Source organism: Watersipora subatra, chromosome 11 (genome assembly GCF_963576615.1).
Source record: "Watersipora subatra chromosome 11, tzWatSuba1.1, whole genome shotgun sequence".
NCBI lineage: Eukaryota > Metazoa > Bryozoa > Gymnolaemata > Cheilostomatida > Watersiporidae > Watersipora > Watersipora subatra.
Window position 1 is genome coordinate 27354788 of NC_088718.1, and position 288358 is coordinate 27643145.

Here is a 288358-nt window from a genome sequence, read left to right on the forward strand (position 1 = left end):
CTGCAAGATTTGGAAGGAGTAGATTAATGCTAAAAATAAATTTGGTCTAGTATAAAGAAAATCATTTGGTGGACTTATAAAATATTTTTTAGTTTTTCATATTCAAAGTTACAATTATTACTCTTCATATATATTTATATGTACTTTATAGCCTCATCATGTCATAGCCCTGCTGGTACGAGCCTTTGAATAATGCCTGTAAGACTTCCTACTACTACTACTACTACTACTACTACTACTACTACTACTACTACTGGTACTTACCTTTAAACAAAACCTGTGAGACCTACTACTGCTACTGGTACTTACCTTTAAACAAAGCCTGTAAGACTTACTACTACTACTGGTACTTACCTTTAAACAAAGCCTGTAAGACTTGCTACTACTACTGGTACTTACCTTTAAACAAAGCCTGCTAGACCTGCTACTGGTACTTACCTTTAAACAAAGACTGTAAGATCTATTACTGGGTGATGGATTACTCTTTAAGCAATAACCATCTGGCAATTGATTTTATAAAGTGTGCGTTTTTCAGCAAAAGCGACCAAAGTTCACAATAAAGTCCCAACAGGTCAGAATCAAACACAAAATTAATGACATTTCCAGTTTTTTCTGGTCTTAAAGTTATGTGAATAAATTTGTTGCATTTTTAATGGCAATAGAGGGAACAATTTAGAAAAGACCTAAAGTGAATATTGTTCTGATTACAAAAATGTTGTCCAATCAAACTTGAGCACAGGAGGTGTCTGTCTGAACCAAATCGAAGCTAAATCAAACTTTTCTGTTGCGTACTTTTGGCTTTTAGTCACTTTTGCTGCACCGTTAAAAAGTAAATTTGGACATTCGCATTTCGGGTGTGGTAGCTATGTAGCAGCCTTTTGACCTACATGTAACTGTTTAATGCTTCTAATAGCCCAATCATGCATAATTATTCTAATGCGCTTGAACCTACAGCAAACTAAATTATTACAGTAGCAGTGACTTACCAGGGAACTGTCGATATATTACAACTGTGTGCACACGATGACGTCTACCAAGGTGTACCATCCACCACTGGTTACCTTCTGCCAATGTACGGGAAATATTGGAGTCTCCATTGAAAAAAATTCCATCAACTGCATAGTCTGGTCCAGAGAGACCGGAATGTAACTCTGTACTCTGATGCACTAATTTCTGTAGCGCAATGTTCTCTAAGAATAAACATCGCAGACGGTTAAAACCAACATTGACATGACGTGTACTATTATAACACGAGTATACTTTATGTCTAACAACAAATACAGCGTGTAACAAGCAAATAATACACTTTATCTAAACATAAGTAGGAACTGCTAAGACTACTTTCTTAGCAGTTATATTTGACAATATATATTTTACAATATATATTTCTTATTGCCTTGTACTCAGTGGTTTTGATTATTGTAAAGCAATAAAGGGAACAGGGCAGTTTCCTTTACATTAGCTTAAATTCTCAGTGAACGGAAGATAAAATAAAATTAAATAAATAAATAAATAAAATAAAATAAAGGCAAAATAAAATATATCTCTACTGCTGACTTTGTAGATACTTTAAGCTTGCTAAATAGTTGTAAGGATGAGAAAGCTGAAGCAGCGAGATACAGCTAATAATTGATGTCCAGTTTTTGAGTACAAAAAAGAGGCACAATCGATATTATCTATATTAGTAAAATCCACGCCATTGATGCAAAAGAATTTGTCATTTTAAAGTTAACAATGAAATTCCCATTACTGAAATTTTTTGATGAATATCTATAAACAGGAATAATTTATCAAAGACTGAATAGAGCAATTACCAAACTGATATCCAAAGATTAAAACCTCTTCCAGTTCTAAACCCTTGTCGCTGTTGGCTTGTATCGTCACATGGCTTGCTAGGAGCTCCGGTGAAAAGAACACCTTTAAATCATCGACGGTCAATTCCACCTGTTGGTAAACTACTTTCCAGGTGTTTTCATCTTGGAATGAGGAAGATTTATTTTTATGCTGTGGTTGTACAGCCGTGAGTATATGTAGGGGCGCCAGTGATCCATCTGTAACAAAAATTGTTGTCTAAAGTTTATAGTTCAGCCAATATTTGCTTGGTAAGTAGGGAGGGAGACCAACTAAGGATTACATCTTAGAGAGCATGATGCTAGCTGCAAAAAGGCTGTAAGAATGAGAGAGCATGACATGAAGTTGACATTATGCTCTGTTATGCTTTGAGTCGAAAATTTGCATCCCCTAAATCTAACACCGTTGTTGAACATGTGAGCTTCTTTTACAAATGTATCTGACGTATTTACTTACTCTCTTTCCTATTGGTCAGAAATATTGAAAAGAGAAAAAACTGTTCTTCCAGATTCACAGTCCACCAGCCATCAGCTTCGCTTGTCCAGAAAGAGTTCTCACGATCAACAGAAATGAGGTGTGTGTCAACCAATTTTCTTGCGCTAGAAACTCCATTTATAGAACTCACTTTTGAATCTCCGTCAACTAAACTACCTAAAAATTCCAAAACCAATTTGAAAACTGCTCTGGCTCACAACTACATGTAGTAGTTGCATCAAGTACTAGTATAAAAACTACAGCTAGAAAGCCCATTTGAAAAGGTAATAAATGGTAGTTTGGCAAAGTAGTTCGTACAGTGTGAGGCTGCTAGGATCCACTTATAAATCCCACGAGTATTAATAGGGACATGGTATTAATGAAGGGTTTCCACATTTAACTTATGCGGCTCTTTAAATGTTCAAAGAGATTTTGTAGCTTCTAAAGGTGTATACGGAGGTGCATGATGACCTTAATATGACCTTATATTGGAAGCCTTTACAATGAATCATTACTAGTAAACTGGCAGCCTGGTGCCCTCAGAAATATCGTCAGGTGTAATAACTAATTGCACAGTTATTCTAAAGTGTAGCAATGCAGTCAATTGGTGCAGATAGAAAAGTTTTGGTCTAGCAAGCTGACAGTCACGGGTTTAAATCAGATTGAAAGCAATTACTTTTCCTAACCTCCTAGCCTTTGAACAGACGAATAAAGTAGTCACTATAGTAAAAACTAAAGAAATGCTCGGCGTTAGCCTGAAGGTATTAATGACATACCTCAGGCTATCATGAAGGATGAATAGCCTGAGGTATTCATCAACATTTAAAGTTTGTAGGCCATGATAGCTGATTCTTTGCCGTATAAGAGTTACGTTTGATGACTGATAAAAATACTTCTATTGAACTTGTTCCTCAGCCACCCTGTGATCGACAGAGCAATTATTGTGCCACCAAGTTTCATGGAGTGCTGTGTTTAGAAGATAACTCCCAATGTATGGAGTTAACAATAGGTCATGCTATACCACCGGTAAACAATAGGTATTTCTCAAGCAAAGCGTAAAGAGCTACACATAGGAAAATGTTAACTCTCTTTATATACAGCTAATCTTGAGATAGGTAAGAGAACAGGAGGTGCAGTTAGCTCAAAGTGATATTATATTCTACTTTAAAGAATCACCTCAAACATCAAAAACAATCACAAATGATAGAAAAATAATTATAATTTCTGATAAAATCAACTATTATTTTGTGAAAGTTCATTTTTAAACTCTGAAATCACTCTAAATATTACTGCAATAAAATTCCCCTATTTGTTAGTAACCAATGTTTAATAATTTTTATAATATTTTTTTGATTTTTAAAAATACCTAATTTTGTAATATTTTTAGTAGCAGTTTTTAGTAATAAATTTCAATGCTATATAGCTGGCAAAGTAGTCAGTAATCTCCTATAAGTTTTCTGTTCTCATATCTGGTACAGTGACAATGGTGTGATAAAGCCTTAGGATTACCGTCAGACACTCACCAAGGCCAAACACCTCTACGTTTTGCAGCTTCAGTCCATTCTTAGTATCAGAGATTAGGGCTAACTTGCACGCAATCAAGTCACCTATTCTATAGAAGACATCTTTTGTCAGTTCTCGTGAAATCATTGTATTTGAGTAGCCCTCCATCCTCCAGGTGCTCTCATTCAAGGCTGGAATCGCTTTATTATAGCAGCTGAAGCTAGACAGCAGGTAAAATGCATACTCTGCAAAAGCAGACAATTCTGTTGCTTCCGTTGCACTATCAGCATACGCCTAATGTGGTATGCATGTCATATAGCCACACTGCTAACATACTCCTAATTCTATATATATGTTACATAGTTACACTGTTAGCACAATTTTCATATTGTACATATATGTTATATAGTCACACTGTTAACATACTCTTGATAAAATACACATGTCATGTAGTCACACTGTCAACACAATCTTCATATTGTACCTATATGCTATATAGTCACACTGTTAATATATACTCTTGATATTATACACATGTTATGTAATAACACTGTTAATACACTCTTCATATTATATACATGTTACATAGTCACACTGTTAACATACCGCTAACATGTAAACTACCTGATTAGCTTTAACTATAGCTATGACATGTTTCCATAATTCAGCCAGTGTCTGAACTAACCACTGACAAACAGCAAATCTATTTGTAACTTCCTTTCAGTAGATAGTCAAGGTCGACGGTCAACTGAGTAGCATTGCTTTGGAGCTCTGGTAAAGTTCAAGTGTCCAGTTTTGATATATTGAAAAATAGCAAAAGAACAGGATAAACGTGGCCTGTGGTGTGCATAAACTTGGAATCACATTGTTTTGTTCACTCTATATCGAATGGATCTTCCATTTGCTTTCTATTTTCCTGCCACTTATGATGCCATGCCAGATATTATATATCAATCTGATCAGCAGAAGATGTGCTTTCAAACAATGCATTGATTGATTTAACACAATCATTTTTGAGCGATTTATATTAATCCTATTAAACAGATTAGCAATTTTATCTGGTCTTGTACGTAATCTGGTTATAACAGGTTAGCACAAACCTTCCCAGCTGAGAAAGTTTACTGCTTGTCAAATTTCAAAGAAAGTGAAATATCCTAAATCCCATCATGATGGCATTTCAATTCTGCAATTTTCTGACTGTTGCATATTTAAAGCAGAACACTTGAAGTCTTATTCATTCTCAGTTTAACTTTGAACTCAGTTTGACTTTGAACTTTACCATGCCTAAAGCGTTATCTACAGAGAGAAGAGCCATCATTCTGCACCTTCACAAACAGCAAAAGACCCAAAGACAGATAGCTGCGGAAGTTGGTTGTTCTCAGAAGGCAGTCTACACAGCAATCAAGACTTGGACCTCCAATGGCAGTCTTAAACCCACCTACTCTGCTGGATGACCCAAGAAGACGACTATCTGTGAAGATCGGTACCTGGTACGAAGATCCCTCGCTGACAGACATCTGAACAGTACTCAACTTGTAAGGAGATCAATGACAACAGAGATATTGAGATTCACCCCAGGATGGTGCGAAGAAGACTGCTTGCAAATGGTTTGAAAGGCTGCAAGGCAAGGCGCAAGCCCTTAGTTTCTGAGAAACAGCGAAAGCGTCATCTAGAGTGGGCTAAAGATAAACGGTTCTGGACAACAGCCCAATGGCAAAGGGTCTTGTTCAGTGATGAGTCAACGTTTACCATCCAAAACCACTCTGGAAATTGTTATGTGAGGAGACAACCTGGAGAGGAGTACAGCTCGGCTTGTACGCTACCAACCATCAAGCACCCTACTGGAGTCATGGTATGGGGTTGCATGACAGCTTTTGGTGTGGGAAGACTCTCCGTTTGTGAAGGCATGATGAATGGAGACAAATACATCAAGACCATGGAAGATGTCATGCTTCCAAGTGCTCGGAGCCTGTTCACCAGCAACGACCAACCCTGGTACTACCAGGATGACAATGCACCCTGCCACCGTGCCAAGAGAGTCAAGGAGTGGATGACCAGAAGTAATGTGAGGGTAATAGACTCGCCAGCACAAAACCCTGACCTGAATCCCATTGAAAATCTTTGGCAGCGTATTGGTGTGATAGTCAGCAAAGATAAACCAAAGACAAAACGGGAGCTCATAGAGAAGATTATTCATGCTTGGCATCACATCATCACTCCTGAAGAGCTCAGAAAGTTGGTAAACAGCATGCCTCGACGGTGTCAGATGGTGATCAAGAGCAAGGGCTGGCCAATAAAATACTAATGCTCAGCTCAAGACACCTTACCAGACCTTCTGAAGACCAACAATAACCCAACGGCCCTTTTCAGGGCCACCAATTTGTATAAAAGAGTTTGTTTGTTTCCTATTTTATCAATTTTCACTAACAACATTCATAGCCTGCAATAAGTCTGCCTTTCGGTAGATCCACCCCTAGCGATAAAAATCTGAGAATATTTTTGAATATTTAGCATCATCTTGTTCTTCAGACTTTTCTCTTTCAAATGATATATATATTGATGGGGTTGAAGCACTTAACTCCAAAGAATTTCTTAGACAACAGCATATAAACATACATATTTGAAGATTTAACTGGTGATTCCAAGTTTATGCACACCACTGTAACTAAACGTGAAGGCTGTTTTTTAAGCTCAAATGAATGAGGCATTTACCTCGGCCCATTCCTGTATAGATCCTCAGGTTGACCACTGCATAGAATCTACTCAAATCCACTGTCAGCCATTCACCGACTGCCTTTTCTGAGAACCACTTATCTAGCCAGCCATCAGTGAGGTGTTTAGCGCTAACCTCATTTGAGCTAGCTTTTACCTCAGCAACATGTATCAGCTCAACAGAATCTGTAACATAAATAAACGGGCTCCCACTTTAGCCTTCACCAATGAAAATGTTCAAATCTCTGCAACCCTGTATGTTTACCAGTTTATCTGTTATGGTTAATAATTTAGCAAATTATTGAAGCGTCCATTAAAAGCCTTTTTGAGATATTTTAAAAGCGCACACTTTAAAATTCTAGAAGCGAACATCTAGAACATTCTAAAAGCACATATCTTAAACATTGTGGAAGCACATATCTTGAACATTCTAAAAGCACACATCTTGAACATTCTAGAAGCACACATCTTGAACATTCTAGAAGCACATATTTTGAACATTTTAAAAGCACACATCTTGAACATTCTAAAAGCACACATCTTGAACATTCTAGAAGCACATATTTTGAACATTTTAAAAGCACACATCTTGAACATTCTAGAAGCACACATCTTGAACATTCTAGAAGCACACATCTTGAACATTCTAGAAGCAGATATCTTGAACATTCTAGAAGCACATATCTTGAACATTCTAGAAGCAGATATCTTGAACATTCTAGAAGCACACATCTTGAACATTCTAGAAGCAGATATCTTGAACATTCTAGAAGCACATATCTTGAACATTCTAGAAGCACATATCTTGAACATTCTAAAAGCACATATCTTGAACATTCTAAAAGCACACATCTTGAACATTCTAGAAGCAGATATTTTGAACATTCTAAAAGCACATATCTTGAACATTCTATAAGGACTTATCTTGAACACTCTAAAAGCAAACATCTAGAACATTCTAAAAGCATAATATCTTGAACGCTCTAGAAATGCATATCTTGAACACTCTAAAAGCAAACATCTTGAACGTTCTAGAAGTGCATATCTTGAACACTCTAAAAGCAAACATCTAGAACATTCTAAAAGCATAATATCCTGAACATTATAAAGGCATAATATCTTGAGCGTTCTAGAAGTGCATATCTTGAATACTCTAAAAGCGTAATATCTTGAACATTCTAAAGAATGTTCAAGATATCTAGAATATTCTAGAAGTACTCATCTAACACCTCTCTAAATGCTAGCATTAGGCTAGCTATTTACCATTGTCAGTGGAACACAAACAATTAAATATGAAATTTTTTACTAACAATTACAGGTTTTTAACGCGTTTCACCTTACATTATATAAAAAAATTACATCAATTTTTAAAATGTAATTTGAAAATATAACTGCTAGCTCTTTTAACAATGCTCTGCCTAATATCCATCTGCCATTCCAAATTCTATAAACGCATCTCTTCAAAGGTTGACTTGCAACAGAACTCACATTACAGTTATTTGGTATCAAAAGGTTCACCATGTCTTACTCTGCTGGGTTGTAGGTGCAAAATATGTGGAAATGTGGTTAAAAGCTCTTAAAATCTAAAAAAACGAACAGTTAATCGCAGCCATCTCGAAAACGCCGTAGGTTGGAATCCCTCTCCAAAACGGCTCAAATGGGACGTAGTTGTACAATATGGCTTATGTTTACACTTTCATGCAACCCCATTCGTCGAAATATTTTCACAAATATACTTTATGCATTCAATAAACCGTGTCTATTGTCCTTATGTGTCTATCTCATTATCATCGTAATGCGATCACTTTGAGCACTGATATCTCAAAACCTAGCCTAAAAATTAGTTTAATTTTTCAACCTTAGCTCGAAGGAGTGCATATCATCCTCTGATAAACATGAGAAGGCTGTTAGTCACCTGTGATAGTAAATAAATGCTACAGAAATTTTTCGCACCATTTGGCAGGAAGTATAGGTCACATGATCAGATTACGACTAGATGATTAGACCAAGCTGAAACGAAACTGTAAAGTAGCGAGCATCTATATTTGATAGAGCTTTCCGGTAGAGCCTGAAGTGTTTGTCATAAACTAGTTCTACGGGAGTTTTATATTAGGCCTTTTATTGGCTCTTCAGTTAACATCCCGTGTCAAAACAATAACTACATCGAGATGAGTACATCTTCTAAATAAAGGAATTCCAACCTACAGCGTTTTCGTGATAGCTGCAATTAACTATTCATTTTTGAGCTTTCAAGAGCTTGTAATTACTTTTCTACATATTTCGAACCTACATTACAGCAGAGTAAGACATGGTGAACCAATTGGTACCAAATAACTATAATGTGAATTTTTTTGCAAGTCAACCTTTGAACAAATAAAAGTATTTTAAACACTATATGTCAAACTATTCATTTGATTTTATTGGCTGTTGCGCTTTTTATAATTTAGAAAACAATCTTGTGTAAAAGCAAATTATAGGCCAAAACGTATAAAGAAAATATTAGCTAGAATGGATGATTTAACATGAAGACTCAAAAGAAAAAAAATATATAAGCATGCTAGTATTACTACTAGCTATATAAGCTAGTATTACCTGCCCATCTAGTCGGTAGAAGAGTCCTAAAAAAGCATATGTGAGAAATAACATTATTGAGGCTGATGACCATTGTAACGGCAGCTGTTTACAAACCGACTTTCACACACTTTGTACTATTATAGAACAAATATATTTAATATGGTTAACATCAAATTCAACATGTAATGAGCATGTAATAAAAATTATCTACACAAAATAGGAACTGCCAAGACCACTTCATTAGCAGTCGTAAAAGCTCTATATATAGGTAAATATATGTAGATGTACGATTTGCGTTATTTGCATTACTCTACGTTTGGAAAACATATAAGTCTCTGGGTTTTACCCAAGCTCTACTAATATGAATTAAACTGAAAAACAAGGCTATAAATCTTAAAGATAATAAAAGTTCATGGCTGTAATTTAATGGTTGTGTAGTTCATGGTTGTAGGCATTCATAAAAGTTCACAGTTATTAACTGTAGGCGGGTATAAATGGTTTTAGCGTGGATTCTCAGTGAACAAATGGTAAAAACAAATATATCTGTAATGTTGACTCAGATATACCTACTTTGATTAAGATAAGTTTGATTGTTTGAGTGCAAAAAAGTAACATACTTGACATTGCCTCAGCCATAATAACTTATAATTGTACAGTTAGTCAAGTTATGATGAGCGTAGTACATAGAAATGTATAAGAACAACCCATTCTTGCAGGAAACACCCATGAAGCATGATACTCATATATACAACGAATCTTCTATTAGCCATCACCTCGACATGTTATGAATGTTTTATGCAAATATTAAATACTAAACTCCAAGCTATTTTTAATACGTATTTGGTGATCACTTGAAATATATGGCAGTTTTCTAAATAAATGTAAAGAGGCTGGTAGAAACTAGAACGAAAACATGGAGATCAGTTGTATAAGTTTAGTTAGTTTAGCTTTTACTTGGTTCAAGTTACAATAAGTTAGCCTTTGTACCTAACCTTGTACCTCTGTATGCTAATGTTACATTCACATCTATACATCACTAAACCCTGAAATCAGTTTTTGTGTATCTCTTACAGTTTGTGTCTGTCTAGCTGATTTTTGTGTCAGTAATTCAGTCAAAATAAAATATGTTTTTGCTGAACATGGGCACAAGTTTATTGAATGTGTTACAAACAATGATTAGCCATATAAGTATTTACGTATGCACGTATTTCAACCAACAAAAGGTTTTTAGCCAGTTATAGTGATTTATTTACCTCAAACATGCATATTAATAAGCAGAAAACTGTGAAGAGTTGTGCTCCAATAATATGCGTATTCTACAAGTTTCTATAGGTTTACTCAGGGGTATACTTACAGTTGTAACATTTCTGATGACTCATTTGGGGTACGGAACCTTATTTCTAAAATATGACAATAAAACAACTCAACCTGAGTGTGTAACTTAAACAGCTGAAGATCTCAGCCAAAATTAGCTTGAGATCTCAAATATTTGGGCCAGATAACGCTGCCAGATAATGCTGCAATAAACCTTTTGTAATAAAATCTACAAGAAATGCTAGCAGACATTAGAAGTGATTTATAGTGATTTGTAGTCGCACAATATTACCAGATAGCAATATTTACTGTAGGGTTTCACACTGTTCATGATAGAGCTTACACAAAATATGCAAACTGCAGAATGTGGATCATAGAAAATACAACATTTTTTAAACCCAGTCTGCCATAGAGATTTCTTTTAAAACCCAAGCATATATCAAATAATAATAATAGTTATTATTATTATTACTACTATTATTATTGTTGCTATTATCTAGTCATTTCAAAAAGGCATAAAATTAAGACCCCTTTTACTTTGTTGGTTATTAAAGATCAAACCGCCCCCCCCCATCTCCCCATCCCCTCCCTGCCCTGTCTATTCATGAGGAAACTAGTCTAACGTATAGAACTTACTGCTACACATGACATTTGTGACATCTAGATTCCACTGAGAGTTTCTCTTGCCATTGATAAGGACAGAGTCACAAGCAGCAAAAGTGCCACCTACCAATAGAGTGACAGTGTTTCATGGTTACAAGTATGGAGTCAACATTAAACACCTCACACAGACAAATATATGTTTGATTTGCAGTTAAATGTATAGCATCTTCTCAGTCATAGTAATGTCTGTTACTGAGTGAAAGATATACATACAATCTATACAAATCTAGGTTTACTTGTTTCATGCTCAATAGTGTACTATCCACAGAGTCATAGGTATATCCTTTGCAGAATTCAAGGTATACCATCTAATACATCAATTGACATCTTTCAAAAATACACAAGTTTTTTAATCTTTTTAAAAAACCAAATCGCATTGTAAGAGGCCAAGATTTACAAAGATTGTGTGTCCTATAAGAGCTTCAGCGTCACAGGTCTACTCACCAGACTCAGTGTTTGCAGCGAGTCCCCCTGGGCAAGTAAGAACTACATTGCTTCCTGGTGCAATAAACTCTTCATCTGGTGTTAAAGTCACATTGCCAAGTTGGTGTCTGAGTTCAGATGTAAAGCAGACAGCTGCCAATGAAAAAGATTTGAGAAAATTCATCATAAAGTGAAGAGACTCGATAGGTTGAAGGAGTCAAAGACCGTTCGTCATATTAATACTCAAATAGCTATCCATTTGTATCTAACAGCAAATCTGTAGAATTTATTAAAACAGATTTTGTAAATTCTTCTCTCTTCTGCTGCTCATTGGTCACATTCATAGAGATATCTTCCCTAGAGTGATAACAGTGCCTTCAACAACACTCCTTGTTGAAAGATAACTCTATGGTCACATCCTTCTCTCTAAATCTTAAGCCTTCAATCTCTATTTAATGAACTTACAGACGCTGTGAGCTGGCTTGTTTACATTTGTGATCATTTCAATGATCACCACAGGAACATAATTAACACAAATTGCAAACACTATTCTATTAAATCTAACATTAAAATTAGTAAATGGAATGTGTGAAACTACAATATTTCATAAATTAACAGAAAAGGTAGATCTGTAACAATAAAACATGGGTGAACCATAAAAGAACGGCATACAATTCAAAGTGCATACATGCATAGTGCGTGGCAAGTGAATTCCAGCAATTATAGTAAAATGAACTATTTTTACTGGGAGATGATTATAAATCGTCATTATGCATTAATGTACATCAAGAAAATTTCAAGCAGTGAAAGCAGCAGACTTCACTCATATATCAAATAGCAAGTAAGCCCATGCAAGTTGTATATTGGTAACTTGCAGAGATATAGATAATAGAGTCATAAAGTCTGTTACACCCCTGCTGTTGTTGCGCAATTAGGTTTTTACTATCATTGTGTTTCCATGACAAGGATGACGCAAATTTGGAGTTGTATGCACATTGAGTTACCGTGTATTAAATTTTCCAATGGTCATTCGCGCGTTGCGGATTAAATCCGGTCTTTGTTAAAAAAAATAATGAATTCTACACCGAGGGTTATAGCAGTGCATTCTGAACTGCTTAAATGAAAATGACTGAAGTATGGAAAATGTTTAAAATGGAATAGCTTAAGCGGCATTTTTTTGCGCATCATTAACGAGTGCCGTTTCCATCTTTCCTAAACATTCAGCACTAATTTGGGAGTACCAAAACTCGCTTGACTTGTGGGTTTGTTCTATTTTTATCTTGCGGATGATGAAATTTGCAGATGAACCTTGTTATAGAAACATAGTGAATATTCTAATTACTAACATTACTAACCGTGTTATAGAAACATAGTGAATATTCTAATTACTAACATTACTAACCGTGTTATAGAAACATAGTGAATACTCTAATTACTAACATTACTAACCGTGTTATAGAAACATAGTGAATATTCTAATTACTAACAATACTAACCGTGTTATAGAAACATAGTGAATATTCTAATTACTAGCATTACTAACCGTGTTATAGAAACATAGTGAATATTCTAATTACTAACAATACTAACCGTGTTATAGAAACATAGTGAATATTTTAATTACTAGCATTACTAACCGTGTTATAGAAACATAGTGAATATTCTAATTACTAACATTACTAACCGTGTTATAGAAACAAAGTGAATATTCTAATTACTAACATTACTAACCGTGTTATAGAAACATAGTGAATATTCTAATTACTAACATTACTAACCGTGTTATAGAAACATAGTGAATATTCTAATTACTAACAATACTAACCGTGTTATAGAAACATAGTGAATATTCTAATTACTAGCATTACTAACCGTGTTATAGAAACATAGTGAATATTCTAATTACTAACATTACTAACCATGTTATAGAAACATAGTGAATATTCTAATTACTAACATTACTAACCGTGTTATAGAAACATAGTAAATATTCTAATTACTAACAATACTAACCGTGTTATAGAAACATAGTGAATATTCTAATTACTAGCATTACTAACCGTGTTATAGAAACATAGTGAATATTCTAATTACTAACATTACTAACCGTGTTATAGAAACATAGTGAATATTCTAATTACTAGCATTACTAACCGTGTTATAGAAACATAGTGAATATTCTAATTACTAACATTACTAACCGTGTTATAGAAACATAGTGAATATTCTAATTACTAACATTACTAACCGTGTTATAGAAACATAGTGAATATTCTAATTACTAACATTACTAACCGTGTTATAGAAACATAGTGAATATTCTAATTACTAACATTACTAACCGTGTTATAGAAACATAGTGAATATTCTAATTACTAACATTACTAACCATGTTATAGAAACATTGTGAATATTCTAATTACTAGCATTACTAACCGTGTTATAGAAACATAGTGAATATTCTAATTACTAACATATTGATTTTTAGCTACCCCAAGCTGCCTTCACAAGCTTGGAAAAACATTTAACAAGTTGATAAAATTCACTAGTTATAACTAGAGCAACTGATCAGTAATCTGACATAATTACTCACTGAAACAAACTTAGCAAGTATTTTTCTACTCTTTGAATCTCTGATAACTATTTTTAAGCATACTCACAGACACAATCGCGAAGTGTTGTGTTGTCATAGAAAGGCAAGGTTAGACTCATTTGCTGGCCCATATATGATTCGTCCAAATAGAAGTTGTCATCACATACAAGTGTGACGATCGGCACGTGTGACGCTTCATGAAACAGCATCGTTCCTCCAGTTAAATGCAGATCATTTGTTTTCACTGTATAAATGTGCAGCCTCATAAATGCATACGTGTTTTAATATACCCTATGACACTTATATTTCGCTAGTATTCAGTTTCGTGAGTAGCATACAGAGTAAAATTTCGCTGCAACTTAATTTCGCGGATCTGATGAGTGCGAAAATATAGTGATGTGAAAATAAATGCAGTAGAACAAACATAATTAGATTCCTCATGTCCAGTTCAGTAGTAAAAAATTTTTTCAATTTGGGACTAGTTTGTATTTGTGAACCGCGAGTAGAGATGTGTGGGCGAGATCGACAATGCAACTTGATCGCTTGCTGCTATTTGTTTCTTGGACTATCAATGACATCTAGGTTCTTGCCCCCGTGACTGATGTGGCACCAATATTAGACCTCAAGTATTTATAGCACGCGGTCGACGTGGCTCAAGGTTGTTATTGTGTTTGGTTGGTAATAAAATTCATCACTACAATAATTATTATTCAATTTTATGACTTTCCTTACCAGACTTTCATCCTCATCACTTACAAATTCAGGGACTAAACTAATATCATCATCTTCCTCATTTGTCGTGGTTGTTCCACAGGCCCATATTCCCTGCAGCGGCTGGCCGGCTGAGCCACCCCAGCTTTTTAGGATTTTTTGGCGGCTAAGTATAGTCAAACTTGAAGAACTCGCCCTTGGATAAAATGTAAAATTTTATCACGAACACTTGTTTAACTCGAACGGATTTATTTGGTCTGTTACCACGCAATGATAAACTGCTTTAGATAACTCGACCTCAACATCATTAACTCGAACAGTTATTTGCCCAACGGTTACAGGAACGGTTTTTATCGCTGTAGAATATCACTTTATTCCAAGCGTGAGATAAACGTTAACTTTTAATAGTTCTTGGGCGTCATTATTATCATGATCGGCAAAATATTTTTGTTAACGACTTTTATAAAGGTTTGCAAAGGTCAAGTTTTACCAAAGATTCGTTTGACATTGGCCCAACGAAAGCATAAAAACCTTCGAATGAACTTAAAATAAAACCGGCAAAATTGATCTTTGTTGAAACGCTCAAAAGAAAAATGTCTTTTTTCTGAGCGTTTCAACTTCGGTCAAGTTTAGCCTACTCTAATCTGAAAACGTCCTGGCAGTCACATCGTCTAAAACAAACAAATCTCAAATAATAGAAAAAATGTTTATACTTTCCGATAAAATCTTTTAAAACTTTACGTGAGATGCCCGGTTGAGGCCCTACATAAAAGAAACATGTTGAGGGGACTGATACCGCCCCTCCAAACCCCCAGATGCTCATAAATAGTCGCCTAACATTAGCCGCCACAATTTGCAACCAGGGAATTTCAGGCCTGCTTTTCCAAAAGAACTTGTTATCTCAATTTGCTTTGCCACGTTGCTCAGTCGGCGTATTAGCTATGAGTTTAGCAGAAATTGCCCAATGAGCCCAACCACACACATAGGCTACCCGCATTTCTAATATGACAATTTTATTGTGGATATCAATGAACAAAGTTATTTAATTTCGCGTTTTCGCTCGTTCGTTATGATAATTTAGTTTCGCTCATGAAATTTTCGCGAGAAGATGACTCCGCGAAAATGCGAAAGTTAGATGACGCGAATACATAAGTGTCCTAGGGTAATACCTACGGACTCATGTCAAAAAACAAGAGCTGTCTCACTCCGCTGAATATGACCAAAAGCGTTAAAAGCAACAAAATGATTACTGCGTTGCAGTCATGTTTAAATATAAGGTCTAGCTCCTTTGATTCCAATAGCAATAAACCAAGTGGTACAGATGTGTGAGTAATCCCCTTAAACCTTGAGTATGATGTTTGCTTAGCTTACTGCTAGCAGAGGCTGTGTATGTGTGTTGTTAAGAGTCAGTGTAACACAAACAATGACTCTGTGGTATTGGCTAGACATGTCTGAGTCCAGTGGTAATGAAACCTCAGTGACTGGAAACACCACTGGATGCACAGTTGCAGAGAACAGTTGAAGGTTAGATGTCATTTTTGTCACCACCAAAGTGTCACTATCAGTGACTTTTTTTGGGAATTGAACTTCAGCCTGTTGTTTGCAGGTCATGGATGTTAAACCCCTGAGCGATGGCTGCCTCCTCACTTATTTTCAAGAGTTGCTCTTCAACTTATACATCTACCTAAAATACTACTGAGCAAAGTCTATGAGAGATTCAAAGCAGTTAAATTTCAGACAATTCTGTAATTGAATCAGATAAAAACAACAACTAATAAAGGCGTGTTTATAACAGGATGGTTTGTCAGAGTTGTGTTTCTACTGGGAGTGTTGAAATAGCTTTTAATATGTTTGCGGTTTTAAATACGATATTCGTTCTATTTTGACCACTTATCATTATAAACACAAAAGAGAGCCACTTCGTGGCTGCTTGTCATGTATGTGAATGTGTAATAGTAGCAGGTGAGATACACCTAATAGCAAGTGAGAGACAACTAATAGCAGGTGAGAGACAACTGGTAGCAGGTGAGAGACAACTAATAGCAGGTGAGAGACAACTGATAGCAGGTGATAGACAACTAATAGCAGGTGAGAGACATCTAATAGCAAGTGAGAGACAACTAATAGCAGGTGAGAGACAACTAATAACAGGTGAGGGACAACTAATAGCAGGTGATAGACAACTAATAGCAGGTGAGAGACAACTAATAGCAGGTGAGAGACAACTAATAGCCGGTGAGAGAAAACTAATAGCAGGTAAGAGACAATTAATAGCAGGTGAGAGACAACTAATAGCAGGTGAGAGACAACTGATAGCAGGTGAGAGACAACTAATAGCAGGTGAGAGACAACTAATAGGTATAATGTGGAAAGCTAACAGCTAGCATTAGCTGATATGACATGCAAAGTTTCTTTGAAATGTATACTATGTTAGCATTGAGGCTTTTTATTGTCAATGTAAGCAAGCTATGAACAGATGCAGAACTTTAAGGTTTATGACAGAAACTCACACAAACAAGGAGATGATGGTTTTCGCTTCCATTGGTTTCTTGTTCCATCACACTCTAATGTTATGTTATTTGTTGTCACTGTATAAAATAAATTCAGAGTTCACACCCTTAGCTTGTACTTCATCCACATGTATAACCACACTTTGTATTCAAGATACTATGAAGTTGTTGAAGGTTAGAGGAACAAATAGCACAAATTACAACATAATTATACTTGTAGGAATATGTCTTCTAACATCTGACAGTTCTAACAAATTAGTCAGATATTCAAACTAATTAAAATATTAACATTCTAATAGAAAATTTGATTATACATGCATTAATAGTTTATGTTCTGTATTGACTCATTGTTCATAGTGTATTTGTAGATCACTTATTTATGTGTATAAAATAATAACAAATAAGGATTTATGAATACAATTGCTGAGATTGGAAAAGGCTACAGCTGACTGGCTATTAGTGACTAGCTGGCTATTAGTGACTAGCTGGCTATTAGTGACTAACTGGCTATTAGTGACTAACTGGCTATTAGTGACCAAGTGGCTATTAGTGACTAACTGGCTATTAGTGACTAACTGGCTATTAGTGACCAAATGGCTATTAGTGACTAACTGGCTATTAGTGACTAACTGGCTATTAGTGACTAACTGGCTATTAGTGACCAAGTGGCTATTAGTGACTAACTGGCTATGAGTGACTAACTGGCTATGAGTGACCAACTGGCTATTAGTGACTAACTGGCTATGAGTAACTAACTGATTACTAGTACCTAACTGGCTATGAGTGACTAACTGACTATGAGTGACTAACTAGCTATTAGTGACTAACTGGCTATTAGTGACTAACTGGCTATTAGTGACTAACTGGCTATTAGTGACTAACTGGTTAAAAGAGATGAAATACAAAAATTTAAAACTTTGTTGACAATTTTAACTATGCGTGTATATAATTTAGGATTTTATATTTTGTTTGCAGCTATTATATATACGTAATTGTGTTACAATACAATTTTACCAACAAAGAAGTCAAACAAAAAGAAAAGAAAAACGGCTGCCATGAAGAGCAGTCTTAGATTGATCAAGTATCAATTGACAAACCCAACTCTGTGATCAAGGAATGCATTTTCAAAGATATAATGTAGTCTAAACCAGAAAGTGTGACAGCAATTATAGCTTTGTTGTTGTGGAGGCTCAGCACTGGTTAACACATATCTGAATAATCCTACACTTTTCTATGAAAAATTATTATCGTATCATTTAATATATTATATACTTAATTATTATATAAAATTAGGTATATAGTATTTATCTATATGATATATATTATTCGGTTAGAAATTTAATAATCATTAATATATAATTGCTACTTTAAATGTTTGTCTATAAAAAATTATTATTGTCCAGTGATTTATTGTACGCTGTTTCAGCAATGTTAGGATAAACTTTTACAAAACATTTTTCAACAGACCTAATTTACCTACACTACCAACACCTTTACCTACCTATGGTAATATTTTTTTACCTTACCCTTCTCGAAGCCTGCAAGACAGCTGCATTCAACCTCTGTACCATCGGGAAACAACTCAGACAGTGGAAACTTTTCCAAAAGTTGATGGCAATCCAGCCCAAAAGTTTTAGTTGGATGCTCACAGGCCATGTCTGTACATGCAGTAATTACAGCAAGTGTCAGCAGGTGGTTATGAAAGCAAGTGGTCGACAAATTTAAAACCAAATTTAAAACCAAATTTCAAACTTGACTGATGGACTGCATTTAAAACAGTTTCAGTTAGATTATATTGTCTAGGCAGCTGATTGTGCTGGCTAGCATCTGATAAAATCTATTGAGCTTTGCATGAAGAACATTGCTGCATCAATCCTTCAGCAATAAGGGAGAGACAACTACAATATTTAATTCTTTAAGACGCGTACATCACCTGAACATAGATAAATATATAACTAAGATACTAATGAAAGAAGATTAGCCAATAATCAATAGTTGAATACAACTCTAGTTGTATTTTGATATTGTATATTGAATTGTATATTGAAAGCCTCTAATTGTATTCTAATTGTATATTGAAAGCCTAGAGGCTTTCAGAAAGACTGGTCTTTCTGAAACATAAAAGCACATAATTTGTTGGTCGGTTTTGTTGATAAGTTTGTATTTTATAAACCATGAGTACAGTGACACACTAGCAAAGTAATAATAATAATTAATAGTAAGCAATAATAATGTTGATGATTGAAGTAACAGCCAGCCTATAAATTTTGGTCATAATTATAGAACCCCTTAAAATAAACACATTTGTAAATTCATACTCGGTTAAGTATTTATTAGATAAATTATGGCAATTTGCACATCAATAAAAAGTTAAAGATGTTTTTTTAAAAGGACTGTATTAAATTTCAACTGATATTTGCTTTTTCATCCTGGTTTTGGTGCAATTCAGCGTCATCTGCACATTATGATAAAAACTCCAATAAAAAAATAAGTTTAAAATCGTCAAAAAATTCACTGAAATTAATATGGTTTTTGAACTTGGCTATATTTATAATAACACGAAAGCAAATTGGGGTCCTTGGAGTATTGATAGAACTTTAATATTTAATTGGCTAGCTGTGATTGTCAATCAGAGGCTAGGATAAAATGTATGAACAATAAAAAATTTATATTTCTTTCAGAATACATTTGGTGGCAGACAGAGTGTCTACAAAACTTGCTTCTCAAATATTTATAGAATATATGAACTGATATAATAAAGAAAGTGAGTTTGTGCTATAAATGAAAAAGAAAATATAAAAAAATTCTATGGTGGTCCCATTATTATGATCACCGCCGTATGTTGAATATCTCTACCTGTCAGTAGTATGGCAACATGTATGCTAAATTTTTAAAACGCATAGATCGTCTTACTTCTAACCTTACCGCAAGTTGGAGGAGGCGACCAGCTAGCCTCAGTTCCTGATTCATCTGAGACACAATGATGGTGAAAGACCTGAGAATGTTGTCCATCACAGACCTGGCCAACAATCTGGCCAACTTTACACCTTCTTTCCTCATTAGTTCCTACGCAGTGCAAGTCATAGTCGACAGTGTAGACAGCTGTAAGGTCTGCAGACACTGCTGAGCAGGTGGCTTCTGCACAAAAACAAAAATATAAAACTTAAAAATAAACAAGAAATGTTTGCAGTAAGTACTGGGTTATGGCAACCATATAAGTAGTTTTGAAAGTTCATTGAGGGTGCAGGTAGCCTGAATTTCTAACCTCAGTTAGATTGGACATAGGGGTTAACCTCATAAACTTGGCTATTGTGAAATTATGGTCATTTATTTAATATATGTGCTCAATAAAGATACTTGATATAAATATTGAAACAATCTGTTTGAGTAATTTATTGAAACTTTTAAAATTGGTATAGAGAAAGAAAATAACATAGAACAATGGAGTCATTGTCTTGGGCTAAAAGGATGTACTGAACCACTCCAATTGTTTCACTTGTAAAAAAACTGAAGTACTAATCATGTTTCTAAACTCTGCACTCTATTGGTCTAAATTAACATTAATCTGTGTTTTTTGCAGATCTGTGAAAACTGTAAGTCTTTGCAGACTTGTAAGTTTATGAAGGAAAATGAGATATTCTACTTTATAAAGCATTTGACTATTCAGAGAAGTAATTTTAGTTCAAAATAGACATGCTTACATTGATCTGATGAGGGGGTTTGAAATTGTGTGCTCATTGAATTACGGCACGATGAGTATTTCAATGGATATTTACGTTTGCGAATTAAGACGGGCACTTTGTTAAAGAAGATAAAGAATTCTACATTTATGGTCATAGCAGCGCACTGCTGTCTCCTTTAGCAGCACATTTTCAAAATAGAAATGACTGAGGCGTGGAAAATGTGTAAAACGGAATAGTTGATGCAGTATTTTCTTGTGCCTTATTAGCAAGAGTCAATTCTATCTTTTGCAAGCACAAAACATTTGATAAATGTTGCGAGTAACGAAACTCGCTTGACTTGCGGGTTTTTATTGTTTCAATCCTGCAGATAATGCAAACTTGTGGATTAATCGCGTCTTGAAAACATAGTGACGGTGAATGTGGTAAAAATCAGATAAAATGCTTCGGTATAGGCTTATTTAAATAAAATATTTGTAAGTTCTTTAAGAACGTGTGGTATTATGAAAGTAAATTTAAACTTGCAGATGCCTTAAGCAGTAATGGAAATACAACTAACCGGCACATCTGAATAAACTCGCTTCTCCGACAGCCTCCAGAACAGCATCACCAAAATCATTGCTAAAATCCAACCAAAAACATTCAGCGATGTTCATACATACGCCAAAGGATACAGCTAGGAGCAAATAATACATCTTGCCTTGATTTGACACAGCTATTACTACAAGACTTAGATAATAGAAGCTTACCAGTTACTGAGTGTAGAACTTAGCAGACATGTACAGACTAACACACACTTACATAGCACAGAGATAAACAGAGTTGCTTCCCATATAATTTTCCTTGCACTGGAATGTCATTGTAGTGTTTACAGGCACACTGGTGTAGCTGGTTTCTCTGTAGTTATACTCTTCTGTTTCCAAAATATTAGAATGTTTTAACAAGTCACATTCTCTCATGTCTGCAAAGATAATAACATGATACTTTTTTCAACTGCTGGCTGTTGACGATGAGTAAAAAAACATTTGTGGTAGACCAACTGTTATGAATATCAGGTATAACAGCTGACTATCCTAGGTATAGCAACTGAACATCCTAGGTATAGCAACTGACCATCTTAGGTATAGCAACTGACCCTCCTAGATATAGCAACTGACCATCCTAGGTATAACAACTGACTATCCTAGGTATAGAAACTGACTATCCTAGGTAGAGAAACTGACCATCCTAGGTATAGCAACTGACCAACTTAGTTATAGCAACTGACCATCTTAGGTATAGCAACTGACTATCCTAGGTATAGCAACCAACCCTCCTAGGTATAGCAACTGACTAACCTAGGTATATATAGCAACTGACCCTCCGAGGTATAGCAACTGACCATTCTAAGTATAGCAACTGACTATCATAGGTATAGCAACTGACCCTCCTAGGTATAGCAACTGACCATCCTAGATATGGCCACTGACTATCCTAGGTATGGTAACTGACCATCTTAGTTATAGCAACTGACCATCTTAGGTATAGCAGCTAGCAATAAAAGAGCTTAAATTTTTTTTAATAAACCTACTCTACAAAAGCGTAACTTACGACAAGTGAGAGGAGGTATCCACTGAACTATTCTGAGTGCGTTAACATGACATCGAGAATAGAAAGACAATCCGTTGCTACATGAGACTAATATAGTCTCATTAAGTCTGATGCCTCTATCAGTCACAGCGCCGTAGTAGATATAGGGAGTAGAGGTATCGGGTGCCTCACAATAGACATCTGTCAAAATTGTTAGGAAGTTAATATCTACATACAGTTTACCATTTCTAGTAATTCCTTGGATACAGGATTCCTTTAAATGATGATGTCAAAATAGTAAATTAAATACAACTCGAAATTCAATTTCTAAAAATTCAGCACAAGTGTTAACCATTATTAACGTATCAGTATGGAATAGTGCAGCACAAGTGTTAACAACTGTAAACTTATCAGTATGGAATATGCAGCACAAGTGTTAGATATATGATTAAGGTACTACTATGATGAAGGTACAACAATGATAAAAGGTTGACTTGCAATAAAATTCACATTACAGTTATTTGGTATCAAAAGATTCACCATGTCTTACTCTGTTGTTTTGTAGGTGCCAAATATGTGGAAATGTGATTACAAGCTCTTAAAAGCTCAAAAACGAAAAGCCGTCGTAGATTGGAATCTCTTTATTTCAATTACGTATCCATGAAATTTGGTTATTGTCTTGTCACGTGATGTTCTCATGTGAATTAAAAGGCCAATAAAAAGCTCAATATAAAACTTATCGTAGCACTAGTTTATGACAAACACTTCGGGTTATACCGAAGACCCCGTATCAAATATATATGCTCGTACTTTACAGTTTTGTTTCGGTCTGGTCTAATCGGCAAGTCGTAATCTAATCATGTGACCCAATACTTTGCAAATAATTTCTGCAGCATTTTTCAATTATCACAAGTGACCAACAGGCTCGTCATGATTATCCGACAATGATATGTACTCCTTCAAGCTAAGGCTAAAAAATTAAACGGGTTTTTACGGTAAGTTATAAGATATCACTGCTAAAAGTGATAGCATTACAATGACGATAAAACAGACGCATAAGAACAATAGACATAGTTTTATTGAATGCGTGAAGTATATTTGTGAAAATATTTCGACGAATGAGGTTGCATGAAAGTGTAAACAGAAATCATTTCTCACAACTACATCACATTTGAGCCGTTTTGGAAAAAGAATCCAAACTACGGCGGTCTCGTGTGGCTGCGATTAAATGTTCGTTTTTGAGCTTTTAGGAGCTTGTAATCACATTTCCACATATTTTGCACCAACAACACAACAGAGTAAGACATGGTGAATCTTTTCATATCAAATAACGGTAATGTGAATTTTGTTCCAAGTCAACCTTTAAGGTACGACGGTAAATATGGTACTACTATGATTAAAGTTGTGGAGTGCTGAGATTATGTCAATATTATAAGCAACAGCTCTGACTTCTGTTAAAGTTTTTTAATCTTTGGCAACACATTAACCGACGTTTTTAATCTAGTTCCTTAATACATATTCAATATTTATCATAGCGTTATTTTTTGTAGGAAAAGAAGTTATTCTCTAAGTCAGCTATGCTGTCCTGTTTTTTTAACTGCGTATATCTTTTTTGGTCTTTTCTTTTATTACTTTCGTCCTCAACCAACCCTATTCAAGGTCCGCCATGTTTAATCTGATTGTTTCCTGAAACCTAGGCTCAGCCTTATTGGATTACTGTAGGCAAGGCTTGTTTTAGGCGACACTCAGTTTCACTATTTCAATGCAGCTTAGCCTCTGTCTTATTGGTTCACTGTGCAAAGACTCACTTTCCCTGGCTTATTGTGAACAAGCCTCATTCTCATTGGTTGTCAGCTGCCAAGACCCAGTCTTATTGGTTTTTGTAGCAAGGCTCAGTCACGTTGGTTTACCGGAGGCAGGACAAAGTTTTATGGCTCTTTGTAGTCAAAACTCCGCTCTTATTGGATCTCTATAGCAAATACTTTATCTAATTGGCTAACTGTGGCAAAAGCTCAATTTTGTTAGTTCACTGTAGCAAAGGCTCAAAATTTCATTTGGTTCTCTGTTGCAAATGCTCAGTTTTGTTGATTCACTTCAGTATGCATTCGACACGGCTCTGCTTGTGTTGGCCAGTTTCTGTCAAAAGTGCCAATGCTTAGCATCAATATTCATTCACATCTATGGCACCTTAATCACTTGTGTTACAAGCCTTCCAGGTTAGCCTCAGTATCAGAAAGACAACCAACATAGAGTCTTGTCCTCCAACTGACACAGTCTTCGGAAAGGGCTGTACAGGAGACGGGATTGATGTTGAAGTGCTTGTGGTTGTTTTTCATACCAGTTGTGAAGCAGAGTCATAGCCTTCTTGTTTTACTTGTACCTTTCTCTAGCGGTTCATACATGTAAAGCAGGAGGCAAAGAAATCTGTATTAAGGCCTTCTTACATGTCCTATCTAACGAAGTCTGAAGAACTTCAACCTACTTGACAATGGAGCAAAAGCACTAATCTTAAAGATCTCCTCATTTGTCGTTCTGTCTTTCCAGGTTGTACTGATAGTAAAATGGAGGTTGAAGATGTGACTGGCACTCAGTTTTGATTCTTGTAGCCAGTATGTAGTCTCAGATCTCAACACCATAAAAATAGATACTCAGTAAACAGGGCTCATAGACAAAAACTTTAGTATGAATACTAAGATGACGGTTCTATCAGGCTCGCTTAGTCAGACGACCAAAAATTATTGATGCATTGCTTAGTCTAGTGGATATTTCTCGATCGAAGGTGGTGTTTTTGGAGAGGGTGGATCTTAGATATGTAGATTTATCTACATGCATCATTACATTTGGTATAAAACAATGGATGTCATTAGAGAGTGAGAGCCTCAAGACTGTTGTCTTGAGGCTGATAGTGAGCGCAAATCTGTGGCAAAACTGCTCGGCTGAGGTGGCACACGGTGTGGAATTGTCAGCATATAGCAGTTTTCTTACAATTACCGTCTGAATCCTAGTTTTGGTCTTAAACCTTGTTATGTTGAAGACATCCCCATCATCACGAGACAGTATAAAAGCCTTTGTTTGATGAAATTTTAGGGTGTGTCACATGGAAGCCAGAAGAAAAGAAGAGTTCAAATAAATTTGAGAGCAAGCAAACAGCCCTGTTTCACACCTCTCTCTCTCAGTAGAGAAAGTGTCAGATAATTTGCTGGTAAACTAGACACTGGCATGCATCCCATCATAAGAAAACTAGATAAGGCCAGTAGAGCTGGTATTTGCTAAGACCAAAAGCAGAGATGCTTGGTCCACCAGGTCAAAGGCGTTTGGGAGGTCAACAAAAGCAAGGTAGCAAGACTGCCTTTGTTGTCGAGGATTTGTTGTCGAAGACCACTAGCAGTTTTACTTCACACAAGCATTCCTTTGGTGTGTTAAAAGTCTCTTGCTATTTCAATGCAAGTGTGGAGAGAGTCCCAGTACTCACGAATCACTGTTTCACCACAGGTTTGTTCACAACAAACACAATAATTAGGTTTTGCTTATCAATAGTCTTAGAGTGACCCTCTAGTTGGTCTAAATTTGAGTCAGAGGAGTGACTCATACTTTCGCTTAAGTACAGGTTCTAGAGTTTGGCGTGAATGTTTGTACCAGTCTAGATTTTGATGCTGTTTAACTCAAACTTATCAAGTGTGTTATCTTGTCTGATTAATGGCACTTTGAGGTCTATTCGGTGAGTTATCGGTTGGCTTGACGCCGGAGAGTTTTGCTCCGAGAGCTTCACAGTATCGCTCTGTTGAGCTCAGGCAGCATTGCTTTACATTACATAAATCTATCCTCTTTGATTTTAGACATTAGTTCAGCTGACAGAAGTCTTAATTAAGAAATGACGAAGCTATGATCTGTATCACAGTCTGCACCATGGTCTGCACTAGGTTTGCACTATGGTAGGCATGAGTATTGAAAACTTCATGTTTGTGTTGTTAGCTGGTGATCGGAATGGTCAGTTGGTGTTAGGCTTTAAAGCAGAGGTGAAACAAGGACATATTTCTATGCACATTGCTAGGAAACAATGTGTTTGTGACCTAAAGATTGTTCCTTGAGCACAGCTTCAGAAGCTGGATTGTTGAATTGTGGATTCAACCTGACAGTAAAAACAATCGTTTACACCTGCACATGTAGCAATTGTCAGTGCATATGAATTGATGTCTCTGATACTGCCATGCCTTGAGTTTATCTGTATGTCTGAAATACGATCACTGGCAACATATGGCATTTGAGTACTAGATATGAGACAATAAGCACAGCAAAACCGATTCAATGCATGCATGGTTCTTCAGGAGCTTTTCTAAACCAAAAAATGTGTTTTCAACTTCTCTAATGGGGCCTGATCCGGTGATTTAAGTTCTCCAAAGTACAGCTATAGATACACTCTGACTAGGAAGCTTGTTGTCTGCTATAGCGGTCTTCTTAAATTCAGTAGAACCAGAATCAAGATCATTGTCTGTATTAATTTCAGTAATCAACCTTATACCCGTTGTAATGTTTTTGGAGGTGAGTTAGAAGCAGCAACATCAGATCACTTTCTCTTATGCACTACTGGTGGAGTGGAGCTTCTTACTAATCAGGACATCCTAATTCAATCTAGTGGACTCAAAAAACAGGACTAGTCCACCTAACAAACTTGCACTAGGAATAAAAGACTTGCCATAGGACTAAAAGATCTTTCCCTATCAAAAATGAGATATCTGACACCAAAGAATTATCTTCGTAGCTCAATGTTTATAAGTGCTGGCTCAAGTACTTCTTGGCCAATGAGTTTAGACCACCACCTGTGGTTCGAGTTTTTTGAGTATCGGGTAACTAGTAGTGCTTAACACGAGTACTTCTTGGCCAACTGGCTTTTTGGGTATCGGGTTTGTTGAGATGGGTTTTATGTCTACAATTTCCAAACATCAGACATATCTTAAAATTTACAATGCAATTATAATTCTATTCAATTTATTTATTATTTTTTACTCTTTTCTATCAATTGATATTTGTGTTCACAGTGTTAACAGGCAGGTTGCTAAACAGTGCTTAGAGCAATGGACTGAGTTTTTCTACTCTACTCGACGGATTTGTGTACTAAAACCCAAACTCGCAAGTCAAAACCCAAACTTGCAAGTCAATACCTGAACCCACAAAATCAAAATGTTCAAAATTTCTATTACCCAAAACTCAAGAGAAGATAAACTCGCAATTTCCACAAGTTTCATTGCCCGTGCCCGCACTGCTTTAGTTTGTTTTCTTCTGGACTCGGAGTAGCAGCTTTCTTTTGCTGAAATTTGATGATGGCTGTTAAGATGGTAAAGTAAGATGTCACCTAGACTGTTAAAACTTCCTTGGGTGGTCCACTTTGGGTAGTCCTAACACTTATCAAAAGCTTATCTTTCTTGTGCACGTCTGTGATTCAGAAGAATGATGTTACATATTAGCTGTGCAGTCAGCTTTCTTATACCTGTGCTATAATCGCATAATTGTCTAATAACCCATAGCTATGGGCTTGCTAAATAAGTCAGTTCCTTTATGTGCTTCTTACCTGTTAGCTGTGTTTTCTGTGATACAAGTCTTATCATGATAATACAATACAACAACTACAATACAACAACTGGTGTCAGGAACGAACATTGTGGACTCACAGCCAGCTTTTTCTATTGTCTTGCTATGGATCCTAACATAAAAGCTTTGATCGATGCTATGCAAAAACAGCAACAACAGTTCCAGCAGCAAAACGCTGATCTACAGAAGCAGTTTATCTCCTTGTTTGAAGCTACCAAGAGCGATAGTGCTGCATCAATACCAGTAGCTGTCGCCATACCCAAGTTTGAAGCATACGACAGGGGTAAAGAAAAATGGAACCAGTACCTTCAACGTTTCAATCAGCACTTTAATGTGTATCGGGTGGTAGATGACAGTCAGAAACGAGCATGCTTACTATCTTGGGTAGGAGCTGAGACATACGACTTGTTGTCAAACTTATTTGGCGCAGAGGATATTACAAGCAAGTCATTTACTGAGTTGTCGGAGAAACTTAATGAACACTTTGCAGATACCATACATGTTCAGGCAGCAAGATTTGAATTTTCTCAATGTAAGATGAAGACTGGTCAGTCCTATGTTGATTGGGCTGCAGAACTTCGTGGACTCGCACGGCACTGTGCTTTCACATGCAAAAGCACAGGCTGTGGCACTAGTTATGTTGATGAACAAATTCGTGACATAATCATTAAAGAGACACCACATGCTGATGTACGTCGCCAGTGTCTACTTGATGCTGATCCCTCTCTTAATGATGTTCTTAAGAAGGCTACAGCATTCATCAAGACAACAGAGACCGATAAAATTCTCAAGGGGAAGACAACTTCTCCAGCTATTGAAGACACAGTAAACAAAATGTCAGGTCAGTACAAGCAAAGGTCACGCCGAGGTCAACAAACCATTGGAAAGCAACAAGCTAATGCACAGAACACAGGTATGTTGAAGTCTTGCCCTAGCTGTTACATTAAACATGACAGAAAAAATTGTTTCTGCAGAGCATTTGTCTGCAGGAAATGTGAGGTCAAAGGCCACATTGAGGCTGTCTGTATGGCTAAGACAGCAGCACAAAGTCAGACAAAACAGTCTGCTAGGACAGTTGAAAACTCTGTGTTAAGTGTGCTCACTGATGCAAGTGAACCTTATCATTCAGTACATGCAGTTTCAGATAATCTTTTCCAACGAGTCAATAAAAAGGTTTGGATCAAAACTGTTGTCAATGGTCATGATGCAATGTTTCAATGGGACACAGGGGCTCCTCGCTCTATAGTTGATTTGCAAGGCTACCAAAGTCTTGGATCACCCCCCCCTCTTACCTGTCAGTACCCATCTTAAAGCATATGGGCAGAGTGAGTTACAGATTAAAGGACAATGTTCAGTTAGTGTGAAGGTAGGAGATGTGGAAAAACAAAATCTCAAACTTCTTGTTGTAAACACAACACAAGGCTCAAACCTTTTTGGTCTAGATTGGAGTGACAAATTCAGTCTCTCAGCAGGGGCTAGCTATATTGACACAGGGTAGTTGTGATGTTACCTGTACTGTCACAGGAAGTAACCCTATTGAATTTAGGGACAAAATCGCTGCATTCTCCTCTAAGTACTCTGATGTCTTTAAGACAGGTCTTGGCCAATGTAAAAAGGTAAAAGTACCAGTATGCTTGAAACCAGGAAGCACACCAAGCTTTTCTAAACCTCGTGTAGTGCCATTCTCTAGACGCCAAGCTGTAAAAGAAAAGCTAGATCGACTAGTTAAAGCTGGTGTTTTGGAACATGTGGACTTTAGTGATTATGCTGCTCCAATAGTAGCAGTTTCCAAACCAAATGAAAGAGTGCGTATCTGTGGTGATTTCAAGATGTTGAACCAACAAATATCAATTGATCAACACCCATTACCAAGCCTTGAAGAGTTGCTAAAGAAGTTGAGAGGCGGGGTACACTTTTCCAAGGTAGACCTGGCAGATGCCTACTTGCAACTAGAGTTAGATGATAATGCAAAGAAGTTGTGTGTCATCAACACTCAATGTGGTTTGTTTCGCTACAACAGGATGTGTTTTGGATTGGCATCAAGCCCTGCACAGTTTCAGCGATGCATGGACTCAATGATTGCTGACTTACCTGGAGTTGCAGCATACTTGGATGATCTGATTGTTACTGGTAGCAGTGAGAGTGAGCACTGGTCTAACCTCGAAAAACTCTTAGCTAGACTACAGGAGTATGGGCTCCGCATACAAAGAGAGAAATGCGAGTTCTTTAAGAATGCTGTTGAATACCTAGGTCACATAATAGACAAGAACGGCAAGACTCCCTCGAATTCTGCAATAGAGGCTATTGAACAGCTTCCACGACCACAGAACTTACAACAGCTAAAGGCGTTTTTGGGCAAGATCAACTATTATGGCTCATACATTGCTGACCTGTCTAGCAAAGCAGCCCCCCTCTACAAGTTTCTTCGTGAAAATGTCGAGTTTGACTGGACTGACGAGTGTGACAAGGCCTTCCATGTTCTTAAAGAAAGTGTCATCAAGGCTACCAAACTTACCCATTTTGACCAGAGTAAATCGTTGGTTCTAGCAACAGACGCATCTAACTATGGAATTGGGGCAGTACTCCTACAAGAAGAAAATGGAGCTGAAAGACCACTAGCACATGCATCAAAGACATTGAGCGTGCACCAAAAGAATTACTCACAGATAGAGAAAGAAGCGCTTTCTATCATCTATGGAGTGACTAAGTTTAGACAGTATCTATATGGGAGACGTCTCACGCTCATTACTGATCATAAACCCCTGGTTGCCATGTTTTCACCAGAAAAGAATATCCCCATTTTAACAGCTAAGCGACTGCAGAGATGGGCCCTCACACTGATGGCTTATCAGTATGACATCAGGTACAAACCTACAGCACAGCACGGCAATGCAGATGGCTTATCCAGGTTACCTATAGGGGCAGACCCAAAGTTTGACCATGATGAAGAGAAGGAGAGCATTGAGGTCTCACACACTATACAAGAGGAGCTCGATCATGGTCCCCTTGACGATGAGGCTGTTAAACAAGAAACCATGAAAGACACATCAATACAGATAGTGAAAGAGTGGATACTGAATGGCCTTTGGCCCAGTAAGCTTACAGCTAGATATGAACATTTGCGGCCATATTGGAATATGAGGAGTCTCTTTTTGTTCATGGGGAGGCTGTGCTTTTGCAACGTGATGGCACTACTAGAGTTGTCATTCCACAGGCTCTGAAGAGTAAAGTGTTAGACTTGCTGCATACATCACACTGGGGTGTAAAAAGAGTAAAACAGCTTGCTCGTCGATACGCATGGTGGCCTAGCATCAATGCAGACATAGAACAGCTAATCAAAGCTTGTGAACCTTGCCGAATCTGTGCTAATGACCCAGCCAAGACTTACCAAAGTTGGCCGTCTACCCAACTACCATGGGAACGAATTCATTTGGATTATGCAGGACCTTTTAAAGGTCAGATGTGGTTGGTTTGTGTAGATGCACATTCCCGATATCCGTACGTTGCTATGCTAGATGTAGGAAAAACTATTTCTAAGGACACAATTGGCGTGCTACGACAGATCTTTGTACATGAAGGTCTTCCTCGGACTATTGTTACGGATAACGGCCCACAATTCGTGTCAAATGAATTTGACCAGTTCTGCACCATGCATGGCATTAAACATATAACATCTCCCGCATTCCATCCTGCATCGAATGGAGAAGCGGAGAGATTTGTCCAGACTCTTAAGCAATCTGTAGAGAAGAATTGTGCAGGAGGGGAGAAAATCAAGACTGCCCTACAACTGTTTTTAACCACTTACAGATGTTTGCCTCATCCCTCTTTGAACTGGAAATCACCTGCTCAAGTTCTACATGGACGACAGCCGAGAAATACTCTGACCTTGCTGAAACCAATTAAGAACAAGAAAACTCTTTTTACCAGGTCAAGCATCTTCTACATCATCACGGTATGAAGTAGACTCGTTGGTTTATGCAAGGAACTATAGCTCTGGACCTAAGTGGATACCTGGAACGATAATTAACAAGCTGGGTAACATACTGTATGCTGTGCGAACAGACCGTGGTGTATGGAGACGACATGCCAATCAGCTACAAGCTAGACTTCAAGTTAATGATACATCGACCAATGACAATATCATCACAGCTTCAAATGATCTTAACATCCAACCTGCCCAATCTGTACCTGATGAGAGGCCAGTACAAAGTCCCAGATATCCTACTCGTAATAGAAGACGACCTGATTACTATGACAGTTCTAAGTTCTAACAAGGTCATGACTAACCATAAACTCAGAATAGTGAGGGAGATGTGTTACATATTAGCTGTGTAGTCAGCTTTATTTTAGCTGTGCTATAATCGCATAATTGTCTAATAACCCATAGCTATGGGCTTGCTAACTAAGTCAGTTCCTTTATGTGCTTCTTACCTGTTAGCTGTATTTTCTGTGATACAAGACTTATCGTGATAATACAATACAACAACTACAATACAACAGTAGTACATACTGGCTCAGCCAGTATGTCTGCAGTTTTGCACATGGCTGGCAGGCAGGCAATTATGATACACTATAATTGATAATTCAGGTCTTGTAATTCCGTCTAGACATGCCAAATTGTGTAGATGTTTGTGATTACATCCTATTTTTGTGATATTTTTTATAACAGATGGAAGTTTACAAGTTCTAAAAAATGAATCTCTTTGCACGCATGCCTAATGAACCTTCCTATGATCAACATCAATATTTGTTAAATAGCTAGTTTTAACCTACTGTGAGTAAAAGTACAAATAATCTCAATAGATGGTCTTGTAGAACGATGTGAGCTAAAATAATAAGTTTGTTTTAGGTAAAAATTTACTTAAAAAAGGTGGCAAGCAAAAAAAGGATTGGACAGGTACGACATTTGTGAAAGAGGACAATTCTGATGGTGAGACACTGTTAAACTGAGCTAAAAACTTTGATAAAATTTACATTCAACTCCAAAAAATATACATGTAACAATAGTTTTGTAGAGTTGCCTTAACATAAATATTCGAAAAGTTCTATTTAGATCAAAAAGAGTAATTTTTTAGCTACACAACGATACTAATTATGATTGGTTTACAATATGCCATATGACCTGAAGGGTAACTCTGTTTAGTTTTTTTTCTCCAAATTTGAAGCCACTTATTAAGCACCAGAACTACCAAACTAGAAACATCATGTGTCAATATATATCACAGAATAAAAATAACTTGTGTAATAATATAGCAATACAATTTTTGTCTTTATGCCATAAAATATGAAGTGAAACATTGAATATCCTACTTAATTTACAGTCTAGGTACTGAGCAGTTAATAGCAAGCATGATGCTTGGCTGTTGCCAAAACACTGTCATACAGAATTGAGATCTTCTTCCTTTTCAATTGCTGTGATAACCAAACATTTAAACAATAAAGTTTTTAATTAATTCAATTGAGTTACAACACTGTTGAAACAGTATTGCTAAAGTAAAAAAACAAAGGGGACCACAGGACCTGCTCAACACCTCCAAAGCACATTACTTTTTGCAGAGGCTGCAAAAAGTACACAAAACCGTATCTTTATTAAAGGAAGATGGATATTGTACAGAGATAAGTGAAGAATGAGTGGGAATGTAGAAAAAACGAAGGTAGGGTTTGGGCTATAGAAAATCATTTTTAGAAATAAAATTATTCTGAAGAATACCTGAAAGCAATTTTAAAGTAACATGAAAAGCATCATAATAAAAAACTATCAGTGTGGGTGGTCTAAAATAATAAAAGAAGGCAACAACAAAGTTACCTTGACATTGTTGAATCACAGGTTTGCCATCGATTGAGCTCCATGTGCTATCATTCCTAAAATTGGATAAAATATATTCTCTTAAGAAAACAATATGTTAAGTATAATATGACAGAAAAGGTAATTACATTAAGTGGATGCTTGGAGCATATGAAACCTTTTGCTAAAAACCTTTTTATGTAACTTATGTGAGCTCTCTTTTTGCGGATGCATTATTTCAATTTATTTTTCAACCCTTGTTCACCTGAGTTTCATTCCTTTTGCAAATATCTTTCCATATGCGCTACTGCTTTTGACCTCTTTTTTTGTTTGCATTTTTCTCTTTCTCCTTCTCTCTGGTATGACTACCAACTTCATGCTCTCTTTCCCTTTCTGTCACTTTCTCTTTCTCCTTCTCTCTGGTATGGCTACCATCTTCACGCTCTCTTTCCCTTTCTGTCACTTTCTTTTTCTCCTTCTCTCTGGTATGGCTACCATCTTCACGCTCTCTTTCCCCTTCTGTCACTTTCTCTTTCTCCTTCTCTCTGGTATGACTACCATCTTCACGCTCTCTTTCCCTTTCTGTCACTTTCTTTTTCTCCTTCTCTCTGGTATGGCTACCATCTTCACGCTCTCTTTCCCTTTCTGTCACTTTCTTTTTCTCCTTCTCTCTGGTATGACTACCATCTTCACGCTCTCTTTCCCTTTCTGTCACTTTCTCCTTCTCCTTCTCTCTGGTATGACTACCAACTTCATGCTCTCTTTCCCTTTCTGTCACTTTCTCTTTCTTCTTCTCTCTGATATGGCTACCATCTTCACGTTCTCTTTCCCTTTCTGTCACTTTTTCTTTCTCCTTCTCTCTGGTATGGCTACCATCTTCACGCTCTCTTTTCCTTTCTGTCACTTTCTCTTTCTCCTTCTCTCTGGTATGGTTACTTTCTTCACGCTCTCTTTCCCTTTCTGTCACTTTCTCTTTCTCCTTCTCTCTGGTATGGCTACCATCTTCACGTTCTCTTTCCCTTTCTGTCACTTTCTCTTTCTTCTTCTCTCTGGTATGGCTACCATCTTCACGCTCTCTTTCCCTTTCTGTCACCTGCTCTTTCTCCTTCTCTCTGGTATGACTACCATCTTCATGCTCTCTTTCCCTTTCTGTCACTTTTTCTTTCTCCTTCTCTCTGGGATGGACCATCTTCACACCCTCTTTCCCTTTTTGTCACTTTCCCTTTCTGACTCTCTTCCTTTCTCTTTCTTATTCTCTCTTTCATTCTCCCCTTTTCTTTTTTCTTTATCTTCCATTACTCTTTCTCTCCTTTTTCTCTTTTTTACTCCCTCTGTTTTCTCCATTTTTCTTTTTCTTTTTCAGCTCGCTTTTTCTCACATTTACCCTTCCTCTTTTTGTCTACCCCTTTCTTTTTTCGTTCTTATTATTCAATTTTCCTTTTCCTTTTTTGAACTCTCTCATTTTTTATACCTACACTAGCATCTTCTACTCTTTTCTACCTACACTAGCATCTTCTACTCTTTTAATCTATATTTGATTAGGCATATACATTGCTACCATTACCTGTAATCTGTAGTTGTTTGAAACTTACAGGCAAACAAGGAGACTGCTTGGTACTACCCTTCCATCCTCCAAGAAGCCTTGAAGTTGGTTGCTGCAAACCACAGTGATAGTCTCACCTTGCAATACATATTTCTTGTCTCCTCTTACGCTCATGTTGAATGGCATGCCTACCGCCTCCCAGTCTATTGCATCAGTTAAACAGATGACTGTCTCTGCAGGATCTGCAATAAGAGCAACCTCAACACAACCACTAACACTATCATCTGTTTCTTTAGTTTCAGGTCATATTTATCTTGCTGAATCAAAAAATAAACAGTAACATTTTAATTTTACAGCTTCTACAGATATTCAATGTGGTCAAAATTTGATACTGCCTAGCAAGAACCTCGGACCACAGTTATGGGTGAAACCTAGTGAGACTCCAGTCAGGCTTCTCTATCAAAAGCAGATGAATACACGCTTCTGCATAAATTACTGCAAATGTATATTCTTGTAAACACAATTATTAAACATTAATTAGGAGTTATTGTCTTGTGCATTGGTGTGGTCAAAAAAAGATCAAGCTAACTTTTTTTTACTAATACTAATAGATAGGCAGCAGAGTGTTTCAAGAGTTTTGATAATTCTACAAATACGTATACCATGAACAACCTTAGAAGTACATAAAGCAGAAGTTATATTTTCTTCTTGAACTTAGTTAAAAAGCTTAATCCTTACAGAGCTCACAAGTTGATCAAGCAATCTATATTATGCTAAAAGCCGTGTCCATCGCACCTGGATATTTGTATACACAACCAACCTCACCGTCATCGCCACTCAACCAACTAGTAGCATCATAGAATAATTGTGCACATGGTTATTACACCTAACGATATCTCACGAAACTGCTACCGTACTAGTATACTCTTAAGTGAACTGAGCAAATGAATATCAGATAAGCCTCTCTCTCCCTCTTTTGAGTCAATCTATATAAGTCTGAGAAAAGAATAAGTGGACTCAATCTGAACAGCAAAAACATGACAGGTAACCAAATGTTGAATAGTGTTTTCAACACTCATAGAACTAGCAAATGTTGACTGATTTGTGTGTACTACGAGTGAGCTGTACTCTTACCTCTGCAGTAAAGGTTTTGCTGCTCTGTCACATTCCAGACCATACTGAGTGTATCAATGTCAGCATGAACATCTCCGATGCACTTCACCGTCTCATTACATTTGGGACACTCGACCAACCAGCGATACGAGTCGCATGAGAGTTTCAACTCACTGTTGATGTAATTTTTCTCTAAACTAACAGTTTCTGGTACAAGGTCAGCAAAGTTTTCTTCTCCTTCTCTAAACCTACACATGCTGTCTGTCAAAATACAATCAAAGTCTACCTTCAAGCTACAAGTACACGCTCTAGAAAGCTATATATTCAACATGCAATATATGATAAAAACTTAACAAAATTATTTTAAACTATATATGTACCGTATGACAAAACGCTGACTTGAGCAAGGTGGAGACCAAGTTTACTTGTTGACATGACAGCGAGATGATGAATCAACTGCATAGGTCTAACAGGAACGGTGGTGAGTAGAGTTTGATGGTTGCTGCTGTTTAGTAGCACTAGTTGCCAAGGATTGGAGAAACTGGGTGTATCTACTTCTGACATTTGAGATGCCATGAGTAGAAGGTGGTCAAGGAAGTAGTCAGCATCTACAGCAGTTTCACTAAACCATGTTTGTAACACAGACAATTGAGTGAGTCTAATATAATGGTTACCCATTCGGTCTGTTAAACTCAACCATGTTTGTAACACAGACAATGGAGAAAGTAATATTTCTAAAATTATTCTGTTTTATAAAAGTACATGTACCTTGTCTTTTCAAAAAAGGAAAGCTATGAGCTATTATTACAAAATACTTTGTGTTTTCAAAAAAGGACCTCTACTGGCTATTATTACAAAGTACCTTGTGTTATTAAAAAACATCTGCAGTCTACTATTACAAAGTACGTGTTTTAAACAATGAACATCATATGAATAAATTAAATAAAATTCAACCAGATAACACTTGTAACACATACATATAACACTTGTAACACATACATATAACACTTGTAACACATACATATAATACTTGTAACACAAACATATAACACTTGTAACACATACATATAATACTTGTAACACAAACATATAACACTTGTAACACATACATATAACACTTGTAACACATACATATAACACTTGTAACACATACATATAACACTTGTAACACATACATATAACACTTGTAACACATACATATAACACTTGTAACACATACATATAATACTTGTAACACAAACATATAACACTTGTAACACATACATATAATACTTGTAACACAAACATATAACACTTGTAACACATACATATAACACTTGTAACACATACATATAACACTTGTAACACATACATATAACACTTGTAACACATACATATAACACTTGTAACACATACATATAACACTTGTAACACATACATATAACACTTGTAACACATACATATAATACTTGTAACACAAACATATAACACTTGTAACACATACATATAACACTTGTAACACATACATATAACACTTGTAACACATACATATAAAACTTGTAACACATACATATAACACTTGTAACACATACATATAACACTTGTAACACATACATATAACACTTGTAACACATACATATAACACTTGTAACACATACATATAATACTTGTAACACATACATATAATACTTGTAACACATACATATAATACTTGTAACACATACATATAACACTTGTAACACATACATATAACACTTGTAACACATACATATAACACTTGTAACACATACATATAACACTTGTAACACATACATATAACACTTGTAACACATACATATAACACTTGTAACACATACATTTAATACTTGTAACACATACATATAATACTTGTAACACAAACAAATAAAAATTTTGACCCATTCTAAAAATTGTGAAACATTAGAGAAAAGACCAAGTGTTCTGACTTAGACAGACAAGACTCACCGGGGGACAGGTATACCAACACATAGCGAACAAGGTAGAGCTGACCAAAGTCAACTCTCCACCACTGGTTGGCGGTAGCCAGAGTTCGAGCACCGTTGTCTTTGTTCCTCACCAACCCATTCACTGCAAGAGATGCTAGTTTGTCAGCTGTGTAGTTTCCACTCTGATATGCTGCCTTATTGACAGCAATGTTCCCTACAACCACAACATTGTTTAAAGTACATAAAGAGAACTAGATGATCCTTAAAGACCCTAATTGAGTTGTTCATAATCAACTATTGTCAAGATGAAAAAGTCAAATATATCTCCTACCGGTTATTTTATAAGCGAATATGACCACCTCCTCCAGAATCAGATATTTTCCAACCTCACTGGATACAAAGGCTATGTATCTGCCACATACACTCTCATCAGAATTATACTGCGTCTTGTATGTATTTATAGAAAATCTCGCGAGCTCCTTCCACTGTGAACTCTGTAGAGAAGGAGGTTCTAGATAAGGTAGTTGTGATCTGATGAGGAGGCTCATCTCTCCAACATCCGCTGCAATTGCACGGTCAAAATCACAGAATATAATATTCTATGAAACCTGAAAAGTTCTGTACCAACAGATTGATGGTGGCTGTAGATTCTCAAATACAGGCTAAGAGCTGAAAAAAGTGATTGCTTCTGCTGGAGTTAGTGCTTTAAGCACTGTTGCAAATCTTTTTGAACAGTTTTGTCTGTAGAGACCAACAGTTGGTAGAAGGGTATGAAGATCATTTGGTGTTTCATCCACATCAAAAATAACTGCTGATTCAGAGGCATGAGGACAAACTGTTTATTTAAAAAGTGGCAAATATAGAAATACAAAATGGGGAATAATCTATGCTTACAAGAGGCTTCTTGGTAGATGATAACACTTGATATAATATATTCTCCTGTATGTCTGAAATACCAATATTCTTCATCGGAGATCAATGCTGATTTGAATGAACGACTATGAAAGTCGTTAACAACGCCATCATAAGCATTTGCTAGAGAAGCTTGTGAAGTTTTGCTAAAACTATGTCCTCCATTGGCGAAGCAACCTTGAAATATAATATGCAAATCAATCAGCAGTGCCATTGAACGCTGTTACCAGCAATAAAACCATTTACATGTACTTATCACATGATCCACTTTTAGCTATTCTAATTTACAAATTATATCACTTTGTTTTGTATTATTTAGATTTTGGCTAGAGCTGTAGGTGACCTCCCGCTGCCATGTGGGAGATCATCAACATTTTGACTTATTTTACTACAAATGTTTGATTCAAAATACTGAATGATTTAACACTTTCATATTGTAAAGGTTTTGCGCGACCTTCACTTTCCTCCACTAGTACAAGAATCGGTGCATGGGTTTATACATATATTTCTGCTTAGTTCATAAGTTGTACAAGAATAATCAAGTAATAGGCAATGAACAGGCCCAGAACAGCTTTTCTCTTCTACACAAATGTTCGAGCTTATATAGCTAGTAAGCTCCGCCTCCGTTCTACTTGGCTGGACCCAGCTTGTCCTGGCTTGGCCTGGCTTGGCCCGGCTCGGTCTTGACTCGGCACGGCTCTGGCTTGGCTTTGGTTTGGCTTTGGCTTGGCTTTGGCTTTAGCTTGGCTTTGGCTTTGGCTTTGGCTTTGGCTTTGGCTTTGGCTTGGCTTTGGCTTGGCTTGGCTAAACGTAAGGAGATACCATCCGCCAAACACTCCCCCATTGGCGACTAAGGTCTCCAATTTATGTCCTGAGGGAGCACCAGTTGAGCCAGGGCCTCATGCTGGCGGGCTCTGTAGCGGAGGTGCTCCACCTCCTCCAGCAGTAGCTGGCGCTCCCGGCCCTCGTCTACTCCTGGGCGTCTTGGGCTAACAACCGTGCTTGGCTGCGCTGGGTCTGCAGGAGGGTCTGGCTAGCTGGAGTTCGTCCCACTATCTCGGCCAGCGTGCGTGACCCGGCGAGATCCAAGGCCGTCTAGCTCTTCCTGGTCGAGGCCGGGCGGACCCGGGCTGGAGAGCACAGCTTAGTCCTGGCCTGCTGGACTCCTCTTCGCGGGCTACGGCGCCTCCTTCCTCTAGTAGTGGAATGCAGGCAGCCATCATCAGAGATTCTCCTGACAGAACTGCTCCCAGGAGTCCTGGTCGACCAGATAAACCACCAGCTCTACTCCTCCCTGTTGGTGAGTAGCGTGGTGTAATAGCATTTGGTCTCTCGACACGTGCTTCCAGTCACAGGGGCACACAAACACGGCGTAGTGTTGTAGGACATGAAAGTGGATCTGCCGGGTACTGGTTGTAAACTGGCAGATCCGGCAACTCCCGTCCTTCACCTGTTCCCCTGCTCATGAGACCGTCCGAGAAGACAGGTATTTGATAGTCTTTACTATCGTCTTTTTCCGCGGCCTAGTTTCCTCTGGCTCCGGTTCTCTCATGGGTGCACTTTCTCTAACAGTAACAGCCAGCGGAGAAAAGGACAACTCCAGTGAGGGGAGGCTGACTCCTCTCCTCTTAGTGCACACAGCAGCCACCCGGCACTCCTCTTCCACCTCTTCTGGCATGGCCTCGTTGAGCAGATCCTCCACTCTCTCCTCGGTTAGGGTTGCATCTAGCAACGCCTCTGCTCCTTCTATGGTAAATTCGAAGACGGCAGAGTCCGGTTGTCGTGTCATATCCAGCTCCGTGTTGTCTCTCTTGTAGGCCGCCACATTGGCCGGTGTAGGCCTCTCCATTCCTTCTCCAGCTTCTTTCAAGCTAATTGTGACCAAAGTCAGTAAGCCCTGTAGTGATGTGTTGCTTTCACTATCCATCTTTTCTAGTGCTCTGATGTCATCAGGAGAAAATGAGTGCTTTAAAAAAAAGCCTGTGTTGTGTCCATGAGAACCGAACCTCCGAACCATTTTCCGGCAACTCCATAGAACAACTTACACCATCTTCACACCGTTCCAGCTTCCTAGTTGTCCGGGCTGGCCTCGGATTGTGCCGGACCGAAGTTGATTGGATTGCGAGGTTGATGGGATCTGGTGTTGTGGTCCCTTTGGTCTCCACCGGGTTTGCATCAAGTTCTCCCGGAACTTTTTCCCGTGTGACCGGGTTGATTTTTTCGGAGCTCGGAAGGCATCTTTGGCTTTTTTCTTCCTCCGGTCCAGTCGAATTTTCTCTCGGAGTTATCTCCTGCCCTCATTTTTCTGCAGCTTCTAGTAGCAACTTTTCCCAGCTGGGGGGTGGCATTATAAGCACATGGTCTATTCTGACTTCTTCCTGCCTTCTCTCCGGCCTGCTGGGTCAAGCTCCTTTCATGTTAGGACCCCTCCTTGGCTCTAAGGTGGCCGAGGCTTGCCCCAACCTTTCTGGGCAGGCATGATAAAGTTTCAGCCTTCTTTCCCTCTGAATGGAAGATGGCCCTGTTGTTCTACCAGATATGTGTGGTTTTTCCAGGCCTTCAAGACCTGGTATGATCTCATGAACTTCGCCTGCAGCATGGGATTTTCTCCCCGTCTCCGGAGTTTATTCGTGAGCCATACCCAGTCACCTGGGAGTACAGCGGTGGCTCCTTTCGGTCCTCCTGTCTCACTTCTATCTGATTTTGTCATAGTGCCTCGTACACCGTCTGCAGCCTCTGCTGCACCTTAAGGACATGCTTGTGGGCAGGAAAGAACTCGGTCGGTGGTGGGTGGCTTTCCAGCTGGTCCGGCAATTTAAGCTCCCGTCCCAACATCAACATGTTGGCTAGCTCTCCGGTTGCGAAGTGGGGGTGCCTCGGTGTGCCCTTATTAGCTGGGGAAGCAGCAGGTCCCACTTTTCCTGTCTCCGGGTCAAAAGTAGTGCCTTCAATGAGTTCCCAAGTCCCCAACAATTCAGCCAACAATTCCGTAGGCCTGTGGGTAATGAAGAGTCGTATGGGTTTTCCCCACGTTCCAGAGTAGGCACAGTTTGGCCATCAGTTGGCTCTCGAACTGCGACCCCTGGTCTATGTGGATCTGCTCCGGTAACCCCTGGTAGCAGAAGACCTGCTCATCCAGTGTGTTTGCGACCATCGGGGCCATGGAGCCAGGTAGTGCCAGTGCGTCCTGCCATCGGGTGAAGTGGTCGGTGAGAACCAGCACCCACTTGTTCCCCCTAGGCGTGACCTGAAATGGCTCCATCAGGTCCACGGCCATTTTCTGCCAGGGTCGTCCGGCGTAGAGCCTTCTTTTCCCTCCGGTCGCCTTTGTCCCTCCATGCTTTGCGGCCTGGCACACTTCACAACTCTTGATGAGCCATCTGACTGTGGCTGTCAGTTCGGGCCAGTACCAAGTCAGCTGGAGGCAGCTTATCGTTTTTCCCACCCCAGAGTGAGCTAAGGCATGCCTTTGCCACACCGTGGTCTCTTGAATAGCTGGGGGCAGATGGTGCACCATCTGACGTGGCCCTGCGGAGATACGCGTGCTTTCAGCACGACGTCTTGTCACATGCGCAGAGAGCCTCACATGTGATGCAAGATATCCAGCTCTCTGCTCTCGACTTTTAGGTGTTCTGCTGGCACCTCTTTCCCTGTGGCGATGGCACAATACATGATGGCCACGAGTTCTTGTCTGGTGGCCTGAGTCCTTGCCAGCTTGCCCTTTGGTCCTGTTATCCCTGGTGTGGCTGGTAGACCCTCGGAGGAACCTCTGGCACCCAGGTTCAGTCCCGCCACTGTTGGGGCGGGAGTCCTGTGCGAGTTGTCGACTGGCCCTCTGGGTATGCAACATTGCCCAAGATTGATCCTGCCCTGTCAAGAGGGAACGTCCCATCCAGGCAACTAGTCGGTACCTACGCGGCTAACGGCCCTTGTTCCCTTGCCAGCTCCATCCATGAGAGGCCCTCGGCCCTCTGCTCAATGCTCGCGCATTGCCGGCAGTCCTCGCAGGTTTGCCTGCTCAACCTATCTGCGTTCCTGTGGCGAGTTCTTGACCGATGCTCCAGGATGTAGAGAAACTCAGCCAGGATCTCTAGCCACCGATCTATCTGGTTCCAGGGTTCCCTCCTTTTGCATAGCCACCGTAGTGACGTGTGGTCCATCCGTAGGAGGAACTCCTGGCCATACAAATACGGCTGAAAGTGCTTTACTGCCTTTACCACCGCAAGCAGCTCCTGCCGAGTGACGCAGTAATTGCATTCTGAGAGGGTGAGGGTCTTGATGTAGTAATCAATGACTCTTTCGCAGCCCTCCTGTACTTGAGACAGCATGGCTCCCACTCTACATCTACTGGCATCTGTGTCCAGAATGTAATGCCTCCGGGGATCCGGGTAGCCCAAGATCAGGGCAGTGCTGATACTATCCTTCAGTGCGTTGAATACGATCTGTTCCCTTCCGTCCATCTCAAGAGCTCTCCTTTTGCAGTCAGTCGGTGCAAGGGATGCGCTATAGCGGCAAACTCCGGGATATATTGTCGGTAGTAGCCGACCGTCCCGAGGAATCCTTGGAGTTCTTTCACTCCGCGCGGGCTCGGCCACTCTGTGACTGCTTTCACCTTGTCGGGGTCTGTAGAGACTCTTTTCTTAACTTACTATGTTGCCCAGGTAGCAGACGTGGGTTTGCAATAGTTTGCACTTGGACAGCTTTAACTTCAGTCCGGCCTTGTGGAATCTCTGGAAAACCTCCTCCAGCTGATGCCGATGCATATCGATGTCCGAGGCAATGACTATAATATCATTTAGATATAGTAGCAGCCGTGTAGCGCACATTCCATGAGTTTTTGGAAGGTGGCAGGGGCGCACGGGAGTCCGAAAGGCAACACCTTCCATTTCCATAATTTAGACCGTGTCAAGAAGGCCGACTTCTCCTGCGCCTCTGCATCCAGGGTTACCTGCCAATATCCGTTCACCAGGTTAAGCGGGATGAAGTAGCGGCTGCTGGACAGGACATCCAGGCTGTTATCGATCCTGGGTAGAAGGTAGGCATCTTGCTCGGTGACGGTGTTTAGAGGCCGGTAGTCAATGCTGAAGCGCCACTTCCTGTCCTTCTTCCAGACCAACACCACGGGGGAGCTCCAGGCTCCTCCGGCTGGCTTAATCAGACCCCGCTGCAGCAGATCCAGCACCTGTCCTTTGGCCTCGGCCTCCTTCTCCGGTCCGAGTCTGTGGGGAGGTTGCCGGATTGGACGGGTGCCCTCCTTAAGTGGAATGGAATGTTCCACCTCAGTGGTCCTTCCTACGTCATCATCACCTGTACTGAACACGTTGGCATATCGACTCAGCAAGGAAGCCAACCTCCCTGTTTGACCAGTTCCCTCACAGTTTGGCAGGGCTGCCTGGAACAGTTCCTCAAGGTGAGTCTGCACTTCATTGATTGAAGTCGGACCGGCGTCACACAGTAAGGGATTGTCCTCTTCGACCTGCGGGGTCTCCACTTCTGTGTAAGTGCTGATAGTGGCTCCGGACTGAAAAGTCAATGACCGCTCCGTAGCATTCATGCAGCGGGTGATGACCTGTCTCCTGGATCCTGGCTGATTCAAGCTACTTGCTATCGGAGGTCTGTCGGGAAATCCTTCGATCAGCCTCATGGGCAGTAACTTCGCATGATGATGCGACAGTGTATTGCCATCTCTGTTCGGGCGGGAACCACTACCCTCTCCCTTATCACCTGTACCTTGCTCTGTAGCAGCTGCCCATGTCGATCCATGCAGACTAGCTGTCTGCCATCTACTCGAACCACCGGCTGCTCAATTTCGAAAGAGCACTGATGAAGAATGGCATGAAGAATGGCCATGAAGAATGGCATTCCGAGTATGGCATTCTCGCTCAAACGGCTAACCACAAAGACTCCCTCTGTCTTTACATCCCTCAGGCAGATGGCCCGACAGATTATCCCGTAGAAGGAGAACCATGTTCCCTCAGCCAATAGTCCAAGGCTGTCACTCTCCTCGAGTTGGTCCCATACGGCTCCTGGCAATCGGTCAAAGACCTGCTTATTGATCAGGTTTGTGGTGCATCCTGTGTCTAAAAGAAACTGAATGGGCCGCTCCTCCATTTTTTCTGAGAGGAAATAGCTGGTGGAGTGAGGTCGGCTGAGGGCTTGCGCCCTAAAGGCGTCTTCCAAGGCATGTTCCGAGAGACTTGGGAGCTTTCCTTTCTGCGGTGGGGCAGGGTCAATCCCTCGGGCCGTCCTACGTCTGGGGTGGACCCACGGCTCCTGTGATTGCCATCGATCGGGTCTCGGGTCAGCACTTTTTGCTCTCCTATTGGCCATGTCTGGCTTTCAGTAGGTTTCTGCTCTCTTCCCAGAGCAGTGCCTCTACTGTGTCCATGGCTCTCGGCTCCTTTCCGAGTTTTTTCCTGTAGGAAGTTCTTCCAGTAGGAGCTCGCTACCTCCCCAGACAAATCTTGTCAGAGCCTTTAATAGGTTTCTGCTCCCGGAGCAGTACATCCACTATGTCCGATACTGCAGGGCTTTCCGCAGCTCTCTCTGGGTTTCTTCCCGTAGGAAGTTCTTGTAGTAGGAGCACGCTGCCTCTTCGGTTAAGTCCTGTTGGAGACTTTAGTAGGTTTCTGCTCCCGGAGCAGTGCATCTACTGGGTCCGATGCCGCAGGGCTTTCCACAGCTCTTTCTGGGTTTCTTTCTGTTGTCAGGAAGTTCTTTCAGTAAGAGCAGTGTCACCGTTTTTCAGGCAGCCCAGTTCATCCAGAGTCCAGTAATTCTCCCAGTGCCCAGTAATCCTGATGCGAGTCCTGTGTTGGAGTTTTTGGCATCGTTAGCGATCCCACTGCTGCCACCAGTGTAAAGGTTTTGTGCGGCTTTCACTTCCCTCCACTAGTACAAGACTCGGTGCATAAGTTTATACATATATTCTGCTTAGTTCATAAGTTGTACAAGAATGATCAAGTAACAGGCAATGAACAGGCCAAGAACAGCCCTGCTCTTCTACATAAATGTTCGAGCTTATATAGCTAGTAAGCTTTGCCTCCGTTCTACTTGGCTGGACCTGGCACGGCTCGGCCCGGCTCGGTTTTGACTCGGCACGGCTCTGGCTTGGCTTTGGTTTGGCTTTGGCTTGACTTGGCTTGGCTAAACATAAGGGGATGCCATCCGCCACAATATATCACTGATATGTTTCAGTTCTCAAATACCAGATATTCATGGCAGGATAATTTTATTGTGTACTTATCAAAAGGTGCACTGGACAATTGTATTGCTAAGGATTTTAATCATGTGTCAATAGAAAAAATATGTATACCTCAGCGTAGTAGTTTCAAGTCTTACTTGCATAAGTTTTTGTTTTTAGGTTGATGACATGACTAGGCAATATCTTTTCATTCAGTTAGTTTTATTTGCACTATATGTAAAACGTTTTTTTCTATAAACATGTTTATAGACTGCTCAATAAAAGTGTATATAGTCATATAATTATATATATATATCATTATAATTATATACATATATAATTGTACTTAAAATATACAATAATATAGTATATTATAATATATTATAGTTATATGTGTGTAGTTAATCCCATATGCAACTCTTGTAGTTCTTAGAGGATTAGGTGTAAGACCTGCTCATCAAATGTGACTCGACCACATACTAACAACAGTCCACACAAGTGAGATGCAGAAAAGCGCATTATTGTTAATGACTAAGATTGTGAGATGAGTGCTCAAACTCCTAGGGCTCTGGTAAATGACCTGAGCTTGTGTAGACACTACCACCTGCTGGAGTAAACTAGAGTGAGTAGACATATATACCTCTCATTTATCTTTTATCTTCTATCTACATACATATATATATATATATATATATATATATATATATATATATATATAAATCGCAAAGTTTGTCGTCTGTCGTTCATTGTCTGTTCAACTGAAGTGATTAAAATCCAGCAATGAAAATTATACTTCGTACTGGATTTGAAATACGAAGATCGCAACCGCAAGTTTGTAAATAAGAGCACCTAACCACAAGACTACGCTTTTCCTACTATTACCATTGCTCTTACCTTCTGCTACATACCTTTTTCGCAATTGCACACCCCAAATGATTAATTAATGCAGTATGTCCTCGGGTTACGATGCCCTATTATAAGATTCTTTTGCCTTGCTTCAAAAAACATGATGCCTTTGCCGTAGTTGGGAAAATTTACTTTCTCACGTACAATATCAACAAAAATTCTTCTCAAAATATGGCGGTTGGTGTACTGATTATGACAAAATAAAAAAACCTTGACATTCTATTTGCCGAAATCTTTGTCACAACACCTGAAAAAGATATGCAGTGCTCGCTATCTCAGTTCAGTGTTATTTGTTATAAGTTATAGTAAAGACAAATTCAAAAACAAATAAGGGATAAAATGTTAGTTGAAAGTTGAAGTTTAGTTTCATAAAATGCATACGAAACCTTTGCTTTGAGTTTGTGTTTTGTAAGCTAATCCATTCTAGTTAAATTCGATTTTTATGTTATGCATCTGTCTCAAAGGTAAAAACTATCTTCGGTGTATACTGCATGTAGTGCATTGTAATGTAACATTTTCTTGCAGATCATAACCCCTAAATACACTAAAGTTACTGTAGGTAACTATAGTTACTAAAGTTAAAATGTTGTTCTGTCACTAGTTTTAATATGTACAGTACGTATATAAAACTGAGATGATTTTTACTAGGGGGTGTTTGTATAAGATTATTATTTTGAGCTTTTATACAACTCTATACACAATTATCGCTACAACACTGAAACGAATTAAAGTCATATAGTTGTAAACAAAATAATTTTTTATTGTAATTGTAATAAAACAGACTTTATTTAGCCATTACTCACTAATTATTTCAATTTTACATTTGAACAAGTTAGAATGACAACTGTTATTATTAAATACTATATACGTATATACTAGCTGTGCTACCTGGCGTTGCCCGGTATTAAAAGTCAGCTTATAAACAATGAGAAGTAATGAGAGTTGCTTGCCACTTGCTATTTGCCTGGCACATTGTCAGCGGAAAATTTGAGTACGCTTCATAATGAGAACCAACAGCTTCTCATGATGTTTTGCTATGACCCTGCGTCGTACGCAAAGCTGTTGAGTATTTGCTCCCATATAGCGACATATATCAGCTAGCAAAGAAATCAATCTTTGTGGCCTAAATGGTACGGCGCCGGACTTGCGAGCAGGAGGGTCCAAAATGAAATGTTCTATGGTGCAAACTCTTTGTTCCAATATTTTAAGATTTATAGTTGAGCTGCATACGTACACACATACGACATTCTTTGAAAAAATATATATAGTATATAGAGAATATATATATAGACTATATATATTTATATATGTTCGTGTATATATACGTGTATATGTACAAACTATATGTATTTATATATGTATATTTATACGCCACATAGACTCAACATCAGGTTCAACATCAGAGTCAACATCAGACTCAACATCAGAGTCAACATCAAAGTCAACATCAGAGTCAACATGAGACTCAACATCAAAGTCAACATCAGACTCAACATCAGAGTCAACATCAAAGTCAACATCAGAGTCAACATGAGACTCAACATCAAAGTCAACATCAGACTCAACATCAGACTCAACATCAGAGTCAACATCATAGCTAACATCAGACTCATCATCAGACTAAACATCAGACTCAGCATCAGACTCAACATCGGACTCAAAATCAGACTCAACATCAGACTCGACATCAGACTTAACATCAGAGTTAACACCAGAAGCACTTTTTAACATAAGCCTACTGCCAAAGTTTCAATAAACGGTTTTGTAACCTCGTTCACACATGTACATCCACAGTTTTCTTTGCATTACTGATTTTTGCACTACTTGAACAATGGTAAACAGTGCTTCATACTTTCATTTTATGTTTCAAAATTATAGATACTGAGCAGACTAGCCTAGTGCAGATGGTAGTAGTGGGAATAAGAAGAAAAGTTTGCTCGGCTTAAACTTGAAATGTGAATTTGTAGACAAACACAAGTGAACATCTTCCCCCAGTTTTGTAAAAGTTTACAGCCACTTTAAATCTTTTAAAAGAGCTGTAGGTAGCTTACCTAATCCATAGATTTGAATATCAGTTAGAGCTATGCCTTTCATATTCTGAAAAAAGACAGCCAGAGTATATCCAGTCATGTCTCCAATAGGAAAACTAATTTCAAATTTATCTCTGTGTGCATAAGTAGGCCGAACATGGCTCACTGAGTCCCAGATACTACTATTCATTTGAGGAAACCATGTGATGTTCTTGGCGGTAGACGCAAGTACATGTAGTCCTCTGTACATTTTCCAGTTAGCTGAATAAGAGGATATACATATACAAAAAATAAATACATGAAAATGTGCTCGCAATGTGCTTAGAAAGGAAATTTCAACATTCAATTTGGCGTATCAGTTTTTTACCTCTTTTATTTCCAAATCATGATGTAGCTTGAAGTATACATACAATGTATGTACTTTATGTACATTACAGTGCATATAATGTTACTTTCAGTACAACATAACCAAGGACTACTCTGGTTACATTAACTCACCAGACAGTATATAGTCTGCTTTGCACCACACTGGTACAAGTTCAAAGCAGTAAATTATAGACAACAGTAACAAGGTAAAAACTGAAGGAAAAAATGTCTCTTAACTTAAATCAACTTCAACAAATGAAAATATTACATCTGATCAGGTGTTCTGTAATATATACTACTTTAGAAAATTACTGTTCTTTACAATAATAAAAGCGGTGTCTGTCCATAGCTACAGTGGAAGGTTGAAAAAAGATCTCATCTCACATGCTTCGAACCCACAAAATTCAATAATTCAAATAATTCAATATTCACCGAATTCAATATGGTACAACACACGTGCGTCTAATAACCATGCGTTGACACTTCAGAAATATTGTGCATATACCTATTTTCTGTGCTTCACTCTACACCTGACCATGTTTTACAGCACACTAGGCTGCCAGGGTACTAATATATCTGTCCTAATGGTGCAATGCATTTTATCTATCTACAGTATAACTAGCCATACATACCTTCGTTGTTCCCAGCGCGCAAAACAACAGACACAAATGAGTAGCATGTGTCAAGCTCTAAAATAATCCACTGATTACCCTCATCATTTGATGTCCACTCTGTCAGACGACTGTCATCTGTGAGCAGGTGCTTATCTTCATAGTTTGAACTTACATTTACTTGAGCAGATGAGATGTTAATATTCTCTACATAATCTACAAGCATATGGGCTGGATTACAAAAGCTTCTAAAAGGCTCTTCGTCTAATGAGTAAAACAAATTTCATTGAATAGGATGGCTTTTTTAAATGTGGCAATTTGTAATACAGAAAACTTGTAGATTTTTACTTAAAAATCGACTACTGATGATTCCACTTAATAACTCTATTTATTCAAAGAACTTACAACAATAAACATTGTTAGAACATGTCTCATTATAGACCAATTTCAGGTGCAACATAGGGCCATAAAGTCAAAAACGTTATTTTAGATGTAATTTTGTATGATCTGACAACTTCATTATAAATATTAAAAAAACTGTCTCATTGATTTTTGTAAAAAGATTAATAAGCTGAAAAACTGTGTGGAATTAGTTATGCAACATACATCTACAGTATACATGTAACATATAGATACACAGCCGGCCAGTTTGAGACAAGCTAATCATATAAAACATACATCAAGCAGGTTTAACACCAGTTTCTAGACACTGTAACTAGGTAAGGTCTTACCTGCATAGTATGTGCTCCTAGGAATCCTGCAACAAATGTCGTAAGCTGAAACCTAGGCAGTGTTTCAATTGAAGAGACTTTTGTAGCAATAGAAATGTACAGTACACTTTCATAGTTAGCAACAGTTTGATATGTGCATTACAATTCCTATTTGGTGACAGCTTGACATATACAACGCACATTTACAGCTGTTAGGTGTTTTAATATGTACGGTACACGCTCATATTTGGTAGCTGTTTGATATAAACAGTTTACTTTCATAGCTGGTAACTCTATGGTATGTACAGTACACTTTCATAGTTGGCAACAGTATGATATGTACAGTACACTTTCATAGTTGGTAACTGTATGATATATGTACAGCACACTTTCATAGTTGGTAACTGTATGATATGTACAGTACAATTTCATATTTAGTAACAGTATGATATGTACAGCACACTTTCATATTTGGTATCTGTTTGATATAAACGGTGTACTTTCACAGCTGGTAATTGTTTGATATGTACAGTACACTTTCATTGTTGGTAACAGTTATATATCTTCTCTGGTTCCACACAAGGTAATGGTTTTTGTTAAGCTTACAGTTCCCTGAATGCATTATAAACAATATTGTCGGAACACTCACCCATTGGCTGATAAACTCAAAAGCAATATTGGAATCACCCGTAAAAACATAGTTAAAACCAGTTTAACTAGGCCTTTTCTAATCTACATAACTTAAACTCATTATAAGGTTGACTTTGAGCGTGAATGGGTAAAGTTTTTACATGCTGTCATAATTGTTGAACATTCCACTCAAATATCAGTGAGAAGAAAGGCTACTTATAAACAGCAAGACTGAACGCAGACCGACAGCATTCTTTAAATTACACCATGTATTTTACTATGCTTCTAATGCCTACCGGTTTTTGAAAGAAGAAAACTAAGAATGCATTTCAAATATTGTTAAAGTTTTAAGCTAAAGATGGCTAAATGATCATGACGTATTATCTATTACAAAATAGTTGATCCTTGGTGTGATCTAAAAGCTCAGCTTTTTTGTTACCGAGTTTGGTTAGTATATTCTGTAGACATGTTGAACAACTTATCATTTTACCACTAAAATATCTGGTGCTATAATGGATTTGCTTTCAAGAAACTCCTTAGTAATATGCAAAGTGTATATGTGAAAACAAAAGCGTTTCTGGTAATACACAACATATATCTCTAAAAGAATAAGAAAATAATGTTTGAAGGTTTTATGGCAGTTACCAAAAGCTTACTTAGGACCATCAAAACCTATTTAGGAGCAAAAAACGGCTTTTTTTGACAGTTTTATGTTACAAACATGGTGATTAAAAAGGAACAATAGAGTTTAACAAAATGTTCTCTTTCACTCACCATAAATGTCCAGTAAACTGAATTGTCTGAGAAGTTTTATTCATGTCTAAATCAGAGCAATAAACTAATGCATGTACTACGTGCTAGCAATAAACAAATGCATTTACTATGTGCTGGCAATAAACTAATGCATTTATTATGTGAGAGCAATAAACTAATGCATTTACTACGTGCTAGCAATAAACAAATGCATTTACTATGTGCTAGCAATAAAATAATGCATTAATTATGTGGGAGCAATAAACTAATGCATTTACTATGTGCTAGCATAAAATTAATGCATTTACTACATGTTAGCAATAAATTAATGCATTTACTATGTGCTAGCAATAAACTAATGCATTAATTATGTGGGAGCAATGAACTAATGCATTTACTATGCGCTAGCAATTAATTAATTCATTTACTACGTGCTAGCAATAAATTAATGCATTTACTATGTGCTAGCAATGAACTAATGCATTTACTATGCGCTAGCAATTAATTAATTCATTTACTACGTGCTAGCAATAAATTAATGCATTTACTATGTGCTAGCAATAAACTAATGCATTTACTATGTGCAAGCAATAAACTAATGCATTTACTATGTGCTAGCAATAAACTAATGCATTTACTATGTGCAAGCAATAAACTAATGCATTTACTATGTGCTAGCAATAAACAAATGCATTTACTATGTGCTAGCAATAAACTAATGCATTAATTATGTGGGAGCAATAAACTAATGCATTAATTATGTGGGAGCAATAGACTAATGAATTTACTATGTGCTAGCAATAAACTAATGCATTTACTATGTGCTAGCAATAAACTAATGCATTTACTATGTGCTAGCAATAAACTAATGCATTAATTATGTGGGAGCAATAAACTAATGCATTTACTATGTGCTAGCAATAAATTAATGCATTTACTACGTGCTAGCAATAAATTAATGCATTTACTACGTGCTAGCAATAAATTAATGCATTTACTATGTGCTAGCAATAAACTAATGCATTAATTATGTGGGAGCAATAAACTAATGCATTTACTATGTGCTAGCAATAAATTAATGCATTTACTACGTGCTAGCAATAAATTAATGCATTTACTACGTGCTAGCGATAAACTAATGCAGTTACTATGTGCTAGCAATAGACTAATGCATTTACTATGTGTTAGCAATAAACTAATTAATTTACTATGTGCTAATAATAAACTAATTCATTTACTATGTGCTAGAAATAGACTAATTCATTTACTATGTGCTAGCAATAAACTAATGCATTTACTATGTGCTAGCAATAAACTAATGCATTTACCGTGTGCTAGAAATAAACTAATGCATTTACTATGTGCTAGCATTCTTGTAATGCACAACAGTTGTTTCTAAGACGACAGAAGAAAATGTTTGAAGGTTTTATGGCCGTTATCAAGAGAAACAATATTGCAAAGGAAACTGCCAGTTCCCTTTACCCTCCACAAGAGTGTCAAATAACAACACTGTGTGTTAAGTGACAATCATACATATATTTAGTAAATAAATGTATAAATATACATGCATGACAATAAAGGAGCATACATGTAGAGAGCCTGTGCACTACGATTCCGCCTTTCAAATGATATCTTCTCCCTTTTATATTTTTAGCCGTAGCTTGGGCTCAGCCCCTTTGCTTTGTTCTCTTATACGGACATTTCCTCAGTCCCTCGGTCTGCTCTCTCAGTCTCTAGACTTCTCTCTCAATCGTTCAGTTTGCTCGCAGTGGCTCAAGCTCCTCTTGATGGCTGGGCCTGTCTCGGTCCCTCGTAGGCTCTGCCATTACAATACGCCGTAATTTAAAGGCAAAAAATGAGTTTCAGCTCGTTAACTAATGACTTTACCAAAATAAATGTTGAATTGACTTTAACTTTGCATTTCGCTCAATGTCCTCTTACGAGTTGATGAGTGTGAGCATCTGGAGAGGGCGTTTGGTGACAATTTTAGATGGTCCTATAAAGTAAACTTCCGTTAATGTAACGTTAACGTAACGTAACAAATTTATGTAAAGTTTGGGTTTTGTATTACATAATATATATGGCTAATTATTATGTAATATAATGTAAATTGACATTGCAGGTGTGCTCTCTTCTTTACTTAGCATTACATTCCCCTAATCATTAAACCTAAACATGGTGAACATGATAAGAAAAACAAGAAATTTTGTTGATACAAACTAATAATAAAACATTAATGTTATTGTAAAATCATCTTAAATTACAAAGTTAAGTTTAGTTTTTCATTTTTGAAGGTCAAAAGAGTGAGTTTGGAAGACCTTGAAAGGAAATAGCAATTTACATGTATTTTACTGTTCATAGCGTAAAATCCCTATCGGGTAAACATTCTTGAAACGGATTATGTACGTTGTAGGAATACTTACCGCATTCAAAGTGAAAATGCACATATAGTCGTATTTGTTCATTACTAAAGAATTTATTTAAAATACAACAATTTCTGCTTTATTGGCCCTGCTCGCATTGAAGGAATCAGAAATATAAAAGTCGATAAGAAGCTAGTACTCAAGGGCCATTAGCGATGAACTTACACAAAACTTTAGTAGGTTTTACCAGAAAGTATCGGTATCTTCCTATCATTTGCAATTGTTTTTTATGTTTGATGTGATGTGACTGCCTGGATGTTTCAAGCTTAAAATCGATAAAACTCCATCCCGGTCAAAGTTGCTACCATTGTGGTGGTTGATATTGACTATTGCATTGAAGTTGCGACATTACACTTCTCTATTCTGTCAGTATCATTACAACGACGCTGTAATCATCCTTTCATTTGGTCGGAGCTTTTTAACTGCGATCAAGTTTTGTTGATTTCAGTCTTGAAATATCCAGGCAGTGATATTACTTCAAACATCAAAAACAATCGCAAATGATTGTAAAATACTCACACTTTCAAATCAAATTTACCAAAATTTTGTGTCAGCTCATTTTTAAGAGAAAACTACCAATTGCTGGAGCCATTTGTTGACCTTTAAATTAAATCAGCTTTGTCGTTCATTTGTGAGATGAAAGTACCTGGATGTGAACACTGGCGCGGCTAAAGACAGAACTAAATTAGTTCTGTTTTAGCCGATCAGTTTTTCAACCTAAAGCTAGTTTAGGTTAAAAAGTTTACCACTAGTTGAAATTTTACGCCAGGATCAAACTAGAAGAATGGGCGAACTCGTTTTACCTTATATCTGCTCTTACGCTACTGCATATATACCTATGACCGCTAGATCTATGATAGTATAGTTATGAAAAATCTCTAGCATTTCATTGGCAAGCTGAACCCATTGGAAGCAATGAGAGAATATCGGGGCAATCATTGCAAAGAATCATTGCAAAGACCAACCAGTTTGTACCATGAATATAATTATTCTAACAAAAGGTTGTGGCCATTAGGTTGTATCGCAGGAAGCAGTAGGTTCAATTCACTTTGATGGCTGCAGCAGATAATAATGAGACAGTCAAATATCGAGCTCAAAAATGAGATTTATACCAGTCTCTCACATTCCAGGAAATCGCATCACTATTTGACACCATGCGATTGCCGTGAATATGTCTTACGATCAGCTTTGCTTGTGTAAACTTGAATAGTGCTGCCATGAATGGCAGCAAGCATTCCTGCCATGAACTGTTCATCTTGACAAATTAAGTAACTGTTTTTCTGTTTACGAACCTTGTTAGCAAATGGCTCTTGATGTTTCAACTTTGTACTATAATCAGTCTACCACATTGTAAATACATTAGTCTATTGCTAGCCCATTGTGAATACATTAGTCTATTGCTAGCCCATTGTAAATACATTAGTCTATTGCTAGCCTATTGTGAATACATTAGTCCATTGCTAGCACATAGTAAATGAATTAATTTATTGCTAGCACATAGTAAATACTTAGTCTACTGCTAGCACATAGTAAATGCATTAATTTATTGCTAGCACATAGTAAATGCATTAGTCTATTGCTAGCACATAGTAAATGCATTAGTTGGTTGCTCCCATATAGTAAATGCATTAGTTTATTGCTTGCACATAGTGAATGCATTAATTTATTGTTAGCACGTAGTAAATGCATTAATTTATTGCTAGCACGTAGTAAATGCATTAATTTATTGCTAGCACATAGTGAATGCATTAGTTTATTGCTAGCACGTAGTAAATGCATTAGTTTATTGCTAGCACATAGTGAATGCATTGAATAGTAAATGATGGATCCTTGTTCAGCCAAAAGGAAGCGGCTTGTCAGCACCGGACTGAGAAGAGAAGAGACCGACTCGGCCAAGAGACGGATTGGCTGAGCACCAGCCAGCCCCAGAAGCAAAAGATGGCGCTTATTCATATCAAAGGATGCCACCAAGATCAAGCAGGCAGAGCACAGGGAAGTCTGAATGAGAACAGTTGTGTATATGCACATACTCTGAACTGTTATCAATATATTATTACCAATGTATAACTTTAAACTTGAACAAGGCGGTTGGTTCTAGGTGGAGCATAGAGGGGTCTCTGCAGATCTTTTACAATACATACATACAGAATACATGCACATACAGTACATACAATATGTACATACAGAATACATGCATTAGAAGTTCTAGCAAATGTAAGTTTTAGTGAATCTTTTGTTAAAAAGACGCCCGTACTATAAGCACATAGCAGAGGAGATTGCTGACAACCCAATTGAAGCAGCTCTCTGATTGGGCAGACGTTTTTGTTGCTGCGACAATGACAAGCTGTGTTTTATAAATACCATTGGCGTCTGTCAAAGGTATAGCAGACAGACTAAAAAAAATTTAGAATATCTTATGAAAGATATGCTGTCATTGAAGGTCTGGCAAATGGGAAAGCTTGCTGCTCTCGTGGCTCATCGGTTTGTATAAAATTCTTTATTTTGGGATGTTAGACAGCTGAGAGCAGCTGAAAATAGCTGAAAATAGCTGTCTCAGTTAAACAGCTATTTTCAGCTGTCTAACTGAGGCAGCTAAAAAGTCAACTTAATGCAGTAAAAGTGAGATATATACAGGGAGTAGGCTAGCTGTTACAGCTAGCCTACTCCCTATGTGTGCGTGTGTGTGTGCGTGTGCGTGAGTGTGCGCGTGTGTGCGCGTGTGTGCGCGTGTGTGTGCGTGTGCGTGTGTGTGCGTGTGTGTGTGTGCGTGCGTGTGTGTGTGCGTGTGTGCGCGTGTGTGTGCGTGTGTGTGTGCGCGAGTGTGTGCGCGTGTGTGTGTGCGCGCGTGAGTGTGTGCGTGTGTGCATGTGTGCGCGTGCATGTGCGTGCATGTGCGCGTGTGCATGTGTGTGTGTTGATTTAAGTTTAATTACACTGTGGTTCCTTCTTAGATAGATTTTTTATAAATATTGATCATGTCATATGCGTGTGTCTGAGTCTGAGTACATGCGATCATAGAACAGAAAAAACAGACTCATATCATCGCCCGGTACATCCCTGATTATTAACTGCATGAGAAAGTTACTAACCAAGTGGTAAATAAAGTGAAATATAGCACAAGTAATGCATAAGGTCATTCCACCTGCATCTGACATTCTCAATTAGTTCTTGAGTTGAAGCTGCTGTAAGTTTTTCTAGCGAGGCGTAAATGATTAGCTGGCAGAGATAAAGACACTCGGGTCACTGACATATACAGATGAGCGCACACGGGCTCTCGGCTAGCGGGTGTTTGTATTTCTAGGCTATTCTCACTCACAGCACTCGTAGTTTTTCTGTTGACAACTTCACACATTCTTGGCGCTCTGTAAAGACTTGGTCGAAAATAAAAACGGCACTCGGTATGTGAGACACTTTCTTTCTGTTCTACACGTGCAATCGTTACATTAGATTATAAACTAAGTATTGACATTAGATTTTGAGCTAGATGTAGATGCGTAGAGTACCTAAATTAGAAATTGTAGACTTACTTTCCTGTTTTTAGCAAAAGTACACATCAGTAATATTTTTCAGTGTTTTAGGAGCTTGTAGATTTATGAAGCATTTGAAAAGTTGGGTTACGATTGACTCTTTTTAGAAAATTTGGTATTATGTTTCCACAAACACTTTGAATTTTGTGTCAAAACACAGGAAGCGTGTTCAGATAGACATGACAATTCCCAGTGTACAAGTATGTAAACTCTATTAAAATGAATGACACACCCTTAACTGCTACAATCCAGGCAGCTAAAAGAGGCAAAACTTGGATGTCTGTCTGTGAGGATACTATGATTGGTTGTACCAACCAATCATAGTGCTTGTCACAATCAAACATATTCATTATTCTTGAATCTGTAATACTTGATGGAACTACACCAACCATCAGAGCTAACTAGAGCTGGAATATTCCAGCTGTGTATTCCTATCTCTAATATAACTTTGTTACAAGAGTCCAAGATGAGTAAATACCCTTGAAATACTGTAGATGGATCGTGACCTGGGTAAATTCCTAGAAGATGGTTCAGATAAGTGTATGGTGTGCGGAGACCACGCCTCAGGCTATCACTACGGAGTTCTCAGTTGCGAGGGCTGCAAAGGTAATTATATTGGTCTGTTTTTCTTAACTGTTAGGATTTTTATGGACATATTTATACCAGCAGACAGAAATTCATTTATAGCAAATCAAAACTGGGTTAGAAAGAGCAGCACCTGAAAAAGCAGAACTAAGCTCAAAGGCCAGGAAGCAGCATCACTAGCAAAGAGATGAGGAGTAAAACACTCCAGTAAGGAACTGTGTCTACATCAAGGCAAAGTAACGCAATTTTAAACATAGATACGTAATACACGTAAAGCCTTTACAAGTTGTACATATGACACCAAATGACGCAATGTGAGTTTTGTTGTAGTCTGGTCAGAAGAGATTCTGACTTGTGATTGTAAAACACAATTGTAGGTAGATACGCAAATCGGTAGTGATATATACGCTAACGTAGATGCGTAGGATTGCAGTAGTGCACTGAACACACATCGTCAGCCACTGGAATAAGTCAACTAGGGGTAGCTCTCAGGTTGTAACAGTAGGCCTACATGTATAGCCGTTAATTATTCATATCAGCCTGTTCACCAGCAAACCTTTGAGGAGTCCTTCCTCTTCACCTTAATATCAGGCTAGGCTAGCATACCGAACTGCTCTGTAGTACACAGCCAGTCGAGCGCAGAGGTCATTCACCTCTACAAAAGCTTTTGTAAATAACACACATTTCTTTGTGGGGTAGCGTTGTTATGAGTCACTGAGCTCACACAATAATTGGCTAGTCTTGAAACAAGTAGTAAGTTTTCCTTGGCATTCTTTAGCTCTGCACTTAATATATTTACCATGGCAGCCCAGTGCAGTCTGAGAGATCAAGGGTGTGTCAACAGTTAACAGAGAATAAGTATATACACAATAATTGTCACAGCAAGAAAGATGATTGATTGATGCAGGTGTAGTGGGTGTAGTGCGCAAGCGGCAAAGCTGAACGTTGAGGGTGTGAAACTTGTATAATGCAGTCTTTTTTTGCCCCTTCAACCGTGGCAATGGACAAGTACGGCTCTTGCTACGGTAAGGAGTGAGAGTTCATTCAGTGGCATGCCATTATAAACTGCAAGAATTAGCCTGAAAGTCTGTCAAGATCGAAGGCTGGGTACCCAGTCAGCCTTTTTGATAATAAAGCGGGGTGGGCACATGGCCAGCCTACTGGATAAAAAAGTGGGTGGATACACAGCCAGCTTTTACATTTTACAAATAGTCAGATTTCTATCTAAATCACAGCTTATTATATATGAAGTGAATAAAAGAAACCAATTTATTAGTTCGCATGTTGCTTATCTGTGATAGTCAGTGGTTATTTACTCTGGCAGCCAGATTTCGAAGAGGCCAGATAAAATTGTACTTTTCTGTTAGAAATCAAAGAATGAGTCTTCAAGTTCAAACAATGCAAACTATTTGAAGGGGGGTTCACAGAAGTTCCACCAACGCGATAACCAATATATGTTCATATTTGATGAGAAATTTAGAAACCTGCCTGTCTTACTCTAGATTGAAAAGCAGTTTCACCACCAGCTATCACTGTTCGTAGATGCATGCCTCCTTTAAACTCCTTGGCATCCTTTGGTGATTGGTTCTTTAAACATTTAAGGAATCAATGACAAAGAAGCAGCAGCACCGACAGCGGATGACAAATCAAAAAAAAGTAACACAATTTTATGAAGCTTATAATTTCATTTTCGAAGGTAAACACGGAATACCAGCAAAACGTTTACAAATTATTCATATAACATTAAGTGACGCAATTTGAGTTTTGTCGTAGTCTAGTCGAAAGGATTCTGTCTTGTGATTGTAACAAACAGTTGTAGGCAGATATGCAAGGCAGTAGCATACGCTTAGAACCGGTTTTATAGAGTTGCCTTACCTTAAATGTGCATTTAAGTGGAAAAAACTTACTTAGCCCAGAAAGAGCAATCATTTAGCTACACAGTGATATCAAATATGATTGGTTCACAACAAGTCATGTGACCTGGGAGCCATTTATATGCAGTTCTCTCTCGATTTAAAATAACTTGTTAAGCACACCAGAAATATCAAACTGAAAACATCAAATGCCAGTATATTTTACATAATAAAATCTAGTTTAATAAATTAAAATGCATTTTTTGTGTTTATTTTATAAAGATGAAGTGAAACGTTAAATATCCATTTAATTTTTACAGTCTGAGTACGATTAAGTTGTATACACCATAAAACCTCTAATTGAACACCATGACGCTCTATTTGGCAAACTTTCCCTATAGTGGTGGTTAAATAGAGGTGGGATTCAAGTAGAAGCCGGCATTGTATTTTTAAAAGGTTTGTCAGAATTTTGGGAAGAGTAATTTAACCATTTCATGGGCCAAGCGAGTGTCGCCTATATTTTGCACTCTCCTTCAGGCAAGCAATATTAACCCTTTTGGATGCAATAAATCTGCTAACTCAAAGATCTCTATATAAAAATGCATTGGAAATCCAAAAAAAATCTCTACCAGCTGATATATATTGCTTGCAATTGACGTGCAATGATATTACAGTGTGTGCCCCCAGCTGTGCAATTTGTTGGAGCTCTCAATTTTTTATTTCATTTTAAATTTGGATGCATATTTCTATTTTATGACTATATTTAACAATATTGCATAAAATCACAATATATTCATCAATATTTTTGCTACAGCTAGCAGGAAAAACTGACTTTTTATGTGCAATAAAAGATGAGTTACGAGCCTCGATCCATTGAAATCGAGTTAGAATAGCTGTAAGGATGCTATCAAATAGTATGCTATGAATCTGTAAGTTTATAAATTATATAATAATAATCTATCAAATGCTACAAATATATATTCAAGAACACGTTACCAAAACAAACCATAATTAGAGTATGCGCAGAAAAAATAAACATTCTTGAAACAAAATATATTGGTATCGTTTACTCAGCCAGATGCATTCCGATTGTTGCTTTCAATAGAACAAACATTTTCTGGCTGTCTAATACCTTTCATAAAGTCAGCTGACATCAAATCTTTTCTTGAACTTCTGAACTAATTGCTATTAGCATTCAAACAATTTTTTAGCAGAGCAAACTTTTTATGCATTGCATTTTGTACAAACGCGACGCGTAAAAGTTCAGCTCAGTAAACACAACCTTTGGTCTAAAACTAGTAGTTTATATATACCATCGTAAATGTGTACCGTTTTTCAGATACATCGCAATATGAAGACCATGTTAAACAAAGAGCTATTATTAGCCCCACAATTAATAATTATTTTTCATAGTGCTTTTAAATTTTTAATGAAAAACTGAAAAGCATGGAAGATTGAAAACAGACTTCGATACGATCAGAAACAACAAAAGAGCTAAATGTTATTGACATGACCGAATCATTATTATACGATTTTGTAGACACTTTTCTGCTGATCACTCACTTGCTATTACGAGCTCGTAATAGTCAAAGAGTGTAAAAGTGACGGTCAAGTAGAGGTGGCAGTCAAATAAAAGTGGCATTCAATTAAATGTTTTACTGTATATATACATAGATTTAATAAAATAAAGGTAAACAATATATATACATAAAAAAGTAAAAAAGTAAAACATATAATCTAGCAACACTGAGGCTAGAAAATCACATAACTAAAAGAGTTCATTGACCTGCAGACAAGACAAATTTGAACCAAGCTTCCACAAAAGTAGTTGATATTTTACAAATGAATACGCAATCTTCATTATCAATTTTATATCATCTTGCTTTTGTTTAACAGGTGGTGCAAAGTCTTAAACTCCTGAATAGTTTAGAGAGATCTGTTCATCTTTCATTTTATTTAGAGTGAATAATCTAGCAACAAGCTAACTGCATTTCTATCATACGTATCTATTCATCGTAGAATATAGACAAGGTAGACTTCATTACACGTAGAATATACGTAGACAAAGTAGACTCTTTTACACATATAATACAGACAATATAGACTTTATTACACCTAGAATATAGACAAGGTAGACTCTATTACACGTAGAATATAGACAAGGTAGACTTTATTACACATAGAATATAAACAAGGTAGACTCTATTACACATAGAATATACACAAGATAGACTCTATTACACATAGAATATAGACAAGGTAGACTCTATTACACATAGAATATAAACAAGGTAAACTCTATAGCACGTAGAATATATACAAGCTAGACTTGGCAGTCATATCAAGTCAAAACATATTTTATGACTTTCACAGTTGTAACCAACTAAGATCTGCATTGGTTGCTTGGCTGCACAGCCAGTAACCGAGCCTGTTTTGACTCTTAGTGCTAAACTATTAGAAAAAGGCATTTTGGGCAAGAGAATAATTTTATTGCTTGTATGATATCCGCAGCCATTTCTCTTGTTATATAAGGCAATTTCGTTTTTATAGGATTTTTTCGACGGAATATTCAAAAGTCTTTCTCAAGAAAGTGCCGCCTCAAAAGTGACTGCACTATCGACCCATTCTCTCGAAGGAAATGCCCGGCTTGCAGGTTAAAGAAATGCCTTGATGCAGGAATGCAGGAAAGCTGTAAGTTATTGACTAGAGGAATCTAACATTGATAGACACATAGGTAAATACATAAATAAATAGACCCATAGATATGGACTTTACTATTGTTGGTCAAAGCTGTTAAAATAAAATTAGACTTCGAGGCAAAATTCTCTGATTAGACTGCCTCTATGGACAAATCTTTTTCGCACAGAGATGCTCATGGCGAGTGACACCTGCTTGCCCTTCTGCTCGTGACCGACCAGCCGAGGCCTGCTCAGATTTCTCCTTTCAAAAAGATGCTGAGCAACCAGTTGAGAGAGAAGCCGCCCCAAATTCGCAAGCATCTCGACTAAATGGAAAAAGTTAAGGAAGCCGAGTTGGCCAAGCCAGCCCGGATCTCTTGTTCAACAGAGACTGAGCCCGCTAGGTCACTGGCCTCTGCCCAAACGCTAACTTGTAGATTACGCGTTCAGTTAAAGAAGCTGACTGCCAAGTCAAAAAAAAGATCATTCCTACAGAGTGTTATATTTGGGGCGACAGGTGGGAGCAGGTGACTGAGGTGTTACAGGAGCCTGACACTTGCGGCCTGAGTGGGGTTACCACCAGTGCCAAAAGGAACCGGCAGATCTTTGTTCAGCACTTGGTCATTTAAATGTGCTTCTGCTAATGGCAGCATGTTTTTCGCGATTAAATTCCGTCACATCGGAGGACACACTGAGGCGCCGGGTGTGAAAGCATAATATATTTGGTAGCCAAAGCCAAATGATGTCCCTTCTGCGAGCAAAAAGATGGCTGACCTTCTTTTCTTGTGAAGTTGGGCTTCCCACTCTGATTTTAGCTGACTGCCACCTAGAGAACCAGCAGCTAAGTTAACCACTATGGACAAGCACGTGCTCAAAGAAGGCTGTCCAAAGAGTAGCGTAGACTCGCTAGATCCCAAGCCGAATCAGAGATTGCAGGTTGCTTCTATGCGATCAAGCCAACCTGGATCGCTCCCAAATGTTCTCCTGTCAGACTAAGTGATTGAGTAGAAAAGCCTTTGAAACAGGTCAAGTCCTGCGGCAAGAGATTCACTCATTCCCTAAGAGTGCTGACAGCTAATGAGGTCCTTTACTACTGGTAGAAGGAAAGAGCCTGCCAGTTGCTGATAAACAGCCACCAATGGCAGGTGCTGGCCCTCTATACTGCCAGCCTGATACAGACCTGGAAAGTGAGAGGAGACTATCTAGCCTTTGCCGAGTCCAACGGGCAGCGACTAGAGTTTTGAACACGATGACACCGGCTCTGGTCTCAATTACTCTCGCATCCAGTGCTGAGTGGACAGGCCCCCAGGACCTCCGCTGGAGAGGAGAGTGTAGTGGCAGAATGACGAGAATAGGGCCAACTGTTTAACCAATCTCAGGACCCACAACAAGACTGGGCCGAGTTTTATCACAGCAGGAGACTTAGTCGTAGGTGAGCTAGCTCGCCCTATCAAGCTGGCTAAACAAAGGACTGGTGAGCCGAGATGATGGGTTGATGTATCTTATCTACATGTATATAAGAAGCCCAGATGAGTGAATAAAAGCAGAAATAACCAGCAGTCTCTCTACATGTTGTTCATTGTAATACGCACACATTAATTACATGTAGTCATATATATCTGTAAAATACTGAACTAGAGTTGAACTAGCTGAGCTAAACTAGTTGATGGTCTAGTTTTTGAGATAATAAAGTCAACATGGCTTGAGAGAGAACAGTAAATGTTTGTATATTTGCCCAGAAGCTTGACACTGTCAGTATTTTTTATGTTCATGTTGTTTAAATCTGAATATTATATGCATGCTGACAGTTCTGAGTGTCGTGAGAGATCCTCATGTGTAATAAGTATATACACAGTTATTCTTCAATTTGGAAGACTGATCAGTGGTGCTGTGGTAGTGTGCTTGACATTAAATCTGATTATTCGTGTTCAATTCCTGTGTGGTGCACTCTCCTTTCCTAACATTCTTAGTTTGTCTTTGGACAGACGTGGGTCTTTTTGTAGTAAAGATTGTAACCATACCCTTGATATATTTTTATGCTATGTACTCATTTTCAACTAATGAGAATGAGAACTATCCCTATTACATTTGACTAGCTTGCTTCAGGGATCGCTAAACATATTATGGAAATGTTTACTTTTCCATATCCATTTCCATAAACATAAATATTTCCATAATTTTATGCAAATGGATATGGAAATCTTATTTTAGAAATATGGAAATGTTATGGAAATGGAAACAATATGGAAATGAATTATGGAAATGTTATGGAAATGGAAATAATATGGAAATTAATTATGAAAATGTTATGGAAATGGAAATAATATGGAAATGAATTATGAAAATGCTATGGAAATGGAAATAATATGAAAATGGATTATGGAAATGTTATGGAAATGAAAATAATATAGAAATGAATTATGGAAATTTTGTGGAAATGGACATAATATGAAAATGAATTATGGAAATGTTGTGGAAGTGAAAATAATATGGAAATGAATTATGGAAATATTATAGAAATGGAAATAATATGGAAATGGATTATGGAAATTTTATGGAAATGGAAATAATATGAAAATGAATTATGAAAATGTTATGGAAATGGAAATTGTGACATACACGTAATCCCTGGCTTGCTTGCTAGCTGTTTAATATTATAGTGCTGCCTTAATATTCGCATCGTGCTGTTAACCCTTTCGCTGAGTAATAATCTCACAAAAACGTCCAAAAGTCGTGTATTTTTTGTTGATAGTTCAATAAATTTGATATTCTATGAACATATTTGGCTTGAGCTGATATTTACTGAATGTTTTGAATGTGATGCTTTCTATTAAAGTAAGTTACTTTGTTTGAAACTTTTCACAAACCCTTGTTCAGACACAGTCTAATAATTGTAATTCATCACTCAACTGTTGCATTTTCCGATAAATTCAGTTTGGACTGTAGTTGCAGAACTCCAACGTTTGCACGTGTTTACTCGTAATACTTATTAGATTCTGCTATTGTAAGCTTCTACAATTACTTTCATTTTACTTACTTTGTTCATTAGGATGTAAGAGGTGATCAAATTATTTTAATGGTGGAGTATGAGCAGGTGGTGTGAAGTTGGACCCTGAGTGAGAGAAAAAAAGTAGAGCGATGAAATCTTGTCATCGTCTAAGTCGGTAACATTTATGTTACAGTAAGCCTGCGTGATTATACATGTATATATGCTTTCTCTGATCCCTCAGTAGTTGTAATTAGTGTATTAGAGCTAGTAGCATAAGTGTTGCTAGTATTTAAGTTGCTATTACGAGGCACTTTACTAGTATTCACAAAACAGCACAACATGGATATAGCATTATTATCGTTCAGGCTACCATAACCATGACATTTCTCTATATATTCAATGTTTTTAGAGTTAAAATCACTACTATCATGTGAATTATTATTGTATTAATTAGTCAAGTAATCACTGACCACCGCAGGATCAAATATAAGTTTTATTCTTTCGTTTTGAAAGCCGAATCATTTGTTGACTGGTTTTTCAATATTACATTTTTGTCTTGGAATCACGATTTCATATTTGTTTACCTTGTAGCAAAAAGAAATGCCCTTCAGATAATCATTTCATATCATAATTTATAGATATATATTTTAACAACAATATTTTAAGCTTTACAGCGTACATTTGCTTTTTTATTGTTACCAGGCAACGGCTTTGTAAACTTCTATGGAAAACGCCGCTTATGTCCTTTCCCCACTTATTCGATAAATGATGTTTATGTCGTTTTCCTAGTGAAAGGGTTAAGTCATATATCTAGGCAGTCACTGGGCATTCAATGACAAAAAATCATACTAACAAAAAATATTTTCATAAAATATTGATCTATATGTAATATATTGGTATGAAAGGATAATGGCAATAAAATCGATTCATGTCGCAGAACAACTTTTTTATAGTAATAGATGGTCAAGTGGTTAGTTTTACGGCCTTAGTAACACAGACTGTGAGGTACAGTAAAAAGGGAGTTTCTAAAACCTGTCACTACAGCATACACTTACAGGGCTAAGCTGCGACTGGACAGTTTCGACTACCCTTGATGGTGAGCTTAGACGAAATTTTAGTAGATTCTGACAGAAAGTATCATAATATTTTCTAGCGTTTGTGATTGTTTTTAAGGTTTGCAGTAGTGTGGCTGTCAGGATGTTTTAAGATCAAAATCGACCAAATTTGATCACAGCTTAAACGCTCAGATTCAAGCAAAAGTGTGATTATGATGTTTATAATTGCAAAGAGGCCAACTAAATGGAGACACATAACGCTGTAACTTGAATAGCTGATATCAATAACTTTGATATCAGGCAGAAGGAAAGAGCCTGCCAGTTGCTGGAAAACAGCCACCAATGGCAGGTGCTGGCCCTCTATACTGCCAGCCTGATATGGACCCAGAGAGTGAGAAGAAACGATCTAGCCTTTGCCGAGTCCGAGGTGCAGCGGCTAGAGTTTGGAACACAACGGCACCGGCTCTGGTCTCAATCACTCTTGCCTCCCAGTACTGAGTGGACAGCTCTCAGGACCTCGGCTGGAGGAGGAGAGTGTGCTGGCAAAACGACGAGGCCAGGGCCGATTTTTTAACCAATCCAAGGACCCACCACAAAGTCGGGACGAGTTTCATCACAGCAGAAGACTTAGTCGTAGGTGAGCTAGCTCGCCCTATCAAGATGGCTAAATAAAGGACTGTTGAGCCGAGATGATAAATTGATGTATCGTATCTACATAAACCTTGATGATCTTATCTACATGTATATAAAAAGAACAGATGAGGGAAGAAAAGCAGAAATAACCGGCAGTTTCTCTACACGTTTTTCATTGTAATACGCACACATTGATCTCATGTACTCATACATATCTGCAAAATACTGAACTAGAGTTGAACTAGCTGAGCTGAACCAGCTGATGGTCTAGTTTTTGAGATAATAAAGTTAACCCTTTCGCTTGGTAATAATCTCCCAAAAATGTCCAAAAGTCGTGTATTTTTTGTTGATAGTTCAATAAATTTGGATTCTATGAACATACAGGGCTTGAGCTGATTTTTACTGAATGTTTTGGATGTGATGCTTTCTATAAAAGTAAGTTACTTTGTTTGAAACTTTTCACAAACCCTTGTTCAGACACAGTCTAATAATTGTAATTCATCACTCAGCTGTTGCACTTTCCCATAAATGCAGTTTGGACTGTAGTTGCAGAACTGCAATCCTTGCACGTGTATACTCGTAATACTTGTTAGATTTTGCTACTGTAAGCTTCTACAATTACTTTCACCTTGTTCATTAGGATGTAAGAAGTGACCAAGTTGTTTTAATTGTGGAGTATGAGCAGGTGGTGTGAAGTTGAGCCCTGAGTGAGAGAAAAAAAAGTAGAGCGATGAAGGCTTGTCATCACCCAAGTCAGTAATATTTATGTTTCAGTACGCCTGCGTGATTATACATGTATATGCTTTCTCTGATCCCTCAGTAGTTGTAACAGGTGTATTAGAGCTAGTAGCACAGTGTTGCTAGTATTGAAGTTGCTATTACGAGGCACTTTTCTAGTATTCACACCAACAGCACAAAATGGATATAGCATTATTATCGTTCAGGCTACCATATCCATGACATTTCTCTATATATTCGGCGTTTTTAGAGTTGACATCATTACTATAATGTAATTTTTTATTGTATTAGTCAGTCAAGCAATCACTGACCACTACAGGATCAAATAATAGTTTTATTCATACGTTTCGAAAGCCGAATCATTTGCTGACTGGTTTTTCGATTTAACATTTTTGTCACGGAATCGCGGTTTCATATTTGTTTGTCTTGTACCAAAAGGAAATGCTCTTCAAATAGTCGTTTCATATCATAATTCATAGATATATATCTTAACAAAAATATTTTAAGCTTAACAGCGTAAATTTGCTTTTTTATTGTTACTAGGCAATGGTTTTGTAAACTTCTATGGAAAACGCCGCTTATGTCCTTTCCCCACTTATTCGATAAAGGATGTTTATGTCGTTTTCCTAGTGAAAGGGTTAAGTCATATATCCAGGCAGTCACTGCGCATTCAATGACAAAAAATTGTACTAACAAAAAATGTTTTCATAAAAAATTGATCTAAATGTAATATATTGGTATGAAAGGATAATGGCAATAAAATCGATTCATGTCACAGAACAACTTTTTTATAGTAATAGATGGTCAAGGGGTTAGTTTTACGGCCTTAGTAACATAGACTGTGAGGTACAGTAAAAAGGGAGTTTCTAAAACCTGTCACTACAGCATACACTTACAGGGCTAAGCTGCGACTGGACAGTTTCAACTACCCTTAATGATGAGCTTAGACGAAATTTTAGTAGATTCTGACAGAAAGTATCATAATATTTTCTAGCGTTTGTGATTGTTTTTAAGGTTTGCAGTAGTGTGGCTGTCAGGATGTTTTAAGATCAAAATCGACCAAATTTGATCACAGCTTAAACGCTCAGATTCAAGCAAAAGTGTGATTATGATGTTTATAATTGCAAAGAGGCCAACTAAATGGAGACACATAACGCTGTAACTTGAATAGCTGATATCAATAATGATAGAGACAGGCAACCACGCGACTAGTGACATCATTTCAGCACGTATTTTTATGAGATTTTTAACCACGATCAACTTTTGTCAATTTTAGTTTTGAAACATCTTGGCAGTCAGATCACTTCAAACACAAAAAACAACCGCAAATGATAAAAAGATTCCAGTACTTTCTGATAAAAAATCTACTAAAATATTATCATGTAAGTTTATGATCATGTTTATTAAGTGTAAGTTCATCTTTAATAGGATCAAACTTTGACCATAAGGTACATAAGGACCATAAGGTACATAAGGACCATAAGGTACATAAGGACCATAAGGTACATAAGGACCATAAGGTACATAAGGACCATAAGGTACATAAGGACCATAAGGTACATAAGGACCATAAGGTACATAAGGACCATAAGGTACATAAGGACCATAAGGTACATAAGGACCATAAGGTACATAAGGACCATAAGGTACATAAGGACCATAAGGTACATAAGGACCATAAGGTACATAAGGACCATAAGGTACATAAGGACCATAAGGTACATAAGGACCATAAGGTACATAAGGACCATAAGGTACATAAGGACCATAAGGTACATAAGGAAGTGAGCATTGAAGAGAAGAGCTTGAATGAGATGAACTCGTAATAGATCACCTCTACCAAATTCCTCACTGCCTCTGCGTCAAATGACTCAGACCCTCTACTCAGACCCTTAGAGCAGCACTTCCCTATTCATTCTCATCACCTCACCCTCTACTATTGACGAGAGCAATTTCCATTGCTTTGAATGAAACAAAAATGCTCAAAACGTAATGAAAAACAGACATATTAGAAAGTAACACATTATTATATTCCAATAACACATATTATGTACCAAATAATGTGTTATTGGGAGGTCATCCTAAAAAGTTGGGGTTTGGGGTTCGATGTTTGATCGATTAAATGTTTTCTCACAAGCAGCAACATATAAAAAGCAACCCCCTTTATGATCTTTGAATTTTCTGCTGCTTCCCTGTTAAAATCTGATTGAAACATGGTTCCTTGTAGATAAGTGAAATAACCAGATCCTTCTCAGGTTTGATTGGGTTACAATATTTGTTTTGGATATATAACTAAGAAAAGTTGATTTTTCATTTGGAGTAGTGTGCACTATGTAAGGGCGACAAATTTTTTTTAGATGAATATTGAAATTTCTAGGCTTTTATATCGCTAGCAAGAGACTCAAGCACCAATAACTATTCTATATCATAAAGGAGTGAGGGAAACTGTTCTTTTTATATATCATAGTACTTGCCTATCAACTACCCACACACTAAAATTGGTAACCATTACTTACAAACTGGAAAAGCGCTTGCCTATATATGACCTGTGCTCCGACATGTGTTGGCTTTAACATCCTAGGTGCCAAGTACCAACTTGTGGTAGAATGAACAACCATTCATGAAAACAGAAAGAGAAATGTGATACAGTTTTCCAGTGCTTTAGGTGCATAATGTCAACCCTAATGGGTGACATTCATCAAGAGGTCAATAACCTATATTCAAAGACTAAGCTAGAGATCAATGGCTAAAATATAACATGTGTGAGCATCGATTGTTGCATCTACAAAGGATATGCGCTTTCACTTTTACTTCTTTGCGTATGTCTCAATCCCAATAAACATCACGAGCACCCAATAGGGCTTCCTTACTCGTTTTCGTTGACAAACCTCCCACAATTTCACACCCTCTTGTTTAGAAGGGAACAAGAAGGCTCAAAACATAATAAAAACAGGCATTCGGAATATATGAAAACGTCATTCTAAGAAGAGTCTAAGGTTGTCACACGGCAGCGACATGTTGTCACACGGCAGCGACATATAAAACAACTTACTTTATAGTTGTTGACTCTTTCCTGCCTCTTTTTCCCTGTTATTTGATCAAAACGCAGTTCCTCGTCGTAGAGTGAAATGCACAGATCATTTTCAGGATTGGCGTTACGATATTTATTTTGGATATATAGAAGAGATGAGAATACCGAGTCACATAACCAAGTTGTTGTGACAACAAATACACATTCTACGAGCACCCAAGTCGAGAAGCCCAGAACTATGAGCATGATTTCAACAGTGATACCAAAATTTATCATATTTCTACATACATGGATAAAATCAAGTTGACAAAAAGTAAATGATACATGTATATACTTAATAATTAATTCTACGGAAGTTTTCAAAAATGAATGTGTTCAACTCGTTCAAGTACTTGTGAAATAGTTTATGTTTCATAGCAACCATAATTATGAATTTTTAGTCGTAGCTACAAACAAGAAGCCAACTGTAAACTGTAAAAAAAACTGTAGCATCCTCCTTTACTGCTTTACAAGAATTAAAACCACCGAGTGTTTTACAATAAAACAAATATATATTTCAAGAATATATATGAATACATGTAATTCCGTGTGCGCCTACAACAGAACAACATGCAAGAGATCTCTGCTCTCCCGACTCATTCAGCCTCCTTATATATCATCTCGTTTCTAGCCGGCTCCACCCCATCGGTCTCTCGGTCTTCCGTCGGTCTCGGCATTCTCTCTCGGTCGATTGTGCTCTCATCGACGACCGTGTCTCTTGCCTAGCTGGGGCTTGGCCCTGTCAACTTTCCGCCACAAATATGAAAGAAAAGCAGCGTGTAGGTTTACAATGCTTTTTACTACAATAAGCTTATATTATTGTGATAAGCAGAGATTAGCGTGTTCATAGAATGTAAGGGTTGCTTTCATCTAATGCATGCCTGCACATTTACAACGCTTTATTCTATATAGAACTATTTACAGTGTTCTCTATTCTCACACAGACCTGCTCACAGGCAGCCTTTTCCTTATAAAAATTAACACAAAGTATAATTTCTCCCTACACAGACCTGTCAACAATCTACCTTTTTTCTTACATAGATTTGCTCGAAGTGCTTTGTGTTTTTGTACAGAACTAATCAGTGTTCTTTATTTTTGTAAATACCTGTCAGCAGTATGTTTTTTAAACAGATCTGCTTTTCATATTTCTTTACCTATACAGACCTTTCCACATCGTATTCTTTTCTTAAACAGGTTTGCCGACAGTATTCATTTAACCTAAACAGACCTGTTCACAGAGTCCTATTTCCTTACACCTACCTGCAATGTCCTTGTTTTTCATACAGTTCTACTCACTGTATCTCCCATTTTTCTGCCGACCTGATCGCGGTGTCCACTTTCTCTAACCTAGTGTCCATTCTCCTAATACATACCCGTCGACAGTGTATTCTTTCCTTACACAAATTTGCTCACAGCACTTTTTTCTTTGCACAGACGTAGTCAATAGTCTCTATTTTTACACAGATCTTTCAGCAGTTTTTTACACATATCTGCCCATAGTGTTATTTTTACCTAAACGAACCTGCTTACAGTATTGTTTTTCTTTGCACAAACCTGTCCACAGTGTTTTTCATTCTTATGTAGACCTGCCAATAGTATGTACTTTTTTAAACAGGTCTGCTCACAGAGAATCAATGCCGTGCCCGAGGCTTTAAAAGGAAAAGGTCTCAGGCTTCAAAGGAGAGTGTTAAAAACTCAGATGACCTCTCAGACAGCAACTGTTCAGAAGAGTCTAAATCCTCTTCGTACTCCTCAAGCAGCCCCAACCCAGTCTCCAGTCCCACTAATATTGAATTTAACTGGCCTATGGAGAGCAGCAGTGCAGGTATGTAAATAGTAGGTAAAGTGTCAGTTGCATGTACATGTAGTTCATCTCTTAAGCAATGTCTGCTAGCATTAATATTCAGCGGTGTCAGTGGTATGAACTATCAGTCAGTCAGATGTGATAGTGTCGTGAATAATTACGGTCAAACATAGACTTACAATTACCTCTGTGGACAGATCTTTGACACGCAGTCTAAACTTTCAACAAATATTTCTCATGATGTAAAAAGCTTTTGATTCCATATATTGTGCTCAGACTCTCTGGCTTATCTAGTCAGGAACGTATAACAATATATTTCATTCACTGATAAGTTTACCAAATAAATGTGATTTTTATTTGCGCTTGACTGAATCAAATTGAGTACGGCCAAAACCTTTTGGTTAAAGTTTTCAGGCTACATTCAGCTCTGCTGCTGTCTCTAGTCTACAGTGCTGCCACTCTTTAAGACAATACTACTGTTTGAGTAATTTACAATTGGTTAATCCATAGATATATAACTGGTAATGGCGCTAATGCGAGCCCATCATTCATTTATTCATTCACTAACTATGGTAACGCATACCCTTCGAGGTTGACAAAAATTATGATTTCTTTTTTAAAAAATCCAAATTTTTCAACTTATTCCTTTCCTAAACACAGTGACTTAAAACTGATTTCAGTCAAAGAAATCTAATTTTTTCGACTGAAATAAATTTCATTCATGTTTAATATTTTTCAATTTTTTGATCTGCTTTATGATCAATTATGCTCATGCAAATTTGCCTTTGTATTAAAAAGTTTGCCGTTATTACAAGGTTATCGTAAAGTTTGCCTGCGTATTACATTAATATGAAAATGCTGGTGAACCTACGCTTCAGTATTAGTGAGTAACATGCTTTAATTTGACAACCAACTAAATTTTTTGCATTTACCAGACATATAAATTATAATGTGCAAACTACAGAAAAGTTAGTGGAGTAAAGATAGAAGTCTCACCCTGAGTATAAATAAAGGTCAAAAACATAAAAGGCACTAAGAAATATTTAAGCACAATCTCTCTGAGTGCGATAGATGCGGTTGATCAATGCAAAATTTAAAAAAAAACTGGCTTGCCGGTTTTTTTTAGTAGCTAGCTGGTTTCTGACTTTGAATGAAACCAAAGTTGAAGAATACTCTTTCAATGCTTGCACTTCTCCTGATTGCAGTAAAGATTTTGATGTACCAATTTTATTAATTAAACCATAACTGCCACATACAACTTTTATCGTATTTTCTAGGTAAATCAGACCCACTGATTCCGATTTTGTGCTCAAAATAAAGATTGGTCTACTAACATTCACAGTCATGATGGCTTTTTTACAGTATTTTAATTTCGGTCTCGAAAACAACACGATCGGCACAACAAGCTTCGCTCATAAATATGTGACGTATTCTAGCTTTTAAGGAACAAAAGTTAGGGATGTTTATTCCAATTTAGAATGATGGAGATGGGTGTCTTAAAACCCATTATTATTTAAATCCATCTTGTAAAATAATCTCAGTTTTTTATGAAAGATAGATAAACTATTTAAAATTTCTCGTAGCTTGTTACATGATGTTTACTAGGCTGAAAGTTGAGAAAAAAAGAGCTCAAAAAGTGTGGTAACAATGCTAGCTTGTTATAAAATCGCTAAAGTGATTTGAGAATTTCAAAAATTAACAACTTTCACAATTTATGAAAATCAATGAAACTTGATCGTGGTTAAAACGCTCAAAGAAAAATACGCTTGAAATGATGTCACTAGCTGTTATCACCGTGATAGTTGATATCCGCTATTGTATTCAAGTTGCAGCATTGTGCGTCTCTATTTTGTTGGTCTTTTTGCAACTATAGACAAAATAATCACACTTCTACTTGATCTGAGCATTTTAACCGCAATCAAGTTTTGTCATATTTAAAACATTTTTGCAGTCAGACTGATTCGAGCAACAAAAACAATCGCAAATGATAAAAAAATTTGATATTCTGATAAGATCATCTAAAGTGTTGTGCAAGTTGATCTTTTATCATACCAAATAAGGACCAGACCTGAAATGCTGTGAGTTCTACACCAGCATTTCAAGTTCCACAAGTTCCACAAGATTATCAAACTCTTTATTACTAGCCTTGACCTTGCTGCCATTTGTGTTTGACAGCGCTCAACAGAATCGGGATATACATTGCCAGCAATGTTGTTCCCTGTTCAAACCCTTTTGTACAGTTTCAAAATGATAAATAAGCTATAACTAACTACATGTATAACGGGAAACTTTATTTTTCAGATCAAGCAGACGCCAACCAAAAGTTGGGCTCTGATCGTGAAAACAAGAAACTTCCGGCAGAGTTTAAAGGTTTGATAGAAGATGTTCAGTTGTCACAGAGAAAGTGTGAGGAAGCAGCTCTAGCAGAGTTGAACTCTGTTCTGAATACTGACTTGGTTAGTAACACATGCGTATGGGGCAACTAGAGAGACTTGTTACCTACCTTTTTGTCCCCGCATGTATGCCGATTCTAAAACGTAAATTTTTTTACCAAACTAAGGGGTTCGTCTAGACATTGTACAAACATAATTAGCGTTGGGCATATGCCTATTTAAAATGAAGGATGATTGAACTTTCTTTGAGAATCTACTAAGAATGCACTTTCACAAGTTTCGTTTAAAATCTATTGATGATGTAAGGTTATTAGTCTAGACAGATGAACATTTCACCACTTCTACCATTGTCAGTTGCATTAAATAATAACTCATACTATCTCTTGTCTTTTCCAGAGTGACCTCAAGGATTACAAAGCTGATGAAATGGGTCAGCTGCTTTACATGCGGAGGGTGCAGCACACAGTACTCACTGCTCAACACATTGTCAACTTCGCTAAACAGCTGATTATGTTTAATGACTTCTCTCAAGAGGATCAGACGGTTCTTCTGAAGGTTGGAATACGTAAAACATTTTTCTCTTAGTACATGTTATATCAGTACATGTCATATCAGTACATTTCATATCAGTACATGTCATATCAGGACATGTCATATCAGTACATGTCATATGAATACATGTCATTTCGGTACATGTCATATCAGCACATGTCATATCGGTACATGTCATATCAGTACATTTTATATCAGTACATGTCATTTCGGTACATGTCATATCAGTACACTTTATAAAAGCACATGTTATGCTAGTATATTTCATGTCATTATGCATCCATAGTAGGATATGTATATATGTATTGATCATGTTACATAAGAAACCTGTTTGGTATGTCAGCCTAGTGTCACATATAACAAACCTATGCCAAATCACAAGATAATGTCATCATCAAGTCTTGCGATTTAAATCACATGACGTGCTCCATCCGCATGTACGAGCATTAATATGTTCTGTTCTTAAAACATTAGGTGACAACAAGTGGCAGGAGGTATTTGTATGCAATAGCCTAAGAAATCTTTTGATATCTGCAATAGCATATTATGGTGAGTTTTGTAATGATAAAAAGAATTTTAGGTAATATCTTGTTTAGTCCTTCATAAGATCTGCTATTTGTGTTGAGTATAAGTCTGCTAATTGCGAGTATCCATATTTGCTGAATAGAAGTGTATTTCAATAATTCATAAAAATGTCCGTAATAGATAACACACAGAAAAATTCATAAGCAATTGTGACGTAATTAACTTTAATCCCAGGATTGGATGTTTTACCAGACAAGCTTTTGACCTCCTGTTAATTGCAGGCAGTTGTAGGCTGATGTTTCTTAGCTAAGTGAGAAGTTTTTATATTAAAACAAGTCTGAATGTTTGACTGTGTTATTCTTAGTTGGGCCTTTCTGAAAATGCAAAACTCGCTCATACATATACAAAAATACACAAAAATATAGCAATACTAGCAAAATTCTCGGCGTTATACGGGTAATGTATGTATGTAAAGTTTTTGCATAGAATATCTATTTTTAATCAATATAGGCAACATTTACTATTCTAACTTTTAAATGAAGGTATTCGTCTATTTCTGTGTGTGTCCGGTCAATGCATAATTCAAATATTCGAAAGCCCGAGGCACAGCTAAAACAGATTGTTGAAAAACATTTTTTACTTTTCATGCTACACATTTGCTCAAGGTTTAAAATAAATTTTAAACAGTGGGAGGTTATGTAGTTGCCATTGGCTAAGAATAAAATTGAATTAAATATACATTGAAAGTGTGCACTTCCTTAACCTTAGCATAAAATTAATGTAATCTTGGACTGTAAACCAAATGTAAATGATAAGAAAAAAGGGAAAATTTGTAGGTACAAACCAATAATACCGCCGTTATTGTACAGTCATTGAATTAGGTTAATTTTAAAGTTTAAATTCAACTTAAAGTCAAGTTTAAGTGCAATTTAAACTTAAAGTTAAGTTTAAATATTAACTTTAAACTTAACTTGAAGTCAAGTTTAAGTTAAGAACTGATTAGGCAATTTACACGTATTTCACTGTTCATATACCGTAAAATCCCTGTGATGTGAATGTTCTCAGAACACACTACTAAAGGCTGGTTCACCCTATATCCCCGTATGTCGGCGTTTTCCTTTCGGCATTCATCGTCGATTATGTGAACCATAAACCGATAGCATCGACAAAGCAACACGTCGGAAAAGTTTGCAGTTGTCAAACTTTCCTGATGTTTTTCCAAGCATTGCTGACTGCCTTTCTAATGTGAACCATTTCGACAATACTAATTCACGGTCATGGATGGCGTAATTTATTCATTTCTGTTTATAGTAGTTGCTGCGGGACTAGTATTTGATTAAAGCACACAAACACATAGACGTTTCTTCGTGAAAATTTAAAAAGAAAATTGAGAGCACAACTTCAGAGAGTATTTGTTGATGCAAACGTGGATGGGTTTGTGATAATGTGAACATTATTATCATCGACTATCACCAAAGTATTGTGTCATCAACACCAAGATAAGTCGATTATAGTGTGAACCGGCCTTGAGATTGTAGGAGCATCTACTGTACTTGGTAGATCTTTAACAACATTTTGCTATTTTACTGTCTTGTAGAACAACATCGCTCAGCTGCTTACACTAAAAATGGCCAGGCAGTTTGACTCAAGTACCGGTACGATTAGAATTGCCAAAAAATGTAAATATACAGAGGAGTCTTTGAGAGACGCTGGTCTTGGTAACTCAACTATCAGTATTTTCTGTTTCTGCAAAGGAATGGCTGACATAAAGACAGATGATGTGGAATATGCATTGCTGGCATGTATTTGCTTATACTCAGGTATACTTTCAAGCATGTTCATTCCATACAGAATCCCAAACACATACAGTAATACCTTGCTACTTCGTGGTTCAGTACATTAGGGGATTAAACGATATGCGTTAAAAAATAAGAATATATAGAAAAGGCAAAAACAAAAACAAAATTAAAATTATAAAATACAAAGTTTCACTCATATTCTGACCCAGTGAGATCACTCTGTAAGCATTCGTGTGCAAGCAACTATCACAGTTCGCTTTTTTCCTGTGACTTTTTTTGGAGAGCAGAAGCATAAATTGTTCATGACACATCTTGAACACTCATGACTCTCATTATAACAACAGAGAGTTATAATGTTATCGCCTCTCACAAGCTTACAAACATGTGACTTCCTTCTCACAACAAACCCAGTTAATCTAAAGCAGAACTGTTCTGATCAGATTAAGTTCAAACTATTAGGTTCTGCAAAAGGGCAATATCCGGCTTAAAATACTAGAACTTAAGTTGAAATATAAACTAAGACGACAAAAAACATTAAATTGATTTACTTATCGTAATCTATATATATAAATCTCAAAGTCTGTGTGTCCTTCGGATTGTCCAGTTATAGCTATTAAAATGTTGGAAAGAGGAATCCATATCACAGAAGATTTGGTCTCGGAACCTTCCATTCACCAGGCAAATACCTTACCAATTTAGCTACACGAGATTGATTAATCCATTGGGCGATATATGTGGCTATGTCAGTGAAAATATGCTACCGCTCTCCGTTATGGCGCAACCTAATTTTATGCTGGCTCTTACAGCTCTTATTAGTAAGCTTACCCAAATTAGCCATTAGCATTGTGCCAGGCTAATGGTAAGTTGCAAACAACTACGTTACCTCTCCCTGTTTATAAACTAAATATTAATACTCGTGCTATTCCAGACATTCCGCTAGTATGATTATAATTATATATAGATTTTTCTATATTGTTAGAAAATCATGCAATAGTTACAAGAAGTTTAAAAAGCAGTTTAAGTGTTAAATCTTTTACTCATACATGTACTTTGAAAATTAAGTTTTATTTCACAAATTTTTACTTATTGTGAGGTCTCTGGTCAGCATTAACTGCGTAAAATGAGGAATTGCTGTATCAAACTTGACATTAGAATGATCAACTTGGAATGCGCATGAAATATTGTACAAATATATGATTTGATTGGCTGATGAAACTAAATCAAAATGATTACACGTAACAATGCTTTGATAAATGATTAGCAGAATGCCCAGCAATGCACGAGTATTAAAAATCTTATAAACAGTGAGAAGTAATGTAGTTGCTTGCCACTTGCTATTAGCCTGGCACCTTGCCAATTAATAATGTGAGTAAGCTTGCTAATAAGAGCCGTGAGAGCAAGCATAAAATTACATTGCGCCGTAATTGAGAGTGGTAGCATATTTTCGCCCACATAGCGACATATATCACCCAATATCTCTGTCAATCTTGCGTAGCTTAATTGGTTAGGTATTTGCCTAGTGAATGGGCATTCCAAGTTCACACCTAGCACGATGCGAGCTTTTAATTCTAAATTTTAATAGCACTAGCTGGTAACACTGAAGGACACACAAACTTTGAGATTTATATATAAATATATAAGAATATATATAAATATTTATAAATATATATATATATATAAATATCTATAAATATATATATATATATATCTATTTTTTTCTATTTTTCATCAAAACTAGCAGATCTTTTTAAAACTCCAAATTTTTACCAGGATTCATTTTCTAGCTTATACTTTGCGAGAAAATGGAACATTAAATAAAGTAGACCGCATTAGGTAGTGTCATGCAAGTGCCAAGTATTACTGGTACTTTGCCAACAAACATTATGCTTTTTAGCTAAAGCTTTATACAAGCTAATATTATATAGTACTGTCTCATTATAGCTATTAATAATGCTTGTAGCTTTTTACAAAGCTTTTCTATGACCAAACATATAAATACTTGGGTTTTCTGTTATCAAATCAGTTGTCTCTGGAGTGTGCAATAAACCATTTCTCTAATTTAATACTCTATTTAATTGCTTCTGTGCAGAAACATAACAGGTAGTTAATGCATCAATAAACAACTGTTGAATTAGAGATAATTTTGTGTTCTAGAGGGAGTTGCCTCCCTTGAGGATATCAAGAAGTTGAAACTGCTGCAGGAGCTGCACTCAAGAGCCTTAGCATCTTACTGCGACTTTAACTATCAAGACGGGTGCCAGCGGTTCAAAAGGTTAATCCTAAAGCTGTCAACACTAAATGAGTTGAACCTTCTTGGTTCTGATTTATAGCCATCGGCGCTCAATCTATGCTGAAAAGCATTGATTTTATGTACTAAAACCTTATGTGCCTTCAGGGGTCCAACGACTCACTCTCTATCTTATGATGTATGGAGAGAAAACTGGCTGTCACTCGCTAGTATTTCTATTAAAACTAAATTCTTCTAGAGACCCAAAATATGCTTCATTGTTTATTATAATGTAATACTTTTTGTTATAAATTGGTCTAGCTTTTTTCATTTTGCATTTTTGTGCACTTGTTTTAAAAATCATCTGTGAGCTAGCAATGAGATCTGCAATATTTTTACAATTTTTTTTGTTTCAAGTACAGCTCACTAACCTGACTAGTTTCGGTCTCTAAAGACAGAGTTTCAACCATTTCTGAAAGGTCACATAGAAGTAGGCATGTATCAGTGATAGCTCAGTGTTACACTTTCTTTGTATCAATGAGTTTATAACCTCTTTGGTTCCACGCTTAGCACAACTTTCTATAATATTATCTATTTTGAGTTTAATGAATTTACTTGTGACCATATACATGGCTTACACGTCTCTGAATGCAGTTCAATCTTGAAAAAGAGATGGTTGTTCTGTATATATGGTACACTTCAGAGGTCAACCATTTTAGGTTTTGTACACTTCAGACTTTGTACACTTCTGACTTTTTACATTTCAGACTTTGTACACTTCTGACTTTTTACATTTCAGACTTTGTACACTACAAACTTTATATACTTCAGACTTTTTACTCTTCAGACTTTGTACACTACAGGCTTGCAGCACATTAGAGTTGGTACGTTTCAGGCTTGATATGCTTAAACTTTGATTACCGAACTTTACACATTTCAAGTTTTGTACACTTCAGACTTGCGCAGTTTGAACCTTGTACACTTCAGACTCTGTGCACTTGTAACTTTGTATGCTCTGACTACAAGGGGTGACAAAGGACTAAGTAGAACCAGTATCCACTGTTAAAATACATGTACATTATATAAGCTAAAGTACAAAAACACCGGGTATAGTTTAGATACTTGGCTCTCTGGGTGCTTTACCTAAAAACATAAGTTCTCTCTTTGTTTTCTTTTCAGTGGCAAAGAACATGCTGTTGCTATAATATGCAGAAAAACTTTTCGCAAATAACCTTCTCCTGCCTTTTGCCTCGCGATTAGGTTTCAAAATATTTTGAAGTTTTTTTCTCCTGGCACACTTATGCAATGTCATCACAACTCTCCTACAATGTTGTTACCAAATTATCTGGATGCCAATTTTTTCCATTCAACAATTAAGACCCGGCCATATGGCAACTGAGCCTTCTCAAGAGCAGCTACCCTAGGACACTTATATTTTGCTAGTATTTAGTTTCGTGAGTAGCATAAAGAGTAAAATTTTGATGCAACTTAATTTCACAGCTCTGATGAGTGCGAAAATATAGTGATGTGAGAATAAATGCAGTGGAACAAACATAATTAGATTCCTCAGGTTTGGTTCATCGGTAAGAAAATTTTTTTCAATTTGGGACTAGTTTGTAATTGTGAACCGCAGGTAAATTTGTGTGGCCGAAATCGATGATGCAATTTGATAGCTTGCTGCCATTTGTTTCTTGGACTATCAATAAACAAAGCTATTTAATTCCGCATTTTCGCTCATTCGTTATGATAGTTTAGTTTCGCTCATGAAATTTTCGCGAGAGGATGACTCCGCGAAAACGCGAAAGTTCGATGAGGCGAATACATAAGTGTCCTAGGGTATTACTAATAAAGCTGCTGAATTTTACAATGAATGCCAAGACATGACTATCCCCCCTACATTTCAAATACAACCGGCAGCGTTGAAAACTTTGGCTAACAGTAGACACTAGCTACTTTTTACCCACTGTAGCCAAAAAGCTTTCAACTGGTTTGGCCATGCTAAAGCTCGTTTGGCCAGACGTGACCAAAGCTTGTTTTTGATTGGGCAGCTTATTATTAGCGAAGAGATTATCCACTAACTTTTCTCTCAAATGTTCATTCAATTACACGTTCAGGCCGTGACAATACTGGAATTACACAACAATAGAATCGCTATCACTAAACTGCCCCATAAAATTAAAGTTTTGGTTGCACCTGACTGATCTAAAGAGTGCAGTCGATGCTGGCTGTTTACAAGCTTTGCAGTTTTTGTTGCATCGGCAGCCTCTGCCAACCCATGCTGGTGACATGAAAAGCTTTAACTGAGTTTTTGCAGAGTGATTAGTTTACACTCAGTGTCATCAGTAGATACAATCTTTATTGGATCTTAGCTATACCAATAGAGTTGTTCAATGCAGGTATTTCCTTTCAAGGCCATTGTTATCCAAATACATGGTTTTAGAACATTCTGAGTATTGAGAGATAAGTGTTATATATCTCTATTAATTCCCATGCTTTTATTTATTGTACCGTATATACTATAGAGATACATGTATATTTAAAGCGTCACTTTTCTCCAAGGGTGCATAACTCTAACTTCACTTGAAATAGATACTCAAATAAGCAATTATAGTTGGAGTAACAGCAGATTTACAGCAAATAGTTTGTGAAAACTCAGTTGACCTTTATGTGACTTTTATACGATGTTAGAAGGAATCAAAATACTTTTTAAAGGTAGTAGTAACCGTTAAGGAAATTGAGGTGCTGCCCTAGGCTGCCACGACGGTTTGGACGATAAGCTGCCCACGGATCAACTGGCGAACAGTTTCCTACGCAGTTCTCTTGGTTGTTTCCAGAATGTCCATTCCCTCCTTTGAATCCTTCACAGTGGCCTGAAATAACCAATTCTCCCTAATAGAGAACTAGCATACAGCAATTGTGATAATATCACAGGTACAGCTTATCATATGTTTAGAAGATATATATGGAGAGGCTAAGAGTGTTGCATTGTTCAGTTACAACCTTTTCCACTACTTTCTCATCTAAATCTTTCATCAACAACTTATGGAGTGACAAGGAGGCCTTGGAAATTTTAAACTGATAGAGAATTTCAGTGCACCACTTTACAACACATATTTACTTCAGATCTGTTTCACCTTCTAAGAATGCATTAATATTATATATATTATATACTTCTTACATGCAATACATAAAGAATACATCTAATATAATGATATATAATACATATTTTAATATATATTGAAAAAATAATATTGGTTACGGCTAGCATACTTGAACATCATGATTGAATGAGAGATCATTATATGTAACATAACGATTATTAAGCTGGCTTTAGACATGGCTCTTGTTAATGTAAAGATTTAGTCTAGCTCAAGTTACCCAAATTCATTATTTATATATAATTATATATAATAGTAATAGCAATATATATAACAGCAATATATATTTTACAATTAGTAAAAAAGCTAGTAAAGGCAACAATGACAGTGCCCAACAAGTTCTAAAGCAGTAATAAATTCATGACCAAATATATATCCATATAGTTATATAGTTAGTTGTAGCAGTTCAATCGGGCAACTGTTATGGCATTGAATACTACTGTACATTAGGCATGAGGATTCTTGACCTATGATTTATTTTTCATGCTGCTCACTTGTATCTATTGATTATTGATGTGATTCGTTGTAGTCTGTAAGGATTGCAAAAACCTGGTAAAGGCAACAATAACAGTGCCCAACAAGTTCTAAAGCAGTAATAAATTCATGACCAAATATATATCCATATAGTTATATAGTTAGTTGTAGCAGTTCAATCGGGCAACTGTTATGGCATTGAATACTACTGTACATTAGGCATGAGGATTCTTGACCTATGATTTACTTCTCATGCTGCTCACTTGTATCTATTGATTATTGATGTGATGCGTTGTAGTCTGTAAGGATTGCAAAAACCTGGTCAGATTGAGAGGAACTGAGGAACTTGTACGTGAATTAAAGGAATGAAAACATAAACAACATCTATAAAATCACCCTTGTCTATGCAGAGAGTTAATAGATCCTTGTTCAGGATAGCTTTAGCAGCTTAATCAGCAGTAGTAGAAGCAATTAACATTAAATGACCTTTCTGCTGACAGGAAGCAACTCTTACCTATGCAATTGCCATTGTTATTTCCGCTGTCATAACCATGGGAGTTGTCATTACCATTGTCATTCCCAGATATGATATCTTTGCAGTTTCCAATGCAGTTACCGTTGTCATTACCTTAACAAGAATAGAACTACTTGTTGGTAACATAAAACTATAAAAATAGCGCAAGTTCTGATATTATGAATAATACATGTTAGAAGTAGGCTCTATAATACTCCTTAGAAGATGTCTGATGATTCTATTAGTTCTTACACTTCTTTACAGGCCTTGAATAACAGCCCTCTACACCTTTACAATGTTCTGGTGGGGTCCTCTGTCTCCCCCATTAATTACTCTCACACCAAAGTATTACTTTCGCATCAAAGGCTTGCGACAGCTCATAACACTAATACATGTACTAATGCCAACACCAAGACACTGATACTAAACCTTTTGTTGTTTTTAATTGCCAACACTCTTGCAAACTTCTACACACTACCGTGAAATATTTCAACACACTCTTGTGAGACCCTACACACTACTGTAGAACATTCCAGCCCAGTATTATGGACTTCTACATACTCCTGTAGATCTTTTTAGTGTACTACTGTGAAACTCTCTATCACGCTACTGTAGAACATTTCAGCAAACTATCATGGACTCTAGCATACTCCTGTGAATCCTCTCAGCACTCTTCTGTAGATACCTCTAGTGCACTACTGTTGACCACTGCATATTTCTATGAATGCCTCTAGCACACTATAGCTCAAAGGAAACAGATAAGTAATGAAGAAATGATACAATATGAGGAATGATATGACAGTCCTATACTACTCACCATTATTTCCTCCAGTATTTCTGTTGCCGTTGCGGTTTCCTGAAAGAATGTTTATACAACGCCCTTTACAATTTCCATTTCGATTGCCGTTGTAGAGAACACTGTTTGGGTCGGGATTAACATTGTTATTCCCATTGAAATTCCCGCTTTTCAGTCCACTGCAAGTATCTGTAAACACGATGTATTGCCTGTAACTTTTCCATCAAGTTACGAGTCAAGTACATGCTGATTGACTGCATACCTCTCTACCTGTGGCACGTACTTCTCTATTGGCACTACCTGTTTCCTCCGCTAGTTGTATGCTCATAAAAAAGAATAATAAATTATACATGGTGTTTATGTTGTCAGAGATAAGTGAAGTGCTGAAAATATAGAAGCAGTTGGAGCTGAGGTTAAAACTTATTACGATTCTTTACTTATTCACTATTAGTAGCTTTATGACTATGTAATTCTCATGTATTTACAACTCTACAATCAGTTTGACCTATTCACAGAGACAAAAAGTGAACATGTAAAAGGGGTTTACAGACATTTGGGCTGCTTAAACATAAATATCCCATCGACTTTGCAACAGCCGTACAGATCATTATTGCCTGTCACAACTCTGAAAGCTGAAGCACCATGTAGGTGAAAGGTGAGATGTAGGGAAGTGCTGGCTTAGTATCAGCCTTACAAGAAAAGTTCCCCAAAGTGCACAGAAGGTGTGAAACATGAGGGTAATCTTCGGTCATTAAGTTTTATGAAAGTCAATATCATGTTTGATATATAAATTATATATTTTTAACACTGGCTTTAAATAATTTCGGTTTCAATTTATTCTTACTTTGAACGGCATAATGTTATTTTGAAAAGAACAGACTTTTTTTGGTAAGTCAGAGCACATTTTATTTAATGTGTTTTCTGAGTTCAATTTTAAAACATACTCCTGGACAAACAATTATGACAAAGTGACAGGTATTAATATTGAGCAATTCTAATACTAGCGAATATGCTAGCATCAGCAACAGCGTCTGCAATTAAGATAGAGGTGGCTTAATATTTCTAATATGCGTTTCAACATGATAAGCGTTGCTGCTTATAAACATATTACGAGCAGCTGTTTTGCTATATAGCTATATAAAAGTATAGCTATATAGCTATAAAAATAGTTCTCCTATATAACTAAATAGTAGTTTTGCTATATAGTGGTTTTGCTATATAGCAGTCTCGCTATATAACTAAGAAGTGGTATTGGCACAAAGCTAAGCAACCACCTTGCTATATGGGTAAGTAGCAGCCTTTCTATATAGCTAAACAGCAACCTTACTACTTACATAAGTAGCAGTCTTACTATATAACCACAAGTATGTTAGTCTTGCTATATAGACGAAAAACAAGTTTTGTACTATGCCTAGCGATTGTAGCCAAACTCCTCTAGCAAAATCCTACAATCACAGGCCAATTATAACTCTCTCTGACTAAATTTACACATAGAAGTACAAATATTTAACTATCCCCTGGCTCAGTGATCATACGGTAGATATAATGAAAGTGCATTAAATATCTTACTGAGCTATAGTAATATGGTGCAATCTGTTATCACCAAATTCTAAGCCATTTAAAGCATAAGTTTTATTGAAGCTGGCTAAAATGTACAAGCATGCCTTGCCGCAGCTTGACAAGAGCTGGTCTCAACAAGACAGCTGGTGACATACATACATTCGAGCATTCTACAAGTCTTTGAACAACTTTGCAAGTCTACAGTGGATATCATAAGCCTAAACAGCTGCTTGTACTAACTACACATGCTGTCAACCTGATGGAAAGTTTTTGCTGTTTTAATGACAGAAAAGTCTCCAAACCAAAGGCAAAACTGGAATACTTAATGTCTTTATGTTAGATGCCAAGAGATATATGTTATAGCTAAAGAGATAACAAGTATAGGGCAACAAGATAGATGCAAATCTTGAACCTCCTATGCAGTTTCCGTTCTGGTTGCCATTGGCGCTTTGCTCATTGAATCCTGCATTGTTGTTTCCATTCTCATTTCCGCTCTCATTTCCTTCCCCATTCGTATTTCCATTGTCATTCCCGTTTCCCTTTATCACTTCCTGTTCGTAAGAAAACCCTCCATGGCCAGATGAAGGCTAAAAAAAATTCTTTCATCGTTTTAGGCTGCAAATGTCAAGTTGCATTCAGAGTTTCTAGCAGAAGATGTACACACCGTACCCGCAGTATGTCGGTGTTAATCACACAATACATTGGTGATCGTTTGTGATAACAATGTTCACACTTTCACAAACCTGTTCACATTTATATGAGCAAATAGTTCGCGACATAGTGTTGCTATTATACAATGTAGTCACTGAAATGATGTAATACTGGTCCTGCAGCAACTACCATGAAGTAGAATATAGATTAAGCAATCCGAGACAGCCAATCACCATCATCGAAGTGGTGTAAATTGCAATGGCGATTCTGAACGCTCGGTAAAAATAGTGAGAAAGTGTGGCAGCTGTAATATTTCCTGACATATTTGCATTGCCTTGACGATGTCATCAGTTTTCGTTACACATAGTCGATGAATAATCGCCAATACGATAATACAGTGTGAACCGTCTGGTATAAGATAGGTGAACCCTTAGTAAACTGACGCATACAAGAGCATTTAAACTACAGAATTTTTGTGCTGGATGAACATTTGAATGAATATTTAACTAAACAAAATGAATATTTTGATAAATAATAAATATTTAAATAAATATTCATTGACAAACAGTGAAAAGTATGATAGTGCAACACCAAGATCCTTTTATGAGCAGAAAGCTCTTGAGTTGATTAAATTTCTTACACTATAATAGTAATCAGGTGCATGGGGAGCATCTCTTTCTGGAACAATCCGAAATTTCTACAATAGAAAACAGGAATTATATAGCATTCTACTCTCTTTTCTCGTTTTATATTTTACCCTTTGTATTAGTAAAACTGAGTACTCCTTGTATTCCTATTTACTTGTATCCGTGTTCATGACCTTGCAAAAACAGTAGCTTCAATGTACCTACTCTCCAACACCAAATAATATTCTATGCTAAATGTTTATTTTACTTCAATTAAAGGTTTCAAACTAATTCCAAATTTGTGTCTTCTATTTTTATGTGAATATTGTAAGTTTTCAACTTGTTTCAACTTAAGTGATATTAACAACTGTCATGAGAACCTCTAAAAATTACTCGGAACTATTATTGCTAGCTCCTTTAACAATCTTCCACCTACAATGTACATGTAATATCTGAGATCTAGTAACAAATAAAAGGATTTAAACGCTATATATTAAACCATTTATTTGATTTTACTGGCTATAATAGTGGCTAACTGTTGCCTTGTTTTTTTTTCTCTTTTGCATTAGTATTCCTTTATAGCGTATTCTAGAAAGAAATCTGTTTGAATTTAAATTATTGCCAATAAAGTAGTATATATACAGTTTATAATCAGTATATATTATATCATACATATTATACATGTATATATATATTATATCCTACATATTATGTATATATTATATCCTACATATTATATATATATATATTATATCATCTATATTATATATATTGATAGCTATTATAGGCGCTATTAGATATATATATATATATAAATGTATATATATACTTATATTTATATATATTTATATATAGTTACATTATTAATATAATTTAATATATTTATATAATAATATATTTATATAATATATAGTTACATGTATATATGTTATAATTTTTAAACAGCGTGATTTAAAAAAAATTCTGTTTGAAATGAACTTATTACCTATAAAGTAGTATAGATATTACATATATAATAATAGTAATAACAGTGATAATATATATATTTATATATAACATATGGTAAAAAATATGTATGTATAAATGGAAATATGAAATAATTAGCAAGTAATGGCTAGATAATGTATGTTTTGTTTATAATGAAAAGTGAATTGATTTTGATTCAATTAAAATGAACTGAAAAGAAACTAATATAAATCACAAATATGCTGAATTAATAATAACAGAGAGTACATAAAAGTGCATCTATAAAAAAGATTACTGTTGCTGCCGAAGCTATCTATCAAAATTTTGAATACGATTATACTGGTACCTTTTGATAGTCAATACTGGCATGAACATACAAATGATATATCAAAATTAAATACATCCGTCAAGCACACGAGGGTACGTTGTCTGACTGAACTGAGCGAGAATGTAGAGACACATTTTAGTTTTACAATTTCTAGCGGTTGTCTTTTGCAATCACTGAAAATTGAAGGTTGAAAATTTTCCGTTACAGTTGCACTGTAATGGAACATTTGAAATTGAAACTGCACAATTGAAAGTTACAAACAGAGACATATGAATAATAGATTTTGAAATGGCTTTTATAAAAATCTCAAAAGGAGAACAAATGTAAAAAAAAAAATTTATTCATAATACAACGTACATAATTAGCTTTAATCGCAATGGGAATATCATAGATGTGCTATATCAGATAGAAACGGCTTAACATTATGGTTAATTGCGCGTGCTTGCATACTTGCCATTGCAATCGTCGCTAGTTCAATTCCAGTACGGTGGGGATTTCTCATTGCAAGATTTTAATCGCTATAGTTAGACACATCAACAATCCTTGAGATGTATAGTTTAATGCACCATATTATATTGAACTATACATTATTGTAAAGACCCACCAATGTAACATGTACATTGGATTATAGGTTGGGTAAGGTATATACTATATGTTGAAATATATGGAGTTAAATAAAGCTAAAATCTATTGTATCTTATGTATATTATATTTTTGACTTTCTGTAATTAAACATTTCAACTTACATTTTAGTTCTGACACAATCTTTCTAGGTGTAAACAATAATAATTTTTTTATATTTTGACTTGAGAAAATTTAATTTGAGATTTGTCTTCTTCTGCCAGCTTGGTGCAAAGGCGTATGTTGAAATGCTGCCAACTATACATATATATAATATATATAATAAATATATATATAATGAATATATATATATATAATAAATATATATATAATGAATATATATATATAATAAATAAATATATAATAAATATATATATAATACATGTATGTGTGTTTATATACTATGAATATTTATTTACTATATTTAGGATGTAATTGACTATATATAATTTTATTGACCATTTAAATACTATATATTTTCATGGTATATAAAGATTTATATTACATTATAGTATATAAAGATGCTTGAGAAAAACAAATATTAAAAAGGAATGAATAATAGAACTTACTGAATTTTAAAATAAAATAATACTAATTGTAATGACATACAGTGGACATACAAGGAATATGTAGGCCATAAATGTACACATGTATACATATTACATCTGATGTACCAAAAGGGACAATAATGCTTTCAATTCTGAAAGATGAAGTATGTTTTGCAATTTGTGTTAAATGAACACCATTTGGCTAGGCAGACGTATTAAAATAATACATATTAAAAAAATCATGTTACTAAATATTAAAATAAATTTTAAATAATAAGAGTGCTAAAAAGCCTGCACTGTTTTAGTAGTTGTTTATGATTGGTACCAGTTCTCAACTATCAAAGTTCACAAAATTACACAGAATGTATATAAGAGATTTCTACTTTGCCTGAAACTTTGCCTTTCATTTTGTTAGTTACCTGTTACAATCTGCTACACGACAATTGTTATTTGCTGTATGATGATTTCTACCTGCTGAGTTTTACTTGCTGATTGCCAGTTGCTACTTGCTGATTGCCAGTTGCTACTTGCTGATTGCCAGTTGCTACTTGCTGATTGCCAGCTGCTACTTGCTTATTGCTACATGCCCCATGCTGACTGATAACTGCTGGATGTTTGTAACTGTATCGGTTACTACATAATGTACGGGCTATTTTATGATGGCCCTGATGGTTTTATGACGATAGATGCTCGACTGACTGGTGCGTGCTAATACAGTAGGTTTTGGATTGGTTTTTCTTTTGACCTTATTTGACCTTATTTGACAAGAGTGTATAAAAAGACTTACTGAATCAGCCACAAGTCCACTCGCGAGACAGCAGAGAAGAATGCTTGTGACCTTGTGCATGTCGAATGATGTCGATGTACGATCTAGAAAAGCAAACTATCATTAGAAAGCAAAGCAAATTCTGTTGGCAATAGGCCAATTTGTTTCATTAGAGACAATCTTTACTACAAATAGTAAAAGGCGTGTACATCCCAAGTGGCAGTTAGGGGTTGGTAAAAAAGATCACATCACCCAAGATTCGAACATTGACATTCGGCTTCGCATCCTGGAATGCTACCACTTATGCCACTCTATCACTTTCCTGCATTTAGAAATAATTGTAAATATAGTTATTACACATGACAAACTTTTACAGTGTACCAGCCTGCCCAGGTCCTAGCATTTTATAAAAAATCATTCAGAAAATTAGTCAATGTCAATTAGGAACGTTACAGCTACCTCACTGATGCATTCGCCCTAGTTAAGTTTTAACCAACAACAAGCACATCAATTGTATGGTGTCTAGCTAATTAAAAAAGCTCCTGAAGGTGAATAGTAATAATTTGTTTTACTGTTTTACTGTTTACCAATTTAGACTGCTCTAGTCATTTTCTTCCTGCTGCCGGTTACAAATTGACAAACAAACTACAAGGCTTATATTCGGCTGTAACTATTGGAACTGTTAACTTCTGGTAAATGTACTGCATCTACCAGAAGTTAACTTGCTTAAATAATAACAGCTGAAACATTGGAGGAAAGAAAAGTGACAGAATTCAAGTGAAGTTCAGATAAAATGCACAATCATAGAAAACTGTTAGTGGTGTACGGGCATAGCACCCCCGTTTCAACTCCTTGTTTAATATAATTTGGAAATCAAAACTATATTTTTAAATCCTGTCATAGAAGAAACAGCGTTTAAGAAATACAAATTCTCCATAGCTTTTGCGAAATATAAAGAGTGAGCTCAGTAAGTAGCGTACCTGCCAATCAAGGTTATTGCTAAATCAAATAATCTTTTGTCAAAAAAGATGCTGATTGCTACCTGAAACTACCCAAGCTTAGAAGTTTCAAGTCTACTTTGTTTCAATTTTTTGTTTTTGCGTTTACAACTGGCAATATTTTTTTGTTTATTGATTTTTTACTTTTTAATAGAACCATAAATGAAAAATTTTTTTTTAAGAACTGCCCAATAAAAGTAGAAATATATATAATGTAACCAGCTAATGGCTACACAGCTGGTAAACTTACCTGTGGTTTCCTGGTTGCTTTCAGGTTACAATCTTGCACGCAGTTCTTTGCTTTATACTCTTACGGCTTCTCCTGGGCCAATCAGAGAAGCTATAGAGGGTGTCATAGCAACAGGTGTCATAGCAACAGGAACTGCTTATTTGGCCATTCCCAGCTACTTGTTTGAAATGAGCCCTTTTGGCAAATAGGAAGAACTACGTCAGTTTAGTAAAGATATGAACGTGGACCTAGTTGGCCGGAGGTGTTGGATGTAAAGGTTGTTAATATTTTGGAGAGGAGGAAGCCTACAAAGCCATTTTATGGTATTTATCGCACGCTTGAATAAGCTATACCTATATGCTGGCATGTATTATTAGAGTGAGGTGTCTATAGCGCATCAGCATTCACAAATACTCTTCAAACTATATTAATCCCCATAAAAATGAAAAACTTTTGATGACCAATCACACACGGCTATCACTATTAGGTATCCTAGCAAAATGCTGCATAATCTACAGCTACGTTCTTGCTTTGTTATACCTAATGAAAACAAAATAAATAGGTGAACTGCAGTTAATTTCCCGATCAATAAATTATGACCAATCACATGGCCATGACATTACTTGGTCACACTGTCCTGAAGAGCTTTCATGAGAATCACAATGTGTGGGAATACAAAACAGCGGCTTCATTAGATAGTGATAAAATGCCATATGAAGCTCAATTTATTTCATTACACAAAACACTTCTCTCATGATATGTAGTTTAAAAGTTAGAATGGAAAATGTTGTTAAATGTTAAATACAAATCAGTTATCTGTCCAAAGAATCTTTTATTCCCCGGACAACGTCAGGTAGCACAGCTAGTATATATATATCTCACTGCTTGTCTTTTTGCCTTTGTCTTTTTGTTAAACCTTTTGCCGAGTTACGATTAAAATTTAGCGATGAAAAACTCGCACAGCACTTAATTTGATCCGAGGGCTCCTTCAAATCTAGAGGCGGAAATCTTAACCATCACGCTGTTGGTGATGGTTAAGATTTCCACCTCTAGTATCTACAAAACTAGATACTTGAGATGTTTCCAGTTGTGCTTTTACCTACCTATATACTACTGTGAGCAGCTGTGACCAGGTAGTCTAGAAACTCCAACAACAGATTGGGGGTTCAATTCCCTAGAAAAGGCCACTGGTAGCGACAGCAATGACATGAAACTTCAAATTGCTCTCTGCAACTGGGCATTTCTCCAGTCATCAAAGTTCCCTTGCCACTGGACTAGGACATGTCCAGCCAAGATCAGAAATCTATTGTTTGTGTAACACAATTCCTGAAAACAGGCAGACTCTGCTTGCAGTAAGCTAAGCAGATGGCGCACTCGATCTTTGAACGATTGCTCACACAGACACACTACTGAGGTGCATGTGCAATATGGCAAAGGTGGTACTGCGTGACACCATGATGTTTGCATTAGACAGAACAGTTGAAAAGTTGAGCAATAAAGACAAATCGTACATACACAAAGAGAAAGGACAAGCATAGAGGTCATCGAATGCTGCTAGCAGGCTACTTAAGCTTGACAAAATCAGATGAAGTCATATTCTGGCATACATACTTCGATAATTTGCAAAAGGACTCTATTGGCCGATTAATGTGATACTAACAGCATTAAATCTGTAAGCAGCACAAACGCTGCTAGCAACAATGTAAAATCGATAACGTAATTTATCTTACGGACATCTTAAGCTTTCCCTTCCACATTCCATAAAAAACGGTAGAAGTCGATGTTTGGAGTGTATGTATTATCCACTTTCGAAATGTTTACAAGTGCCGATGCCGCTTTTCCAGGCCAGATCGCAATTTCTCTATCAGAAAATCTTCAGACGTGAAGTGTTTGTTTAAAAAGAACACTAAAGGAAGTTGTCAAAGAGTAATGATATGCAAAAAGATGTGTAAATCGGAAGAGATAAATCATTTACATCATAAAACCGTTGATTTAAGATAAGAGACCGATTAACCTGGCAGAAGATGAATAGTGGGTTCCTTAATTATTTCTTATCATGTCTTCATTCTGAGATGATTGTTAATGATATTTGATATGGTGAATATACTAAAAACTGGAAAGAATGGTCATGATTTTTTAAATGTTGTCAAGTGCCGCTCTCTCCTGACAAACAACAGTTTGGAGTTCAATTCTACAAAAGGCTACTGGTGGTGACAGGAATGATATCCAACCTTACATTGCTCTCTGCAACTGACCATGCCTCCAGTCATCGAGGTTACTTTACCACTGGATTCAGACATGTCCATTCAAGATCACAGAGTCATTGTTTGTGTAACACTGACTCTTAAACGCATACACAGCCTCTGCTTGCAGTACGATAATTATTATTTTATTTAATTACATGGAGTATTGTGTTGGCAGCAGTGAATATTCACAGTCGGCAGCATTTATATGAACTGCTGCAAAAAATGGTATCTGTGGTCATCTGACCTCTGACCTACAAACAACACGTTGGGGTTCAATGTCTAAAAAAGGCTACTGGTGGTGACAGGAATGACATGGAATCTGAAATCGCTCTCTGCAACTGGGTATGTCTCCAGTCATCAAGGTTCCCTTGTCATTGGACTTAGACATGTTCAGATAAGGTCTTAGAGACATTTTTTGTGCAACAAGGCTCTTAAAACACACGCACAGCCTCTGCAAGTAAGCCAAGTTTATTGAAAGGAAACGTAAAGAAAACAATGTTGCTGAGAATTTGGAAACTCATAGAAATGTTTGCAGAACACTGAAGGAAAATACATGTACTACAAAACCAAGAAGCAGTGGAAAAGCAGTTTACGGAAGCAGTGGAAATGAAGCTACCAAGTGGTATATTTAAGATGGTGCAGGCAAATGCATACATAAATCTTTGTTATAAGCTATACTGTAGATAGAATTATGGTACATAACATTCTTTCACATAATAAGAGCAGTGCCCATCCATCTGAAACCATGTTAATAGTGTTAGAAAAACGATTGCCTTACACATGAATCTAACCTAGACCTCCAGATTCAAAAGCGAGGGCACTACCACTACACCACTAGATGCCTTACATATTCAGTAAATAATTCTCCACATACTGATTACTCATGATCATCTCTCAGAGTGCACGGGAGAAGCAAGCATGCCAGTAATCAATAAAACACTAAGGGATACACCGATATAAATACTTGTAAATCATTCATTACATATCGGACAACCAATGAAATTTATATATTGTAAACATTACATAAATGGGTTTGGTATATTCTGTAAGTAAAAAGATACTGCCCTACCACTTCCCTGGATAATTCTCCATATACTGGTTACTCGTGATCATCTGTCACGGCGCATGGGCTTTGCAAGTGTAGTAGTACTATACAACAAATAGATAGAAGTATAATACATAATATTGGGTATAAGAATTGGATAGAAAGAGATTTGAAATGCACATGCCAAAAGAAGGCAGTAAAGCTCTTTATCCAGTGACCTGTAGAACAAACTTCACAGCTGAGTGAGGGAATGGCATCCTCAGCAGGATATTAGAAGCTACAGTGGTTATATAGAAGCAGGACACCTCTTGACAGCTTCCTATGTACACATATAACCCGAATGCATATGTTTGAACAACATACGACATAAGTTATGTACATAATTCAGATTATATTTAATAGATTTCTTAAATATATGTACACATGCATAAGAGCTTGCAGAAATTGTACTGTTTACGACTAGTGACGTTCAATAACAAAAAATGTTCAATGTCAAAGGTCAGCTAAAATCTAGAAGTTACAGCACCCTGACCATTGTGCGACTGATTATTAAGGCGAAGGCGTCAGTTTCGCCATTGACACAGAAAAAGAATTTTTATCTGTTACCTGTCAGAACCTGACATGTGAAATGAACAGCCAGACACCTGTACAAAACTCACACCTAGCAATAATTGCTACTTTTCAAAAATTGACACCTGTCAACTGACACATGTGATAATAGATTCCTGTCAAAACCTGACACCTGTCAGAAAATGATACTTAGCAAAATTCGACACATTCAGATACCCCTCGCAATATAGTGTCACAGTTGAAACCTCAAAAAAGAGGCAAAATAGGCATGGATGAATACTGAGGCTTCTAAAATGTTAATTTTAGATTTCTACTAATTTCAAGGTGTTGTAGCACCGAATAAAAAAGTTGCTGGAGACATGAAGTATTGTCCAGTACCATTTCTAACAAAAATCTGATGTGAAGCATTTCACCACACAGCATGCTTTTTTGGAAGTTCCCAGAGCTTCAATCCCCATCGGGTGGACAACTTCCAGATTGACCAGAACAGATGTCATGGCTAGTGTCAGCGAGCCCTACAACTAAAGGTATGCCTTTTATTGACCAACCCGTGCATAGCCCAGATACAGGAGTTACTTGGCAAGCTATATGATAAGGAAGAGTTAGCTAACAAAAATGACCATCCATGAAGCGATGTGTCTCTGCTTCGGCGAGGTGACCAATAGAAATGGCTCAATACATTGGTGATTCACTGCAGGTCATCTGATTGCGATGAATTAGTGCTGCACGATAAAACGATATTGTACGATTGCTGTTGATTTTGTGTGGGACGATATAATTTTGGGACGTTTTGTAGATCAATTCTGTAATCGGGTATATCAACGTTTTCGATATCATGTCAAGATGATAAATCTTTTCTTAATTAACAGAACCAACATCGATTATTGCCGGCTTTCGTGACTCAACATCAGCACAGCACTAGTTCCTGAAAACTTATTTGTGAGCCCGCGGATTTCCTTTATTTCTGATAATCCTCTAGAAACGGACCGACGAGGTAGAAAAAAGGTTTCATAAAAGTGTGTTAAATAAAGTTAGAGAGAAAAGACAACTCTTAATTTTTTTTGTATTTGGACACAATTATCGCCCTTGTATATTTGTTTTTTAGGTGAAACGTCACAATCACCTATATCGAGAATGCATAACTCCAAAGTTCGATACTGACCGATATCGATAGCTCACAGGGCCAATATATCGTTTTGGCATGTGGTGTCATATCGCGCAGCGCTATGTTGAATGCTTTACCATTTCAATACTTTGTACATGGAATAGTGCCATTGTAATGTATCCATGAGGTTTTACCAACCAAAGATGTTACAATGAGAAACTAGTAGAAATTATTACAAGTATTTATGACTTTATCATCAATATTTCTTTACTGAATGGGCCATTGTAAAAATATATTCCTGATAGTCAATTTTTCTTTGACAATTTTTCAATCAACCTGAGCCTTCAGTCTCTCCTGCGTTGGTCAACACACAATTATAACAATCTCCAGTAAAAGTTTCATTAGTACATGTGTGACTGTGACAGACAAAAATTGAATCTACAGATTTATTAAAACAAAATTTTTTATTATAACAGATGTATGACGGACAAGAGTTTTACTAAATAAGTTGTGGTAAGCAAACATCATGTGAAAATACTACAAAAACGATATAGGAGATTTCTACCAACCTGAATCAGAATTCAAACTAAGCCGATAGCCTGAGGGCTCTACGAGTAGTTGTGCATAATCAGACAACCTTTCCTCAACACAGCCTGGAGACTCGGGCTGCATGGGCAGAGCTGACAGACTCGCTGCTTGAGTAATTATGCAAACCGGTTTATCTCTCAACGAATTCTGTTAAATATATAAAAGACATTTCAAAGGTGGCGAGCAGTAAAGCCCACAAAATCGGATAAGTTGAGCTACAACAGCGTACTAAATCTATATGCATATAAAACTCTGATTTATTTGTATTGCTTGATACCGTTGCACTGAATAAATAATATAAGCGGTGAATATAAAATGTGTGATAAAAGATTACTATGTATAAGTCTACACCTCGGGATGTTCAATTCACGATATCAACACTTTTCCAACTGCCCTAAACTGACCATCTTGTGGATTTGCTGCATAATCGGAGGTATAGTAAGAGTGGTGCCCGTGACATTAAAAAGGACTGTCAGAGCTCGGCGTGTTACCTATGGCTTAAGACTGGTTCACACTATATCACTGTATCTCATCGTTATTGCCACAATACATGATGTACTACGGCGATCGTCGATGATAACAATGTTCACACTATCACAAACCCACCCGTGTTTTCATCAGGAAATACTCCATGACGTAGTGTTCACATTTCTCTTTTCGCATTTGAAAAGTGGTCGTCGATGCTCAGTAAAATATCGAGAAAGTTTGACAGCTGCAAACTTTCCCGACGTGTCCGCATTGCTTCGTCGATGCCATCGGTTCACAGTTAACATAATCGACAATGAACGCCGAAAAGAAAACGCTGACAAATGGCGATATAATGTGAACCAGCCAATGCCAGGATCAATTGGCAGCCAGTGAACTCTTGTTTTCCATGTAATTTGTCCTCAATTTATCTGATCAAAAACTCAAAAATGTACCTTTGCACGGATCAAGGACAGTTGCCATCAATTGTTTGTTGTGGTGAAAGCGTTGTAGCAATTTGAATCGAAAATGAAAGAAGTGCTGAGAAATGTCAGGCTCATAGAGTAATACTAGCGCTCATAGAGTAATACTAGTGCTCATAGAGTACTACCAGAACTCATAGAGTACTACTAGCACTCATAGAGTACTACCAGAACTCATAGAGTACTACTAGCGCTCATAGAGTACTACTAGTGCTCATAGAGTACTACTGGTGCTCATAGAGTACTACTAGCGCTCATAGAGTACTACTAGCGCTCATAGAGTACTACTAGCGCTCATAGAGTACTACTAGCGCTTATAGAGAACTACTAGCGCTCATAGAGTACTACTAGCGCTCATAGAGTACTACTAGCGCTCATAGAGTACTACTAGCGCTCATAGAGTACTACTAGCGCTCATAGAGTACTACTAGCGCTTATAGAGAACTACTAGCGCTCATAGAGTACTACTAGTGCTCATAGAGAACTACTAGCGCTCATAGAGTACTACTAGTGCTCATGGAGTACTACTAGTGCTCAAAGAGAACTAATAGCGCTCATAGTGTATGTTTCCATGGTGCGCAGTACTGCGAAGCAGCCCCCTCCGAAGTCGAGGGGATTGTACATTTCCATGCTGCGCAGTGGTTTTCAGCAAATTAGCCAGAAAAGAGAAATTGTATAAATCGAATCGCTAGATGGATACATGGAATCGATCATGCGTACCGAACGTCAGAAAAGGTCTTTTTATGCTTTTGTCATCATTATACTTTTATTTACAATACACATTCACAATGTTTTACAAACCTTAACACAATTTTTACAAATAATATATTTTTAATAAATGTTTATATAAGTAATAGATTATTGAAATGTTACTTTAGGGCTTGCCACCTATTTTTCGAAAAATGTTGGTATCGATAACAAAGTCCAGGAAAGTAATCACTTCATCATCTTCGTAGGAGCAGACCATAATTAAATTTAAGTGAAAAAATATCGGAAGAATAGCTAAAACAAAGATAAGCAGGATAACTTTTTTACTAGTCTATGGCGCTCGAAGAATCTGTTTCCACGGCATGTGAGCTATACGCAGCCACTGCGCAGTCGCTGTTTCCTTGCTGCGAATTTGCACTAGCTTCGCACTGATCAGTGCGCAGTGATTTCAGTGCGAAGACGCCGTTTCCATGATTTGGAAATAGCGCAACTCCGAAGCACTGCGTATCATGGAAACATAGTGATAGAGTACTACTAGTGCTCATAGAGAACTACTAGCGCTCATAGAGTACTACTAGTGCTCATGGAGTACTTCTAGAACTCATAGAGTACTACTAGCGCTCATAGAGTACTACTAGCGCTCTATGAGGCTTGCACTATCACACCCTCTTTAACTAATTTTAACATACTTCTGACAAATAGTGCTCAGATTTCATCATACCATCTTCTTCATGAACACCACCTACAAAGGGAAGTTATGATGTTCACTACACACTAGCAACTATGACAAACTCAGGTTGTCAGGTAATAGTTGACTGGAAGCAAAGATAGCAAAGTTCAGCCGAGTTTAACTTAGTGACAGAGTGAGACAACTCCCAAAGCATTTCTACCGCAAACTTAATGGCAGGAGCAAAATTTTGCCACAATAAATTTAGGATATTGGGTTATCATTTTGCTAAAAAACAAACCAGTTAATTTTTTTTACTCAGTGTTGTATTATGGGATTTTTTAGGCTCAGGCTATATTGCTGCCTGAGCTCAAGGCAGTGTAGGTGGTCTTGGTAATTACGGTGAGTGCATAAAGCTGGATAAAGTTAGTGGGTAAAGCTAGTAGATTAGGTAGTATAAGGCAGTATGGGGAGGACGTAAGGAAGTATAATGAAAGACAGACGCTCTTCTTCTTCATCTTCACATCAATACATGTAGGTGTACACGTTTATACAACATGGCGCAGTTGACGAAGCTCTAAATTTTTTTCTGTGTGTTATCGTTAGCGATAATTTTCTGGTTTTGGTGTAAGTTTAGTGTTTGATAAGGCCCTTTCACAGGCGTGCAGGTGGGGTGACGTGCAGTAGGGTAGTGTTGGGAGGCTGTGAGGTGTTGTAGCGGTGAAGCATCGGTGTTGGAGAGGTGTAGATATTTATTAAGTGTTCGGAGGTGAGAATTACAAAAAATATATACGAGTGGGGTAGAGTAAATTTGTGGCGAGAAATAAACATATTGTGTTGAGATGGAGAGTGGTTTTCCGAAGCTGGTGTTCGGTGAGCACGGTGAAAGCTCGTGGGAAAAATTTATAAAAAGAGATGAATTTGTGTATTGAGAGTGCTATCGAGAGGAGAGGTTATGTAGTTGATGATGGCGACAGAGTGCCTATTATGAGAGGTAGAGCTAGGTTAGTGTCACTATTGAGAGCTATTGGGCGTAACGGTAGAGAAGTATTGAGGGGTGCAGAGTTTAACGTAGATGGTGCAAATTCTATTTATGAAAAGGTAGTGGAGGTTTTGCAGGGTTATTATGGTAGACAAGAGAGTATGTTTGTAAAGGGGCCTAAGCTTTTGACGGCTAGGCAAAAGGTACTTGGAGAAAGTGATAGAGAGTACTTACAACGGTAGAAAGTTTGAGCAGATATGCCGAGGTAGCTAATAATGATGATAGGGTAAGGTTTGCCTTTATAGTGGCGGTTAACGGGTTTAGGGATAGAGAAGTAAGCTGAGATTTGATGAACACCAATCTGACTTGGGAGTTGTTACATGAGGCATTGAGGGCTCGTGAAATGACAAACGATTCGGATAGATTCTTGAGAACTGAGAGTAAAAGTACTGACTTAAAAAGTGAGGTTAAGATGGAGGTAGCAAGGGTGTTGGAGTTTGATAGCCGAGTGCAGTACCGGAGTAATGGTAGAGGTAAAAGCTACGATTCAGCGGGTAGATCTTCCCCTAGAAGTAGCCCTAGGAGTGGTTGAAGGTATTTTTTTAGTAATAGTAGTGATGAGCGTGATACTAGTAGGTATGGGACACAAGATCGGGAGTGTAACAAGGACAGTGGCAGTAGAAAGTATAGAGATAATAGCAAGGAAAGGTATGTCTCTAGATATAGAGAAAACTGTAGAGAAAATAGTACAGATAGAGTTTGCTACAATTGCAGAGGTAGTGGCCACGAGATGCGGAGTTGTTCCTCCATCAAATGTTTTTCTTGTGGACGGCAAAGACACGTATCCCGATATTGCGGGGATAAGGGTAGAGAAGTAAGGTATGGCAGTCGAGATAGCAGTTGGGAGAGGTATTGGGGAGGAGAAAGTCCTCATGATGTAAGGGATAAGTAGAATAGACCCAGAGATTACAATATGAACAGGCATGAGAGAGACTGTTGGTTTGAGAAGTGAGAGATGGATAGACATGATGAAAGGTACAGTGACAATAGCAGGGGTAAAAGTGCAAGATTTGCTGGCTATAGAGATAAATATGGTGAAGATCAATGAATAGGACAGAGAATTGTGCAGTATTTAGAAGTTAATGGAGTAAATGTTGAGTTTACGTTCGATACTGGGGCTGAGGTGTCAATACTAATCGAGGCAACAGCCAATAAGTTGAACCTACGGTTAAAGAAACCGTAGACAGTTTTAGAAATCGCTGATGGTAGTGAGTTAAAAGTGGTTGGAAGTGTGGTAGTTCATTTGGAAAGTAAACGCAGGCATATGGATGCTGAAGTTCATGTAGTGAAAGGATTGAGAACGAACTTTTTAGGCATAACTGAGTTGAAGCAGCTAAAATTATTTGCTGCTGTAAATGCATTATGTGAAAGCAAGTTTGAGCCTGTTAAGGAGTGTAGAAGTATTAAGCCAGTTCAGCCGTTTTCGCCGAGAACCATTATTGTTGGGTCAAGTTATGTTCCAGATGATGTCAAGTTGCAAAACCTGACAAATAAGTCTGACAGAGATGTTAAGAAAGATCACACAGGTCAAAATTGGTGGACTTGTGAAACCAAGGAAGTAAAGAGAAGCGGATACGTAGCAATTATAAGTCAAGGGGGGACAGCCAAAGGCACCAGAGAGGCGCAAGTGTCTATGGAGTATGATAGAGAACACAGTCATGATGAAGTAAGTGAAGGTGCTGAGAAAGTAACTGAACCAGTATCTGTAATGGAGAAAGTTTGCTCTTTTTTAGCTGAGGTATCCAGTAATGGAATGTTAGACAGAGATGGTCATGAGAGAAAGGTAGCAGAGATTGAAAGAGAGGAAAAGGAGGTGCGGAGAAAGTTGAAGGAGAAATTGGCTAAGCTGAAAGCCAAACGGGAGGCAGCAGTCATGGAGTTGGAAAATGTCAAGGCATTCAGGGTAGCTGTGCAGGAGTTAGCCATGGTTCAGAGGAGAATTGCTGGTAGCAGACTTGCACTGGTGGCAAGTGAGGTCGAGTTAGATAGGTCTGGGCCTATGCCAACTCCAAGCTCTGTGGTGCCATCCCTGTGCAGCCGATTACGGCCCAGGTGGAGACCTCTCACAGAATGTCTGTCGAGCCTGCCTCTTATTGGGGAGAGCGAGGTAAAGAAGGAAGAGAAGAAGATGAGGTTGAGGAGTCATTACTGACCCAACCAAAAGACTCCGGGCTAGTCAAGGTTGGTGGGAGTAGTGTTGGAGATGTTGGTTGAAGTAGTGACAGCGGTCACGGTGACAGTATTGGTAGCGGCGGATGTCACGGTGATAAAAAAAATGAGTACAGACTGGCAATGGAGCTGGCAGTAACGAGGAGAGTATTTTAGTCGGTGGCACAGAGTCAAACAAGCCAAAGGCATAGCCTATAGAGACTGCCTTAACGGAGTCAGGTAACGAGCAACAGAAGTAAGGTAAGTTACTACGTCTGCTTGTTGGTAGTGATGGGGTGGCCCAAAACAAAAAGAAAAAAAGAAAGAACATGCTGTATTATGGGATTTGTTAGGCTCAGGCTATATTGGTGTCTGAGCTCAAGACAGTACAGGTGGTCTTGGTAATTACGGTGAGTGCAAAAAGATGTATAAAGCTAGTGAGTAAAGCTAGTAGATTAGCTAGTGTAAGGCAGTATGGGGAGGGTTTAAGGAAGTGTAAGACAGACACTCTTCTTCTTCATCTTCACATCAATACATTTAAGTGTACGCATTTATACAACACTCAGAACAGGCATAATATCGCAGTTTCTAATTTTTTTAATTTTTGGTTTAGGATGGATGAAAAAAATTGTAAACAGCGACATAAATGTATTTTTTGCTGGTGAAATTCTTTAACAGTTAAGTGCTTTGAAGTTGGGTCTCGGATATTTCTGATAACTACATATTCATATTAAAGAATGGGATCTGTGTTTCGGTCAAACTGCGTAAACAATAGCATTTTTAATATGCAATCGGTTTAACTAATATAGATAAATAATTAACAAGGTTTTTGTTTGTCAAATGCATTGACTCTTGTGAAGAATTTTTTGCTGATTCTAAAAACTTTAGATTAAAACTCCACGACATAAATGTTACCTTTCGCAGCAAAAATACCAAGCGCAGAGCCAAGATTTTTATGAATTATGTCATAATAAGCAAAAAATTTCATAGTGAAAAAGTGAACAAGCCGAATACTTTTATGATTATGAACACACTGAGATAGCTGAACATGATGAAATACTGTCATGAAAGTTGCAAATACATGTAGCTGAACAAATGATATTTTACAAGGTTTGTGATAAGGAGGGACCTACTTTCTGGCAAAGGATTATTTGCAAGAAAACTGCCTGGCGGCAGAGGTTGGGTGCGTGTGCCTAGACCTGTTTCCACCATGTCTCCATTAGTCATGAACAGCTTGCCTTCCCTGCATGCAAAGATACAGTGGATGATAAAGCAGGCATAGAAATAGCATTAATATCCTTCACTCCAATACTACATGGAATTAGGATAAAGTAGTAGAAATGAAGAGAGTAGAAAAGTGTCAATGGTACAAAAGTGGTTGAGGAGCAAGATGGTGGGTACAAAACAATAGATAGCACAGTTCTGGTACGCCACAGACTCGTATCAATTTTGAAAACCCGTCTCTATCAGCAAAACACAATATCAAATACACCGGGGGTTTCTAACATAGCACACATAGCGAGCAACCCCTCGAAGATTGAGTATGATGTCTGCCTAGCTTATTGCAAGCAGAGTCTGTGTATGTTTTTAGAAGCATGTTGCACAAACAATAATCCATATAATAATCTATTTATCTTCTAGATATATATATATATATATATATTTCTCAAAGTATGTGTGTATGTGCGTCCCTCCAGCTATAGCTATTATAAGAATATCTTAGCTGGACAATGGTTACGCAACGTCATGGTTTACCGACATTAGAAGCCTAGCGCTTATTAACGAGCTTACTGGAATTTTCCATTGGCAATGTGCCAGGCTAATAGTGGTAGGTGAGCAAGTGGTAGGCAACTCTCATCACTTGTCATTATTTATAAGCTGATTTTTAATACCCGGGCAATGCCAGGAGGCACAGCTAGTATATATATTTCTCAAAGTACCTGCATATGTATGTGTGTCCCTCCAGCTAGAGCTATAAAAATCACGCAATAAAGAATCCGTACTGAAAAAAGATTTTATCTTGGACACTACCGTTTACTAGACTGATGCCCTACCCATTAGGCCACATAGATTGATTTGCTCGCTAGCCGATATATGGGAGCAAATACCTAACGGCTTTGCGTACTACGCGGGGTGATTGCGTAAGTGATTGTCATTAGTAAGCTTATTAAAATTTTCCATTGGCAATGTGCCAGGCTAATAGCAAGTGACAGGCAACTATCATTACGTCTCTTTGTTTATAAGCTGATTTTTAATACCCGAGCAACACCCGGGAAATATAGCTAGTACATAATAAATAACAATAAATCTATAATCCTGGCTGAACATGTCCTTCTTTGAAAATTGAACTCTAACCTGTTGTTTGTAGGTCATCTGTTCTAGACCAATAGCTGCTCTCTGCGGACATTGTAAGAAAGATGAACTTCCACAAAATTTTACTAAATTTTATCAGAATGTAAAGTACTGGTATTTCTTTACAATTTGCAATTGTTTTGTATGTTTGGGGTGATCGGACGGCAAGAATGTTACAAGAATAAAATCGACCAAACTTGATTGGTGAAAATGCTCAGAATAAGCGAAAGCACGATTAAGACATCTATAATTGTAGAAACCGTCAGAATTGAGGCGTGTAATACTGAAACTTGAACGCAATAACCGATCTTAACTATAGCAACGATAGCAACTAGTGACAGATTTTCACACGTATTTCTCTTCCTAGTGTTTTAATCGCAATCAGGTTTTGTCGATTTTAATCTTGAAACATCCTGACAGTCTGATCATCTCAAACAACCACAAATGATAAAGTTTTGATACTTTCTGATAAAACCAATTAAAAGTTTATGTAAAATCATCCTTTAGATCAGCAAGTGCAAACCATCTATGAGGTGCTTTATATCCTGATTGAGTCACACTGTCAAAAAGGCCTTTTAGTTGATCTGTTGAAAGAACTGCATCGAATCTGATAGACATCAATGCAAATTTGATAATTACTTTATAGAAAAGAGTCGCAATAAAAATCTTTAATCAGGCAAAACTGGTTGGATAAGTTTTCGATAGCATTTATTGTCATTATGTGCTCTAGTTCTATGCTGGCTTTGAAATTAATAGAGTTAGTCTTACAAAGGAGAACTATCTGACTATCATGTTTGCATGCAATTCTTTGGTGATTATAACGTAGATCAATTACTATGGTGTGAATCATGAGTAATAAATTACTAAATTTGTCTGCCCCTGTGCCTCTTAGATAGTCGTCTAGCTTCCTACAAGCCTGTTCAGACCCAGCATTATAAATTAAACTTCATTGGCAAAAGTATCGTTTCCAAAAGAGGGCAGTTCATGCTTAATCACTCGCCCTAATAACAATAGATAGAGACGGGAACATCGATACTTTTGGAGAGGTGCAACAGTAGCAAACGCAACACAATTGCAAATTAACTATGAACATGCATACGTTAAACATAAATATTTTTCAAATGCAAACTGGATTTTTTTTATAGAATTTGGCCTACCATTGTTTAAAGCTGGTAATAAAAATCCAAATTATACACTTACCCTAGGACACTTATATTTCGCTAGTATTTAGTTTCGTGAGTAGCACACAGAGTAAAATTTCGCTGCAACTTAATTTCGCAGCTCTGATGAGTGCGAAAATATAGTGATGTGAAAATAAATACAGTGGAACAAACAAATTAGATTCCTCAGGTCCGGTCCTCTAGTAAAAAAAGTTTTTATATTTGCGACTAGTTTGTATTTGTAACCCGCAGGTATAAATGTATGGCAGAAATCGATAATTCAACGTGATCGCTTGCTGCCATTTGTTTCTTGGACTATCAATGACGTCTCGGTCCTTTTCGTCGTGACCGATATGGTACCAATATTAGATCTCAAGTATTTATAGCAAGCGATGGCCATGGCACGTTTTGAGTTCACAATATTTCAAATTTAAAAAAAATCAAATACAGTACATGTCTCATAAAAAAGAAAATAGATAACAACCAACATCACAACCAGAACTGTATAACATGGTTGGACCTGGTGAGGGTTGTTATCGTTTTTGGTTGGCAGTAAAATTCATCACTACAATAAGTATTATTTAATTGTATGACTTCACCTACCAGACTTTCATCCTCATCAGTTACAAATTCGGTGACTAAACTGATATCATCATCTTCTTCGTTTGTCTTGGCTTTTCCAAAAAAACTTGTTATCTTAATTTGCTTTGCCATGCTGCTCATTCGGTGTATTAACGAATTTACTAGAAATTTCCCAATGAGCTCAATCACACACAAATTATCTGCATTTCTAATATCACGATTTTGTTGTGGATATCAATGAACTACAGGGCCGTATTCCCTTGGACAGCTGGCCGGCTAAGACGCCCCAACTTTTTAGGAATTTCATAGTCCAACGGCTATAGAAAGGTTTTTATCGCTGTAGAATATCACTTTATTCGAAGCCATAGATACAAACATCAACTTTTAGTAGTTCTTAGGCGTCATTATTATCTTCATCAGCGGCAAAATATTCTTGTTAACGACTTTTATAAAGGTTTGCAAAATATCAAGTTTTAGCAAACATCTGCTAGCCCATATCCTACTTAATGAACTTGAAATAAAATCGGCAAAAATGATCTTTGTTAAAACGCTTAAAAAAAAAAGATGTCTTCTTTCTGAGCTTTTTAACTGCATACAAGTTTTGCCTGTTTTAATTTTAAAACGTTTTGTCAGTCACATCAGCTAAAACAAAGCAAATCTCAAAAAATAGAAAAATGTTGATACTTGCCAATAAAATTTTTTAAAACTTCACGTGAGAGGCCCGGCTGAGGCCCTACATAAGAGAAACCTGTTGGGAGCTTACAGCACCCCCCCCTCCTTCTCCACACCCCAGATGTTCATAACTAGTCGTCTAACATTAGCCCCCCAACTTGCAACCAGTGAATACAGGCCTGTATAGAACATAGCTATTTAATTTCGAATTTTCGCTAGTTCGTTATGATAGTTTAGTTTCGCGCATGAATTTTTCGCGTGATGATGACTCCGCGAAAACGCGAAAGTTAGATGCCGTGAATACTTAAGTGTCCTAGGGTATTAAAATGTAAGCTGTTTACAGGAGTGCGTTTTTCTCTTATCAGATTCCTTGAAATTTGCCAACCTTGTTATATCACTATGATTATAACAGCTCACACCAAATTGACTGGCTGTGAAACACAATATGCCAATATTTAAATATTGTTCAGAGAAATAAATAATACAAAACTTGATATTTTTAGATAATCTAAAATAAGATTTACACAAATATAAGCTATTTCATAAATAAAAGTTGGAATAGTTGAATTACACAGCATGAGAGTATCACTGAATCCAGTGTAAGTTCCAGCCAAAATCTAAAAGTGAAGAAGTTGATCCTGAATGAAAACTGTGTAATCCGAGTGACGCATCTTCTTGTAGTTTATAAGCTACGCTAGTAAAGGAGACATGTATCCCTCATGTCACATGTATCCCTCATGTCACATGTATCCCTTCATATCGCATGTATCCCTTCATATCACTTGTATTCCTCATGTCACACGTATCCCTTCATATCACATGTATCCCTTAATATCACGTGTATCCCTTCATATCACATGTATTTCTCTGCCACCATGTGTACTCCCTTACAACTGTCATTTTATACTCACACACCGTATGTCAATTCTACTGACGAGCAAATGGTGCTGGTTCTTAAGATGACGTTTAAGGGGGGCGCCTTCCATGGCCCCGTAATCACAGAGGTGGCATCTGTAGGGACGCTCTCCTGTGTGAATCCTCAAGTGAACCTGAGGGAAAAGAGCCTTTTTTGAGCAGTTATCCACCTCTTGTTAAACCAGTAAACTGGTAGGGCTAAGACTTGGTGAACCAACTTCAAAGGGCAACTAAGACAACCGAGTCAATAAAAGTGCGCGACCGGAAATGAGTTTAGAACAGGAACAGGACTAGCCATGTGTATCTTCTCGTCCAAAGAGAAGGTCGCCATCTACCAGTACACATAATCAATCAGCCTTTCTATATTAACGTTATAACACTTGAAAAGTATCTACAGATTAATAACTCAAACAACCTATTGTTAATTCGTGTCGGTTTATTTAAAGGATGAATTGCAACAAAATTCACATTACCGTTATTTGATATGAAAAGATTCACCATGTCTTACTCTGTTGTGTTGTAGGTGCAAGATATGTGGAAAGGTGATTACAAGCTCTTAAAAGCTCAAAAACAAACTGAAAACTGCAGCCACACGAGACCGCCGTAGTTTGGATTCCCTTTCCAGAAGGGCTCAAATGTGATGTAGTTGTGAGAGATGATTTCTGTTTATACTTTCTTGCAACCTTATTCGTCGAAATATTTTCACAAATATACATCACGCATTCAATAAAACTATGTCTATTGTTCTTATGCGTCTGTTTTATCTTCATTGTAATGCTGTCATTTTTAGCGCTGATATCTTATAACTTACCGTAAAAAAATCGTTAAACGTTTAAACCTTAGGTCGAAGGAGTACATATCATTGTCTGATAATCATGACGAGCCTGTTGGTCATCTGTGATAATCGAAAAGTGCTGCAAAAATTATTTGCGAAGTATTGGGTCACATGATCAGATTACGACTTGACGATTGAATAATGCCGAAACAAAACTGTAAAGTAGCAAGCATCTATGTTTGATACGGGGTCTTCGGTGAAACCCGAAGTGTTTGTCATAAACTAGTACTATGATAAGTTTTTTATTGAGCTTTGTATTGGCCTTTCAATTCATGTGAGAACATACGTGACAAAACAATAACCAAATTTCGTGGCTACGTCATCGAAATAAAGAGATTCCAATCTACGGCGGCTTTTCGTTTTTGAGCTTTTAAGAGCTTGTAATCACATTTCCACATATTTGGCACTTACAACACAACAGAGTAAGACATGGTGAATCTTTTGATACCAAATAACTGTAATGTGAATTTTGTTGCAAGTCAACCTTTAAAGGAACTTACTTTGATCATCAAGTGCCTAGGATCAGGTAGTCAGAGTTGACAAGGGGTAATCTCATGTGGGGGATGGCGTGCAAGAGCAATGCAGAAATGGCTTTACTGAGTAGAGATGATCATTTAGATTAACTAAACAATAGTTTATGAATTCAAGTTTCATTGACTTGGCTTATCCCTCAATAGGAACAGTTCTGTCTTTTCACCTTATACTGGACACAACCTAAATACCCCATAATGATCACTAGTACTCTGGTAGTCGGGTGTGCTGTGAGAGATTGTCAGATACGATAAGTGATTGCACAATTATTCCATAGTGTAGCAATGCAGTCGATTGGTGCAGGTGGCAACAAAAAGAGTCAAACCGAGTCGAATGCACTCCTCGAACCTTCTCATTCATTTGGCTAGTCGTCTGTCTGACTCAGACGATTAGCCAAATAGAGAAACAGATTGTTCGAGTACTTTTCGACTTAGTAGTTTACTAACTTTTGTGATGATTTAGCTATTAAGAATGTTTCTAAAAAGAGATGGCGATAAGGGAAGATAAAATATTTTTCGGAGAGGTGGAAACGGATTAAAATACTTACCATTGTTTCTTATGGCAACAAGGGTTTTAGCTTTCGAACAAATCAGTGATCGACCACCCTATTCGAATGAATTAAAGTCGAGCACCGATGTGCCAATGTATGGCAGTTTAAATTATTAGCGGTTGTATCATAGCTGACAGAACTGATATTTTAACAACATTTCCTGCTGTTCATTTAAAACTGAGCAACAAACTAGAAATGCAAAAAAGGATAGTTTCAAAGACACGGGAGCCGCTGGTGAGCCTCTCAAAGATATGAAAATAATTGATGTCCGCTGTATGCAGTGCATCTTCACTTAAACCTAAAGAGATACACAATCAGCTCTAGTCTCGAGTTGAAGCATCTAGGCAGACTGACCTTGAGCCTGCCTGGGGTCTTGGCAGCGTAAGAGCAGAACTGACATATGAAGGGAGTGTCAGACGAGTGGCGGCGCATGTGGTCCTTAAGCCACGTCTGCAGAGACGTTTTATAATCACAGTGTGGGCAGTTGAGATGCTTGGGCTTATGTTTCATTAATCTGTGTTTACTGAGCATGCTAATACCTGTGAATGACTGGCCACACTCATCGCATAGATATGGCTTCACCCCTACAATACCAATCACAAAGTATGAACAGAGTACACTAGTTACCACCAGAGTACACTAGTTATCAACAGAGTAGACTAGTTATCAACAGAGTACACTAGTTATCAACAGAGTACACTAGTTACCAACAGAGTACACTAGTTACCAACAGAGTACACTAGTTATCAACAGAGTACACTAGTTATCAACAGAGTACACTAGTTATCAACAGAGTACACTAGTTATCAACAGAGTACACTAGTTATCAACAGAGTACACTAGTTACCAACATAGTATACTAGTTACCAACAGAGTACACTAGTGATTAACAGAGTACTGTATCTCACTCATACCTTTATGAGTACTGTTCAGGTGAATTTGGAGACCTTCCTTATTAGCAGAGCTGTATGAACATTGATTGCATTTGTACGGCTTGTCACCAGGAGCCAAATGAGTCTTCAGATGTTGTCTGTAGTTGGCTCGCTTCTTTGTACTAAAGTCACAGTGTTCACATCTGATAGTCTCACAAAGGGACGGGTGCTGTGATAGCATGTGCTTCTTCAAATCAGCTTTGTTGTCTGCAAGGAAATGCAAACAAGTACTGCTAGAAGATACGTGCAATTGTAATCTAGACAAGAGTTCAGTAGAGATCCTCCTGAAGTGAGTAAAACCGTAAAATAGTGGAGCATGGCAGACAAACATTATTTTCAGGCTAATACGTAGAGAAAAGGAAGGTTATACAAAGGGTGGAACAGTAATGAATTAGATTTGGAATACTGGAATGGTGTTAACTTTTCATTTATATCTACTTGAGAGCAGATAATCGTACACAGCAATTTATTAGCACCGCACCATGCAGCCTCTTACATATGACCATCGCGTGTCAGTTTTTTCACAGATATTGTCTTCCTGTCACTTGATAAATGTACACCCATGTTCAGTTGCAAATTCATGAGGAGGTGCAGGAAAACTTACCTTAACTGAGAATAAGTGAAATCTACATTAAACTAACTTACATATCTATTCATATTTTGCATAGCAAAATATGAATAGATATGCCATCGATATGTCCAATAGATATGTCATCAACCATTTAGCTGATGACATACCATATACATTTAGGTGCAACTGCGTAACCTTGCATGCTGAGCGTCTCACCAGATATCAAATGAAATGATTGGCTCAAGGTGAAACATAAACTTCTCATAATCAAGGCTTTTTAGCTCTCACAGAAGTTCTTTGTTTAGTATGTTCTCTCATATGTAAACCCTATTTTCAAAAATTATCTCCCCATCATTTTTAAATAAGAGCTATTGACATCATTTAAAACACAAAATTCTTTAGCAAAAAACTTTATAAAGTTACAAAATACCATTAAAAGTTGGGTTGAATTAGTTTCGCTTGCTGAAATACTAAAAAAAATTGATAATCGCACCAGATATTTTTGTGTCAGTAAAAGTAGATTAAAGTGAAACATGGATAACTCGCCCACGGATAGCTCGAACACATGGTTAATTCGAACGGTTTCTTTGGTCCGTTCCCACGTAATGATAAATTGCTATAGATAACTCGAACTTACCACTGTCAACTCGAACTGTTTTTTCCCAACGGCTACCGAAACGGTTGTTATCGCTTTAGAAAATCATTTTATTCCAAGCCATAGAAGTAGACCTCAACTTTTCGTAATTCATAAGCGTCGTTATTACCACCATCGGCAAAATATTTTGTCAACGACTTTTCTAAAGGTTTGGTGAAATTTGATTTATACCAAACATCCGCTTATATTAGCGATATTATATTAGCGATCGCCCTTCGGAAGCAAGGTAAAGTGAGGTAATCTTTGCATAAACTTCAAGAAAAATCGGCAAAATTGATCGTGGGTAAAACGCTCAAAAGAAAAAGATGTCTTTTCTTTTGAGCATTTCAACAACGATCAAGTTTTGCCAATGTCAATCTAAAAAACGTCCTGGCAATAACATCACCTCAAACAACAAACCAATCTCAAGTGATAAAAAAATCTCTATACTTTTTGATAAAAACATTTTAAACTTTAAATTAGAAGCATTTAATTTGAAACAAGCCATTTGTGCTTTTGATTTATATTATAGTTTGTATATGTACATGTATCTACTAATAAATAAGTAAATACATGGACTTGTGACAGTGCTCTGATAACTTGAACGCTCTGATAATTCGAACACTTTCGCTCGGTCCCGTGAAGTTCGAGTTATCCATGTTTGACTGTACATCGCGTAAAAGTAGATTATATCGCGTAACATTCGCTAAGTTAGAGCATTTGAGTAGCGTACGATTGTGACTACATCTACCACGGACAACATCTACAGTAGATGATGAATATTTGTGAACTAGTCAGTAATTAGCTGCACAAAGTCGATTGATATGCCTCAGTGAATCAAGCGAAGTATGCATGTGTTCACCCACGGCCTCCGATCCAAACAGTGTTCTACTGTTCGCACTGCCATAGCGAGCACAACTCCGTTAACTATGCAGCTAGAAGGGCATGTTAAAAGTTCAAATTGTGAGATTTTAGATAAAATGGCCACTGCTTGAAATATGCTCTGCTGCCTTCCGTCTTGTGCTGATCATACTTGACCTTGACACTGCGAACGTAATTTTACAATTTTGCCATATTCATTTGTACACAAATTGTGTTTGTCTGAAGTTGCTGGAAATGTTCGGAGGAGTTATTAAACTTGAAAGCGAAACCACAACCCTAACCCTTCAAAATCAGGAGCTAAAACCCAAAACACTGCTAACTGCTGATCACAGAAACTGAATACATTACTATTTTATGATGGACAGCAAAGTTACAGCCGTACACTGACCAGCAATATAGTTACATCCCTGGCCAGTACAAGTCAATGCTTTTGCCCTCCTCTCTGACCGACTAATCGTCTCAGTAGTATTTTCTGTTGGCTCACTCTCAAAATGTAAGTCTGCATGGCTTGTGTTGAAGATCCTGGTGTCGATTACCTCTGATCTGCTGCAACAATTAGTGGACAGGAGTTTCTCACATAACTGCTTTGTAAAAACTTTCTATATCAGTCAAAATGGCGACTGACACAGAGAATTAGACTACAGGCCTCAGTGTAAGACAGAGTATTTGACTATAGGCCATCAGTCACCATAGTGACCTATCGCTAGTACATAGTCTAGCTCAGCTCACAGACCTAGGCGGATACCATATATCCTTGCATATAGGTCGATCTTACATATACTGACCCTATAAAAACAGCCATAAAATAGTGAATTTATAAAAATATATAGCATATAAGCCGATTCGACAAATCGTAAGATGCCGTACACACTTATCACAACTAAAGTTGCAGAAAAACATTAATGAAAATAGTAACCATCATTATTATGTTTCACTCTTTTTAATAGCGGTCAAGTTTTCCAGCTGTACTAGCGGTACTATTAACTAGCGGTACTATTAACTAGCGGTACTATTAACTAGCGGTACTATTAACTAGCGGTACTATTAACTAGCGGTACTATTAACTAGCGGTACTATTAACTAGCGGTACTATTAACTAGCGGTACTATTAACTAGCGGTACTATTAACTAGCGGTACTATTAACTAGCGGTACTATTAACTAGCGGTACTATTAACTAGCGGTACTATTAACTAGCGGTACTATTAACTAGCGGTACTATTAACTAGCGGTACTATTAACTAGCGGTACTATTAACTAGCGGTACTATTAACTAGCGGTACTATTAACTAGCGGTACTATTAACTAGAGGTACTATTAACTCGCGGCACTATTAACTAGCGGTACTACTAACTAGCGGTACTATTAACTAGCAGTACTATTAACGAGCGGTACTATTAATCAGCGGTCCTATTAACTAGCGGTACTATTAACTAGTGGTACTATTAACTAGCGGTACTATTAACTAGCGGTACTACTAACACAAATAAACTGCATGTAAAGTTTTATGTGACGAGCGTAAACACATAGTGATCACTTGGATGACCAACCGACATAAACCTATTAACTATATCATGTATAGTTATTAGGTCTATGCCAACCAATCACAGACCATTACTGCTACTATTGCCAACGTACTATTGCCAACGTACTATTGCCAACATACTATTGCCAACCAAGTGCTGCATTGAGCGTGTCATGCAGTTTTATCATGAGAACAAATGCTGGAGAAAAAAAAGGGTGAAATGTACCAGGTTCGCTGAATATTTTCAAGGAACGTCAACATGCCGCCTTACTTTAAGCATCAACCTTGGGTATGGTACAAAACAAACTGCAAACTTGTTTATAGCTGCAAGTTTAGCAAGGTTTGAGTTTTACTTGTTGGAATAAAGTTAACATAGCGTCATTTCATTTGAGTGTGATCAGGGTGATGAGTGTATATTAAACGACCAGCTAGTTTGGTAACCACTTTTCAGTTTAAACAGGGCTTATATGCAAAGATATATGGTACTTATTTTAATATCAGCTGCACTCTGTCACATATTGATGAGCTGTGGTGAACATGTCGAACAAACTGTGTAGTTTGTAGTTGTCGCCACCTGACAGTGAACTTGAGTAAAAATCTTGTTCCATGACAGCAATAAAAATCTTGTGAGTACAGCTAAAACTCAGCATACAAAGTCCATTCCTATGTCTACCTGCGTGTCAAAAACCATTGTTTGAGCAAATACCATTACGAGAATGCATTACTAATTCTTTCCACAGTTAACATGAATAACATTATTAAAAAATATGTTTGTGTTAGAGGCGCCAGTAGGAGTGTAGATTCAGCAATGCATAGGCAGAGGTATGAAGGAAAACTTACACTAACTTAGAGTAAGTAAAGTTCAAATTAAATTAGCTTTATTCTTTAATTAAATTTATTCATTTTAAGGATATTTTCTTGGTCTGTCTAATTTTTACCAGCCGCTTTATTTTTTATAACTTACGAAACTGCCATTTCCAAAAACATATCGGGAAATACGTTGAATGTAAAGTAAAATATGTGCTAGAAATTTATGCCGGGTGTTGAAAAATATGTATAATAAGACATTTGTATAAATATACAACTTATAATAATATTTGTATTATTATATATAATATAATTCGTATAAATATAATAGTTAACACTTTGATACCTAGTCTTGTATATACAAGCAGGACCCTTATCCTAGACCATATTAGCAACTTTCCATCGACTGTAAATGTATTTAGAAGAATAGCACAATTCCTTTTGAACTGAATATCATTTTGAAGCTACAAGTTGGTACAAGTTAAAGACAAAAAACAGAAATCGAATAAAGTGCACCCCCGAGTTACAATGTCCCTGTTTTATGGTTTTTTTGGCTTACTATGTGGACCACAATGTTTTTTCACCCGATATACGAAATTTTATTCATGATAAATCAACAAAACTTTCTCTCGAAATTAAAATTTGGAGGTCGGTATGCTGAATATGTTGGAACAACGAAGATGCCTATATGCTAATGGGCGAATTTCAGGGTTGGCAAAAATATCAATATTTAAAAAAAATCATATCACTGATATATATCATGATATTTATGATATTTTTGAAACAAATGACATTTAAAAAAATTGAAGCTAGGTTGAACTTATATGGTGTTTACATTGCGATTGATGTATTTTATAGGTTGTATGGGACCAGCCAGCAATGTTTAATACCAAAAACTTGAATTATTGTAAGCCTAGTATAATAACGATATTTATAAATATGAAAATGTTCGTCAAACATTGTATTGGAAATCATGACATGAATGCAAAGTGCAAACAAAATAGTGCAAACAGTAAATGCACACTAAGATAGTCCAAGCATGCTTTAATGTCCTACTCTTGTCTAGTTTAGGTATTTGTAACAAACACCAGCTTGCCAGATTGTTCAATTCAAAATCATGGACTATGAAGATCAAAGGGTTTTCAGCAGACTGGTCTTCCAATAAGGCAATAAAATATAGCAGTTTAACATGAGATGAGATAATCAGGTTAGGGATATAGCACTGTGATGAAGGAATACAATTTAGATCTGAAAAAATCTTTTCTCAACTCAAATACTAATTAGTTGGTCTAGCCAATGTCACCTTGGTCTGGCTGTCTTTGTTTGTATGTGTTGGGTAAGCCTAATAGGCCCCTATGCAAGTATTTGATGACTTCAGGTGTTATGTAGCATTTTTAGACTGTTAGCAATAGTTGTAAGGTGAAAACGGAATGATAAAATGGATATATTTTAAAAATATCAAAAAGTTCGATTTTTTTGACCCAAAAATATCATATCTATCAGCAATATATATCGATGATATATATCAAACCAACCCGGGCGAAATCCTTCCCACAACGCATGAAAGAGAAATGATGCTCACTCTTCCTCTCAGTTCAAATGCTTTATATTGCGCGAGTAAAATGAAAATTAGTGAAAAGTAAGCAAAATTGCAAGTTTATTATGCATTTTAGCGTTAAATACAATATTTACTATGAAATTTAAATTACTATACGTATACATATAACTGTACAACTACATATAACTATAACTGTATAACTACATACTACTATAACTGTATAACGACATATAACTATAACTGTATAACTACATATAACTATAACTGTATAACTACATATAACTATAACTGTATAACTACATATAACTATAACTGTATAACGACATATAACTATAACTGTATAACTACATATAACTATAACTGTATAACGACATATAACTATAACTGTATAACTACATATAACTATAACTGTATAACGACATATAACTATAACTGTATAAATACATATAACTATAACTGTATAACTACATATAACTATAACTGTATAACGACATATAACTATAATCGTATAACTACATATAACTATAACTGTATAACGACATATAACTATAACTGTATAACTGTATAACTACATATAACTATAACTGTATAACGACATATAACTATAACTGTATAACTACATATAACAATAACTGTATAACGACATATAACTATAACTGTATAACGACATATAACTATAACTGTATAACGACATATAACTATAACTGTATAACTACATATAACTATAACTGTATAACGACATATAACTATAACTGTATAACTACATATAATAATAACTGTATAACGACATATAACTATAACTGTATAACTACATATAACAATAACTGTATAACGACATATAACTATAACTGTATAACTACATATAACTATAACTGTATAACGACATATAACTATAACCGTATAACTACATATAACTATAACTGTATAACGACATATAACTATAACTGTATAACGACATATAACTATAATTGTATAACTACATATAACTATAACTGTATAACGACATATAACTATAACTGTATAACTACATATAACTATAACTGTATAACGACATATAACTATAACTGTATAACTACATATAACAATAACTGTATAACGACATATAACTATAACTGTATAACGACATATAACTATAACTGTATAACGACATATAACTATAACTGTATAACTACATATAACTATAACTGTATAACGACATATAACTATAACTGTATAACTACATATAATAATAACTGTATAACGACATATAACTATAACTGTATAACTACATATAACAATAACTGTATAACGACATATAACTATAACTGTATAACTACATATAACTATAACTGTATAACGACATATAACTATAACCGTATAACTACATATAACTATAACTGTATAACGACATATAACTATAACTGTATAACGACATATAACTATAATTGTATAACGATATATAACTATAACTGTATAACGACATATAACTATAACTGTATAACGACATATAACTATAACTGTATAACGACATATAACTATAACTGTATAACGACATATAACTATAACTGTATAACTACATATAACTATAACTGTATAACGACATATAACTATAACTGTATAACTACATATAATAATAACTGTATAACGACATATAACTATAACTGTATAACTACATATAACAATAACTGTATAACGACATATAACTATAACTGTATAACTACATATAACTATAACTGTATAACGACATATAACTATAACCGTATAACTACATATAACTATAACTGTATAACGACATATAACTATAACTGTATAACGACATATAACTATAATTGTATAACGATATATAACTATAACTGTATAACGACATATAACTATAACTGTATAACGACATATAACTATAACTGTATAACGACATAACTTTATCTCGTTAGCTTTGGGTTCTAAGTTTGATAATGACGTTAAAAGAAGAAACAAGAAATTGAGCTAGAATTAGCTAGAAGCTAGAGTTACTAGATTAGTTATAAGTTAAAGGTTGACTTGCAACGAAATTCACATTACAGTTAATTGGTATCAAAAGATTCACCATATCTTACTTTGTTGTGTTGTAGGTGCAAAATATATGGGAATGTGATTACAAGCTCTTAAAAGCTCAAAAACGAAATGCGGCCGTAGATTGGAATATCTTTATTTCGATGACGTAGCCACGAAATTTGGTTATCGTCTTGTCACGTATGTTCTCACGTGAATTGAAAGGCCAATACAAAGCTCAATATAAAACTTATCATAGCACTAGTTTATGACAAACACTTCGGGTTTCACCGAAGATCCCGTATAGATGCTTGCTACTTTACAGTTTTGTTTCGACCTGGTCTAATCGGCAAGTCGTAATCTGATCATGTGACCCAATACTTCGCAAATAATTTTTGCAGCACTTTTCGATTATCACAGGTGTCCAACAGACTCGTCATGATTATCTGACAATGATATGTACTCCTTCAAGCTAAGGCTAAAAAATTAAACGAATTTTCACGGTAAGTTATAAGATATCAGTGCTAAAAGTGACAGCATTACAATGACGATAAAACAGACGCGTAAGAACAATAGACATGGTTTTATTGAATGCGTGAAGTATATTTGTGAAAATATTTCGACGAATATGGTTGCAAGAATGTGTAAACAGAAACCATCTCTCACAACTACATCACATTTGAGCCATTTTGGAAAGGGAATCCAAACTACGGCGGTCTCGTGTGGCTGCGATTTTCTGTTCGTTTTTTTAGCTTTTGAGAGCTTGTAATCATCTTTCCACATATTTTGCACCTACAACACAACAGAGTAAGACATGGTGAGTCTTTTCATATTAAATAACGGTAATGTGAATTTTGAAGCAAGTCAACCTTTAACTATAGTTGCTAAGGATATATACTATTTTGTTGCTAATTTTTAATAAGTACAGAACATATAAAATTTTGGTGCTTTTTACAAAAAGGTGTTTGCATTAAATAATCACTATAGGTTTCTATACAACTCTATACCACATTTTTGCCTTGCAATGCCAACGCGCTAAGGAATTTATGTCGTATGGCAGGTCTACTGTAGAGTAAATAGTATTTTTCACTCTTTTTTAAAGAAGTGATGATTTAGAGATAACTGAAGAAACATAATGGTTGATGTACACCCGGTCTGATAGATCGTATGTATTTGTTGTGGATAGAAAAACAAAGTTTTTTTAATAGTCTGTTGCTGAGGATAAGCTTTCTAGTTTTGTTTATTTTGATCCTTCATTACCAAGAATTTCAATAATTCTGTCATTACAAACTGATATTCTGTCAACAACCATCATCCATTTCTTGTTCGGCTAAATGTGCCCTCAGTATTTTATGGGTATCTCAAAAACTAATAGCCCAGTTGACTTTAAACTTTGTAATTATACTGAGAATGTAAAAGTAACATAAGGGGATTGAAATTTCGAAATCTTACGTAAACCAAAATGACAGAAAAATAAAATGAAACTACGCAGTCGTATTTACTTGGGAGTAGGATCAGGTGAGAAAACGACTTTCCAAATTATTTCGGGCTCAAACTTGAAAGCCTTAAATGGAGGTTTGACCAAATCGTACTAAACATAGCACTCAGATTTTCCAATCATAAATTGAGCTCGACCTGCATTTTTAATGGATAATTTGCACACATTTTGACCAAACTCCTTCTCAAAGGTAAAAACAGGTTGGTAATTTTACAAAATCTCTGTTTCTGAGGTTCAATTACCTGGTTTGAACATTTATTGGTTCAAACACACAATGAATTAGTGTGCGCAGAGCTAATACAGCTCAATACTGAATAAAAATATGCGGTAGAACATTTAAACAGCTAAAAATCAAGAGTTCAATCAACAATGATGACATCATAATGACACTTTCTGGATACATAACCTCCAAAGTACCTGCTAGAGGGTGTAGTAATGGTCCCGGGTGAATCATCTTGCTCAGAACCGTGAATACGTCTCATATGATCTTCAAGCCTGTACTTACGATGAGAGGAGTATTTGCACTTTTCACACCGGTGAGGTTTTCTCACATCTGTGGATCCAAGACTACTGAAAGTGTACAAGACAGTTCAATTCAATCAAAAAGCAGTTTGTAGCAAAACAGCAATTATCTTAGGTGTGGTGTGAAGTCATAGAGCTGATTAAGAGAACTTACGCTGTTAATTTTCCCCAACAACTGATCCTGAACAGAGATCAGCTGTAGCCTAGTTGTTTAGAACATACAACAGGTTGGGGGTTCAATTCCCAACAAAGGCCACCGTTGGTGACAGAAATGACATCCAATCGACAGCGCAATCAAGTCGATTGTATCATATTTACTATCGCAACCTACGTTAGTATTTTTCATGTGTCGCGTTATGTGCCTCAGACTATATGAATTGCGAAAGCTGCTAAAATCGTGCTCGCTGATAATTTGTTTAGCCAGTTAAAGGCGCTTGATCAGTGATTTTGATGTGCATGCACAGCTTTGACGATTCTGTGAACTTAGTCTGAATAATTGTGTTTTTTGTTCATTTCATGACTTCGGTCGAATCCAACAAAAAAATCGACACATGTGACTGCACCTTTAGAGGCGGCATTCATATAGGAATGGCGTTCTAAAGAGGTTTCACAGTATACTTATTTAAATTGAACGATTTAGAATGATTCAGAATAGTTGGTTACCTGAATAGTTTTTATTTGAATGGTTTATTGTTTGAATAGTTTGTTATATGAAAAATTTGTTATATGAATAGTTTGTTATCTGAATAATTTGTTATCTGAATAATTTGTTATCTGAATAATTTGTTATCTGAATAATTATTCTGATAGAAGATAATAGCAAGGATTGAGTGACTATTCGTAAAGAATACAAACTTAAACTGACACTAAAGAATGACACCATTGCTGTTTTCAGAGATAAAGTTGCCGACAACCCAATTTGTGATATTATTCACATAAAAAAATCAATGAACTGTCTAACTCTATTTAGCAGATAGAGCTGAACCACCAGATTTGAGACCACAACTTTAAAGGGTACATTAACCTTCTAATGGAGATGCTTACCTACCAATGAGCAAACATCAGAAAATAAACAGAAAACTGGATTAAATTGGTTTTGGAGTAATGGAGTAGCTAAACTAAAGACGCTGAGTACCTGACTGACCCATCTCTATTCTGTGAGACACTACTGCTTTGTGAGCTCTCATCGTTTAGCTTGCTTGTGCCTTGTGTGGGTGACGGTTGAAGACTAACCTCACCTCCAATCGACTCAAACAGATGCGTAGAAGGTTTTAGCATAGGCTCTAAACCCAATGGTTCCTGTTTGATCTCCTTCTCGAGATGCTGGGAAGGCAGAGTGTTTTTCCAGAGACCTAAAATAGCAGTACATCACCACTTATTTAAGAGTAGGCTGAATGCTGGTGAATGGCAGTAAATATCATACTAGATGAAGATTTAAAGATAAAGTCAAGAGAAATATAAGGAAATTGGATATGAACCATAGTGAATGACAGACTGGGGACGTTACGTAATATGTAAATAAAATAGCCATCGGTGCATCAACAAACTGCTGAGCTCTAAAATGTGAGCAATTGACAACTTTATTGTAACAAACAGAAACCTCAAAATAGATATGACCAGATGTTTCTAGATGGTCAGTCCATTGATGGCAGACTTGTGATAAGATAAATGATGAAGTGCGGATAATCAGTGCTTATACAAAGTGTGTACATAACAAATACATAGATTCTCTGTAGCCTAGAAGCAAATGTCTAATGAGAGCTGCTCAAACTGCTTTGGCATATAAGTGCTGTCAGTGAGACAAGAAAACATGAGCTAAAGTGAGTTTCAATCACCCAGCAACACATGTTACTTGCTATTGTGCTTCTATTAATAATTTTAAATGATAAGTTATTAGATTGGCAATGAACATAGAGAAAAATACAAGTTCCAATAAAATCTCGGTGCCATGGTATGAAGTACCATGCTATTGAGAGTGAGGTATATGAATCCATTTCAGTGTGTATCCAGTAATCTTAGAGTGTTAGGGGATGAAATAGTGTTTGTACAAACCTTGATTGTCAGTATGTATTCAGTAATCTTAGAGTGTTAGGGATTAGGAGGAAGTGTATGTACAAACCTTCATTGTCACAAACATTGAGAATAAGAAGCTTCTTGATGCAGCTAATGATCTCCTCAATGTTGATGATACATTCTGCTATAAACTGGGCATTGCCAGTGCCAACTGCTTTCATAAGAAGGTCCTTTTGTCGATTGGAGATAAAAACCTCCATCTTTGACGATGATGGACACCCTGTCAAAAAACTGACTCGATTTACCACTAACATCTATAGTTACAATATTATATAAATATGAATATCTCAGTGTTTGTTTGTACATCATTTGTCTGTCCAGTTATAGCAATAAAGTTAGAGCAACGAAACATCAACTTCGCGCTGGATTTGAACTTACGACATTCAAATCGCAAGTCTGCGCAGTAAACAAGTGCGCGTAACCACAAGGCTAAGCCGCTCTTTTCATTCCCAACATTCTTAACATATGCTGTATATCATTTTCGCGATTCCACACACTAAATGTGCACTTTTTATTATTGATTAATATTGCGTTTTGCGTTTGTTATTTTTTTGAAAAGCTAATTTTTTTACTGTCACTCATTTTTTAATTTGTAGTTCTCAAATGTGCCGTTTCAATTTCAAATGTGCCGTTAACTCCTATTCCCCATTTTTCCTAAAGTTCAATTGCTAAATCTGTAAATACCAAATACTTTTTAAGTAGACAACTGTAGTATCTCGAGAAAGAATTGTCTCTACATTCTCGTTCTGTTCGATCAGACAAAGTATCAAACAGAGACAGTCCGGTATCTTAATTTTTCGTTTGTACCAGTATAGAGAGGTATCAGTATCGTTGTATTCAATGTTTCGATAGATATCCTCTGCTGCGACAGTAACCTTCTTTATACACACACTTCTATGTACTTATTGTTATTATTTACTGTATTCATGATTTTTTCTTTGTTTTCTCAGTTCTTAGTAATTGTACCATTACCAAATCATTTTTTTTACTGTAAATGTAGCAGAACAGACTTTATGTAGCCATTACTTGCTAATAATTTAAAATTTAAACACCTTTACAGCGGTCTTATTTTTATCTTAATTTATTTGAACTGCACAAAATACTTTTCCCATGATATGAAGTTTAAAAGTTAGAATGGTGCCCACTGTTATATGATTAATAAAATTAATTTCCTGTGAAAAAACTTTTTTATTACCCAAGCATTTGGCTAGTGTGTACATCTATATATAAATCTCAAAGTTTGTCATCTGTCTGTCGTTCGGTCCAGCTATAGCTTATTAGTATCTAGCAATGAACACTCTGTATCGCAGAAGATTTGATCTCCGAACCTTCGGTTGACTTGGCAATAAATTAACCAATTAAGCTAAACGAAATGGAATCATTGGGTGGTATGAGTTATTCCAATCTACAGCGTGTTCGTGATGGCTGCAATTAACTGTCCGTTTTTAAGAGCTTGTAATCACATTTTCGCGCCTACAAAACAGCGGAGTAAGATATGGTGAACCTTTTGACACCCAATAACTGTAATGTGCATTTTGTTGCAAATCAACCTTTAAAAAAATACTTTACCAAAGTTGTTTTCTCGATGTATAGCGGATTAAAATTTACATACATTAACTCTAATGCGAAAAATTGTTTCGCATCTCAGGCAACTCGGTTTCGCATCTTGAAAACCATATGGAACAAATTATGTTCGAAAACTGAGATTCCACTGTATATACTAGCCGAATACTCAGCGTTGCACGGGTAATATAATAATTACCTAATGAATTTTAGTAACTTAACTGGAACGCTACTGGATCTTTACTAAAATATTTGCTACAACAATACTTGCGTTTTGGGCCAGCTTAACAATCGTTACGCATAACGGTCAACGATGATAGTTACTAACGCCAAGCAAGGACTTTAGGCCCAAGTATCTTAACCAATGTAATGGCTATTTGCCCAATGAATCCATTGTATTCTGTGGAGCTTAATGGTTGACTTAGCCACCTCTAGATCTGGAGGTTCTAAGATCAAATCCAGTGCCATGCGAAATTACCATTGCAAGATTTTTATTGCTATAACCAGACACAGGGTTTGACTAAGTGGCAAAAAGACAAACACAGAGATTGATGTTTAGTGCACCCTGGGTGGTTACGATATCTGTTATACGAATTTTTGGTTTTACGAAGTGGAACACAAAAGTTTTAGTCCTCGCCATGCGAATGCTATTTTGCCATACAAATTGAACAAAAATTTTTGCTCAGAATTCAAATTTGGCAGTCAGTGTGCTTATTACGTCGAAATAACCAAGATGCCGATATGCTGTTTACCGAAAACCTTCTTACAACGCCTGAAAGAAATATGATGACCAATTTCTCGCAGTTCAATATTGCTATTGTGAAAAACAGTAATATTTCCTTTTAAAACTAGTAGCAAAGTTGGAGTCGCGAGCCCTTTCAACATAGAATAAGGGATCAGGCAACTTCCCTTAGCCTGATAACAAATATCAACTTCATTAAACGAACATTTTCGAGATCAGTCTCGCTCGGGCTTTCTTGCTGAATTAGGTTGAAAAAAGGTTTTAATGAGGATCGGCTAATAGTTACATGTATAGTGAAAACAAAGCCAGAAACCGATATGAGATAACATTTTAGTGATGAAAAAGCTGAAGTTTAGTATAATGGTTAAAAATACATTCAAAAACTTGGCTTCAAGTGTGTGTTTAGTAAGCTAAATTCATTTATGTTAAACTCAATGTTTATGTTATATATCTATCTCAAATGTCAGAACTCCTTATGGTATGTACTGTTGCTACTGTATATACACATTGTACATTGTAACGTTACAGTATATCGCTGGTAATAGCCACTAAATACACTAAAGTTACTGTAGGTAACTATAGTTAGTAAGGTTAACATACTATTCTATTACTAAGTTTTATAAATCTCTAATAAGTTCTAAATCACTTCAACAAAAGCCAACAAATTTTGAGATTCACAAATAAATGAGTCCTAGCAAACTCTCTAATTCTAGCAAATATAATAGAAGTCACATAAGGATATATGCAATTTAGATGCTCACAGCTGTACTACAAATGAACAGTGACATACCACAACGACACAAACTAAATATTTCATATTTAACTTTGCCATAAGAGCAAATATTTACTGAATAAGAAATGATGGACCATTAAAGGTTAACTTGCAACAAAATTCACATTACAATTATTTGGTATCAACAAGATTCACCATGTCTTACTCTGTTGTATTGTAGGTGAAAAATATGTGAAAATGTGATTACAAGCTCTTAAAAGCTCAAAAACGAACAGTTAATGCAGCCATCATGAATACACCGTAGATTAGTTTCTTTACAATAATTCACAGCATTACAATAATGAATTACACAGCTGAGGACAATAGACATCGTTTTATTGAATGCGAGAAGTATATTTGTGAAAACATTTCAACGAATGAGGTTGCATGAAAGTGTAAACAAAAGCATCGTGTTCAGCTATGTCCCATTTGAGCTGTTTGGAAAGGGATTCCAACCTACGGCGTTTTCGTGATGGCGGCGATTAACTGTTTGTTTTTGAGCTTTTAAAAGTTTGTAATCTCATTTCTACATATTGTGCACCTACAACACAGCAGAGTAAGACCTGGTGAATCTTTTGATACTAAACAACTGTAATATGAATTTTGTTGCAAGTCAACTTTTAAGGATATGCAAGCTTGAAACTCATTGAAGACCAAAAACTGAAAGCCTTTAGAGAGCAGAAAAATAGGCCATTGAGAAAGAGACAAGCTCAAAAACCATTTGAGAAACATGAAACTCAAGACAGATTAGGAGGCACTGAAGACTATTGCAAAACAGAAAACTAAAAGAACAGAAAAAAGCGAACGGTTATCAAATAGCCACAAACGCGAAGGATACAAAGAGAAGGGAGCCTTCATATCTCGCATCTCATGTAGCTTCTTTAACTCATCTGTTGACATTTCCTCTTTACGATCATAAATCTATTTGCAGATCTTAATTGCTGTTTCCAGACCTGTCAATTTTTCAAAGAGCACAATCTTTTTTAACATTTCTGTCTTGGAACTCTATTCTTATGAAATCTCTTTGTAACAACCTCCATCTATAACTTCCTTTATCCGGGCTTCAAGAGTTTCATTTCAACACCCTGCCCTGCTAAATTAATAATGCGTAGGCATATAACGATATTATAATGTTCTTTCTAGAACTCTCAAAAGATAATATTAGTGCTGAAACTTATCTTGAAGCAGCAGTAACATGCTTAGTGTAAAGCAACGTGAAATTAGCGACAACCCTTTGATCCATCAAATGTGAGATAAGAATCAATTTGATGGATTAGGTAAATGACTTGAATGAACTTGAACTCATCAAAAATTTTGTTTTTTAATGTAGGTGAATGGGCTAGAGCACTGTCTAGAATGAGCAAATCCTTGCAGTGGGAGTTTTTTTATCTCGAAGATAACTAGTCACTGCAAGACCAAAGAGAAGATCTACCCATTCAGTAAAACTGTTAGTAAATCAGGGTACAGGGTTGTCCCTCCACATAACTTGCAGCCTGTCTTTAAAAGGTTGCGTGACAGACAGGGATCTGCCGAGTGGTAGACTAGCAGTGATTTTATCTAGGAAGCGCCACTAGTGTTAGCGAACAATGAGTGAGTAAAATAATCCTTCATTAGATTATGACCTGGCAGCATTTCCCTTTTGCTGTTATGAACATCTTCTATGGCCGTATTTCGTCTACGGTAAAGATGGTCTTACATTTAGATAAGGGAAGAAAATATGTGTGAGATACTCCTTTGCAACTTGAGTAGCAGCACTAATAATCACACTCTGCCTTTTAGCCTTCTCTTCGCTTTCTCGACTTGCCTTCAAAAGATCTTCTGTAATGTCTCCCGAAGTGGATGTCTTCCTATGTCAAGCTCATATAGATAGTTTTAGTTTTTTCGCATGTCATAGCCTCTGTCAACATATTTCTTCCAGTTTTTTCTTTCCATCAACACAAACAAAAGTTTTTCCTTCTCATAAAAACTTTAAGTGTGACCAAACTGTTGTTTTTTCTCTTTGGTATGTGTACTTTTGATTGCCACTTTTATAAGAATGATACTAACTGTAGAAGTACTTCAGTCATACTGTTTCACAAAACCAATGACCAGTAAACCGATCAAGTTTATCAATTAACTGTTTTTTTATTTGTACAGTCATACCTCAATATAGAACAAATTTGAAATATGAGATGGTTCTATGTGGCTGAGTGAGCGAGCACCACTTACGGGAATGGCATCACTGTGTTTTTCGTCAATCAGTTTAGAAGTTTTAAAAAGACCAGCTAAAAGTGAAGGTGAAAATGAGTCAAAAGTCAAGCAGAAAGAGCCTAGATGAAAGAAAGTAAAAAATATTTTGAATTAAGTTTCATGTAACGTAAGAATAAATCTTAGAATTGAGTGTGTATATAGCATGGTAAGTTTTTCAAGTTAAGTTTAAGGTTTGGGTTATGTAGCGTTACACAAGTATAGCGCACTGACCGAGTTGCTATCAAGTCTCTCAAGACTGCTAGTCTGTCTCGGAAGAACTTCATACGGTACTGCACATAATGCTACTATTTAGTGCAGATATGCTTTTTGTTACTTGGTGAGCAAAGATGGTGAACTAGAACAGTTAAAACATCTTTTCAATTGTGATATCCTGTTTTAGGGTTTTTTAGAGTTTGGGAACGGATTAATTTATGTTACTTTATATAGGAAAAACTGATTTAAGATACTAGAAAATTGATGTACAAGCTTGATCCCGGAGCCCATTAAACTCATAGGTTGAGGTATGACTGTATTGACAGCATCAATTACTTTTTCTTTGCTGCTAGCTTTAGTCACAAGATGACTCAAAAAACTGTTTCAGATGCACTATCGATGTAGATGAAAAAGAGAGAACGTGATGTAGAATGAACTTGTGATGTACACCAGGCTTTATTCGCAGAGCGCGCCATATGAGTAACAGCAGTTTTCCCAAAACAACCAGTGGTAACACAAAATTCGGTTAGCACGGCAAGCAAAGCTGACTTGAATAATGGCTTATAAATCAGACAGCTCCAAATATGGGAGTCTTGTAAGTCATGGTTTGGCTGTAGTTTATCATTTTGAAGTGATGCAGACAGCAAAAAATTGTATAAAACAACTTCTAATTCTGAATGAAACAACTGATTGCAAATGTATTGATTCAGTTTAAAGGGTATCGGATCAGATATGTTCCCATGACAACTCTAGTAAATAAGTATGCGATGTCTTTTTTGTGTTTCTGTATTGTGCTACATGCTCTTTGCTTTCTCTATAAAAAAACTTTTATTCAGAGCACACTCAAAAATCTTTACTGCATTTTAAGTTACTGCAAATGTCCTCAGTGGTCTTCACAGCCAATAGAATATTCAGAACAAAAGCTTTAATGAAAGCTACAAACAACTACTTCTGTTTTTGATCAGGTTTTACAAGTTTACTTTTTCATGTCGACAGAAAAAGACTAGGTTGTATAGCAGTTCCTTTATGAGACAGGAAAAAATATAAATTGTCAGAACAGACTAAAATAGTTTTCTTTAAACAACAAATAAAACCCTGCGAATGCTATTTACAGTTTCTTGATTCCATTATCTAGGTATAAATACCAAAAGAAATTAATTTACAAAATGATAAAATAATAGTTCCAGAAATGAAATTAAATAAACCGCCAATTAACCGTTTAAACAGTTCACAATTTTAGGAGTAAATCCTATCCTAACAACTATTAGATGACTTTTAGTGAAGGAAAAAATCAAAGGACGAAGATTATTCTTATATTGCACAATCTGAGACATGTACTAGCTCACAGATTATAGTCGATTTGTTGAAAACTAAAAAAAATTGTGTATTACATAATATTAGTATAATAGATGCACTAATAAACTTGTGTAAATCAAGAACACGAAAAAAAAATCCGATTTCGTAATCAGATTTATGTTTGAAACAAATCCCCTTTGTAATGACTTGAGTTAAATCATTTGATATGAACAATGATATACAACCCCCCCCAAGGATAGCCGACGGCGATCATATGGACGGGGTTTAATGATAGAGCTATGTTAGGATTGTGCTAGCCTGGGTTTCGGAGCAAACATGACTCTCGCGGGGCGGCCGCGTTGCCTTGTTAGGTTTTGGAAAACACGACTCGCTGTTATCGTTTCATTAGCTCATTCAGTCAGAATGCTTGCGAATGGCAACTGACTGACCATAATGGTGACAATATTGGGATACTATATTTATTTGACAACCAAATGAATTCAACAGATAAGTAAAATAACCACTATAGTTCATAATATTTGTAAATTTACAAGGGGCTTTATTCAGCATATTTGTTTGTTCGGGTGCCGTGTTCGGGTTTATCCCAACAGAGCTCGATAATTAAACCCCGCTCATATGAGAGCCGTCGGCTATCCTTGGGAGACTGTATACCATTGATATGAACAAGTGCAAAAGTGATTTTGGATTTATTTGAAAAAATAAACTTAGGTTTTGAACTTGATAAGCAAATCAAATTGTTATTGGAAAATCTTCGATCCAAACTGGTGAATAATGATTGATCGGTTACAAAATGGAAGTATATGTTATTCCAAACAGCATAGTCCTTGTAAAATTATCCTAGAAGGTAGTACAGCTATTATGATGTTAGTATTAAAACACCCAGCCTAATGTTAGCCTAGCATGATTTGTCAGCGATGTTTTCATTGGTTGATGTTTTTGATTGCTGCAGACACATTGCTGATGAAAATCAATCGCAAAATGGTGGAAAGTAATTTCGTGAAAATTATGTCTCTCAATTTAACCGTTAGATGTCCTGACCTTCCACCAATTTAGACATTTGATTGTTATATCTTCTTGGTTAATTTGCGATATGCATCTACTTGATTTTGTGATAATAATAATAATAATAGTCGGACTAGTCAGAATATACATACGAGTTACCTAATAGTGACCTATAAATTATTATTATTATACCATTATAATGATTTTAGGATTACTACATCTAAAACGGTAGAATCATACCTATTATATAAGAAATGACTTCTTTTGCTGACTAAATTAAATAGGACAAATGCTAGGCAAGCTTGCTCTCAGATTATCGCTTATACCTAAAACCTCAGCTACAATAAAATATTTTCAGCAAAAGCAGATTTGTGTGTCGGAGGCGATGTTCTCTAGCTGGATCAAATTTTTCAAATAGTCCTTTCTTAAATGTACTGGCAGCAAGTGAATAATAAACTGAGAGTTCGAACTATTTAACCAAGCCAATACTTTTTTTTGCTTTTATTTTTGTTCACCGTTGCTCTGACGTCAAGATACATAAAATCGTCTCTACCCAACCAGTCCATGGATACGATGCAAGGAAAGAAATACTTTATCGGCCGTCTACGTATTAATATTACTTGTTTACATTACTATATATAACATTATTATTTGATTAACTGATGAAAAGAAAAAAAGGAAGCTTATGATCACCTCCCCTATCTTGTGGAACATCTGCTTTGCTTCTTAGATGTTCATGTACTCAATAATTTGTAAGATACTACCAAACTATCGTCTGGTGATTTTAGATTTGATTTGTGTACATCTAGCGAGTGATTTAAATTAATAGATATCATTTGAAACGAAAAGGTAATGCAATTTTGATTGAATTAGTTTGTGAATGAGTCGATTTTAAATAAAAAGTTATTTAGACGATAGTCACAATATTTTGATAAAAACAAAATATTGTGTGACTCTCAGCATGGTTTCCATAAAGACAGATCATGTGAGACACAACTGGTCCATACTTTCAATGATTTAGCTTTAAATAAAGAAAAACATCATATCACAGATGTTTTGATACTGGACTTTTCAAAGGCCTTTGATTCAGTAAATCATCGGAAATTGCTATTTAAGTTAAAAAGCCTTGGCGTTCACCCTATATTTATATTATGGATTAGAAGTTTTTTAATTAGTAGGAAGCAATTTGTTTCAGTGGAGGGTGTTGAATCACATTTTTGCGATGTTCTCTCTGGGGTCCCTCAGGGATCGGTTTTGGGTCCGCTTCTGTTTCTTGTTTATGTGAATGACTTGCCAGGCAAAATAACGTCGGAATGTTGTCTGTTTGCAGATGATGCCCTTGTGTACAATTTAAGAAGTGAGAGTGCAGTTTTAAACAAAGATTTAATGACTCGAGGAATGGTCTCGCATCTGGCAACTTTCTTTTAATCCTTCAAAGTGTTCAGTTCTTTCCATCTGTGAACTGAAATCTCAGCAAGACTACTATTTACATAATGTAAAGTTAACAAATGTTGACTACAATCCATATTTGGGAGTTGAGCTGAGTAGTAAATTAAAATGGGAAAACACATAGATAAGATTACATCAAAAGCTAACAGACTAGTAGGAATGTTACATAGAGTTCTTAAAACAGCTGACACTAAGACAAGATTAGTGGCATACAAGACTCTGATACGATCAGGCCTTGAATATGCTTGCCAGGTGTGGAACCCACATTTAAAAAAAGATATCAAGAAGATTGAAAAAATCCAAAATAAATGTCTAAAATTTGTTTACCACATAAGATCACCAGTAAGCGTTTCACAATTAGGGAAAGCACTAACATAAAATCATTACAAGAACCTAGAAAAGATGCCCGAATAAAACTATGTTGCAAAGTGTTGAGTTCTGGTGTTATTCAAAACACTTTCACTCTTTCCAATAACCCACACGATACAAGACAAAATAGGGAATTGTACATGTCATCTATAAAATCAGGGCAATATTTTCACTCCTTTTGGCCAAAAACAACTAGGGATCTTCGAGGGGATGTCGCGTGTGCAGATGTTTAGTTTCTTTGATTTAACCGGAGAGATTTTTACATGTATATATGTCAATAAATAAATATATAATAAAGAATTAAAAAAAAAGTAAAAAATAAACAAAAAAGGTTCTTGAAACTGAGTTTTCACGTCTTTTTGCCTTTAGAGGCTCTCAGTGAGAACAATCTGATCTGAGACGCAGCTCCGACACTGTGAAACTCAGACATCCAGCGCAACTAGCTGTTTCACAGTAAGAAGATACCTTATAGCCCTATTTAAAACATGACGATAATTCCTGTCTTGTTCAGTTCAGATAAAATGTTTGATGACAGTGCAAGTCACTGGAGTTACACATAAGCTGGATATGAAAAAGTCAATAAGAGATATAAACAATATAAGCAAAGGCATACACACGGGCTAGCCGGGTCACGCAAGATTTTCGCCACGCATATACAAAACAAAAACAACAATCTTGTTTTTGTTTTGTATATGCGTGGCGAAAATCTTGCGTGACCCGGCTAGCCCGTGGGCATACATACATGACCTATTAAGAAAGCTAGTCAGTAATAAGCACGGTTAAAACTTTTTGCTACTTTGCCAGTTATGATATTGCCAAAAATACTCGGAACACATAGATACTCGTATACAAGTCCATAAAGCGAACACTGGCAGAATGAATCTATCTGGGTAGTTGGAGTAGCTGCCGATTTCAATATCAAGCGTTGATGTTTCGCCTGTATAGCCTGGGTTTTCGATTGGGAAGTTTTTATGATAATAGTTCTTTGTTCTCAGAAACATTCATTGTGTATACAGTTTGAGTGCGGAGTTTATAGAAGCGCTTGAATGTTGAGGTAGTTTTATGGAACTGCTTCTACGGTCTTTATCACTCGAGCCGTTAAGATGGTTCACCACGGCCGAATGTGAAAAGGCGCATCTGATGAAGTTTGACTACCCGCCCAATAGCGATGGCGAGATGTTGATGACGATGTACCTCGGCTCGTCAAAGTCGATAACCCAGGTTCTATAATAAATACGAAAGCTATTCTAAAACTATGCAAAGAAGTGCAAACAAAGTCTGAGGCTAATAATTCCCGTAGCAATGGATAGATATTTGCAACGCACAAGGCAATTGCTGGTATATTTCTGCTAACACGATCACTAATGTTGTATTGTTATTATGTAGATTATTAAACATACACAATATTTTGCTTGAAGTATTAATTTTAATATATCTGCAGTTTTTTGTGTTTTAAATTTAACGCGTTGCTTTACCGGTATAACCTAAAGAGTTCAACGTTTTATTTAATCGTAGACTGAAGCTAACCCAATAGGCTTTCACAAGTTTTTACCTGTCAGAAAGAAGACAGCAACAATAAATTATTTTCTAAATGGAGATTTATTGGTGTTAGTTACAAATTTATTGATCTATATATGTTGTATGAAGAAAAGCAACTTACGTGTGATAATCTCAAAAAGCCTTTCGCTGTCTTCCCACTTCTACATGCTAGTTTTACTACTGAATCTCCTGTTTTTATAAACTTCTCACAGGTTCCGTGACCACTCATAATTCAAGGTAGCAACATACTCTTTGTCTTTCACTTTAAATGAAAAAACTCTTTTTTGCTATGCAGTACCATAACTACCAAGAAACTCAATTTACTTACTTATTCTTACTTAGTACATTACATGACTACATTAGGGTTGCTTTCATGGGCTGTTACCTTGGCCCATCAGACTCTACGCCTTCGCAAACGCCACCTTCCACTTTACTGCTGCACTGGTACTTTCCATACCATCACCACCACTCAAATCATGACCATCGCTACCAGTACTATCATTGCTACTTACTTCCCAGAGTCTGATGGTTGGACCAATAATGACTTCTCAACCACAGGTGCTGTTGCTTCTGACTTTACTCCTCTCTTGCTACTTCTATTGCACCTTCATGAGTAAAACATTCACCAACTATATCAACATCTCAACACTCCTCTACCACCGTGTCCATTAGCTTTCATTAACATCACTAACTTGTCTTTACAGATGTATGTATTACAACCTTCACCTTCATAACCTCTTCTCTTGACTGCACTCTCATTGCGGGCGGGTCATTCTATGTCTTTAATAGGTTCTGATTTTATAGACTCCTGTATGCTTGTGAAAAGGATGTCTTTAACATATCGTAAGAAATAATCTAAGATTATTGAAATAATCCCAAAATTAAGTGATACTGCTCAGTTGAAAGTCTTGTAACATCATATAGTCCCATTGCGTGTTCTATGATTGGTTAGACTAGTTTTGTAGCAATTCTAATACTGTAGTTTGATCCATGTATATGTCTATGTCTATAAATGTTTCTTTTGTTACAGTACACTGGGTTTCAATCTGTCAGGACTTTAACAACTGGTCATAATGTAAGTCAATTTACGCTGTTTAGACTGATTCAGCCTTGAAATTGTCTTTGAAAATCACACTGATATCACAAATCAATTATTCACCTGATCATTACCACGAGTTGTTTAGCATTTCCTAGCTACTTCTGTAGTAGCAAATAGCTCAATATTCCCCTCACTTTGCATTGTGTTTAGAAACTTTCTTGGTTTCTTTTGTTACCTACATTTTTATTTATGTCAGACTAAACACTAAACTCTAGCATTAATCATCTGGCTATGCTCTTGGTTGGTTATTCAGGGGGTGGTAATTGCATCAGCAGCTAGAACTCCAATTGGATCATTCAGGTCCTCCTTGTCAGCTCTTCCAGCGCCTACCCTCGGCACCCATGCTGTCAAGGCAGCTATTGAGCGAGCTGGCATCCAGCCATCTGATGTTCAAGAGGTAAACTTACAGAAATGGCTTGGTTATTCATGCAATTGAAGGTTTCTTGATTTAATCTTTGCTATAAGAGCTGTGTTCGCCCAAAGCCATGGTTGGAGATTGCAATAAAAGGTTGCTACATACAAAATTTGAATCCGTGACATTTGACTCACCAGCCTGACACACTAATCATTTCCCTTTCATTATTTTGGAACATTTGTACACATACTTATTGTCTGTCATTTTTTGGCACACCTGACGGTCTCTCACAGCACACTAGACCGCTTTTTAGTGTTTTTTTGTGAACTTAGTTGTTAGTTTTATTAATGTTTATCTCTGAGGAGTCTATTTGCAAGTTTAAACCACAGTTTCTGTTATATTTTTTCCATTGTAACATTCGAAAGTAATTTTTTCCACTTACATCTAAACACGCTCTATACTTGATTAAAAGTAGTGATTGTCAGAACATATCCGTAGCCTTGTAGTTTTTCGCAATTGCAAACTGCTTCTAATTGCAGCAGGCCAATATTATCTGAGACTGTTTAGCTCAGGCAAATATGTGTCTATATGGGCTCATGATTCGCAGCCATGTATAAGTCATTGTTAGTCACACATTGCTAGTAGCAACAGGCCTAGGCTCAGCATGTTGGTATTATTTTGTTAAAGGCATTTTGTACCGCTCATGCTTCATTGGTTAATACTGTAACCAATAAGCGCACTTTTTTGCATTTCGTGCAAAAGCAATGATTTAAACAAACATTAAACCATCAGAGCATCATTGAAGATAGCCAGATGTGCTAGCTTCATGCTCTCTACTGAGTCCTCTGCGTCATTAGTTTCTGGCAGCCGGTATTTAGTAGTAGCCAATTACTGTTGATGTTCGTATGCCATGCTTATGCAGGTTTACCTAGGGAATGTTGTTCAGGCTGGCGCTGGACAAGCACCTGCTAGACAAGCTGTGCTAGGTGCTGGACTGCCTACATCGGTGCCTTGCACTACTATCAATAAAGTCTGTGCTTCTGGCATGAAATCAATTATGATGGCTTCCCAGAGTATAGCCCTTGGTCATCAGGTGTGGTCACTTTTGTTTTCAGCGTTTCCAACTTTCAGTCAGTACTTACTACTGTTGTTACTTCCTGTTATCGATTTGTTGTACTCTCAGTACAAGGTCGCTCATTCCAAATTTTATGATCAACGAGTATCAAGACCAGCGATGCTCAGGATTTCTATCAATTTCAATGCAAACTGTTTCACGACAAAAATTCATAGACGCGCTTATTGAGTACAATTGCCTTACTGCACGGAAAGACGAATTCTTGGGTTTCTAATCTGATAGATAGTGGCACATTTATTAGGAAAACAAAAGTTGTAAGATTGTCAATTGATCCGGATATTGCGTGAAGTTGACCTGCTTTTACATGGTAAATAAGCTGTAGTGAGTCTGCTCTTATAACTCTACCCTCACAATAGAGTGTGTTAACATCACAAAACACCACTATTATTATAGTAAAGATTATTCTACAACTTTGTAATTCGGAAGTCACAAGTATGAGACTCAAACGTAGCAATTTTTTATAAAACACTTTTATTACTGCCTATATTTGTTTTTGAAATGTGATCGTTTCAAGATTACAAGATTGGAGTATTATAATAATATGCTTTTAAATATTTCTGAATAGATTTTATATTTTCTCTTATGGATGAATGCCTTAAGGCCGGTTCACACTATATCGTCAGTTGTCAGCGTTTCTCATTTGGCGTCATTGTTTATGTGAACCATAAATTGATGGCATCGACGAAGCATGGCGGACACGTCGGAAAGGTTTGCAGCTGTCAAACTTTCTCAGTATTTCACCAATCATCGACGACCGCCTTTCAATGTGAACCATCTCGGCGATGGTAATTCCTGGTCGCGGATAGAGTGATTTATTCATATCTGTTTATGATATTTGCTGCAGGATTAGTTTTTGATTCCGGCATGCGAAAACAAAGAGGCTTCTTCACGAAAAATTAAAAAGATAAATGAAAACACTTCGTCACGGAGTATTTCCTGACGCAAACGCAGATGGGTATGTGATAGTGTCAACATGGTTATCATCGACGATCACAGAAGTATTGTGGCATCAACGTTGCAATACGGCGATATAGTGTGAACCAGCCCTTGGTAGCACTTTTATACTTAACAGTTGCGTCAAGAGAACACAATCCCAATGAACCTGGTAAATCAAAATTGCGAAATGAAAACATTCGTGCTGAAGAAGCAGAAGATGCTGAAAATATTATTCATAAAGAAACATCACTGATTGCTGCAACAACTACAATGTTTGGTAGCAGATCTCAGATAAGCAATACAACAGGAGCAACAGTTACTTATCTTTTGATAGGAGGTGATGGTGGCTGGTGGAATGGAGAGCATGTCGAATGTACCCTACTACATGAAGAGAGGTGAGACACCATATGGAGGTGTGAAGCTAGTCGATGGAATCGTGCACGATGGACTTTGGGACGTCTATAACCAATTTCACATGGTAAATGGCTGGCCTTCTCTGGCGAAGTACACAAAGTCTTGTGTTGTTATGAAAGCGAATGGTTTATGTGCACACTGCTGAAAGATTGTCACTCTACTACGTGCTGCAGCCTATTACTATAGTGCTAATGAGAAAGTCAGCAAGATTTAAGATCACTTACATTGCTGTTTTGGTTTAAAAACTTGTTTAAATATCACCAAAACAGCACAAGTAACATCTCCTATTTTTAGGCCATGCATAATTTGGAAACTTCAATGTATGCACCTATCTGGAATACTAGGTGAAATACCCGTCATAGCTTAGGTGAATTTTGCTTGGTAATATTTCCCTCATGGTTTCCCGGTACGTACTCATGCCATATGTATTTGCCTGTATTACAAGGCTAGTTCTTATTTTGGTAAATTGTTACTTATAAACTACTTAAATCAGTCGTGCTGAGAAAATGTGCTTGCAGAGTGGGAAACTGTTCTTTCAACCTGTCTAAGTATATTGGATGAGTTTCACACATGAAAGAAATGACTAGTAATATTACTAGTACTGCTATTAGTATTAGCAGTCCCTCTCCGCTAAAGAAACTGGGGGTCCACCCCACTTCGTTATGGGCAACCCCCATTCACAGTAACTATATGACAGGTAGCAGTCTGAGATATTCAGATAGCTTAGATAACCAGATAGTTTGAATAGCTAAATAGCTTATATGGTCAGATTGCCTTATATAGCCAAATAGCTTTTATAACCAGATATCTTAAAGAGCCCGATGTCTTAGATATTCAGATATCTTAAATAGCGTTATATAGCCAGATAACTTATATGAGTTCAGCCCTCTCATAAAATGTTTTAAGTGAACTTTGTTTTGGCCTCTCTCCATCTCCTGCTCTTTTTTCTTTTCCTTGTCTTCCTCTTGTTGTTTCTCCCACTCCCTCTCTTTCCTTACTCGTTCTCTTTCCTTCCCTCTTTCACCTTCCCGTCTACCCCTCACCCTCCTTCTCTTCCTCTCTCTCTCACCCTATCTTTCCCTCTCACTCTCTCTTTCTCATGCTTGCAAACACCTGTCCTTTTCTGTCCATCAGCTCTGCCTATGAATGTCCATTCAAATATTTTGTGACTCATTGCGCAGGGTATGTGCGGAGAGAATACATCAGAAAAGCACAACATAACTAGGGAAGAGCAAGATGAGTACGCCGTGTTATCCTATACCCGTAGTCAGCAGGCAGCCAAGAACGGAATATTTGATAATGAGATCGTGCCTGTCACTATCCAGACCAAGAAGTCATGTAAGAACTACAGATAAGTTGGCTCTGCGCCAAACCTTACGCTCCGCTGATAGTTTAACTCGAGTTACCTGAATTCTTACACGCAGGTAACGTACTGGTCTCCATACCTGCACATCAACATGAAAGACATGCTTGTGTTCAAAATACACTAGTCGATGCACATACCTATCCAAATCTTAACCTATCCAGCCAATTACATAATTGATTGTCTATTTTGTTATGAAAAATATTACTGAAATAGTCATGCATTATTTTTATATGTACGAAAATATCATTCACCTAGTTAATTTCAGAACAATGGTATTAGAAGTATTACGCTGCATTCCTAGTCTGTGATTGGTTGTCATAAATGAGAGATACGTCGCATATTGTTTAGACTCTAGTGTGGTATCTTTACTTATACATCGAGCATTCAGCTAGTATATAAAATATAGAAGTATTGTAATATTGTAGTGTATATATATACTGTAATATACATACTACTAGAAATTCCACTGTCATACAGCCCACGACCAAAGAGATATTGGAAAAAAAGAAACGGTACTGATGGTTGAGAAATGCAATATTAGCAGTCAAATGGCACTGCAGTGTAATAGGATATCTGCAATGGTAGCTGTAATGTACTGGGTGTGGGTGTTATTATATACAACAAATAGCAATAATGAAAGGGAAAGATTATAGGAGAAATGCTTTATATAAATAGGAGAAATGCAATATTGGCCAATATTAGAAGTAAAATGCACTGATATTATTAGAATAACCAATATTATTAATATAATAATAATATAAAACCAATGCACAATTTTGTTTACATTTCAAAACGTCATAGCTAGCAATATCAAGAAGTTGTGATATTTATATAGATTTTTAGAAAATCTGTACTACGTAGTCATTGTTCTGTAGTCATCCAAACTTATAATCAAATATTGTAATAATCTCATGAGAATCGTTAGAAAAAAAATTATCGTCATTTCCTTTACTTACACTGCGTTGGACATCAGTTAGAATACCAAAGCGCTCAAGAGTTTCTAAAATGTCAGTTACTTTGAAATCGGCAAAAATGAAATGATTTCAGTACTCTTACGTTAATTACAGAAACCTTCGGCAATTCGACAATGCTATAGACTGGTGAAATGTGCATGTTATTTTTCCGTGAAATGCGCACGACTTAATGGTTCTATTCTCTGTCGCTCGGCGTTTCAATTTCCGGTCTTAACTTTTATTAAACCAAGCTTTTCAAGCGTTTTGTGAGGATTTTTGGCCAAATTAATCTGTCTATTTGTGTATAATCCGATCAGATGGGTAAGTTTTAAGAATATGTCGACACATTTCAAAGACTTGGTAACATATTTAAATAGGCTTATATGTGTTTTGTATCGTTATTATACTTTAACGACTCTACAAAAAGATGGTTAAATTTGTTGATGAGATTTCTATACAAGGGTTTGCGACGTTGTTGATGAATAATTTTCGTAAGTTGTGTGCACATGCATTTATCATAAAAACTCTCAAACTTCGCTTCCGTTCGTTTGGTCGTGAGATAATATAACGTACATATTATAGTATATTAAGTTTATTAAAAACTACAAGTTAAAATCATTACTAATAATAGTTTCACGCAATCGTGTTGCGTGAAACTATTATTCGTTTATTATTATTATTAATCGTGTTGCGATCTTCACTTAGAATGACTAAAATGTATAATGTACAAGCTATAAAATTATTTTATAAAGCTGATGGCTTAGTACTATTATCTGATAAAATTATAGTATATGTGTACAGATGTTATCAAATTATGTTATTGAGCCAATTAGGTGTTTTCTAGCGTGTCGGCATGTGGATATCAACTATGTCTTTAACCTGTAGTAGTTTTTAATCAACATTATACACAGTTCTGTTGACTCAATTATTGAGCACTTTGCAGTGTAAACTACATATACTATATTATAGTATATATATATTATGGTATATATACTGCAATATATATATTATATATTTGTATATAAATATGTAATACTCGTATATATACCAGTTGAATACCCGGTGTTGCATGGGTAATGAAAGGTTTTGTACAGAAAATTCATTTTTATTTAACTTACAACATCTATTATTCTAACTGTTAAATGTGCAACACCAACAATACAGAAACTGTCGTTGAATGGTCAAATTTTGAAAGATTTTAACAGGAAGTATAGATGTTAAATGAAGGCATTTATTTATGTCTTTGATTATTTTTATATTTGTCCATTGTGTTTGAGCTGGCTGACACCTACCTTTGTCATATCCACACTACCAGGAAGTAGACAAATGATGCATTAGGCCCACACATTTTTTTAGGGTGGCGGGTTCCCTAGTAGGCAATCAATCACCGAAATTTTATACCATTTGTAATATCTTAGGAATTAGATTTTTGTTTCGAAGTTTATTATATGAAAATGAAAATTCTCTAAAATTTCATATCATGAGAAAGGTGTTTTGTGCAGTTGAAACATGAAAAGTGTTAACTGAATTTATTCAACTTTCCCAAAAATGCCCCTTGATTGTCCCCGTTATGACATCAGCTAGTGCGTTCAAGTTGCAGTAAAACGTGTCTCTTCATTGTCTTGCATCTGTTGCTTTATTGTTTGGAATAAAGCTTCAAATATAGCCTCGAATAAATCGCTATAAATTTTTTAAATGACTGAAAGATTTTCCTCTAAAGGCTGTGTAAGCATGATTACCTGATGCTGATGAGACCATATCACTATTACTTATAAACTATGTGCATAACTATTACTTATAAACTATGTGCATGACTATTACTTATAAACTATGTGCATAACTATTACTTATAAACTATGTGCATAACTATTACTTATAAACTATGTGCATGACTATTACTTATAAACTATGTGCATGACTATTCATGTCATCTTTGGGAACATCTAGGCACATTTCTTCCTCCAAGCATCTCAATTGCGTTCAAATTTTTTCGATTCTAGTCTTGAAACATTCTGGCAGTCAGATCACCTAAAGCAACAACAAAATCATACATCTATACTTCCTGATAAAATATTTTAGAATTTGACCATTCAACGACTGTTTCTATATTGATGGTGTTGTACATAGTTAATAATCAACTCCGTTAGTGTCCTGTGCACTCTGTACACCATCAACATTTGAGGAAGCAATAGCCATAGCCTTTAGCTGTTTAGAAATACCTGCTGCCTGCTTTCAATGATGGGACCTGTTGTGTTTTTAACTTTTCTGGTTTTTGTACAGGCGCATACTACCACACACTCTATTATTCACAGCATATCTTGATAATGACAAAATGGTATTTTCATCCTATGTTGGAAGGTTTGCTAGAACGCTAGAAAGCTATATCTGGCTTTCTCATACTATCTAGAAAACTTGTGAAGTAACAGGATCCCGTACCAAACCCCCTACCGCTACTCCTACTAAATCTAGTCTGTAGTCATACTTACTTCATACTTACATACTTACAGCGGTTGAGGTGACGAAGGATGAAGAATATTCCAAAGCTGACTTTTCCAAATTTAAATCTCTACGCAGCGCTTTCAAGAAGGAAGGTAGGCACTTATTTTTACATAATAGTTTTCTCTTAACGCGTGTTTAAACTTCTCCAAAACTGGGTATACAACAGCAACAGTGGCATGAACTGGGTATACAACAGCAACAGTGGCATGAACTGGGTATACAACAGCAACAGTGGCATGAACTGGGTATACAACAGCAACAGTGGCATGAACTGGGTATACAACAGCAACAGTGGCATGAACTGGGTACACAACAGCAACAGTGGCATGAACTGGGTATACAACAGCAACAGTGGCATGAACTGGGTATACAACAGCAACAGTGGCATGAACTGGGTATACAACAGCAACAGTGGCATGAACTGGGTATACAACAGCAACAGTGGCATGAACTGGGTACACAACAGCAACAGTGGCATGAACTGGGTATACAACAGCAACAGTGGCATGAACTGGGTATACAACAGCAACAGTGGCATGAACTGGGTATACAACAGCAACAGTGGCATGAACTGGGTATACAACAGCAACAGTGGCATGAACTGGGTATACAACAGCAACAGTGGCATGAACTGGGTATACAACAGCAACAGTGGCATGAACTGGGTATACAACAGCAACAGTGGCATGAACTGGGTATACAACAGCAACAGTGGCATGAACTGGGTATACAACAGCAACAGTGGCATGAACTGGGTATACAACAGCAACAGTGGCATGAACTGGGTATACAACAGCAACAGTGGCATGAACCAATTAAACATGGACTTGCTAAATTCTCTTGTAGATTTCATCAGAAAATATAGGGATTTTTCTATCATTGCGGTCGTTTTTGATGTTTGTGATCTGATTGTTAGGGTGTTTCTAGACTCAAATAGATAAAACTTGATCGCAATTAAAATGCTTAGATGAAAAATACCAGCAAAATGACCTCGCTAGTTGTTATCATTGTTATAGTTGATTGGTATCAGCTATTGCTTTAAAGTAACAGCCTTTTGCTTCCCTCTTCCGTCGGTCTCTTTGCAACTACAGGCATCATAATTGCACTTTCAATTTATCTGAGCATTTTAACCACTAGAAATTCCACTGTCATACGGCCCACGACCAAAGTGATATTGGAAAAAAAGAAAGGGTACTGATGGTTGAGAAATGCAATATTAGCAGTCAAATGGCACTGCAGTGCAATAGGATAACTGCAATGGTAGCTGTAATGTACTGGGTGTGGGTGTTATTATATACAACAAACAGCAATAATGAAAGGAAAAGATTATATGTTTATTTCTCTTCCCCGGCAATAGGAGAATTGCAATATTGGCCAATATTAGAAATAAAATGCACTGATATTATTAGAATAATCAATATTATTAATATAGTAATAATATAAAACCAATGCACAATTTTGTTTACATTTAAAAACGTCATAGTTAGCGATATCAAGAAGTTGTGATATTTATATAGATTTTTAGAAAATCTGTACTACGTAGTCATTGTTCTGTAGTCATCCAAACTTATAATTAAATATCGTAATAATCTCATAAGAATTGTTAGAAAAAATATCGTCATTTCCTTTACTTACACTGCGTTGGACATCAGTTAGAATACCAAAGTACTCAAGTGTCTAAAATGCCAGTTTGAAATCGGCAAAAATGAAACGATTTCAGTACTCTTACGTTAATTACAGAAACCGTCGACAATGCCATTGACTGGTGAAATGTGCACGTTATTTTTTCGCGAAATGCGCACGACTTGATCGTTCTATTCTCTGTCGCCCGGCGTTTCAATTTCCGGTCTTAACTTTTATTAAACCAAGCTTTTCAAGCGTTTTGAGACGCTTTTCGTCCTAATAAATCTGTCTATTTGTGTATAATCCGATCAGATGGGTAAGTTTTAAGAGAATTTCGATAACTTACAAAGACTTGGTATTATATTTAAATAGGCTTATATGTGTTTTGTAACGTTATTATACATTAACTATTCCACAAAACGATGGTTAAATTTGTTGATGTAATTTCGAGACAAGGGTTTGTCTCATTGTTGATGAATAATTTTTCGTAAGTTGTGTGCACATGCATTTATCATAAAAACTCTCATACTTCGCTTCGCTCGTTTGGTCGTGGGATGACCAAGCTTTATCTATTTTAATCTTGAAACATCCTAACAATCAGATCACAAACATCAAAATGACCGCAATGATAGAAAAATCTTAAAACATCCTGGCAGTCAGATCATCTTAAACATCGAAAACATTTGCAAATGGTAGAAGGATACCGATACTTTTTGAAAAATTTTACTAGAAATTTTGTGCGAGTTTTTTTTTACTTATACATAGTTCTTTTAATTTTTACTGAGTAAAAAAGCTGCTAATATAGTATTAAAATGTAATGTAATAAATATGTAATAATAATAAATGTAATTAAAATCTAATTAATCAACTTAAATAAGATACAAAAAATACTGATACATGATAAAACCAGAAAATTATTTTTTGTGTTTTTTCCCTTCAACTATATACGTATATACTACTGAATACCCGGTGTTGCACGGGTAATAACAAATTTTTTCCATAGAAAATTCATTTGTATTTAACATACAACATTCATCATTCTAACTTTTCAATAAAGGTGTCTGTTTGTTTATGTATTTGAGTATGTTTTATTTGACCAGCGTGTTTGAGCTGGCTGACACCTATTTTTGTAATTTCCGCATCATCAGGAGATGGACAAATGATGCAGTAGGCCTACACATTTGTTAGGGTGGCGGACTCCCCAGTAGGCATTCGACCACCAAAATTTTACCCAATACGGATATCTAAAGAATTTGATTGTTGTACACCAAGTTTATTATATGAAAATAGAAATCCTGTAAAACTTCATATCATGAAAATAGTCGGTTTTGTTTGTATTCAATGATTGTGACATGCAAGCTGTCCAGCTGAGAGCCACGTATGTTTTAAACCCAGTTCTCATCTCACCGTGAACAGCTGATGTTGTGCCTGCAGTCATCGGCAGTAGCCGAGAAGGCTGTATGCTCCTGTAAGCGTCTACAGTACCTGCAGTGATCACCTAATGAAGGAATATTCTGCTCCTAGACAGCAGTGTTTTTTATGTGTGGTGTTAAAATATAGCATATGTTCCCGGGCCAAGGTCGTAGTGAACGCGCGTAGTAGTCAGCGTATTACTAAATTATTGTGCCAAACCCCTCATGGAAATGTTTTGGGTTGCAAATCATTCATAGAAATGCATTCTGGGTGCGCAGGCCACCGGTGCATGGTTCTCACTACCGGCAACATCCTGCAACCTACGCCCGGGACCATATGACATCGTGCTACCTACGCCAGGGACCGCAGAAAAGTTGAACTCGCTGAGCTTTATCGGCGGCCACTGCAGCAGAAAGGTTGCCGCTGGTCTGCTGGTTCTCAGCAACTTTTGGCCGCCGCCAGTTGCGCCCCGCCGCCCTTCACACTTGGGTGAGAACAGGGTTTAAAAATTGGCTTTTTTAAACCAACTCACAGAAAAACTGGTGACGCTAAAAAACTCGACTATCGCGGCGCTTAAACTTTTAAGAAAAAGATTGCACACCCCAACAATTGAATCGGATGCATTCAGATACATGAAGTTATGAATCATGACTTGATGATGGTGCATGAAGCAATGATGATGGTGCATGAAGCAATGATGATGGTGCATGAAGCAATGATGATGGTGCATGAAGCAATGATGCTGGTGCATGAAGCAATGATGATGGTGCATGAAGCAATGATGATGGTGCATGAAGCAATGATGATGGTGCATGAAGCAATGATGATGGTGCATGAAGCAATGATGATGGTGCATAAAGCAATGATGATGGTGCATGAAGCAATGATGATGGTGCATGAAGCAATGATGATGGTGCATGAAGCAATGATGATGGTGCATGAAGCAATGATGATGGTGCATGAAGCAATGATGATGGTGCATGAAGCAATGATGATGGTGCATGAAGCAATGATGATGGTGCATGAAGCAATGATGATGGTGCATGAAGCAATGATGATGGTGCATGAAGCAATGATGATGGTGCATGAAGCAATGATGATGGTGCATGAAGCAATGATGATGGTGCATGAAGCAATGATGATGGTGCATGAAGCAATGATGATGGTGCATGAAGCAATGATGATGGTGCATGAAGCAATGATGATGGTGCATGAAGCAATGATGATGGTGCATGAAGCAATGATGATGGTGCATGAAGCAATGATGATGGTGCATGAAGCAATGATGATGGTGCATGAAGCAATGATGATGGTGCATGAAGCAATGATGATGGTGCATGAAGCAATGATGATGGTGCATGAAGCAATGATGATGGTGCATGAAGCAATGATGATGGTGCATGAAGCAATGATGATGGTGCATGAAGCAATGATGATGGTGCATGAAGCAATGATGATGGTGCATCATGCAAGCTGATGAAGTCAAGTGCACTTTATTGGAAGGTGCAATAAGTATGAGTGCTATGCTGTAGCGTGGCAAGATAACTGTGTGGTGTGATGGGTTGGACGTGTTGAACATGTGTTTCGAACAAACCAGGTTTCCGAGTTCAAATACAGTGTGGTACAGATCATTCATTGCTTGATTTTACTTGCTAACTGGACACAGCGCCGACAGAAAAGAAAAGACCAACAAACAAACTTTGAGATTTGTATATACATGTATTTAATATATATATATATACGGTATATATATTAAATATATATATACAATATATATTTACTTTACATGTATATGTATATATATCATGTAGTTAACAATATATTGAATACCTGTACATTTCATTCATCTAATTCATGCTGTATACGTCTGGTTGGTTGGGATTTGCAGGCACCATTACTGCAGCCAATGCCAGCACATTAAATGATGGAGCCGCTGCTTGTGTGCTGATGTCAGAGGATGCTGCCACTAAACACAATGTCACACCATTGGCTAGGGTTGTGGCCTATGCTGATGCAGCCACTGAGCCTATTGATTTTCCCATTGCTCCAGCTCTCGCCATTCCCAAAGTAACAAACATATTAAACTGCAAACATATTTTTATATTATAAATATTGGATTAGGATTTACAGTACGTCTGCTTGTCATTTGTGGTTATGATAACTCTACTGCTGGCCTTCTGTCACTTGTATTTCAGAACCTTTGTCTAACTATCAGGGTATTCTAATTAGCACAGTACAGTGGTGCCTCTATTATATACAGTGGTACCTCTATAATTATATGCAGCGGTATTTATATTGTGAACAGCGGTACTTCGACTGCATACAATGGTATCTCTACTGTTTGCAATGGCACCGCTGTCATATTTACTACTGTATACTAGTCTATCATATTTACTACTGTGTACTAGTCTATCATATTTACTACTGTGTACTAGTCTATCATATTTACTACTGTATACTAGTCTATCATATTTACTACTGTATACTAGTCTATCATATTTACTACTGTATACTAGTCTATCATACTTACTACTGTGTACTAGTCTATCATATTTACTACTGTGTACTAGTCTATCATATTTACTACTGTATACTAGTCTATCATACTTACTACTGTGTACTAGTCTATCATATTTACTACTGTGTACTAGTCTATCATATTTACTACTGTATACTAGTCTATCATATTTACTACTGTGTACTAGTCTATCATATTTACTACTGTGTACTAGTATATCATATTTACTACTGTATACTAGTATCATATTTACTACTGTGTACTAGTTTATCATATTTACTACTGTATACTAGTCTATCATATTTACTACTGTGTACTAGTCTATCATATTTACTACTGTGTACTAGTCTATCATATTTACTACTGTATACTAGTCTATCATATTTACTACTGTATACTAGTCTATCATATTTACTACTGTATACTAGTCTATCATATTTACTACTGTGTACTAGTATATCATATTTACTACTGTATACTAGTCTATCATATTTACTACTGTGTACTAGTCTATCATATTTACTACTGTATACTAGTCTATCATATTTACTACTGTATACTAGTCTATCATATTTACTACTGTATACTAGTCTATCATATTTACTACTGTGTACTAGTATATCATATTTACTACTGTATACTAGTCTATCATATTTACTACTGTATACTAGTCTATCATACTTACTACTGTGTACTAGTCTATCATACTTACTACTGTGTACTAGTCTATCATATTTACTACTGTGTACTAGTCTATCATATTTACTACTGTGTACTAGTATATCATATTTACTACTGTATACTAGTATCATATTTACTACTGTGTACTAGTCTATCATATTTACTACTGTATACTAGTCTATCATATTTACTACTGTGTACTAGTCTATCATATTTACTACTGTGTACTAGTATATCATATTTACTACTGTATACTAGTATCATATTTACTACTGTGTACTAGTCTATCATATTTACTACTGTGTACTAGTCTATCATATTTACTACTGTGTACTAGTATATCATATTTACTACTGTATACTAGTATCATATTTACTACTGTATACTAGTCTATCATATTTACTACTGTGTACTAGTCTATCGTATTTACTACTGTATACTAGTCTATCATATTTACTACTGTATACTAGTCTATCATATTTACTACTGTGTACTAGTCTATCATATTTACTACTGTATACTAGTCTATTATATTTACTACTGTATACTAGTCTATCATATTTACTACTGTATACTAGTCTATCATATTTACTACCGTATACTAGTCTATCATATTTACTACTGTATACTGGTCTATCATATTCTCTACTGTAGACTAGTCTACCATATTTACTACCGTGTGATTGTCTTATACTGTATACTGTCTGTTCTAGCCCATGCCATTTTCATCTACCACAGGTTTTGGCTATGGCTGGGATATCCAAAGATGATGTCACTATGTGGGAGATCAATGAAGCCTTCAGTGTTGTAGCCTTAGCGAACATCAAGCTGTTAGATTTGGACCCCAGTAAAGTCAATGTAAATGGAGGGGCTGTCTCTATAGGTCATCCTATTGGGTTAGTCGATGGTCTGCGGTGGATTTTCTCCTTCACTTTGTATTTCAGTATATATACTAGACGAATGCCCAGCATTGCATGGGTAATAAAAAAATTTTTGTTCAGAAAATTAATTTTAATCAACATACATTCGTTGAAGATTTAAAACAGCTTATGAACAGTGGCAGGTAATGTAGTTGCCATTGGACATATTTAGCCTATGGAAAAGTTGGCAAGTCGGCCAAATTGAATAACTTGAGCTAGTAACATAAGCTTGCTTATATCCTAAATCTATTTATATATTTCTCAGTCTGTGCATCTCTCATTCCAGCTATAGCACACGCCGATAATTTTGTCAATGCGGCCACGCGTTACGACGCCTCTGTTAAGAAATATGTTTCGTAAGGTTCAATTACTATCCCTCGGGTCAAGGCTAATTCTTCTCGTGCGGACAATTATATTGTCTCGAGTAGGAATAGCCTCAACATTATCTCTCCGTTCGGTCATACAAAGAAAGTCCAATGTCTCATTTTTACATTTGTATCAGTATCGAGTGGTATCAGTATCGCCGTATTCAAGGTTTTGATAGATAGGTTCTGCTGGAACAATAATCTTTTTACACACACTTCTATGCAACGAATTGTTATTAATAATTCAACACATTCAGGAATTTTATTTTGTTTTCTCAGTTCGTATTTTTGTGTCATTACAAAATAATATTTTATTGTAATGGTAGTAAAACAGACTTAATTTAGCCATTACTTGCTAATTATTTCACATTAATATTTGAACCCTTTTATAGTCATTTTATTAGCTTATTTATCTGACCTGCAGGAACCATTTTACTCATGACATGAAGTTTGAAAGTTGTTTGGCAAAGTTTGAAAACCTTTACAGTTGTTTTATTTTTTCTCTTAATTTATTTCAATTACACAAAGCACTTTTCTCATGATATGCAGTTTGAAAGTTAGAATGGCAAATGTTGTTATATGTTAAATACAAATCAATTTTCTGACCAAAGACTTTTATTACACCGGGTAGCACAGCTAGACACTATAATAGGAGTCTTGAGCCGTGAAGCCAGCTCATGTGGCGTTATGCGTCACACAACGTTGTTATTCATATTTTAACTGATGTTGTAACTATGCTTACAACTATTCCATTATATCGCAAGTAGATAGGCTTAGTAGGTTGGACGGGTATAACTGGAGTATCTCAGAACCTGGTTGCAACCTCAGAACTTCTATGTATGCATGCATACATGCATGTATGCATGCATACATGCATGTATGCATGCATACATGCATGTATGCATGCATACATAGAAGTTCTGAGGTTGCAACCAGGTTCTGAGATACTCCAGTTATACCCGTCCTAGTAGGTTAGCTCATCTGTCTCCTGAACTGGAGTTGCCTAGTTCAAACCCAGTGCGAAGTGGATTTTGTGTTCTTAAAATTTCAATCGCTATAACTGGACACACAAGTGACAGACCAGCCCGAAAATGACAAACACAGATTTATATATGTATAAATCTAAATAAATTATATATATATAATCTAATTTTGTATATAATTAAATAACTGGAGCGTTGGAATAGGTTAAAACTACTTATCCTTGGGTTGATGTTTCTGGTTGAATTCACGACAGGTCTATTATTTACATACATGCATGTATATATACTTATATATACAATATATATATACAATATATATACAATATATATATATATACAATATATATACAATATATATATATATATATATACTAACTGTGCTACCTGGCATTGCCCGGGTATTAAAAATCAGTTTATAAACAATGAGAGGTAATGAAAGTTACCTACCACTTGCTATTCGTCTGGCACATTGCCAATAGATAATTTGAGTAAGCTTAGTAAGAAGGGCTATCGTTACACCATCACCCTGCGTAGGAACAGAAAGTCATTGCGGATTTGCTCCGATATAGTGACATACACATATATCGCCCAATGATTGCGACAAGTTTATGTAGCTGAGTTGGTGAGGCGTCGGACTGGTGAATGGAAGGGACTGAGATCAAATCTTCTGCGATACGGATTATTTATACCAAGCTTTAATAGCTATAGCTGGACGACACCAACATTGAGAAATATACATGTATAGATGTACATATATGTGTATGTATTTATCCTACAAGAGAATATTGTTTACGAAGTTATATTTCACGGGAGTTATATTTTCATGCATTTTTGTGGACTACTTTATTTGCGCAGGAACACATGCGAAATTAATCCGTGAATTAGTTAGCAGTAGAGTTCAAAACCTTCACACGTATCTGCAAATCAAGTCATATACATACAATAATATATGAATCAAAATCATTATTGTCAATGTCACTGACTTCAGTATTAGAAGTTATTGGAGGTGATTTCACAATGAAAAACAGCAAGTGTGATTTGAGGTGATGATATGTTGAATTATGAAGAAATTATGACAACCTTGAATAATTTTGTAAAGACTTGTGATGCATTGTCAATGAGCGCTAATCTAACTCCGGCGATGGCTACAAAAAACTTGGGAACTCAGTTAAGCGTACTGATTATGCATGACAACTAGTTTTCAATTTTAGTTACTAGTTATCTTCCTATTTCCGAAAATCACATAACCAATTATTTGCGAATATTAACCATTCGCGGAATTGTCTGCCCGTGAATTTTTAAATCCATTGGATAATATCATCCTGTAGGGTAAATATCTATATATATATATTATATATATATTACAACTAAGGTTCTACTATGTTATAAAATAATACAGTAAAGTAATACCAAAATAAAAAAGCTCTACAAGAAACTGGAGCAAATAGTAATAGTTATTTGAAACTGTTGTACTTGTAGCTACTGGCAGTTTCATGACTTCTGTCAATCTTCAGGCTGCTACTAAAATTTAAAATCTTGAATAAATATATATATACGTATGTATATATATATATATTTATTTAAGATTTTAAATATATATATACGTATGTATATATATATATATGTATCATCTCTGGAGTGACTACAGTTTTCTTTAATGCTTCTGCACTCTTCAGAAACAGGAAACTGAACTGAAGTCACTACAGTCCAGTAGTTCACGTACTAATCACAACACTCTGTTTAGGTAATCCTTTGTAAAGCTGTGTTTCTTAGTTAACTTGCCACTCTATTGACATATTCACAGAGCACAGCTTTTACTTCTTTAAAAATGTGTCACCTAATTCACTTTCTAAAATTAGTTGAATATACGTAGGTTAAGACGGTTGTCCCATCAGCAGGCTACGGACTCAATCTGTTGTCAGTGTGATGCATCACTCTGTTAGTGACACACTGATTTGACCTGTTTGCAGCGGGTTGCATTACTTTGTTGACAACATGGGGAATTACTGGTACAGAACAGCATGTTTTACGCTTTGCCACTATTTAATTTATCATTAAAGTAAAACATTGCACTGCATCATGAGTACGATAAAAAATTTGTGTCAACTTTTTAAAGCAAGCATGGTTTCATCCAAATTAAAAGGCTTCCAGCCAACATATGACACAGTGCACATGCAGGCAGTTGTATGAAAAGAAAACTCATTGTACTTGAAAATGATTTCAGTTCGAGCAATTATTAGACATGCATCTCTCTTACAGGATGTCTGGAGCCAGAATAACTCTTCACATGGCCCATGCTCTTCAGGCTGGTCAGTATGGCCTTGGAGCCATTTGTAATGGTGGAGGCGGAGCGTCTGCCATTCTCATTCAGAAGTTGTAGTTCTTACTTTGCTGTTGCTCGTTGAAGCAACTTTGAGATGTGGAAGTTTCTGCTTTTTGTGCTTTGTTTGTATTGCTTTATCATTCAACTGTAATAAGTGTTAGACATGGACAAGTACTATATTTTATTAAGTATTGGTTTTTCAAATGGTATTCTCATTAACAGAGGTTCGGTGTCCAAAATACGTGTTCTCTGTATTACATGTCTGTTGAGGCTGAACTACCATTGAAGAAAGTAGTTTTTACTGAGTTTAAACCCCCTGCTACTAGATGACACACACATCAGGTGCTAAAGGCTGACAGTCTATGCTGTACTGGTCTCTCTTGCAGTTACAGGCGCCTGTTAGTAATACGCGGTTACAGTCGCTGGAGAAAATACAGTAAATGAAGGGTGAATTGACTAAGTCAATTGACAGCTGATGAGAAATAATTTCGCGATGTAATCTGAGAGGTATATTCTTGAAACACCAACTACTTTTTACATCACGTCATTGATCCAGCTTATGAACATAGCCGAAATTGTTCCGACAATCCCCAAAGGCCTGCAAAGTCAGCTAGCCAAAGAAAGTTGCTCTCATTCACATGGAGTTATGTTCCCTTTACCAATTACTGAGAGCATTAATATAGATGGGAGATCGTGGTTACTTACAATAATAAATTTAAAGCTTCACAGTTGTATTCATGTATATATTTAGTGTTATCCTACCGTTTCAGACTATTAAATAGATTACTGTCTATTCTTATAAGTAGTAGAAATAGTTGCTACCGTGCGCAGTAGTTTGCTCCTTGGGGTTTCACCCTCAGCTTTCATTCCCAAGGGCTTGACAAAAAAAGCACATTTTAGGGGTGTTTTTGGTGGCCAGACCCTAGGGTATTTTCATAAAGAATGGTATGTTGTTGTAGCTTGGTGAAGTGGATAGGGACCAACACCTTGACATGTATATTGCTATCCACCGTAGGCGGTAGAAAAATGGCATCTATGTAGTGCTAAGGGCTATGTAGTGCTAAAATCCCTGTACTAAGTAGTGCTAAGGGGGTATAATCCCCGTACTAAGTAGTGATAAGGGGGTAGAATCCCTGTTCTAAGTAAGAGCAGTGGTTGAGTAAAAAAAGGGAGCAATTACTCTGGTGGTGATGAAGCGATAAGGGGTAGTTTTTATTAATGTGTAAGTCAGTGGAAAGGGTGCATTTTATAACATCTCAGGCTAGCCCTTGAGAATGAATAGAAGAGAGTGGAACCCCTGGGAGTTTGCTCATATAAAGCATATGTTGGAGCTACTTAATTTCCTATGTAGAGTTCAAGTATACACACAACATGCATCTAGGTTATACAGTTTTAGTTTAAATATGCACACACATAGATTTGAGATGTCTGACACTTGTCCTGTAGTCTGCTACGCTCACAAACAAGGAAGAAGTGAAATACTGTTGAAAAATTAAGTTAAATGAGAAAGAGTTACCACACTTTAGAAAATAGAACAGTGTTACCTTAGCATGAATAGAACTATGAGTCAGCGGGTAAGCGGGCCGGGGTGGGGGAGATAAGCATGGACAAATTCATCTGTCAAATGACATATGGAAGGAACTATCTTACGTTGTTGCATTTGATAATTAAAGGCGGTACATTATATCCGACCCTGGGATTCTGAGCCATTTACATGTACTTCTATTCATCACGACTTATCACGTTACGCCGCATCGCCAAGTCAGCGCACTTTACCTTTCACGATTCGGGCGTCTTCTACTAACCGCTAAGGACGATCGCATTACAACAAGGGTATCTTAAAGACAAGTTGTCTCCTGGTAGCTTCCGTTGGATTTTTTCTTTGTAACGGTGGTAGATATCACATTGAAGACAAAGTAAGTCTTATTCAATCAAAGTGATTGTTGTTTTACCTTCAATAATGATTGATTGTGCGTTAGCACCGCTAATAATGTTCTGGAAGTCAGTGCTGACTAGCCACTTGCAAGTGGGTTCTGCGTACAAGTTGCCTTATACCGAATAAGTAATAGCTTTCATGCACAACTTTAATTGTTGCAAGCAAGGTGTCTGGTGAATACTAATAGCTCTTTATTTACTCAAGCTCTATAAGGATAAAAAGATGGTTTCATACAATTCACTACAGTCGAGCGTAATGCTGAAATGAGTTACAAATAATAAATATACCTACTCAAAACAGTTACACTTGTGAATGTAAGAATGTTACGATATATATGTATATACAAAGCTGCACAAAGGTAGGTTAATGTTACCACGCTGTTTGAGAAGATTAAGAACGTAATTCTCAGTCCTTATTTTTGTCGTTCGTAGTCTGCTCTTTGTTCTCCCTCACTAGGGTATGTTCTCTTGTTGCATATCTTCATCCCTCCTGCTTAACACTGGTGCGCATTTTCTTATATAGAAAGGGCTGTGTGTTAATCCATGGGCTTTCTGTGCAAGCTGGCTTTTGGGCTAATGCGAGAATAGTTAAACACTTACAAATGTATGATAATCAGAAAAAGCTCAGCTCAGTAAATCCACATTCTCCAACCCGAGATGCGGTGCCGGTATCCAAATAATGGCTTACCAGCGTCGATAAGGCAGTTATGGATTTAGCTCTAATAGTGACAACCCTGTTGCAACCTTAGGTTACAATTCTTAGGTGTTTTCATAGCACAGCTTATTTCTTGTTCAACTAGGTTGTTGTTAGAGTGTTCTTTTGGCCCGAGTCGAAGTGATACTTCAGGTCATCATATTTGAGAAGCAGCTTCACGTAGCGGTGTTACATTTCATTCCTTTCTTCGACAACTTCATCAAGGTAAGATTCCAGTGTATATTTGTAGTCATGAGGTTGCTTTGCATATTATTTAAGATGCAGCTGATAGGCTGTTGCAGGTGTATGAGTAGCTTTGCTACTCGAATACAATCTGCTGCTATCAGCTCTGCTAACAGTCCAATGCTTGCGAGAGTTACTGATTGCTCCACAATGTTGTGTCTTCTCTATGAAAGTACTACCAATGCCGTAAGAGTTATGCTCAGCACGATTTCATGGGCGTCGCTTGCAATGTGTGGGCCTTGACTGGTATTGCTCTTGTTTAGCCACAACCTCCTTTGCTGATGCAGGTCGAAGCCGTTTATCTGAACTGTCATGCAGCTGCTCCTCAGCCATTTCTGGAAGATCGAGTGTTGAGGTAGCGGCTGCAATATTGGCGCAGGCTTTCTCTGCATCAACTTTGGTACTGTAGTCAGAGAGATTACCTACAGACCTCTTAGCATGACAAGAACTGTGCACAGACAAGGGAAGCAAAACAGTTGTCTTATTGAAATGTCGTGAATGAGGCAACTTACCGTTACTGTTCGCATTGCTTCCCCTTGGTTCTTTTACTATTGCATAGTCTATCTGATTTGTTGTATCTGGTATAGGACACGGGTTTAACCACTTTACCTATAATCTTAGGAACAAACCTTTGTGGCTTCTGATTAGGGCCTATGGATGGCTGTGACCATTTCTTTGGTACTGTTCAACTCCTTATTAGATGTGAGGAGTCTTCACATCTAAAACAATGTTTGACTCTCCGATATTTGCCATTGACTTTGTTATCGCTTTATCTCCTTTGCTCCAGAGCAGCAATTGTGGCAGACTGATCTTTTATCAGCTTGGTCTGTTTGGCCATTTTTAGTGAAATTAAACGTAGCGCAACTGCTAGGTTTGTCTTATCACGCTCAGTGTAGGTTTCTGCAGCCCCGCAGCTAACATCGCTCAGATATTCTATTTGGGTAACTTTAGAAAGATCTGCCGTCCTTAGTGTTTGTACTGCTTGATGCCCGGCTAATTCATTAACACTGGAGACAATATGCGATTGCTGGCAGCCTGTCTGTCCTGCAGTTCCAACACATTTCTGGTACACATCGTCATCAAAGGTTGCTCCATCGATGTGTTCTGATGTATCGGAGTGCATGACCTGCTTTGGCTGTTTCGCAGCAGTATCGTTAAATGGATTGGCCATGTCCTAGAATGGGTTACTGATCGACAGGAATGGATTAGTAGACATTCTGTGGTCTGTGCCTTGAGCCATCTATTTCCAGATCCAGAGAGCTTTTCAACAATTGCTAGGTTGTGCGTACAGTTAAACTTTTAGTAGCAACAGGATTAAATATATCCCACTGCTGCCACCAATGTTGTGGAAGTCAGCCCTGACTAGTCACTTGCAAGTGGGTTCTGCGTAAAAGTTGTCTTATACCGAATAAGTAATAGCTGTCATGCACAACTTTAATTGTTGCAAGGTGTCTGGTGAATAATGGCTCTTTATTTACTCAAGCTCTATAAGCATGAACAGATAGAACAATTAGATACATTTCTGTACAATCGAGCGTAATGCTGAAATGAGTTACAAATAATAAATACTTAAACTGTTACACTTGTAGATTTAAGAATGTTAAGATATATGTATACACAAAGCTGTACAAAGGTAGGTTAATGTTACCACGCTGTTCTTTATGAAGATTAGGAACGTAATTCTCAGTCCTTAGTTCTGTCATTCGTAGTCTGCATCACATGCTCTGTGCTCTTTGTTCTCCCTCATTATGGTATCTTCTCTTGTTGCATATCTCCGAGAATAGTTGAACACTTATGATAATCAGAAAAAGCTCAGCTCAGAAAATCCATCAAAATAATATTGGAAGAACGGCGACTAAGTTTGATCTTCCATGCTTAACTAGTTATGTTTACATTAACTACATACATATTGTTGTATATATAACTTCGTTATCCAAGCTTCGAATCGTATTGTCTACAAAAATATTCTTCGCATATTTACATACCCTCACAAAACTCGCACAACTTGTTAAAATCTTGACAACGGTATCGTAATGGTTATTCGTGTTTGGCGAAGAATGCAACAGTTATTAAGGCTCTTAGGTTTTTTTCATATGCGTCCTTTACGCATGTTGCAAATAGGGAAATGGTTCTACTCTTATTCTTCTTCTTTAGTACTGTTGTGATGATTATTGATAGTATTTGATTATCCCACCAATTAATTTTTTAACTGTTAGGGAGTAGCTCAAGTTTATTATCCAACTCAGGTGTACTGCATAAGTGTTAGGACTAACGCTCAGATAAGGCCTAATCCTGACTGTGAACCAATCTGTCTTGTTGATTAGCGTAATCAAGATCCGGTAACTGATCTTCCTAGATCTGAGAATCTAAGGTTATACTCTGAGGAGGGAATCTCCAAGAAATGGAATATAGAACGAGTTTTTCTCAAAACCTTATGTTTATTTTAAGAACAAGTGAAAGGTATAATAAGTTACACTTTAGACTAAGTTATAAGAATATAAAGTAATGTATAGAGACTTGAAATATAGTGACATTTTTATTCTCTTGGGAAGCGACTCTTAATCTGCTGACAGGTCTGTCTGCCATGAAGAAGCTGGGCTGACAGAGTGTAGCTTATGAGTGAATATCCGTTCTTTTATATTGGTTAAGAGTTAGCTTTGGTGTCCAAAAGTGAAACTATACATTTTAGGTCTTCATTTCTGAGTCTTGTAATTTCGAGGGTTTTTGGTCACGTCTTGTTGTTCTTCCGTCAGCGGAGGTTTTATAATATTTATTCTCTACTTTTAATCCATAGCCTGGTGTAGATTGGTATCAGATGCGGATCTTCATGCACTGCTTGACGCAGGTTGTTATGAAGTAGCAGAAGTTTAATCCGAGTTCTAATTACTAGCATTTAGTAATTATCTGCAATCCTCCTATGCAATGGTCTTAATATTTTTTAGTAGTGGAATGGGCAGATTATCATGTGATGGTGATAATCCTGAAGTTGGGATTTGTAGACGTTGTAACTCTGAGAATCTGTTATGTAAGCTGTATGGTGATATAACTTGCTATTTTTTTGCATCTATTTGTACATGGCTGATATCAGATATAACAGTATCTTCTAGAGCTTGTGGCAAGGAGTAGGCCTCAAGTGGTTTCAAGTTCTTAGCCAGCAATTTTTACAATGTTGTTGCTATATTGGTAACTTGTTTTCTATAGCTCTTATTGTAATTCACGTATATTTTTTGGTAAAAAGCTGTTATAAAAAGTGCAAGTCTGTCATACACCGTAGGTGGGTCACCTCTAATTGTAGCTCCGGTGTTTGAAGTGTTTTTACTTTTGCTGTTGAACAGTTCATCGTACGGGCTGATAAAAGATGGAATATTTTCCTTTTTTGCTAGGCGTCTATGCAGAGGGTTGTGTCTAATGTTGTAGTACCTAGATGCTAGAGTTTTTAGATTTAGCGCTTCACAAACATTGGTTATGCTTTCTCTTCTTACATTAATTGTTCTGCTCAGTCAAGATAACTTGCTTTCTTATCAGGCTACTATTCCATACTGTGTAGCTTCGACTGTTAACGGTTAGTAATAGCTCCATAGCATGGCTACCTTCTCTCATAATGTTTACGTACAAAATCAGCAAGTATGTACGGTGATTAAACATCATAATGACTGTCAAAGCCGGATTTACACAAATGCTGAGCCCTCTCAAACAAACTCACAGATGCTTAAATCCGCGGTAATGCAGGTCAACTATAAAGTGAGCAATCCATTCAATCATTATGCTAACTCGTAAGAAGCATCAAGTGCTTCATGATGTTACTACTAGCTTACCAAAGGAATATTTAGCTGCTATCAAAGCAACAAAACAAAGTTTTTCATTTTAATGCAGAGAAAAGTACAGTTGAGAGGAAATGTATTATTAATATTATCCTTATTTTTTAGTTTTCAAAATAATTCTTTTCCATGTTAGGTATAATGTTATGTGTTTGCGCAATATTCATATTTCTGGACCAAGTAAATGGCATTTAAAAGATTTAATTATGTACTGTAACATATTTCATCATCCAATATTTGTTATATAGTTATTTGTTATTAACTGCTATTGTTGTTGACCTTGGCAAGCTACCGTTAGCGCTGCAACCTTTTCATGCTTCAAAGATTGTTCATTCGTCACATTTTCATTACACACAACTACATTTAAGTTTTCAATAGAAACTTTTTTATTATTTACCATTTTTGAAAACTCTCCTATGAATTCTCCTGTTCTTCAAAAAATTTAACTGCTTCCTGCAATGTTTAGGCTACTGTTTTTCCAAAACCATCATCATTACCTTGGTCTCATTCATATGAATTTGATATAACAAGATTTATTATAACATAATTTTAATTGTAAAACCAGAGACAAACAGCTGAGGTGTTCTTATGTCAAAATATTGTATTCTCGACCAAATACTCTTATAAGAATACATTGGATGGCGTTTAATTTGTTTCACATCCTCAAAAAAAAAAAAAAAAACCCTTCAGATCATTCTAGCATTTAAAATTGATTATGCAAAATTATCCTAAAAACTCAATTATATGTAAAACAAGACTAAACTAATAGAATCATTACAGTATTAATGAAAATAGGTTTCTACAGTCACTTTGCCTGTAGTTTATAAACATAACAGGGATTGTGTAGCCTTGTTGATACAAGAGATGGATGGTGCATAGGTGGAGGTGGTGATTTAACATGGATCTATAGACATAGCAGTGAATGCGTAGCATTGTTGATACAGAAGATGGATGGTGCATCAGCGGAAGTGGTGATCTAGGATAGATCTAACATAACTTTCTATTTTACACTCGTTCCCTAACAGTCTTGTGTGCCGTGAGAGACCGTTAGGTGTAATGGCAATACATACAATTATTCAGAAATGCTGGAAATCGGTTGATTAGCACAGTTGTTAGAGTGTTGGGCTGACCAAGCCAACGTTGTGAGTTCAAATCCTGTTAGAAGCAATCTTTTTGCGACCATGGCTTGGACAGACAGATAACACTGCTCCAATTATAGTAGATTTTATTATCAGTGATCTAATCACATCCAGCCCACTTTTTCTTTAGACTTTCCCTTATGCGCAACACGTTCACCTTGCAATAACTACTTAGTATGGTGGTGTAGTAAGCGATTGCATTCTTCTGTTTTGTAAAGGCGTGGTCACACGAGCACCGAACCGACGTAGGATCGGTTCGGTTCGGAGGCTGGTTCGGTTCGTGGCACATGTCACACGGCCACCGAAGTAACTTCGATTCCTAGATACCATACGTATAGAGACAGGACACGGTTTCATTAGTAGTTGTTATGTATTTGAGTTAAATATTTCTATTGTAAACAAAAAAACTTTGAGGAACAATTATAAATTATAATTACACAGCAGATTTATCAGAAGATCGTTCGGCTGCTCAAAATAAATCACTCGATACAAATATTTTGCTAACCCTTCCCATCAACATAATTATATTTTTTTATTAACATATGAATGTTTTTCTATGCTGAGTACATAACAAACAAAAACAGTCTTTATCATAGTACTGTGGTTTTACATAAATAAATCAGTCAACGATAGTTCATCAGGATGAATATGACACATTACTTATATTCTACACGAAGGAAAATCACAACCATTCCCCTACATTTATGCAAAACCTAAGTGCAACATCTTACATTTATGCAACCCAATCACAAGTCCGGGTGAACCTTGTCGTAAATTGCTTCATGTTGTTTATTTAACGAAATAAAAGTATCGTCCCATTTCTTTTTTAACTTTACTCACACGCACGTAAGAAAAAATGTGACGCGTGCTCGCTAGAATTCTAGAATTTTAACCAGCCAATAAGAGCAAGGGTTCGGCACGAAATTTCGAGCAGTACCGAAATAGTTCGCTTCGGCCAGAAATGTCCTCAGCCGAACTTTTTAGAGCTGAAAACGACGTCGTGTTGCGTCATTTAGTTCGGTTCGGTGCCCGTGTGACCACGGCTTAAGAATACAGTGTACAATACAGATCAGGCAGCATTAAGCCGTGGTCACACGGGCACCGAACCGAACTAAATGACGCAAAACGACGTCGTTTTCAGCTCTAAAAAGTTCGGCTGAAGACATTTCTGGCCGAAGCGAACTATTTCGGTACTGCTCGAAATTTTGTGCCGAACCCTTGCTCTTATTGGCTGGTTAAAATTCTAGAATTCTAGCGAGCACGCGTCACATTTTTTCTTACGTGCGTGTGAGTAAAGTTAAAAAAGAAATGGGACGATACTTTTATTTCGTTAAATAAACAACATGAAGCAATTTACGACAAGGTTCACCCGGACTTGTGATTGGGTTGCATAAATGTAAGATGTTGCACTTGAGTTTTGCATAAATGTAGGGGAATGGTTGTGATTTTCTTTCGTGTAGAATACAAGTAATGTGTCATATTCATCCTGATGAACTATCGTTGACTGATTTATTTATGTAAAACCACAGTACTATGATAAAGACTGTTTTTGTTTGTTATGTACTCAGCATAGAAAAACATTCATATGTTAATAAAAAAAATATAATTATGTTGATGGGAAGGGTTAGCAAAATATTTGTATCGAGTGATTTATTTTGAGCAGCCGAACGATCTTCTGATAAATCTGCTGTGTAATTATAATTTATAATTGTTCCTCAAAGTTTTTTTGTTTACAATAGAAATATTTAACTCAAATACATAACAACTACTAATGAAACCGTGTCCTGTCTCTATACGTATGGTATCTAGGAAGCGAAGTTACTTCGGTGGCCGTGTGACATGTGCCACGAACCGAACCAGCCTCCGAACCGAACCGATCCTACGTCGGTTCGGTGCTCGTGTGACCACGCCTTTACATAACCCGAATGTCAAACTATCGATGCAGTGCATTTTACACAGCTGTGCCTAACCTTGCGCATTATATTGGTTTCTCTTAGAACAGTTTGAATAGTTAAACTAGTAGAGCTGAAACTCCTCAGAATATCATGAGCAGGGCCCACAGCAGAGAAATATATTCAGGCACTTGAACATGATGTTTAAATTTTATTAACTACATGCATAATGTGTATGATATATATTGATTTATGTTTGTTAGGTAGGGAGACACTTTATTACGCGATCAGTTATCTCCCACGTAGCCAGTTTTTTAATCCGGATACTGCACAAATCGGTCAGAGATATATCGTCTAGGTAAAACGTAACGATCGATAGCATGAGAAGACAACAACCAATATGTAGGCATGGGAAAATAATGAGCAATATTCGACATGAACATAACTAATAAAATATAATGTAGGCCAATATGTTAAAGCACTTAATGCTTATCAATGTCAACTGAAAAGCTCTCAGTATTGAAGTCGTCACCATCTTTTTTATCTCAACACAAGTGTCAAAAGACAGGCTCGTTCACAAACAATTAGCCCTATCACCAAGTCAATGTGAAATGCAAAACATATTAATTTACAAGTCTGTCTGTCAGCTGATGACAAACAATGGTATAGCATAGCTCATAGCTTGGCATTAGATCAGATGTTGTTTTCCTTATATAGCAAATGACAGTCGTAAGGTCAGTCTGTATAAGACAAATAGATCACATAGATCTTATGTCACATCCACAGTGAGCATATAATGACCTTGGAGAAACTACAAGCTAGTCCAACAATTTTTGTGTCCCTAATGTTCTTCATCTTGTGGGCTTTTAACTAGGTTATGTTTGTTTGACATATTTAAAAAAAACTTTCAGATCTTTTTTCCTCTTTTCTTATCAAGAGAAAAGAGGAAAAACTCTTGGTTTCTTATCAAGAGAAGAGGGGACAAGATCAAAATAAATTCTCAAGTTGATGGTAACGTGGCTATTGAAAGTTCACAAAGCACTGAAGAAGCTAAAGATAAAGCGTGAAGTAGAGATGGATTACTGTGGGTTATGAAGATCAGAAACTAGTTGGGTTGGTATGCTGTAGGTAAAATATTAGTGCTGACATACTGTAGGTAATAGATTATAGGTTGGTATATTGTAGATAATATAATGTAGTGTAACCAGCACATCCAATGAAAGTGAAAGGCCGTGAAATAAAAACTAATAAAATAATATAAAGTCACTCTTTGATTAATTGTAAGCATTTTCTTTTTTTCTCTCAGGTTCATTAGACAATATAAAGGCCCGATGGCATTTAAAAGACACGATGAAGGGTGTCACAACTTCTTTGCACTTTTACACTTTGCAAAATTTAATAGAAAAAATAGCGAATTTAGTCATAGTTACTATCACAGTGATACTTGTGGAGGATTTCACTGGGCCAGAGTAGGAGAGATATTTATGTTATTTTGCTTTTTAATTATTTTCTTGAATATGAATAATGAATATTTTAAATTTTTACCCAGCAACATATTGAAGCCATATAAGCTGAACTGTGAAATAGTGAGGAATTAATGTTTTGAGGTTATATCATGCATGATGGTAAAGAAATTAGTCCAGTTCACTACTATTCTCCTTGCAAGCATGCAGATCCACTGTCTAAAATAGTCAGGGGAGTTGCCATAATTCTGTATTCAATTGAACTTAGCCTTACCACCTAGTTTTACGCATCACAACACCACATCCTTGCCTTACTAGAGTTGTCTGCACTTTAAAAGGGTTCTATGGCTCTCCAATGCTAATGCTATTGTAACTGAGTCTGAGCGTAAGGAAAGGCTCGGTATTCAAATGTAAGTTCTAGATGTGCTCTAGTAATAATCGGTGACTATAAAAATGTTAGCTTTTTATGAGGGATTGCGACACATGTTGGTATTCCAAGCTTACCCTCTTTTAGACACACTGGAGGTAATACAATATAAGCACTGAAGGTTAATGACCAATTAGCCTAATTAATGAAGCTGTTCACAGAAAGATACTATTTCTATGGCTTAACCTTAGAAAAAAGGATAAATTGATAAAATCTTTTTGCTACCCTACAAGTCAGCTTTACAATTAACTTTTTTATCATTGTTCTTCCAAATCTTCTTTTAGTTTTAATGTTTCATAGATAAAAGTCTAAACTGTACGCTGCATGATTAATGGCATTCCACTAGGCTTAAAATCCAATTTTATTTCTTCAAATTTGAGCTCAAATTATTACGTACGAGCACCCTGATAAGTGTAGCGCTGCGTGAGGTGTACTAACTATACATAGAATTATTCTTGAATGCCAGGTGTTGATTGGTACATGTGATAGTGTGTTGGTCTGACCTGCTGAAAGCTGTGAGTTCAAATCCTATATAATGCAGTCTTTTTCCCCAGTCTTTAACTGCTGCTTCAGACAGATGAACACATCTTATTATAGTAAAGATTGCAGTGTGTATATGTATCAACTAGCACCATAGTTCAGTTGTCAGGTATGATAGGTTGGTTGACAAGTGTTATAGGTTGGTTGAAAAGTGTTATAGGTTGGTTGACAAGTGTTATAGGTTGGTTGACAAGTGTTATAGGTTGGTTGACAACTGTTATAGGTTGGTTGACAAGTGTTATAGGTTGGTTGACAAGTGTTATAGGTTGGTTGACAAGTGTTATAGGTTGGTTGACAAGTGTTATTGCTAGATGGACAAAACTTGTATTATTGGTTGGTTGATACATGTTATTGCTTGGTTGACAAGTGTTATTGCTAGATGGAAAAGTGTTATTGGTTGGTTGACACATGTTATTGCTTAGTTGACAAGTGTTATTGGTTGGTTGACAAGTGTTATTGGGTAGTTCAGCAATTTTAGTATTTGGGTTTTATAGAGGTTTTAATTTTTGTCATAGTGTTCAAATGGGAAATGACTTGCATTTTCTATGAAAACCATAATGCTTTTTGCAGTTATTGATATTCTTGATGTTATTTATAATTGAGCAATGCGTTTGGTACACTAAAAATTTGTGATCCTTCGTAATAGACTTTGAATTTATATTCAATGAATTTTGCTTACTAAACACTCATTTGAAGCTGAGTTGCAATCTTTTACTAAACGTAATTTTGACGTCATATTTTTAGTATCTGTTTTCGGTTATGCGCTTTTGTCTCGCGTTCACTATAACTTTTAGCCAACCTGTTAAAAACATTTTTCAAACTGATACGAGGTGAAAAACCAAGTGATGCTGTTCTGAAAAGCGGCTCTTGCATACTTGACCTTGACCATATAGTGTAGTGGCCATTGAGAACCAGCTCGTACGATCGTATCTCAAATATTCCTTGTATCTCAAGAAATAAACATGCTAAAAACTCACTACGTATCTTGGGTTTCTCGTAAGATGAGGCACTCATATGTAGAGGTATGACTATACTACGATTTGCTTTTCAAGTCTAATGATTTCTACAATCAACTAGTTACCAATGATGGCCGTATGTACTATCACTCTGATGTACTGTTTATACTCACTTTATCATACTACTTTGCTATATAGCAGATGAAAGATTGACAGTAATCACATTGGTATATTTATGTTCAATATGACACTCCGGTGCTTTCTGGCGCAAGCAACTCTATAAATCAGTCAGATTTAGTGGTTGGACACCTAATTGTGTTACACTACTCTATGTTAAAACTGCATTCATACAGAAGGTTACAGCCCCCATATTAGCAGGTGGCCTGGGAGTCTGCCATTGTGCTTCGAGAAATGGTCAAGTCTTTACGTGTGGATTTACCTCTTTTGTCGTAGGAAAATCTGTGCCACAGCTTCAAGGTCAGCAACTAGTTTACGGATAGGCATAACTACATGTAAGTCATCGGAATGGGCCATGTAAAATTACATCAGCTGTTGAAGTTTGGAGTTTAGCTGTGATGCTTTGAAAGTCATTGCAAACCAGTTATGAATGTTTATAAGTGTCAAACAAGTTTATCCAGCAAGACAATGATAAGTAGCATGACGGGAAGTTTTATGACAGCAATAGTAACAGGGACAAATGAAGCAAATCTAACAAGTTTATCCAGCAAGACAATGATAAGTAGCATGGCAGTGGCAAGTTTTATTATGACAGCAATAGCAACAGGGACAAATGAAGCAAATCTAACAAGTTTATCCAGCAAGACAATGATAAGTAGCATGGCAGTGGCAAGTTTTATTATGACAGCAATAGCAACAGGGACAAATGAAGCAAATCTAACAAGTTTATCCAGCAAGACAATGATAAGTAGCATGACGGGAAGTTTTATAATAGCAATAGTAACAGGGACAAATGAAGCAAATCTGACAAGTTTATCTAGCAAAACAATGATAAGTAGCATGACAGTGGCAAGTTTTATGACAGCAATAGAAACAGGGCAAAAGAAGCAAAATAATCTGATTAGCCTCTTGATTTTATAAGTGGCTACTTAAAGCTTTAGTGATGCCTGTAAAGACTACCACTTCAGTTTTAGCAAACTGCTGTAAAGTAGTGAATATATCATTGCTGTATTTTTGATACGCAGTGGGTAATTATTACTCTTTCTAGCAAGATGGTAATGGACGATCAGAACCTCTGTGACACGATAAGTCATGTCCATACTTGCATCTATAATATAATAGTAAGTTTTAAAATGCTGTTGAGATTTCCCTCCAAAGAACTGCCTGTTTCTCAAGGTTACATAACTTCTTTGAGGTCGATCAGTTGTATCTGTCCTTTCTCAGGAAAAGATAACTCTGATACACTTGTCTTCAAAAAAGGTTTCTTCGAGCGATGGAGAAGGTTTCGTAGAACAAATTTGACAATTGGAGTTTAGGGACTACAGCAGTTACTGTAGCATTAAGGTGTGTTTGCACCTGGCCAATTTATCATAGGTGCTTTCAAGCCGACAAGGTCGGTTTGGTGTGAAACGAAAAATGGCTTTGTTCCCGTCTCCAACATATCCTTGAAAGGCTGCATATTATGTTTGTCCGATTTTGGCAGTCATCATTGACGGCATTTAACATGGATTTGACCAATTATATCCCACAATAGTGCCAGAAGTTTCTTTTTTGCAGTCAGTCAAGGTGACTAAGACTGTCTATAGTTGTGACTTATACAGTAGACGCTCCTATAACGTATACCTCCTATAACGTAAATTCCAGATAACGTAAAAAAACTATGTGAAGTTTTTGCTTCCTACTACGTAAAAAATTCCAAATATCGTAAAGCGTCAAGTCAGGCGAGTTTTCAAAATCGATTTGAATGTTAGTATTTTTTGTCGCACTTGCGGAAGAAAGAAGGCCGTGCGATTAGCTTTCATTTATTATATATAACTTTCGCAACATTCTAGTTCGTCGTAATAGATCGTTAAATGTGTCGACAGAAAAGCGAATAGGATAGCTGCGCAATTGTTCATAAATGCAAAGGCGATCGGTAATGTAGGTGTTACAGTGTCGGTCTACCAGTCTTATTGTCACGATTTGGAGTATCATCGAAAATTATCTTTATCCTAGCCTTGGCCTCTGGATAGTAATAGAAAATGAACAGGTAGAACTGCTTTTTGTAGTAAAAATATTTTGTTGTTTTGCTTTATTGTAGACGTACAAAATATTTGTTATTAGCTTCACTTTGCAGAATAGACTGTACCGTTTAGAAAAATAAGCAAATCGTTGTAAATGAACTTCGAAAATATGCAGTTCCTATCAACTAGTTGTAACTTTACCGCAATAATGGTCTATAAAACCAGTGAGATTGATCATAAAAAGGAGAAAGTCGTTGATGCAAACCAATAATTCTGCAGTTACGGTACAGCCCACAAATTAAAAGAGTTAGGTAAAGTTTTTCCTTTTTCGCATGACCAAAGTGGTGAGTTTGGAAAGATCTTGGAATGGATTAGGCAATATACATGATTTTAATGTTCTTATACTTTAAGTTCCCTATAAAGTAAACGTTCCTGAAACGGATTATTTACGTTATAGGAGCGTCTACTATATATGATAGCAGATCTCTACTTAACTTGATTACAAGTAGTTGTATGTCATGAGTTTATATTGATCTGTATCTAGTTTAAATTCCTCCTAGCTAATTCTTTATAGTGGAGTATAGGCCTTCCTTGATTTCACTTATCATCACATAGTTGCTAGTATAATAGCTGACTTGACATGAAAGCCGTCTTGTTCCATTCTGTGTACATGGCTCAACCATCTCAGACTTTTTTCATTAATGATGTCAGCCATTGATGATAGGCCTGCTCGTTTTAAAATTTTGCTTCCCAATAACTGTTACTTTAAGACAGACCGCTTGACACTTCTCTGACTGCCTGCGCACTCTGAATTCATTTCTAAGATAGAAAACAGCCATAGTTTACTATATATATATATATATATATATATATATACATGTATATATAAATCTCAAAGTTTGTCGTCTGTGATTCCGATTCCTGTGATTAGGTCTGTTCATCTATAGTGATTAGTATATAGCAACCACAAATCTGTATGGCAGAAGATTGGATCAGACAGGCTTTCACTCATGACTATTGAAACCATCAGGGGCAATGCAAATGCCATAGAAAAAGCATCATTCAAAGGAATGATGCCTTCATAGTTCAGACATCTCCAATTTAGCACCTCAAACATGAAACTTAAAGGTTGACTTGCAACAAAATTCACATTACAGTTATTTGATATCAAAAGATTCACCATGTCTCTCTCTGTTGTGTTGTATGTGCAGAATATGTGAGAATGTGATTACAAGCTCTTAAAAGCTCAAAAACGAACAGTTAATCGCAGCCACACGAGACCGCCGTAGTTTGGATTCTCTTTCCAAAACGGCTCAAATATGACAGCTGTGGTAGATGGTTTCTGTTTACACTTTCATGCAACCTCATTCATCGAAATATTTTCACAAATATACTTCACGCATTCAATAAAACCATGTCTATTGTTCTTACGCGTCTGTTTTATCGTCATTGTAATGCTGTCACTTTTAATAGGGATATCTTATAACTTACTGTAAAAATTCATTTAATTTTTCAACCTTACCTCGAAGGAGTACATATCATTGTTTGATAATCATGACGAGCCTGTTAGTCATCTGTGATAATCGAAAAGGGCTGCAAAAATTATTTTCGAAGTATTGGGTCACATGATCAGATTACGACTTGACGATTAGTTCAAGCCGAAAAAAAACTGTAAAGTAGCGAGCATCTATATTTGATATGGGGTCTTCGGTAAAACCCGAAGTGTTTGTCATAAACTAGTGCTACGATAAGTTTATACTGAACTTTTTATTGGCCTTTCAATTCACGTGAGAACATCACTTGACAAGACAATAACCAAACTTTCATGGGTACGTCAGAGAAATAAACGGATTCCAATCTACGGCGGCTTTTCGATTTTGAGCTTATAAGAGCTTGTAATCACATTTCCACATATTTGGCACCTACAACACAACAGAGTAAGATATGGTGAATCTTTTGATACCAAATAACTGTCATGTGAATTTTGTTGCAAGTCACCCTTTAACCAATTAAGCTATATATGCGAGATGCATTGGGTTCATAGGTCAACATAAGTCGTTGTCTTGATTAAAATACAGCACTCTGCAATATGCAACATCACTAAAGCTTGCTCTCATAAGTAAGTTGGCTTACTAGCTTACTCAAATTAGCCATGGCAATGTACCAGGCTAATGGCAAGTGGTAGGCAACTACATTGCCTGCCACTGTTTATAAGTTTGTTAATATCCGTGCAACGCCAGGCATTCATCTAATTGGTTATAAAACAGAGGCTGCCCTAATGGATTCAGTATGATTGCACTAACGGCGATTGGAGTAATACCGATTGGTCCAAATCTGATTGGTTTAATAGACTTTCCAGTAATTACTTTTAAATTGATGTAAAGACAAGAATAGCAATACAAAAACTTAAATCAGAGACTTCTATTTAGCACGAAAAAGTTTAAATAGTGGAAATTTTATTAGCATAAATGTAAATTCAGCTAATTTTTGTGTACAAAAAGGTTTAAGAATACGAGGAGATAACAATTAACATGATAAACATTATAATTATACCACTAGCTTAAAATTTTAGATTATGTGCTCATAAAAACTCTAAAATATCATTAGTTTAGAGACGCAAATTAGGCCTATTTCCAACAGTAATCAGATCAATGACATGTTTGGATGAATTGGTTTTATACCAATTTTGTCGTTTGACCAATCATACCGTTGCACGTTGGTTTTACACAAATTAGCTATGAACCAACTGTCCGGGACATCTTTAACATCCTGTGTGACTTATGAAGTGGCAGTAAACATAATCTTTCCAGTTGGGTTAGATGTGTAGCATTCAGTGAAGCATAAGGGTGTGGGATGATTTGGTTTGCTGTTTTACTTGTTTTTAAACAAAACCAATAGCATTTTCTTACGCTGTGATTGAACAGACAAACACCATTGCTACAAGGCATGTACCGACTAACGGAACACTAATCGAGCTAAAAATTAGGAAAATCTTAAAAATCTGCTGATTGGCTTCAAAGGTCACAGCAGCTGACTCATCACATTTTGTAGAAGTCATTCTGGGATTTATAACTTATTTTAATCCGAAGTAATTTTCTCATGGTACAATCTAGCATTGCTCACCTGACTCATGTACAAATTATAGGTAAGGTCAATGACAAACACAAGCTATCACTGACTCAACAACTCTGTTATTAACATGGATCGACAATGAGTTCAATAAGCAAACAATGAGCTCTTTGAGCATTGTATTACATAATGTTAATGTCTGGCTGCGTAGATGTCATACGTAGTGTATGAACAGCAGCAAGCATATTTCTATCCTGGTTTATGTCGATATCTGATAGTAGCAAGTCTTCTCTGGACTTACACTCAGGTACAACTATTGCAGATAGTGTGATGTTCAGTGCAGTCGACAGGAGACAGGAAGAGGTGAGCTCATGGAGCCAGCCATATCTGACAGGTCTTTAAGGCGTTGTAAGCTGTTTCTACTTATCGCTGCCTGCTTTTGCCTCGGCAGCTTTTCCTTCAGCATCTGGCATCCGACTTCTTTAATCCGAGGGAAAAGCATCTCTATTCCGACAATGAAGGTCATGAGTGAGGTGAAGGTCATGAGTGAGGCTTTGTCTGTAAAAATTCCATTTACGGTAGAACGAGCTGAGCCGAATGTTACAAAACGACTGCATAAGAGATTCACTAATTATGGGAATGTGTGTCAATCTTCATCGGACTCCATCGGACAAGTGAGTTTGCTGATTACTAGCATGAGTTTCTACTTATGCTCTAGCGACCTTTGATGAGTTTCCGGCTTTTTGTCACTATACTTTAAAGGAAGTTCAATGCAAGAATTTAAACAACATATATATGTTATATAAAGACTCGGAATCTGTAGGTTTGGTACGTGTGCACTTACGTATATAATGTACGCTAGATGAATGCCTGCTGTCGCAAAAAAGTTTAAAAAGTGAAAAAATGAAAGTAATTCTACACAGAAAATTCACTTATATACACTCTATACTTCTATACTTATATAAGAAGCAATCAAGATATACAACATCTACCATTCTAACTTTCAAATGAAGGTGTTTGTTTATTACTGTGTTGATTTCTGTGTACTGTGTTGATTTCTGTGTTATTCACACTGGACCGGCTGCAGTGCCTAATACAGCTCTATACTGATTGCAATAGTCTTGCTGTCCATGTTAGTTGAAGCATTTTTTATCTGGGCGTCATAATGCCAGCTGAAATATTTACATGTAGCTTGAAGCCATGAATGATTGGCATGTGTCTTGACTAGGATTGCACGATAGCTCGATAGTCGACTGTGATAGTCAGTTGTTGTCTTCTCGATATGAATATGTTGCTAATTTTTAGCCTATCAAAACATCCGAAACTTATATGTAGTTATCAAATAATAAAAATGAATATAACCCGATAGTTTTGCAGATAGAGTCAAACTCGGATAACTCGTCCTCGGATAGCTCGAACACGTGGTTAACTCGAACAGTTTTTGCCCAATGGTTACTGCGACGGTTGTTATCACTTTGGAATATCACTTTATTCCAAGCCATAGAGATGAACCTCAACTTTTAGTAGTTCTTAGACGTCGTTATTACCATCATCGGCAAAATATTTTTGTTAACGGCTTTTCTAAATGTTGGCAAAAAATCAAATTTTTTCGACTATCTGCTTAGCGATGGCCCTCCGAAAGCAAGGAAAAGTGAGCTAATCTTTGAATGAACTTGATGAAAAATCAGCAAACTTGATCTTGGTTAAAACGTTCAAAAGAAAAAGATGTCTTTTCTTCGGAGCATTTCAACAGCGATCAAGTTTTGCCAATTTTAATCTGAAAATGTCCTGGCAATCACATCACTTAAAACAACGAACCAATCTCAAGTTATAGAAAAGTCTCTATACTTTCTGATGACCTTTTTTAAAACTTGGCAGTAGGAGCCTTTTAATTTGCAACAAGCCATCTATGCTTTTCATTTATATATAGTTTGTATATGTACACGTATCTACTAATAAATACATGGACTTGTGACAGTGCTCTGATAACTTGAACGCTCTAATAACTCAAACACTTTCGCTCTGTCCTGTGAAGTTTGAGTTATGCGAGTTTGTCTGTAGTTTTTCTTGTTTTTTCTGCAGTTTTTCCTTTTCCTATCCCTTCCCACAATCCTTGATCTTTTCAGGCACGATAATACGATAGTTGTACCAGCTGCCAAGTCACGCGATAACTATCGGTGAGCTCTGTCTGCTCATTGATAATTTGATAGCTATCGATATCGTTGAGACAACTCCAACGATAGTCGATAACACCTTTCCAAACCGCAAATGCCATCCCTAGTCTTGACTATGTGCACAATTTATGCCATAGTATAGCCCATTGGAAAATGGAGTGTATTGGATAAATGCCTTTCTGCGAACTGGAGGTTCCACATTCAAATCCAGTGCTCGGTAGATTTTTCATAAAACTTAGTTGCTATAACTGGACACACAGACAGCCCAACAAACAAAAGACAAACATTGAGATTTATATATATATAAATCTTATTGTTCGTTTTTCGTTGATCTGTCTGTCCGTGTGTCCAGTTATAGCCATAAAGTTTTAGGAATGAAAACTCCACGGTGCACTGGATTGGAACTGTAAGCCTCCAGTTCTACAAGCACTCATTTATCTAATACATTATGCTGTCAAACTGGCTATACCATGGAATACTTTGGCCACATACTTATTACACATGGCAATCTTTCCTGGCTTCACACTCAACACTGCCGCTAGTGTTACGCATCAAGCATTACCAAACGAAAAATGTGAAACAAGAGCTTAAGCTCACATGGCCAACACCACCATTTCAATCAGTATAGAGCTGGACTAGGCACTGCAGCTTGTACAGTATGAATTACACAGAAATAGGAAAACTGAATGATAAATTTTGTAAACACGTGTGTTGATTGAAAGTAAATTTTTGGTGCAAAAATCTATGTTATAACCCGTGCAACGCTGGTAATTCGGCTAGTATATATATATAGATATAAGATGTACTTACATCCATGTACATACATACACATATACTCATTGTATATAATATACTGTAGAATCTCTACTTATAATATCAATTTGTGCCGGAAGCCGTTTCATAAGTGTAAAATTTCTCCAAGTAGAAACTTATTTTATCATATAAATTCCCTATACCGCTCCATGCCTCTACGCAACTTGGATATCACATTTGTGTAAATTACAAATACTGTAACAATCTGTTAAAGTGTGTAACAAGTACATGTTAGAATTATATTTTTACGAAAAATATATGGAAAAATATATGGCAAAAGTACACATGGAAAGAAGAAAATACATAAATGATGAATCAAATCTAAAAACGGTGTTTGCTTTACCTTTGGCATTGGCCGTCTAAACGAGGCTAAGAGGAGACCGCTTGGAGGGGGAGGCCAGCAGTCAGAAGGTGTGGGTTTTGTATTGTTGTCTTGGTTTTATTTCACTCAGAATAAATATTTTAAGAACATGAATAGAAAAGTTTATTTACATCCACTACGAAAACAACATGTCATCATACAGGAAACACTCAACTCGACAGAAACTAAAATTGTCCAACTATGTATGTGATGTAGGATAACTCCAAATTATATGAAAAGTGAAAGCAAAACACTTTTTGTACACTGACGTTAGCTAGCAAATAAAACGGATCAAATCGCATTGTATGCTGTACCCATTTGAAGTAACAAGACCAAAATACGATACAAACAATTAGACCAAAATATGAAAGGTTTTTTGTATTTAAAACATTTGTCGTAAGTCAAAACAAATCCTTTAGCAAAGGAATATTTCATAGCTTCAAATTTTGTTATGCAGACTCTTGTGAGTAGAGGCTCTGCTGTATTAAGGTGTAAGTTTGAGAGCGGATATAAATATATATAAATATAAATGTAGATATTAAACAATATCATGTATTCAATACTCTATCAAGGAATCTATTCAACATGCGTAGATATTTAACAAAATCGTAGGTTGATGTAAATTTTTTTTTTGAGTGTTCTGTAATATTTGTGTGACGCTTGTCTGCGATCACAAGATCGACTCGGATGTTATAATAGCGGAGTTGGATTGAAGTAATCTGTTTTTGTAAATTGCAGTTGAAGCTTTATGTTGAAGGATAAAGAGAAGCTGGACAACTCCAGGCTCTATCAAAAGCACTATGCAATACAGCCAAGAGTTGTAATAGATAAAAGATCCAAAATAGCTGTGTGTCTCCAAGCAAAGGGTGAGTAAGCAAGACTGTGGTCCACAGTGTTCACCCAAGTGGGCTGAGGCGCTCTTGACAAGAGTGATCGAGTTTGCTGGCGTTGATGCTGCATCCTAATGTAACATATTTGTGTTTATAGCGAGTGTTTGTTATTAATACTTGCTGTTTTGTCATAAATAGTTACTTGTTTCTTTTGAGGCAGGTATGGCTCTTTTTGAATGAAACCTGAAATAAAGAAATCGAAACTATAAAACTAGCCACGCTAGAGTAGTATAATCACATTCAAATGAAACTTGTTTCAAATATTTACTTATATTAAACCATAACTGTCATGTACAACTTTTATACATTTTAGCTAAATCAGACACGCTGATTCCGATTTTGTACTCAAAATAAAGATTGGTCCTCTAACCTTCAAAGTCATTAAGCCTTTTTTAAAGCGTTTCAATATCCATCTCGAAAACAACACAATCGGCATAACAAGCTCCGCCCATAAATATGTGACAAAGCCTAGCTTTTTAGGAACGGAAGTTAGGGATGTTTAGTCCGATTTGGAATGATAGAGATGGGTGTCTTATAATCCATTATTATCTAAATCCAGCCTGTAAAATAATATCAGTCTTTTATGAAAGGTAGGTAAGCTATTTAATATTGCATATTTAAAATGAGCTCAAAAAAGCGCGATAACAACGCTAGCTTGTGATAAAATAGCGCTTTTTGAGCTCATTTTCCTCGGCGTTCAGCCTATTAAACATCATGTAACAAGCTACGAGCAATTTCAAATAGTTGATCTACCTTTCTTAAAAGACGGATTATTTTACCGGCTGGATTTAGATAGTAGTGGGTCTTAAGACACCCATCTCTATTATTCTAAATCGGCCTAAACACCCCTAACTTCTGTTTCTAAAAAGCTAGGCTACGTCACATATTTATGGGCAGAGTTTGTTATTCCCATTGTGTTGTTTTCGAGACGGATATGGAAACACATTAAAAAAGCCTTCATTACTCTGAAAATTGGTGGACCAATCTTGATTTTAAGTACAAAATCGGAATCAGCGTGTCTGATTTACCTAAAAAGTACGATAAAAGTTGTACCGTGACAGTTATGGTTTAAACACAAATAGCTCAATTCATAAAATTTATGTTACAAACATCATAATGGATTTTTATGTCATGAAAAATATTTACATTCACATTTAACTCTATGACTATGATTCACAATGCTTTCTATTTTGCCTCCTGTGTGCTTCTGTGTCACTCTTGAATATCATCAATCTGCCATAGAATTATTGTATATAGAGTAGGAATATACTATATTTGGCCTCTCACTTTCAATGTCGCCAACTCAGACCAACAGCTTTCAGGCAGTGATAGCTTCTCTGCTTTTGTCTCTCTTTTAAAGGTTGACTTGCAACAAACTTCATGTTACAGTTATTTTGTATCAAAAGGTTCACCATGTCTTACTTTGGCGTGTTGTAGGTGCAAAATATGTGGAAATGTGATTACAAGCTCTTAAAAGCTCAAAAATGAATAGTTAATTGCAGTCATCACGAAAATGCCGTAGTTTGAAATCCCTCTCAAAATGGGACGTAGTTGAACACGATGTGCGTCTGTTTACACTTTCATGCAAACTTAATTCGTCGAAATATTTTCACAAATATACTTCACGCATTCAATAAAACCATGTCTATTGTATTTACGAGTCTATTTCATTGTCGTTATAATGCTGTCGCTTTGAGCACTGTTATCTCAAAACCATAGGCTAGAAATCAGTTTAATTTTTTAACCTTGGCTTGAGGGGGTGCATAGCATCCGTTGATGAACATGAGGAGCCTGTTGATCACCCGTGATAGTCGAAAAATTCTGCAGAAATTGTTCGCGCCATTTGGAGGGCAATATGGGTCACATGATCAGATTCCGACTAGATGATTAGACCAAGCCGAAACGAAAATGTAAAGTAGTGAGCATCTAATTTGTTAAGGGTTTTCCGGTACAACTCGAAGTGTTTGTCATAAACTCGTGCTACAAGAAGTGCTATATTGAGTCTTTTATTGGCCTTTCATTTTACGTGATAGCATCACGTGTCAAAACAATAACCACATAGAGTTGGGTACATCATCAAAATAAAGGGATTCCAACCTACAGCCATTTTTTTTACTACTCATATTTGAGCTTTGAAGAGCTTGTAATCACATTTCCACATATTTTGAACCCACAACACAGCAGAGTAAGACATGGTGAGCCTTTGCTTTTAAGCATTTGAGACACTGTCAAATGTCTCGACATTTTGGTTCATAGAGTTGCCAAACCTCTGCTTCGTGTTACGCTAACATACACATTTTCCACATGTTCTGTAATTCCAGACTCTATACCATAAGTATCTCACAAAGTGTGGGGTTCAAAGTTTCTCAAAGCATTGCAGTTTCATCTAAAGGAAGAATGTAATGAATGTAATATATGTCATATAATGTAATATAAGTCATATAATGTAATGTAAGTCATATAATGTAATATAAGTCATATAATGTAATATAAGTCATATAATGTAATATAAGTCATATAATGTAATATAAGTCATATAATGTAATATATGTCATATAATGTAATATAAGTCATATAATGTAATATATGTCATATAATGTAATATATGTCATATAATGTAATATAAGTCATATAATGTAATGTAAGTCATATAATGTAATATAAGTCATATAATGTAATATAAGTCATATAATGTAATATAAGTCATATAATGTAATATAAGTCATATAATGTAATATAAGTCATATAATGTAATATAAGTCATATAATGTAATATATGTCATATAATGTAATATATGTCATATAATGTAATATAAGTCATATAATGTAATGTAAGTCATATAATGTAATATAAGTCATATAATGTAATATAAGTCATATAATGTAATATAAGTCATATAATGTAATATAAGTCATATAATGTAATATATGTCATATAATGTAATATAAGTCATATAATGTAATATAAGTCATATAATGTAATATATGTCATATAATGTAATATATGTCATATAATGTAATATAAGTCATATAATGTAATATAAGTCATATAATGTAATATATGTCATATAATGTAATATATGTCATATAATGTAATATAAGTCATATAATGTAATATAAGAATGTAATGAATGTAATATAAGTCAAGTTGATTTAGACATCACCAGGTCAAAGTTAGAGTAACCCAAGTCATGCATCTCTACCTCCTCTAACTACCAACCGCTTGGCTTACATTTCTATTCACTCGCTCTGAATGATCCCACTTTATTTTTATTCCTTAATTTACTAGTTTAGTTTGTTATATATAAATTTCTGCTGAAGTGTGCGACTTCCTTAATAAAAAGAAATAGGTTATTGACTTTTGTTTCAGGTGGCAGCAGTTTCTGGAAGCACCTGTTCACCCACATGGATGTTAAAGATAGGCAAATCTATTATTCAACGGAAAGAGTAGAAAAAAAGTTCTTTGAGTTTGTTCCAATTAATGTCTTTCAGCAAAGGGTACGTAGTGTTTGGGAAAGTTGAAACTATTATATTATATAACATTGTTGATAGTATTATAATATATAACAGTGTTGATAGTATTATAATATATAACAGGGTTGATAGTGTTATAATATATAACAGTGTAGATAGTATTATAATATATAAAAATGTTGATAGTATTATAATATATACCAGGGTTGATAGTATTATAATATATAACAATGTTGATAGTATTATAATATATACCAGGGTTGATAGTATTATAATATATAACAATGTTGATGGTATTATAATGTATAACATTGTTGATAGTATTATAATATATAACAGTGTTGATAGTATTATAATATATAACAGTGTTGATAGTATTATAATATATAACAGTGTTGATAGTATTATAATATATAACAGTGTTGATAGAATTATAATATATAACAGTGTTGATAGTATTATAATATATAACAGTGTCGATAGTATTATAATATATAACAGGGTTGATAGTGTTATAATATATAACAGTGTTGATAGTATTATAATATATAACAATGTTGATAGTATTATAATATATAACAGTGTTGATAGTATTATAATATATAACAGTGTTGATAGTATTATAATATATGACAGTGTTAATAGTATTATAATATATATCAGCGTTGATAGTGTTATAATGTATAACGGTGTTTATAATATTATAATATATAACAGTGTTGATAGTATTATAATATATAACAGTGTCGATAGTATTATAATATATAACAGGGTTGATAGTGTTATAATATATAACAGTGTTGATAGTATTATAATATATAACAATGTTGATAGTATTATAATATATAACAGTGTTGATAGTATTATAATATATAACAGTGTTGATAGTATTATAATATATAACAGTGTTGATAGTGTTATAATATATAACAGCGTTGATAGTATTATAATATATAACAATGTTGATAGTATTATAATATATAACAGTGTTGATAGTATTATAATATATAACAGGGTTGATAGTATTATAATATATAACAGCGTTGATAGTATTATAATATATAACAGTGTTGATAGTATTATAATATATAATAATGTTGATAGTATTATAATATATAACAGTGTTGATAGTATTATAATATATAACAGTTTTGATAGTATTATAATATATAACAGTGTTGATAGTATTATAATATATAACAGTGTTGATAGTGTTATAATGTATAACGTTTTTTATAATATTATAATATATAGCAGTATTGATAGCGTTATACAGTGCACCCTCAAGATACGATTGTAATCCGTTCCCGGTTTAGCATCATATGGTAAAAAAATGGTATGTAGGGGTATAGAAACCATAGTAATTATATAATGCAAACATCACCTGGTAAAAATCGTCAAAATTTTATAAAGTGCTGTACATATTGAAAATTAGTAACAAAATAGTATGTTAACCTATAACTATAACTATAGTTACTGTAGGTAACTTAATTATATTTAGTGAATTTATTGGTTAAGATCTGCATTAAAATGTAACGTTACAATGTCTATAAGCAGCACGTACCGTAGAAAGTTCTTACCTTCAAGACAGGCGTACATATAACAAAAACTTTGAATTCACTTCCAATAAGTTTAACTTACTAAACACACACACTCAATGCTAAGTTTTAGTATGTATTTTCAACTATTTTACTGAATTTCAACTTTTTGTCACCGAGATTTTATCGCTCATCATTTTGGTCTTTCCTTTCATTATAACCTTTAGCTGATCTGTTTAAAACATTTTTCAACTTATTTCGGCAAGAAAACCAAACGATGCTGTTTTCCGTAAAGAAGTGGATTTTTGTTAGCAAGTTAAGGGTAGTTGTCGGACCAATATATCTTCTGTATGAAGGGATCGCAACTCCCACTTTGTTACTGGTTTTGAAGGGAATATATTTGCGTTTTACACACGAGAATTGCAGAACTGAGAGAAATCAGTCATACTGTCTTTTTCAGGTGTTGTGAAAATATTTTCGGCGAAAAGCTCAGGCCTCTATTCCCTGGTTGCAAGTTGGGGCGGCAAATGTTAGGCGACTAGTTATGAACATCTGGGGGTTTGGAGGGGGCGGTGTAAGCCCCCAACAGGTTTCTTTCATGTAGGGCCTCAACCAGGCCGCTCATGTAAAGTTTTAAAAAGTTTTATCGGAAAGTATAAATATTTTTCTATTATTTGAGATTTGTTTGTTTTAGGTGATGTGACTGCCAGGGCGTTCTCAGATTAAAATAGGCTAAACTTGATCGTAGTTGAAACGCTCAGAAAAAAGACATCTTTTTCCTTTGAGCGTTTTAACAAAGATCAATTTTACCGATTTTGTTTTAAGTTCATCCGACGGTTTTTACACTTTCGATGGGCCATTGCCAAGCGGATGTTTAATAAAACTTGACCTTTGCAAACCTTTATAATTGTCGTTACCAAGAATATTTTGCCGATGAAGATAATAATGACGCCTAAGAACTACTAAAAGTTGATGTTTATCTCTACGGCTTGGAATAAAGTGATATTCCACAGTGATAAAAACCGTTCCCGTAGCTGGTGGGCAAATAACTGTTCGAGTTAATGAAGTGGAGGTCGAGTTATCTAAAGTAATTTATCATTGTGTGGAAACAGACCAAACCATTCTTTTCGAGTTAACCAAGTGTTCGTAATAAAATTTTACATTTTATCCGAGAACGAGTTATCCGAGTTTGACTGTACTCAGCTGCCGAAAATTCCTAAAAAGTTGGGGCGGCTCAGCTGGCCAGCCGCCCCAGGGAATACGGGCCTGGAAAAGCAGCTCGGTGACTTTGTTATTTTGACATACATAATAAGCACACCCACTGCCAAATTTGAACTCGAGCAAAAATTTTGTTGAATTTGTATGTTGAAAAAAGATAACAGTGTTGGTAGTATTATAATATATAACAATGTGTATAGTATTATAATATATAATAGTGTTGATAGTATTATAATATATAACAGTGTGGATAGTTTTTTAATATATAACAGTGTTGATAGTATTATAATATATAACAGTGTTGATAGTATTATAATATATAATAGCGTTGATAGTATTATAATATATAACAGTGTTGATAGTATTATAATATATAACAGTGTTGATAGTATTATAATATATAACAGTGTGGATAGTTTTTTAATATATAACAGTGTTGATAGTATTATAATATATAACAGTGTTGATAGTATTATAATATATAACAGTGTTGATAGTATTATAATATATAACAGTGTTGATAGTATTATAATATATAACAGCGTTGATAGTATTATAATATATAACAGTGTTGATAGTATTATAATATATAATAGCGTTGATAGTATTATAATATATAACAGTGTTGATAGTATTATAATATATAACAGTGTTGATAGTATTATAATATATAACAGTGTTGATAGTATTATAATATATAACAGTGTTGATAGTATTATATTATATAACAGAGTTGATAGTATTATAATATATAATAGCGTTGATAGTATTATAATGTATAACAGTGTTGATAGTATTATAATATATAACAGTGTTGATAGTATTATAATATATAATAGCATTGATAGTATTATAATGTATAGCAGTGTGTATAGTAGCGTGTTCTTCTCTTGCAGGTAAAACAGCTGCAATCACAAAACTATACAATGTTTGTGTTTGGAAAAAGCCCTTGGAGCCGACTTGTTAGCTTATACAGACAGAAAGTTGAAGGCGTCGCACACAATATGTCTGCATATAGATATGTGAAGGCCGCGTGTCTCAAGTATGCTTTTCCTCCGCATTTTTGTGTCTCAGCATTTTATCATTACCTTCCTTGTTTTTCATCTCATTCACTTCTTTATCCCTTCATATGCCTGTCCTCGATCATGTTACAGAAAACCATTGGAAACTTTCAACCAGCTTCTTACTTGTGTCTTGAACACTTGGAACTTGGGTATACCAGACAGGCACTGGGAGCCTTTAACTATGCATTGTGCCCTCTGTTCTGTCCCTTACAAGCTTATTGGTGAGTTCATTTCCTAGGTGCATCGTTACTAGTAATTATTTTATGTACATTTGTCTCTACGCAGGTGAGTTGTTGTGTATTTCTATTTCTGTACTCTCTGTACACTGCAACACTGTTGTCAATACCATCGGGGCACTCGTATTCTCCAAGTTGTCATGCTTTGCAGTTTTACCTTTTGAATATTGAGCATAGCTCTCCTCAATTCATTACATATTTCTTCCTTCGCTCGGAATTCTATATGGTCCTTATCATTCTTGTGGAAGTTGTGTTCTTTTTCTTACATGTTCTGTATTTGTTCATTTAAGTTTTTCTTCTTTAACAACCTCTTTAAAAGAACATTTTATTCATATAACAGTGATCACATGTATATTTGTAGTGCTATGAATTAAATTCATTGACTTTATTAACTCTTTTACTGCAAAATTTGCTGCTCTTTCCGATGGAATTAATTTATGCCGCAAATTTTGAACTGCTGTACATTCACTATTTTTGCTACTAAAGCTAATGTTTCTGTCAAGCATCGAAACTTTTTGCCTGTTTTTGGAATCAACAGAAAATTCTGCACAAGAATCAGTGCATTTAATAAACAATAGCAATGTTTGATATTTTTAGCATTCTGAATAGCAAAGAAAAAACGCTATCATTTTCACATTCTGAACAAAACGCAGACCCTCATTTTTAATCTAAAATTGTTGTTATCAGAAATATCTGAGCCCCTAATGTTGAATAATTTCACTGACAAGAGTACTTTTAGGTCAGTTTTTACTTTGCTTTTCCATCCATACTAAACTTTCCATACTAAAGCTTTCCTCTTGTTCCTTATTACATTCATTTGGTTTAGGGTTCATGATTATAGTAATTTTATGTTGAGGGGAGTGCACACCTTCAACGACAATTTAAAATGTTATTTCACTTCTATGATGCGAAAAAAAAACAAGTATTCTATGTCTAAAATAAAGTAAAGCAAAAAATATGTATTTACCATAGTGAGAGTAGTGTCTGTCTGTTCATCCGATTGTCAGGTTTAGAGGTCAGGAAAAAGGTTTGCTTTTAACGAGAGTCTAACACACGACATTCAGATTGGTAGACCAACACTCTTACACCTGAAGCTATCGACCGGCTTTAGGCGCTGATGAATACTTGTGCGCATACTTATTCTCTGTACTTTATCAGCACTCCTGATGATCTCACATGACACACTAGACTACTAGGGTACTAGTATATATAATAGAGATCCCTCTATACATAGTTTTCTCTCCGAAGTGCAACAAGAGAGAAATTGATATTTTTAAGGCTAACCCTGGGACATTATTCAAATCGAATTTGAGAACTTGCACCGACTTGACGCTTTACATTGAGGGAATTTATGTAACAGGAGATTTAGGTTATAAGAGCCTCTGCTATAGTGACATGAATCATTCTCCCTATTTTGATAGCCGCGCGCATCCAAGACATTTGTTGTGGCAATAATCATAGAATGTTCGATCTCGCTTGGCAGGTCGTACAGAGCATATGAACGAAGAAACAGCATATGTATTCAAATCAGTTGGCTTGAAAGGCAACCTTTCAGAATTTCTAGAGGAAACGAGAACCAATTCTATACGAACGGTTGAAGAACATTCGAAAGAAGTTGACTTGAAGAGTTACTATACTTCCATCCCGAAGGAGACGATTGATGGCCTTAGGGATATGTACAAACACGATATAGCACTGCTCGGGTATCCAGACAACCCTTTCTAGCCAAATTTAGATATAAGTTTATTATTTTACTGTGATAGTTTTTGGTTTATTATCTGCTTTATTGCAGGAATCCGTCTTAGGAAGTGTATAAACTTTGTGCTGATCAAATGAATGCAGCTTTTTGCTAGTATCTGCATATTCTACTCATCTAGTACCTCATCCTAATACTCTTTTGAACATCAGTAAATTCTCTCTCGCAGAAAGCCGCTACTGGCTTTCTGTATGTAATTGGTAGATATTAATGTTATGCTTACTCCTATTTATTTTATTATTTCAGCAATTCTCACTGATATCGATCAACTTACACTTTTGGATGGAAATAAATTTTTGAAAGCTTGTCGACGTATTATCTGGTGATATTCTCAATTGTTTGTATATAAGGATTTGTTGCAGTCAGCAGTAAGGGTTTTTGTTTTTTCTTATATTTTTATTATAGTATTATACATTTGCAAGCATTTACTATGCATATAAATATGTTTCCTCACCCTGGTTAACCCTAGTGGGAGGTAATGTCTACTCAAGCTTGGCTTTCCTAGCAGAGATCTTGGAGTTAAAGGTTGACTTGCAACAAAATTCACATTACAGTTATTTGGTATCAAAAGATTCACCATGTCTTTCTCTGCTGTGTTGTATGTGCAAAATATGTGGAAATGTGATTGCAAGCTCTTAGAAGTTCAAAGATGAACAGTTAATCACAGCCATCACGAAAACGCCGTAGTTTGGAATCTTTTTATTTCGATGACGTACTCAAACATTGTTTGGTTATTGTTTTGACATGAAAATTAAAAGCCAATAAACAGCTCAATATAAAACGTCTCATAGCCCTGGTTTATGACAAACACTTTGGGTTTTACTGGAAAGCCCTTATAAAATATAGATGCTCGCTACTTTACAGTTTCGCTTCAGTTTGGTCTAATCATCTAGTCGTAATCTAATCATGTGACCTATTCTTCCTGCCAAATAGCGCGAACAATTTTTGCAACATTTTTTGACTATCACAGTTGACCACCAGGCTCGTCATGTTTATCAGAAGATGATATGCACTCCTTTGAGCTATGGTTAAAAAATTAAACCAGTCTTTACGGTAGGTTTTGATATACCAGTGCTCAATGTGACAACATTACAACGATGATGAAATAGCCGTGTAAGGACAATAGACATGGTTTTATTGAATTTGTGAAAATATTTCGACGAATGAGGTTGCATGAAATTGTAAACGGAAGCCATCGTGTTCAACTATGTCCCATTTGAGCCGTTTTGAAAAGGGATTCCAACCTACGGCGTTCTCATGATGGATGCGATTAACTGTTAGTTTTTAAGCTTTTAAGAGCTTGTAATCACATTTCTACATATTTTTCACCTACAACACAACAGAGTAAGACATGGTGAATCTTTTCATATCAAATAACTGTAATGTGAATTTTGTTGCAAGTCAACCTTTAAACACTTGCTTCAAAATCTTACCGTACCTCTTCGCAATAACACACTTTTTTGCAACTCATTTGCACAAAAGCATGTAATGGGCAAGTGCTCTTTATATCCCAGATTATACTATATACATATATATATATGTATATAGATATATATATATATATATATATGTTTATTTCAGGGTACAGTTTACTGATTAAGTTGTTGTAATGAAAAATCTGCTTTGCGGAGGACTAGATCTCATAACCTCCAGCTCTGGAGGTGTCCAGCTTATTCATTAGACTGGCATTCAACTGAGCATGGTGACCAATAATGCTGAAAATACTTTTACATCGGTTAAAATACACAATGATGTTGCGTCCCACGTAACGATAACCAGCTGGCCTCACTAAGTAAATCCTGGCGTTGCATGTGTAATAAAAATAGCTTATAAACTGTTGCAGGTGATATAGTGTAAAGGGGATGTAGTTGGTAAGGTAACGTAATGTTTATAAGCTGTTTTTGTAATACGGGTGAAGTGCATGGCACTCACCTAGTATAGATAATTATACATATACAGATATGTGGCACGTATATATAAGTGTAGAGCAGATCCATTTTAGTGAAATTCTTTTTGATTCTTCTACAACTGGTCAAAACATGCGGTGTAGTGAGCTCTCGTTATGTGTTTAAATGTGGATACATAAAACTGCTAGCAGCTGAAACATTTCGATAAAAGTTAGCAGACTTCTGCTCTTAACCGTAAGTTTATTTGTATATATACATGTGTATGGCTTTAAAACATACTACCACCATTGTTGTTAGAATACAAAAACTATGCAAATTCAATCACCTGTAGCTAGTTGGTAAAATATTCAGTTTAACTATGCATGGTATTAGTTTCGTCTGTTTTAGCCAATTATAAATGAAGTTCAAGTTTGACCATCCGCCAGTACTAGTACATTAGACGCTGATTATGCTAAACATTAACAGGAATGCCTACCGTATCTTACAGCAAGCGATTAGTTCAAGTCTATGAGTTATCGCAAATTCCATTGTTGTCATTGCAGATATAGTTGAACGATTAGAGTCATAAAGATTGAGCTATATGCTCATATCTTTTCATCAGAGGCAGACGTGGTGATGCTGTATTGTCTTTTAGAACCATTTCTCAGTTGTCCCTGTAGTTGTTTGATGATGACAGGAAGTATGCACAAACTCCCAGCAATCCCTGCACATCCAGCGAGTATGAGACCATACCTGATTCCTACCTTGTCTGACACGTACCCTGCATAGACAGCATAATATGTACAAGTCAGCATGTGTGTGCTCTCAGTGAGTAATCATATATTGAGCGGAGAAATCTACAGTGTTATATATACATTGTAGAGAGATGGTACATCAGTAAGGTTTGGAGTTGTAGCCTATTAGCAAGATAAAAAGAACAATGGGTGCAGACATCATATTGAGAACCAATGAGCTTAACAATAGCAAAGAGGGAGCCAATGAGTACAGACAACAAGTATAGAGTAAATGTGCACAAATATGACGAAGAAAACGCAATTGCGAACATACATAAAAAATTTAATAGCAAATGATTACAAACAACGGAGCCAGTCAGTACCAACATAACAAATAGAGAACCAATGAATGAACACATTACATAGAAAGCGAGTGAGTACAAACAACAACTAGAGAACCAATGAATGCAGGCATAACAAAGAGGGTCAGTGAGTACAAACATAACAACTAGAGAACCAATGAATGCAGGCATAACAAAGAGGGTCAGTGAGTACAAACATAACAACTAGAGAACCAATGAATACAGACATAACATAGAGAGCCAGTGAGTACAAACATAACAATTAGAAAACCAATGAATGCAGGCATAACAAAGAGAGTCAATGAGTACAAACATAACAACTAGAGAACCAATGAATGCAGGCATAACATAGAGAGTCAGTGAGTACAAACATAACAACTAGAGAACCAATGAATGCACACATAACATAGAGAGCCAGTGAGTACAAACTTAACAATTAGAAAACCAATGAATGCAGGCATAACAAAGAGAGCCAGTGAGTACAAACATAACTAAAGAATCAATGAATGCAGAGATAACAAAGAAAGAACCAATGAACGCAGACTAAATAAATTGAGAGAACCAATTTGAAACCAATAATAGGAAACTGTTTGAAGACATAATGATAATGTATTTTCAATCATTTTTGAAGAGAAAAACAAAGAATTTAATATCACACGCAGTAAATTGACTGTATAAGAAATAATGGCAGATACATACCGCAGAGAGGAGGGCCGCCTAGTGCCCCAAAGCCTTCAGCAAATAGGTATAATCCAAAAAGCAAAGCCAGCTGCTTTACTCCACAAAAATTGTCAAGTACTCCGAGCAGATTTGCTATAGAGGCACCTTGCGCCAGCCCCCATAATCCTACCATTGCATAGAACATAGCCTACAAAGTGAACACGATGTACAGCAAAATGAGAACCTCTTGATGGCTGATCAATCAATCTAAGTATAGCAGCATTGACTGCTTGACACAAAATAATTTACCTTGTTTGAACTGAAAGCCATGACTACGGTTGTGATCCCATAAACCAAAGTACAAGTAAAATGAAGCATCAATCTGTCAAATCTCAAGGCACTCACAGAAATCACGAGAAGACAACCAGCAATGTTTGTTATCCCTACAAAACATGTAAAATGTATCATGATACTCATGTATATTTAGCAAGTATGATAGTCATGTATATTTAATATATATGAGAGTCATGCATAATTAACATGTACAGTTGATAGATAACATAAGAGTGCATACATTTTACTTTGAATAAAAATATGCATATTTATTCATGGAGAGTATCTGTTAATATTTGTTAGCGGCAAAAACTGGTATACCTGGACACTGCCATTCTGAATTTCTTTGAAGGCATGTAATCCTATTGCCTATTATATGATAGTACAAATTAACAACGGCTCCATGGCTCGAGTCTCAAAAGCACTGCTGATATCTCAGGTGTTAGGATTTTTTAGGAATGTCTCGAGAAAAAGGTGAAAGATGAATATGGGATATCCATAAAGATAATTTGCTGCCCATAAAGGTGGTTCCATACTCATTAGACTATAAGTGGAAGTTAAACTATTTCATACAGCTAGTACCAGTTTAAGACACCTACACTAAGGCTGCAACATTAAATACTTTATTTTGTTGATTATGTATATATTAAACATTGATAATTACACTGATTTAAACTAAATAGAAAAATGTTACACTCACCAACTATGGTGACTCCAAATGCTGCCTCATCTTTATTAATTCCTGTCGCCTGCAGAGCAAAGTCTGTGACGAGGATGAAGAAAGAGGCTACGTTTATGTTCCAAAGCAGTCCATTGAAAAGCATCGCCCAGATCTTCAAGGTAACAAATACATAGTTTGAGGGTAACTTGTAGGAACTCTTTTACATGTTTCAGTTGCTCATTTTAATAGAGTTACATGTAAATAGAGTTACATTTTAACAGAGTTACATTTTAATAGAATTATATTTTTATGGAGTCACATTTTTATGGAGTCACATTTTAATAAAGTTACATATTATTAAACTTGAAGTTTAATAGTGTTACATTTTAATAACGTTATACTGTAAGCTACAAGCCGGGCAACAATTTAATAGAGCTACACTTTAATAAGGTTGCATTTCAATAGAGTTATATTTTAATAGAGTTACATGTTCATGTAGTTACACTTTCATATAGTTACATTTTTAAGGCTGACATTTTTAAAAATTTTTATTTTAATATGATTTAATTAAAATTTTATTTTGATGGAGTTACATTTTAATAGATTTATATTTCCGAATAACTACACAGCAGCATACCAGGACCATAAGAAGGTATCACCTGATGCACCTACTCAAAGTAGTCCTGATCTAATTAATTGATTTGCTAATCAATAGGAAGTGTTTTACCTCCTCAAGATGGAAGTCTTTCTTTCACTAGATAAGCAACAATGTTATTCATGTGGTGATTTTGGACTTTGGAGCCATTCAGTTGCAAACTTACAAACCTTCATAACCGTAGTTCCTAACGCTTGGTACAAAAGATAACCCAAGTTCCTACCAAAGATTTATCTTTTGATTGTTTATTTTACAGTTGGGTTACACCTCAATTTTAAAACTTGTCTATCATCCGCAAACACCACAATTACTCGTATTTGCGGATGATAAAAAATGGCCTCCTTGGTTTCTTTTAGCAAGTTTAGTTTATTTTTTAATTGTATTTATATGAATGATATATTGTTCTGTTATATTTTATCTTTTGTTTAAAAGTGGTACTACATCATATACCAATATCTTAGATGTCTAAACACTATAACAAGCGACAAAAGAATTCCTGATGCATTTGAGCAAAAGAGTAGCAACTGATTAAACCTTTGGGGAAGCCAGTAGTATTTTGAAGTCATCTTTCAAGTTAGTTGTCCCACTTTCCATCAGTTCTTTTTCAGAATCAGGGGAAACTGGAGGTAAGGCTTGAGGATCTTGAAAATTACTTTGTAGCTGTACCTCCTGTGGCAGATTCTCCTCAGGTGTGTTTACCTATAATAGGTAAAATTGTATAATAATTAAGTTATTTTGCAATAATCATGTACAACCTTTAATTGGCAATAATAATTGTAAAAAATAATTATTTTAATACATGCAAAAAATGAACAAAAATATATTAAAAAATATTACGTGAGTTTAACAAACGTGTTTTGATAGTTGGTAATCTAATAGTACCATGAATTATAATGGATGCTGGGACACAATAACTGAGGCTGAGGCATCATTGGCATGTTGGCACTAATAACAAGGACATCTGAGGCTAAGATAAACATTTGTTCGCTGAATCATTATAGCGTTTGGCAGAGCTATATTAAAATTACTATCTTTATATTTAGTTAAATCAAATCAGCTACAAACTAGTTTGATTTAAATTAAAAAGCTCATTCATGTCAAATAATATCTGACAAATTAAGTTACTTGCAAGATGCCCATAATTCACATCTAAATTATTTGATATTTTTTGAAAATATTTAACAAATTATTGAGTACATGAATTGATGTGAACATAAACATCTAAGTAGCAAAGCGGATACTCTACAAGATGGCGTAAGTTATCATAAGCATCCTATTTTCTTTGCATCTGTTGATTGAACAGTAATGTTATATATTGTACTGCGTTCAAATGATATTGATAAGTAGATGGCCAATGAAATATTATTTAACTGAATGATACCCGCTAGTGTGTTTTACATATTTCATGTATTTTGGTGCAGGACAACAGTAAACAGAGCATGAATATTAAAAATAAAAGAATAGTTATCATTGACATGATTAATTTCATTACTCACTTGTTTCCGTTACGCTTCAAAAACAGCACCTTTAAAATATCGATCCGGAAAGAGAAGTTTGCCTCGGACGCATTGTGACCCCTCTTTTACTAAAAACTTAATTTTTTGGAGCAGGGATAGACAATACCCAAAGAGTAAGACTAGCTAGTATTTGCTAGTATTCACTAGGATTTAGTAATGTAGCTAGTATTTGCTAGTATTCACTAGGATTTAGTAGTGTAGCTAGTATTTGCTAGTATTCACTAGGATTTAGTAGTGTAGCTAGTATTTGCTAGTATTCACTAGGATTTAGTAGTGTAGCTAGTATTTGCTAGTATTCACTAGGATTTAGTAGTGTAGCTAGTATTTGCTAGTATTCACTAGGATTTAGTAGTGTAGCTAGTATTTGCTAGTATTCACTAGGATTTAGTAGTGTAGCTGGTATTTGTCATATCTTATTGACTCAGCATGGGGAATAATAGTGTATATAATGTAATAACATATATAATGTATTTCTACCATTCTAGATATAGTTACCATAAAAATCATAATATTAGTATAATAATACTTGTGATTGACAGGTAATTGTTGAATGACGTGTAATGTACATATATTCTGACTAGTTGTAAGATTATTGCTATTATCATAAAATCATAGAGCTGTAAATTACAAACTAACTATTAAGTTATGTTATAAAAACATAATTTTCTAAATTAGCTAAAAGTGAAGATATTCAACGAATAAATTAAGATTAGTGATTTTCATGTGATTACTGTCTTTAATTCGGGATTGATTTTTTTTTCAGCAGTCTTTGAAATTGACAGAGAATACCAGCATATCAGCATCATAATATTCAAACTGACATTGATAGCGTTTCAAAAGGGCTGAACTGGCATTTTATAACCTATGAGTTATCTTCTAAAACATGTCATGAAAAATATCTATTAAAAATTAGATTTTTTATGAAGTAAAATTCCTAAATCACTTTGATTTTGTCTCAAATCAAGTGTCAAATTAGTTTTTATTTGCTCAAACTAAGTCAAATAAAAACTGACTTGAAACTCTACAAACGTAATTTGTGTTAAATATTCTAGGTTTTGTATATTCAAACCATCACCAACACTGACACAACTCTGATGTTTAGGGAATGTTAAGAATGATGCTAAAAGATTCGTCTGTCAATTTTCCTTCGATCTGTAGAGAAATAAGACTGTTGGGAGGTTTTTCTAGACGACAATTCAATGTTTGCTCATTGCACACTCACGGTTAATGATGTATGTTTTTCAGAGTTCGAAGTATTATCAATGTAACTAGTTATACTTGTTATACTAGTATAACAAGTATAACTAGTTATACTTGTATTAGTAGTTCTGGGTGCAGCTATATTTCTATCAGTGAACTAGCTGAATACAACAAACAGCTTCTAAACAGTAGCAGTTAATGTAGCTGCCATTGGCCAAGTTTTATTACCAAATAAATTTAAGTAACTTGAGCTAGTCTAAATCTTTACTATAATAAGAGCCAGGCCTGTTGTTATGTTATGATCTCTCACGTAACCAATCATGATTTTCAATCGTACTCATAGTAACCGATAGAATTTTCACAAGCGCTTTAAGTGTGAGTATTTTAACTGGTGTATTAAGTACATGTATGTGCACAACTATTCTACAAAATGTCAAGTAGGTCATGTGGCATAGTGGATAGCACCTTTTTCTGCAGAATTGAAGTTTTTGACTTCAATTCCAGTATGGAGTGGTTTTTAAATTCCTAAAACTTTATTGCTATAACTGTACATACGAATGACAAACAGACACACGCACACACACATATACATATATAGATACATAAAGTATTTGGGTAAAGTTTATTCAATTTATGACTACAACCATTGGTTTCATACAGCCAGCGAGCCAGCTGCAATCGTCAAGTGCAGCTAGCTCGCTGTACCTGTAACCTGACGATTGCAGCTGGCTCGCTGGCTGTATGAAACCAATGGTTGTAGTAATAAATTGAATAAACTTTACCCAAATACCTTTATGTATTTTAGCTCTATTTTATATTTTATATTATATGAAACAAAGTGTATATGGATATATATATATATGTATCCATATATATATATGTATATAAATATATATGTATATATATAAAAAATATGTATAAGTGGAACTTCACTCTATAAGTTAAACATTCTATTACTAATAGTTTCATGTGGTACAATAAGTATCACACTCTTCAGATAAAATGTCTAAAAAAATCATTTTATTAATTTCAAATATCAGTTTCAAAAAAAGATTTTTTTTGGACATTGTATCTGAAGAGTGTGATACTTATTGTACCACATGAAACTATTAGTAATAAAATTTTTAACTTATAGAGTGAAGTTCCACTTATACGTATTTTATAATTTAGCTCTGATTCATCATTGAGCACTCTGTAATGAATTGTGCAGCATCCACTTTATGTATATATATATATATATATTATATATATATATATATATTACTCAACTAGATATATACCCAACTATATATATAGTTGGGTGCTAATAATTAATAACAGCTTTGAAGTAGCACCTAGAATAATGGCTACAGTATTTTCCAAAAAAGGTTCACGAGCTATTATTGATTTTGACTTATTGGAGAAATTTTGTATTTTATCGAAGTGCAAAAAGTTAACAGATATGGACAGGTCTTACTGAAATCTGATACAATTTTGCTTATAATTTAAACCATTCAAACAACGCTGAGAGTTCAGTTCTCCTTGGTATCAATCATGTGTATCAAGAGACAAAACACATGGCTTATAGGGTTAGAATAGAGATCCCTGCATGCTTCAGATTATCATGTAAAGTAAATCAGATCAAATAAAGTGGTTGTTGACTTTCTGACCTTCTGACCTCAGTATAGTAGATCACAGGGGACTTTGGAACATGAGTTTAGAAATTCATAACTAAGACATTAGGACAAATTGCTATTGGTTGATTAAAACTATTCTTGCATTGCTATTGGTTGATTAAAACTATTCTTGCGCATCTTCCTTGTGCTATTATGTTTACTGATCCAAAGTGATCATGTAGGGTTGTGCTTTGAGACTACACACGAGCAAACATTGCTCTTGTTGCTTTTATTATTGTTTCAAAAGATTTAAACTAGTCCTTTATGTACTGCTATAATCTTAAGAGCCAGGTATTTGTACCTTAAAAAGAGGTATTTCGGTTTTGTCATTCTTGGGGCTTCTGTCTTTTTCCTTTGCTGTTTCTTCATGTAAAGCTGACTTTGCCTCAGAGAGGCTGCTCCTTTCACTCTTCTCTCCTTCACCTCATAACAGACACCAGAACTGCTAATATCTTCTCACTCTTCTCTCCTTCACCTCATAACAGACACCAGAACTGCTAATATCTTCTCACTCTTTTCTCCTTCACCTCATAACAGACACCAGAACTGCTAATATCTTCTCACTCCTATGCCCTTTACCTCATAGCAGACACCAGAACTGCTAATATCTTCTCACTCTTCTCTCCTTCACCTCATAACAGACACCAGAACTGCTAATATCTTCTCACTCCTATGCCCTTCACCTCATAACAGACACCAGAACTGCTAATATCTTCTCACTCTTTTCTCCTTCACCTCATAACAGACACCAGAACTGCTAATATCTTCTCACTCTTCTCTCCTTCACCTCATAACAGACACCAGAACTGCTAATATCTTCTCACTCTTCTCTCCTTCACCTCATAACAGACACCAGAACTGCTAATATCTTCTCACTCCTATGCCCTTTACCTCATAGCAGACACCAGAACTGCTAATATCTTCTCACTCTTCTCTCCTTCACCTCATAACAGACACCAGAACTGCTAATATCTTCTCACTCTTCTCTCCTTCACCTCATAACAGACACCAGAACTGCTAATATCTTCTCACTCTTTTCTCCTTCACCTCATAACAGACACCAGAACTGCTAATATCTTCTCACTCTTCTCTCCTTCACCTCATAACAGACACCAGAACTGCTAACATCTTCTCACTCTTCTCTCCTTCACCTCATGACAGACACCAGAACTGCTAATATCTTCTCACTCTTCTCTCCTTTACCTCTTAACAGACACCAGAACTGCTAATATCTTCTCACTCTTCTCTCCTTCACCTCATAACAGACACCAGAACTGCTAATATCTTCTCACTCCTATGCCCTTCACCTCATAGCAGAAACTAGAAGTGTTAATCTCTTCTCATTCCCCTCTCCCTTACCTCATAACTGATACCAGAACTGTTAATCTCTTCTCACTCCTCTCCTATTCACCTCATCACAGACACCAGAACTTTTAATCCTCTCTCACTTCCCACTACCTCACTTTATAACAAATACCAGAGCTGTTATTCTCCTTGTTTCCCTCTTTCCCTTACTTCATAACGAATGCCAGAACTGTTAATCTCTCTTCATTCCTCTCCCATTCACCTCATCACAGACACCAAAACTTTTAATCCTCTCTCACTTCCCACTGCCTCACTTTATAACATATATCAGAGTTGTTGATCTCTTTGCACTCTTTTCTTTTACCTCGTAACAGATCTACGCCTGTTAGTACCATGATTGCTGCATCCAATACGACTTGATAAATTTCCAACAAGCCGCTACACTTAAATATTTTTACAGCATTTTAACTTGCTAAGATGACATGTTTAACAAGATAACACATCAACACGCAGAGATTTCCGCAGGCCATGGTCACTGCAAAAAAGCTATAAATTGCAGGGCATCTCAAATTAAGCAGCTGTAACAGGTATTTGGCAACTTGCCATGAGTGTCTGGTAAAGAAAAAGACTAAATATTTTCAAGGTGATTTTTATAGAACTTTATTAAGCGCATTCCCTTTGGAAATCTAAAAAAAAACTATTTGCATGCCCATTTTAATCATTTAAGAAAAATTCATTATTAACTAGACATATCATTTTTCATTGTTTTATGTTGAACAATTATGAAATCACATCCTGTATTACATTTAATTTCATTCTGATATACAAGTAAGAATATCTTCTGACAATATTACAAGCATAAAACTTCCACTGCCTGAACTTAATAGAGAGTTTTGATATAAAAGTTGCTGACGGTCGTACATTATCTTAAAACTATTTGTAAAATTAAAATATTTACGTGATGCCTGTAATTAAAACTGGCAACTGAAAACCTCCAGTTAAAATTTAGCAACAAACAACTAGCAAATATTATGTGAGTTATTTGGACCTTACAACTCGCCTTAACAATGCAAAAAGATCTGATATTGCTCTGAAACAACAGACAATGAAGGGATCAGTAGAGGCTTCAAGTGATGCCATCCGCACAACACAATTCTAACATCTAACATTATTCCACTCCTCTCATAAAGTTTTTTCTGTAAACAAATTATTCAATAATAATATATATCCTGAAAATAATCAAGCTTGTCTTTAAAGGATTTAACTATTTTTAATGTAATTCTTTCTAATTCTCCAGCTTAACCAGCTGAAAGAAGTAAACTTTATTTAATTTAAAGTATCCTAACATGATTAGCAACTCACCTGACGGCTGGTAGAAAACACACCCCGCTAGTAAATGTACAACGTGGAAAGATGCCATGATTGCCATAGCATGGTTGTAACCAAACAGATCGAAGAGTTTCTGTGAGACTATGGGAAAAGCAACCATGCCTCCGTAGTAGCCAAGCACTGCTATAGAGAAAGCCAAATATTTGTATTTGGTGAAGTTAAGGGCGAGGACCTCGGAGGACGCCACGTATACGCACGATACACCAATTCCTGTAACCACGGAAACACTAAAATAAACTCTGAAATGACACGCATATATGATGCTTCAGAAAAAGTCAGACCAGCAAATTACGTTTTGAAAGACCTGTTTTTGGTTAAATTACAGCAACTTTTTTCTTCTACAGCTATTGTGAACCAGATATGCATTGTTGCTTGGCTTGAGTTTTTTGAAGTCAAACTCAACTAATTTGTGAGGGCTCATGCATTACAATGAAGAAAGTGAATGTTTGTCACAGCAACTTGCCTATGTGGATCCAGTTTTTTTTCTCTTCTTTATATCAGAAATAAGTAGTTAACACCGTATAAAGTGAACCAAAAATGATATGCTATTTCACTTACAAAGAAACACATTTCAATCAGATAATAGCAGGCATGAGACAGAAAAGAGTCAAAGATCTTAAAGGGTGTTGTTTGTGTTATTTGTTGTTGCTCCGTGAAAACACCAGACCCATTTTAAAATGACATTTCAAGAATGTTTTATTTTCATATATTTTGAACATGTCTGTTTTTCGTTGCATCTTGAACCTTTTTAGTTTCATTAAAGAAAAGATCGTGCGAGGTTACCCTCTTCAGTAGTAGGGGGTTTAGTAACAAAAGGAACAGAGAAGCGCTGCTCTAAACTAATAGGCTAAGACAGCTCCTCTAGTTAAAGAGAGTCTGTAAACTGTGAGCCTAAGAGGGCCTGCTCTGAGACTCACAGGCTGGGTTAGACTCTCAGAAAGATCGCTGGTGTTTTCAATCAGCCTTATGTTTTTCTCTGCAGCAACAAATAGAGCTGACACTCAAAACATTTGATCACTGATTCTTATGTAGCAGCTTTGCTCTTGCGCCCTCACCTAGATGTGTCAGCACTGTCTTTTTCCCTCATTCCAAGAGATTTTCAGCAAAAAGTGATAAAATCGTTGGCTCAATTCAGAAACAACCAAGCATGCTTTCACGCTCGAAAGTTTGTGATCTTTCATGGTAGGCATAAACAACCAGGGAGGACACAAAAATCAAATGATTTCAACCATGTCTAAAATAGTTATTTTTTTGAGCAAAATAACAATTTTTTAATTCTTTGGAGCTTTTTTGTAGTTTTGCAAGAATCGATGTTTCTTGGTACCCATCTAAATATCAAGGCAATTGATTTAAATACTAAAAAATTGATTTTTTTCTGAGGTTTTTGTGATATAATGATCTTTTTCAATTTTTTAGTAGACTAGCTCACCTTTTTTTGACAAACTTGAAACAATTTTTCCCAATACATTTATTATTGTAATCTTTTGTGCCCTAGCGATGTAACGCTTGTTTTCTAAAGTCAAAAGAACAGTATTACAGAGAAAACTTCTTAGCCAACAACTACCATCTCTCTATCTGCGAGACTGATTATGTTATCAGATTCATTGAACATCTGATGGTATAAAATATCAGCTCACTTAGACTACGTCAACTAATCAAGATGATAAGTTTGTTGATATATAATTTATCTCTACCAACATAACTGATATACAGCTAACTACACATCTCGACATTCTATCATGATATCTAATTCAGTACTAGTTCAGATCTAAATAACTGTGTGTCTCTTAGCAGCAAGCCTATACTAATATACTTCTTTAGTCTTTCAAAACAAAAATCATTTGACAGGATTTGTCTTTCGCATTAAAATAGAATTATGAACTATGATGAAAGAGTTATTTAAGAACTGTAGATACACAACTCCAACAAAGTAGGCAGATTCATATGGATTACGAATTATGTTCTTATTACTTGAATGAATACGACACTATCACCCACATGTTGGAAGATTTACCAAGAAACTGTTTTGTATCTGATTTAGCTGAAACTGAACTCAGACTTCTCCTGTTTTATCATCTGAGCAATTATAGGAAGCTTCATCGTAGTGCGCATGAAAGCCTTAAAAAAATCCTCTAGAAGTTTTGCTCAATTTTACAAACATGACATGGCTAATGACTAGTACAGTGAGTAAGACAGAAGTTATGTACAAGCAACGTACAAAAAATGTAAATGTATTGTACAAAGACTGTACTAGCAAGGTACAAGTAATGTACAAACATTGTACAAGTAATGTATAAGCAAGGTACTTGTCACTCTAGAACATCCTTTCTCACTGCCACTCTCTCTGCAACACTCTTTCTCACTGCTTGTTTCTCTGGAACGCTATTTTTCACTGCTAATCTTGTCGGAACATTCTTTCAAGTAGTACACAACACTGGAGCACTCATTATTTACTATTCTCTCTTGCAACTGTGCATCGCAATTTCTTGCACGAAAGTTTGCTAACCTCCGAGCAGACCAAAAAGAAGAAAGGCGTGCCATGGCTGTGATGAGAAGTAGGACAGTCCAATGCCCAAGATCAAACAAAGCCCTCCTAAAATTTCTGTTGCACGGCATCTCAATTTCTTCACCAAAACAGAGGCGACAGGAGCTGAAAGAATGTATAAAAGGGGAAGTGCATACTCGGAGAGTATAGCTTACACTGCTAATGAGCAGTTTTCCAGCTCTTTCATTCACTTCTCGAGGAGTGTAATCAACTTTGAATGCACTGCAATATGCATGGCACGAGTGCTTAGTCTAAAGTCATATGGAACTTGAGTGATCTGTTAAAATTTTAAAAGTAACTTTATTAAGAGCTCATTGATTATTTGATCAGGAGCTCATTGATATGTTAATAAAGTTAAATAATTCATTGATTACTTTGCTAAGAGGTCAGTTGTTATCATACGAAGAGCTCATGTGTTTAACTGATTACAGGTGCATTGATTATTTTTACTAAAAGCAAGGCAATAGATTGATATACCATACATGTAATTATATAGATTTCCATAAGCTGAGTTTTTTGTGGCCTTCAAATATAGGAAATATTCTGCAGGATATTGAATGAGTTTTAAGGAATGCATGTTATCCTGATAATGTTATCCTGATACTGTTATCCTGATACTGTTATCCTGATACTGTTATCCTGATAATGTATAGCACTTGATAGCACATGATTTCAGAATTTCATATTGGCTAGTACTGCCATAAAAGACATCTTATCTGAATATGTTGAACTGTACAACTAAGTTTACAAGCATGGTCACATCAAACTTTTGTTAGATGACATGCTGAATGCATGCTCTATGGGTCTATATTATTGTTTGCGACAAATCTTTGATAAGTTTTATGAAGCTTTCATTTCAAAAATGTGTATAGTTTAACTTATTAGAATTACTATTAAAAAGTTATTATTTGCATAAAACCAGAGTTTTCGTGAGCTTGTTATTCCATAAAATATATGTCAAAGTTAATATCCAGATAACACTACGAAGTTTGTGCTATCTTCTATCACTAGCCAGTACATGAATATTTTGAATTTAAACAGAAATATTAAATCTTTTTATTATGTAATATAACTCATACGATTATACATATATTTATGCAATAGATCTTAGAGTAGTGGAATGGAATTATAATGTTTGCCTTTAGGCTTACTGACCCTGCATGTGCTATTGGAAACCTTTTCTACGCTCCTTTCCTTTTTAATACAAAATTCCAACATGCAAGAAGTGTCTAGCAGTTTAAAGTTTCCAATTATCTTTAGAATTGAAGCATAAGGAGAGAGTGTCTATTGACAGCGCTGAACAAGTGTCATGACTAGATCACACAGATAGTGTGTAGTAATATTACACTGCTGAACAATACAAAGGTTTAGGATAAGTACACCCATTTTACAAATTTTCTATGTCAAGTTATGTAAGGTTGGCTTCTCCAAAATCCAGGACATCAGATAAGCTATGACCTATACCTAGGACATAGGTAAAGTTTCCAATGTCTTTGAAAGATGATTTTGAATTAACACCATTGACATCCACAAAAATATTTAAGCATGAAGGCCTGTTTGGTTTACAAAATTCTTGTAGTCAGCCTAACAATGCATTTCGTAATTTGAAGTGAGTGTTTGCTTTTCTTTCTTATTAGCCTAGAAACTATTGTAATATTTGTTCAACATTCTCAGCTTTTTGTTGGATAGGAAATTTAGGCATTTAATTATGCTTAACAATTTGCATATATTGTAGTTATTGAAAAGGAAATGAATTAGCAATTTTTCATACCAAAAGTTCAGTTCAGCCTAAAATTTATTTTATACTAGGTTTTAGGCTTGATCACAAACAAGGAAGTGACACAAGCATTTCAGTAAAGTTTGCCAAATAATTGAAATGATTGCGGCAAATGAATCGAGCCAAATTCTATTTCTATCATTTAATTGTTAATTATCATAACTTCTATGTAAAAAACTGAAGTATCAGTTACGGAATATGGTTTTTAATAAAACTAACCATAATTTTATGTAAGTGATTTTCACATGTATTCAAAATGCTTTTAATTGGTTAAACCTTTAGAGACCAACACATTACTATATAAGGTTTGCAAACTTAATCAACTCATTGTAACATATATAATAGCACATTGTGATCATAGTTTAGATATTGGAACTCCTTTGTTATAGTGACACCTGCACAATGACATGGCCTCAGGTTAATACAACAAACTTGACTGATTCATATCATGTAGACTGATGAAGAGGACTAAATGTTGTATAATCACTGCTTATGTAAGCTCGCCAAAGACTATTGGGTGGCATACACTCTTCCCATAAACTATATCCTTAATCACTGACCAGAGGCCAAAAACATGAAAGGACTGACAACTCCGACACAAACAGACTATTTTAGCTGATGCAGACCTTAAAGATGAACTTACCCAAAATTTTAAAAGGTTTTATCAGAAATTACTTGTATTTTTTATCATTTGCAATTGTTTTTGATGTTTGAAGTGGTCTGACTGCTTGGATGTTTTAAAGCTAAAATCGACAAAACTTTATCGCGATTCAAAGGCCTAAAAGAAAAATAAGTGCCAAATGACGTCCTTAGTAAATATCCTTGCAATAGTTCATATTGACTATTGCTTTCATGTAGCAGCGCTATGCCTCTTTATTCCGTCAGTCTCTTTGCAACTATAAATGTCATAACCACATTTTTGCTTGATCTGAGCATTTTGATTGCAATCACAGTTGATCGTGATTAAGCGATCAGAGCACCTCAAACATCAAAAACAATCGCAAATTGTAAAAAATACCAATAATTTCTGATCAAATTTTCAAAAGTTCTGTGCAAGTTCATATTTAAGCAGATGTAATACCAAGCCTACCAGTAACACATTACAGATGTAATACCAAGCCTACCAGTAACACATTACTGATGTAATACCAAGCCTACCAGTAACACATTACTGATGTAATACCAAGCCTACCAGTAACACATTACAGATGTAATACCAAGCCTACCAGTAACACATTACAGATGTAATACCAAGCCTACCAGTAACACATTACAGATGTAATACCAAGCCTACCAGTAACACATTACAGATGTAATACCAAGCCTACCAGTAACACATTACTGATGTAATACCAAGCCTACCGGTAACACATTACAGATGTAATACCAAGCCTACCAGTAACACATTACAGATGTAATACCAAGCCTACCAGTAACACATTACAGATGTAATCCCAAGCCTACCAGTAACACATTACAGATGTAATACCAAGCCTACCAGTAACACATTACAGATGTAATACCAAGCCTACCAGTAACACATTACTGATGTAATACCAAGCCTACCAGTAACACATTACAGATGTAATACCAAGCCTACCAGTAACACATTACTGATGTAATACCAAGCCTACCAGTAACACATTACTGAACGTCTGCTGAACAAGCAAATACAAAAGAAAGTTGTATAATTTTACCGAAGAGAAAGAGGACTCCGGCATGCACGGATCCAATAAAGCTGCTCAGTTGTAGGTCAATGCCAAAGAGGCTCTGATGGATAACTGTCAAGTTGCCGATGACAGCGTAGGTGAAACCAAGATGGAGTGCATGGGAAAGGAAAGACATGGCGAGAATAAACCAGGCAAAGCCTTTGTCCTGTCTGAGGGTGGGACGCGGACACATCCTCTCACATGCATTGCTGAAATATAAACTTGTCGCGCTACTCTCTTGCTTAGAAGTACCTACAATACTCGTCACATTAGCCCTACATCTAAGCATATATGGAAGAATATAGGCATGAAAAAATCATCTCCTTGCAAAAAACTTGCAAACATTTTCATCTTTGCTTTTGTATTTAGCCATACATGTAATAGTGTATGTATACATTTAAACCATACATGTAATTGCGTATGTATACATTTAAACCATACATGTAATAGCGTATGTATACATTTAAACCATACATGTAATAGCGTATGTATACATTTAAAAACATAGGTTTGTACATGTAAACATTGCAGTTTTAGTTGCAATGTGTTTTTGCACATGCAAGCTCATCACAGCCCGTTTACCTAGGCATGCGTGTAAAAATCATCTTCTAAGTAAAACCTTGTGTAGATAAAAATGTGCAAAATTCTTACCTTAGCCCATGTATCTAGCCATACATGTAATAGCATATTAAAAAACATAGGTGTATCTATTAATAGTAGTCATTGCAGTTTTAATGCAATGGGTAGGCATGCAGGCAAGCACACCACCTTACACTTGGCTCAGAGAAATGCATTTCACCATTACTGCCCAATAAAAAGATGACTGTCTTTCAAATAAGCAATGCATTGGAATGTTGTTAAAAAGTGTAACATCTCAAACTTAATATCCAGATAACACTACAAAGTTTGTGTTAATCTTCTCATCGCACTGATATGTGCTCATTAATCAAATTAATACTATGAATTTGAACATTATGTAAATAATTAACATAACATAATATATTTAATAGGATTATATATTAATGTAATAAATCCTATACATTGAAGCATAACTTTTGCATTGCAGTTTGCATTATAAATAATGAAATGCATTTTTAAAACACTGAATTAATATGAACCGTAACTTCAAAAATGAACTGCCATAAGAAACGATTTTGGCTCACTAACATTCTCGTGCAACCAGAAACCGCACCTTTTCCACACTCCTTTCTTTTTTGAAACAACATATCAATTTGTAACCCAAAGCATGTAAAAAATGTCTAGCAGCTCAAAGTTTTGAGTTATCTTTAGAATTGAAGCATAAAGACAGCGTGCTTGCTTCTATTGACAGCGATGAACAAGTGTAATGACTAGATAACACAGATAGTGTGTAGTAATATTACACTGCTGAACAACACAAAGGATCAAAGTAAGTACATTCATATTACGAATTTTCTGTCAAATTATGTAAGGTTGGCTTCTGGAAAACAAGGGAGGTAGATAAGCTATGACCTATAACGAGGACAATATCTAGATAATGCCGGACCTAGATAACCCATATTTAATGACTTCCTAAATCATTCACAATTATGACCGGATGAAATTAAATTGTGTCAAGGTGAATTAAAGGTGATTGGGGAAAAGACTGACAACCCATCCTTTGTCAGAGCAGCAAACATAAAAAACAGAAAAATTAGTACCAGCCTCTCCATCAACATGCTGCCTGGCTTGATATTAAACAGTACCTCAGTGAGTAGGTATTATTCAAATAACCAAATGCGCTACACACATCATACCAGAATAATGGCAGCTCATGATAACATACAGTTCCATCAGGTGTCTGGCTATGATAATCATACACATACATCTACCATCTATATCAGCGCGTTATCTTTCTCAAATTGGATTTGCCCAATCAACCTTTGTACCAGACTAGAGACAAGCTTATATCTCTTTGAGTGATTTAGGAACTAGGTATAAAAATAGATTGTAGTACATACATATATATACGTAATCTGCAAATGATGCCTTTATCAGATGAGCATTCTTAACCTCACAGCCAAGAGCATAGTGCAAATGTCTGCATGAGGCACATGCATGGATGCTTTAGGTTAGACATGTACAAAAATGCCTTGGGCATGTCTATTTAACCATAAGATGTATACTTGTGGCAACTAGATACAACATGTGTATGTATACATATAGCTAGTACATATGTACATGTAACTAATAGATATGTACATATGGCCATTTGACGAGTTTATGCAGTCATTAAATATGTAATTACACTGTAGATGTGTACATGTGGTCATTAATTAATATGTATACTTGATTATTAAATGTTGACACAATGGTCATTTAATGTACACTTGATTGATAGATGTATACATGTGTTCAATAGATATATATAAATATATATTATACATGTATATAAATATATATATATAAATATATATATAAATATATATAAATATATATATAAAAATATATATATATTATATATAAATATATATATAAATATATATATATATTAATAAATATATATATTACATATATATGTATGTATATATATTTAATTATTACTTATACACATAAAAACATTGACAGAGAATAGAACCATAGTGCACTGTCATTATTAGGTCATGTTTACTCCAACTGTATAAACTATAGCAGTCTGACCTAAAACATATAGAGAAAGAAAGACAACTCTAAACAATGGCCTAAAAAAATTGCGCATCAATGGAAGTTTGGAATTTTTACAAACCCAAACACAAATTATATGTTTACACATTGGTTGTAGCATACTAATATGTGCATATATCAGTTGAAAATCATTCAAGATGATAGGGCATTTTAAGGTGAATACCTTTATTAGGCATGTTGATGTGCACCTTAAAAAGCCCTTCAATTGTCACAGCTATAAAACTGCATCCTCACTGCTGTCTTATTAAGGTACACTATGATTAGAAGTGCGTTTATGATTAAATGTCCACTTTTGATTAGATGTACATCTATCTACAGTAGACACCTATCACTAAATGTACACCTATCACTAAATGGACACCTATCACTAAATGTACACCTATCACTAAATGGACACCTATCACTAAATGTACGCCTATCACTAAATGGACACCTATCACTAAATGTACGCCTATCACTAAATGTACGCTTATCACTAAATGTACACCTATCACTAAATGTACACCTATCACTAACTCTAAATACACATTTATGAATAGATGTACATTTGTAACTACATGTAGATGTACAATCAGAACTAGATATACACATTGACTAGATGTACATCTACAGTGTTCACCTATCACTAAATGTACACCTATCAGTTATTGTACACCTATCCCTAAATGTATACCTATCACTAACTCCAAATGTACATTGATGAATATATATACACTTATGACTAGATGTACACTTAGAACTAGATATACACATTGACTAGATGTACACCTACTGTGTTAACCTATAACTAGATGTATATCTATCTGTAAATGTACACTTATCATCACTAATTGTATAGCTATCACTAACTCTAAAAATACATTTATGGATAGATGTACAATTGCAACTAGATGTACAATTAGGACTATATATACACAATGACTAGATGCAATCTACAGATAAATATCTATCATTAAATGTACACCACATTTACAGCTACACTTAAAAGTGCTTGCAGGTTTATTGGGAAGATGTACGTACAATACGAGAGTTGAGGGTTTTTATATAATTATACGCGGGTGGTCAATATAGCAGCAAATTAGAACAATAGACGGAACTGCCTATAGATGCTTTAATGAGCAGCTTTATGTTTTTGCAATCCTCAGTTCCGATGGATGCCACAGCAACTGCTTCATTGATGACATGAGCTGTAGTATAAGGTTAGCGTTTATTATAAAACTCACCTTGTTGACGCCATCTGCTCAATCTACCACTCAAATGCCTTCTACCCAAATACAAGTTTTCATACGGTATTTATCTCCTCTATACTCGAAAATGACTGGCTGACTGACTAGAAATACTTGGCTCTTATTGGTCAGACATTCACTTGGAGTTAGGAAACTGCAAGCTTTAATTTTAGACAAGTGCCCTACGTAACAAACATACGTGGTCTCCCTAATTCATATCTATTCCGTATTTAGCTTCCTACAAAGTTTAACAAAGAGAAGCAAATTAGAATAGTTCGTTTATAATTGGAAAATTCATAACATCTAGAGATCAGAAAGGTCATTGTGACATGATTTTATATCTTTATATCATGAAATGAAAGAGAAGGGTTTTAGCAGATTAATTCCACGGGGACCAAAAGGGGCTATAATAGTAATGCTGCGACCTTAACATAACATAAGTACATGTATACATATATACATAAATAATTATATATACATGCTAGCTGAATGCCCGGCATTGCGCAGGTGATAGAATAATTACCTAATGAATCTGGGTAACTTACCTGGAAAACTAGACCTTTACTAAATCTTTACTAAAACAATACCCATGATTTGGACCAGCTTATCAATAGATTCGCGTACCAGTCAACAGTGCTAGTTATTAACCCCAAACAAGGGCTTCAAGCATGATTATCTTAACCAGTGTATTGAATATTTGCCGTATAGATCTATTGCATTCTGTGTAGCAGTTTGCCACCTCTAGATCTGGAGGTCATGAGATCTAATCCAGTGCCTTGCGAATTTTTTATTGCTAGATTTAACTTGCTTCAACTGGACACGTGATTGAACAAAAAGGCAAACCCTTAGATTGATATATAGACTAGCAAAATGACCAGCATTGCTCGGGTAACAAAACAGTGTTTGAACAGAAAACTGATGTTTATTTAATGTATACAACAATTACTATTTTAAATTTTAACGTGATATCATGAGAAAAGTGTTTTGTGCAGTTCAGAATTAAGAGAAAAATAAAACCATTGTAAAGGTGTTTAAACGTGAAGTAAATAGTGAGTAATAGCTGGATAGTCTGTTTTGCTACATTGAAAAATCGGTTACAATGAAAAATGATTTGATACTAATATAATTATTACGCACGAAGAAGACAAACTAAAAATCATGAGTGTGCTGACTTGATGTAATGTACATACAAGTGTGTGTATAAAAAAACTTACTTTTGTAACAGAAACTTTCCGTGAAAACTTTGAATTCGATGATACTAGTACCTCAATGCCAGGTATCGAGGAACCAGGTGAAATGAGGTAACGAGTAGGTACTGTTCTGAGGTAGGACTGTTTTTGCCTGATACTTTGTCTGATCGAACGAACAGTAAATGTAGATGCAGTTCCTACTTGAATTAATACAACATTTTATATAACGATAGCCATAAGGAAGAAATTGAAGGTGGTACCGGAACATTTGAAATTGAAACTCCATATTTAAAAGCTACAAATTAAAAGAAATTGGTAAAAAACTTTGAAATACCTTTAAAAAAAATTTCAAACAGTAACGCGAACGTAAAAAGTAATATCAATTGATAATAAAAAGTGCGCATTTATGTGTGAAATCATGCAGAGGATATACAGCAAATGGTAAAAGCAATGAGAAGGATAAGAACGGCTCAGCCTTTGTGGTTGCGTGCTTGTTAGTAGATTTGAGATTTGCATGCCACGAGTTCAAATCCTCAATAAAACAGATTTTTCATTACTAAAAACTTCTGGCTACAACTAGAAAGACAAACAACGACAGTCAAACTTTGAAATATATGCCTACACACGCATACGCACGTGCTCATATGCACACACGCGAGCACACATGTGCACACACATTGTGCATAGTGCATACACAAATAATGTGCTCGTGTGTGCGCGCACATGCATAAAAGCACTAATGCATACACGCATACATGCACACACGCACACATGCGCACATCCGCATATGTAAAGGAATTTGCTGGCCTTTACTTGAGCACAATCTAGAATGTTGCATAAAGAAGAGAGAATACATATATGTATATATTATATATATTGATATACATGTATAAACATCCCTATATACCTACTTATATATATAATATAAATAAGAGATATGTGAAATATATATCTTTCACTTAATATGCTGTGTATTCGAGCTTGGAGATTTCAGGTGTCGATTCATTTCTGCAACTATATATACACCTATCCACATCTAGGTTATGCACTATCTAGGCCATGAACTGTGTAAGATTAAAGTTACATCGCTTCTCCTTTACTAGCCAGGCACAAGACATATCTTTTTCAAAACAAGGACACATTATAGGCCATAGAATGCTCATTAATTACTATTTTTCCATCATATATTATATTATATTTGCGGATGTTTGACACCCATACACAGGTTTTGTTATATGGCAGAATAGGAAAAGTTTTTTATTATAATTTGTTTATGACAATTTACGTAGCTTGACATTGATCTAAATTCATAATTCACAGTTGCTGTAAATTACTAGCTACTAGCTACTAGCTACTAGCTACTAGCTACTAGCTACTAGCTACTAGCTACTAGCTACTAGCTACTAGCTTATTATAGTTTACTATAATAGGAGTTGTGTTTGTCCATCCATCTGTTCAAAAACACGCTTACAGGTTGGGAAGAAAGACATCACACTCTTTACTATAATAAGAGTTGTGTTTGTCCATCCATTTGTTCAAAAACATGCTTACAGGTTGGGAAGAAAGACATCACACTCTTTACTATAATAAGAGTTGTGTCGGTACATTCATCTGTCTAAAGCTACGTTTACAGGGGAATGAAGGCATCACACGATAATGGTACTCAGGTATTCGGCTTACATGTCATACACACTGCCAACTGTGCCACTAAACCACCCTCAAGCATCATAGTATATTTGTATGCATAGTTATTACACTTGATTATCTCTTATGGCGCACTAGGTTGCCGGGGTGCTAGCGGCGCACCAGGTTGCCAGGGTGCTAGCGATAATAATAGTAATTAAACAATGATATGAAAGACAGAACAAGAGTGGACAACTGTGAGAGCCCTAGTTTAAGTTATATCTATTGCTGCTGTGGAATTAAATTCTATCAAAAATATTGAAAAATAATTAGTCAAGTTAAACATAGGCATGGACAGACTCTGTCAAACTGCTGCAATTCTGTAATTGGTGACATAAACATTTTTTTCTCACAGTCAGCTCATCAACACGCCGGGTGTTTTATCTTTAATATGATAGTAATAACAATCATATTAAAAGTAACAATAGTAACCATAAAAGTATTAATATTTTACTCTATCTCTCCTTTTTTGTTAGACTTTTGTGAGCCTTGAAGGCCAAGGTTACCAAACTAAAGATAAATGAGCGGCAGAAGGAAAAACAGAAACCTCATTAAGAATGAAAACCTAGACAACCAGTGGAGATGCTGGGAACTGACAAGACACAACAAACTGAATAATCAGCAAAGAGAGAAAGTTCATACCTCAAAAAACAGCAAAGGGAAGAGCGTGAAGAGGCAAGTAGAAGCTAACAGCAATATCCATACTACTATTATTAAAGGTACATGATATATATATATTATATATCCATCCAACACATCATCAGTGGATGCAAGCAGCTAGCAGGAAACGCATACACTGAGCGGCATAATCATGTCGCAGGTGTTGTGTATAGAAGTCTATGTGATGAGTATGGCCTTAATAAACCACAACACTGGTGGGAAGCTCCTGGTAAGGTCAATGAAAATGACTACGCTAAGATCCTCTGGGACTTCTACATCCGAACTGACAAGCATGTCTTAGCAAACCAACCAGATATAGTGGTGGTAGACATGGAGAACAAGAGGGCTACTATAATAGATATAGCAGTACCCAATGACTACAATATAGCCAGCAAAGAAAAAAAAAGGTGGAGAAATATCTCCCTCTTGGAGAAAAAATTGAAAAATGCTGGAATGTAAAAACAACTGTAACCCCAGTAGTCATTGGGGCACTGGGCGCAATAATACCGGCGCGTAAAATGTGGGTTGCCCAAATACCAACAGCAATCAACTCAGGTGAGTTGCAGAAAAGTACGCTATTGGGAACAGCTAAGATCTTGAGGCGAGTGCTCAAACTCCCAGGTCTCTGGTAGGAGACCCGAGTTAGAGCAGAATTTACCACCCATACGGGGTATCCGGGGTGAGGAAACAATTTATATATATATATATATATATTAACTAAAAGCAAGTGCAAAAGCATATAAAAAGAGAACTCTACACTAAAAACCTAAAAGATTATTAGTGGAGTATGAAATATTTGAAAAATTATTGCGAAAAAAGTAAACTTTTAGTATTTGCGTTACAAATTTGTTTCGTGCGAAGCACTCCTCAGACGCAATTGTACTAAAATGAAAAGCTTTACCGAATGTGGTAAAGCTTACCACATTCGGTAAAGCTTTTCATTTTAGTACAATTGCGTCTGAGGAGTGCTTCGCACGAAACAAATTTGTAACGCAAATACTAAAAGTTTACTTTTTTCGCAATAATTTTTCAAATATATATATATATATATATATGTATATATATATATATATATATATATATATATATACATGTATATAAAACAGAAGTAGGAGATGACTGAAAATGGGTTTTTATTACTAATAGTTCTATGTACAGAGTACAATCATCAGACAATAACTCATGCTAAAATGACTACCCTATTGCCAATGTTAGGGTTCACATTCAAAAAGTTATATATATATAATATATATATTAAATAAATATATTAAATATATATAATATATATATGTATATATGTATATATATTTAAATGTATATGTGTTTCTACATCTATATACAAATATTTACATATATATTTATGTATGTATAAATGTATATATTTATATACATTTATACATACATTTAAGATTACATATACAATTTATATATACATGTATATATGTAGCGTTTATATATACATGTATATATGTAGATTAATTATTGATCGAGTAGGTCAATACAAAGAGAATAATCTATCATACCAATCATATGAAGATGGATAACCCACAAGCCACATCTGTTGTTGATTAGTCATTTCCATATGGAGTATGTATTCTTTAATTTACATGTAAAGGGAAACTTCAATGATGTAAAACCCCCATATGACGGTGTTTTTTATCATTGGTAACATGCTATCACAGAGGAGATCAACAATCAACAGAGACAAATCTGTCCAACTCACTTAATATTTCCTGATTTCTGTCTTTTCATTTTTGTTCTTTTCGTATAATTATAATAAAAACATCATTTTGTTGAAGATTATTAAATTCCAATAAAAAGTTATACATATATACGTGCATTTATGTATAACCAATGCCCAACAGTTTTACAAAAATATTATCTCACCAAAAGCCAAAGAATGGTTGGCAATGAGAGTAGTACACCTGATCAGTAAACAGTTAAACAATTTTAGACCAGGGTCTTAAACGCAAAAGGAATTTAGAACAGTAACGTGAAAGAGATCCAGGACACATGGAGAATTTATCAATGTGGAATAACTATCAGAGCTGATTATCACCTTCGAATATCTGAGATGTATAACCCCAGCTCACAACTAAGTATTGGCAGCTTCTGATTTTATCTGTTAATTTCATTAAAATACTTTACTGAAATATGTAAAAGATTATCTGTTAACTTTAATCAACTTATAAAATAAATCCAGGCACTACTAATAGTAGCTAATCGGCATCCGAGGAAGTCATTTGGCAAGCTCTGATCTAATACCAGCTACCACCAGCCAATGGTCTGTCCAAAAAACTTATAAAACTAACATCGTCACTCAACATGAAAGCATGACATGCCACCTACACAAAAATTGAAAGATAGCCAAAGAACAGAAAAGAAGCAAAAATAAAACCAAGGGAACAAAGTATTATTTGCTGATGCAGTAGACCACAATTAATAATTCAAAGATAAAAATGATCAACCAAATCATGCGCCGCTTTGATTATAAAGGAAGAATTTGATTCAGTGCCACTGTAGTAAAATACAATAGCACAGATGACCATGTCTAATGTGAAATACAGTAGTACAGCTGACCATGTCTAAGGTGAAATACTATAGTACAGATGACCATGGCTAATGTGAAATACAATAGTACAGATGACCATGTCTAATGTGAAATACAGTAGTACAGGTGACCATGTCTAAGGTGAAATACTATAGTACAGATAAACACGTTTAATGTAAAAATACAGTAGTACAGGTGACCATGTTTAAGGTGAAATACTATAGTACAGATAACGACGTTTAATGTAAAAATACAGTAGTACAGGTGACCATGTCCAATGTAAAATACAGTAGTACAGGTGACCATGTCTAAGGTGAAATACTATAGTACAGATAAACACGTTTAATGTAAAAATACAGTAGTACAGGTGACCATGTTTAAGGTGAAATACTATAGTACAGATAACGACGTTTAATGTAAAAATACAGTAGTACAGGTGACCATGTCCAATGTAAAATACAGTAGTACAGGTGACCATGTCTAAGGTGAAATACTATAGTACAGATAAACACGTTTAATGTAAAAATACAGTAGTACAGGTGACCATGTTTAAGGTGAAATACTATAGTACAGATAACGACGTTTAATGTAAAAATACAGTAGTACAGGTGACCATGTCTAAGGTGAAATACAATAGTACAGATAACCACATTCAATGTAAAAATACAGTAGTACAGGTGACCATGTCTAAGATGAAATACTATAGTACAGATAACCACGTTTAATGTAAAAATACAGTAGTACAGGTGACCATGTCTAAGGTGAAATACTATAGCACAGATAACCACGTTTAATGTAAAAATACAGTAGTACAGGTGACCATGTCTAAGGTGAATTACTATAGTACAGATAACCATGTCTAATGTGAAATACAATAGTACAGGTGACCATGTCCAATGTGAACTACTATAGTACTGATGACCATGTCTAATGTGAAAATACAATAGTACAAGTGACCATGTCTAATGTGAAATACAATAGTTTAATGTAAAAATACAGTAGTACAGGTGACCATGTCCAATGTGAACTACTATAGTACAGATGAACATGTCTAATGTAAAATACAATAGTACAAGTGACCATGTCTAATGTAAAATACAATAGTACAGATGACCATGTCTAATGTGAAATACAAAAGTGCAGGTGACCATGTCTAATGTAAAAATACAATAGTACAGCTGACCATGTCTAATGTAAAAATACAATTGTACAGATGACCGTGTTTAATGTAAAAATACGGTAGTACAGATGACCATGTCTAATGTGAAATACAATAGTACAGGTGACCGTGTCTAATGTAAAATATAATAGTACAGATGACCATGTCTAATGTGAAATACAATAGTACAAGTGACCGTGTCTAATGTAAAATATAATAGTACAGATGGCCATGTCTAATGTAAAAATACAATCGTTCAGATGACCGTGTCTAATGTGAAAATACAATAGTAAGGGTGTGATGGTAAATTACAGGAGTCAGCCCTGTGTTGTAAGCAACTTTTTTTGTCATCTGAGAGCTCATTGCAGCAGTTGTGCTTTGGTTGCTGGTTTAGTAAAATAATTAGAACACATGACTGTTTAAAGAGTGGAAACATTGCAAATAGAACTGATATTGGTGAACTGGATTTGAGGAAATAATAAATATGTAGTTATATTTATTCCTTTATTTTTGCCTACCTGTACAGGCATACATAATAAATATTGTAAGTTGCAATGTCCATTGCCACAATAGGATCATGTTTGTAGTTTTATTTTTATACTAGCGGAATGTCTAGAGTTCCACCTGTATTAAAAATCAGTTTATAAACAGTGATAGCAATGCCACACTCATAAACTCAGCTTATAAACAATGCCACTTGCCATTAGCCTGGCCCATTGTCAATGGATAACTTAACTAAGCTAGTTATCTACGACGCTTACTAATACATAGAATGACGTTGCGTCGTAACGGAGAGTGGTAATGTACATGTATTTCTACCCACAAAGCGACTTATATCGCCCATCAAATTCATCAATCTTGTGTAGCTAAATTGGTAAGGCATTTGCCTGGTGAACAGGTGGTTTGAAGATCAAATCTTCTATGATACAGTTTTTTCACTCCAATATTTAAATAGATATAGCCAGACATATTGGACTGCACACAGATACAAACACATAGACTTTGAGATTTATATATATATATATATATGTATGGTGAAGTGAGAATTGACTAAAAAAGCTTTATTACTATTAGTTTCATATACATAGTAAAATGTACAATCCTCAGATAAAACTCATCGAGTTTTATCTGAGGATTGTACATTTTACTATGTATATGAAACTAATAGTAATAAAGCTTTTTTATATATATATATGCATATATATATTTTTTTTTTTATATACATATATGCATATATACATATATGCATATATACATATATACATATATACATATATATATATATATATATATATATATATATATATATATATATATATATATATATAATATATATGGGTACCAGTTTAAGAGTGGCACCAAGATAAACCACCTCTTCTACATGGATGACATCAAGCTGTACGCTAACAAAGAAAGGGACATTGATTCGCTAATACACCTCACTCAGGTATACAGCAAGGACATCGGAATGACCTTCGGTATTGAGAAATGTGGAAGGCTAATTCTTAAGAAAGGCCATTCTATGCTCACAGATGGCCTAAGAATGCCAAATGGTACCATCAAAGATATAGAAGAAGGGTACAAGTACTTGGGGATTATGCAAAGCAACATCAACCACGAAGCCGAGGTACGTCACAAAGCCATTACCGAATACAAGAAACGCCTTCGGCAGGTCTTACGGAGCCAGCTCAATGCCAAGAACCAAATCATGGCAATAAATACCTACGCACTGCCAGTAATAAGATATCCAGCAGGCATAATAAAGTGGACTGAGGAAGCCATCAAAGAAACAGATATAGCAACTCGTAAACTGCTGACCATGCACGGAGCACTCCACCCAAAATCTGATACCATTAGATTGTATCTTGATAGGAAAGATGGCGGTAGGGGACTCAAAAGTGTACAGCAGACAGTGAAAGAGGAGGAGCAAAGCATCAAAGCATATGCAGCCTCCATGGCCATCTCAGATAATTTGCTAGCTGAATTTCAATCGGCTGCTCTCACAACGGACCTACGCCCTGATGATGAGGAAATTGACTGGCATACGAAACCTCTTCATGGTGCTTACCACCAACAAATATCTAAGGTTGGCGATCTTCACCAGACATATATGTGGCTGAACAAAGGAAACCTAACGGCCAATACAGAGTCGCTAATCATGGCAGCCCAGGAGCAAGTGCTCCCAACAAGGCAACTCCAAACGAAAATCTATCACACTAGAGACGATCCTAGATGCAGACTGTGCAAAGATGCACCTGAGACCATCCAACACATCATCAGTGGATGCAGACAGCTAGCAGGGAACGCTTACACTGAGCGGCATAATCATGTCGCAGGTATTGTGTATAGAAGTCTATGTGATGAGTATGGCCTTAATAAACCACAACTCTGGTGGGAAGCTCCTGGTAAGGTCAGTGAAAATGACCGCGCTAAGATCCTCTGGGACTTCTACATCCAAACTGACAAGCATGTTCTAGCAAACCAACCAGATATAGTGGTGGTAGACAAGGAGAACAAGAGGGCTACTATAATAGATATAGCAGTACCCAATGACTACAATATAGCCAGCAAAGAAAAAGAAAAGGTAGAAAAATATCTCCCTCTTGGAGAAGAAATTGAAAAATGCTGGAATGTAAGAACAACCATAATCCCAGTAGTCATTGGGGCACTGGGCGCAATAACACCGGCGCATAAAATGTGGCTTGCCCAAATACCAACAACAATCAACTCAGGTGAGTTGCAGAAAAGTGCGCTATTGGGAACAGCTAAGATCTTGAGACGAGTGCTCAAACTCCCAGGTCTCTGGTAGGAGGCCCGAGTTAGAGCAGAATTTACCACCCATACGGGGTATCCGGGGTGAGGAAACAATTTATAAATAGAGGTAAAGAGAGAAAATAAACAAGCCACAGAAAAGCCATACAGATTTCTTAGAGAGATGATAATGGACAATAATCCACGCTAATTGCTCAAATTAAACAGGAAAAAGGGCATACAAAGTAGACAAAGAAAGTATACAATTTAAAGCTATCAGAATACAAGAAAGTTACAAGATATACTCAGTATTTAGTGCCTCTGGTTCAGTACTCTGTTCGGTGTATTATACCGAGCAGCGTATAAAACAACTAAAACAACTTGAACAACTAAAACTAGACAAGACTATGTCAAGAGTGAAAATGAGTAAATGAAAAGATTAAAAGTAGAAATTACATACAATACAAATGAGAAACAACAGATGAATCAGTAGCAAAAACATACAGGATAACTGAAAGAAAGGATCATATAGAAGGGTAACAGGCCAAACCAATGCATGAGCAAGTTGCACAGCAGTGTGGGCACAACTGGAAGAAAAGTAGGTACAAAAACATTATATATATGAGCAGCTGGAGAAATTACACTTGAAAGCATTAAAGACAAACTTACACAACATTTTAGTAGAGTTTATCAGAAAGTATCGATATTTTTCTATCATCTGTGATTGTTTTTTATGTTTGAGATGATCTGATTGCCAGAATGTTTCAAGATTAAAATCAATAAAACCTGTTTGTAAATTTTAATCTTAAACACACAGAGAAAAAGTACATATGAAATGCCATCACTAGTGGCTATTTTTGCTATAATTAAAATGTTGCAGCGTTCCGCATTTCAATTCTGCTGGCATTTTTTCAGCTATTGACGATCAAATTTTGTCGATTTCAATCTTAGAACATCCTGGTAGTTAGTTCTCCTCAAACATCAAAAACAGTCGAAAATGACAGAAAAATACCAATAACTTCTGATAGTTTACTAAAATTCTGTCTAGGTTCATCGTTACCAGAGGCTCTTATAAGTGTCAAGAACAGGCTGCCTGCACCAAATTTCAATTGCTGGAGAAAAAACCACAAAAAACAGTTGACAATCCAAAACACTGATTACGCAGAGCCAAAGATAAAAGAAAGAGTCACGCAGTATCGGGTCAGGATACCCAGTGCTTGTCAACAAATAATATAAAAACAAACACGGCGTCATATGCAAGTACTCATGCAAGTACATATGCATCATACTCAAGATTAGGCACTTCTCATGAGAAATCACAAGATGAATATCATGAAAGTGTGAAATAGTGATGCAGCTGTTCGGTGATTGTGAGAAGTTCACACAGGGAGAATATGAAAAGAGACACGACCATGTGCCTTCAATCATTCACTGTACTGCATGGTATCAATGTATTCCCTAAAAGCAAGAACTAGTTTGACTACCCGGTTGAATCAGTGATATAAAATGACAAAGTAAATGCATTGTGGAATTTGAATACACACATTGACAGAGTAATAGAAGCTAGGAGACCTGATGTTGTAGTAGTTAATAAGCTGAAATCAAAAACACTGATTGTAGATATTGCTGTTCCTGATGATTTCCCAGTAAAAAAGAAGGAAGCAGGAAAGATTGAGAAATACCAGGACCTGGCACTTAAGGTAACTCGGATGTGAAAGTTAACAGGAAAAGTTATCCCGATCATGGTAGGAACTCTCAGTACGAAACATGGAGTTACCGTTTGGATGTCTCTACTGAGAGATGATGTAAAGAGATACACCTTGCTACAACAGACAGCCCTGTTAGAATTGGCTAACATTCTCAAGAAGGTTCTGTTCATCCCAGCTTAATTGAACTAAGTTGATGACAGGAAATAATCCCAGCTTAATTGCAATAAAACCGGTGCTAATAATAATCGGCAGATGACAATTGGTAGGACGGTGATAATCCCTAAGGATTCCGGAAGAAGGAAATGCAGAATTCATTTACAGACCGATAACATGCTTGCCCATAATGTATAAGTTCTGACTGCTATGATCTTGGAAAGCATATACAATCACCTAGAGCAACAGAACAGAACATCATGGGAACAAAAAGGCCGTGGACGCAAGAGCAGAGGGGCGATAGACCAACTGATAATAGAGAGAAGAATGTAATGAAAGGTTGTAGAACAAGTCAGAGTAACCTAGTAATAGGCTGGATAGACTACAAAATGGCATATGAAATGGTTCTTCATACATGTATTAAACATATGGATTAAACATATAGATTAAACATATGGATTATTGTTAAACTTATGCAAAGTGTCAGAGAATATTAAGAGATTCATCAAGATCGGTATCGAAATGTGAAAAACAATCTTAAAAAGCGAAGAAGAATAATTTGGAAGCCTTAGTATCGAGCGTGGGGATCTTGTAGGAAGATAGTTTGTCACCGTTGATGCTTGTGATGACCATGATACTATCGACACTTGTTCTAAAGAAACCAAAGTCAGCATATCATACAAAGGAAGGAGCTGTGATTAACTACTTATTGTTCATGGATGACCTGAAAGTTTATGGACGATACCAGATTGGTCTAAACGCACTAATCAACACTGTTTGAATATACAGCGATGATATCAAAATAGAATTCCAACTAGAAAAATGTGCAACCATCACCATGAACCATGGTGATGGTTTTGAGGAGAGGGAAACCAACTGCAAGGAAACGAGTAGAAATGCAAAGAGAAACAGAAATTCACCACCTCATAGAAGATGAAGAATACAAAATTTTAATATTTTGTAGTACTGGATGCAGACAACATTAAACATGATGGAATAAAACTGGAACTATATGATGAATACAGAGTAAAGAAGGTTTTGAAGTCAGCGTGAAGTTTGAGAAACATGTTGCAAGCTATCAATACCTGGTCTGTATTCTTGTATAGATATGAAGCAGGCATTGTACAGTGGACTAAGGAAGAGTTGAAGCAACTCGACAGAAGGACAAGGAAATTGACTGCCTTGCATCATGAAATGAACACTAGATCGGACATAGACAGGATCTATGTAGAGAGACCGGAGGGAGGGAGAGGTTTCATGAGTATTGAGGAAACTGTAAGGTAGGACAGCCTAAAGAAATACGCAGAGACGATGTGATGCAAACAATATGTAATTCAATTAAATTAATAACTACCTATGAAGAAGTCATGTCAAAATCAAAATATAGAGAGAAACAGAAATGCGCATGGCTAGATGAATGAACACAGAAACCAATGAATTAACAATATCCAAGGCAAACAAATGATCAGGCTGCAGCAGAGACATGAAAGCGGATGATAAGAGGAATTCTAAAGTGAGAATTAGAGGGTCTGATACAAACAGCGCAAGATCATTTGATGTGAACAACTTACAGGAAAGTAAGTTTGAGGAGAGCATTAATGATGCTAAATGTAGACTGTGTGTGACGAAGGATGAAACAGTCAGTCATATTGTAAGTTCTCAAAGATGGCACAAACAGAATACGAGCATTGAAATACAAACATTGAAACAAACATTGAAATGATAAAGGGGCTTACTAGCAACAGTTCATTAGAATGTCTGTAAGAAGTATAACACACACAGAGAAATGGTAAGACCACAGGGCGGAGCCTGTGTCTGAGAATGACAAAGTGAAGCTGTTATGGGACTTCAACATTCAGACTGATAAGATAATGGAGGCCAGGAAACCAAATTTAGTACTAATAAACCATGAAACAACAGAGTGTCAGATTATTATAGCAACCACAAGAGATGCCAGGGCAGAAAGGGACAAACATAGAAAGAATGAAAAGCATAATAAGCTAGGATTTGAGCTTGGAAGGCTGTGTAATGTCCAACCAAAAGTGATATCGATAGTGATTAGAACAATTGGGACAATATCCAGCCAGCTTATCTCGTCTCAATGAGGTCGCAGCTTAATTGTCTTTTGAAACAATTTAGAAAACAGTGCTACTAGGAACTGCTCAGATTTTAAGGAAGACTCTTCAGTAGAAGGTATGATTAAAGTGGCTTTAAGATAAGGCCTGGGCTCACTTATCACCAACCACTTTTTTGTGAAGACAGTTTTTATAATAATAATAATAATACAGTGTAGTAAAAATAATGAGTGAGAACAACAAGGTCAGGCTACTCCAAGATTTCAATATGTAAATAAATAAACTGATCAAAGCATGAAAGCCAGGCTTGATTTTGGTGGATGAAGAAAAGAAGGAGTGCCAGATTATTAACATAGCTATACCAGTCGATATATTAACATAGCTATACCAGTCGATATATTAACATAGCTATACCAGTCGATATATTAACATAGCTATACCAGTCGTTATATTAACATAGCTATACCAGTCGATATATTAATATAGCTATACCAGTCGATATATGATTGTAAAGAAAATAAGAAAAGATGAAAAGTCTAGAGAACTGGGATTTTAATCCTCATGATCGTGGAATGTAAATCTGAAAGTGATACCCAATGCCATTAGAGCTCTCGGAACAATAAGTGGCAGAATGATCTCATACCTGGCAGAAGTATAAGCAGGTACATGTATGTCCTCCATAACAATACAAAAAGGGTATTTCTAAACACAACAGAAATTTTGAAAAACGCTCTACTGTAAAAAAAGAAGACAGTAACATCCTTTGGCCCTTAGATAGAGCCTGAGCTCTCTTACAACTGACCTTAAAGGTTGTTATAAAATTCCCCTATAATAGTAATAGTTATCACTTTATTGACAATAGTGTGGCGGGGAGCTAGAAGGTGAAAGAAAAACTAGACAAAATAATGAAGTACGGATTTTTGTGGTAGAAGTGAACTTAATGTTGAAAACGAAAGCAATGTGATGGCAATTTAAAGAGCACTTTGAATTTTCTACACCGAGAGTATTCGTCTGAGTATAATCCATGTAGCCACCCAACTAGAATTGGCCCAAAAGCTTTCTATGTAAGCCTGAGGGCCTGGACAAATAGCGGCGTAACTACTTGCAAAAGCTGAGATATCTCTATCGTAATCATTAGTATACTAAAATATAAGCCACGCGTTGATGTTAGGAACAAAAATCACATCACGCAGAATTAGCATTCAAACATTCAGTTAATAGCCAGGCATGCTACCAATTCACCTAGGATTAATTGTACGTATACTTATTACACCTGATGATATCTCACAATACACCAGACTGCATGGGTATTAATATAATAAGAGCCTTTACAATAATAAGAGCTGGGCTCGTCTGTCTTTGCAAAGCCATGGGTGGAAGTATATGGAGACATGGAGAAAAAAAATTGTATTGTACAGAATTTGAACTCACAACATTCCGTCTCTTAGTCCAGCTATTAGTAACAGCAATCATTTTTGATAACATTCCTGAATTAACAAAAAAATGGTATTCTATGTTTTAAAAAAAGGAGAATTAGCTAATGAATGACATACTTTGGGCTATTTTTTTAGCAAAAATCTCATAGCATTACATGAAACATGTGCTACTCATCCACATCACTTCTTATCAATGTTTCATTGCAGTTTTGTGTTTTGCTGCCAACTTTTTAAAGGGATTTACAATATGGGTCTATTTTGTGATGCCAAATCTACTGCTTTGGGCGCAACTCTTTTGCCTTTCAAGTGAACTGGAAAATCAATACACAAAGGAATGCTAAGGTTAAGTCTGTGTTAGACATCAAAAAGTCTTTGATGTCTAACACATCAATGACTTTTCATCAATAGCATTCAATGCCGAATTGACAAGTGACAATCGCTGCTAAAGGTATTCGATTTCTGCTTAAAGTAGAGTGATAAGGGAACAATTTGTTCCACTACTTTTTATCTAGCGGGACATCAAAGGTAGCTATGCTACTAAATTCGGTTCCCACAAAAACAGAACTTTGCTTATTTCAAGTCATATAGATGTACAAGTCTTGAAATAAGCAAGTATAACTGTATGTAGTAGGATCATATCTGCACAGATTGTTATCTTCAACCAATAAAAATAATGAAATGTTCAGAACTTAGCCTATATAATCACTCAAAAATATAATTTTATGGCTTTTTTATTTACATATTTAAAATCAGGTTATTGATTAAATTTACGATGAGTAACCATGCTGTAAATGAGAAATTTTTTTTAACAAAGTTGTCCTATTTATTTCATACTGTGCTGTACTTATAGATGGAGTGCTATAACTTTATTTGCATTCTATCTATATTTTATTTAACTTGTTCTTTAGATAAGTAGCCTGATTTTGAATCTGTCCTATGTTTATGTTTTATCCCTTTACAAGAGCCTCAATTTAAAAAGTTTTTAACATAGGACATCCAATTTGAGCAAATATTGGTTTCAGCGTGCACAATTATTTTCATTATATAATGCCTGAATTTCTCAAGGCGTATACATACATTTATACATGCATGTATACCTATGTATACATATGTGGATACTTATGTATACACACATGTATACATAAGTATGTATACACACATGTATACATAAGTATGTATACAAACATGTATACATAAGTATGTATACACACATGTATACATAAATATGTATACATAAGTATGTATACATAAGTATGTATACATAAGTATGTATACATAAGTATGTATACATAAGTATGTATACATAAGTATGTATACACACATGTATACATAAATATGTATACATAAATATGTATACATGAGTGTGTATACATAAGTATGTATACATAAGTATGTATACATAAATATGTATACATAAGTATGTATGCATCAGTATGTATACATAAGTATGAATACATAAGTATTTATACATAAGTATGTATGCATAAGTATGTATACATAAGTATGTATACATAAGTATGTATACATAGGTATTTATACATAAGTATGTATACATAAGTATGTATGTACGTATGTGTGTATGTATGTATGCACGTACAGTATGTACAGTATGTATGTATGTCTGTATGTATGTCTGTATGTATGTTTGTATGTATGTTTGTATGTATGTATGTATGTATGATGTATGTATGCGTGTATGCGTGTATGCGTGTATGCGTGTATGCGTGTATGCGTGTATGTATGTGTGTATGTGTGTATGTGTGTATGTGTGTATGCATGTATACAAGTGCATACATGTATGCATACATATGTATGCATACATATGTATACATTTATGCATGTATACAAGTGCATACATGTATGCATACATATGTATACATCTATGTATACATACATTCAACATACTTATGTATGCAGTTGTCCTTCCATATTATTAATCTGTGTATACATGTCTTGATTTTCTAGTTTTAAAATAATAGATTCCAAGTAGACGAGTGTGATTGGTAGGATTCAGTTTATTTCTCACACTACTGTGGATGGAGGGGTATATGATAAATAATCATCACAGCCTTTGATCATCCCCAAAATCCTAGGCTATCCTCCACATACTGTTCTCGATGATATCAGCTGACAACTAGTCTACTGACCAGAGTATGACATACATGTATTATAATCATTATACTAATGTTAACATTATGACATATTAGATTATATTAATAGAAATATAATAATAGTATAACACATCGGAGCACCCTGTAAAACATCTTAGCATTCATCGAGCATATTTGTTCTACAGAAAGCAGCCATTTAATGTAGCCTACAAATCTTACTTATTTACAAAGATCTCAGGCTATAGTTTTTAATGATACACCAGCAATAGTAAATTTACTGACTGCCGCTGAGGCTGCAACAACTAAATAATCACATATCATATGGTACTTTGAGTGTCACAATGACTGTAATCCTTCTTGAATGGTAAGAGGTGATTGGAACCCAACTGTTATAATATAAATACAATACAAAAATTTATACAATATAAATATAATATAAATACACTCAATATGAATACTTTACAGGCATGTGAAATTTGAAAGCATCTTGTGCTATTCATAGGTTAACAGCGTAATTCTACCTTAGGACACTTATGTATTTGCGTCATCTAACTTTCGCATTTTCGCGGAGTCATCCTCTCGTGAAAATTTTATGAGCGAAACTAAACAATCATAATGAATGAGCAAAAACGCGAAATTAAATAGCTTTGTTTATTGATATCCACAATAAAATCGTCATATTAGAAATGCAGGTAATTTTTGTCTGTGGCTGGGCTCAATGTAAAATTTCTGCTAAACTCATTATAACTAATACATCGGCTGAGCAGCGTGTCAAAGCAAATTAAAATAACAAGGAAACTGAGCCATGGCCATCGCAGTGCTATGAATACTTGAGATCTAATATTGGTACCACATCAGTCACGGCGGCAGGGACCTAGACACCATTGGTAGTCCAAGAGACAAATGGCAGCAAGCGATCAAATTGCATTATCACTCTCGCCTACACATTTCTACCTGCGGTTCACACATACAAACTAGTCCCAAATTAAAAAATTTTCCTTACCAGGGAACTGGACCTGAGGAATTTTATTTATGTTAGTTCCACTGCATTTATGTTCATATCACCATATTTTCGCACTCATCAGAGCTGCGAAATTCAGTAGCAGTGAAATTTTACTCTGTATGCTACTCACGAAACTAAATACTAACAAAATATAAGTGTCCTAGGGTACGTCTTCACTTATTGAATGCCCATTAACATCTATGATTCAACGTGTCTTTATAAAAGGTGATGGGATAAAACACTTTGATTCAGTTTCACATTTTAATAGGCTTTTCAACAACCTTATGGTTCATCAATTTTATTGTTTATAACCTATGTAAACCATTATAGAACATTAGTTTTATCACAGATTGCCCATTTGTCATCTCCAAATACTTATGATATACGAACAATCATAATGAAAGAATTTATATGACAATTAAATTAGGTAATATATTAACAAATGTTACACGTGTTATACGCAACATTGTGTCTGAGCAATCCTTCAAAGATTGCGTATGTCTGGTTAGCTTACTGCAGGCAGAGGGTATGTATGTATGCATAGAAACATGTGTGCTTTTAAAAACATCAATGTACAAACAATGGTGCTGTGATCTTGGCAGAATATGCCTGAGTCCAGTGGCAAGGGTACCGTGACAACCGGAAACATGTCTAGTTGAATGAAGGCAATTTTCAAAGTTGAATTTCCTTCCTGTCACCACCAGTGGCCTTTTTTAGCAATTGAATTTTAACCTGTTGTTTGCGGGTCACCGTTTATATCATATGGTATGTATGTATGTATGTATTACATAATGTTTGTTACGACTGTAATCAATGTAATACGCCTATAAAGGAACAATACCAATTTAATAATTATATAAAAATACCAACTACAGATTAAAGGAAATATGACAGCAATAAAACTCAGACTAATATGTGACAAGTAACAGTTATATATCAACAGCACAAACATTTGTAATTAATATATCAATAGTGGTGGCATATCAATAAGTCAATAAAATAGGATACAAACAGATGCATACACAGAGAGCGCTGAGCGTTAATATTGAAACAAATTGTCTATAGAGCTATCAAAAATACCAATAAATGTATCAATAGAAGTAGCATGGCAATAGAAATCAAGTAGTGCAAATAAAGAATAATTTTTGACTGTTGTTAATTTATAAAAAGAATTTTGGACTGTTGTTAACTTATAAAAATAATTTTGGACTGTTGCTAACTTATAAAAATAATTTTGGACTGTTGATAATTTATAAAAAGAATTTTGGAGTATGATAGTGCGAACATCTGAGCTTAGAATTTTAACTATTGTTTTTCATGCTTTTCGTTTAGAAGAGTTAAAATTATTTTCTTGCATTTTATAGATACATATATACTGTTGTGATCAGTATAGATATATATTATAGATCAATATAGATATATATTATAGATCAATATAAATATACATTATAGAAGCATTATTGTCTTTTAGTATTGCTACACAATATTTTAACTTAGTAAATTATAGAAATTTAAAACAGTTCTTGCATGCATGTTGAGCTGAAATGGATTTATTGTTGGCCAACAGTCTTCTGTACTGTGTTTTTATTAAGGAGAGTTTTGTAACCTGTACAATAAATGCGACACACAGAAGATAAAACCACACAAATACATACATGTAAGTGTAAATGTAATTACAAAACAACAGTTTACTTGCAATTAATGATGAAGCATTTACTTTCATTTAGCAACTTATAGACAGCAGTAAAAGCTGTGCTTTTAAGAAAACAACTTCTGTTTAGACGATCATTTGAGAAGTTAAAGCGTTGTCCCTAATGTAGATACTTATTTCCTATTGTTTTAAGCGGACACATTGTTCTTATAGAGTACCGTAAGATATCTGGCTTTACGTAGGTAACTGCGGTTTAGCTTTTACTTCCCTGTTGTTGAAGCTCATTATTTCATAGCTGTTACAAAAGATTACTAGCACACGAACAGAATGTTTAATTAGTAATTAAAATCTCTGTATTAATTATAGACATCACAAACAATAATATAAAATAAGTATATATACAACATTTATATCCTAAAACACATATAGTGCATCTAGGCATTTAGCTTTCACTTGTCAGTACCCATTTGATGATCTAAAGCAGGTGTTCATTTGATGACCTAAAGCAGGTGCTCATTTGATTGTCAAAAGCAGGTGCTCACTTGATGGTCTAAAGCGGGTGCCCATTTGATGGTCCAAAGCACGTCGTATCATATGCCAATTACTAACTTGTACACATTCGTTCAACGGCGACGTTATCTAGGTAAAATCTTCTTGTCGACACAGTGGTTAAGAATTGCACTTCTAGTTATGAAATGCAATAGAGTTACTTTCAGAGTAAAACAATAGTCACTCTAACAATATAACTCTATTTTTTCTATTTAAAATATATGAAATTGGTACAATTTGACAACTACTGACCTGAACAAGCCATCTTAAAGTAGTCACATTTCACTATCTTGTACTAATTTAGGTAACTGCTGCTTTTTTGCTGATACTTTCAGAAGCAGTAGAACTCGTAGTCCATTGTCAAAATAATGGCCACAAATGTTTTTTTCTGTTGCAACACTCCCTGGGAGCAAACACAAATTTATCTACAACTTCTGCTACAGTTATTCATAGACAGAAATAGCTATTTTCCTATTAAAAGCAGCATGAAGCTGCACAATTCTCCAACACCTACATCTGCATCTGTACCACATCTGATGCAACTAAAAGAGATGAGCCATTCCAAGAACCCAGACTTCCAAGATTGCCTAAACCATAGGATGCTGATTCCTATGAGCACACAACTTCTTTCTATCAGTTGCTATATGCTCGTTATTTGTCTTTATACATTCACAAGCACTTTGGTTGACTTAGATAATCGGTCATCCGCAAATCCTCCCACAAACCATATCTTTTACTGCGGTCAACAGTAGGTATGCACTGCCACTCACAAGAGTGTAAAATATGAAGTTGTGGGAGAAAAGTTAAATATTTCTGGAGTTGTTGACCCTCTTTAAAAGAGGCTTAACAACTCCAGAAATATTTTGTTGTAATCTAAATTTCTTTGGTTTGTGGTTATTCTTTCAGAAACTAGCTAAACAGATAATAAATCAAAATATTAGTGCAATTTTGGTTTCTAGATAACCAGCAAAGGATGAGTTACAAGAAATTACAATAGAATTATGGGAAATTGGTTCGAATGATTTCTTCAGAATGCACATTGTTATTTTTAGACGATTTCTTTTTGGGGACAGAACTACTATATGTTCATATATTATGACAAATTTATAATTGTTTTTTTATAACTTGACATTGTTTGTACTACACGGTGATTCGTAACTACTGAGGTCATCAGATTATACTGCAATGTTTTTTATTCTATTTGTAAGGTTATACTTGCTGTTTTACTATTCATACGCTTCATTGCTACTTTTTATTCGTTGTGAAAGTTGTAAGTCAGTTACTGTTAATAGTTATCAACTATGTTAACAATTAACAGCTACTCACACTATTTAGATAAAAGACCAGAACCAATCCGCCGTGATTAATATGCTAGAAAGAGCTATTTTAGGTTGAATGCACTTTCTGTTCCTACTAGTGACCTTTCTAAGAATGAGTTCTCACCTAATGCTAACCCATCAACTCTGACAAGCCAAGCTATTTAAGGGTTGAAATCTGCAGAATCAATTGGCTTTATTAGATAATATTATACAAAACTCCTACAGCATTTTACAAACTATAATCAATCTTTAAAAAATTTAGAAGTATGATTGAATGTTTCTTGTTAAGAAAATATATTCACTTGATGCCAACTATAACCTCTCTGACAGCACCAATATCATGTTTGGTGCCATCGATTGCTGTTTTGCCACAAACAATGGTTTTTGCGTCAGCCTCAATTGTCACCTTGCTAATAGAAGACAAAGGCTTCAAACTAACCGCGCCCCTCAATATCTACAATTGAATATAATAGAAGAAAACCAAACAAACCATGCACTGAGTGGGATAACACTACTCTATTATTTCAAATGAAATGAATAGCCAACTTAATTTTAGATCAAGTCGCATTATTGCCTTAGGATATGAGGGTAGAGGCAACGGCACCAATTACAAATTAAAAATTAAAAGATTAAAAAATTAAAAAAAGTAAAAAAATTAACTGCATACAGGGTTGGCAGGGTTGGCAGGGTTGTGAACCTTAGAAAAAAGTCTTAACTGCGAATTGATAAGTCCTTATTGATGCCATCACATTACCATTACTGCCATTACATCTGCAGGAAAGTAAGCATGTCACAGCCATGCAGTACGAAGTATAATTGTATTGCGTGCCTTTACTACTGCCCAGTAGGTATTATACATGGAATACAGCTATTTCATAATGCGCAGGAAACAATATTGGTACAGTGGTGGTGTTACCTGCTGCGCAGTATACAGTACTGGATGCAGTGGTAGAGTTGCTAGTGTGAACTTCGCAGTGCTAGATAGAGTAGGAACATTTGCATTACACGCACCTACCAGCAGGTGCTGTACATACATGCTCAGCACATTTTTCGAGAAAACCCATCCCAAAATCAAGTATTGAGTTTACTTTGCTGCATTCACAACACACTTGCAAGATGTGAACAAGGAGGAATGGGCAAACAAACTGATCACAATGTACGTGTTGTGTAGATTTGAAATGAGATTTTATTCTGTTTTTAATATATAATGTTGATGAAAATACAATATACAAACCCAATTTCATTAGATTGGTGATAATACCTCTTCTCTATTCTGAAATACACCGGGAGTTAGAGCTTGGTAAACATTGCATGTAACAGTTTTGTACAATGTAGTGGAAAAGCTTGAGAAGCCAGCAGTGTCTGTTGATCTACAGTATCAATTTCATACTAATGCACAGCTGCAGTACACATGTGGTTTCAAGTTTTGAAGAATGCACACTTGCAGTACACATGAATGGCTGGGTTTCAGGTAATGCATCATGGAAGTAAATGCAACACAGAGAAGAGTTGGCAGCTTGCAGGAGGAGCGCAGTTGCAATGGTAGTAAATATAGGCCCTACATTGCAATACTGTGTATTAGAAGGTTGTAATGCAATGCACTGCATACCGCACTGTAATGACACAATAGAATAATATTGATGTTCCTTATTCTGTAAACAACTTGGCATGCAACATGATAAAATGGGTTAAATATAAACTAGAAATTCCACTGTCATACAGCCAAGGTGATAATGGAAAAAAGAAAGGGCACTGTTGGTTGTTGAAAAAGTAGTTCTCAGCAGGAATTGACAGAGTATAGTGTAAATGAGACTCGTTTGAAGTAGAAATGTTCTAGAAATAGCTTGAAAAGCTTGGTTTAATACAGTAATAAATCACACCTAATCACACAAACAATCACACCTAATCTACTACTATCTCAAACCTGTTTTACAACGATAAAAAAATATTAATTTAAACTGTAGACCTAATCTACTGTAATGTATGTAATTCAACAACAATAAGGAAATATGTTTATTATAACTTTGAAATGCAAAATTAGAAGTAAAATGGCAAGCTGCTGTGTACTATACACAGTTTGAAAGTTGGTTGTGTTGAATGTAGAATGGTTTTGATAGCTATCTTTAACAGAAAGCAAGTTTGAGCATTCACGTGTCTGAAAGTTTTCTGCAAACTGCAGCAAAATTAAGAATGTTCTCGTCATAAAGGGGCGTTGTAGTTCAGCCCTAGCCTGTACATAAGTTGTAAAGAATTTTGGCTAACATTTTAAATAATGAAACCTTCAGTGAATGGACAAAAAACATAGGCTAATAAACTGTGTACCACAATTTCGTACCTGTAATTCGGTCTACGCCTCAAACGGTCTATGTTTATTACAAAAACCTTCAAATAAATTTGATTACAAGCAAACAATGCCATAGACTGGTGAAATGCGCACTGCTAAATAGTTCTACTATCTGTCGCACGGCTTTATTGGCGTATTGTAGGCCGGTCTTAACTTTTATTAAACCAAGCTTTTCAAGCGTTTTGTGGCGATTTTCGTCCAAACTAATCTGTCTATTTGTGTATAATCCGATCAGATGGGTAAGTTTTAAGATAATGCCGACGGTTTACAAAAACTTGGTAACATATTTAAATAGGCTTAAATGTGTTTTGTATTGTTATTATACTTTGATGACTCTTCAAAACGATGGTTAAGTTTGTTGATGAGATTTCAAAACAAGGGTTCGTCTCATTGTTGATGAATAATTTTCCTAAGTTGTGTGCACATAAAAACTCTCAAACTTCGCATCTGCTCGTTTGGTCGTGGAACTATATGAAATATTAACTAATGTTTTTTAAATATTTACTATTATTTTTGCTATAATAATAATCGTGTCGGTCCATCAGTCTGTCCAAAGCAATTGTTAGAATTTGAAAAAAAAGAATGGATCACGTGAGATTTGAACTCACGATTTTCCACATGAAGGCACTAATTCTCTAACATTTGGACTAATCACACATTCTTCACCATGTGAGAATACCGTAGGTACATACCGTAGGTAAATATCGGAATAAATGTACTGCTGCATGGTTAATCTGTGTGCTTTACTTTCACACTGGACTGCCAGCACACTAATGTAAATACCAGTAGCAGTTTATTTGAAACACATAGTAAATTAACATTATAAGTGATATTTTATTAAGTGTGTACAACTGTTTGGATGTACGAAGTACAAAATTTTGCCATCACAAATGGCAGTTAACAGGATTTAAACTGCTGGCCTTACAAATACAAGGCAACCATTCACACATCTGGCCATAAAAATGGGTTGTTGAAACTTTTGATATGGCATAAACTAACATGGCGGTTTTCTGATCGTTATTAGGAACATTGCTACTGACTTATCTGGTCTTTGTTCTTTACAAAAGCTGTAAAATGTTTAGCTATTTTATCTTTGTTACTAAACACCACTTTGACAATGTGTGTCTGTCTGTGTGTCTGTGTGTTAGTCTGTTATGCATTTTCACACTTTTGATCGATTTTGTTTAAACTTCACACAGCCATGCTCCATGCTCCCACCAGGTCACCAGAAATATTTGGTTTCACAAGTCTCTCTGGTTCCCGCGAAGCAACCTCTCAAACACCTATCTGATTAAGAATTCATGAATGCACCTGCATATGTATTAGGGACAGTTGTCTCCAATGAACGTGTTCATGAATAGTTTTTGTGAAAACAGTGTAGCAATTTGTGTTAAAAATCTACACATGGGTTATCTGATTAAAAATGGAAGAAATCCAGGCTTAATGATAATTTATAGTAAAGAACTGTACAAGTGGCTACCAGAAACTATAATTCAGCTAAGGAGCTGAAAGGTTTTCAACTCATTTTAACTTATATGATATAAAAATAGCATACAACCTACAACAACTATTTGAAAAACCATTGTTAGCTCCTTAACAATGTGCCACTAACAGTTCTCTTAACAGGGAAAGATATTTCAAACGCTACCTGTTAACCACATATTTTATTTTATTGACTAGCTGCTGCTTATTAGAGTTTTTCTATGCCAGGATTTAAAACAAGTCTGTTTGAAATAAAATTATTGCCAATTAAGTAAAATACAATATATCAAAATGATAGAGTTGTCATTCCTAGCCGTGCTATCAGCTATTCAACATGCAAAACAGTTGTTTGAAAAGTGATTATGATTTATTTTTTCAAGTAAAATAGTTGTAATACGTTTTGGTTAGTAAAATGCTGCCATCTTAGTTGAAAGATGACCTGTTATGAAAGACAAACATTTCTGGCTCATAAATTGATACAAAAGCATAAAGATCCTGAAAGAATGGATTAGATAGGGAGTCAGTGTGATGCCATAGGAACGGTCCATCATCTGGCGCGACGAGGTTAGATGTCACAATCAACTTCCGCGGGGTAGTTGCAGGTGCAAAGCCAGAGATCGAACTTGAGGTTTCCAGGGCATGTTAGCGTCTCGTAGTGCCCATTAGACATCCTTTGGGCAAACCTCTGGCACATGGTGCCAGGCAGAATAGCGTACTTGTTTCCATTTTCTTCACAGACTCCTACAGAATTGTTAGAGCTAGTCATAATAAATAATGAAAGCTAAAGCAGAAAGACATAAATTATGTAAAATATCTAAAGACAAAACTCTGTTTAGCTTGCTGAATATTTGTGACATGATTCTGCAGTTCTGCTTTCAATTGCTGCAGCACATTGTTGTGCAGTCATACTTGCCAAGTCTCCCGGTTTGGCCAGGACCCTCCAGTTTTTTAAGTCAGTCTCCGTTTTTTTCACAAAATCGCTCGTTTTCCTCCAGCTTTTTCAATAAAAGTAGTGGTTTAATTTTTTTACTCGTTGTTTCCACTTTGTTTACTAGTTGTGAGCTTGCATCATCATACACATTTAGCAAAAATGAAACAGATCGCTATTCAACCGTATGCTTGCCATAAAACCTGGGCTATTTAGATTTAACAACATTGATGTCTAATGATTTGCTATACAGCTTTTATCAATAAAGAAAGATTATACATAGAGCTGTGACATATCATTGTCAAACGACCATGACCTCACATTGATAGTACAGCACCTGAACATTGAATAAAATCGTGGAAGGGCCTCCTATGTACGTACATGTAGGTATCAATGAAGAAAAAAAAAACTTCACAAATAAATCTAGGCTTCAGATTCAACTATTACATTTACCGTCAATCTCCAGCTTTTTTCTCAACTACTTGGCAAGTATGTGTGCAGTCATTCACAGGTTCAATAGCGAGCATCGATGCAAATGCATCCACAGGAACAAAATCACATGCGGGTACAATTACATGTACAGGTAAAAATACATGCGCAGGTGTGAGCATGTAATATAGTAAGTTTTCAAAATTAGAGCTTACCAAAATTAGTTTTGAAAAGTTTTTGCTGTTTCCAGAGCTATTTACTAGTAATGAAGCTGTGTCGCTCCACAATAAATTTTATTGGCTAATGCAGAAGGTAGACAAATGTGACCGCTGAAATCATTAGCATTTCTACTTGCATTGCAATTTTAGTAGAATTTGACAGTAGCAACTAAACAGCTAACAGGTTCTGAACACTAGTTTAGTTTTTAATTTACTAGTTTAGGTTTGCGTGGCATGCTATCAAATGTATACTAGATATGTAAAGACTAATATACTTACTGTCACTGGGTGGCCTGTAGCCCTCTGCTGTACCATCGGACTCATAGATTGCTGCCGCGACAGCAATGCACAAAACAAGCATAAAGAAACTGAGCTGTGAAGACATGTTGGCTACAAAATAAACAAAATTTTATACAACTTCAACATAAGATTTTACAATACGAGGTGTCTATGAGATGAGTATGGAATATGGACTAAATATAACACCTCAAAGCATGGCAGAGTGGGTGATAAAAGGTCGGTAAAGCAAAACCCAGCAGGCATGATACACAGTGATGTAACTTTTATATACTGAATCACGACACATAAAATAAAAAAAGAGTTAATTATTTAATCTATTATTATTTATTATTATTAATTATTCACTTATCCGCTGTATTATGAAACTCTGATCTTGTCTTGCTTGAAACTGTTGCAATAAAGAAATAATATAGACATTAATTAAATTGTCTCTTCAAGCAATGCAAGGCTCAATTGGCAACCATATAGTTTTTATTTTTCATGTAAATGCGCCACGATCTATCCGATTGAAAACTCAAGAGTTCTTCTTCGCGAGCGAAAGAGGACAATTTCTCTCAACAAACTCTGTTCATGGATTTTTGTCATGAATAAATTTGTGTTGAAAACAACAAAAATTTTGCACTGCCTGGCTCAATGCTAATAACATATAAATATGACAGATAAATAAATCAATAATATAATTATAATTAGGGCTGATAAATAAACTAATAATATATAAATATGACAAATAAATAAACTCAAAATATATAAATATGACCAATAAATAAATCCATAATATATAAATATGATCGATAAATAAATCAATAATATATAAATATGACCATAAATAAACCAATAATATATAAATATGACGAATAAGTTAAATAAATTGCTAGTTATTTTATGTAATTAAAATACAAAATATTTGTAAACTCTTGATTTTCATTACCTTTTTGTTCTGACTACGTCTTCGCTATACGAGTTGTTTCAGATCTGTTTTGGTCCAGTGTATGTAAGAGCTTATATAGCCTCCAGTCTTGCAGCTCACCGAGATTCATATTTCATATCATAAACTTATCTGATTTCATCTGACCATTGAATGTTGGTCTTGGAAAGCAATTGAAATGCACTTATCATTGTCACGCTTTACGAATCTGATATCATCTTTGTGAACAGGATTTGGCAGATTTGGTGAAAGAATGATTTCAAAGCTTTTTGGCTTTTACACTTCAGACTAAAAATGGATGTACTAAGCTCACACCTGTCTCACTGCATTTCTGTTTAGAAGGAGCGCATAATTAATTGTCTACACGTGAGACTTTGCAAAGATTATAAATATGTAAACATATTTTCCTAATGAATTGGTTTCATAAAAACATTTAGCAACATGACCATCTCTGGTGAAGGTAGAATGTTTGAGCTGATCATAGATTCTGGCCAAATGCAAGCAATTGTTTCACTAAGAAATCGCTGAAATCTTTAAACTTTATCAAGTATAAAATGAATACAGTATATGCACTCAAAACTTCAGCTCATATTGTGCACCTGTTTCTATTTAAGTTAATTTTAAGTTGACGTTTACAAATTATTTATCTTGAAGCGTATATAAATATGATAAATGTAATGTGAACAATCATTTAACTGTAGTGATCGCTTGAAAGAAAGATTATGATTGGACAATTAAAGTACAGTCTAACTGTGGCGTACCAAGCTAATTAATTCTGATAGCTGCTATGTTGGACTTATCACAGGTAGTCTTATGAGAAGCCTTATGAGAAGCCTTATGAGAAGTCTAATTTTTTCAAAGCCTAAAACCAACCAATAAATATTAGAATAATTACATAGAAAATTAAAACAAATTAATTATAGGTGAATTTGAAGATGTAATCAAATCAAATTCTAGGAGATTTTCCCAAAAAGTAAAAATATTTTTTATATCATTTGAAATTACTGTTGACGTCATTTTTTGGAAGCCTACGCAAGTCTTTTTCTTCTGAGAGTTTTACCTGCAATTAAGTTTGGCAGATTTTAATCTTGAAACATCCTGGCAGTCAGATCACTTTGAACAATGAGCAAAATGTCAAATGATTCAACAATATCTCTACTTTCTGTTAAAGTCTACTAGAGTTTGATGTGATTACATCTTTAGCTAAATACTTAAAGCTACGCAAAACATAAATTCTAAATGGCAAATTATAATCATAACTCCAACTGATAAAGCAATATTCATTCTAAAAAGCTTTATTCTTATTCTGTTTAGAGACAAGTGTAGGAAGTGTAGACTGAGTGATGTGCTGGTTTTGTAGTAGATTGAGTCACAGAAATACACTGTGTCATTAATTGTAGCTTACACTAAATATAGCCTAAGTTACTTAGTTTCCAATGTGTATGTTTTTATTGTATTCAGGCCTTTTATTTCTATCAGTTTTTCTTGTTTACCTACAAAAATTAGAAGTTTCAAAAAATTGCTGATGATGTTGAAAATTACCCTGAATCAAAACAAAATCTTGCTCAAATTTTGTATCAGATGTCAAAATATTTTTACTTAGGGTAGAAATTCCCTTTTCTCATATAAGGGCTTAATTCTAAATTTACAAATTTGACAACTATTGATGTTTACTGCTTTAGGGTCAAATTGATAAACTTTTTAGCAGTACAGACTGTAAATTAATCTTTTAGAAGAAAGGTGAGAAAGGTGAAAAACACCACAGAATAAATCCCAAAAAAATGCAAAAAGTCTTGAAAAACTGAAATAAGATGTTTGGCTGAAAACAGACAGAAACCTACAATTCATCACATAATGGCTGTGCATGGTATAAAAGTAAGTGTGAATAAAAATATAACAAAGAGAACACAGAGGCTGTGTCAAAAATTCTGTCCAAAACAAACTGGCAGCGCAGACACTTTCTCTATCGATGACCTAATGACTAAGTTTATAACCTATATTATGTTCGTAATGCATTTGTTAATGCAACTCTTTCATCCCCTAAGGTTTCGAGTTAGGCTTGGTTGAGAAAAGAATTTAAATAATCGTTCAAAAATATTGAGTTCAATTATTCGATGCTGAGCCAGCCATAGTTTATTGTTCCCTAAGAACATAACATGAAATGCTCATAAAGATCTCAGGTTATGGTCTGTAATAAACGTAAAGAGGCATGTGCCGAAAGAGTCTCTGATATTCCAAACCTACTGAAATTTTTTTGGACTTGTAAAAAAAAAAATTAGTAATCTTTACTACACTCTTTACTAAAATAACAGCCATGTCCGTCTGTTTGTCTGTCCGTCTGTCGGTTTGTTCATCTGTCCGTCTGTCTTCAGCCTTGCTTGAAATGTCAAAAAAAATAATGTTGCAAGTAGATTTAAACTTTGATATTTAGCTTGGTTGACCAACACACTACCTACTGAACGACTCGATGACCTCCCACTTTAGGAATAATTATGCACATACATATTACACATGATGATCTATCACTAAGCAAAGGATTGTCAGCATACTAGTAATAAAGTAATGTGGCTAACCGAGTTTTACACCAGCTGGAGCCAAAGGCAAAGGAAACTGAAAGCACTTATGGTGTGGAGCCTAGGCTATACAAGATGGGCAAATTGAAAAATATAGTAGATTGAAGTAACATTAAAATAACTAAAAAAAATCTACAAACATTTTGTAACAGTGTGGAATGCAACCGGGTCAGCTCCTAATCACACCACCAGGTAGAATACAGATGATGAAAAGATTGCATATATTCCAAAAAGTTCAACTATGACTTTAGACAAAATTTGACCGAGTTTTGTTGCACTCGACAAGATCTAAGAGGGGGAGAAGCCAGCATCAGATAAAATTTGCATAGCTGCTTTGCGCAATTCTAATAATTCCATTTAAAATTATTTGATAAGAAAGTTTTTGACACACTTCTAAAAGGATAGGCATCTAATCAGCTGAAAAGAGAAGTTATTATGCTCAGAATTGTGAAATCTGGTAATAGGACTGCCAAGAATGACAAGTATCTACAGATAAAGGCATGCAACTGTAGCAGATGCATATCAATCGTTACTACATTCTTCCATAGGACATCAATGCTTTGTATAATCATTATGAAAAGTGCTAAATCATGATCAGAAAACTTTTAGAAAACAAAGCCAAAGATTTCAGTGCCAATTTTTTGTGTCACTCAAGTAACAAAATGCTTGTTATACTTTAAGATCTCGGTCATGCAACATGCTCTGTAATTAGAGCAACTAGTTTGATCAGCATTCAAGAGAAAATGAACTTCACAAAGCTTCTTCATATTTGAAAATTGCAAAGACTCCAACAAGTCTGCAAGCTTGGCTTGCGCAACAAAATTGGAGGTTAGAAAATGTTTGCAGTTCATGTGCTTACAATTCTAATGTTGGCTCATTCAGCATACTTTTACTGAAATAACTGTTAGTAATATAACTGTTAGTACTATAACTGTTAGTATGACAGCTGTTAGTAATATAACTGTTAGTAATATAACTGTTAGTATGATAACTGTTAGTAATATAACTGTTAGTAATATAGCTGTTAGTAAGATAACTGTTAGTAATATAACTGCTAGTATTATAACTATTAATGAGATAACTGTTAGTAATATAACTGTTAGTAATATAACTGTTAGTGAGATAACTATTAGTAATATAACTTTTAGTAATGTAACTGTTAGTAAAATAACTGTCAGTAAGATAACTGTTAGTAATGCAACTGTTAGCAAGATAACTGTTAGCAATATAACTGTTAGTATGACAACTGTTAGTAATATATCTGTTAGTAATATAACTGTTAGTAAGATAACTGTTAGTAATATAACTGTTAGTACGATAACTGTTAGTGAGATAACTGTTAGTGATATAACTGTTTGTAATATAACTGTTAGTAAGATAACTGTCAGTAATATAACTGTTAGAATGATAAAGGTATGTGAGATAACTGTTATTAGTATAACTGTTACTATGACAACTGTTAGTAATATAACTGTTAGTAATATAACCTTTAGTAATGTAACTGTTATTAAAATAACTGTTAGTAAGATAACTGTTAGTAATGTAACTGTTAGTAAGATAACTGGTAGTAATATAATTGTTAGTATGATAACTATTGGTAAGATAACTGTTAGTAAGATAACTGTTAGTAATATAACTGTTAGTAAGGTAACTACTGCTGAAATAACTTTAAGATAATTGATGGCGAGACAACTTCCGGAGAGTAACAACTCCAAAAGTTTAATGCAACTCTTCTCTTACTCTTCCAAATAATTAACACAAACCTATGTTTACATTATCAAATGTGCACCTAATTACTCAATGTATAGAACACTTGCATGATAAGTACATAACATACATACATCAAATGTCACCAACCTACATGGCTCTTTATGAAAATAGAAGGCAATACATCTTTTATAGAAGCTCATTGTATTTTAAATCTAAGCGATTTCATCCTTAATTTCAGAAGCGTAATGATTTGATTTGCGCCACAGAATTAGTACATCAATGAAATATATTTCAATGTCTATGAAGTGCCACACTTGATTTTAAATATACAGTGCATACAAAAGTAAACAGCAGACCAAAGCAAAAGCTAATTTGTCATAAACGGACATGTAGCTGGAGTTGTCTTACTCTTATTCCTATTTGATGTTTTTGCGCTTCGATTTGTATAAAATGTAATTAAAACCTTCCCGCGCATTTAAAACAACTCTTGTTGAAGTATAAAATATCTTTAGCATTTACTTAAACACAGTGTTCAGATGCAAATGAGGTTACGCATATATCTATAATCAATGACAATCGGGCATGCACTAGTGTTGGGCCGGTATTGGGTTATCCACTCTTACCGATACCGAGGGATTCTCGGTATCCGAGGAAATCAAACATTTTTGGTGTCAGCTAGGTATCCGCGGCCGGTTTGATGTGATCGGTATTTATCCGTAAAAGCCTACCGGTATATGGTTATACGGATATCCGGAGAGATTTTTAAAACGCTTCACGTCGAACATGCCAATCTCAGCACGCATTGGCGAACAAATTCAACGAAAATTTCCACGCTTACTGTATCTATTATTATATTTCGTTACATTTATAATGCCACCAGCCTCGAAGGTTTGGGAGTTCTACACAGATGAGAGGACGTATAAAGACTCTAACGGGACTGGACTCTAATTGGACTGCGTATAATTATGTGATTACATTACCTGATTACAATATGTGATAGTAGGCCTAAGATTTTTTTAAACTGTTTCAGTATATTTAACAAAGAGAGCCCATTGCCATTATCTATCTGTTCTTTATTATACATAACGTTTGTATCAATAACTATTATTTTTAATAGAATAAACAATAAAAACACCTATCATAAAAATTATATTTCCATCTTTCTTTTCTTTTTGGCTTTCTAAAACAAGGAGTCTCTTAACAATATACTGCTGACTAAAGAATGTTTTTTTACACAGGCTACTCTTTGCACAACGATAAAGATTGTTCGAGACAGTTATGATTTAAAGTTTAAACCATTTAAAGACACACTGATAACCACATACCAAACAATAGTACCAACAATACCGAACTTTCTTTGTTGGCAAAGGATACCGAAGATGGTAAATACCGAGGATACCGATACCGGAAAAACTGATAAAAATGTGCAAGGATATCCGATCCGGCACTAAATTAGATACCGGTCCAACACTAGCATGCACACACCTCTATATTGATATACCTTTGCTATATGATAGTTTGGTATGCATCTGCTTCACTGACACATCTTTAAGGACAACATCGCCATAGATATGCATTAATTTTCAAAGTTTATGGACTCCCCACTGCTTGCCATAGAGACATCATGTTCAGTGAATACTGACAAGTAATTGTTAGATTCAGTTCTGGTTCAACCCTTCAGCTATAGACTAGTTGACGTGATGTTTTATTGACAGCGCCATAAGACACTGTGATGTACACTTCTCTAGCACCATTAGTCTACTCTCTAAACTGCTTGTACTTTATAAAAGTTTTAGGGTGAGGGTCTTCAACATTGTAGACTTTTATTTGTAGTTTCAACTTACCTAGCATCTCGGTAGAGTCATCAAATTTAGGTAATTTGGAGCACCAATGTTGTTGTAACTGACTAACATGTAGATGCATATTTAGTCATGACTCAAAATACAACTACGGTCTCAACCAGTTGCAGGAAAGATTCTTAAAGACTTGGAAAACGTTACATATAATTTTTTGGTAAAACTAATTAAAGCCAAACAGTCCACAATATCTTGACTAGTTTGGTTGTCATACCCAGCAGCTGAAAGCATGTTGTAGGAGCTCATAACTCCCTCAATATGTATATGAGTAATTTGCAGAGATGCTAGTGATAGCAAGTGAGTACAAGTTTCAGCTATCTATAATAATTTCTACCATTACATCGATAAAATCTTGTTCGTTTTAATGACCTCCTCTAGTATCACTGTAATGGTAACAAAAAGTTAGAATTTACTTTAAGTTGTAGAAGCTGAAAACTGATTTCATTATAAGTTGCTGCGCTTCAAGATGTCAGCTCCCAGTCAGTCAAGAAAGTGAGAGTAAATGAAAAATTTGAATTTATGAACTTATTGTTAGGTGAGCTATACCAAGACAAGTAAGCAGGTTGTACTGAAACAAATTCCACCCAAATTACTGATCTCGTATGAAATAAAAAGCTATAAACCTTTTTGCCCTCATTAAACTGTGATTTCTAGTTATGACCATAATATGTAAATGTTATACATGTGCATGCATTCAAAATTTATTAAATTGTCACCTTGATAATCCATAACCAAATTAAAAAATGTATACAATTTCGTATGTACATATGCATACAAAATTACTTAGTCTTTGCATAAAATATGAAGTTTAAGATAACTGCATTAAACGTGATGGTATACCAAACTGATTACCAGAGTCAGATGAAGTTTGATACATTCCATTTATGCTACTTGTGTCTATAGGTTATTATAAAATGTTATTATTAAGTGTTACCTCGGTATTCTATTCAGAAAATTATATCGTTTATTTCACTCTACGATTTTGATTTCTAATGATGAAAAGCAATTGAAAGGCAAAAGAACTTTCGAGAATGGAAAGAAACAAGTTGTAGAACCTTCTAAAACGGAAAGCGACAAGTTGTAGAAGCTTCTAGAAAGGGAAAGAAATAAGACATTAGTGTATAACATTGAGAGACGTGTCATAAAAGCTTTAAGTAAAAAAGAAAAAATAGAACCTTCTAAAAGGAAAGAAATTATAGATACTTTGAGATAAAAAAGGAGCAAGTATAGAAACTTCTAGAAGAAAAAGAGACAAGTATAGAAACTTCTAGAAAAAAAGAGACAAGTCATATAACCCTGTGAATATAAAAGAAGCAAGTCATAAATGTAACTAGAAATGAAAAAAATGAGCCAAAGAATTTTCTATAAAGGAGAGAGATGCATCATGAAAGCTTTAAAATTCAAGTTAACAATCAGGTTCATGAGTTTCTAGAATTAGTGCTCAAGCAGCCTTTCCAGTTCTAACAGCAATTCCTTCTTAGGATCTTCTGTAGACTCTTCTACACCTGCAAGTTATAAAGACCATAAACATCATAACGCATAAGACAGACAAAAATAGTTCAAGTAAGGCTTTGCCAAATATACCTCATTTGTCATACTTGTAGACCGATTTGGCTCATTAGAACTATTTTAAACTTGTTAGAATATGTGAAATATGACTATCGCTTATTCCAATTTATATTATATATATATATACATATATATATATTTATAAGATTATATATATATTATATATATTTATATATATACATATATATAAATTTCAGTGTTTGTTGTCCATCTGCCCTGTTATAGCGATAAAGTTTTAAGAATGAAAAATCCGCCGCGAAGTGGATTTAAACTCAGAACCTTCAGGTCTGCAGACCGGCGAGATAATCCAAAACCCTATGGTGTCCAACTGACCTTTGCAAATAATAAAACCGACTATATTCAATACATTGGTTAAACTACTGACGTTTCAAACGCTTGAGAAATTCCCATTGGTTATTGCTAGCGCGGCTGATCTTTACCAGTAATGTAACGATTATTAAGCTGGCTTCAAACCCGGCTATTATTACAATCTGTTATTTACTTCTACTCACGTACTAGCTAATCAAGCAAGTAACTCAAATTCATTGGGTAATTATTTTATTACCCGTGCATTCAGCTCGTCTTAATATAATAAGAGCTGATTCGGTTTGTCTGTCTGTCCGAACCCACGGCTGGAGTAAAAGATTGATTCTTGCAAAGTTCCAACTCATGACAGAAGGTTTAGTAGTTCAACAAGCACGCTGATCTGCCCTAATTATTTGCCTTACAGTATGTACGAATGATTATGCACATAGTTATTCTCTGGGTTTTATTGGCACACCTGATGATTTCTCTCTGCGCACTAGAATACCAGGGTTCTAGTTTATTAAATGTTTAAAGGAAGAATCTTACAAATGAATCGCCTTTGAATGTACTGGCATAATTTTTTCTGACGGTATTGTTTATTTTTGATTTGCCGAAATCACCATATCTTAATACATACGACTCGATATCAAAGTGTGACAAACCCAAGTTTCTCTTGTTTGAACACCTTGAAGCACCTTATCTGATACTTGAATAAGTATTAAGAATGAATGGAGGAGCTTGAAAGGGTAAGTAATATCACATAATGAACTAATCAGTTTGGGTCGATTGATTTTCAGAATGAAATTAGATTTTGAATGTAAAGCTTTGAATTTTTCATCATATGAAGAAATATGTTTAGATAACTTTAACAAGGGTTTGATTATAAAAGATTTCTGCAGAAAGCAGCATGTGAATAAGAAAATGAAGACAAATCTATTCACCATTGATAAAAATACAAAAATCTTTATACAGCAATGATTTTAGGGAAAAAAGTACTTTGATTTTGTTCAGAATCAATACAAAGTCATTTTGACACAAAGGTTGATCGTGTGATTAATATAACAATGAGAATTTTGGAGATGGTATATATTTATTCAAAAGTGTCTAAATAAAATTTAGTTTTTTATTGTTCAAGATGACAAAAAGCTTTGAAAAATATTAAAAACTCAAACTGTATAAAAATTTCAAATTCAGTAATGCCTTATCGATTGCAATAATCAAAGATTGAGTGTAATGTCTGCTTAGCTTACTGCTAGCAGAGGCTGTGTGTAGTTTCTGAGAGTCAGGGTTACACAAACAATGGCTCTGTGATTTTGGCTGTACATGTCTGAGTCCAATGGTAAAAAAACCCCAACGACTAAAGACATGCCCAGTTGCAGAGAGTAATTTAAAGTTGGATCCCAGAGTTGGATCCCAGCGTTGGATCCCAGCGTTGAACTAATGCTACAGCATGTATGTATGTATCTCATGAGTAGTATGCTGTCTGCTATGTTTGTGTTAAAGAGTCAATGTTACACAAACAATGGCTCTGTAGTTTTGGCTGGACATGTCTGAGTTCTGTGGCAAGGGAACCATGACTGGAGACATGCCCAGTTGCAGAGAACAACTTAAGTCTGGATGTCATATCTGTCACCATCAACGGCCTGTTTTGGGAATTCAACCCCAGCCATCCTCAGATGAGACCTGTTAGACCACTAGGCCAAGGCTTCTCAGAGGTGGAACATGCTGAGGAAAAACAGCAAAGCAAGCAGGAGGCACTAACAGGATGTAGTTGAAGCGTAGGACGACTGCGCTAAACTAGGTCAAGATAGGACAGAGTAGATCTTTACTCTTAATAACCGTTATGATTCTAAGCCATTTATTAGGATTAATGGTTAGATAGATTCATCAAGGAGGCAATGAGGCGGTGCACCGGGTGAAAAACTGTGTCAATTAGAGCTGCGGTTAAACTGAGTAGGTGTCGCATTCCTTTACGCAGTCAACTGGCCTTGTGGCCTTAGACTTTGTGGTCTTATATGCAAGCGATCAGCTAATGGTAAACGGAGCACTGAATGTGTTGCTATACCATAATAAGATACAGCAAAAACTTTGACCTTCGATTGACTCGACTTACAAATTTGAGCATGTATTTGTTTCAAAATACAAATAAATTTTTAACAACTTTATCGAAGCTTAAGTTTAGTATGCAAGAGTATCGAAGCTACCAGTTTAGTATGCAAAAGTAAAAGAAATGATGAAAATAAATTGTAAAAATAAAAAACAATATAAACTAATGTAGTTCAAGCTGTACCTAGTTTAACTTAGAGTAAGTTGTGACTTACTCAATCATCACCAAACTTATGCATTGCTGAGTCTACACTTGTATTCATGAGTTTTATGTTAAATTAAAAAATATTTTTTACTTATTATTAATTTCTAATTCTGTTTCTTACAAAATGTTTAGGTTTTCGTATTTAGTGTTTTACATAGTTTTATAATCTATTAGTTCCAATGTTATATATAATTGCTTAGAGTACTCAATGTATTTTATTTGTTCTAAAACAAATAAAATACAAAGCATTCTCATAAAAATTATTGATAACCATATATGACAGTTATGACATACCAAGCATACAACAGAAAGCATTAGCTTCACATGTCAAGGTTTGACTGTACTTAAAATCCTTAAAATTCAATGCAATTACAATCAAAACCTTTTTTTACTGTTTGTCATTTTTTTGGCATTTTTAAATCTAGTTTCGGCATACATTTAGTTTTTCATTGAGTGTTGCATGATGAGTTGATTTGAATGCTGTGTATAATTGCTTCAAGTTTGGATTAATATTTTCAGGTTTTGAAACATGTTCTTATAGAATACCTGCTCCAATATAGGACAGTTGTATGTGTTGAGGTTTGTTTGTAAACAAACCTTTACTATAATGAGAGCCATAATCATGCGTCCCTCCGAAGCCAAAACTGGAGGCTAGAAAAAAGATCGCATCTTACAAGATTCGAACTCAATTCTCGGCACTTCATCTGTATACCTGATGATTTCTGAAGATATGTTAGAGTACCAGGGTATTAGTATAATTCAAACTAACAGTGGGTATGCGTTCAAGTCATCGAATTTCCATTAATAAAACTCATTTTGTCATTGCTTGCATATGTTGCTATTAATATGCATAAATCCTAAATGCTATGATTTTCCACACTTTGTGACCTATTTTATGTAAACTTCACACACAAACCCTCTTTTCTTTGTGCAAGCTCAAAATCAAAGTATTTGGTTTCGAACTTACGACACTGTCTGGTTCCTGATAACCAGCCTCTCAAACACCCATCTGATTAGAAACTCAAAATGCTTCTAAAGCTTTTGTCCTGAGATTAGACGTTCTATATCATATACTATGCACTACCCTACACACTGCACTACACACTGCACCATACACTACACTATGTACTGCACACCTGCACTGCCATAGGTAATGCACTATGCGCTGCAATATGTCATGCACGATGTCAAGCACTAAATATACTGCGCTATGTGCTGAACTATGTACTGCACTATGTACTGCATCATGTACTGCACTATGTACTGCGCTCTGTACTGAGCTATGTACTGCACTATGTACTACCAAAAACTCTGCAAAATTGCATTGCTGTTGCTTCCTTTTTAGATTTGTTTATGATTGCTAAAGAATGTATTGCAATATTACTTCCTGAATACTGTTACAAGGGGTTTTTATAGATTGATTTACTATTGAATGTTAATTAATGTATTTTATTACTGGATTTATTTATCCCATGTATGCTATTGCCTCTTATGGCTAGATTTATTATTGTGATTTCAATGATGGATATTAGAGTGAACCATATGAAGGAAACCACAAATACTTAAAAGGCAGAAAACATAAAATCTAAAAGCATTTTCATGCATTAAGCTGTGATATGCCAACCAAAGTAAAATAAAGTCTAAGGACTGGGCAGCAACACCGAATTATAGAAAGTTTTACTTGGCCATAATACAAGTTTAGTGTGTTGGATTTCTCACCTTCTTGGTTTGACGTGGTTGTTTGAATGTTCGCGGTTGATGGCAATGTTGTAGTGGCTGGTGCAGCTTTAGTGGTTGGTGCAGAAGCAGTAGTTGGAGCAGCTGTAGTGGTTGGTGCAGCTGTGGTGTTTGATGCAGCTGTAGTGGTTAGCGCAGCTGTAGTGGTTGGTACAGCTGTAGTGGTTGGTACAGCTGTAGTGGTTGGTGCAGCTGCAGTGGTTGGTGCAGCTGTAGTGGTTGGTGCAGCTGTAGTGGTTGGTGCGGCTGTAGTGGTTGGTGCAGCTGTAGTGGTTGGTGCAGCTGTAGTGGTTGGTGCAGCTGTAGTGGTTGGTACAGCTGTAGTGGTTGGTGCAGCTGCAGTGGTTGGTGCAGCTGTAGTGGTTGGTGCAGCTGTAGTGGTTGGTACAGCTGTAGTGGTTGGTACAGGCTTTGTTTTCCTTTTAGCGGATTCGTGTAAATTAAAATTTCCTCCTCCAAGATTGCCCTCAATTTTTTGTGCCAAAAGTTCGTCCAACCCTTGAGCTTTGAAAATCTGAATAAGTTTTGTAGAAAGGTAAAAAGCTATTACACTAAACTGTGGTTTGAAGTTCTAGCATGTAGTTAGGGTTCCTAATAACTACTTCTAGCGTATAGTCAGGGTTCCTAATAACTACAACAAATAAAACATTTTAGAGAAAAGATGTGTAAGTTTAATTTAGATGAGTGAGATTTAGGAATTTCCTGAAGAGAAACAAAACAACTCACCCTGGTCAGAAATGGCGGCAATACATCTTCTATGTTCAACTCAACTTTTATTAGACTTCCAAGGCTGATTGTTTCTTCAGCATTCTGCAACATAAGATTAAGCGAATAAGTTTATAGAAGAAATCAGAAATGCAGTCAACAGTTGCAAAACACATTGTCAACTACCTTAAGTACTCCAAGTTAATGAACACTGAATTATAACTCACCGAGAGTTGAGTCTGTAAAAGGCACAGAAGTGCTGTTGAAATAAATATGTGGAGTGAAGTATTCATGTTGAGAAGAGCCTAAGTGGAGGTAGTGAGCAAGTTGAAACGCTAGTGAGGTGTTTCAATTAGTATGCATAGACTAGTACCTGTTCCAGCCAGATTTCTGTTCAATCATGCGAAGACATGTTTGCCGATACACCTGCGGTGGTAAAACTAGGTAAGCCGAAAGGTTATTAATGAGTTTCTATGACAACAAAAATATTTTTAAATTAAGGGCAAAGATTAGCTGGTTGCTTATGCGCTTTTAATGGCGGCTTTCTACAAAATATGTGAGATCTTTCTAGGAGAAAGGAAGGAGTGGGCTACTCAGGCTATTAATTGCTCTAGTTCTACATTTAAACCTTGAATAATGTGTTAAGTGACTGTTGATGATTATCATCAGTATTTAAAATGCTATGCTTACAGGGGTTACAGAGGATTCTAATAAACATCCTAACATTCTAATAAACACTATTGCCTTATGGTGACGCATTCAGAAGGGTGCCATCGCAAGACACAATTTTTTGTGTGAAGAATTTCAAAAGGTGACCGTGGAAAGCACAATTTCCTGAGCGAGAGTTATTCACAAGATAAGTGGAACCCAAAGTTGATATAGTGGCTCAGCAAAAGGACATATGAAACCCAAGGTTGATATAGTGGTCCAGCAAGAAGATTTAGTGAACTGGGTATCTAGTAAAAATGTCAGTGTTACCTTGGGTGGTTTCCTTATTCCTACTTTTTAGTGTTAGTCCCGCCCATTTAAAGTTTGTAATAGGCTACCATAAAAACTGAGAGGATCTCATGTTGAAGCTCTACTCGTTCTATCTCATTCACTTTGAAACTTTGTTAAAAGTTCCTGATATCATGTTGTGATGGGTCACAGCATGATTCATACGTCTACATATAATTACAACCCAAAACTTTCTAAGTTATGCTATCATGACTTGATTTGATATTTCGATGATATCGTACAAATTAAGTTTTTAGTAACCTGCTATCATTAAGCCTGGCATAGGTAGCTCACGATTTTTTACATTTTTAATCAAATACCGATGAAGTTTTCAACACACGTTGTTACACTGCCTTCACAACAGCAGTCCATGAACGCGTTCATTAAGGGCAATTGTCATAAATGCTTGCGAAGAAGCATTTTTGAGTTTTAAACGCAATGGATTGTGATACATTTGTATGGAAAATGAGAGTACTAAGATAACCAGCTGCACCTGGAATTGCTGGAAGTAGGCCATTAAATAGGCTGTATGCTCTCACAACTCTTATTTAGCGTGGGATGTTTTTTAATGACACGGAACACTGCTTTTATTATAGCAAAAATGATTCAGACCTAGCAAGAGATGGCGACCCGTAGGCGATAGAGTGACTGTCTAGTGAGTCGACTGTTTTGAGTTCAGGTCCTGTAGTAAGGAATATTTGTAACACACTTTAATTATCACTTGATTACTTTCATAGTGCGAAGGTACTGAAGTATTTTCAGTTTTTTACTTGCTAGATAATGGTAGCGGTACTAATCATTGTTTTTGTCTTTTGCACAAAAACAAATAAACAAAATGCATGTTTATAAGGCAGTTGTAAAATACAAAGCAAATAAAAAAATGGCTAAGTTTCGTATGTTTAGTTTAACCGTAATCAGTAATGAGAGTTTTTGTCACTCAACTTGATGTCTGTGGGACAAAAAGACTCATTGAGTCTGCTCTCAAAATATTCATTTAGTCTCACTCAACTTTATATTAAGAGAGGTCAGGTGAATCATGCTACAGATTTTGTGACGCAGAAAGTAATATTTACTATCTTTCTAGCTGATTAAAACTCTGAAGTCTTTTTCAGAATAATTATGGCGCTAAGTTTTATTCAATAGTTTCTTTTCAAAGCTTCAATCTTTCAAGCATGCAATCGTTTCTTACTTGCCGCTTTTAAAAGAATGGCAATGTGTTAATTATTGTTTTTGCTGATTAACACTTTAAAGCCTAGTCTTGTATATAATCATTTTCCCTGATCCTAGACTGTATTGATTATAGACTGTATTGATTATAGACTATATTAGCAACTTTCTATCAACTGTGAAAGTATTTAAGATAGCACAAATCCTTATGAATTGAGCATTTTATTAAAGCTTCCAGCTTTCATAATTTAAACAAAAAAAACAAAAACAAATAGAGATAATAGTTTTTCACACCCTTTCAAAGAAGTGATGCTTTAGAGGTAGCTGTAGAAACATAATGGTTGTAGTACACGAAGCCGGATTGAGTGTGTATTTGTTATGAATAGAAAAAACAAACAATTTAGTGTTAAACTCTTGTTGCTGAAGAAATGCTTTTTAGTTTTGTCTATTTTTGAATTTTATGTATCAAAAATATCGACAAATGAGTCAGTAGAAACTAATATTCTGTTATCAGCCATTTTTCATTTCTCGGTCAGTTTAAGGTACTCTTAGTGTTTTAGCAATATCCCAAGAACTAGCTGTCCAATCAAGTTGAACCTTTGGAATATATCCCAAGAACTAGCTATTCAATCAAGTTGAACCTTTGGAATATATCCCAAGAACTAGCTGTCCAATCAAGTTGAACCTTTGGAATATATCCCAAGAACTAGCTGTCCAATCAAGTTGAACCTTTGGAATATATCCCAAGAACTAGCTGTCCAATCAAGTTGAACCTTTGGAAGATATCCCAAGAACTAGCTGTCCAATCAAGTTGAACCTTTGGAATATATCCCAAGAACTAGCTGTCCAATCAAGTTGAACCTTTGGAATGTATCCCAAGAACTAGCTGTCCAATCAAGTTGAACCTTTGGAATGTATCCCAAGAACTAGCTGTCCAATCAAGTTGAACCTTTGGAATATATCCCAAGAACTAGCTGTCCAATCAAGGTGAACCTTTGGAATCATACCAAAAGTGTATTACTCACAAAGTGATCGAAATTCCATTATTCTACTTCAACGAAAAGTAAAAAAAAGCAAAGTAGAACCACGCAGCAGAGTTTCCTCAAGTGCAAGATCAATTGGGAAGACAATTCCTGAATTATCTCGAGCATAGGCTTCAAAGTGCTAAACGTAAAGGCAACAAATGCTTCTGCTCAAAACTATTGCTATCATCATCATTCTAATATTTCGATTTGTTGCTATTTTGTATTTCATGCTGTTGATTGTCATAACCTAAATTATACAGAATGGTACAATAATTTTAGTCTGATGGGGTATGTATAAATTTTGCCTTATATATTTCAACTTACTAAAGGGCAGTGTATAAAGTGATATTACTTTAGGTTGCCCTTAGAATTCTGGCATTCACAAAAATATACTTCATGATTGTCTTATTATTAAAGAGGTCGTTTACCGTAAGGAAAGATTCTGTCACATTTAAACCTTGGATTGCTAAAGGACGCAACATACATGTACGAGAAGAAGGTACATTAAGTGTGTAAGAATACATTGCTACAGGAGAAGGTTCCTTTATTAGTTTGGCTGTAGTTTTCACCAAGCTTCAGTAACCATGGAAAGAATAGTCAGGTCGGGGTAGCTGGTAGTTATCCACATTTTAAGACTCAGGCTATTTTAGAAGGAACACTACAGTACATATCATCTGCAAGAGTAGTGGGCCTCCAAGAAAAACGTTATCAGCTTGCTCTGAAAACGCTAAAGGATGATTATCAATTTTTTTTCAATAAATGAACATGGCTATATACACAAGATCTATGCCAGTATATTTTATTTGAATTAAAAGTTAGTTTCTCAAAGTCGTCTTTTTGAAATTCAGATTTTTGAGTAATTGACTTTTAAGAGAAAGGTTGATCGAGAAATTGTTTTTTGGCAACCGAATTTGAGAAATTTACCTTCTTGCAATGGATTACAAAAAAATTGCCATAAATATTTTAGCAGATAAATTACTATATTATTTTGACTGAATTGAATAGCTATTATGTAGCTAAATCCTGTAAATATGAAACAGTAAAAATATACAGTTGAGTATTCATATTCGACTGGCATCAGGTATTAAAATGGTATATGAGTGATATTGGAATGTTCATAGCATCCTATATTTTAGCCTGCTAAGTTCTTTGTTGAACTTTGGTGCTTTACTAGATTTCAAAGGCTGAAATAGTTTCATGCTCCAGAGGCTTCCTGAGATTTGAAAATATGACATAAAGATATCATGAGATAATGCTTTGTCATTTTATACACAAATGCACATAGGAGAGAATGGCATTGTAAGATTATTGTAGAGACCGGCATTGCAATGACCCATAAACAAGGATCACGCATCGCCAAACATCTTTGGATTTCCGCTAAATGAAACAGCGTTTTCATTAGGTAGTCAAGCGCATGTTTAAAAGCTCTCATTTCCATAGTAAAATGTAAAAAAAAGATTTTAGCTGCCCTCGTTGTCACGGGGAAGTTTCTATTTCCAGATGCTAAATATTTTTGTTAAATAGTTAGTTTGAAGTTTTCAGTTTTTAGATCTTCTTCCAGACAACTGTCATCCTTTTTATGACACCTTTCTACCATTTGCAAAACATCTCATCGCTTTCAAAACAACTTCCTATCATTTCCGACATATTTGACAGAAATAACTTCTGTAGAGTACAAGGTTTTGCTAGTTGTATCAGCATTTGCAAGAAACTGCCCCAGCATACCAGGGATTTCTACTATATTTTCAATACCAGTAGGCACCTGAATTTATCAGAATCAGCCGCGGTTGGTCTGGTCGCTTGTACTTAACATGCATCAATTCCTTTTGTAGTCATACAAGTTTAGTTTGATTGAGTTTCATTAGGTGCTACATGTAAAGCTAGTGTTGTGAGTTTTTTTTTCGATGTTTCTTCCGACATTCCAGCATAAACTACAAATTTCAGCTGGTTTATTTTTCATAAAGTTAATTTATAGCTTGTTGGTTAAGCCTGTTGAAATTTATTGTAAAGTTGCATAACAGCTATTTACAGGACTAGTATCTGAGGCTATATTGATGTCTTCTTTATCAATAAGAAGTTCTGGAGTTCCTGATCTGTATTTAACAGCGTGCCTTTATCTAAACTAGTACGCTGGTAGTCCAGTGTGCGATGAAAGATACTCTTGTGTAATAACTATGTGCACAACAATTCCAACTTGCTCGATGACAGTTGAGTGGTGCAGATGGTAGTGTGTCTGCTTGTAAAGTTTAATTTGTGAGTTCTAATCCTGTGTCATGCAATTCTTTTCTCAACATCCAAACATAGCTTCAAGTGGACACTGCTCTTATTATAGTAAATATTTCTTTATCCAACTCGAAGTCACTAAAATCTTTTTCTAAATTATGATATTGAGTGATGAATTGCCATTGACCAATGATGCAATGATGTAACCGTCTTTAAATTGCAGTAGCAAGTTTGAAGCCTTGACTAGCATTATAAAGTGTACAGACTATAAATGGCTATAAATACAGAACACTGACTTGCGGCAGGTCCATCTTAACTGCCACTTTGTCCAATTTTGATTATTGGCTTTTGTGGAAAGCTTACAGTAAGTGGCAGAATCTCATCTTTGCCTCCAATTTTTGATGTGTACATGTTTGATATAATGATATAACAAATTGAAATGGAAAATACAAACATAATATTAGCAATAGGAATTTCCAGATAGTTTAACACTAAAGACAAGGCAGCCCAGTAGCATCTATAAATAGTAGAAAAACACTACTCCCGTTATTTATGTATTTTAGTTAGTACACAAAGAAAGCGTCTTGCTAGAAAGTTCCTAGAGCTTGCAGCAGCTTGAGAAATCTCATCTTTGGAGGCCATCTTTAGTGGTGTCAAGGCTTCAAGGCCTTATTGCGACCATTCTTTATCGCAAAGAATGGCCGCGATAAGTATTTGTAGACAAAATATAATATTTTATTCTTATTGAAACATGAACTCCAAGTCTTCTGACACAGTGCACTAATCCAAACAGTGCGCTAATCTGACGCAGTGCACTAATCCACACAGTGCACTAATCCACACTCACCATTCTTTCACATAAGAGATTATATTCATAGAGATACAAGTGTAGATGGCATAACTTGTTTGACCAGCTTTCCGCAGAACAGTAAATTTATCAAGTTGCAAGCAGTCTAAACTTAACGTAGATCTATCAATTATACTTATATATATGTATAGTTAATAGGTCTATGAAACTTAGTTAAATCTTGCAATAACATTGAGATTAAGAATAGACTGAGCTCATGTATGTCACAAAGATAAGGAATGCCTTCATCATCTTGTTCCACCGCTATCCGTTACTATTACGGCAAAAACATTGCACTCAACCCACTCCCTCGTTAAGAGTAAATTACATAGTGGCTAAGATGTTTATAAAATTTGATATTCAAGGTTCGTGTGGATTATTTATGTGGAATTGTCATGAATTAAGCTTTATTCACATTTTACATTGTTTGAACATGGCAATCTCAAGCAGGAAGAAACAAGAGGAGAAACAAATCAAACATACCTATTGCTTACTCAAACCTGTTCACTTGAAAATGTAGAAAAATATGACCTATCTCCGCCAAAACCTCTGATTAACTGGGCAACAATCCAATGTCTGTTAACATACACCGTTACGTCTAGCGTAATGGCAAATGTCAGTGTGTGCTACAGGCTACAGCTAAATGTGTACTATAATAAAAGCGTCTCTTTGTTATTTCACTACAACAAGAAAACATCGTAATTTTAATAAACCATGGGCAAATAGGTAAGCAATTTTCATACAGAGAAACAATTTACATACAGAAAAACAATTTACATACAAGGACACATAATACAGAGCTGGTCTACAATTTACATAAAAGTACAATGTACTAATTTACGCTCAAGGTATATATAAGTTCACAACATGTGAAATTGGTGTAAAAAATACATATACACAATTAATATACATATAAAAAATGCATATATAGGTAGAACATGACAGGAGCTTAATGTATATACAGTAATACAATGTACATACAGGTGCATGATGTATATACATGAACACAATGCATTTATAGGTACATTAGGTATATACAGAAACACAATGTACATAAGGGTACATAATGTATAGACAAGAACACAATTTATGTACATGTACATGATGTATATACAGGAAAACAATGTACACACAAAAACATAATGTAGGCCTATTTACAGGAACACAGTGTACATACATATAAATAATGTATATATAGGTACATAATATACATACAAGTACATAATATACATACAAGTACATAATATACATACAGGTACATAATATACATACAGGTACATAATATACATACAAGTACATAATATACATACAGGTACATAATCTATAAAGAAATGTACTCAGATGAACTCAGATGAACAACGTTATTATCCCAGACAGTAAAGCAAAGTGTTAATTACACCAAACTGCAGACGACCCTTCTAAAGATACAAGGTGAGCATTCTCAGTAAACCTACTGTCAGCCACACATTGGCCATCAATACAAATACTGTTTCAAATAATGAAGTACAGTTAGCTCCAAGCAAGATATTGTTTTAATTTTACCAAAAAACCTGCAGTGATTGTAGCGTGTGCAAAAGCTTTTATTAACAGAGGTTTATTAAATTATTTCTGTAAAGGTCCTGATGAACCATGTTTACTAGAAAAAGTCTGTTAACATTATGTTGTTAAATGCCCTTTCATATACATGTAGAACAATTAAACTTTAGCTAACTTGAAGCTCTGATTTTGTTGTAGCTGACTAAAGTGTATATGCATATTTGGTCTCTGCTCTATAACCAACTCTGGCCTTAACCAGTCATGTAAAAAAATTGCTAATCAGATAAATTCAAGCCGTTAAATATGAGTTGACAAATGTCAGGTTTATTGGTAGAGGTAATCAAAGTCAGACTGTTCAGAATGTTTTGACTAGTTTTGTTGTCACGCCTAGCAAGTAAAAGCATGCTGTAGAAGCCAATAACTCTCTCAATAAGTCTACGAGTAATTTACAGAGATGCTAAAATGATAGCAAGTGAGTACAGGTTTCCTTCATTACCAAATGATGGGATGATAACAGGCCAGTAGTATACGGAATGTGAGAGTAGTAGTTACGACTTTTTAAAAAAGCTCAGATAACTCTAGCCGAAGTATATTTCAACTCGAAGTGCATGCATAGTATAGTACAGTATTAGTATAGTATTGTACAATAGAATATAATATAGTATACAACCAGGTAGTATATATAGTACAGTACTATATTGTTTAGTATAGTTTAGTATAGTATGGTAGGCCTATAGTATGGTATGGCGTAGCAGAGTGGAGCATAAGGAGCATGGAAATATTTACTAATGTAGATGCACTTCTTCACTATAATGTTGTTAAAATTAGGATAAAAGAGAACACAACTCTCCTAAATGCAACTTGAATACAGTAAACTTCCCTTTAATGTATAGGCCTACTTTCTAAAATGTAAATTCTATATAATGTAAAGAATTTATGTAAAGTTTTTGCTTTATACAGCGTGAAGAATTCTATATAAGGTGAAGTCTCAAGTCAGTGAAAGTTCTCAAATTCGATTTGAATAAGTAGACTTTAATAGTTAGTCTTAAAACTATCAATATTTTTTGTCATACTTGATGGAGAGAAATGACATATGCATAAGGTTATCATTCTATTATATATTAGCACCCTGACATCTATTTTGCCGTTAAAGATTGCCTTGTGTGTCAACAAAGCACAGAAAATAAAGAGTCATGCAATAATTCTGAAATACTTCTAGGCGATCTATTGGTGCAAACATTTGAGTGTCAATACACCTAGGAAAGTGTCACAAGTTATAGTTACTTTGAGAGTGATTTTTTGTCCTATCCTCAAACCCTGGCAATGGATACCCGAGCAGTAAGACAGACCCCCTGCTCTTAATACATATAAAAAAGATGAATGTTTGCCTTACTTCATTTTAGACATAAAATATTTTGGAATATTTTTCCTTTGTCTGAATAGATGTTTTCTACAAAACATGGCAAGAACCAATGTAAATTGAAATTGACGTTGTGCTTCCCTCTTGACTTATTATAAAATTGCCCTAATCATGACCTATAAACCAAATGAAATTGATAAATAAATTAAAAACTTGTTGATACAAACCATTAGTACTACAGTTACTGTAGGCCTAAAATTTAAGTCTAGTTTTTTCTATTTGGAAAGCCAAAGGGGTGAGTTTATGAAGTTCTTGGAATGGATTAGGCAATTTACATGTATTTGAGGCTTATATAACATAAAATCCCTATAACATAAACACTTCCAGAATGAATTATTTACGTTGTAGGAGTGTTTACTACTGTATTTAAAGGAGCAACTGGAACTGAGAGCCATTGTATGTAGTTGTAAAGAATGATTACCATTTGTGGAGCCATATTCTTCAGAAACATTGGCGGAGTTGGCACTAGCCGAGTGTGTGAGATATCATAGACAGAACATTTAGACATAGAGAGCTATGCTTCAAACCAAACAAAAATTTACTTGCCTGACATTGATTTTTAGCTATCAGAATATAATAAGTTTCAAGAAACAGAACAGCAGGTTAATAATTGATATTGTGAATTAAATATCATCACTGAGCAGCCAATAGTAGCAGTGGACCAAGGTTTATATTTATTCAATTTTGAATACGACTTTCAAACAAGAATGATTTTCACCAGCTACGAAAAACAAAATAGGATTCCTGACAATAAATTTGTCATTTGACGTCTGTGAACTGTTTTAGTAAGCACAACACAATTTAATTTGGTAAACAAATATTGTATATCAGAGCTAGAAATATTTGTTACTCGTAACAAGAAGGAATTTAAAATATTGATCACTAAAACTTTAATGTCTGGAGTGCTGAAAGATAATCATGTTACTACAATAACACTGTTATTTGTGGTACGGAAGGAGAATTATATAATTACAATAACACTGATATCTGGAGTGCTGAGAGTGTTATATTACTACAATAACACTGATATCTGTGGTACGGAGAGAGAATTATATAATTACAATAACACTGATATCAGGAGTGCTGAGAGTGTTACATAACTACAATAACACTGATATCTGTGGTACGGAAGGAGAATTATATAATTACAATAACACTGATATCTGGAGTGCTGAGAGTGTTATATAACTACAATAACACTGATATCTGTGACACGGAAGGAGAATTATATAATTACAATAACACTGATATCTGGCGGCTGAGAGAGTTATATAACTACAATAACACTGATATCTGGTGTACGGAGAGAATTATATAATTACAATAACACTGATATCTGGTATGCTGAAAGATAATCATGTTACTACAATAACACAGATATCTGGAGTGCTGAAAGATAATCATGTTACTACAATAACACTGTTATTTGTGGTACGGAAGGAGAATTATATAATTACAATAACACTGATATCTGGTATGCTGAAAGATAATCATGTTACTACAATCACACTGATATCTGGTGTGCTGAGAGATAATCATGTTACTACAATACCACTGATATCTGTGATTTTGAGTGAGAATCGTATCTGAAATGTATTACATACTGTTTATACATACTAGAAAGTTCCTCTTCAATCATTTGCATCCTACTCAAAGCCTATCAGCTGTTAACTAGTTGAGTGCTTGTAGGTTGCCACACGAGAAGACCAACCAGATCTTACAAGCTGTAAAGGCAACGAAAAAAGCATACTTCAAAGGAATAAGCATTCCTCAACTAATCTGCATTTGTCATGCTACAGAAATTAACGATCAATAACAGAGAGTTATCCGATCACACCACTACAATCTTTGACCTTTGTTTATATAACTCTTGCTGCATATGCGGTAAACAAATTTGCTCCTGTTATGACATACGCAAAAGGAATTTTTCAGTTTCAGGTAGTTTGGGGCATTGCTATTGATAAGCCAGATGCATACAATTATTGGTAAAATATTGGTAACCATTTATAAATACATGATAACAGCAGCAAATACGCTATCTAATGCAAGCACACCCCTCCCCCTGGTAAAAAAGTAATATATTATTATATTACTTTATTGGCGATGATTTCATTTCAAATATAAATGTTTTTCAATTTAACCATACAACAACTTATAGTGAAAAAAAGGGTTAGAAAAAGTTAGTTAGTTGAAAGTTAGTTAAAAAAATAAATAGTTTGACAAATAGTGTTTAAAATGCCTTAACATGTTTAAAAATACTTATATATGTGTATATATATGTATATATACATATACATACATATACATACACTATATATACATATATATATATATATATATATATATATATATATATATATATATATATATATATATATACATGTATATATGTATATATGTATGTACATGTATATATGTATATATGTATATATGTATGTATATATATATATATGTATATATGTATATATATACATGTATATATGTATATATACACTATATATATATGTATGTATATATATATATATATTACACAGCAGCTTGCCATTTTACTTCTAATATTACATTTCTCCAATTGCAGGGAGAGATATAAACATATCATCTTTTCCTTTTATTATTGCTGTTTGTTGTACATAATAACACCTAGTATATTACAGCTACCATTGCAGTTCTCCTATTGCACTGCACTGCCATTTGACTGCTAATATTGCATTTCTTAACCAGCAGTACCCTTTCTTTTCCATTATCACTTTGGTCATGGGCTGTATGACAGGGGAATTTCTAGTTTTAGGTATGATAAATTTCAATATGTATATCTATATATATATTTCTCAAAGTATGTCCGTGTGTTGTATGTCTGTCTGCATTCCGGCTATAGCTATGATTAGAAGAACTGTAGCTGGACAACAAAGCTGACGCAATGTCATGGAGTACCGTTATTAGAAGTCTACCAGCTTACTGCAATTTTCCATTGGCAATGTGCCAGGCTAATAGCTTGAAAGTTACAGTTGTTTGACAAAGTTTTAAAACCTTTACAGTTGTTTTCATTTTTCTCTTATTCTATTTTAATTACACAAAACACTTCTCTCATGATATGTAGTTTAAAAGTTAGAATGGTAAATGTGGTTATATGTTCAAAACAAATCAATTTTCTGTCCAGATTTCTTTTTACCCAGGCAACGCCGGGTAGCACAGCTAGTATATTTATATGTGTAAAGATATTTATATATATGTATATATTTCTAAAGTACGTCTGTATGTATATATGTGAAGATGTTGGTACGCATTCCGGCTTTAGAACTTAAAATTTTGATAGTAAAATCACGCATCGCGACGGATTTGAACTCACGACGATATCCTGACAACCTTTTAAACCTGACACTCTACTACTGAGCTAGATTGCCATAGTTGACAAAAATGCAATAATATAACCGATACACAATGCGCGTGCTAATTATTTTAGCCTTCAGCGTCGACGAGTTACGATGCTTCTGTTTAGAACAAATTTTGGGACCTAAGTGTATGCAACGCGATGCTTATTCATTTTTTCGTTAGGAATAAATTATTCGACTCCACAATGATATCAAACTTAAATTTGGTGAATTATGAACTGATTATATACGTTAATAAAAGATATACGTTGCTGAACTTGCCATGGCGAGTTATTTTTATTCGTTATACGGTATATCCGGTATCCACTGAAATAAACACGTCTCGCTATGATATAACTAATGTTAAAAGTTTATGGTTTACTAAAATACATACTAAAACTTCTTCAAGTACGTGTTTAGTAAAATAAATTCATTCAAGTTAGATTCAGCGCTTATGTTATAATTTTTCTCGAAGGCAAAAACTCTCCACACAGTACATTGTATTGTTATATTATCTTGGGCACGTAGACCATAACTACTAAATTCACTAAAATCATTGTAGGTACCTATAGTTACTAAGGTTAACATTGTATTTTGGCACTATTTTTAATGGTGATGATTAGTACCTATAGCCTACGATATTAACCTACATGTCAATTTTTGCATGCCAACACTGAATTGAACTGAAATCATATAATTCTTATCTAAAATAAGTTTGGATTGTAATGGTAGCAAAACAGACTATATTTATCCATTACTTGCTAATGATTTCACATTTACATTTAAACACCTTTAAATTTTTAATTTTTTTTCTAACTTATTTCAACAAAACACTTCTTTCAGGTTACGAAATTTTAAATTTACAATTGTTTAAAAACCTTTACAGTTGTTTTATTTATTTTAAGTTTAGTTGTCTTTCTCAAAACTTTATCTCCATAGTATAAAGTTTGAAAGTTACAGTTGTTTGACAAAGTTTGAAAGCCTTTACAGTTGTGTTTATTTTCTCCTTTAATTTATTTCAACTACACAAAACACTTCTCTCATGATATGTAGTTTGAAATTTAGAATGGCAAATGTGTTATATGTTAAATACAAACCAATTTTCTGTCCAAAGACTTTTTTATTAAAATTTTTGCATGCCAACACTGATAAGGACTGAAATCGAATAATTGTACACCAAACAATTTTTGATTGAAATTCATAGCAAAATTGACTATATTTAGCCATTTCTTGCTAATAATTTCACATTTACATTTAAACACCTTTACAGTTTTATTTTTCCTTTTAATTTATTTCAATGAAACACTTCTTTCAAGTTATGAAACTTTAAAATTTAAAGTTGATTAAAAACCTTTACAGTTGTTTTGTTAATGTTTAATTCGGTTGACCTGCACAAAACCTTTTCCTCATGATATATAGTTTGAAAGTTACAGTTGTTTGACAAAGTTTGAAAACCTTTACAGTTGTTTTTATTTTCTCTTCTAATGTATTTCAACTACACAAAATACTTCTCTCATCTGTAGTTTGAAAGTTAGAATACAAATATTGTTATATGTTAAATACAAATCAATTTTCTATCTGAAGACTTTTTTATTACCCAGGCAACGCTGGGTAGCACAGCTAGTATATATATAAGTAAGCAAAACATCTGCGCATAATACCAGATACCGGCAGCAATCAACTCAAGTGAGTTGCAGAAAAGTCCACTATTGGGAACAGCTAAGATCTTGAGGCGAGTGCTCAAACTCTCAGGTCTTTGGTAGGAGACCCGAGTTAGAGCAGACATTACCACCCATATATGTTAACTGGGGTGGGGAAACAATTTTAAATATATATATATATATATATATACATATATATATATATATATATATATACATATATATATATATATATACTGATGAAGAAGAAGGTTGCAGTTCACTAGAAGAGAGTGCTCAATATTAAAATAGAGCATTTATATAAACTATATTAAGAACTGAAAACTTATAAAACATTTTACAACTTAAAGTTTCATGGTTGCTACCATTCATCAGGTAAAATTAAAATGATTTTAATTTTACCTGATGAATGGTAGCAACCATGAAACTTTAAGTTGTAAAATGTTTTATAAGTTTTCAGTTCTTAATATAGTTTATATATATATATATATATATATATATATATATATATATATATATATATATATATATATATATATATATATATATATATATATATATATATATATATATATATACTCATGCTACAGACAGTACTGTTTCGGCTATTGAAGCCTCATCAGTGCAGCTCAGAGCTTAGGCAAGGGACACAAATCCCATTACCAATGAGAGTTGACTTCCTGCCATGAAACAACAAAGTTGCTTCACAGACTTTAAGAAAGTCAATGTGCTGGCACCAGAGTGCTCAAATCACAAAAGTGATGAGCTTTGCACAAAGGCTAGTAGTGCCGCACCTCTCACAGAGCGCTCAACCAAACCGAAGTGAGGGAGCATAATACTCATGTAATACCACATATACTATATATATATATATATATATATATATATATATATATATATATATATATATATATATATATATATATATATATATATACAGTATATGTGGTTTACACTGTAAAGTAAAGTGCTCAAAAATCGAGTCAATTAGAGCTGTGTATGAAGTTTATTAATAACTACAGGTTAAAATCATTACTACTATTAGTTTCATGCAATCGTGTTGCAATCTTCAGGTAGAATGACTAAAATGTATAATGTACAAGCTATAAAATTACTTAATAAAGCTGAGGACTTAATACTATTGTGTGATATATATATTATAGTATACAGCAAATTATGTAGTCAAATTATGTTATTGAGCTAATTAGGTGTTTTCTGGCATGCCAGCATGTGGACATCAGCTCACTTCTAGTGTTAAGGCTGGCTAACTTCGGTTCGAATATGATGAAGTACTTTTCCCATAGACATAACTGGCAAGATTTTGTTGATGTGTTATAAGATCGCGCTCTTTTGATGATCTTCCAGGTTATATTATAGCGAATGTTCTTGTCTTTTAAGTCCCATATGTATTTACTCAATTCTGTTTGTAGCCTTTTAGTAGAATATTTAAAGAATGTTTTGTGGTTGGCTAGTCTTGTTTTAAAAGTTGTTTCGGAACAACTTTTAAAACAAGTCTAGCCAACCACTTTGGGGCACTGGGCGCAATAACACTGGCGCATAAAATGTGGCTTGCCCAAATACCAACAACAATCAACTCAGGTGAGTTGCAAAAAAGTGCGCTATTGGGAACAGCTAAGATCTTGAGACGAGTGCTCAAACTCCCAGGTCTCTGGTAGGAGACCCGAGTTAGAGCAGAATTTACCACCCATATGGGGTATCCGGGGTGAGGAAACAATTATATATATATATATACATATATATATATATATATATATATATATATATATATATATATATGTATGTATATGTACATAAATGTACATGATGTATATGTAGTATTGTTATTTGTATGCATGTATATGAATAACAAACCAGCAGCTAAACAGATATTGTGGGAGCTAATAACACCCTCAATAAATATATAAGTACTCTACAAAAAGTTTAAAGCGACAGCAAGTGAGTACAGGTCTCTTCACTATCAAGTTGTCTAACGGTAGGAGGCCAATAGGTAGCAGAATGTGAGAGTAGGAGTTATCTTTTCTCTGATAAAATGGGAAACGTGCCACTGGCATAACCACAGCAAAATCAATCAAGCCTTTAAACCAACTCACTCAGTTACAAATTTAGTACAATACTATGAGAGCTATGCAACTAGCATATGAGAGGTCAAATATTTGACCCAACCAGATTTTGACAAAATCTGCTTTTGACATGATCTGCTTGTACATGGTCACTGGTCACATGATCAGCAGGTAACAGGCTCAGCGAGTCAAATGACCAGAGTATTATATTCCCAGCAAACAACGCAGCCAACAGGTTACTGAGGTTTTCACATTCATGTGTATGTACAAATATATTAAAGCACATAAATTACAAAATTTTTTTATTGTATATTTCAATACATCAGAGTCTTGGCCTTCGAATGAGCTTATATTCAATACACAAAGGATAATAGAACTATGAAAAACGGGGTGTCAAAAGTACGTCTTGCAAAAAAAAACAGTTGGTTCAGGTACTCAAATGGTGACGTCTTAATTCTCATTTAGCTTTAGGTCGTCGATCCCTTTTGCTGCCATTGAGGCTGCATTTTTCTGTGACAATTGGTGCTGTTAAACCCGGAGAGCGCTAATAATAAACTAAGATTCTAGATAATCAACAATGCCCGCAGTCGTGCTAACGCCGACCAATACAAACACATGTTCTGGGTTAATTAATTATGCTTCAATAAGCGTACTGTCGTTGATAAAAGTAATAAAATCACATCGATTAAATTATGACCTGCGGGTTGCGTGGCCCTAGGACTAAATGTCAATTGCACTTTCGCGAGATCACGCAATGCTTGAAATTAATTAGTCTCAGTCGTCACCCTCAACATCACATTAAATATAAAGAGCTAGTGCATAATATCATCGAGAAAATATAGTATGGTTCTTGGAGTCTGAGGTACTTATTTTAGAAATAATATGTACATGAAGAACTAATGACACTGACTCCTTTGTCATCTTCATTCGTTCTCTGGAGTTGTCCTACCTTCACCTGCCACTAGCGTCATTATCGTCATTATCGTAGTTGATAAATAAGCGGTAAGTGCACACAACAACAAATATGAGAATTGTGACGTCACAATTTTCGAGATTATGCCAGTAAACTTTTTCGTGGTAGAGCTTTGGGGAAATCTTATAAACACCAACCAATGTCTGTCTCACCATGGCAAATAATAGCTCACTTGAAAGCCAAGACTCTGATGTATTAAAATATACATTAAAAAATTATGTAATTTATATGCTTTAATCAAGAGAGCATTGTGCCACTTGTATCGACATCTAGCTGCTTGTGAAATGAGCTATGAACCTGACAAATATTTTGATGCAAACATCAAATTCAGTCTTTTGGTAAACATTATTTATATGACAATTAAGTTTCAAACTGAAGTCAGAACCAGCATATATCCAGAGTGCATGAAGCTGAGGACTGACCTCCTAACCTAGCTTAATGCATCGATTCCATTTATCTGGACATGAGCCTTTGTAAGCCACTTTTATTATGTATAGTATAGCATAGTATAGTGTGGTACATTATGCTATATTGTCATACAGTACAGTATAATATAGTAGTATAGTGTCGTACAGTACGGTATAATGTAGTACAGTCTAGTATATTATAGAAAAATATAGTACAGTGCAGTATAGTACAGTACTATGTAGAATAGTACAGTACTATATAGAATAGTACAATACTATATAGAATAGTACAGTACTATATAGAATAGTACAGTACTATATAGAATAGTACAGTATTATATAGAATAGTACAGTATTATATAGAATATTACAGTACTATATAGAATAGTACAGTATTATATAGAATAGTACAGTACTATATAGAATAGTACAGTACTATATAAAATAGTACAATACAGTGGAAACTCAGTTCTTGAACATAATCCGTTCGAGAAGGTTGTTCAAAAACCGAGTTGTTCGAGACCCGAAACAGTTTTTCCCATTAGAACAAATGTATGTAAATTTTAATGTGTTCCAAGGTGAGAAAACAAATTCAGTAAAGTATTTTTTCAACATTTTACACCATAAACTGTACCGTACACTGCATACGATAAATAAAAACTGGTAAATATAGATCGTGTTTAATTTTAATGAAAAGTTTTCCCACGGCCAAACGGGTGGAGTGAATGTTTTAGAGTTTTTATGATAAATGCATGTGCACACAACTCACAAAAATTATTCATCAACAACGTTGCAAACCCTTGTATCGAAATCTCATCAACAAATTTAACTATTTTTTTGTGGAGTCATTTATTTATAATAACGATACAAAACACATATAAACCTATTTAAATATATTACCAAGTCTTTGAAAAGTGTCGACAGTATCTTAAAACTTACCCATCTGAACGGATTATACACAAATAGACAGATTAATTTGGCCGAAAGTTGTTATTAAAACTTGCTAAGCCTAACTTTTATCAAAATTAAGACCGGCAATTGAAACACCGAGGGACAGAGAATAGAACCATTAAGTCGTGCACATTTCACAAAAGAATAATGTGCACATTTCATCAGTCTATAGCATTGGCAAATTGCCGAAGGTTTCTGTAATTAACGTAGGAGTACTGAAATCGTTTATTTTTTGCCGATTTTAAAGTAACTGACATTTTGAAAACTTTACAGTACTTTGGCATTCTAACTGATGTCCAAAGCAGTGAAAGCAATGAAAATGAGGATGATATTTTTTTCTAACGATTCTTATGAGATTATTACAATATTTAATTATAAGTTTTGATGACTATTGAAGTGTTATAGTCACACTAACAACATCGATGATGGGCAATATGTTGTTGTTATTATTTTTTCTTAATAGTTTTGTTAAATACATTTTCTAAAAATCTATATAAAAATATCACAACTTCTTGATATTGTTAGCTATTACGTTTTAATATGTAAACAAAATTGAGCATTGGTTTTCTATTATTACTGTATTACTATATTGGTTATAATAATATTGGTTATTCTAATAATATCAGTGCATTTTACTTCTAATATTGCATTTTTCCTATTGCAGGGGGAGAGATATAAACATATCATCTTTTCCTTTCATTATTGCTGTTTGTTTTACATAATAACACCCAGTACATTACAGCTACCATTGCAGCTCTCCTATTGTACTGCAGCGCCATTTGACTGCTAATATTGCATTTCTCAACCATCAGTACCCTTTCTTTTTTCCAATATCACTTTGGTCGTGGGCTGTATGACAGGGGAATTTCTAGTCTAATTATGATGATGAAAAAAAGAAAACAAAATTAAACATTTAAAACGTCTTAAAACAGCTCTTAAAACATCAAAAACATTAAAGGTTAAGATACAATATCAAAAATTGCAAAAATTGATAATGAAACAGTAAAAAAATGCAACAGATCAGTTACATGAAAAATCATAGGAAAAAGAAAATATAAACAGCAATGCCACATTCACTTCACATTTTTAAAGAGAATCCTCCTTCAAAACAATTTAGGGCAACTCGGCTGGAGGGGTTATCTCCCTAGAAAATCTCTTCGGTAAAAGGAGACGTCTGTCCAGATGGTTTCTCCCTTTTTGTAAAGAATTTATAAAGCGTAAATTGCTTCTCCGTTTGTTAACAAAAGTTTCTATGATATTTCCGGAGCTGCTCCAATTCCAATGCACATGCTCCGGTTTGGTCGGGAACCGATATTATGTTTGAGATACGAGATGAACAAATCTCAAAACCTTTGGTCGCAACCCGAGTTGGTCGAGAACCGAAGTGTTCGAGAACTGAGGTTCTTCTGTACTATATAGCGTAGAATAATACAGTGCAGTACAGTGCAGTACAATACAGTGCCGTGCAGTATAGTTTGTATAATAGTATGGTATAGTACAGTGTTATATAGTGTTGCATAGTACAGTATAGTACAGTGCTATATAGTGTTGTATAGTACAGCATAATACAGTGCTATATAGTGTTGTATAGTACAGTGCTATATAGTGTTGTATAGTACGGTATAGTACAGTATAGTACAGATCAGTATAGTGTTGTATAGTACGGTATAGCACGGTGCTATATAGTGTTGTATAGTACAGTGCAGTACAGTGCTATCTAGTGTTGTATAGTACAGTGCTATATAGTGTTGTATAGTGCAGAGTAGCACAGTGCTATATAGTGTTGTATAGTACAGTGTAGTACACTGCTATATAGTGTTGTATAGTACAGTGTAGTACAGTGCTATCTAGTGTTGTATAGTAGGGTGCGGTATAGTGTAATATAGTACAGTGTATTGTAGTATATCATAGCATGGAATAGCGCAGTACAGTAATATTCACTAATGTAGATGTCCTCCTTCACAGTATTTAAAAGAACAACTGGGGCTGAGAGCCAATAAACTTATAAGGGATGATTTATACAACCAGGTTCTTCAGAAACAGTACTGGTGTCAACACCAGCCCAGTGTGTGAGATATCATAGGCAAAACATATAGATATAAAGTGCAAAGCTTGAACCAAGGTGCTTGTCTATCTGACATTGATTTCTAACTATCAGATCGGAGTAAGCAGAAGAAAACAGGACATGAGGTCAATAACTGACATTGTAAAGTAGATATTATAACTAATCAACTGCTATGGCTTAGTGAACCGAAGTTCATAGTCTTTCACTTTTTATTATAATTTTCAAGCAAGGACACTTTTCTCAGCATCCTATGAAAGCTAAACTCAAATTTCTGGCAATAATTTTGTCATTTGTCAAATTTCAATGTTTTTAGAAAAAAAAACGCAGTTTCAATTTAATAAGTAAATATTGTCACTGAATGCTAGGGTTATTTGTTAATCGCAACTATGAGATGTCTGACATAAAGTCAAACAGAGTTCAGTTATTTGCATTCCAAAGCCTATCCACTGCCCAAGCTAGTTGCATGGATGTTGACAGTTGTCGAGCTAATGCCACACAAGAAGACCCCCAGATCTCACAAACTGCAAATGGCGACTAAAAAAGTACAGCTCCAAATTAGTTAGCAGGCATTAGCTAAACTGCATTTTGTAACGCTACAAAAATTAATGATCAATAACAGCGAGTTATCCGATCGCACCACTAGAGTCTTTGATCTTTGCTTATAATTATATCCATTGCTAATATGCGGTAAAAAAACTTGCTCCCATTGCGACATTGCGAAAAAAGACTTTAAATTTTTAGGTGTTTTGTGACATCAATATTAACAAGCTAGATACATACTTTTATTAATAAAATATTGGTAGCCATTTATACAGGTAAATGTGTCCGAAAGGTCCTAAATACAGAGAGGTGTTGCCTGAAACTAACACAATTCACATTGACCGAGTAAATAGGGAAAGCTTGCATGGTATGTCTATTAGGCTGTCCCCATTAAAATTCCATCAGTTTGCAGAATGGTCTACAAAACCTGCATCTCTGAATCACCTAGTGTAACCCTCTCTTAAAACTCTGAATGTCAGTGCAAACAGGACGCAATCTGCTATTATGACAGAATATCATTGTTTCCATGCATTTCGCACCCAACCATTTCAACAATATGGAGCTGCACTATATAGATCTATCTAAGATTCGCATTATATCCCTCAAAACAAATCTTGTTAAAGTAGACTCACTTTCAAGTCATGGTCACTTTTCAATTCATTTGTAATCAACTAGTTGTGTTAACAAAACCAAAATATCTAATTGCACTTGATGGCAGTGCTGAACCTTTGACCTCCACTGGGAAACGCTTAGCCCTGTTTTAACAAGTCGGATTCATCAGTGATGAGCGTTACTATGATGTCTAATAGTACTCGCGCAGTGAATCTCTTTACATAAATTTAGCAAAACAAAATGGCATTCAATGCCTTTGGATTTTACCGTTTTTATGTTTTGGTGTGAAGACAACTCCGGACTCATGCTGCACATGGAAACACAGTGTATAGAAGTCATGTGATCAGATCCATAGTTTGACCAAAGTCAAATGTGGCTGGCTAAAATAAGACAACTGTTTCAAAGTTTTACTAGATTGCTAGAAAACGTCTGCCAAAGACAAATTCTTACAAAAACAGCAGATTTGCCATTTGACATTCACTAGTCCTACTGTCTGACCAAGCAAAGTTATCAAGTCACAGCCAGGCTAAATACTAGATGTGGAAATTTGAGAATATGATGGCAAGCGCTTGTAGGAATCTACATGTATGTGTTAATATTTTGTGCGGATAAACTTTATGGACAGAAGAACAGTATTTCAAACTCGGAACATTCCTCAAACTAATGGTCTGGTTTTTAAACATTTTTTGAAGGCTAGACCTTCTTTAATTATTATGTATTTTATTTTGACACTCTGGCCTAATTAATCAAAATTTATGTTTAAAAGACTAGCACAACTTCAGTTAAAGCACGCAAGAGGTGCATTTGAGTTTTTATTCTAAATTTGCTGCCATTGTTCCTTTACATCTCAATGTGCGGAAATGTATTTTGTTAGGCCTATGCTATTTAAGCACACTGATAAATAACAAAAAATCACTTATTGATTTGATTATGTTCCTACAAAACTAAAACAAAATACAGCTATTCGAAAAAACTACAAAAGTTTAAACCTTTGCTTATAGCTCGTTATGGCAGAGCAAGTAACTAACTTGTTTGTAAAAATACAGCTTTGACAGAAAAAATAACGACTGGTAGTTCTAACAGATGGTCCAGTAAGTTGTCTTTACTTCCTGTTTCTGTTCAACATAAATAATAATAAAGATTTTGTATCTTGTTCATCCAATCAAAAGAATCATGTCTCTATCGATTGTTTTATGAAGTTTTGCAAAGCTCCAGATTTGGAAATCATTAATTGCATTGACAGATACCAACACAGTCTATGAGTATAATATGCTAAAATCATCACTATTAGAAACCAGGCTAACATAATAGATCTTGAACGTATGTCTTCCAGAATATTGTTCCTTGTCTACGGTAATTCTGTATAACTTAGATAATTCTAGTCTTCAACTTTTGGGTTCAACACAAAGTATTCTTTAGTTTCTATATAATTAAAAAAATATTTCTAGCAGATCTTAATACAGTTTCTCTACATAAATATCTAAAATCTAAGTGTTTGCCTATCATCTGTCCAGTTTATAGCAATTGGTTAAAATACTTGAACTACTACAAGCAAACTATTAGAAGCACACTTGAACTACTAGAAGAAAAGTAAATGCTCAGACTTCCCCAAAAACTATGCTAGCAGCCCGGTGCACCGTGAGAAATCATGATGTGTAGCGATTATAAGCAGAGTTACTTTAAATCGTGGTAAGGTGACTGCGTGGCAGTGCACTTGGCTTCATATCTGTGCTTCCTAGTGTATGTGTTTGATTCCCGTGAGTTGCAATCTTTTTTACACGCACAGATTGAAAAACAAACATGGCTCTTATTATAATAAAGATTTAGACTTAAACTACTCAAGTTTATTGAGTAAAGAAACTTAGCCAATGGCAACTACATTACCTGCCACTGTTTATAAACTGTTTTTAATCTTGAGCAAATGTGCAGCGCAAGAAGTAAGAAATGCTTTTCCACAATCTGTTTTAGCTATGCCTTGAGCTTTCAAATATTTAAATTATGCATTGGCCGGACACACACAGAAATAACCGAACACCTTTATTTAAAAGTTGAAATGGTAAATGTTCTATATGTTGATTAAAAACATATATATTCTATGTAGAAACTTTGTTTTTCTTGCAATGTTTGGCATTCAGTAATATAAATATAAAAATGCGTTCTATTCACAAAGAAAAATCCAAATTTGATGAATTCAATACATTAGATACTATGTCAATGCAATCTGGGATACTAATAATCTGGGATACTAATAATCTGGGATATCTGGGAAAATAATGTTACTGCAACTAATTTCTAAAATTTTGATTAACTTTAGGAATAGGTGTTGTTTATTTGTTAAATTAATTGATGCCAAGTTTTCAAGGTCAACATATCATAACTTGAAGGGGCAGCACATTGTTGCCTGTATTAGCAGAATGACACAGGTGCTTGTACTGGGTATATATAAAGCCTTGATGCAGGGCACTGGCAGTATGGACTCAAATGAGGCACATTTCTTTGGCTACTCACAGTTGAACTTCTCTGACATGTTTCACAATTGATTGTTCATGGCAGACAACCTAACTAGGTGCTAGGGCTAGTTGCTAGAATAGGAAGTTGATAGTTGGCAGTAGCATTAAGGTGCGGCCCCACCTGCCAATTTTTTTGTTAGTTCTTATCGAAATCACGAAATGAACGAAAAACACAGAATTATTTGGCCGAAATTTACAGAATTTTCTGAGCTGTGCATGCTTAACAAAATCGTTGACGAAACGCCTTAGTTGGCTAAACAAATTATTAGCGAGCACGAGTCTAGCAGCTTTCGCAGTTTATATAGTTCAAGACACATATCGCTACAAGTAAGAAAATTACTATTGCAATTTGCCATAGTAAATATGATGCAATTGACTTGATTGCGCTAAAGGTCGCAACTATTTCTACAACGAAACTTTTGCTATTTAAAAAGAAATTGTTATTATTAAAAAGAATGATTTGTAGCCGTAGTGTATGAAGAATAAAAAACCAACAAAAGCGTAACCTAAGCAGTTGCATGGTATGTACATGTACTATGTTGAATTGCACTCATACTTTCATTGTGTGTTGTAATACGTGTCTTGGACTATGCCAATTGCAAAAGCTGTCAAAACCGCACTCGCTAATAATTTGTTTAGCCAATTAAAAGCATTTTGTTGACGATTTCGATGTGCATGCATAGCTCTGACCATTCTGTGAGTTTCGACCAAATAATCTTGTGTTTTTCGTTCATTTCGTGATTTTTCTCAGAACCAACAAAAAAATCGACACGTTTGGCCATACCTTTAGACCCTAGCACTAAGTATGGGTACCCATCTCTGACAGTAGGAGCTGCCACTGCCTATCGCTCATTCTTAATGATTAGACCTTCACAATTCAGTACTACAGAAAAACCAGAGTTTTGTCATGTCTGTCAAGAACACCAGAAAGTATGGGCGTTAAAGAACATCAGCGTAAAGCCGCCAGTTTAGGAAGAGTATGGTGCAAATCAGTAAAACAAATGAAATGTTATTCAGAGTATTTTTGTGGTATTGATGTGGACTCTGCATAAACCAGACCACAAATTCATTATTTGGCAGCTTTCCAAGCTACTAGTACTAGAGACTAGACGTAGTATTATTACTAGTACTACGCTAGTCTCTAGTACTACTACTAGAGACTAGACATACTACTAGTACTAGAGACTAGACATACTACTAGTACTAGTACTAGAGACTAGACGTAGTACTAGTACTAGGCATAAGATTGTCAACAATCCAACTCACAATGCATCAAAGTGCCCTCAGGAAGAACTTTCAACATATAGTATCCTATTTTATCCGATTTAACTCCAATCTTCAGTTGGCAATCTGATTGATAGATGCTAACAGTGATTTTTGACTTTTCTGGTTCTGTTATTACCCATATTATTCCATTTGAGATAATTTTAATTTTTCATTAGATTATGTAATCAATAAATACTACAGTAAAAATTTTAACTTTATTCCAGCAACAAAAGTAAAATATTCAGTTAGGTAATTTTATTATATTCCTTTACAGTAAAATGAAATTTCGATTACAAAAACTGTCTTCTTTTCTAAACCTTGAAGCAAAGTGTTTATTGCTTATAAAATTCCTCATGCAAAACCTATCACTTTGGTCATTCATGAGTGAGGTCTTGACCAATCATGGAAGGCTTACTAAGCAGTTAACCGATCATTAAAGACATAGTAAGCCTGTGACCAATCATTTGAGGCGTAGCTAATTCTTGACCAATCATGAGAAAAATGGTAAGGTCTTGACCAATAATTAAATGCATATTAGATTTGTGATGAGTGATTAGACGAGTAGTCAATGTTACAAACTGGTTCAACTCTTTATTCAAAACATTTATAGGCAGAAACGATGGCTATCAAGCACTCTTGACTCTTGAGCTCGTTGTCAGATAAAACAGTTTATTGTTCAGAAATATACAGCATCTCCATTTAATATCATATTGTCGGGTAGAGTCTTCTCATACATCGTTTTCTGTCAGTAGGTTTCCTTCTACGGTATCTCTATGTCTCTGTACATTCTCAATTAATCTCTGAATCTCTGTTGGTAGTTGACTTCGTCGTCCTTTTCCTTTATTTTTCCTTTCCCTTCCGCTGCAGTCTCCGACACAGTTGTCTATGTTGTTCTCATTTGTGTCATTTCCTCCTTGAAAATCTCTGCAGTTGCCTGGAAGACATTTTAGAACAACATACAACTCGAATTATACACATGCATTCTTAGAAACTGCAGAAAAGTGATGACCAAGTTGGCTTGGTGTGAAAGCTCATAACAAATGTGGGTGTGTATCTGCGCCCAAAATATTCTTGATAAAAGGAATGTTTTTATTACATTTTTGCTTGTTAGCAGCGGTTGCTTTTTTGTAGAATTTCTGTTTTTACTTGATGAGTTTTGTTTTTAATTTTTGGTTTTGCTGTTGTTAACTCTAGCAGTTAACAACAGTTACATATAGAGTTAACTATAGAGTTAACTCTATATTTATGAAAATGTAATAAAATATGATGTATGTTCCATGAATTCCTGATTAAATTTTAGTAAGATCTAGAAAATTCTAGAATTTCTGTTTTCTGTAAAACATGGATTATTATGCATAAGTTTAATACTGTATATTCTCATATATAAGCCCTTTTATACATAAGTAATACATGTACGTAAGCCCCCCCCCCCCCGTACATATGTTTTCCAGTATACACTTACCTATAGCCTCAGTCATGTACAGTATAAGTTGCTGTATATACTTGTTCATAAGCCAACCTTTACATATACGCTACCACATATACTGGGGTGTAAGCCTCCTTATACATATGTTTACCTAGTAAATTAATACTACTTAACATGAAAAGTAAACAACAAAAAAAGCTACTGAACCAATGAGAAATACTACATTTACGTTTACTTCGCTTTAAAAAATTTGAGTTTAATTTTAGATTTAACGGAATTTTTTATGTGTTCTACAGTCAGGTGACCTCATTTGAGATGCTTATAATTATTGGCTAGTCTCTTCCAATGAAATTTAGTAGAAATGTTTCTTTAACATGGTATAGCAATTGTAAAATCCTGTTCGAGTAGCACAGTGCCATTGTACTACAGCTAAAACGTTGTATAAATTGTTCAGGAGGTTGATGGAATTGTAGACCCTGTTTCATAAAAATCAATTCATAGAAAGAGTAAACTGACTGACCGACGCAGTTGCCAACGTTGTTGCCATGTGCCCCGCCATCTGTATTGTTGTTGCCTGCACCATTCCCTGCAACTGCTCCAACACAGTTACCTACACAGTTACCCGCATTGTTACCTGCGAATAATGTAAAGAACTACAATTGGGCTGTTAAAGTAACTCAGCTTGACAGTGATATCTGAAATAAAAATAAAAATTTAAATCTGCCTTGCCACACCTTGGTTTTGTCAAAGGCAATGGAAGACAACTCCTACAAATAAAACCAGCTGCACGGCATTTAGTATCGCTTGGTTATTTATCATTGGTTAAAGATAAACTTGCACAAAAGTTTAGCAGATTTTATCAGAAAATATCAGTATTTCTCTATCATTTGTGATTGTTTTTGATGTTTGAGGTGATCTGACTGCCAAGATGTTTCAAAATTAAAATTGACAAAAATTCATCACAATTAAAACACACAAAAAGTTCTACTAACTAGTTGTTTTTGTTGTGATAGTTAGTTATTGTGTTCAAGTTGCAGCGCTACGCCCCTCTTTTATATTGGATTTTTGCAACGACAGACGTCATGATTGCGCTTTTGCTTGATCTGTGCATTTTAATCTTGATTAAGTTTCATCGATTTTAATCTCGAACTTTAATCGAATCATATCACCTGAAACATAAAAAACATTTGCAGCTGATAAAAAATACTGATACTCTTTAATAGAATCTAGTAAAATTTTATGTAAATTAAATTTTCATAAAGCTTCTGGCAGTTACGCAGTTTGTATTTTTAACAAACTTTTAACAATTTTCAATCACTGTGAAAACACCTTTTATGAAAAACAAGCTTTAAAATTTGATTGGGGTTGAGAACCTGAAACAGTTAACAATTTGGTGAACAAGAGGTTTTCTATAAATTTTTAGAATGAAGACATAAAAATTAGCGCAAAAAGAGAAGTTGTTTGCTCGATAAAATGATCTGGTAATAATTTAACTTTCCCATTTGATCTCTTCAAGGCTCCAGTAGTTGCGTTAACAAGCTTACAATGTAATACTGTATATACATTGGCTCAAATACTTTTATTGCATTTCTCTAAATTATCGAATATGATAATAGTAATAATATTAATAATAATGGTAATAATAGTACACATTTGTAGCATTTATTCATCAATGCTCTTTATGTTTAAACTAAGTTTTTGCGAATTAAAATACAATAGAAATGTCGGGCTTTGGCTTTTGCATTGGTACATCTGGAGGTGTCTAGTTTTGCCACAGAAACTTGCTTATCAAGGCCTTAGCTTTTTTAGTGAGCCGATTCAGTGCTAATCATATTAAAATCGAGAAGAAATTCTGCCCTTACCATTGATCCCGTTGACATTGTTGTTGACTCTAAATTATCGAATATGATAATAGTAATAATATTAATAATAATGGTAATAATAGTACACATTTGTAGCATTTATTCATCAATGCTCTTTATGTTTAAACTAAGTTTTTGCGAATTAAAATACAATAGAAATGTCGGGCTTTGGCTTTTGCATTGGTACATCTGGAGGTGTCTAGTTTTGCCACAGAAACTTGCTTATCAAGGCCTTAGCTTTTTTAGTGAGCCGATTCAGTGCTAATCATATTAAAATCGAGAAGAAATTCTGCCCTTACCATTGATCCCGTTGACATTGTTGTTTCCGGAACCGTTGCCGAGCACAGTGTTACGGCAATTACCTTTGCAGTTGCCATTGTTGTTACCGTTGAATGATATACTGCCGTTAGTGTTTAAATTATTGTTACCATTTCCATTTCCGTTAACTGTCTGCTCACAGTCACCTACAAATACAAAATGTATATATATATATATATATATATATATAAACTATAAATTCCTAAGAATTATGGGCTAGTATTACTAAAATTAGAGTGCTCAACAAATATATTGGAGCAGCTATATACTAATAAATTATTTGAAAGCAATACTTATCTTTTTTTTCCTGCTACTGTCAGTTTCATGATATTCTCATTCGTCAGGCTGTGTTGGAATAAACAAGATGGTGACTAATCTCTTCTTGGCTATTTTTCCCTCCCTTTTGTTCTTATTGTTTAATTTCTTCTTCTTCTGATTGGCTGTTGGTTAGTAGCTACAAAATGAGAGAGAAGATAATTTCTGGAATGACGACAGGTTGAGACTAATTCAGATTTTTTATTATTAAGTGTTGCTAAGTCAGGTCTATTAATGATGTAGTATTTTTCTGTCAAACATAGGTTGCATCTTTTGCTGGAGTTGTTGTAGGATTTTGTCTGTTTTAGTACAGTCCAGTCTAGTTTGTAGTTAATGTCTTGGTCTTTCAGTTTCCAAATGTGTTTGCTTAGTTCAGTTGCGTTTCGCTTGGTGCTGTTTTTGATCTAGTATCTAGTATCAAAAACAGCACCAAGCGAAACGCAACTGAACTAAGCAAACACATTTGGAAACTGAAAGACCAAGACATTAACTACAAACTAGACTGGACTGTACTAAAACAGACAAAATCCTACAACAACTCCAGCAAAAGATGCAACCTATGTTTGACAGAAAAATACTACATCATTAATAGACCTGACTTAGCAACACTTAATAAAAAATCTGAATTAGTCTCAACCTGTCGTCATTCCAGAAATTATCTTCTCTCTCATTTTGTAGCTACTAACCAACAGCCAATCAGAAGAAGAAGAAATTAAACAATAAGAACAAAAGGGAGGGAAAAATAGCCAAGAAGAGATTAGTCACCATCTTGTTTATTCCAACACAGCCTGACGAATGAGAATATCATGAAACTGACAGTAGCTGGAAAAAAAGATAAGTATTGCTTTCAAATAATTTATTAGTATATATATATATATATATATATATATATTTATTTTCAATAATTTCATTTCAAACAGAAATATTTTCCAAATTGTGCGATACAAAAATCATAAAGCAGCAAAAGAGGGCAACAGTTATTCAATAAGACCAAACAAATAGTTTGACATATATCATGTAAAATACCTCTATCTGCATAGAGAACAGACATTAAGTAGAACATCCTTAAAGGAGGTAGCATAGATATTTTTAAGACAATTTTTAAATGTTGTATCCAATTTGTTCATATCGCATAAGTTGAAATGAGTTGAAAACCTTTACCAAGTACATGTACATAATTTGAGTTTTCAAGTCCCAAGCAACAGGGTATAGATATACTGGCAGTTGTGTTTACTCACGCGTTACCACTGCATTTCTTAAAATTTCCTTTATATTTTATGTATATAATTTAGACAATGTTATGTAAAGATGGTTTATGTGGCTCTACGGCCTTGTAGAAACTCAAGCTACATAAGTGAGCTATTAGCTATGAGTTTAAGAGAGCTAGAAGTGTAAGTCGAGGAAGGTAGTTTAGGACAGTGTGTGTTTGTTTATAAAAAGGGTAAGTTCTATATCGTGATGTTTGGCGTGACATTCTGTTTGTCTTTACTTTAAAGGTAAGATGTTCTTGTCAGCCGACAAAAGAAAACACTGAATTTAAAATTGTAAGTCATATTATTCACTATGATCGAGCTATGTTTGTCTTTTTTTCTAACGCCATCCTTAGAGCTTACAAAAAACAATTGCTTTCCATGGAACTTGAACATGCAAGTTTTGGCTTGTTGGTAATAATTTCCTGAATACAAATGATCTGATAACGTTAAATAAAATCCTATCTCTTTTTTAAACTTATTTATAGTTGTTGACAGCGAATATGCTGCCAGATTCTTATCTGTCATTTATTATTTCAGTATGATCTTTATTGCTATCATTGTTATAAGAGAGCATTCAATCTGTACCAGTTGGAGCTAGTCGGTATTAGATGATTATATTATTCGTATTTCATATCCATAATCTTAGATTATATTTTTTATTATAATCCAAGCCGTATCTATCTGTGCAAAGTGACATTTGAATGTTGGAAAAATGTTTGCATCAAACAGGATTTGAATTCACAGCCTTTTTCATGAAAGACTAAAGGTATGGCCACACGTAACGATTTTTTTGTCGATTCTGACCGAAATCACGAAATGAACGAAAAACACAAAGTTATTTGGCTGAATTTAACAGAATTTTTTGAGCTACGCATGCATACCGAAACCGTTGACAAAACGCTTTAAATTGGCTAAACAAATTATTAGCGAGCACGATTCTAGCAGCTTTTACAATTTACATGCTACAAGACACACTAACAACTGTAACAACCATTCACCCTCCATTTATTTTGAAATTTTATGAATATAATTATGCTCTGTGCTTTCTCGACACACCTGGCGATCGATCTATCACAGTACTAGACAGAGTTTAGTAGACACCACCAGGGTATTAATAATAATAGTATTAAAGAATTAGGGACTATTCCGGAAGGTGTAATGAATAAACTGCTCAGAACAATTATTGATTGTTTGCCACCTCCGACGGAAAAGGAAGCTATTTATAACGACACCTCTGAAGTTGACACTAAGTTCATCTTCTTTCCCTGGATTTTATGAATTTATATGTCTACAATCAATAATCAGTTTGATCAATAATCAATAATCTTGCGCATCACCACAGTTTGATTGGATAAAAGACCTTGTATTCTCCTATTATTGGTGTGAACCAAATATTTTATTGTTATAATGTCTGAGTAGAGTTGTTTGCTCTTGCCAGTGTCACAATAATTACAGCCAAATAAAAATTTTAGAGGTGGCAACCATTGCTTAGTGAGAGTTTAGTCTAAGTGTTTTAAGCTCCTATTAAATAGGGTATTTTTTGCAAAGTTCCTCTATCAGGTCTCGCTTGTGATTCTCAAATATACATTAAATTATAAACAAGAAGGAATAAACTAATAATACACATTAGATTATAAACATGCCAACATAAACTAATAATATACATTAGATTATAAACATGCCAACATAAACTAAAAATTTTGTGAAAACGAATCATTAATTTTACTATTTATTTTAGTTTTATTATATTTATATCTGGTAAAATTAAAATGATATGCAATTGAAGTTGTCTTATCCTTAATGCAAAGTATAACTTGTCAATAGAAGTTGTCTTACAGGTTGCTACTAAAATTGCCTCTATTAAAATGATCTGCTTACGCAAATGAGTAGTAAACCAAAAGTAAAGCCATTATAACATCCTAAACTTTTTATCATTGCCAAAAACCTATCATAATAATATAATTTAATACACACAACATTTTGTAATACATAGAACGTAATGTCTTATAACAGTGTATAGTGTGATAAAGTATATTTGAAAAATATAATGTTTCACAATATATTGTATTAAAATAGGATTTAATATACTAATATTATATGATGATGTAATTTAATATAATATCATATAGCGTTGATAGACAATAATTAAGTCATTGTAATGACTGTAAGCTGTGTAATTTGAACGAATTAAATAAGTTTACACGCACAAAGTTCTAGCATGTTTCTTGCTTTAAATTTATTTGGCATGTAAACATTTAATATAACGATAGTAATATGTGATACTGTAGCTAGTGGCTAGTTAGGAGGCTGGCTGAGTTACTGTGCTGTTAGTGAAGCTGAAGAAGCATTCAGAAAATAAATGACTCTGTGAGAAAGTCTCGAAACCGCAAAGGTTTTTGCTCTATGACAACATAGCAATGATGTATCATGATCTCCAGTAGGCAAATGTTGACCAGGAATGACCTCCTAATCTACGGGTACCAGGTTGTAGTGGCAAATTTGGAAATCTCGAAGTCAATAAGTTGTCTTCTCTTACTCTTTGCTTTATTTGTCTACTTTGATACATCTAGCAAATGCTAATTGTAATAATGAAAATTTGCTAATTTTGATCTTAAGCAATTGCTAATAGGAGCAATAACCAATAAGCTATTGCTAACTGGAGTTCAAAAAACTTTCTGATTGTAGTAATATACATATGCTAGTTGTAAAAAACACACTTATTAATCCCACGACCAAACATGAGCAAAGCGATTGTTTGGGAGATTTATGATAAATGCACATGTGCACACAACTCCTGAAAAATTATCCGTTAACGGCCGTGACCAAACCTTTGTACCGAAATCTCTTCAACAAATTTTATCATTTTTGTGTAAAGTTGTTCAAGTATAATAATGATACAAAACACATATAAACCTATTTAAATATGTTACCAAGTGTTTGAAAGGTTACCGCAATATCCTAAAACTAACCCATCTGATCGGATGATACATAAATAGACAGATTATTTTGGCCTAAAATCAAAATAGAAACTTGAGAAACCTTTTTTAATCAAAATTAAGACCGGCCAACGAAACGCCAATACGACCATGCGACACATAGTATAACCATTAAGTCGTCCAAATTTCACGAGAAAAGCGTGCACCTTTCACCAATCTATGGCATTGTTCAATTGCCAAAGGTTTCTGTAATTAACTTAGAAGTACTGAAAAGTGATCGTTTCTTTTTTTGCCAATTTTATTATTTGAATTAATTATTTCATTTTATAAAAAAATTATTATAATATTTAATTATGAGAATAATCATTAGAATTTACAACATCGAAGTATATAATGATTGCATTGTCTAATTGCCGAAGGTTTCTTTAATTAATGTAGACCGTTTGAGGCGTAGACTGATTTACAGGTACGAAAATGTGGTACCCAGTTTATCAGCCTATGATTTTGTCCAATTACCAAAGGTTTCATTAAATTATCTAAAACATTAGCCAGATTTCTTTACATCTTATCTACAAGCTAGGGCCGAACTACAATGCCTCTTGGTGACAATATTTTTTATTTTACTCCAATTTGCAAAAAACTCCCAGACGTGTTAATGCTAATGCTTGCTTTCTGTTGCATATCGCTGTCAAAACCATTCTACATTCAACACTTGCCAACTTTCAACTTTCCAACAGAACTTTCAAACTGTGTATATTACATGGCAGCTTGCCATTTTATTTTTAATATTGCATTTCAGAGATATAATAAACATACTTCATTATTGCTGTTGTTAGTTAAATTATGTACAGTAGGTTAGGCCTACAGGTGGAATTAATATTTATTTTATTGTTGTAAAACATAGGTTTGAGATAGTAGTAGATTATGTCTGATTTTTATACAACCTTTTGTTTTGCATAATTGACCTTTTGAATTTCATTTCAAAACAACTTGACAACTACCATGGACATACAACCTATCAGAACATCACGTCGTCGCAGTGGCCGTCCACATTTCTCCCAATTATTACAGAGGAAGAGAAATAGAAGGTCCTCACAGCAACCATCAACATTAATTGCTAATGTTCAACAACATGCTACTCAAAATAATAACAACTCATCTGATTCCGAGAATTCTTTAGTAGATGCTGTAGCTGAAGCCTACAACATCTACTAAAAATTCTACTTTTGTAAAATTCTGATCTTTCGTAACTACTTTTTCAACAACCAGCAGTACCCTTTCTTTTCCATTATCACTTTGGTCGTGGGCTGTGTGACAGGAAAATTTCTAGTAGTAGTAATGACCAAATGTTACTTTTAGTAACAAACAATTGATAATTGTAGTAATAAGCGGAGGCTAATTGTAACACAAAACAGTTGATTTCCAATACGAAACATTTGCTAATTTCATGTAATGTAGCAACTATACAAAACCTTACAAAACTGCTCATCTACGTAGAGCTTGTCCATAGCCAAAAGTAATATTACATAAGAGCTTGTCCAAAGACAATAGTAGTATTACATAAGAGCTTGTCCATAGACAGTAGTAGTATTACATAAGAACTTGTCCATAGACAGTAGTAGTATTACATAAGAACTTGTCTATAGACAATAGTAATATTACATCAGGCTCACCTCCGACACAGTTTCCATTGTTGTTCCCATTTCCTCCAGTTTCATTATTAAAGCCAAGATTAAAATTCCCATTGAGATTTCCATTTGTATTGTTTATACAATTTCCACTAATGCAATTCCCATTGTTGTTGCCATTTCCGATCGGAATTCGGCCATTCTGTAAACAACGCAATAGCTGACTAATCACAAGGCAAACACAATAACTGACCAGTACAAGGCCAAAATAATAGTTGACCAATCACAAAGCCAATACAATAACTGACCAATCACAAAGCTAAGTAGGTGTAAAAACAATTACGTAGTAGTTTTACCAACTTCCTGCTTACAGTCAATACTTTGGTATCTACAGTTACGATATCTAACTTTAGATAAAAAACTTAAAATGAATGTGAAATAATGTCAATAAATAATGCCAACTATTGACATAAAGTGTAAACAATTTGTACTTTGGGGTTTTCATCGCTCACAGCAAAAAAGGGATTTCCAGATTTTAATTACCGGTACTCAAGAAAACAAATAATTAGTTCAAGTAAGTGTTTAGTTCTCAAAATAAGCTAAAAACTAAGATACAAAATAAAGATTTGTCTGAAATGAACATACAGATTAAAGACAAAATTAATTTGAATTAATATGAACTTAGTAACAACTTACAGCTTCACTAGCTAGTTCAAGCATAACGGATGCTGTAAAAAACAAGTTGTACAACTGTTGTACAAAACCAAGTTGTACAAAAACAAGCAGTTGTACAATTTATAGTTAAACCGAAGGGTAATAGAAATGAAGGTTTCTACAATGAAGCACTAAACACGCTAGAAGACATTATGGTTAGTTCGAATAACTTTGGTTGCGTATTGGAACCTTCTGTCAGTTCACTAACAAGCAAGTTTTTCATTACACTGTAGAAAAACAAAAACAAACCAGCACTCAGAATCAATATTAATGAATTCCAGTTTGTCATTGTGTGGGTGTGTGAATGTGTGGGTACGGGTGGGTGTGTGTGGGTGTATGTGGGTGGGTGCATGCATCGGTGTGCATGTGGGTGTGTACACGCGTGCGTGCATATGTGTGTATGTTAGTCCGCATAATATGCTTCGTGTTTCACATTTTTAGACTGACCTGCTACAAAACTTTGATGCATAAGCTTCGTACCTACCCCTAGGTCAATACAAATATTA

At 35.5% G+C, this 288358-nt stretch overlaps 8 protein-coding genes across 11 annotated transcripts in view; 2 read left to right on the forward strand and 6 right to left on the reverse strand.

The window, feature by feature from the left end:
• Positions 1-34252: 34252 nt before the first annotated feature.
• LOC137407928 (uncharacterized) lies at positions 34253-35137 on the reverse strand. Its single transcript, XM_068094313.1, has one exon. The coding sequence runs from the start codon at positions 35135-35137 to the stop codon at positions 34253-34255; it is 885 nt and encodes a 294-aa protein (XP_067950414.1).
• A 23276-nt stretch (positions 35138-58413) lies between these two features.
• On the forward strand, positions 58414-82142 carry LOC137408604 (oxysterols receptor LXR-beta-like). The gene is made up of 8 exons (XM_068095187.1): positions 58414-58469; positions 59093-59204; positions 63587-63727; positions 73815-74024; positions 76305-76459; positions 76793-76951; positions 79071-79293; positions 81427-82142. Exons 2-8 carry the CDS (start codon positions 59093-59095, stop codon positions 81600-81602), a joined length of 1176 nt encoding a protein of 391 aa, XP_067951288.1. The 5' UTR covers positions 58414-58469; the 3' UTR covers positions 81603-82142.
• Positions 82143-83959: 1817 nt separating this feature from the next.
• Positions 83960-92607, reverse strand: LOC137408738 (GATA zinc finger domain-containing protein 4-like). Its single transcript, XM_068095319.1, has 6 exons — positions 92529-92607; positions 89293-89349; positions 88414-88588; positions 86463-86630; positions 85646-85759; positions 83960-84369 (listed from the first exon to the last, which is right to left on the reverse strand). The coding sequence occupies exons 1-6, from the start codon at positions 92586-92588 to the stop codon at positions 84206-84208; spliced, it is 738 nt and encodes a 245-aa protein (XP_067951420.1). The 5' UTR covers positions 92589-92607; the 3' UTR covers positions 83960-84205.
• A 4816-nt stretch (positions 92608-97423) lies between these two features.
• On the reverse strand, positions 97424-135914 carry LOC137408515 (zinc finger protein 561-like). 4 transcript variants are annotated; one of them, XM_068095071.1, is made up of 12 exons: positions 135800-135914; positions 125452-125625; positions 124477-124684; positions 123228-123380; positions 115805-115962; positions 113312-113536; positions 112752-112981; positions 110482-110615; positions 105934-106043; positions 101633-101685; positions 99270-99435; positions 97424-98116 (listed from the first exon to the last, which is right to left on the reverse strand). In XM_068095071.1, exons 2-12 carry the CDS (start codon positions 125603-125605, stop codon positions 98043-98045), a joined length of 1665 nt encoding a protein of 554 aa, XP_067951172.1. In that variant the 5' UTR covers positions 125606-125625; positions 135800-135914; the 3' UTR covers positions 97424-98042. The 4 variants fall into 4 exon arrangements, with proteins under 4 accessions (XP_067951172.1, XP_067951171.1, XP_067951173.1 ...); XM_068095070.1 differs by having other exon boundaries at positions 115805-115959; positions 124468-124684; XM_068095072.1 differs by having other exon boundaries at positions 113312-113527; positions 124468-124684.
• Positions 135915-136323: 409 nt separating this feature from the next.
• Positions 136324-188542, forward strand: LOC137407929 (uncharacterized). Its single transcript, XM_068094315.1, has 18 exons — positions 136324-136399; positions 137631-137675; positions 137953-138096; positions 138977-139147; positions 140460-140603; positions 141721-141877; positions 145366-145449; positions 150282-150460; positions 152331-152488; positions 156120-156236; positions 158642-158786; positions 158930-159037; positions 174866-175213; positions 178645-178753; positions 182148-182275; positions 185904-186049; positions 186162-186292; positions 187791-188542. The coding sequence occupies exons 1-18, from the start codon at positions 136364-136366 to the stop codon at positions 188030-188032; spliced, it is 2592 nt and encodes an 863-aa protein (XP_067950416.1). The 5' UTR covers positions 136324-136363; the 3' UTR covers positions 188033-188542.
• Positions 188543-190554: 2012 nt separating this feature from the next.
• LOC137407930 (monocarboxylate transporter 12-like) lies at positions 190555-210370 on the reverse strand. The gene is made up of 10 exons (XM_068094316.1): positions 210357-210370; positions 206440-206732; positions 202927-203070; positions 200394-200630; positions 198028-198149; positions 193889-194053; positions 192739-192871; positions 192015-192148; positions 191745-191913; positions 190555-190730 (listed from the first exon to the last, which is right to left on the reverse strand). The coding sequence occupies exons 1-10, from the start codon at positions 210368-210370 to the stop codon at positions 190555-190557; spliced, it is 1587 nt and encodes a 528-aa protein (XP_067950417.1).
• A 35439-nt stretch (positions 210371-245809) lies between these two features.
• LOC137408278 (hepatitis A virus cellular receptor 1-like) lies at positions 245810-252090 on the reverse strand. The gene is made up of 4 exons (XM_068094735.1): positions 251980-252090; positions 251774-251857; positions 251030-251561; positions 245810-246629 (listed from the first exon to the last, which is right to left on the reverse strand). Exons 1-4 carry the CDS (start codon positions 252043-252045, stop codon positions 246559-246561), a joined length of 753 nt encoding a protein of 250 aa, XP_067950836.1. The 5' UTR covers positions 252046-252090; the 3' UTR covers positions 245810-246558.
• A 25886-nt stretch (positions 252091-277976) lies between these two features.
• Positions 277977-288358, reverse strand: part of LOC137407931 (GATA zinc finger domain-containing protein 4-like) — an 11301-nt gene continuing 919 nt past the window's right edge. The window contains exons 2-5 of the mRNA XM_068094317.1: positions 287184-287340; positions 280988-281152; positions 279347-279460; positions 277977-278334 (exon numbers count right to left, since the gene is read on the reverse strand). Of these exons, the coding sequence (XP_067950418.1) occupies positions 278129-278334; positions 279347-279460; positions 280988-281152; positions 287184-287340 (642 nt within the window). The 3' untranslated portion in view covers positions 277977-278128. The remainder of the gene's footprint in view (positions 278335-279346; positions 279461-280987; positions 281153-287183; positions 287341-288358) is intronic.

Excerpts from the sequence above, each read along its gene's own strand:
- LOC137407928 (XM_068094313.1), bottom strand. The coding sequence starts at position 35,137 with ATGGTCCATCCCAGAGAGAAGGAGAAAGAAAAAGTGACAGAAAGGGAA.
- LOC137408604 (XM_068095187.1), top strand. The coding sequence starts at position 59,093 with ATGGATCGTGACCTGGGTAAATTCCTAGAAGATGGTTCAGATAAGTGT. Across the intron at positions 63,728-73,814 it reads TGCAGGAATGCAGGAAAGCT|GTCTGCTCACAGAGAATCAA; the intron begins GTAAGTTATTGA and ends TTTTTTAAACAG. Across the intron at positions 79,294-81,426 it reads ATGTATTTGCTTATACTCAG|AGGGAGTTGCCTCCCTTGAG; the intron begins GTATACTTTCAA and ends TTTGTGTTCTAG.
- LOC137408738 (XM_068095319.1), bottom strand. The coding sequence starts at position 92,588 with ATGCACAAGGTCACAAGCATTCTTCTCTGCTGTCTCGCGAGTGGACTT. Across the intron at positions 88,589-89,292 it reads CACCTGATTACTATTATAGT|CCTTCATCTGGCCATGGAGG; the intron begins GTAAGAAATTTA and ends AATTTTTTTTAG. Across the intron at positions 84,370-85,645 it reads TAACAATGGCAATTGCATAG|GCCACTGTGAAGGATTCAAA; the intron begins GTAAGAGTTGCT and ends TGGTTATTTCAG.
- LOC137408515 (XM_068095069.1), bottom strand. The coding sequence starts at position 125,605 with ATGGAGGTTTTTATCTCCAATCGACAAAAGGACCTTCTTATGAAAGCA. Across the intron at positions 110,616-112,751 it reads AGACCCCAGGCAGGCTCAAG|GTTCACTTGAGGATTCACAC; the intron begins GTCAGTCTGCCT and ends CTTTTCCCTCAG. Across the intron at positions 101,686-105,933 it reads AAATAATCCTTTGCCAGAAA|GTGGTGTTCATGAAGAAGAT; the intron begins GTAGGTCCCTCC and ends TTCCCTTTGTAG.
- LOC137407929 (XM_068094315.1), top strand. The coding sequence starts at position 136,364 with ATGGATAGATATTTGCAACGCACAAGGCAATTGCTG. Across the intron at positions 137,676-137,952 it reads CTTTAACAACTGGTCATAAT|GGGGTGGTAATTGCATCAGC; the intron begins GTAAGTCAATTT and ends TTGGTTATTCAG. Across the intron at positions 145,450-150,281 it reads CAGCGCTTTCAAGAAGGAAG|GCACCATTACTGCAGCCAAT; the intron begins GTAGGCACTTAT and ends TGGGATTTGCAG.
- LOC137407930 (XM_068094316.1), bottom strand. Across the intron at positions 194,054-198,027 it reads CCGAAATACCTCTTTTTAAG|GTAAACACACCTGAGGAGAA; the intron begins GTACAAATACCT and ends TACCTATTATAG. Across the intron at positions 191,914-192,014 it reads TGGCTTTCAGTTCAAACAAG|GCTATGTTCTATGCAATGGT; the intron begins GTAAATTATTTT and ends TTCACTTTGTAG.
- LOC137408278 (XM_068094735.1), bottom strand. The coding sequence starts at position 252,045 with ATGAATACTTCACTCCACATATTTATTTCAACAGCACTTCTGTGCCTT. Across the intron at positions 251,562-251,773 it reads TGCCGCCATTTCTGACCAGG|ATTTTCAAAGCTCAAGGGTT; the intron begins GTGAGTTGTTTT and ends AAACTTATTCAG. Across the intron at positions 246,630-251,029 it reads AACCACGTCAAACCAAGAAG|GTGTAGAAGAGTCTACAGAA; the intron begins GTGAGAAATCCA and ends TATAACTTGCAG.